Below are 230293 nucleotides of genomic sequence, written 5' to 3'. Positions count from 1 at the left end.
CCCGAATGCGTGGACGAGGTCACACGCTGCTGGGAAAAGCCATTTTCGTCACCCAACCCCGTGCAGGGAGCGGCGGCGTTTGACTGCGCTGGAATGAAAGAGAAGGGCATCTACCAAATTCCCACAGTGGAGAATCTGGTGGCTTCTCATCTCCACCCGAACCAGAAACTCTCCATGTCATCTGGTCCGTCCCTGCCCTCCAAGGCCGAACGCCTGCAGTCCTCCCTGGCTGACAAGGCGTATAAATCGGTGGCCACCACCGCGAGGGCATTGAACGCCTCGTCGCTCCTGCTAGCCTACTCGGCGGAGCTCCAGGACCAGGCTGCTGCGAACCCGGATGCTAGCGAGTTGTGGGAAGAGCTGGGCGTAGTTACGGACCAGTGTCTCCACCTCACTAGAGCAGCAGTACAAGCGGCGGGCAGAGCCCTCAGCATCATCGTCCTACAGGAGAGGGCAAGATGGCTGAACTTGTCGGGGCTTTCGGACAGAGAAAAACGTGACATTCTGGACGAAAGCATCGACCCCGCTGGGCTTTTCGGGACCGCCGTTGCCACCATGCAAAGACGGTGCGAGGAGAAGAAGAAAGAGGGAGAGGCCCTCCAGCTGTGTCTCCCTAGGAAGACCCAGGCTGCGCCTCCACCCGGTCGCCGCACGTTCGCTCAGGTCATCAGCCGTCCAGCCGGCGTGCCGACGTTTAAAATCCCTCGCCGCCCAGCCCCGCAGGTCGCGGCCCAGGGTCCTCTAGGATCGCAGAACCCTAAGACCCACTGGCCCAAGAAACACGTCCCGCCTGCTGCTGCTCAGGGTGCCCCACCACCAGCCAAGCAGTCGGACCGCAAGAAGAAGCGGACTGCCTAACATCCCCCACGGGGAGATTGGAGCCGGACCAGCCCGGGCTCCAAGTTCACTCCAGGGCTCAGTTCCGGAGCCCGTTCGGAGAAGTGTGTTCTGCCTCCACCTTTCAGCGCCTGGGACTCGAGTTGGATCCCACAGAGCGGATTTCAAAAAAGAGACGACGAAACGCTGTTCAGCTGATTCAAGCATGTCTGTCTCACAAAACACACTGTTTATTAAAAACTCACCCGTTGCATCCAGGCATGTTGCCAAGGGCACGGGAAAAATGTGTGAAAAACACAGAAAATATGTTGAAAAACATAATGCCCCCACGCACCCAGACACCACCGGGGTTGATTCCCTCAGTGGTGTCCGGCCCCATAAGCGCTGGTCAAGCGCGGGCCGCTCGCGCATGCGCAGTCGGGTCTGGTCAGAAGGACCAGTTTCCGCCACAAGAGGGAGCCAGAGCTCCGTCTACTGTGGAGCGCCTATCTTTGGGGCCGCTGTCAGCAAGAATAGAGAGATGGCGAGCTCTCGCTGCGCCAGAATGGGTTGTGAGGACATTAGAGCGAGGCTATCGTTTGCAATTCGCAACCACCCCTCCCAGATTTCACAAAGTGATTTTCTCTCTTGCAAAAGGCGAATCAGCCAGGATCCTGCAAGAAGAAATAACTACCTTGCTATCAAAGGGGGCAGTACGAGAAATACCCCAGGAGCAGAGCCAATGCGGCTTTTACTCAAGGTATTTTCTCGTGCCCAAGAAGGGAGGGGGACTACGTCCGATACTGGACCTACGGGCTCTGAATCAGCATCTGAGGTCATACAAATTCAGGATGTTGACGACCACCACTCTGCTGCATGTAGTGCGCCCAGGCGATTGGTTTACATCAATAGACCTGAAGGACGCATATTTTCACATCCCTATTTACCCGCCTCACAGAAAATTCCTGCGCTTTGCGTTTCAGGGCAGAATGTACGAGTACCAGGTCCTGCCGTTTGGTCTCTCACTGAGCCCTCGGGTATTTGTGAAATGCACAGAGGCGGCCATAGCCCCACTGAAGAGGCGGGGCATCCGCATAGCAACATACATAGACGATTGGCTGCTGCTATCAGAGTCAGAAATAATGGGAAGGGAGCACACCAGGTTGACAGTGGATCATCTGATGGCTCTGGGTTTCACCATAAACTACCAAAAGAGTGTCCTGCAGCCAGCTCAGGCCATCTCTTTCATAGGAATAGCTCTAAACTCCGCCTCGTACAGAGCGTGTCTCTCTGTGGACAGAGTAAAAAAAATGCTATCACATGCCGGCATTTTTCAGTTGGGAAGATATCTCCCATTCAGAAAATGCCTGCAGATGCTGGGATTAATGGCGTCTTCACTGGCAGTCATTCCACTAGGCAGACTGCATATGAGGGAATTTCAGCGATGGGTTGCATCACTGAGACTGAATCGAAAGCGCCATACCCACCGCTATATCAGAGTGACAGCAGACTGCGCTGCAGCACTCCACTGTTGGAGAAATCCCACATTTCTCACTCAGGGGGTGTCACTGGGAGCTGTCACAGCCAGAAAGGTGGTGACCACGGACGCGAGTCTCACGGGTTGGGGTGCCACTCACGAGGGCAGAGCAGTGAGCGGCAGCTGGGACTCACAACAGAGGGGTGCTCATATAAACTGGCTAGAATTGCTAGCAGCTTTTCTAGCACTGAGACACTTCCTTCCCCTGTTGAGAAACCACCATGTTCTGATCAGAACAGACAACACCACTGTTGTGGCATACATCAACAGACAGGGCGGGTTACGTTCCCGTCCTTTGCACATGCTGGCTCGCAGACTGATCATGTGGAGCAGCATCAATCTGTTGTCACTGAGAGCCACTCACATTCCAGGAGCCCTGAACTTGGGAGCAGACTTAATGTCCAGGGGAAACCCGCAGTACGGGGACTGGACCCTGCACCCACATGTGGTGACCCAAATCTGGACCCGCTTTGGCCAGCCACAGGTCGATCTGTTTGCCTCGAGGGAGAACGCTCAGTGTCCACTGTATTTCTCCCTGAGGGACCAGGAGGCTCCGCTAGGGGTAGACGCATTAGCTCACAACTGGCCACATGCTCTGCTTTATGCGTTCCCTCCACTGGCCTTAATTTCTCCCACTCTAACCAGAGTGAGAGAGAGAGGGCTAACAATGATACTGATCGCCCCAAGGTGGATGAGGTCCCATTGGTTAGCGGAGATCATGCCACTCTTGTGGAGCGAACCTTGGCCTCTCCCTCTCCGACGAGACCTAGTCTCCCAAGCCAGGGGGGAGATTTTTCACCCTCACCCCGAGCGCCTCGCCCTGTGGGCTTGGCCCGTGAGAGGTTGAATCTGAGTACGGCAGGACTCCCCCAGGGTGTTATAGCCACTATTCAGAGTGCTAGAGCCCCCTCCACAAGATCATTGTATGAGAACAAGTGGAGGGTATTTGAGGAATGGTGTGGAAAGTCTCACACTCTCTCCTTTCAGTGCTCTGTGACAACAATTCTCTCCTTTCTCCAAGAACTGTTAGATAAAGGAAAGGCCTTTTCCACAATTAAAGTATATCTAGCAGCCATTTCAGCCTGCCATGTGGGCTTCGTAGATGGCCCGGTGAGCCATCACCCGCTAGTCTGCCGTTTCATGAAAGGGGCACGACGGCTCCACCCAGTGTCTAAACCTCTCGTTCCCACGTGGGATTTATCCCTGGTGCTGGGGGCAGTTTCACAGCCACCATTTGAACCACTAAACCAGGTGGAAATAAAAATCCTGTCTTTGAAGACTGCATTGCTCCTGGCCCTCGCATCTGCGAAGCGTGTCAGTGATATTCATGCGCTGTCAATACACAAAGAGTGCACCCGCTTCACACGGGATAACTCTAGAGTCACACTCAGGCCAAATCCGGCCTTTGTGCCCAAAAACCCTTATCTTCAATGCACCCCATTGGAGCTGGAAGCTTTTTGCCCTCCTCCTTTCTCCTCCCCTGAACAGGAGCGCCTACATGCTCTCTGTCCAGTCAGGGCTTTATGTACCTATATGGAGAGAACGAAGGTTTTCAGGAGGTCGGATCAGCTGTTTGTTTCCTGGGCTAAACCACATCTTGGCAAGCCCGTTAGCAAACAACGCATTTCCCACTGGATTGTTGAGGCGATCCAATTGGCTTATTCCAGCACGGGTCTGCCCCCCCCCGGAGGGGCTTCGTGCTCATTCTGCCAGAGGGATGGCAACCTCTTGGGCCCTTTTTAGGGGTGTCTCTATAGAAGAGATATGTGCAGCTGCGAGCTGGGCTTCACCTTTGACCTTTGCAAGGTTTTACAGGTTGGATGTCACTGCACCGTCTCTAGCCCACACTGTGTTAAGTGTGGGTCCCCACGAGACCTCCTAAATTGGCAGTCAGTCGTTCAGATGGGCTTATCTGGCAATACGGGAGTCTGCATATCCCCATAGTGAGACACCGAAACGAATGTTTGAAAGAGAACTTGAGGTTACTCTATTCCGTAACCCCTGTTCTCTGATAACATGAGTGAGGTGTCTCACCAGATCACCCTCCTTGCACGAAGCGAGGAAGAGGTGAGCTTATCTTGAATGGCGGGTGACGCTGCGTCACACCCTTTTATAGGGAGGAGGGTGGCCCCTCCCTGACGCAAGCGTCACGACTGCCAGCCAATACTGGCTGGAGTAATGATATAGAGGCTTCTGAGGACAACGCTGAGAGAGCGTTCCCCATAGTGAGACACCTCACTCATGTTATCAGAGAACAGGGGTTACGGAATAGAGTAACCTCAAGATATGTGAAGAGATCGGGCAACCTGGAAAGTTCATTCATTTCTCTTTTTAAATTTTTGACTGACCGTAATAAATAAATCTGTAATAAACTCTCTTTTCCAAAGATGAGTGATTTCTTGATCAGATAGATTTATTTTTTTTTATTATTTTGTTGTTTCAGCAACATTAAATTTAAAAACTGTACTTTTGAGTTAAAATATATATTTATAATTTTAATGAATGAAAAATTAAAAAAGGCATGAACATTTTTTTGTATCGAAAAAATATCGAACCGTGACACCAAAGTATTGAACCGAACCGAACCGTGAATTTTATCGTTGCACCCCTAGTGGTTATGTGGTGGTTATATCTTTTACTAGAGCAATGTTATTCTCTCAGTGTAATGGAACATTTTGTATTCCTTTACTTTGTACAGTTTTACAAAAAAGAAAGAGAGAGAGACTTTATTTTCATCATTAAATCCTGCCAAACACAACAAGTAGCCTGTTTCTTGGAGGATGAGGTGCTGTGAATAAAGAATGTTAAGCTAGCTGTATAGCTGAAATTATGTTGCCTGCAACAAACTGTAGTGAGAACAGCATATAGAGTAATTAACCATTTAGCTTTGACACCACACCCGTGCAGTCAATTGGCTTCCTAACAACATTCAATCAGCATAAAAAGACTCAAAGGAACAGGGCACTTGAAAACATGAGAGGAACTACTATTACTCACTAGCGGTTATTGATAGGGCCACATGGGCGGTTGCCCAGGGCGACATCGTGGTGGGGGTGGCATCACAGGCATCTCCAAAAAAAAAGTTGCTGGTACTCATACTGCCCCGACATCAGCGAGCGTTTTGGAGATGGCATAGGCACCGGTCGGTTTTCTGCCGCCCATTTGCTGGGAGTAAGGGCACCCTCCATTTGCGAGGTGCGCCTGCTGCTTGCGGCACAGGGAGGAGAGGGTGGGGTGGCAGGGGATTGGCTGGCTGGAACAACATCTAATAACCAACTCGCAAAATAAAACAAAATAAAAACAAACAAACAAACACCAAAGCAGCAGACATTATGATACAGATTTTTATGATATTTTTTTCGAAATTCGATAAAGAGAGCACGAGAGCCCTCGGTACGCCTGCTTGCTGCTGTGCTGAAGTCAAAGTAAACTTTATTGTGACCTCTGCTATATACAGGCGAGGCCCAAGTTACATCAGTGCAAGTAAACAAACAATAAATATAAGAAGAGTAAGAAAATAAATATATACTTTAGGACTAGGAGTAAAGGGATCAATAACAATTTAAAATTTATAATTTACAGCAGAGATGTGCAGTAACGCAGTAACTTGTAATGTGTTAGTGTAATCCGATTACTTTTTTCAAGTAATGAGTAAAGTAAGGGATTACTATTGCAAAAATGGTAATCAGATTACCGTTACTTTCCCGCAGGAACGCTGCGTTACTGCGTTACTAAAACCGTGATTTTAGTAGAATGTCTCATGACAGTGACGTTCGCAAGTGCGACGTTCGTGACAACAGCTGTGTGCAGATCAACAATGGATAATATATCGAGTGCGGGAGAGAGTATGAGCGTGCAGCGTTTAAAGCGTGGAAGTACTGACCTTACTTTGAGTTTGATTCCATAAAAAGTGACAAAAACATTAGTGTCCGTTGTGCGTGGGAAGAAAACTTCTTTTTACAGTGAAAAAAACCCCCCTAAACTTCCAAGCAAGCACCGAGTGCGCTACGACGTAATGGGAAACTTACAGAGAAACTCGCGGATTCTTCAACTGACCGCTGCTGCACACCTGCACCAGGGTAAACCTCCGCCTACCCTACTCCTGCTTTACAGGTGATAATAGAGCAACAGGACCGCTAGTCTTTGTCTCTATTTATTTTCTGCTGTGTTTTACTTGCATCTATTTGAAAGAGTGAGTGTAAACAAAAAAAATTCTTTTATGTGCTGGAATGTGCAGAAAATAGGTTTAAATATTAAACAAATTTCTTCCAGTCAGAGAATGTTGCATATAATAAAATTTTTGCTTGATGCATGAAGTTAAAAGATTAAAACTAATAAAACAAGTTTTAAAAAGAGACTTTTTCATTTGTTTACATTTTGTATGATGGATTATGTAGAAAAAGTAGAATTGGGCTGAAAGATCTATCGCTTTATCACCTATTCAGGTTGTAAATCGTGTTTTTAAAAAGTAACTAAGTAATTAATTACTTTTGAAAATAAGTAATCAGTAAAGTAACGGGATTACTTTTGGGGGGAAGTAATCAGTAATTAGTTACTGTAGTCATGATTTGAATCCTGGGTTGTGTGATTATATGGTCCACTATTGTAGCTCTGATATCATCAGCAATTCTATTTCTTACTCTTCCTACCCTTCGTCACCCCCCTCCTCATCTTCCTCTCCCCCTCCTCGTCTTCCTCTTGCTCCTCCTTGTCCTTGTCGTCCTCTTCATCCTACTTCTTCACCTCCACGTCCTCTTCCTCGGCCTCCTCTACTTCTCACTCTTTCTGCTCCCTCCATTGTACTCCGCACACACAGCTTACCTGTATTATAGTGCTTAGGCGGTAATATTTTTTTATTGCTTTTATCGTTAACTCGGTTTCCCTGGGTCTTTTCCCGCATGTTATGAATAAATCTTCTTTTATTTTGGTACATGTACAGATTTAATTTTGTTGTATTTATACGCGACACCTTAAAATATTGGGGGTTCACTGGTATAAATATAAAGGTGGTTTGTTTTTTTTTCAGTGATTTGGCTGAAAAGACACATCTGAATCCTTTTATAGGATGGATGCTTTAGGAAGAGTTTAATCATTTTAAGTCATATTTATTTAATTTACATACAGATAAAGCATAAGGGCACACACAATATTCCCACACAATTCATCATCAATCTGTGATAATTCTATTTGTAATTTGTGTTTGTTTTAACCACTGGAGGGCACCAGAGTTTTACTGACAAACATTTTTGAAGCATCCGTGCTACTCATGAAGTAAAGAAGTGTCATGCTTTGTGCATCCACGGGATGTCAGCTTTCCTTTCCAGGCATGTTGTCTGTAGATGATAATAATAACAAGAAGAAGCACTTGTTTCTTATATCCTGTAAACACTGGGGTGGTTAGGATTATCCATGTTAATTCTCTCAACCAGCTCCAAGCAGACCAAAGCAAAGTACACACCACTAACCTTACCTGACTGATAAAAATTCTCCATAATTTTTGCTGCACATACAGTAGCTTACAAAAGTATTCGGCCCCCTTGAACTTTTCCACCTTTTGTCACATAACAGCCACAAACATGAACCAATTTAATTGGAATTCCACGTGAAAGACCAATACAAAGTGGTGTACACGTGGGAAGTGGAACGAAAATCATACATGATTCCAAACATTGTTTTTACAAATAAATAACTGAAAAGTGGGGTGTGTGTAATTATTCAGCCCCCTGAGTCAATACTTTGTAGAACCACCTTTTGCTGCAATTACAGCTGCCAGTATTTTAGGCTATGTCTCTACCAGCTTTGCACATCTAGAGACTGAAATCCTTGCCCATTCTTCTTTGTAAAACAGCTCCAGCTCAGTCAGATTAGATGGACAGCGTTTGTGAACAGCAGGTTTCAGATCTTGCCACAGATTCTCGATTGGATTTAGATCTGAGCTTTGACTGGGCCACTCTAACACATGGATGTGTTTTGTTTTAAACCATTCCATTGTTGCCCTGGCTTTATGTTTAGGGTCTTTGTGAACCTCCCCCCCAGTCTCGAGTCTTTTGCAGACTCCAAGAGGTTTTCTTCCAAGATTGCCCTGTATTTGGTTCCATCCATCTTCCCATCAACTCTGACCAGCTTCCCTGTCCCTGCTGAAGAGAAGCACCCCCAGAGCATGATGCTGCCACCACCATATTTCAAGGTTCAAGGTTCTTTATTTGTCACATGCATAGTTATACAAGTATAACACACAGTGAAATGTAGCCTGACACGCTCCTCGACATGTGCAAACATTGGGGGGGGGTGTAGAGGAAGAACATATATATATATATATATATATATATATATATATATATATATATATATATATATATATATACACATATATATATTTGACAGTGGGGATGGTGTGTTCAGAGTGATGTGCAGTGTTATTTTTCCGCCACAGCGTTTTGCATTTTGGCCAAAAAGTTCCATTCTGGTGTCATCTGACCAGAGCACCTTCTTCCACATGTTTGCTGTGTCCCCCACATGGCTTGTGGCAAACTGCAAACGGGACTTCTTATGGTTTTCTGTTAACAATGGCTTTCTTCTTGCCACTCTTCCATAAAGGCCAACTTTGTGTGCACGACTAATAGTTGTCCTATGGACAGATTCCCCCACCTGAGCTGTAGATCTCTGCAGCTCGTTCAGAGTCACCATGGGCCTCTTGGCTGCATTTCTGATCAGCGCTCTCCTTGTTCGGCCTGTGAGTTTAGGTGGTGCCACAGTTGTGCCATACTCCTTCCATTTCTGAATGATCGCTTGAACAGTGCTCCGTGGGATGTTCAAGGCTTGGGAAATCTTTTTGTAGCCTAAGCCTGCTTTAAATTTCTCAATAACTTTATCCCTGACCTGTCTGGTGTGTTCTTTGGACTTCATGGTGTTGTTGCTCCCAATATTCTCTTAGACAACCTCTGAGGTCATCACAGAGCAGCTGTATTTGTACTGACATTAGATTACACAGGTGCACTCTATTTAATCATTAGCACTCATCAGGCAATGTCTATGGGCAACTGACTGCACTCAGACCAAAGGGGGCTGAATAATTACGCACAGCCCACTTTATAGTTACGTATTTGTAGAAAATGTTTGGAATCATGTATGATTTTCGTTCCACTTCTCACGTGAACACCACTTTGTGTTGGTCTTTCACGTGGAATTCCAACAAAACTGATTCATTTTTGCGGCTGTAATGTGACAAAATGTGGGAAAGTTCAAGGGGCCAAATACTTTTGCAAGCCAGTGGCTACTAAGGAATCTCTGCTTCCTGTGGAAATTGAGCCTGTTCCCTGTCTTGGTATTCGAGTTCAGTCTGTTGTTGGTGTGGAAGCTCAGATACTTATATTTCTCTACCACATCAACATCTTCATCCAGCATGTACATGGGTCATGTCACCACTCTCTTCCTTCTGAAGATGATGTTTTTCACACTCAGAGGCTTTGGATGCCTCCCAGACCACTCCACAAAATCATCCACTAGTGATGTGGACTCCTCCTCCTGCCCATCACTAATACATCCAACCACTGTAGAATCAGAATTAGAGTATTTCTGCAGCTGTACTAAAAGTTAACAACAAACACTGTAATATAATTTATAACAGCAACGTACAACAACAGAAAAACAGTAACTTTATGCACAGCAGATGTACCAATTGGAAAACCACATGATTTCCTCATTTGTCTTGAAATAATTCAGAACCTGATATTTCGAGCGCTGGTAAATTCAGTTGATTGGACATGATTTGGAAAGGTCCTGCATATGTACATATGGCATTGACAATGCAGATCAGAGCACAAACCAAGCAATTAGGTCCAAAGAAATGTCTGCAGACATTGTATTGAGGCACAGATTTGGGGAAGGGTACAGAAAAAACAAATTGCAGCATTGAAGGTCCCAATGAGCAGAGTTGCCTCCATCATGTGTAAATGGAAGTAGTTTGGAACCCCCAGGACTTTTCCTAGAGCTGGCTGCCCGGGCAATCTGAACATTCGGGGTAGAAGGGCATTAGTCAAGGATATGCCCAAGAACCACTGGGTTCTTGCTCCTATTTGTGTAACATTATAAACATTTGTGTTTATTTGTGTAACATTATATTTGTGTAACATTATAAAACCAAACAAGGTAAAGCAAGTCCTGAGAAGTCTGCTGAATGTGAAGAACAAAATCTGGTCAATCAGCACCCATGCCCTGCCGGTGTTCAGATACCCTGCTGGGATAATCAGCTGGTCAAAGAAGGCGATAGAAGCCACTGATATCAAGACAAGGAAGCTCCTTACCATGCACGGAGGGTTTCACCCTAAGAGTGTACATCAAGCAGAAGTGAAGCAGGTTGAGGACTAGAGTGTCAGAACTATGATCTATGAGTACATCATAAAGATCCCCACAACTGATGATGTGCTTAGTAGGGGTGGGTTTTTATAATCGATTCATCGATTAAAATCGATTCTGGCTTGGATAACGTAAAATCGATTCATTAAAATCCTGAATCGATTTTTTAATATAAATTTATTTTGTCCGAAATGCCAGAATCTCTGGTGACATCTCACAAAATTTCAAGAACCACCAAACAGTAAATGAGAGCAGGTACAGGGATTCTGCACATAGACTTAAACACACAGCGCGACCCGCGGATCAGAATCAGTTAGATGTCGCCTTTCTCACAGTCGGGGCTGAAAGCCGACAGCTCGCTGATCCGGGTCCGCGCTTTGTGTTCACGCCCTTTATGCGCTGATTCTAAAGCTGTTAGTTTGATCTCTCTCCAAACAATATTGACCGAATCAGCAGCAAAAGAAGATCCAAACGCTTCACATAAACATTGTCATGAATTCACTCTTTTACTGTTTTGCTTCCATTGCGATGCGCAGCTCTCTCTCTCTCCCTCTCTCCCTCCCCCTCTCCCCCCCCCCCTCTCTCGAACAGTTTCGCTTTCTTCATTATTCGCTTGCTTGTTACACAAGTCTACTGTTGCTTACAGCGCTGTCGGCCGCTGTTTTTTCCCCTTTTACATTCTTCCGAAAAGAAAACCTCATTTCTGCTGTTCAATACTGAACAAATTGAAACTTTTTAAAATTATTCAAAATGCAAAATGCTTAGCCATGTCTCTAATAAAACCGCTGTAACGTCAGAGGTAATGTTGATTAATTAATGGTTTTCTTTCGTTTTTGATGTACTGCAGAATATTTTTATAAAATCCCAGGCCAGGAAAATCACCTTCATGTTTTTCTGTGTTTTATCTTCAGCTACTTTGACACAAAGGCATCTGCTGTGATGCTCACACCTTGGATAAAGTCTTGAGAGTGTCAGCTTCCTTTTTATAGATACAAAAATATGTAAATGTCCTGATCTGAATTATATTTCTGACTGTCAAAATTTCCCAGATTTAAATCGAATCGAATCGAATTAAATCGAATCGTGGATCGAATCGATTCGGGACCTTGTGAATCGGAATTGAATCGATTCTAGAAATCAGTGACGATACCCAGCCCTAGTGCTTAGTGAATACCTCCGTCAGCAGACCCGAGAAAAAACAGGAGCAAGAAGAGGAACCGTTATAGAAAGGTGTGTGTGTGTGTGTGTGTGTGTGTGTGTGTGTGTGTGTGTGTGTGTGTGTGTGGACAGAGAAAGAGTTAATTATAATTCCAAAATACTAAATTATGTCAATTTCTGTTATTTTTTCTTTTTAGGGGTAGGCTTCAATCTTAAATGTGGGATTGACATAATTTTAACAATTTCAGAGAGAAGCTTTTCTCACAGACCTCTCACTCATGCAGTATTGTTCACTAGGCTTAGTTTCATTTATTCTGGAAGAACATTGATCATTATATATTTCTCCTGCAAGGAGACATCCATTTGTGCTATAAAGCAATTGAGCAGAGTTGCTTTGACAAGGTCATACACTGTAGTAATAAAGTGCAATAAAGAAGTTGGCAGAAACTGTCAGAAAATGTGATGATGTTTCAGTGATGTGGCACCATTTGACACTAAGGCAGCATCTTTGACTTATTGTTGTTTGTGTGTGCTGGAAGGGAGGGGATTTAGGGACATGAAAGACCTGTGTGAAAAATTGTTAGCTTGTTTTGATTGTGCAAAAATTGCTGACAATATTTAATAGTGTATATTGTGCAAAAAATACAACTGTCAAAATGCAACAGCATTAACTATGATTAATACTGATGCTGTGTGATGTTGTATCTTGCATGATTAAATCTCATGCAAATCACAATTTTTTTATATACACTTAGACACTTTACTAATTAGATCTTGGTAGTACTAAGCTAAACCCCCCTTTTCCGTCATTCTTTGTGGCATACACTACTGGTCAAAAGTTTTAGAACACCCCAATTTTTCCAGCTATTCTTTCCAATTTAAGTTGTTCAAGTCCAGTGAATAGCTGGAAATGGTACAAAGGTAAGTGGTGAACTGCCAGAGGTAAGGTAAGGTTTCCCAAAACTGAAGAAACGTGTACAAATCAGAATTTGTTATGTGAAGGCTGTATGCAGGCAGGAAAAGGACCTAAAATGCAGACAGTCTGAGACAAAAGGTGAACTTAAATACAGCTTTAAGGCTGAACTCCAAAAGTAACAAAACTGAGACTCTAAGGTAAACTTATGCAGACAGAGAAACACAGGGCTTAAATACACAGAGGGAGCAATCAGGGAATGGGTAACAGGAGGGAAACACAGCTGGGGCAAATCAGGCCTAACGAGACAAAGGAAGCAAAACCAGACGCATTTACATGAGACATGGACTTTCAAAGTAAAACAGGAAACCTAACACAGAGACGCGAACTTGACAAAGGGATACAGCTGACAGGGGAGACAGAGCAACTAGAGAACACAGAGACATAAACCATAAGATAGAACTCTAACAAAGAAACCAAAGACTAGAAAGGATAAATAATATAATAAACTCAAAACCCTGGGTCAACGACCCAGGCATCCTAACAGAATTATACAAAAAGGCCCTTTTCAGGGAACAGAAACCTATGAGTGCCACACATTTATGGGAACATCTCCAACAGATATGGGAAGAACTTTCTGAAGAATATTTGATTTCTATTGTTGAAAGAATGTCACAGGTGTGTTCAGCTATTATATGTGCCAAAGGTGGCTACTTTTACGAGTCAAAAGTTTAGAATATGCTTTGGTCTATAAATTGATTACATGATTTCTTTTTTAACTCCAACTGCTTATTTGTATTATGCTTTCATTTCAGCATAATATTAGGGTGGTCCTAAACCTTTGACCAGTAGTGTAGATTCAACAGGGTGCTGGAAAAATTGTAGATGTGTACACTGAGGTCATAAAGGTAGGATGGATCCATGTTTTCATGTTATTTATGCCAAATTCTGACCCTACCATCTAAATGTCATAGCAGAAGACAAGCTTGATCAGACAATATTTATTTCCCTGCTCTAAACTGACTGGAGTGGCACCTGGTGTGTTGTTCTGCTCCAAAAGCCAATTTGCTTTAAGGTACAGTTGAAGTTACTGTTACCTTCCTATCAGCTCAAAGCAGTCTGGTCATTCTCCTCTGACATCAGTAAGACATTCTGACCCAGAGAACTGCTGCTCACTGGATATTTTCTCTTTTTTAGATCTTTGAAAAAAAATCCCAGTAGATCAGCAGTTTCTGACATACTAATTTCAACCTGCCTGGCAGCATCAACCATGCCTCAATCATAGTCATTACATTTCCAACAAAATTTAAAATGTATAAATTCCTAATGTTTTATATAGAACTAAAAAATAACTACTTCCAGCTACTTAAAAGGAACCAATAATCGATGCTTTAACTTAGTTAACCTTTTTTTTTTTTTTATAATCTTACACAAATATGACAAGTTGCTTTTTCTTGCTGACATAGACAACATTCCAACAATTAAAAGTTAATCTTAGATCAAGTTTATGTAAAATAGCTGGCCATAAAAAGCTGTATAACTCCATCTCAGATCACTCCTTCCTTGATTGGTCTGAGCCATACATCTACTATCTGAAGTCATTCTCTTTTGGGTTTGGGAGAGTAAGGGCACAGATTTAACATGAGCATACATACTTTGTCAAACTAACGCCAGACCTGAGGAAGACAAGATCACTCCAAAAGAAAATAGAGCTTTAAATTATGGACCTTAAAGGTCTTCATCTTCTAATTCTTTTGCTGCTGTTCCAGGGATTTAAACTTGTTCAAGGTAGGTGTGCACTCTTCATTTCAAGAAAGCATACTTTTAGGTAAGTAATACACTAGTAGTACAATAAAAAGGGGAAAACTGTGTCATACCAGTGATTTTTTTCACCAAATTTTGTAATTTCTGTAAGTGATTTGAGTTCTAAAATCTGAAAAAAGTTAATACTTTTAACCACTACCTAAAATAAATGCTATAATTTAATGTAAAAATCTCAGTTAACTGAACTTAAACAAAAAGTAAATTTTTAAAAATCTGAAAACATGTTGTGTACTTACAAAACTAAAATAATATTTTTTAAAAAACAAGAAACTACTGTATGTTTTTGGTTTTAATTTTTAGCAGTTTGGTTTAATCCAGTCTAATAACTTCAGTTCCTATTTATTTATAAATCACCAAATCACAACAACAGTTCCCTCAAGGTGCTTTATATCATGAGCTTAAGACCACATATTAATACAAAGAGAAAAAAAAAAAAGAAAAGATGTGGCAAAATCATATCACCCTCTCATGAGCAAGAGGTTTGGTGTTGGTGGAAAAGAAAAACTCTCTTTTAACAGGAAGAAACCTCTGGGAGAACCAGGCTCAGGGAAGGATGGCCATCTACTGCAACCTGTTGGTGTGAGGGGAGAAAGAGAGCCACAGATTAATAATAACTAATAGTTAAATGCAGAGAGGTGTGTAAACACACAGTGAGTGAGAAAGGTGACTGAAGAAGAAACACACAATGCATCATGGGAAGCCCCGAGCAGCCTACCCCTATTGCAGCACAACTAAGGGAGAATCACCTTATCCAGCTTTAACTATATGCTTTATCAAACAGGAAAGTTTTAACCATAATCTTGAAAGTAGAGAGGGTGTCTGTCTGTCAAATCCAAACAGGAAGCTGGTTCCACAGAAGAGGGGCCTGAAAACTGAAGGCTCCGCTTCCCATTCTGCTTTTAAATACTCTGGGAACAACAAGTAAGCCTTCAGTCTAAGAGCGAAGTGATCCAGGGTGATCTAATAAATTTTAACATTTTTAAACAACAACAGAGCAAACTCATTCTTAACTAAAACCAAACTGCAATCAAAACTAAATGATTAACCACAAATTTCATTTAGAAAAATGAAGCAGAATTAAAATAGCTAGCTTTTCTACTAAGTACACGAATTCAGTTAACGTTGTGCTAAATTAAAGTTTGATAATGAGTTTAAAATGATGGTCTCATAATCTCCTGGGTCATAAGTTGGACTGCTGAGGTGTTAATTAGTCATGTTTAAAACGCCGACTCACATGTTTAAAGTTCAGAAGCTGCACACGGAGGAAGTAGCTCTCATAAACATAGTAACTCATTTGTGAAGAAAACTATAAAACATGTTCATCTTACTTAAGAAACGTGGACTTCAAGCAATTAAATATCAGCTAGCTGCCTGATTTCCACCTATTTTTTATATGTATATTTTGTAAACGATTTCTAACCAAATCTGTGCATGTGAAGCACACATGCTGGCCATTAAAAAAAGAAAGAAAGATATTTTATCTCTCTACAGGAAGTTGTGGAAGTGATCAGTTTCAGTGCAACAATGGACAATGCATCGACATAGGCTGGAGGTGTGACGGAACGAAAGACTGCACAGATGATTCAGATGAGCTGAACTGTCGTAAGCATCGCAAACAATCACAGAAAAAAATCCCTTTAAGAAGTCAGACATATGTTGGTACATGTGCTCTTGCTAATGTAACAAAAATAAAACAAAGAGAAGAAATGTGAAGCCAAGCATAAACTGTATGACTTACATTTCTTTTGTATCCTAAACAACTGTTTTGCTCCTTTTGTTGCAGCACCTCCGTCGTGCACCTCACAGGAATTTAAATGTGTGACAAGCGGTGAATGCATCCCATCAGGATTTGTCTGCGATGGGGAGGAGGACTGCATCGACGGCTCAGATGAGCAAAGAACCTGTGGTATGCAGAATGAATGCTTGAACGTGGCGTCAAAGAACAGAGAAATGAACACACACTTTTGTTTGTCCTGAAAACTGTCATAATCACAAGACAAAAAAAATGTGTACTTATAATGAAGTAATGAAGACTTAAACTAGGTGGCCTCTAAAGGTATTGTTCATAATTTCAAAAGGAACAGAAACTATACAAAATAAAAAAAAAGTTGATTCTTTAAATGATCTGTAAAAGAAGCTATCTAAACTAAGCATTTCAAGTATCTAATGTTAAAACTTAGGTCTTCCAATATTCATGAATTTAAAGTTAACACTGTGGTTTATTCATTACACAAACCCGTTATAACAGACAATCTACATTATGAACCATTTCTTTTGTAAAGTCTGTGTTTGGCTTTCAGTGTGGCAAAGACTTATTGAACCAAGAAGTAATTCTATAATCACATTACGCTCCTTGTTAGAAGTCTAATTCTCCCACAAAGTGGATTTTTGAAACAAGCCTAGCTTCATATTTTTGGTTCAGGTGGACGGACCTGCAGCCCAAACCAGTTCACCTGTCGGGAGGGCCAGTGTATCCCCAGCAAGTACAGATGTGACCACGTAAAGGACTGCGTGGACAACTCTGATGAGAATAACTGCAGTAAGAGTTTTAGATCTAGATGTAACCGGCCATGGTTACTTTACTAGATGATAGTATTCTAATTGTAATGGAGGAACTACTTGTTGTTTGCAGACTATCCACAATGCACTGAGAAAACCTGTGCCAACGGGGCCTGTTACAACAACTCACAGCACTGCAATGGACGAGAAGACTGCAGAGACGGCTCTGATGAATTCAACTGTAGTGAGTAGATAACGCTTCTACTCTTCTTGTTTTCAACTCCACCAAAGTAGGAAAAAAATTTTTATTTATCTCAAAATTTCAAGTTATGTCTGAGCAAGTCAGACTTTCAACATACTGAACTCAAGATTTCCACCTACTATGTCAATCCAAACTTTGCGATATGTAACTTGAACTTTTGAGATTGACAACTTAAAATTCTGAGTTAGTGAGTCAGAATTTTAAGATACCAATCTGAAATTTGAACTCACCAACAGGAGAAAAACATTTTTCAGTTGTGGAAACTAGCTTCCATTGTCTTGTCTGCACCTTTAAAATTCAACACTTTTCTTACCTATCTTACCTTTACATGCCTTAAAGTGCCGAGCACAGCTAAGTCAACATGTTGAGTTACATGTCTCAAAAGTTCGACTCAAAACTTCAGGTTAATTGTGAGCAAGTCAAACTTTTGTCACACTAAACTCAGAATTTCAAGATACTTGAGATACCAACCTGATGTTGGGCCTCATGGACGACAAAAAAATTCTTCAGTAGCAGAAATAGGCTTCTGTAGTCTCTTCTGCGTCTAATTTAACAAAAATTCTAATAAATTTATGTATATTTATACTTTTTCTATTAATTATATTTTTAAAATATGCTATTACCTAAATTTTATTAGTGTTCTCCTGTTGTATAAACATAGCAAAAAGCCATTTCCAGACACCATATTTGTTTGGCCTCTAATGGTAGGTCCTGCATGGGGTGTTAAGATGATGCATGAAATGATGTTGTGCAGTAACATTGCAGAATGTTTTCATCCCAGTTGCTTAAAGAACATATTCACAAAACGGTTGCCGTGTTTTAAAGCAACTAAAAGTTTTTAAAGTTCATTTTTATTATTTTCATATTATATATTTTGATAGTTATGCTTAACTCCTAATTAGCCAGTTTTATTCTGCATAATGGCTATGAAGTATTTTAATTTTATTTGGTTTACAGGTAATGATAGCCCAGCTATGCATTATTATAGTTTAGCAGTCTATGGTGCCAGAGAGCAGTAAAGTCTCAACCTTTGTACCTCTGGATCTTTATCAGTCTGGACTCCTCGTGATTTTGATGAACCTAAATTGAGATGTGTTCACTTGTTACTTTAGTTTTTGTGAGTCATAAATCATTTTAATAATTAACATATTGCTGTACCTCCTGTAAATCCAGTCTCTGTTTTATTTTCAGCAACTCAGCATTGCCCCATCCACCAGTTCCAATGTGCAAATGGCTTCTGTATCCCGATGTCATTTGTGTGTGACCACTGGGATGACTGTGGGGATGACAGTGATGAGCAAAACTGTGGTACGGGTGAATGAGACCGAACACACATGCTAGCTAATTATGAGCCTCTTTTACATTTTAAATTGTGTTCAATAAGCACAGGCTGCCATTTAACTTACTGGTTGTCTAGATTACCAGAGCTGCAGTGGCAACCAGTTCACTTGCGCCAGTGGCCGTTGCATTCCTCAGCAGTGGGTGTGTGACAAGTTCAACGACTGTGGGGACTACAGTGATGAGAGAGGATGTGGTGAGAAAACTTGACTGATTTACTAATATGTGACATTGTTTATGACTTTCAATAAAATAATTTTTAAAAAGTTCATGAAAATGTCAAGATTAGTTTAACTATTAGACGTATTAGAAGGTTCATTGAGTTTTGAAATCACTCTTCAAGAGTTAAAGCTCAAATTATACCATCATAACAAATCAAGAAAGATTTTTTCCTCACAACAACATGAAAGAATGTTTGCATATTTTTAACATAATTATACGTCTTTCAATGTTTTTCAGATAGTAACTCCCGAGACTGTTACCCCGGTGAGTGGGGATGCCCAGGCTCGACCATGTGCATACCAGTGGGAAACGTGTGTGATGACAAGCCTGACTGTCCTGGAGGCACAGATGAGACCAACACCACTGCACAGCAAACCTGCGGTAAGCCTGACGTGTACAAGTCCCGCACTAAGAATTCTACCATTTATGATAATATCATGTCACACCTGCCTTTAATCTAAAAAACAACAACAACAACAAATGAGATGAATCTGAAGGAATTGAAGTGATCGAGATCTTGTCGAGTGTAGAATGTCTCACGTTTTCAGAACCGCAATTTGATAAATTTGGGTGTAAGGGCTTTGGCTATAGTGTCGAGTAATCACAAATGTTTACCAGATGTCAGCTGCTCAGATACTATAATCATAACTTTTGCATTCCTTATCACTGCCTTAACACACACTTGGTTTAATATTAACTTTTTGCAGGTCATTTTCAGGTCTATAAAGCTTATTACGATACCAATAACGTCCTGGCATCCAAGCTTCTTAGAATAGGATTAATTTTACACTTTTACCGTTGTTTACATTTGTCCATGATGTTCATTTCTGTGATGTTGACTCACAGGCCTGGAAAGGTGCTCAGCCTTGAGCTGTGAGTTCTACTGCCACCCATCTCCTCAGGGTGGTGCATGCTACTGCCCTGATGGCTTCATTGTAGCCAATGACAGTCGGTCGTGTGTAGGTGAGTTCTTTTATATGTATTTTTTCCCTAAAAACATCGTCTCTATGTGTGGCAGTGTTAAAATTGAATCAGACATCGACAGCACACACAGTTTTAGCAACTTGTGTTTTGCGTCCTGGAAAAAGCACAGAGCTTTGAGGAAGCATAAACTGTGTAATTTCAGTGTGTTCTAGCTGCAAATCATTTGTGTAGACTCTTACTATAATGTCCCTCACATTATACATCCAAAACATGGCTGTTTGTTCTGTTGCCCAGACTACAATGACTGTCAGATCTGGGGCATCTGTGACCAGCTGTGTGAGGATCGTCCTGGCACGCACCACTGCAGCTGTGCTGATGGATACGTCTTGGAGCAAGGTCATGTTTGCAGAGCAAATGTGTCAGGTACAGAGAGTGCACACATGTCATGGTACCTGTGTTTAATTTTGCTGTTTAAAAGATGAGACTGAAATCATTAAATTAAAAAGACATTATTGTTTACAGTCCAGCTGAGTGACAACGATCTTCAAATATCATTCTTTTCCTCATATTTTGTTTGCAATTACATCAATGGTTACATTTTCTCGTGTCTGTTATTTGTGTTTTTCAGCTGGGCTGCCACAGCTAATTTTCACCAATGGGGGTGATGTGATGATAGCTGATCTGCACGGGCGCATTGTCAGGATTCTGGTGCCATCCCAGGGAAAAGGTTTAGCAGTGGCAGTCGCCTACAGCTGGCACAATGACAAAGTCTTCTGGAGTGATACTTATACCAAAAAAGTCAGTTTGAATTTAATGTCTGATGAAGTTCTTGATTATGTTTTATTGTTATTTTTTATACAACAAACATTAATCCAAAACTTTGAAATTCTTTTGCCAGGTTTATTCCGCCAACTATTACGGAGGCGACATTAAGGAAATTCTGAATAATTCGGTTCACAGCGTCCAGAATATTGCAGTTGATTGGATCAACCTCAAACTTTATGTACTGGAGGCCAGGGTGGAGCGCATTGATGTGTGTGACTTTGATGGAGGAAATCGAGTGACGCTGGTGGCTGAAAACCTGCGGACTCCTCATGGCCTCGCCCTGGACCCAACAGTAGGGTGAGTTTAAATAAATGACGTGGTTTTATAATCACAAAAAGATTGAAATATGAGTTTAGGTTTGGGCATTAGTTTTTGAATTACTGGCAATTTTTTCATCTACAAATTCAGTGTCAGGAAAAAAGTTTGATAAACATCATAATTTTGTGAGTTGAAGATAATTTGAGTGTAAAAGATTGGATGTCCAAGAGTCTTTGAGTTCACCTGAGTTTTGCTCATATAACTCATATAACATCCTTTTACATTTTTTTTTTTTTGGTTTGTAGCTACATGTTCTTCACAGACATGGGTGGTAACAATGTGCAGTCTAAGCTCGAACGTGCCTTCATGGATGGCAGCAATCGTTTCGAGCTGGTAAAGAGCAGGCTCGGCACGCCAACAGGAATTACCCTTGATATCATCACCCAGAGGGTCTACTGGTCTGACAGCCACTTTGACACAGTGGAGACTGTCACGTACAGCGGTTTGGACAGGTAAAGGTTACATTAGAAATAAATTGTTGACCTCCTTCAGTTGTATCCTCCTTGATGTTCTTTCTAAGGCGTACTTGTTTCACATAGAAAATTAGTCCTCAATGGTGGAACACAGTCGCCACATCCTTTTGGAATTGCTTTATTTGAAAACCACGTATTCTTCACTGACTGGAGCAAGATGGGTGTGATCAGATCAAATCGCTTCAATGGCAGCAACCCAACCCTCCTCTATCGTGCCGCGAACCGGCCAGGCCATGTTGTCGTCTCCCACCCTCTCATGCAGCCTCTGGGTAAGGAGATTCAGTCACATTCAGTCTGAGGAAAACAACTTTAAAATGTCTGCTTTCCCTTGAATATAATGTAACAAGATGCCTCTTAATTTATGGTAAAAAATAAAATATTAAAAATGTATTTCTCCAGATATCGTGAACTGCTTACTCGACTAAAAAAATCTACCAACTGTGTTGTGAACAAATTTTTATCTTATCACAAAAAGAAAATTCTTTGTTATCTATAAGAGCTACATACTACACTGAGTGATGTCATAAAATGATGACATCTGTCTTGTAATGCAGTGAAGAACCCTTGTGGGAGAAACAATGGTGGCTGTGAGCAAATTTGTGTCTTAAGTCACCGCACTGACAATGATGGTTTGGGCTTCCGCTGTAAGTGTCGCCATGGCTATGACCTCCATTCGGACCTTTGGTCCTGCTTCAGTAAGTTTATCTAATTTGTAAAACGACCTTACCCTTCTCTTATACACGTGTTTATATACGTGTTTCTGTTCTGGGTTAAAAAAAATTGTTAATGAAATGTATAATAATGTGCTGACAATTTAAAAAATTACAATCCTTTCTGGTAAGCTAGATCTGGGAATTTTAAGGTTTTTTTTAATATATCATTTAAACAGCAAGTTTATATGATAATAAGCCCTGGCACTAATTTTTTGTGCAGAGGTGAAGGACTACTTGCTGGTGGCCTCCTCACTGGCGGTGCGGGGAATCCCACTGAATCTGTCCACGCAGGAGGACATCACTCTGCCCCTCACAGGCCTCGGGGCGTCTTTTTCTGGCTCTGCAATGGAGTTTGACGGCAATGAGGGGACTGTTTTCTACAACGACAGGTCCAAAGGCCTCATCTATAAGTCGAACCTCAATGGCAGTGGTGAGTTTTTGACTTGGGTAAAAAAAAAAGAAAGTGGCACTTAGGGTGCTGAGTTTTATAACCTAACCTTGATATAGTTACAGTGTTTAATCAAAGCGATCTCACCTATTATATTTATCCAATCTCAGTTCAGCAGATTTTGACAGGCTACAGAGTGGGGATAGTTGATGCCATGGCATATGACTGGACCTCAAAAGTTTTGTTTTGGACCACAAGCACCTACAGCTCAGTGGTAGCCTTCAGAGTCACAGACAAGTCCAGACGAGACATTGTGACGGGATTAGGGAACCCAAAGGGAATTGCAGTGCATCCTAGTGCTGGGTGAGTTATCAGATTTATCACAAATAACTCCTGAAAGATACTTTGCCTGAGCAGGTTTTAGTTTGTAGAGACAGGAAGGAAATTAAACACAATAAATGGTAATGAATATTTTTTTATTCAGATTTTTCTGATCATAGAAAAATGCTGTCTATTCAAACCACTTTTACTATACTCACTACTCTACACTACTACTTCCTAAACCACAGCCATCACATGGGCCTCCACCCTTTATATTCAGGATAACAATTATCATTATTCACTGTAGTCTACTGCATTACTTCACCAAACATTTCTCCACAGCTACTTGTTCTGGTCTGACTGGTATCGTCCAGCAGTAATAATGAGAGGCTTCACTGATGGCAGCAATGCTGTCCCTCTTGTCAACACAACACTGGGATGGCCATTTGGGCTTGCTGTTGACTATATGTAAGTAGAGTGGTCAACTATGTCAGTTATGAGAATACCTGCTTGGCTCCATTTAAGGAATAATAAACAGTATATTGTATGACTCAGCTACACTTCTTCTTTGTGGATTTCTCTTTGACAGGAATAACAGGCTGTACTGGGTCGATACCCTTCTTGATCAGATTGGCCACATTGATGTTGAAGGAAGTGACAGACAGACATTTACCAACATCGGCCAGATCACTCAGCCCTACTCTTTGACAGTTTATACAGGTTAATTCAACTGTACACTCATTCAGAATACTGCACAAAACACAAACACACCATACTCACCATAAGCAAGCTCTTAAGGAAACCAAGGTTAGCCTTATTATTGTTATTTGATTACCTTCTGGCTTCTACAGTATGCATCTATTCGATATTCCCCAATTCCAAAAATGGAATTGGTAAATGGACTGGAACTTACATAGCACTTTTCTACTCAATTTAGTATTCAAAGTACTTTCTACTGCAAATCTCACTTACCAAAACAAATACACAATCAAGCAGTGCTTTTATCTATGCCCAAGAGCACATGCATTTACACTCCAATGGATGCATCGGGACAAATCAGGTTTCAGTTTCTTGCTCAAGAATACTTTGACACATAGCTGGAGGATACAGGAACTGATTGATCCACCGACCTTGTGATTGGTAGCTGACCCACTCTACCAGCTTGTAACAACCACTAAATCACATTTATAACATTTAATGTATTTTAGTTACATATGCAACTGCTTGTAACGCAGCAATATCTATCTTGTAGACTACCTGTATGTGTCTGATACAAGGACCAGTGCTATATTCGAGATGAGGAAGAGGGACGGTGGTGGGAACATTATGGTCAGACAAGGAATCACCGGCATCATGAATATCAAGGCCTATACAGCTGACCTCCACAGCAGTAAGTTTATCCAAAGAAAGACACTGGATTCTGGAAAGTGCTTAGAGGTGCAGTTTAGTGCTGTAGGACCAGGACTTTGGAGTTTTGAGTGGCGGTAGGAAGTAAATGATCTCCTGGGTCAAGACAACACATGAGCAGTGATAAAGCAATCGAGGACCCTACTGACTTCTTCTCTGTGATCTTTCTGACAGCCTTCAATAGCCGATGTAACATGCTGCCAAATGGACACTGCAGCCACTTCTGTTTTCCAACTCCCAACTTTGGTCGAGTGTGTGGCTGTCCATATGGTATGAAACTTCAGTCAAATCAGAGGGACTGCATCAAGGACGATTCCGTTCCTCCACCTGACAACATCTGCGGGGACTACTCTTTCGAGTGTGACGAAGGACGTTGCCGACCTAACTCTGACCGCTGTGATGGGATTGTTGACTGCATAGATCAGACTGATGAGGCCAACTGCACAGATTCAGGTGAATGAAAAAGAAAAACGCACATGCTTAGGAGTTAGTGTAAGAAGATATTTTTAAGTAATCCAACTGATCGCCTCATTTATCTTTATCAGGAGCGACCTGCTCTCCGTACGCCTTCACCTGCAACAACAAGCATTGCATCTATGCCAGTTGGCGCTGTGATGGCATGGACGACTGCGGAGACGGCTCAGATGAGATTAACTGTCCCACTCGTGTCCCTACCAGCTGTTCATCCGGCTACTTCACCTGCAACAACAACAGATGCATCTCTGCAAAATGGGTGTGCGACGGTGAAAATGACTGTGGGGATGGCTCTGATGAGCACAACTGCAGTAAGCACAGATCCCACAAGTCTTCTTGAATTGCTGCACATACAGCTATTATGTTATTACATATTAACATACATGTTTAAAAATAAATAAATAAATGAGCTCTGTTTGTGATTATCAGATTCAACCATCACCACATGCCCTCCAAACTACTTCTTGTGTCCCGATCATCGCTGCATCAGTAGCTTCTATGTTTGTGATGGAGACCAAGACTGCTTGGATGGCTCTGATGAGAAAGATTGTGGTACGTATCTGGAAAATCATCCATGTTTTAGTAATTTTTTTAGATCTTTGGAGCAACATCGTATATTTAATGCAACTAGTTTGATGGCAGCAAAAAGCTGCAAGCCACTGATTGTAGTTGGCATATTGAACATATGTTTGTTGTTGTGCCATAAAAGTTTACTCATCTTTTCTTTGTTTTCTGTTTCCTTTGTGTTTTAAGAGTTTTCCTGTTCCTCCTTTGAGTTTGCCTGTGCCAGTGGGGACCAGTGTGTCTATTCAAGTTATCGGTGTGATGGAGTGTTTGACTGCAGGGATCATTCTGATGAACAAGGCTGCCGTATGTTACCTGCACAGAATAATGTTTTGTATAATTATAGATTGGGAATTCCACTCTCTGCTCAAATTTATCAGAGAAAGTCAATGAAGTTTTAGTTATTTATTTATTTATTTTCTTTGACAACTCCAGCCACCCGAGGTCCAGGCCTCTGCCACGATGATGAGTTTCAGTGCCAGAGCGACGGTTTCTGCGTACCAGATGAGTGGGAGTGTGATGGTCACTCAGATTGCGAGGATGGGTCTGATGAACACAACTCCTGCCCACCTGTCACCTGTAGATCCAACTACTTCCAATGCGCCAACAAGATATGCATTCCAATGAGTTGGTTGTGTGATGGCGAAAATGACTGCCGGGACATGAGTGATGAACTGAACTGCCCCACCCCTCCGTTTACTTGCCCCTCCGGACAGTGGCTGTGTCCGATCAGTGAGGTGTGCATCGACCAGGACAAGGTGTGTGACGGCCAAAGGGACTGTCCCAATGGAGCAGATGAGTCACCTATCTGCAGTGAGTTAAATGCATTGTGTATAACATTTAAATCTCTAAATGGACATAAAAAGAAAAGAAATTAAGGATAGTTAAAATGCTTTATATTACTTAAAAACTGGTATAAGTAAGACAAAATGACAAATGTACTAGAATTTAAGACACAAATGCATTATATTACTAATACATTATATTACTAACTCCTGTAGATGAAGATGACTGTTCACTCAGCAACGGGGGCTGCAGCGACAGTTGTATTCAAGGCCCATTTGGGGCTGAATGCACCTGTCCACCAGGATATCAGCTCCTCAATGACTCAAAGACCTGCGATGACATCAACGAGTGTGTGGTTCCTGGTTTCTGCAGCCAGCAGTGCTACAATGAAAGAGGAAGCTTCAGGTGCCACTGTTCTGATGGTTACCTCCTAGAGCCAGATGGACGGACCTGCAAAGCTACGAGTAAGCAACAAGCAACACAATACAGGAACTGTGTAACTTATATAGATACTTATAAAGATACTACAGTTCTTTCAGTGACCAACAAGCTCTTTTTCCATCTTTAGACCCAAGTGCAGCTGTGCTTTTGCTTGCCAAACGTAGCCAGATCATTGCCAACCGAGTCAACATAAGACCACCCCTGATGAGTCCAGTGATCACCGGTTTAAGTATTGTGACTGTAGACTTTGACAGTGTCACTTCCAAAATCTACTGGGCTGATACCAAAGAGAAAAAGATATGGAGTGCCTACCAGAACGGCACTGGCAAACAAGCGGTAAGGCTAACAACAGAGTTTCTTGCTTTATAATCTCAACATTTAAATGAACGGTTTAATTTTGTGAGTGCTCAATATGTCCCTGTTGTTTTAGGTGTTCTCATCTGGTCTGATGGTAACAGAGAGTATTGCTGTCGACTGGGTTGGTCGGAATCTGTATTGGACAGACTCTGTCATGGAGAACATTGAGGTTTCCACTCTGGATGGTCGTTATCGCAAGGTCCTCATGAGTAGAAATATTACCAACCCCCGTGGATTGGTTTTGGACCCCCGTAACCAGTAAGTACACTCAAGTTACATGGATGTTATGCTAGTATTACATTATTTAATTTAATAGTTAAGCAAAATGCCCTTTATAAATACATTTTCACCCTTTTTTACCATACTCAAGAAGTACATCATTGACCTCTCTGTCTTTCTCATTCATGCCAGTACCAACCTGATGTTCTGGTCAGACTGGGGCCAGAACCCCAGGATTGAGCAGGCCAGCATGGATGGAACCATGAGAAAAGTCATCGTCAGCACTAAGATCTACTGGCCCAATGGCTTGGCCCTGGACTACACCACACAAAGAGTCTACTTTGCAGATGCCTATCTCAGATATATTGACTACTGTGACTATAATGGAAACAACCGATATCAGGTTATGGCAAGCGATGTGGTAAGTTTAGTTTTTCCTGTTTTTCATTATAAGGAGGAAATATTTACTACTTGTTTAAAGTTTATACCCTTTTAATCATTTTTCAACACTGTTTAGAGAACTGAGACAATTTGGTGTCACTCCTCACCACATGCATTAAAGCCAGGGGTGTTATCATGTCTGTTATTGGAGGTTACTGGCATAAACCATTCAAATACAATGAGTGTTACGTTTAAAATATAATCATTGTTCACAAAAAGTTTTTATCCTTTGTGTGTCTAACACCAGGTTCTCCAGCACCCATATGGTATGACCATCTTTGAAGACACCATATACTGGTCAGAACATTATACCAGCAAGGTGATGAGTACCAACAAGTTCCATGGTGGCAACATCACTACTCACATGAACAATGTCTACCAGCCCATGGGCATTGTGATGGCTCATCCCATCAAACAACCCACAGGTAGTTTTCAAATAAAAAACAAATCTTACTTGGATACTTGTAGCTTTAAGAAGTGTATTAAAATGTGTTGATGTCTATAATAACTGAGTACATGAGTTTCACACACACACTACAGTGATGCTCTACTGTAATAGTTAAACAAAGTTTAACTCTTCACAGAGAATGTTCTTTTTTCCTTTCTATTGTGAACCCACTATAAAAGTAGAAATTTATATTGTAAATAGTGAATAAACAACAACTTTCTGTCATGTAAATGTTTATGTATTACTTGGTTACTTTGGGGTAGTATGAATGGATATGGAGGAGGTCCTTATCAGTTCTGGTCCCCTGGGGCACAATTTTGATACCCTAAAGAAAATAGGTGGATCAAATCATGCCAGCAAAATGCTCCCAGAGGCACCAGATCCCTTCACTGTGAGCGTGGAAGGCTCAGCTTGTTCCTTTCATTTGTCATCTGTTTGTTCACTAAATTCTTCTTTTAATGATACCAGTGTGATAGTTTAATGAATCCGATTTCAAGGCTGAAAGTGACTCTGCGCTTTTGTGTTTAGCCATCAACCCATGCAGCGAACACCTGTGCACTCAGCTGTGCCTGCTGTCAACACTGAGACCCAGGTACTACACCTGCCACTGCCAATCAGGTTGGAAGCTGGATGCTGACAAGCGCACCTGTGTTAAAGGTAATTTTGGTTTTACACCTTTCTCTGACTCACTGTTCGCAGAATTTAACAGTGCTGAATACAAATCAGTGTCAGTAATGAGTTTTCTGCTCGTGGTTAATATTCCTTTTGTAAATGTTTTGCTAAAAAAAAATCTCTCCTACAACTGTGCATCTCTTTGTTCTTCTCCATTCATTTCTAGATGAGACTCCCTTCTTAATGGTGGTTAGGGATACTGTGATTTTTGGCATTCCCCTGGATCCCACAGACCCTTCCAACAATGCAATGACCCCAGTGTCTGGCATCAGCCAGGGGCAGGATATTGACTTTGATGATCAGGAGCAGTTTGTCTATTGGGTGCAGAGCACTGTGAGTGGAGGTCTTAAACTGAAGAGGCGGAAAGAGTTTTATAACATGCAATAGATTTGAGTGTGAAACATGCATAGATTCTAAGATGTCTTATTACAATCAATTCATTATATTAGGAAGGAAATTGTATTTCATTTTAAATTTGAATAAGTTTAAAACAGAAGAAAAATGAGATCAGTGCACATCAATAGTACCTGCAGATTCTGAATAATTATTTTAAATTAATTGACTCTTTTGTTCTCATGCTAGGATTCGATTTGGAGAGTGAAAACCGACGGAACAAACAAAACTCAGTTTGCTCCAGCTGCTTTCATGGGCTCACCGGCCGGTCTGGCTTTTGACTGGATAGGCCGAATAATGTATTACACCAATCCCACTGCCAAAACCATTGAAGTAAGCATAGTGAGACACAGAATCATTTGATTATCAATTACTGATAAGATGCTGTCATGCCTAGGCTCACTTGTACCTGCAAACAAGTAAACAACACTTGAATTAGAAGAGATCAGAAAACACCGTGGCAAAAAAGATTAAATACAGATGTCGTCATGATGTTGTGTTTAATTACCAAAAATACCCCAAATCAAATATACTCATTTCCTTTTTTTTCCTTTTTTGTTGGATATTATTGTGGTATATTACTATTTTATTTTATTTTTATTATTATTATTTATTAAATTGATATATTTTCAAATTTTTGTTACTTGAAGAAGTTTAGTTTAGCAAATTATTACAACAACCTACAATTAAAAATGCTATGCATGGTTAACTCAGAGGTTTTGTATCTTTTTGATTGCAGGTTATGATTTGCCTTTTGTTCTTTTGCATTTATTATTTATTGGGGGATTTTTTTTTTTAGTAGACGTAAATAAAATACAATGTCGCACTTAGGTTATCCGTGTTGATGGAAGTGAGCATTACAGGAAGATCCTTATCACCTCTAACGGAAAACCAGAGGGAGTAGGAGAGCCCATTGGAATTGTGCTGGATCCAGCCCGAGGGTAAATCACATGTTCATAAAAATTAATAAATACATATAATTACCTTGATCAGCGCTATTTAGTTTGTATATATTATATGTAGATAGTACACAGCACACAGCACCCTCATTACCATTAAGAAGACAATAGTTGGCTGGTGAATATGTTGGCAATATATTCCCCTCACTTTTGCTTCCTGTGACATATATAACCCAATTAAAACAGTAACTTGGTCCAAGACGTCATTTAACTGAATGTCTACATGATTTTTTTATTTCATGATATTAGAATATTTTTCCATTTTAGTGAAACTAACCTAATGTAACTTTTTTAGCGTAAAATCTAAGAAATCTCTGTTTTTTGGACTTTAACATCCTGTTACCTATCAGCATTAGTGTGGCACCAGCAGCAAATCTTGCGCATAGGTGTGACGTTTGACTGAATGGGAGGAGAAGTTGGCGGTATGACTCGCTGAGATCACATCACTTGTCATGTTTAACCTTTCCATCCACAGAAAGTTATTTTGGTCAGACAAGGGGTCGGACAGTGGAGTTCCTCCAAAGGTCGCCAGCGCTGACATGGATGGCAGCAACCTTGTGAACCTCTACACAGGCAGCATGGCTAACATAGGGTTCATCACTGCTGACATCTCCACCATGAAACTGTACTGGGGCGTGGCTGGCACAGGGGTGGTGAGTACAAGTTACCTGTTTAATATGTAGACTTTAACTAGAAATGTGATCACTTTAATATTTTCAGTTCGTTCTTATTTTCCCAGATTGAGCGTGGCACTATGGACGGGGCAAGCCGTGTGACAGTGGTCAGCAGTCTGTCCCATCCATGGGGGCTGACTATTTACCAAAATTACCTCTACTACACTGACCTGGACTATGAGGTCATTGAGAGGGTGGAGAAGGACACTGGCGCCAATATGGTGGTGATGAGGAGCGGCATGTCTGGCCTCCATGGTCTCAAAGTGCATGCAAGAGACAGTATGTGAATCAAGTGTCTTTCAAATAACTACAGAAGTGTCCGTTCTTTGGGTTTTTGGTGTTCTCATCCAGACTGGTTAGATTATATAACAATTAATACCAGCCAGTGACTGAGGGAATGATATTTAGGGCTAATTTTATTTCTTTTTCTGAATCTAGCTTTTTGTGTTTTGCTCATAACATTTTCTTGTTTTTCACAAAAAGTAAATGATCTTTCATTTTGGGAGATTTCACTTGTGTGTGCATACTAGAATATACAATACTGTCTATGTTTGTGGGTTTTTTTTATTGAACATATCTGTACGTAGTACTATATTTTGGCCTTTTTTCTATTCTCTTACTCATTTTTTTTCACTTTTCACTTTTTCTAATATATCTCTAATTCACTTTTTGTTCCTGTTCTTTGTGCTGCTGGAACAAGTGAATTTCCCCACTGTGTAAATCAAGTCTACATCTATGTCTTTGTCTATGTTAAGATGCATTTAAGTCTAGGACTCCTGACAAAAAAGGGTGCGTCACCTCTGTGTTTGAGATAGATCGCAGAATACGAAGAAGACAAGTATGTGAGGATATTGGGAAGCAGGTTTAATTAAAAGAAAAAAAAAAGTCCAAACTTAGTTTATATGATCAAAGATTTTCTCTTGCTGAAAGTCACAGATTCGGCACAACACAAAAATTACTTGTATAATATCAGTCAAACCCTTTTCATGTCAGGAGATCTGGTATAAATTCTTATTCTCCAGTCAAATATGGGCATCCAGTAACGCTGGCCTTCGCCACCCTGTCTTTTCCACCTCAGACTCAGCAGGAACCACTAATGCCTGCAGCTCCAACAACGGCGGCTGTCCGCACCTCTGTTTGCCCAAACCCGACAATAAGAAGACCTGTGCCTGCACTACAGGGTTTCACCCATCTCCAGATGGCTCCAGCTGCCAAGAGTATGAATCTTTCGCCGTTGTCTCCACTCGCTCATATATCCGTGGCTTCCACGTAAACAGCTCTGACCACTCTGAAGCTATGGTGCCTGTTGGCGGATGTATGTTGGCTTCTTATTGCTGTGAAATATGAAGTTCAAACCTGTTTTCATATTATATAGCATAGATTATAATCATCAACTTTCCGTTAACCCAAGTTCCTCTCTGATATTTTTCTCAGCATCATATGTCATTCATGATAAGGTGGATGCCCACATTAAATCTGGCTATGTGTACTGGACTGAGAACAGCACCTACTCCACATACAAGGGTATTTTCAAAGCCAGAACTGATGGAGGGCATTACACCAGAGTTCTCCCTTCAGGAGTTGGCGTAAGAGGCATTCAGGGTCTGGCTGTTGACTGGATTGCAAGTATGTGGCAACATCCACCAACAATTTTATCCATCCACCTCCACTAGCATTAATGTAAAATGTAAAGAATCTACAAAAATAATGTAGAATTTCTCTATTTACTTTTTCAGATAACTTGTATTTCACCAATGCTCATAAAACCGAAACCTACCTGGAGGTGATGGCCATCAACACGACCTTCCGAATGATTCTCATTAAGTCCTCTGAGGATCAGCCCCGGGATGTGGCTGTCAGCCCTAAACTTCGCTACCTCTTTTGGACTGATGCTGGTCAGACACCGAAGATTGAGCGGGCCTTGCTGGATGGCACAAACCGCACAGTGTTGGCATCAGAGAGCTTAGCGTCACCTCGTGGCCTAACAGTTGATTACAGTAATAACTTCCTCTACTGGACAGATGATGTTCTTGATATGATCTCACGCATAGCCATAGACGGCACAGAGAGGCAGATTATCCGGTATGGGAGCCGGTATCCATCTCCAATGGGACTAGCTATATTAGGAAACTACATTCTGTGGGTGGATAAAAGGCTTGGAAAGCTCTTCCAAGCCAGTAAGGACCCAGCCAATACCGACCAGCCAGAGGTGAACATTGAATTTGCCTAATTTAGCACACAGTTGTAGTTTTAGCTGTCATTCTCTCCAGTGATAGCTTACAATAATATAAAGTACAGGTAAACAGAAAATCCTCTTTTAAGAATCTGGAAATTAAATACATCTGATGTCAGTTTTTGGTTTACTTGCTTAATAGTTAAGCTATAATATAACATAATATAATATAATAGTGCTCGTCAAATTTAGCTTGGGTACATAAGAACCGTTTTTCTGTCTGTAGTATTGTAAGAGAGTTTGAGCTAACAGCGAGCAAAAAATTGGCATACTTTTTGTGATAGCAGTTGGAATTAGTTGTGGGCATTTAACAATCATTCTTCACTTGTGCTATGCCTATGCTATCTGACAAAGAAATAACAACTTTTGGTGTTACCAGGTAATCCGAGACAATCTCGATGAGCTGATGGACGTCACCATCTTTGACGCACATGTCCAGCCTACATCTGCCAATCTGGTAGGATTTAACCCATGCCACGAAGACAACGGACGCTGCCAGCAGCTCTGCTTTGCCATTCCAGACAAGCAAGGACCTAAATGCGCTTGTGCCCACGGGACACTTCTTGGTAATGGAGTATCATGTGGTTATGAACCGGATGAGTTCTTAGTTTTCTCCACAGGCTACACGCTAAATAGCCAGAGGTTAGACCCAACGGATCATAGTCTACCCTATCCAACTGTGACCTTGGGCAATGGCGTAATGGGCCTGGATTATGACTTCCGAGAGAAACGAATTTTCTTCATGCAGTATGTCGGGATAGGTCGGAGCAGGATTGGCTACATCACCACAACATCTGTCACCAGCCCCCCTGTCACTATCATCTCAAGTGAGTTAAGCATTATCACTCTTCACATTCATCATTTCATTTTTCTCATTTGTGACTTTATTTAATTTCAAATCCTCTAAATGCTGCTTAGATTTGGACAATCCAGAGGGTTTGGCATTTGACTGGATAAACAAGCGTCTTTACTTCACCGACTACTTTAAACGTAATGTCCAGTCGATCGGAGTAGATGGAGGTAACCGGTCAATCATAGCCCCTGCAAACTGGCCCAAAGGCATCGTTGTTGATCCATGCTATGGGTAAAAGCAAACTAATATTCTCAAATGTCCAAAGATTGAAGATGACTTTCAGATATTAAACATGCTATCAAGTATAGCTTTGAGCTCCCTCTTATTACTCTGTCTGATGCTTCTCACTTTCCAGTTACTTATATTGGACTGACTGGGGATATCCAGCTAAGATTGAGAGGGCAACACTGGGTGGAAGCTTCCGGACTGTCATCATCAGCACGGGTCTGACATCACCCAACGGACTGTCTATAGACTATGAGGAGAGGATGCTCTACTGGGTCGATGTTTCACAGTATGTCTAGTTATTCTCATATAAATTAAAAATTAGGAGAGAGACAGATTATGCAGCAGATTTTCTTTTCTTTTTTTTAATTTCTTTCTACAGAGACAAGATTGAGCGGTCGACCCTGACTGGTGAGAATCGAGAAGTGATCATGCAAGGGCTCAGCTATCCATTTGGTATAACTGTCTACAAGCAGGATATCTTCTGGACCGACTGGACTGAAAGAGGTGTCTTCAGGGCTAGTAAGAATGATGGCTCTGGCTTTACAGTGCTAGCCCAGAATCTGGAGTACCTACCAAAAGACATTCACGTTCATGCTGAATCAAAGCAGGAGATTTGCTCCAGCTTCTGTCAGCAGTTCAACGGTGGCTGCAGTCATGTCTGTGTTTCTGGTAAGAGCAGGCTTTTTGATGCACAAAAAGGCACCAAATCCCACCTTAAGTTGTGTAATAGACAACAGGAAAAAGACAGCAAATATACAAGGAATCTTACCTCAGGTATCTGTGTTACCTGTGGTTTTTCAGGTCCCGTCGGCCCTGAGTGCCAGTGTCCTCATGAGGGGAACTGGTATCTGGCAAACAATGGCAAAGACTGTATACAAGACACGGGGAAACGCTGTCAGGCAGATCAGTTTACCTGTCTCAATGGTAACTGTATCTTAGCACGCTGGAAGTGTGATGGCTACAATGACTGCCACGATAACAGTGATGAGCTCGAGAGAGTTTGTGGTGAGAAATCCGGACATTTTTTTTTCAAATTGTCTTATTTAAACAGACAAACTTAGCCAGCCAAGAAGCAAACAGCTATACCAACATCTGCAAAAGCCTTCATGTTTCTTTTAACCCTTCCCCAGCCTTTCACACCTGCTCAGCCACAGACTTCACCTGCGACAATGGGCGCTGCGTCCCACTCAGCTACACCTGTGACTACACAAATGACTGTGGTGACAACAGTGATGAACAGGGCTGCCCCTTCCCCACATGTAACCCTGCTACCGAGTTCACCTGCGCTAACGGACGCTGCATCAGCGCCAGCTTTGTCTGTGATGGCTACAACGACTGTCGGGACAACGCTACCTCCGACGAAATCAACTGCCGTGAGTAATGACGAGACTAATTGTTGGGCTTAAGATTTGATTATGTTAAACAATGAGATGGTTACTGCAAACACAGAAAAAAATAAAAAAAGATGAGATTGAAGTCACTGTTTTCTCCATCCGTTCCTCCCCAGAAACTAAAGTTGGACAATTTCAAGTCAAATACTGTGCCCGTACTCACACCTAAAATGATTCTATATTGCTAAATAATAATGTTATAAATAATGTTACGTATGTAGTGTCAAAGGGCTGCCAGTGGCCTTGGGTGAATGATCCGATCTGGTGTCTTTACAACATCTCTCCAGCTGATCGTACATGTCCCAATGGCCAGATCAAGTGTGACAACACCAACATCTGCATCTACCCTGGAAACCTATGTGACGGCTTTAACAACTGTGGAGACAACAGTGATGAGAATCCTCTCTTCTGTGGTGAGCTGAGTCAAAGAATGTAGCTTCAGCTGATTTGAACTGCACATCAATAAAGATGTAAATCTATGCAAACTTGCGCTTATGTGTGTTACAGCGGGGCGTACATGTGCTCCCGATCAGTTCCGTTGTGATGTAGGAAAGTGTATCCCTCAGACTTGGGTATGTGACTCCATCAAAGACTGCACTGATGGGACAGATGAACCTCCCTCTTGTGGTGAGTGCTCAACATTAGTGCAGCTAACTTAAATTCAAAGACTTTTATACTTTAGGTTTGATGTGAGTTTCCATAGTGACTCGTGTTTTGCATAAGGAAGACACACTTGTATGAAGCAAGCCAGCCCTTTTTTTCTCTTTCAGTTCACACTTCCCATCGTCATTAAAATGTGATTCTGTGTTTTCTACTGTGCAGAAGATATAATCAGAACATGCAGTCCAAACCATTTCACTTGTACCAATGGAAACTGCGTCCCTGAGTCACTGGTGTGCGATGGCAACAATGACTGCTGGGATAACAGTGACGAGGCTCCTGAGCTGGAGTGTGGTGAGACACCAGTTAGATATGTCGTCATTATTTGTGCAGCGTTAGGCTTCTCAATATTTTGATTCGTTTATATAATCTCAGGTTAGCATTCTCACACACTTTCATCAATTTTGCTTTTTAATATCATATTGTCACCTGGAGGCCAACGAACCTGTAGTTCTGACCAGTTCACCTGTCCGACCTGGTACCCGGGCCATCCACGCTGTGTGCCTTTAAGCTTTGTGTGTGATGGGGAGAAAGACTGTGCCAATGCAGCTGATGAGCTCCAGAACTGTCCCAACCGGACCTGCCACATGAATGAGTTTGCCTGCGCCAACGGGCTTTGCATCCTCATCCCCTTCCAGTAAGTGTGGCACATGTGTGATTGAATAAAAGTAGAGATGCGTTTACTGGTCTCGAGACAAATTCTATTGTCAGGCAAGTAATTAATCACTACTCTTCTGTAGCTGTGATCGCGTGAATGACTGCGGAGATGGCAGCGATGAGTTGCGCTGTACATATGATACCTGCAGCAGCAACCAGTTCACCTGCAGTAACGGAGCCTGCATCTACTCTTTCTACATCTGCGACGGACAGAACGACTGTTTGGATGGTTCGGACGAGGCGGACAGCTTGTGCCTCACGCCTCAGCCCACCTGCTCTCCTCAACAGTACATGTGCAAGTCGGGAGAGTGCATCGATTCCAATAAGGTGTGCAATGGACAGAAGGACTGTCAGGACGACAGTGATGAAAAAGGCTGCGGTAAGAGGCAAACAAATATGGAAAACTGTGGGACATTTTTGATAGAATTTATGAACTGTATTTCCTTGTCATACAGCATCTAAAAGAAACTTTGGTTGCACAAATCTTCACATGCATATGGTTAAAGTATATTTAATGAAAAAAGATAAGGTGTCACAAAAAGTATATTTGTCAATCAGACCAAGCCTATGTGCTTTCATATTTTATGAAAATGTTTGCTTTTATAAATATATGTATATTTATACAGGTTTCTTTGTGCTACATATTATAAATACTGATGATTTATTCTGAAAAGATGGAGTATGTAATGAGACGTATTTGTCTGTCTGTCTGTTTGTTTGTTAGCAGTCCAACATCCACAGTTTTCAAGATACACATTTGCAGATTTTGTGACAGTAGACACAAAAAACAGCTCAGGATGATTTAATTTTGGTGAAAATCAGAGGTCACGTCAAATATGAATATCTGTGAAAATGTTTTATGGATTGTCCTTAAACTTGACAATAATATAGAGGGCCTTGGGGGACGTGAGTACCTGGGTTGGCTAAGCAGGCCAATCTTGACCTTCAATGTTTGCACCAAAAGTCAATTTAAATTGAATCGAATTTTTTTTACAGTTTATAGAGACCAAAGATTTCAGTCAATCACCTCCAATCACCTCCAATCATGTGGGCAAAGATAATAAAATACACAATTTTAGTACACAATACTTTAAAGTCATGAGTCAAAGGTCAGGGTGACACAAATGAGGAAAAAGGCTCATTTGAGATTCCATTGGTTAATCTCCACATTTTAAAGCAATATATTAGTCAGTGGAAAACATAAGCACTGTCATTGTTTGAGCTCTTTTAAAACATTCTTGTTTCAATACAAAATTATACAATTTCACTATGATAAACCATCAGAGTTTTAGTATAGCTCTTGCCCTTCATGCAGAGTTGTGCTCTTTGAGTGCTCTTGTTACCTGTATTTTTGCTGCAGGTCTTAAAACCTCATCCATATTCTGTCTTTGCTCAGCTTCTCACTTTTTCTTTATTCTCTTTAGGAATTAATGAGTGTCTCAACCCAGCAGTCCACAAGTGCGCCCAAATCTGCACTGACACCCTCACCGGTTATTACTGTTCCTGCAACCCAGGCTACCAGCTCATGCCAGATGGCAAAGCCTGCGAGGACCTCGACGAGTGTGTCAGCACACCCGCCGTCTGCAGCCAGATCTGCGAGAACAGTTTTGGCTCATACCACTGCAAATGCGCCCCAGGGTACATCCGCGAACCGGATGGACGCACCTGCCGTCAGAACAGCGGCATCAACCCATACCTCTTGTATACCAATCGCTACTACATCCGCAATTTGACCACTGACGGGTTACAGTTGAGCATAGTCCTGCAGGGCCTGACAAATGTGGTGGCATTAGAATTTGATCACTATGAGAAGAGGCTGTACTGGCTGGATGTAGGGGCAGGAAAGATTGAGAGGATGCGCTTCGATGGGAGCGACAGGGAGACGCTGGTGAGCAACGATATAGGAGGAGCTGAAGGCCTGGCGCTGGACTGGGTTGGCAGGTTTGTAAAACAGGAGAAACCTAATAGATAATAATCTGTTACATATAAGTATTTAGGTCATTAAGTAACAAGAAGTGATTCGCACAATTGGAAAACAATTGTTTGCACATGTACTCCTATTTTATTTTTTATAACTAGCAAATCGCTCTCAGAGCACAAAATACATCCTGAGTAAACACACACACGCACACTTCCATATATAAAATAAAGAAAAAGAGAATATGAATGGGGTAATTTTTATTAACTTTGCATCTATGTGTTTCACAAACAACATCTTTTTAATTTATATATTTATTTAATTTTTCTCCTTCCTGTCTCCTGCAGGAAGTTGTACTGGGTGGACAGGTATTACAGCTCAGTTCATGTGATGGAGCTGGATGGGCGCTACCAGAAGAAACTGCTGTCGGGACACTTTACAGATAGAAATCACACCTACGTTATCACCAGACCTCGTGCTGTGGCTGTTAACCCTAAATATGGGTATTCACACACACACACACACACACACAGACACACACACACGCACACACACATACAGAGAAAATCTATGATTGACTCTAAAACCAAACGTGTGCAGTTGTTTCTGCCTCCCGGTTTTTAGTTGTTCCCATTCCTTTGCTTCGACTTTTCCTCATCCCTCATTCCTTCATTCCTGCCCTCTTTTGCCCAGATGGCTGTACTGGACCGACTGGGGTGACGCAGCATATATCGGCAGAGCTGGCATGGATGGAACAAATATCAGTGCAATTATCACAACCAAGCTGGAGTGGCCTAATGCTCTAACTATAGACTACACCAACAACAAGATCTTCTTTGCTGATTCCCACCTTAACTTTTTGGAGTGAGTTCATGAAGTATCCCACAGAACGTTTATTCTGTGTTGCACTGAATTATCTAAACATTGATTTCTCTTTATGTTTCTACATGTGAATTAATCACATTGTGTATAAACCTCCCTATTCTGTGCATCTTAGCTTTGCAGACATGGACGGCCAGAATCGGCACCGGGCCATCGCTGGCTCGCTTCCCCATGTATTTGCTGTTTCTCTATTTGAGGACTGGGTCTACTGGACAGACTGGAACACGCATACTGTGGAAAAAGCTCATAAGTACACTGGCGAGGAGCGTACAGTTATGAGCAACAACACCCATCGCCCCTATGACATTCACGTCTACCATCCCTACAGGCAGCCTCGAAGTAAGTATATGACAGCTGTGTGCTATTATATTCCCGGCATCACAATGGACGGCAGAAGATAATTTATATTTAATCGTCTTATTCCCCAGGTGAGAACCCTTGCTCGTCCCATGACCTGACCTGCAGTCATCTGTGTCTGATCGCGCCTGGAGGGCAGCGAGCTACCTGCGAGTGTCCCGATCACTTCATTGGTGTGGCTGTTGGATTTAAGATCCAGTGTGTTGCTGACTGCTCCAGTACCCAGTTCCGCTGTGGGGACAATGAGAAGTCAGTGTGACAGAAAGTCATGATACTTTACTGTACTGCTTATTAACCATCATTAGGGGTAAAAAAATTTTGTACATTTTCTTGTTCTTAGGTGCGTTCCGATATGGTGGAAGTGTGATGGTCAGTCGGACTGTGGTGATGGCTCGGATGAACCTCAGACCTGCCCACCTCGCTACTGTTCAGCTGGCCTGTTCCAGTGTCAAGATGGCAACTGCACCTACCCTGGCTTCCTCTGCGACGGCCACCAAAACTGCCCTGATGGCTCAGATGAGGATGCTGCTCTCTGCAGTATGACAGTTTCCTGAATCCTGAATACGAACTCTAAATAACTCAATCAAATAAAAATTGAACAGAAAAAAATACTTTACGTTTACCAGATTCAAGTTTTTAACTATGATTCTTTTAGGCCTTTATTTTTTCCTTTTTCTCTTTTTTTTTCTTTCTTTCTTTCTGCTGAAAATGAAAGCCTGTTTTCAGGAAGAGGGTTCAATGTTAAACCTGTTTCCTGTCCTCACAGGCGATCACCGCTGCGCTGGAAACCAGTTCCAGTGTAAAAACAAAAGGTGCATTCCTGTGTCCTGGCACTGCGATGGAATAGTTGACTGTACAGATGGCAGCGATGAGGATGCGGAGACTTGCTCCCAGAAGACCTGCAAACCGGGAGAGTTCACGTGTGCAAACGGCCGCTGTGTGCCGTCAATGTATGTGTGCGATGCCCAGGACGACTGTGGTGATGGATCTGATGAGCCGTATGAAGTCTGCAGTGAGTGTTACTGTCACGCGAATTAAATATGTGCCAACCATGATTTCCTTTTCTTTCCCCCATGTCTGTCTGTGATGAGCACAAAAGGAGCAGCTTAATTGATAATAGCCGTGCACTTTGCAGAACCGCACGACTGTTTAATCAAGCAACGACTTATCTGTTTCAGAGATATACAATCGATTCAGACACAGCGCAGGTGTAACCTGGGTGAATTAATGAAGCTGCACGTAGTGTTGATTTTTCTAAATTTAAGTTGCACAGTCAATCCCTCCTCCCCCTCTTCCGTCTGCTTCTAATTACTGTCTGTCTGGCTCTGTCTCAACTCATCCTCCCTCATTATTTCTCACCCTCTTGTCACCTTGCAGACTTTATTTTCGATCTTACTACTAATCTCACCACTTTCCTTCCATCCTTTGCCTGATGTCTCTGTCGCCTTGTCTCCACAGTGGGTCCAGACTACAAGTGCGATGAGGATACAGAGTTCTCCTGCAAGACAAACTACCGCTGTATTCCTCAGTGGGCCCGCTGCGACGGCTCAAACGACTGCATCGACAACAGCGACGAGGAAGGCTGCGGTCAGTGCTCATGTGTCAGCAGACGTGTCGGGGCTGTCAGACCAGCTGCATACTGCACATGTGTCAAAATCTTAAATTAGTTCCTAAAGATCTGATGATATTGTGGTGTACTTTAAAAGTTCAAGCTCTGCAATGCTTGTAGTTTCTAATCCAGAAAAAGAAATCTGAATACCTTTACAGATCATTTGCACCACTCAATCATTAAATAACATATTTATTCGTTTCAGCCTTGGCTGTAGACGACTTTAAAGCTCCGGTTCCAAAGATTAAATAATAATGGGTGTAATGCAGAACAGTAAAAACAAATAGCAAAGATGCATCATCCTATATAGACAGAAATTACACTGTAAGAAGGTGGTCACACACAATTAGTATTTATTAGTGAAAATGTATCAAGCTGTGTTAAAAAGGCTAAAAACCCATGAAGTTAAAGCTACAGTGTATAAGATATCACCACCAGATGTCAGTAGAATGCAGATTGCAGTCTACTGACAATGTCAGGAATAAATAAGCGTCCTTTTATTTATATTTCCATGTCTCAGAGCCCTGACCGCGATGACATCTTGGCCACTATTTGCAAGATTGTGGGGCTTCCACAAACTGGCGCCGACTTCTATGTATTTTTAATGGATTAATTCTAAGTTTATGAAAATGCATCAATCTGTTGGAAGCTGTAATAACACACTGATCAATTTATATTTATGAGTACAACCTTCTTTTATTCTATTAAGTAACCTAAAAATTGACACACTTTACCTTTAAGTCTTTGGTTTCAGCAGGTTAAAAATCTTATTTCCCAAAATGTTCTCATGACCACATGTTCAAACACCTTTTGTGCTGCTGCTTTATAACAGAGGAAGTGACCTGTGACCCTCTGGGAGATTTCCGTTGTGACAATCACCGCTGCATTCCCATCCGCTGGCAGTGCGATGGCTCTAATGACTGTGGCGACAGCTCAGACGAGAGAAACTGCCGTAAGTTTTTCAGTTCAATCTGTTTCAAAAAATGTCTTCTTATTAAAAATGTTTCTTCTGACTGCTTTTTACTCATGTAGTTTGAAGCCTCATATCACAGCGGCCACACATCTCATATTGAACACGTGTGTGTGTGTGTGTCTCTCTAGAGCCAAGGCCGTGCTCTGAAAGTGAGTTTCGATGTGACAACGAGCAGTGCATTCCCGGAAGCTGGACGTGTAACCATGTCAACGACTGTGGGGACAACTCGGACGAGCGAGACTGCGGTGAGCAGACGCCTCCTCCTCATGCTAACTCCTCGGCCTCCTTAAAATTACATCCAGCCGTAAACAAAACACACACGGGCGCAAACACACACATCAACATAACATCTTGGCTCTCTTCCAGAGTTGCAGACATGTCGTCCAGGTTCTTTCCAATGTGACTCGGGTCACTGTATCCCCGCTATTCTGCAGTGCGACAACCGACCCGACTGTCTGGATCTGTCAGATGAGACCAGCTGTCGTAAGTTTACAGCGTGAAAATTAATGGCACTCTGGGCCCCCGCAGTTTTTTTTTTTTTTTTTTTTCTGTTTATATGTGTGTGAGGTAATTATTCAGGCTTTAAGGCTTCAAAAGAATGAAAATGTGGCACAACAGTCTAACAGCAGACAGGGATACAGTTTTTGCTTAAAGCTTAAATGAGGTGAGAAACACAATAAGATGGTTTAAAACTGCATATTAGTTTACCCCAGTAATTAAACCACAGAGTAGCTATACAAGATTTATCCTTTTTTCACATTTGAACACACATTGAATAATTTGGTGTGGTTGAACTTTGCACCTGTAGGGCTCTGGTCATCCAGGAAGTGAGATCAAACCATCAACTGCAGTCATTTCCCTGCATTCTTTCCTTTTCTCTCCAGTCATTTTGTTAACTATTATCCAATAAAGCCATAACATGCTTCCAAATTGATTGTAGACTGAAAACCAGTCTTTGTTATGTGCATCTTGTAATTGCCAATTTTCCCAGATATTAAGATTAAATCCAGAATACCTTAGATAAATTGTAACTGCTATTTGAATATATGAAAGTTGGACAATTATACAAGCATTCCATCCATCAGAACACCCTTTTGGGTGGAGCGTTAAGGTATTCTTTCAGCTAACAGTTTAAAGTCAGAGATATGTCTGTTGATATGTTCCTCCAAGGTAATGTAACCAGGGTGGCTTCATTTGCTGTTGATGAAAGCTGCAAGCCATCCGTGTCTTCACTTTCCACACTTGGATTTATTCCTGTTTGCCCAAAGCGCCTCTGAAATGGTAACAGTGGGAATTCAGAGTAATTGCTGTATCCTTGTCTCTGTAAAATATGTAACCATACACTGAAAGAAAAAAAAGTCCCCTCAGCTCTTCTCGCATCCAGCAATCTCAGATTGTCTGTGATGATTGAAGAAAACTCTCTGCCGCTTGGACCCATCTGTTTTTGCCTCATCACTTGGTTCCCCTATGCTTTCTCTGCATGTCGTCCTTTGATTTCTGGGAACATGTCAGTTTTTGTTCTTCTGGTTGCCATGCAGCAGCAGCAGCAGCAGCAGGGCTGTGGAAGGAAAGTGGTAATAACATATTTGTAGAAAATAGAAAAATCTACCCACCAGCATGTCCAAAGACGGCACAAATCAGAGAAAAGTTACCAGCGATAATTCAAATAACTGTGGCATTAAAAAGAAAGTTAAAAGAAGTGGACCAACTTTGAAAAGGGGCAGCTTTAAGAGAAACAGTGACCAGAATGGTGTGCAGTGCTGGTTGGTTTTATTTCTCCACTGATATATCTCTTTAAGAAAGACAGTTTAAAACACGACCTTGGTAAAGAAAGGAAAATAAATCAACTGATTTTAGTAATAATGTGCAAACTATCTCTCTTATTTTCCCGATCTTTCCAGCTACTCGATACCCTGGAGGCCGTTACTGCCCTGAGCACCAGTTCCAGTGTGCGAACCACATCTGTGTGAACCAAGGCTGGGTGTGTGATGGCATTGATGACTGTGGGGACAGATCTGATGAGCAACTCAACTTATGCTGTGAGAAGCTTGTTATTTATTTTTATGTATATCTATATAGATAGGTAGATAGATGTGTGAGTGTGTATATATATGTGACTTTCTTTTAAATGAAAGTCACACACACACACATAGATATAGACATTGGGCTCAAGTCGCATTTGCTTGTGTTTAACCAGTGAACATCACCTGTGAGATGCCATCTCGGTTCCGCTGTGACAACGGCTACTGTGTCTATGCTGGAGTGCTGTGTAATAAGAAGGACGACTGTGGAGACGGCAGTGATGAGAAAGAAGACCTCTGTATGACTCCCACTCACACATTCCTGCAATCTGCATATTTTAGCATGACTAAAAATTTACATTTAAATGCACAAATCTGATCAGTTATTGGACGTAATTGGACGTAGAGTAATGGAAAAGGACAGCTGAACATTTGGCAATATAGAGGGATAAACATTGATGTTTTGTAGTTGCCCTCTGCATAAACTATGTTTAGTGTACTGTGTAAATATATGGTGCCGTGAAAAAGTATATGTCCCCTTCTCAGTTTTGTGTTTTTGCATATTTTTCACATTTACATCTTACAGACAATCAAATTCATTTTAACGTTAGACCAGCCAGAGGAAGTACAGAATGCAGTTTATACTATCCTGGCCCTTTTCCTGTCTTCCTCCCCAACCCCAGCTGATTATGGCAGATGGTTGCCTCTTCCTGAGCCTGGTTCAGCTGGAGGTTTCTTCTTGTTAAAAGGGAGTTTTTCCGTCCCACTGTACCACAGTGCTTGCTCATAGGGTCACATGATTGTTGGGGTTTTCTCTGTTTTCTTTGTGTTATTTTAGGGTCTTTAGCGTGCAATATGAAGCATCTTCAGACAACTATTATTGTGATTTGGCACAATATAAATAAAACTGAATTGAACTGAAACTCAAGAGTACTGGGGTTATGTAAACACTCCAGCATAAAGAACAAACAACAACAAAAGAATAACGTTTTGGAGTGACCCAGTCAAAGTCCAGACTTAAATCTAAAGAAGCAACTTGAAAAACATATTGCCGCTTATCAGAATTTATCTCTCACTGCCAAGGGAATAATCACTTATTAGGTTTAAAAGAAGGGACAGAAGGTCATTTTTTTTCCCTTAACCATCATTTGAAAATAGCATTTTGTATTTATTGTGTAGTGTTAACATTTTTTTGTGATCTGAAACATGTAAGTGTGACAAATATGCAGAAAAAACAACAAAATAAATCAGAAAGGGGGGAAATACTATATATGTGTGTGTGTGTGTGTGTGTGTGTGTGTGTGTGTGTGTGTGTATATATATATATATCTATATATATATATATAGATATATATATATAGATATATATATTAGGGGTGCAACGATACACAAAATTCACGGTTCGGTTCGGTTCGATACTTTGGTGTCACGGTTCGATATTTTTTCGATACAAAAAAAAATGTTCATGCCTTTTTAATTTGTCATTTATTAAAATTATAAATATATATTTTAACACAAAAGTACAGTTTTTAAATTTAACCCTAACCCTTGTGCGTGTTGTTTTTTAGCTCGTCATATTGCAGCCACAGAAATTCTTTTGTCCATGAAACCATAAAGCTGCACTTTCTTTTTGCCTTATAGTCTGATTTGTCATAACTTCTCCGTTTTGTGGTAAGCTTTTATTTGGCTGTCACGTCTTCACCCTGACCTGTCTTATTTGGCTCAGCAGAACTAAAATATATATCTGTCTGTGAAGGTTCTCAATCATCCAGGTCATCGTAGTGAAATATATATCCTGCCGCACTCACATAAGCTCAGCGATTCTCTGCGCGATCAACCTCTCACATGTTTAAGCTGCGGGAGATTTCACTTGTCATGTTTGCATAGTAAGCTAACAATTAATAAGACTATGTCAGAGGAATTGGTGCACAAATTATCATCACTCACAGATCAGTGCTGTCGCTCTCTATACACAGTTCGCGCGATTGCAAAGTGAAAGCAAAAAAACAAGCGCAAATTCAAACACGATTTCAATATGTCACATATTGACAGTGGCTCACCCAATGACATAATTACCCAGCTACATTTCTGAAAGAATGCAAAAGCATTGACATATATTTTTCCTTCCTACAATAGCCCGACAGGCAGGGGAGAGATAGCCCCGGGACATCGGGCTAGCGATATTGCGAGCCCTGTATCTGATTGAGGAATCACTCATCTTTGGAAAAGAGAGTTTATTACAGAGAAATGTCTCTTTCCAAAATAAAAGCTATACTATCCGCTTCTTCTGGGCTATATTCTCAGCAGCATATTAAACATATCAGGTCTCCATAAGGAGAATCCTGTGCTAACAGCTGTCTAAATGACTCTGCTAAAGTTTGTAGCATGCATGCTTGTTGTTTTTGTCTTTGCACTAGGATGATGTCGGTGTAAATGTGCAGTCATATTCGTTGTGTTCCCACTAGTGCTTTCAGGTTAATCTCGTTGAAATAACCTTAACGCCACAACACGGCAAATCTCCGTTAACGAGCTACCCTATACAGAGGGGCTAGACGGCCAACACGTTAACGAGCTAACTGCGCTAACACACTAGCTCCCACCCATGTAATTGAGCATTGCATGGCACATCCAACATACTGTTTTACTTTAGTCCATGACTCGCTTACCTTCAGGGTCATACGTCACATGAAAACCAAAATAATTCCAAACGCCAGATCTGAATGAGGGTGGGGAGGTCCACTTCTGTCTCGCTAGCTTGCCCTGCGCTCTTCCTTCTGACGATGCTGTCTGTGTTGAGCGCTCAGTGAATCTGCGTTCGACTACTCCGCCTAGGCTGCACTCTCGAGCCTAGGCGGAGTAGTCAAATGCAGATTCACTGAGCGCTCAACACAGACAGCATCGTCAGAAGGAAAGTTGATAAAATAAATTACAAATTTTGTATTGTTCTTTTTTTTTCTCCCCTTTGGTTTTCTTTCTTTCTCTCCCCCTCTTTCTTTCATTCTTTCCCCCTGTCCTATCCCACAGTCATGTCTGTCCCGTTTGCAACTGAAAATAAAATAAATTCATAATTATAATAAAGGTCAATCAAATGGACCAATATGATGATCCACTTAAAATAAATCCTCTTGGCATCTTTCTTGGCCTCAAGACAACAATTCTGATGGCTATAGATCCAAACGGGACACAAAAAAAATAAAATAAAATAAAATATCATTCCTTTTTGTATGTGAACATAATCAGATTGCATATTAGTTTCAGCAAATGCACCTCTTATCATGGGATTGTCAGGCATTAGTCCAAACAACAATGCTAATCCTGAACTTTCCTCTTTAAAGCCAGTCAAATGGGAAATCCCAAAATGACATCAGTGCCTGCACAGGACACAAAGCTGAAACATAACAAGGATAAGGAATAAGTCTGTTGTATGGAATTGTTACACAATCAGCTTAAACATCAATCAGAGCAAATTATTTTGAGAGGAGATTAAATAGTTTGGTTCAGAGCAGAGGTGGACATTGGCTTGCTCATCTAAATCCACTTGTTTGTTGGCAGGAGACAGTAAAGATGTGCAATTCTGTGATACACAAGCATGAGTGAAAGGCGTATATGTGCATCACGAAAGCATGTTTACGCTTTAATCTAGTGGGAGGAGTTGTGTTTGAAAATTTAGAAGTAAAGAGCTTCTAGAAAAAGCTCTGAATTTAATCTTAGATAAGTGGAGGTGACGCTTTCAGAGGTGGGCTGTATACCCACTCAACCATTTCTGAATACTTGTGCTGATGATTCATCTCGACTGTGTCCTTCACAGGCCGCGAGCCCACACTGGCCCCCTGCACACTGGAGGAGTTTAAATGCACCAACGGACACTGCGTGCCCCTGCAATATGTGTGTGACCACAATGACAACTGTGGAGACCGCACAGACGAAATGGGCTGCAGTAAGTGCCACAACAAAAGACTTCTTCAGCTTCCTGGCAGGAGGACAGCATCGTCTTTTCACTTTAACTCAATGGCTGGAATTAAATGTTCCTGGGAAAAAACAGCATGAATCCTTTAGGACGAGTGATGATGGTGTTTTCACGGAGCTTTAATAAAAGATTTACGGTATTTTGGTTCAGGCAGAAAAACGAATCCAAGCATTATATTGACCAAAACAAAAACAAATGTATTGTGCAATCAGTAGGAAATATGGCATGGATCTATGTAAAATATTACATAATTGAGATTATGTGCTCTTCTACAGAAAGAGGAGATATATTCTCATAATCAGAGAGAATTATAGGATAACAGTATTATAACTGTTGTCAAATTAATGAGATTTTTGCACAGCACAAATATAGATAATTACTTCAATATTCTAATGAAATTTGCCACCCAGGACATAATAAAAATCATCTGGTCTTTACTGGGTCCTAAAATAACTTAAACATAACCAGACATGAACATCAACATGACATGGTCTCATTATTTATTTAGCAAAGGTTAAGCTAAAGAAGCAGTAAGAACTAAAGGCCATCATTTAACAGCTTTTAGACCCACTTTTATCAGCAATAGTAATCATTTTCTGTATGAGTTTATTAGTCTTTCACGCCACTGTGGAATTTTGTCCCACTCTTCGTTACAACATTGCTTCCCTTCATTGAGGTTTGTGGGCATTTGTTGATGCACAGCTATCTTAAGGTCCCACCACAGGATGTCAAACTGGCTGGACTTTGGAGTCTTTTCTTTTTCAGCCATTCTGTTGTAGATTTGCTTCATATCATTGTCCTGTTACACAACCCAATTTCAGCCAAGCTTTATCTGTCAGACAGAGGAGTTTGTGGCTCAATGACTGCAACATGCCCAGGTTGTGTGGCTGCAAAATGAGCCCAGATCATGACCTCTCCACCACCGTGTTTAACAGCTGATATGCTGTGTTTGTTTGTCCATGGAAAAACATCTTGTATGTCAAAAGGACATTGTTCCTGAAATCTTGTAGTTTATTCAGTTGTAACTTTGCAAACTTGCAATGTCCTTTTTGTAGAGGAGACTGTTTTTCGGGCACTTCCATAGAAGACATACTTGTTCAGTCTGTTTCTAATTGTGCTGTCATGAACTTTAACATTTAACGTGTTAACTGAGGCCTGGAAAGTCTGAGAGGAACCTCTTGGGTTCTTTTGTAGTTTCTCTGAGCACTGCAAAGTCTGACCTTGGGGTGAATTTCCTAGGATGTCACCCTTTTAAAACACTGGCAACTGTTTAGCTCTTTTAGTGCTTTTTTTAGATTGACGGGCAGCAGCAGTTCCTACTCTGAGCTGATGTCTTTCTTCCTAGCAGTGCTCCCAGCCAGTAAACTGTAAAAACATCTGCTTCTATCGAGGTGCTTACACATATGTTCAGTGATGGTGAATACATTTAACCAGATTACTGGGTTATATCTGAATTAATCTGCCTGTGTAAACTAAGCCTATAAGTAGCTCTTGCGTGTGGCTCAAAAGCTGTTTTTTGCACGTTGTCTGTCCTCCAGATTTTGGCCTCGATCGCAACTGTGACGAGAATCTGTGCCAGCATGAGTGCACGAACCTCAATGGCACAGGCTTCATCTGCTCCTGCAGGCCCGGATACACAGTGGACCCAGACAGCACCTACGCCTGCCTGGGTACACACACTCATACATACATGTTTATGATAAATATACATGTCTAGTTAAATATCTGTTGGGTAAAACTCACACTCCTTCTGATCCTGGCTGGTGATTTTTTTCAGACATCAATGAGTGCGAGGTGTACAGCACCTGTCCTCAGGTCTGTAAGAACACCAAAGGCAGCTACGACTGTGAGTGTGCCCCCGGCTACAGGAAAGTGGGCAATGGCAAAATGTGCGAGGCTGTGGGTAAGAAACCGCTGGGTTTTCTTTGGAGCTGAGAAGACTTCACAGCTACTGAAATATATTTTTGGCCTCATTACAGTCTTCTTTCTCATCTAAGTGTGAAAAACAGATTCATCAATGATTTAATGGTGGGTCTAGTTAGCAGGCATGCCTTTTCTCTTGCTAGATTTGAAACAGCAAGAATGCTGTTGTAAGTAATAACTGTTGTTTCTATTGCTGTTAAAAACTACCTACATCATTTATACATTTCATATATTTTACAATGTATATTTTATAAAAAGACAAGTAGATGCAGGCCATACTGATTATTTTATTGGTGGAGAGACTCTTAGAAACTCTTAAAGACCTCAGAGACCAGCCTGTGCACCTTAATGAAATGTCTTTAAACAATAAGAATACACTTTTGATTGGTTTTTATATTTTTCAGTGACAAAAACATGTAAACATGTATGTGTGTGTCCAACAGGAGCAGCTCCCATGCTGCTTCTACCGGAGAACATTCGTATCCGGAGGTTCAACCTGCAGACAGAGGGCTACCATGACTTCATCGAAGAACAGGAGCACATCATGGCTCTGGACTACGACTGGGACCACAACAACACAGGATTCAGTAAGATATCCATTGATTAACATCAGTGCTGTGTGATACTATCGATCTGATACCAAGTAAATAAAGTGCCAGTATTGATGATATCAATACTTTTGACCTATAAAGACAACTTGTGTTGGTATTCAGGTCAGTATTAGCATTGGTATCGATAGTTTGACCATAATTAAGACTACCTACTATAAAAACCACATAGTACACCTGGGTGCACACAAATTACACCAACAACAAATGTGTTTTGTCAGGTATGGTGTATTTCACTGTTGCTGGTAAAGACGCTATGCCAGGCGCCATAAAGAGAGCATACATACCATCAGTGGACGATGGCAGTAATAACATTGGTGCTGCTGTTGATCTCGGCGTCAAATACATCACCAGCCCAGACGGCATCGCTGTGGATTGGGTCGCCAGGTGAGTTTACCTGATTACAGTAGTTCAGTGCTCTAATGCCTTAATCCTAATCCAAATTTATTAAAATATATTTTATTTACATTAAAGTTTTAGGGGGTTTGCCCATAAAGCACCAGAATGTTTTTCAGCTCTCTGATAATTTTGTTCCTTTTTTAAGAAACCTTTACTGGGCAGACTCCAAGCTGCAGAGGTTAGAAGTGGCCTTCTTGGATGGACGCTACAGGAAGCACCTTGTCAAGACTGACCTGGGTCACCCATCTGCTGTGGCTGTGAACCCACGACTGGGGTAAGATTGCACCTGTGTTTAGATTTTCTAAACACAGGCACACAGTCTGTTAATTTATATATCAAGCACAAAAACATAAGAGAGGAGCTCCCAGAAACACACATGAGTCAGTGCATATACAACAGAGTCACATAAAATCACAGAGTTCTCACCTCTTACACGCTAAATAACGACAGTATCTTTTATGCCAGAACCCAGTTTGCACTGGCCCATATTAGATGTTATTAGCGATTCAATGATATACCTTCAAGAGCAACATATGAAGACTGTACAAATATGAAACATCACAGGACTTCTGTGTTTGCCAAGATGACTGTGATTTTGTATTTGTGGACATAAGCAGAGATATCAGCTGAACATGCCGAGGTGGAGGGTCAACTTAGCATAGGGGGACTGGTTAGAAACCCTGCATCAGTATCAGTGTTGGCCAAGATTTTCAAAATACTTGTAGTTTCAGAATTTGTAGCTGTCCTGGGAAATCTCAATGAAACGGTCTTAATGAGCCGTTATTTCATGTCCGTCATGTTGCTGCAGAATGCTGTACTGGGCAGATCGTGGGACCACAGCCAAAATTGAGTGTTCCTGGCTTGATGGTCAGGAGAGAAAAGTTCTTGTGTCTGATGGTCTTGGGTGGCCCACTGGCTTGTCAGTCGACTTCACCAACAATGACAGAATCTACTGGTCAGACTCCAAGGAGAGCCGCATAGAGTCTATTCTGCCATCAGGAGAGCAGCGTAAAACGGCCGTGTACATAGGTGATCCTAATTTCCTAATCCATCGTTCATATTCCAAATGGTTGCTGTTACTGGAGCTGAGTAAAACTATTCAAACATTTCTGCATCTCTCCCAGATGTAAGGAACCCCTTCAGTGTGAGTGTATTCGAAGACCATGTTTACTGGAGCACTCAGGAAAAGGGCGAGGTGTTTCGACAGGACAAGTTTGGCCAGGGTGACAAGATCAAGCTGCTGACTGCTGGACCCTGGCTCACCCAGGTCTCTGTGTACCAGCAGCAGAGATACAACACCATAGCCAGTAAGCTGCACACTCTCTCACATGTCCACAAATTGTGCATGCAGGGTTTGTTTGTTTACAGTGTGCAAAGCCTCTTCATTTGTATCCATTTTATTTCTGTGTGATATTACGTTAATAGTCCATTAAACGTCGTGAACATTGAGTGCTTTGACCCAGAAGAGCTCTTTTATGTTTTTTTGTGTGTTCAGCATTAGCAGTAATGTGCAGGAAAGTGGAAGAAGGCAACCATGAATAACAGAGGAACACATTATTATTCTATTAGCCACAACTGTAAAGAGAGGAGATTGCCTGGACAATGATGGTGATGATGATGAAACATGAAATATATGTTATTTATTTGTTTTTGCAGTGAAGAATCCATGCAAGGGAACCTGCAGCCACCTGTGTTTGCTCCGACCGGGAGGGTACAGCTGTGCCTGCCCCGAGGGCACCAGCTTCATCCCAGGCAGTAAAACTGAATGTGATGCAGGTGAGAAGAGGAGTTTTTTTTAAATTTCCTCTGTCCTTTTTAATAAAATAGTAGGCATCATGTCTTAGCTGGGAGTGCCAGCAGCTCAAGAGACAGATCATCTGTCAGTCGGAAGGTTGGCGGTAAGACTCCTGCCTTTTTTTGTCGAAGTATCATAGGGCAAGGCACTGAGTCCTGAGTTAAAAGTTCTTAGGCATAGGAAAAAGAACTTGTGTGATTGGATGACTGAGTTCTTAGACTGCTCAAATTAAGTAGAAAAGGATTAGAAGTATTAATGCATCAATTCATCATCAGTTGTTTGTTTTTTTTATTCTGTGATCTTTCCTGCAGCAATATTGACAACCTTTTATCACTTTCACTGTTATCTACACAGCATCAAATTAACACAGAGTTCAGTGAAGCTGGTGGGACTAAATAGAATAGATTAAATAGATTTAGTAAACATGTGTACTGTCATAAAATCAAGGGCAGTGTTAACTCAGGCAGGCTGTGAAGTCGAGCTCAACCTCATTCGCAGCAGATCAGCCAATTTCTGCTGGGGTTCACATCAGCTGGTAGCTAATAGTGAGGATAATATTATTTCACCATATTGATGTGACATTTTTACTGTAAATGTATTCAGACTTTTATTTTGTGACATTACTGTAACACGTCCTTCCGCAGCATGTCTTTTATCCTGTCTTCCTTCTCACTTCCTGTTAAAAGGGAGTTTTTCCTTCCCACCGTTGCCAAAGTGCTTGCTCATAGGAGGTCGTATCCTTGTTGGGTTTTCTTTGTATGTATTATTGTAGAGTCCACCTTACAATATAAAGAGCCTTGATGTGAGTGTTGTTGTGATTCAGCACTGTATAAATAAATTTGATTTGAATTGAATTTTTATATTAGTGTTACATGAACTGAAATTTTGAGCAGGTGTGAGAGACCAACAGTAAATGGGAGAAAGGATAAAGGCCACTGTTCTGCCTGGTTCTGCTTGTAGTTTCTTCCCACTGTCACCAAGTGTTTGCTTAGAAGGGATTGTGGCTTGGGGCTTCTTTCTAATATTGTAGTCTTTACCTTACAATATAAAGCACCTTGAAGGGCCTGTTTTTTGAATTAGTGTTACATAAATAACTAAATAAAGTGACTAAATTAAGCTACACCGTATCATCAGTACTGATGTCTCAGTAATGATTGTTTTCCTGCCATAGCACAGTAAAAACCTCTCAATATTATGATTGTTCAGGGTTTGATCCACCACCCACCATGCCGCCTCCCTGCCAGTGTCAAAACGGAGGCACCTGCTACTTTGATGACAACAAGGCTCTCTGCATGTAAGATTGTCTTTCCTTTTTTTTTTCCCTGCCAGCTGTCAAAATAAAACATTGGATTAAATTGCTGTGTTAATGCTGGTGTTAATGTAATGTCAGTGAGATAAAGTTAAACCATTGGCAGTGTTGGAACTGTTATGTTAGTGGTTTGCTTTTTGTACAGATGTCCTTCAGAATGGAAAGGAGATTTCTGCGAGATAAGCGTGTTCCATGTGATTGCATCATCAGGTATGTTCGATTTTAATTAAAGAAAAATAAGATAATAACAAAATAAAAATGTCCTTCTAATTCTAACGAGCTTCTTCATACGTCACTTCTTGCCTGCTTGCCTGCCTCTGTCCCTCCCTGGCAGTTGGAATAGCCATCGGGGTAACGGTGGCGGTTGTGGCTCTGCTGGTTGCTCTGGTCTATGCTGCCAAGAAGAAGTCGAATCTGGCCGAGAGTTTGCGGAACAACTTGCCAAGCATGCCCAAAATGCCCAGTATGCCATCAATGGCTAATTTTCCAAACTTCAGGTAAGATCGGAAAAGTCAGAAATTAATGAAGTGTAACATTCAAACACTAAAACTGGTTTTGTGTTCAGGAATGAAAGTAAAAAAAAACCTCTAATCTGACAAAAATAATAATATGGTTTATAATTTTTTTCTGCTTTTTGGTGGGGAGAAACAATACAATTGAAAATTCACAGATAAAAACAAAACCTATTTTAGTATCATTTTAATCAGAACTTGTGCATACTGTTGGATTAACTGTTACAAAAACATTAAAAAAAATATTTGGTAATTACCGGTACTGTTAATTTTGAGCACCAGTTCCACAAACCTTACACTGCGTGATGGTCTAACAACAAAGAAGAAATTCATAAGTAAACTTAAAATCAAATGGGAAAGTAAATAAACAGTAAAATCACAACAATGATAAATACGCACTTTTTTTTTACAAAATTTTATTACAAATATTAAAATAATAAGAATAAGAATTCATATTTCATTTTGATATATTTTAACATTTTTATTCAATATTCAATAGCACTCTGAATAAAAATGAATATAAAAGCAGATCCATTCATTGTATTTAAAGGTTGTTGACAGAGCATTATCAGAATATGCTAGTATGATATTTACATCCAAATAATAATACTTTGCAGGAATGGTTCAACCCAAAATGGCATGAAAAGAGAAGACAATGAAGGCCTGCAGAATGGAGAGGCGGTCAGTAGCAAAACAAAATATATTCGTTAACTGTTTAAAAATGCTTTGTGAGATTTAATACAGATTATACTTTCTTATCCTGTCTATGGTGATCCATAACGCTAATGTGTGCTGTGTGATGTCAGGTCCCCTGTACGTCCGTATTCACGGTGGAGACATCAGGGAAGAATTTTGAGAACCCAGCGTATGAAGGTGGAGAACCGCTACCCTCCAACAACTTGCCTAAAGCCACCTCCGCTCCTATGGCAACAAATGAGGTGAGTAAACAACAACACTGCTCTCCTGTGGACTTTGATTCCTCTCTATTCCTTTTTATTTCATGTCTGCGTCTAACAATTCCCCTATGAATTATGCTCTTGTGCTCAGACTTTGTGTATAAATTACATTTCAAGGCTTTAATATAAACGTAGTGCAAATCTTGTATGTGCTGTTTATTGTGTTACGTAACTGCATGAAAAAAGTAAAGTACCTTTCCTCAGCATCATATTCTTGTATTAAAACACTGCTCTGTGATCTGGTGGGTTTTATATTTTGATGAGCTCTGTCTCATGACCCTATTTTTTTCCTCCCTCAGGAGTTTGTTGAGAATCCCTTATATGGGAAAGAGGCTCAAGCTGTGATTGAACGCATAGGAAGTGATTCCAAGCCTGAAGTTTCCATCGAGGTTGCCATCACATTCATCACAAATCTTCGCAGATTAGTTTCATTTGAGCGAGTCGTAACACATTGAACCCTTACAAAAATTGCTTTCAAATCTCGCTCTGATAGTCTTATTTGTTTTATTGTGTGGTGATCATTTATTTGTTTATTTAAATCTCTAAACTTCTTCTACTTCTTGCATTTTTAGGAGGATTTTGGGATCCCAGCATATGGCTCTGGCGTACCAGCTGTTTCGAGCACGCAGGTATCCACAAAGACAGATGTCAGAATAGTATTCAAGCATTAGAAGCTGAAAGCAAATAATGACGGGATCTGAATCTGCAATCATCTGCATACACATGGGCCTGCTTTTTAAAAAAAAATCCTTTGCATATGTTTCAGCCAAATGGAGATGAGAGTTCTGCATCTTTCCAAAACCCTGCATACACGGTGAGCACAGGATGCACAAAGGGTGAATGTGGGCATTTTAGCTTTTATTTGATGGGACAGTTGAGAGAGATTAGACAGGATAGCACACAAACCCAGGACACTGCATCACCTTTAGTACTTAGTGGGAGCTATAATACTGTAATGGAAAACCAGTCGATCCAAGTCAACTTGATCCGAGTAGGTACTAATGGTAAACGGGCTTTAGTGAGCTGTATGTTTATGCTTCAAGTAAAAAGCTGCAGTCTAAATGACAGACATTACGGGTTGTTTTTTTTTTTGTTGCTGTTGTTTCTGTGATTAAAAATTGTGATTAAAAATTTGGGTACTTGAAATGTAATTTCTCCATTTAAAATAATCATTTTGATCTTCCAGGAGGACCCGTAACACATTACCGATTCTGAGACTAGACTGGACCTTGTTTCAGGACTAAAACCCTCACTTTCTTCTGTAAAACAGCGGCACCGTTTCAACAAACTCAACAAATCAGAGAAAGTCAAAAACTAACCGGCTTTAAATTCATGGTAGCTATTTGTGTAAAAAAATAAATAAATAAAAAAGCACTATTATAAACATGATTTAATATAACTGATAAGAAACTTGTTCAATGATTTTTAAGAAACTCAGTAAAAACTTATATTATATTAATAATTAAAAGTTTGTATTTCTTTTTGTAAATTGTGAGAAAGTTATGTAATAAAACTGCCATTATCATCAGTGTGTGTTTTCAGTACTCGCTCCATTCTGGATGCACAGTATGCTTTTCTCTGGCAATTATATCACAGGAGGATCCCGCTGGTGTTATCCGCTCCCTCATCTCCAACAGAACTCCGTTTCCCAGCTACTGTATCTGGCCCAGTGAACCAGGATGAAACGCTTTGTCATCTCTTTAATCAAAGAGACAGTTTTGAGAGTGATGACAGAGCAACTGTGATAACTCTGCTCGTCTTCTGCCCCACTGTCATGAGTGTCTGAACACATCAAGGTCTATGAGCTTGCAACAACTAGGCCGGCCACATGAGCACTGGGACAAAAGAAAAGTGAAAGAGAGGGGAAAACAAGTGGGCAGAAAGAGTGGAGAACAGAGAAAGCAAAATGGGGAGGTACGAACAGAGAGCTGTGACCAGTGTGTTTGTGATGATTCACAATCCCTGTTTTCATAATACTGATTCCCCACAAGGCATCTGCCAGAGTCAGCCAAAGTGTGTAGTCTGTACTGCTCAGTGAGAGATGGAGGCACAGAGGGAGGGGATGAATAGCTATGGATGGAGGGGCAAACCAAAGGGGCATGCAGCTAACAGCATGTGTGCAAACAGTGCTGCCTTCATGGGCTGTCAGAAATAATAAACCCACTTGTGGTAAATAGCAAGAAAGAAGTTGGTGTGTAAAATTGAAACAAAAACCATTTAAAAGGGAGTTTGTTGATTTTATCTGTTTTTCCTGTTGGACTGAGGTGAAAAAATATATATATATATATATATATATATATATATATATATATATATATATATATATATATATAGCTGGCATATGTATATATACATATGTATATCTATGTATATATATATACACATATCTATATATATATACATATCTATATATATATATATATATATATATATATATATATATATATACACACATACATATATATATACACATACATATATATATATATGCCAGCTTTTTTACACTGGCATGATTCATAGTTCTGTGTTAAGTGTCTTAACAAATAACAAAAATATCCCTCTGAGAATGGTCGAGTACAAGAACTAGACTGAAAATTAGTGAAAAAAGCAATTAATGTCAAAAGAAAACCTTTGAAAAAATATTTGAAAAGCCTGGAGAACTAATACTCAAGACCACTTTAAACACACACACACACACACACACACACACACACACACACACACACACACACACACACACAATAAAGAATAAAGTCTGGCTACATTAATGATCACAGACCTCAGATTTATTGATCAGAGTGGCTTAGGGCGCGTACAGGTGGGTGAATCCCCTCATAGACACGTCAAATTAGTAGCTCAGCGTTTGAGTCTTTGCGAATAGCGGTGGAGTTTAGCGTTTACCAGGATCACCTGAAGGCAGCAGAGAGAGAGAGAAGAAAAGAGGGCTGATGAGAGCAAACTGACTGACAGAGGGGGAAGGGGAGGCTCACTGAGCGATATATTGGGTGTAGCAGAGAAATAAAAGCAAATGTGTGCCAGTCAGCTGGAGACGGAGTGAGCAGAGAGAAATACAGAGAGAGGGAGCAAGAGGGAAACAGGAAAGCGGGGCAGGCTGGTATTATAAGCGCTGTCGAGATAGAAGGAGGGGAGCTGTGCACGCTGAGGCTGTGAGGAGCCTCAAGCAGGTAAGAATGTTTTCTAATGTGGACTGACTTACCTCTGCGCGCGTGTGGAGCGACACAGACATCTGTAGCTCCAGGGATGGTTTATACAACTCTCTGCGTTAACCATCATTAAAACCTTAGCGCGTTTAGTGCCAAAAGCTCAGTGAAACTCGTGTTTGTTTGGGTTTCTTTCTTTGGTTTTTTTGTTTAAAAAAAAAAAAAAAAGAGCTTTAGGTTTGCAAGCACATGTCTGAGTAACACCATGTGGATTGCCTGGCTGTACCGCATGTTAATGAGGGGTGTGTATCACCTGTCATTGATTGACCGCTCCGCTTTTAGAGGAAAGTGGCCTGAAGTGCTTCCAGTCTCTCTTCAGACTAAATCACCTCCCAGATTTATTTATTAGTTTATTTTTCTCAAATTTGATTTAATTAAAAACGGGACGCGACGGCTCGGTGTGATTGGTGACCTCAGCCTTTATGCGTGGTCTGGTCACGCTTTGCTGCAGGGCAGGACAGAATCTATTGCGTGCCTTTATTGGCTTTCGGGACAAGCCGAAGCACCAGGAGACTTAATGAAGGTCGGAGTCATAGATGGTGGTTTTGGTAAACAAGGACTGAAGGGGGGAAACTGCGCATCAGTTTATGAAATCCATGTAGGGGCTTAAATGATTTCTTTTTCTGTTTACAGCGATGTTGCCATTCCTTCAGGTAAAAAAAAAAAAAAAAATCATTTTTTAATATGAAAAACCTGAATTTATTGGTAAGGCTACCTTTTTAAAAAAAATAAAATAAAATAAAATAAAAATGTTGTAGGCGTACATGCTGCACTTGGTGTCCCCATGGAAGGATTACTGAACAGGATGATCCCTTGGGTCCCTTAAGCCTGAGCTGTTTGAAGTGAATGACTACACAAGACTACAAAGTGACACAATGTTATGCAAAAAGGCCACAAAATGAACAAAAATGAGCGAAACTTACACAAATCGAGGCCAAAGAGGTGTGACTTGCCTAAACCTTTTCCGCATATGCAACGACCACAGAGAGGGGGAAAAGATGAATACAGTGACAGGCTGTAAAATTACCACAATACAAAAAGGAGACCCAAAGGGATCACAAACGGGCCTTTTCAGGTGGTGTGTAGGTTGTGGTGGCTGTTATGGAGGGCTTTTTGCATGTTTGTGCCCAGAGGCCTATTGTCTTATAATCCGCTCATGTGTGTCCCCTTTCACAGCCTTCTATTCCACTGCATTTACACAAATCATTATGCTTCAGTCATCAGTCGCAACTCTCTGACTTTTTGGCTCCCCACCAAATAACCACATCATCGGGGTCCTGTGCTGCTCCCAGCACCCACTCTGCTGTTGAAACTGCTAAAGTGTCAAGTGTTGGGCTTCCCTGCCGGGCGAGGAGCCAGATTTGCTCTCCTGTTGCTGCGAGGGCAGGACAGCCTGATCCTTGATCCTGCTGCGTCTCAGAGTGGGCGTGTTGAAGGTGTTTTGAGGTGATGTTCTTCTCATAAGCCTATTAAGAGCCGTCTGGCCGCTGACCTTCTCTGCACTACGTTTTATTTTGTTTCCAGCATCTTCGCTTTTTTTTTCCTGTACCAGCACAAGTAAAATCTAAACTAGATTTCGAGGTTAGTTGTGTAGTTAGGAAGGGAATAAGGAATCCCAGACTGCATTTACATTCTACAAATCGATATGGGGCAAAATAAAGCATTTTTATAGTGTGAATTAGCCTTTTTAGGAATGCAGAACTATAATACTTGTTTTCCTCAAATGGATATTGGAATGAAATCTGTCAAATCCAGACATGTCAGGTCAGCCGTGTGTGTGTGTGTGTGTGTGTGTGTGTGTGTGTGTGTGTGTGTGTGTGTGTGTGTGGTGTTTTAGGTGGTGGATGGGCTGCCCACACACAGAGGGGTGGGCAGATGGCATCAGCAGTGTACTGGTGACCTCACCCCCTCCACCAGCTCTCTCGAGACCCATCCAATGGCAAATGATTCTGGCAAGCAGGTGGCATGCATACATGTTTGTGTGTGAGTGGAGAGGACAGAGACATGAGGTTAAGCTCTCCTAGCACAATGGCAGCATAATGAAGTAACTCCACTACTCAGCTGGAGGTTGTTCTGGTGTTTTAGTTCAGTAGCAGCGTGAACCATCCATGTAAATACAAATCAGATGAGCAAGGACTCAACTGGTGTGGTTGGACAAAACTCACAAGCTAAACATTGACATTTTGGAAAACATTTGTATTCAATGTTTGATAGTTTAGTATCTGCTACAGTCGGGGTAAACAATGATTTGTTCTGACTCTGTGCAATGAACTTCCAATCTCACTCTCTTTCAAATGGTGTGTTAGAAAATGGAAATCAGGTCTGCGACCGCTCCCAGTCAGGAGGTGTTTTCAAAACAACTTTAGGGAGATAAAATGGCAATAAGATGTAGTTACTATTACATCAATCTGTGATTGAATGTGTCAACTTGGAAATTACATGCAATTTGTTTGTGATAAATCTGTGGAAATCTGTTGTCATCTGCTGCAAATGTGTTGCCATCTACATGCACAGAACTTCATATTATCTGTGTACGCTTATTCCAACCAGATTTTGTTAGATTTGAAGCAGAAATTCCAACATAAATAGTGACATAGTTGGTGCAGATTGGTGACTTAACTGCAAAATGACACAGGTGCTCGGCAACCTTTAAGTTTTTAAATGAAAGTAAAACCAGGGTTCAAGCAGTTTGCAACTAGTTAAGTCATCTGCTGCAAAAACAGGATTTCAATTTAGCCAAGATTGATTGCAGAGTGTTTGGAAGCCCCGTTTAGTCTGAAATTATTTGCAAACTTTCAGAAACCCATATGAGAGTGACTGCGTCAGTGTGAGTTGGACTGTGATTGTTTGGAGACTGGTTGCTGCCTACTGAGCAGGTGTGCAGTTGAAAGTCAGGGGGTTGAGTTAAGTTGAGGGTTTGCATGCTCAGTTTCTGGACAGTCTGTTTGCTGCAACTATTTACAATTCTGTCTCTGAAAGAATTCAGCGCAGTCACCTGTCTTTACTCAACTGTTACTGAGCAGGATGATTGGAAGACAGGAAAACTGCTTAGTCTAATGGCACTGATCACCAACAGTGCATGTATAGAGCCTTGAAGTGACTGTTGTTATGATGTGGTGCTGTATAAATATAATGGAATTGAATTGTATCATGTCTTGGTAGTTTATTGGTTTGAAGTTTGTGTTCAGCAAAGATGGCTGTTTATGTTAAGTTTCCAGGCTGCCAGGTGTTGATTCATATTGTTGCTGATCATCTTAAACCCCACTAAATAAATGTAGATATCAAAAATCTAACATAAAAAGGGCTTTTTGAGGCTTTTTCCCATTTATAACTTGACAGTTTCAAACCTTTATTATAAATTTAGCTAAAATTGACTTATGGCGAGGGGGTGGCCTAAAAAACAGAAACGCACCATCCTCAGCTCTGCTCCTCGGCCTGAAGGCTATTTGAATTAGCTCCTCTGGGTTTCACTTTTGTAAAGATAATTTTTGGGGCATTTTTCTTTTATTGGACACTGTAGCTGTGAAGATTAGACAGGAAGGAGGAGAAACCGAGCCAGAGAACCCAAGCCTCTGTATTTCAACCATGTGGCATATAGTCACCTGCTCAAAGGCATTTTTGTTTTAAACCTAATTTAATTTAAATCACAGAATTTGTTTCAGCAGCTTTTTGTTTGAAGTGTCAGAAAATAAGTGCAAATACATAGCATGTTGCTTCCAAGGGACTATTTTGAATAAAGAAGCCAAAGCTCTGTATGGAGAGACATAAAATGGAGTAAAACAGCTTTAGAAACTAGAACCCATCAAAATACTGTTAATTAATTTAGGTTAATTGTTTTGGGGTTTTTTTTTCCCTGAAACATCCCTGCTGCTGTTGAATTTTCCTTTTCAGTGCTTCATTGTATTCACCAAAATCCTCTGCGATGCACACAGCTGTCAGCACTGCCAACTTCAATCAAAGAGGCTAGATTATACCACCATATGGCCAGTGGGAACCCTTCGTATTTAGAAGACAGTCAGTGAATGAAAGGCACAGAAAGATGTCGGCTTTAAGCTCTCGCCAGCCTTTCATAACTGAAGAGAGAGAGTTCAGTGGAGCATAGGCCTGAAGAAAAGCGGGAAACCCCAGAGGAAGTGAGGTGATGTATTAAGGTTAATTATTAAGTTGGTCATCAAATTGAGCAGGACACTGTGTTTTGAACCATCAAACGACAGATGCATAGGACAGAGTTGGGCTGTGCAGGCATGTGAGTGTTCTGCAGTTTATTGATCCACAAAATGAACAGTTGTACATGAGCTGTGTCAGAGTACAGTGGTACAAAAACACTTAACCACAGTATAGGCGTATGGATGTTAACCTGGGAGGGAAGAAAGCTGCTGGTGGCACTGCTCAGTCCGGCAAACTAATCCGACGTTGTGTCCGTGCAGTTCGATGCACGGTGAGTGCCATTTAAAATGCAATTCTTGTTTTTGGGGAAAGTTTCAAATGCATCTTAAACACGGTCTACATTTTGTGCAGATAATGTTTTCCTTGTTCATTGTTTTTTTTTTTTTTTTTTTTTTTTAATCCCATCTAATTGACTTGGAAATTCCCATGTCAAGTTTCATTACGGGGAAAACAAACAATGACGGCCGATTAGGGTATCTGCCCAACTGCTCCAGTCTGCTGCCAACCTGCTATGGCTCAACCCTGAATGAGGGACAATCATAGGAGTGATCTAGGGGCATGTCAGGCTTGAGCAGTGCTTCAGCTTAGGTGCTGTGTATTTGCACTCTTCTGGATACTTGGAGATTTACTCAGATAGGGAGCGATATCACATCTCTTGTAAATGGGCTGGTACTTTAATATCTTTCTATTTGAGAACTTGGATCACTTTCTACTTTTACTAGGATTAAAAAAACAAACAACCAAAATCCAGTTATCAGCAGTTGTCTGGGTGAAAATGTATCGTTGATGCTAGAGGACGGGGAAGAATGGGCAGACTGCTTTGAGCTGATGGCAACAGTAATTCAAATACTCACTTGTTAAAACCATGGTATGCAGAAGAGCATCTCTAAACACGTCAAACCTTGAAGCAGACAAATTACTGCAGCAGAAGACCACACCAGGGCCATCAAAGCTCGTCAAAATTAGGCAATGGTGATTGGACAACACTGCCTGGTCTGACAATGATTTCTGCTGCAACACTGAATTGGTCAGGGTCAGAATTTGGCATAAACATGAAAGCATGGATCCAGCCTGCCTTGGAGCAACAGTTAAGCACCCGCACATCATTTAAACATTGCTGACCATGCCATCTATTTGGGACCACAGTGTATGTGTCTTCTGATGGCTTCTGGATCATGAAATTGAGTTCACTGCACTCAAATGGCCTCCACAGTCACCAAATCTGAACCAACAGATGTAGTAGAAGCGGTGATTCACGTCATAGATGTGTGTCCAACAAATTTGCAGCAGCTGTGTGATGTTATCTTGTCAATTCGGATCAGAATCTCAGAGGAATATTTCCAGCACCTATGAGGATTTCTGAAAGTGAAGGGGTTTCAGCCCAGTAATAGTAAGGTGTAACAAACAAAGTCTCCAGTGCGTTTATCTTTAGCCAGAGCTAGACCACCTCTCTCATATGAGCAATAATGACTTACTGTGGCCTATGTGGCAGATTAAAATATCCTTTTTTTTTTTTTTCTTTTTTTTTTAATTTGTTTTGAGACATTAAACCTAAAGTTACTCCCAAACACAGGTGACCATTGTGTGATTGAGTGTGTTACTGTGGTAGAAAATGCACCGTGGTTACCATTAGTAATGCCATTCATTTTCAGCTGATCACAGCAAAATAAGAGGCTCACTTTACAATATTTACTAACGCTTTTCAAAGCAGATTGTTTTCAACAACACTCAGCAGTCCAATTAAATCTTATATTTTAAACACTTCAAATATAGCCCCAGCCTGGCTGCCTTGGGCACTTGTCACCAGCCAAATGAAGGATTGTTTGTGCTGTGGCGGTTCATTCTAATTGCCACTCTGGCATAGCGCCATCCTGTCTTCAATCAACATTTTCCAAAAAAGACATTTCCTTGGCAGCGAGTATGTTTTCATCAGCCTATCAGGGGGGAATGTGACAAAGAATTGACAGAACGTGACAAATAATGAACCCAAGACTATTGTTAATTTGTCAGAATATGAGACTCAAGATGACAAAAAACAATTGGTTATTGTTTTTAAAAACTCTACCAGAAGTAGAAATGATCCCCCAATAGCTGTAAGTGATTTGTGTAATTATAATCTGCAGTAACGAGGCAAATTCCCGAGCGTGATAGATCTCAGTCCTGCATCTTAACCGTAATGAAATTGGAGGAGAGCTTGATGGCTTGCTTCACTGTCATTGTGCTGATCAGGCGGTTCTGTCTTTTGTTGTCGAACGTCAGGGGTGTGTTTGTCGATGTGAGGCGGGTTGATTTGCCAGCCTTCAAAACCACAAGAAACTGCTGCAGGATTACTTTGTCATTTCCAACTCGAAGGAAATGTTGCTGCTGAAAGGAAAAATAGAATAGAATAGAATTCAACTTTAGTGTCATTGCACATGTCACAAGTACAAGGCAATGGAATGCAGTTTGCATCCATCCAGAAAGTGCTTTAGCAATAATATAGATATATTACAAAATATATATTAAAAAAATGGGTCTATTATAGGTATGAGGGTACAAAATATGGGTCTATGATGGGTATGTTATAATGTACATAGTATGAAGTTATGTTATGAATATGCTATAATTATAAGTATGTACAGGCTGTAGTGAGTGTACAAATTATGAACAGGATAGAAATATGAAACTATACAAGTTATAAACAGTTGTAGAACTATAATTATTATTTTACAGAATGATTGTCTGTACAGAATTTACAGTAGTGCAGTTTAGATCAGTGAGATATGTGACTAATTTCTACATAGGTTATATAAAGTGCTAGCAGTTGTGAGTGGTGGTTCGGTCTATCTTATTATTGTCTGTATGATGGTACAGTTGGCCGTGTGTGTGTGTGTGTGTGTGTGTGTGTGTGTTCAGTTATGGGTGGTTGTGGGTGTGTGTATGTTCAGTCCATGAGTTTAATGTGGGTCAGATGTCAGGAGGCAGAGTTCAGGAGTCTGACAGCTGTGGGGAAGAAGCTGTTCCGGTACCCGGTGGTCTTAGTCCAGAGGCTCCTGTAGCGCCTCCCAGAGGGCAGGAGGTTGAAGAGGCCATGTGATGGGTGACTGGGGTCTTTGATGATTTTCCGAGCTCTTTTCAGACACCGCTTCCTGTAGATGTCATTTATGGCAGGATGTGGTGCTCCGGCAATGCGCTGGGCGGTTTTCACGACCCTCTGCAATGCCTTCCGGTCCGAGGCAGAGCAGTTCCTGTACCAGACTGTTATACAGTTGGTCAGAATGCTCTCGATGGTGCAGCGGTAGAAGTTCACCAGGATGTCTGAGGACAGGTGGTTCTTCCTCAGAGTCCTCAAGAAGAAGAGGCGCTGGTGAGCCTTCTTGACCAGCTTGGAGCAGTTGGTCGTCCAGGTGAGATCCTCGGAGATGTGGACTCCCAGGAACTTGAAGCTGCTCACACGCTCCACAGCCGTCCCCTTAATGTGGATGGGTGGATGTGGGTCAGCATTCCTCCTGTAGTCCACGATGAGCTCCTTGGTCTTCTCAGTGTTGAGCAGCAGGTTGTTGGTGTCGCAGCACTCAGCCAGACGATCCACCTCCTCTCTGTAGGCGGCCTCATCGTTGTCACTGATGAGGCCAATCACCGTGGTGTCATCTGCAAACTTAATGATTGTGTTGGAACCATCGGCAGGTCTGCTGTCATGGGTGAAGAGGGAGTAGAGGAAAGAGCTCATCACACAGCCTTGTGGTACAAAGGTGTTAATTGTGATGGTAGATGAGCAGCGGTTATCCAGCTGGACATGTTGGGGCCGGCTGGTCAGGAAGTCCAGTAACCATTTACACATCAGTTCCCACTGATGCCTAGGTTTGTCAGTTTCCTGATGAGTTGTGAGGGGAGGATTGTATTGAACGCTGAACTGAAGTCTATAAACGGTATCCTGGCGTAAGTGTTTTTATTGTCCAGGTGTGAGAGGACAGTGCAGTGCGATGGAGACTGCATCCCCTGTGCTCCTGTTTTGACGGTATGCGAATTGGTGGGGGTCCAGGGTGAGGGGGAGTCAGGATTTGAAGTGTGCTAGGACCAGCCGATTTAAGCACTTTGTAGTGATGGGGGTGAGGGCTACTGGGTGGTAGTCATGGAGGCTTGATGGTTTGGAGTTTTTGGGAATCGGGACGGAGGTGGAGGTAGATTTGAAACAGGCCGGTACTACAGCGTGGACCAAGGACAGGTTGAATATATCTGTCAGCGCTCCTGCAAGCTCCCCAGAACACGCTCTGAGAACACGCCTGGGGATGCCATCAGGACCTGCAGCCTTGTGGACATCAACCCTGCTCAGCACCGCTCCTACATCGGTGAGGGAGAGAGTCAGTGGTTGGTGGTCCGGAGTCCCCTCTGCTTTAGTTGCAGTTGTTGGATTCCCTTGCGCAAAACAAGCATAAAAGTTGAGCTCGTTGAGGAAGGAGACATCAGAGGATGTGGGGAAGGGTGCGATGGTCCTGTAGTCTGTAATGGTCTGGAGTCCTCTCCACATACGTTGGGGATTGAAGTCGGAGAAGTGTTCTTCTACCTTAAAAAAAATGATTCTTTTTGTTTTAAATGTGGCCCAATAGACTTCTGATGATGTTTTTCTAATGTTGCACAAAGTCATCGACTTGTTTTTCAGCTTCTGGAATAAGTAGTGGAATAGAAGTGAAGTAGAGCATAAATTTTAGACTTAACTGTATTTTCTAAAGTTGTACAGCTTTTCCTCCATTCATACTGCATCAAAGTAACAGGAAAGCAAATAAATAACAGAAACTATGCTACTTTTTCTTATATTAAGATAAGTGTGGCGTTAGGCTTCTTTATTAGCAGAAAAGGCAGTTTTTGTTCTGCTGGCTGTCATAAAGAAAGCAAGTTGAGCTTTGAATTAGCTTACTTTTCAGACCTGGGCCGCATGCCACAAAGCACATTCGACATAGCCAGGGTATCTTTCCATTATCTGGATTCACTTATACCAATGTAAACGGTCACACAAAGCTGCTTATCCACATGCTAAATTAACGCAGGGTTTCTCATTCTAGCTATGAGCAGGTTCATGTGAAAGGGAAGACATTGGCAGCAGTTAACCAATCACAGTGGCTGATTTTACACAAGAAGAAACGCATAACGCAGATTGAAAGCAACACAGATGCTCCAGACAAACAGTGTGTGTGAAAGGAAAAGGTACTGAACATTAGTTTAGAATCAAATCTCTGTATGAATGCTCGACCTTTAAGTGCTTTGGTCAGCAAGACTGGAAAAGACCTGCTGTATTACAGAATTTTAGTCTATTTGAAGCCTACAAGCAAAGCCAGATAAGAGGCTAACTGTGAAAATAACAGGCGTATCAGAATCACAGCTGAATCATTAAGGGAAATCTGATGATAAGAGTATTTTATTAAGTTAATTGGTGTTTAACAGTCTGAGAGCAAGCAATGAGTATATTCTTTAAGAATATACTCAGAATTTAAATACAGGCTTGGTCTACATGTGAATTTAATTGAAGATCAGCAAGTAGAAACAGGTGCACTGTTTTTCAGATCCTGTATTAATCCTGTTGTGAAATTGTTTTTAGCAGTTCTGCTGTTGATTTCTAACATGACGGCTGCACATCAGAGCTCTGAAACTAAACTGGATCTATTTAGACATTTAATGTTATATTAAATGTTATAGATAAGGTAGGTGCAGGATCATATATTAATGTTTATATAATAATACAATGTTTTTGTTTGTTTTACTGGTGACAGGAGGGGGGGGGGTTAAGGAATAAAGTTGCATCCAAGAATCTGTCCTATCCTGCTCATCAGGATAACATGAAGACTTTAGACACTACTGGAAAATTCCCTCCTATCCTCCGACAGAGGTCTCAGGAATCTTCTCAAGATGGTCACGCTGTTTCTGGAGAATCGATTGGTCAGTAGGCAGTGATTTCACACCTCTGATCTCTAATCTGAAACATAACCTGCTGCAGGGCAGGTTGAGTTCAGTGCATGAGTTACCATGGTGATTTACCGTGGTAAGAAGTGAACCACCTTTGTAGTACAGAAAACCCAGAGTTAGATTTAGACTTATCCAAAGGTTGACTTTGAAGTTTGGGCTCTGTCTGTGGTGTAAAGTGATGCGGAGAGGTGAAAGTTTGTGTCGTGCTTGGTTGACATTTTTCTAAACACTGCTTTGGATGACTGGAATAAATTTTAGTCCAGTGTAGATGGGAAAATATGCATTATACAACAAAGAAATGTCTTTTATACACGTGGAGAGCTGGCAGAGATTCTTTCAAGCTGTGAAGAAAATGTGCAGAGATTTAAAAAAAGACAGCCCTTTGTTTAACTAACATCCTTATTCATCTCCATAGAGATGCTGGTTTACTCATATACGTTTATGTGATGGGAATGAGTTGATTGTAACACAATCGGCTGCATGGCCTCTCAGCACTGTCGGTAATGAAGGAATGTGTGTAGGATGAGACTGTGAAGACTCTGCATACACACTGTGCGCTCTGCTCACCTGGTATTTTATGAGTCTCTCCCACAGCTGTGAGCTAAGCTCAGAGGGGAGATTTAGCCTCCCACCTACATAGCCAGCAATTCCAGGAGCAGTTATGAGGGTGAGCAGGTATGTAGCAGCTGGTCTGTGGGAATAGCTGCTCCACCTGCTGCACTAATATAGGGACTGTTAATTAAAATAAATAACAGCTCTAGAGGAAAAGGCATAGTCCAGTATTAAGAGACATACAGTTTTCTTCTTGTATTAAAGGTTTTACCAGCATGGTCGTGGTTGACCATCATTAGGTTTATATCGACAGTTTTTGCCCTTTTAAGTGACAAGAATGCGAGGGTTCGTGATTGGATGTGAGTCAGGTGAGATTGATTTTTAGATTAAGGGAGAGTTTTCTGGGTATCAAAGGCTGGTTTTCTAAAATAATCGATTTTTTATTTTTCCTTTTAAGGAAAACTAGAACATGACAGTGGTAATGAAAACTGCTTTCATTGTCAGAATTAATGACTGGACTTCCCCCCTGACTCTCTGCCGCAAACTCCTGGAAAACATCAAAAACAAAAAGGTCAGGATGCAGGTTGAAAAATGAATGAAGTGGAAAAACTAAAAAGGAATGGTTGTTTCGCAGAACTATTGTTTTTTTAAGTCTCTCAAAAGGATTACCTGTCAAGTCTGTAACCTCATCTGACTCAGCAGGATTCATCCCCCTGACGGTCAAGCTAAAGGCAGAATGTGCTCACAGCAAGCTGCTTTAGGGATTGCATGGCCACTCTCTGGTCATTCATTACCAGTATTTATAACATCCAGTAATTTAAAAGCAAAGAGAAACACCCTTCAGTCATGTCATCTGTGCCATTGCATAGTTTGTCCACCAGAGGGCACTATACAACCTCCTTATTGGCAACAACCAGCTGATCTGAGCAGGCTTGGGCAGAGTAAATGATGAAACACAACAAATTTTAGAGAAATCTGTTTGTTTTGTGTGTCAGAAAGAGGAAAAAACACATCTGCCAATATGTCTGTGTATTAATTTTGATCTTAAAAATCTGTTTTTATTACCTACTGAACATTATGATTTACCTGGCCTGTGAAGTAACTGTCAAACTTAACTTGGGCATCTTGTTGGAAACAAACAGCCAGTTTGATCAGACTTGGTTAGAGTTTTTTCTCGGAATAAAACAATAAAAAATAACAACTCTGGGCCTATATCTTAAAAGTTCATCCTCTCCTACAGAGTCCTGTGATAAATTGGTCTGTCCAGGGTGCACTATGACAGCCTGGATAGGTTCTAGCACCCCACAATCCTGAACTGGATAAATGTGAGAAAAGAGGGATGCATTACAACTGAGATCTGGCACTTGAATGTCACATCTGCAATGCTATTTCAAATTGAATGCCCATAGCTTGCAGTTTCTCAGCTGTGTTGGTAACTGTCCTGTTGGAGGATGAACATTGGGCCAAATCTAAGCTACTGGGCTCTCTAAAACAAGATTCATTAATGACATCTTAACTCGTCTTAACTCTTTACTTACACTTCAAAATCAGTCAATGAGGACCAATCTAAACATTTAAACATAAGGCTTCATTCATTTTCTTCCACTTTATCCAGGACAGCAGGTGGCGTGGTTAGCACTATCACCTCACAACTAGAGGGTCCTGGGTTCGAATCCATCCATGTTCTGCCAGCGTTTGAGTGAGTTCTCTTGAGGTGCTTTAGCTTCATCCCCCATTCCAAAGACATGCATGTTAGATTATTCCACACTGGCTGTAGATGTGAATGTGAGTGCGGCTGGTTGATAGATTGGCAGCCTCCAGAGTGTGTTCTTTCTTGGCCTGTGACAGCCAGGATATTCAGCCCAAGGACAATTTTCTGAATGCCCTGCAAATAAAGTAGAAGCTCTCCATCTAAACACGTATTCTGTTTAGTCTGCAACCTTGATCAGGATTATCCAAAAATAGCTGGTTTTGCAGGTGAAGCTTGCACCACTTCAGCCACATGTGTTCATTGGCAGTTAATGAGGAGTGTGGTTAAAAATGTATCTGGCAGTGAGAAGGGAAGCCATGTATGATGATTGCACATGAATGATTGTGACAAAAGTATTCTAATATACAAAAGACCTGAATGCAACATTATTAAAGACTTTCATTACTCAATGTGAAACAGCTCTGTTTAACTGCAAAAAGCTTATCAGTCACTGATACTATAGTGTTGTCATGGTGACAAGGTAAAGAATCCTATTGGACAAAAGTGCCTGGTATCATTATCTGACCTTGCTTCTCTTCAAATGAGCAGTCGCACAGTTTGAAATGAAATTAATGCTTTATGCCTCGGTAATGAGAGCAAATATTAATTATACTGGAACTTGAGTGCAGTAATGGGTCCATTCATCACTGTCAAAGCAGGACTGCCCTTTGAAAAATGTATTCAGATTTGGGTATTGGTTTTAAATGACCAATTATGTGCTGCGTGGAGTTCGCTGTCCTCTCTGTAAGCTTCACAATCAACCAGACGTTTGTTGCCAGGGACGTTTTTTAAAAGAAGCATATCTGTTTGTTTTTTTTCTCTTGTTTAATCTTACAGTGAGTTAAAAATAATGACATTCTGATAATAACACAGTAAAAGATCCAGAACCAGTGCGTTTAGTCACATGCACATGACTGCCAAATATCAGGTGCTGGATGCAGAAATAGTACATGAAGTTGCAGTGCACAGAGACAAATCTCACAATGAGTCCTGGGTTTCTTAATGGCACTCTGAGGCGTCCTCACTGATATGGCCGTATGTTGTGTTCTTTGTTTTCATCCCAGGTTGTTCTCTGTGATTCTGTCTCGGCCTCATGTGAGGAACAAAACAAAACAGAAGAGGGAATTATTTGAGAGAACTGTTTCCTCTCTCCCCCTCCAACCTCTCCGCAGCCTCCTGCCGCCTCTGAATGATTGAAGCCATGCCCATCGTATCTGCAAGCACAGGTATATGTGCTCAGGCTCGTTCATGGTCTGAAGCTTTTTATGTAGTTATGAATAAATTATGTGCTGGAATAAAGCATTATTACATTAATGTGGATAAACTGTTGGAATTTGAAAGGGGGGTGATATGGAAAAGCATATTATTATAAACATCGGTGAGCTAAAGAGAGAATCCATACAGTCTCTTTGTTGATGAAGGTGGTTATTATGTACGATGCATTTCTAGATAGAAATTGTTCTTTGACTCAGTCATAAATATACAGCATGATTTCTTTTTCTTTTTTTTAAATACTCAAGGGCTGCATGAGATCCTGGCTCTGCTCACGTCTCAGCTTCACCCTGATGCCAACCACAAAGAAGACCTGGTCTTCCTCAAAGATGTCTTCAGCGAGAAAAGCATTGGATACCTCATGAAGGTATAGTGGATACATCAGAGTAGAAGTGACTACTGTATTTGTGATGCAGACATTTTATTTTTATTTTTTTTCACACATGCTGGATTACTGTACATGCACATTAAGTTTAATTGCTACGGTGTAGATGACATCTACTCATGGGTCACCGCTGAACCATGAGTTGTTCCAAAACCGTCCATCTACAATTGGATGTTGGACACAAAGCACAGAAAAAAACTCTGAAAGTGTGTGAATAGGTGAATCAGACATGTTGTGTAAAGCACTTTGAGTGCTCAAGTATAGTCAAAAGAGAGCTATATAAAAACCGAACCATTAAATGAGTGGTTGCGTGACTTACTTTTTCCTTCCTGTCAGCTTGAAGCAGTTTGATTCTTCTCCTCTGACATCAACAAGTCATTTTCACCCAGTGAACTTGCCTCTCAGTGGATATTTTCTCTTTTTCTGACTATTCCCTGTAAACCCTAGAGATTGTTGTGTGGGAAAATCCCGGTAGATCAGTAGAAATACTCAGACCAGCCTGTCTGACACAAACAATCATGCCCTGTTCAAAGTCACTTAAATCGCATTTCCTTCTCGATGTGATGCTCAGTTTGGACCTGAGCGGGTTGTCTTGACCTTGTCTACATGTCTGCATTGAGCTGCTGCTATGTGATTGGCTGATTGGATATTTGTGTTAACAAACAGTTGAACAACTTTACCTAACATAGTGGCTGGTTATAAAACGGTACACATCATATATGATGGGTTTTTTTTGTTGTTGTTGTTGTTGTTGTTGTTGTTGTTTTTCATTAAAAATTAATGATCTGCATTTGTGGTTTTGTTGCTTCTTGCTTTACATCCAGATCCATGAAAAACTGAAGCAGTATGAGAAACACAGCCCCACTCCAGTCCTGCACAGTGCCTCCTGTTTGGCAGAGGATGTAAGTGCAATTAGAAGTGAATATATATTTTCTCTGGTGACTAGAAGAATACTTTGAAATACTTAAAGCAGTAATTTTCTGATTTCAATCACCAGCTAGCAGAAGAGCTTCAGAATGGGCCACTGGAGGATGATGAGCAAGAACTGTTGCTCCTCTTGAGCACTCCTCATCTCAAGGTGTACACGCGCACACACACACTCAGCCTTTTTCAGCCTGCGTAAAGAAGCTGTTAAATGCTAGACCATACCTCTCCCTTGCTCTCTTTCCTTCTGAGGTTTGATCTCTTTAATAATGCTGCTTCACAGTATTTTTGCCCTGCACACCTCTGATTTTTCCACATTTATTACATAACACCACCGTCAGAGCTGTCTGCACCCCTTCCCCATCCCCTAGACACACACAAGACTGCCTAATTACTCTGATCAAGTGATTATGCTCAGGTTATTGGCTGTCTGGGAAGCATTCTGGGAATTGATGATAGCTGTGGAATCAGAACGTTCATTTTATTCCCTCAGTTTTCTTTTCCCCAGAAATCGGGTATGTTTCCTACGTGCTGTAACCTACTTTTCTGGATCCTTTTATCTCTGTTGATCAAGCTCCTAAATCTTGGCTTGTGATTCAGGCAGTGCTATCGGCTCATGACACAGTGGCTCAAAAAAAATTTGACCCTGTGCTGCCACCACTCCCAGACGATCTGGACGATGACCTGGAGGAAGAGTCTGTGAAGATCGTTCGGCTGGTGAAGAACAAGGAGCCACTGGTAAGTGTCTAAGGGTGCAGTTTGGCTTTTCATTAAACTAGTACCTGCTTTTTGAAAACTACTGCTAATGAAATAAAAGAGAAATGAAACAGATTCAGTAAATCAGATTATAAGAAACGCGCACAAAAAAGCAAAGAAATATTCCTACTGAGTATCAAATATGTGCTGATGATTGATATTAGATTTTCCTATGAAGGTGAAATCAACATCTTTATTTGAACCTGTTCAATTGGAGTTTGAAACAACTTTATTAAGGGCATCGATAAAGAGGAGCAGTCATACTCGTATGTGGAAAAGATCAACCCCAACCTGCCGGCACCCACTGCTTCATTCACAAGTTAGAACCTGTGTACAGGAGGCTGTAGAAGACATTACAGAGCCGGGTCATTTTCAGATATTTATTGACTCTTAAACTGGTTGCCTCCTTCTCCGTCCAGAGGTTTTCAAACGTTGGTAAAAGAGGGCGATGTGCTGCAAATGACGCTCTGCAGTATAGCAGAAAAAAAATCATCAAAGCAGACTATTTTTAAGGAAGTTGTTGTAGTGGGGTATTAAACCAACAGCTGTCTCTTATATAAGTTGTATAACTTACTAATACTTTGATTTGTCGGTAAGAAGAACAAAGTGCTACGTAAATGCAAGAATGTTACACTGTACAACTTGAAAACCTCATCCTGTCCTCAAGAATTTTACTTTAATGAACTTCAATGAACAGTCTTGGATAAATCTGAAGTATGAATGAGTGTCTACGAAATCCACAGAAAAAATATATACGGCTAATGCGATCCTACTTTTTATATCAACAAGCAGCTAGCTGTAGATTAGACTTTGGCTGAGTGTAAAATATAACCTTCAGAAGTTTTGTCAAAGCCTCACAGACCACTTGGTCCATAGGGGAGGAACTGTTAGCTTGGCTGTTTCCAGATTTAAGACTGTTAAGCTAAGCTAACTGTCTGCTGACTGCACCTTCATGCTGTGAGTACACAGACATGAGATTAGTGTTTATCTCTTCATCCAGCTCTCAGTAGGAAAGGAAATAAGTACATCACATTTTCTAAAGTGTCAAACTAACACATGATTTACTTAAAGCTAAAAATGTAACCCAGAGTAGCAAACAGTGATTGAAGCTAAAGTGGGCTGCAAATTTTTTGCTTGATGCAGCAATTAGAAAACCTGTAATTACAGCATTTAAATGTCATTAAATTGCATGAACTTTAAGTAGAAGCACAAACAAGTAGGCAATATTGATGATGGGGTATCAGACTCTTCATTCACGTACCATTTTGACATTTAGCTTCAGTCAGTTATTGATCTTTCCAATTACAACTAGCTGCAAATTGGGAGCCTCTTCCTCCAGTCGGAGGATTAGGCCAGCTTAGTGACTTTGGGATGAGATTTGCTATGAATACATCTTATTTATTAATGTGCATGCTTGTATAAACAGGGAGCGACTATTCGGAGAGATGAAGCAACAGGAGCTGTAATTGTGGCCCGAATCATGAGGGGAGGCGCAGCTGACCGGAGTGGTGAGACTGAGTTTGCAAAACATTTCTACTGAACTTTAAATGCCAGATATTTTTTATGTGGAAAATCAAATGCGTAATGGAACAGCACTATTGTATTATAATATCTCTATTACCGTGGATGCTAACGCTACCCAGTGGGACCTTCTTAGCACTACTGATATACTGAGAGAGATGTCAGTAGATTACATTGCGTAACCCTGTGAACTGTAACAGAAATCAAATCCATGAGATTAGTGCCACGAGATTGCATATTTTGAGAATATAAACTAGGTTTGCGTCTGGATGTTGCCATAGTAATGTTATTGACATACTGGCAACACAAAATCGTCTTTTGTTCACATTTCAGGTTTGTATTCTAAGAATTGGGCATTTCTTTAGCTGCGTGCTGTGCTTGTGTTTCCAGGTCTGGTGCATGTAGGGGATGAGCTTCGAGAGGTCAACGGAAACCTGATAACCCACAAAAGGCCAGATGAAATTAGTCAGATACTGGTAATAAATGTGGAATCGGACTAGTTCAGATACTATGATTCTTGTAGCTGGCAGCCGATCATTGTGGTGCTCTGTTGTTGTTGTTTTTTTTTTAGTCCCAATCACAAGGCTCCATCACACTGAAAATCATCCCAGCTGTTGCAGATGACGATAAAATGAAAGAAAGCAAGGTTAGGAATGCTTGCTGCGTGAGTACGCAGGCTTTTCTTATGGACGGTCACAACCACTCAGCCCTTCATCAAGGTTTATTCACATGTATCCACTTTACTTTTCTTTACCTTGCCCTTTAGTGTTGCGTATGAGCAAATGTTTGATTGTGCAACTTGCAGAATTACAGAACTGTGGAAAAAATAAATAAATAAATGTCATGATCCACCCCTCATTTAAAAAATAAAATAAATACCCCAAACCATGACAGAGCCTCCACTCACTGTTGTATCTCTCCTGGTCTCTTTTGTGCAAACTGATAACGATTGGAATCAAAAATGTAATTAGGGTTCATTACTCCATATGACCTGTTGCCACAGATTTTCTTTTTCTCCAGTCCATTTTCAGCTTTCTTTCCTTGGAATAAAAGCCTGATGAGGCTTCAGCGACCAGTTGTTGCTTCAGCCTGTGTCAGATCTCAGCTGGATCTTGGATCTGTGTCAGGCTGATAGTAACAAAGTGTCTAAAGATACAGTTTAAAATTGTTATTGGCTTAGTCGTCTGTTAGGTGTAGACACACTGACAAGTGGCTCAAGACTTTTGCACAGCGCTATATGTGTATTCACCAAAGTATCTTACACTTTTCTGTATATAATGAATAAAGTTAAATAAATACAGAGATGATAAAGTTTTTAACAGAATATTCCTCCTTCTTTTTAAAGGTCTACATCCGAGCTTTATTTGATTACACACCTTTTGAGGACAAAGCAACCCCGTGCCAAGAGGCAGGACTCCCCTTTAAACGGGGTGACGTTCTTCAGGTTGTTAGCCAGGAAGACCCCACCTGGTGGCAGGCCAAGAGGGTGGGCGACTGTAACCTGCGTGCTGCCCTCATCCCTTCAGTGCAGTTTCAGGAGAGGTAGCTTGCATCAAGTCTGTGTATCAGATGTTAAAAAGCTGCCTTTTTTTTTTTTTTTTTTTTTTTTTTTTAAATCAGTAATACATTTTTGAAAATGTTTGTTTTTCTTCCCAGGCGACTGAGATACAGGATGAAAATGGGTTCCGTATCTGCTCCCATTTCCCCAAAAGCTCCCACATGTAAGCATTACTTACTATATACAAGCGCAAATGTTTTAGACTCTTAGATCTCAACACACATCTTCTGTTGTGGGTCTAATCTATCCAAGGAGGTCCTAAAAGAGAGATTATAAAGAGAAGGAGGGGATCAAAGATTAATCTCTGAGGGGGGGAAATGCATAATCCATCACTTTAATTTCCTAAATCCAATTTAAAAGATGAAATGATGCAAGTCCTTTTCTTGCATCTACAAAAAGATGCAGTAGTAAAATGGTTTCTCTCCTTTAAAAATCTGATTATCCAGTTATTCTTAATTTTAAAAAAAAAATTAAAGTCTTTCCAGTAGAGAAAGAAGATGGTTGAGGATCTCCAAGCATGGATACAGTGACAGTTATGAGACTGCATTGTGAATTTGAGAGAGCTGAATGTACACTAGGGGTCGCTGAATAGTCTATGTCACACTCTACAGTGATACTGTGTATTATTCCTTGCTTTGCTAACTTCAGATGAACGGGCCGATAGAGGTACGTAGAAAACCCCTCATTTTAGCAACCATCTCTCATCCCCAGTTTGGACTGGCTCCATGTTTTTCTTGCCTGAATTTCTGTATGAAATTCTCATCGACCCATCTGAAACACAAATTTTGGTCACTTTCCTCCTCCCCATCCACACTGTGTCATGTTTTGCCTTTACAGTTTCTTTAATTGCCACAAATCCTCTCCTAACCTGCTGTGTTCTCACGTTAAAGTACCCCCAACACCTCCTCCCTCCTCTTACCCTGTCTTCTCTTCCCGATTGCCATCCAACAGAAGACTGTGACAATAAGAGTGCTGTGAATGGAAAGGACATAGGTGAGCAAGCACAATCAGTGAGTTTGTTAATCACTGCAACATCACATCTTTCGCTCAGTCTGTGTGCTAAGCTTTTTCTTTTCGAGTGTGTATATTATTCCTCAGATTGTGTGAGACTGGATTGCTTTGGTTGCTTCATTGATTATTGAGGGTTAGGCCAGATAACCGTCAAACAGAAAACAGTCCACGTGTGTGACCACTACACAAGAAATTCTCACCAGTAGGTTGGCCAGGCTTCCAGGATGTGACTGTGCTTCAGTGGGTGTTTGTTCACACCATTTTGACCTTCTTTTTTTTTCCTTCCTCCCCTAAACCATGTCCACACCCATCTGTCCGCTAGAGCTGAATTATCTCTACAGCTGCCTTAATGTAGTGTGATTTCATTTAGACATTCCTGTAGTGGCAACTAGGGTGACCAGTTTCCAACAAACTAAACATGGGGCAAAAGGGTATGTTTGTATGAGATAATATGGGATACTAATGCTGAGAGGTAGTGTAAAATGTTCATGTATCAAACTCATTGCAGTCATTGAGTCGACCATAAACTCCTCCGTGTGTATTCCAGAGTCAAATGTGAGGCTGTCTGTCCAGCAGCGAAAGCTTGGCACAAATTTGGTCACACAACAGGACACTGAAGTCCAGCAGCAAAACTACAGCAGAATGGCTGAAAAAGAAGAGTCGATGTACTGAATTATGGGGTGTATTTAGTTTTTTCACAGATTGCATTGAGTCCTATTTAAAAACTTTGTTTCACCATAAAGAATATCATTTTTATGGTCCAATAGTGGAGTCTTAAAGTTGTTTATTCCACTTTTCTAATTGATCCTTTTTAGTTCACCTAATGAACTAAAACTACCCAACTTTTCTTTGATTATCAGCAGGGATCAGCATTTTTTGAGCAAACATTTCTACTGATTCTCACTTGTACTGTGGTACTTAACATCATATTCTTGTCTGTGCAGAACTGAACAGTAACCAGAAACTGCATAAAAGCTCAGTGTTTCAGTCTCTCATATCACTGTAGTGTAATTGTAGTTGTAGTTACGCAGTTTTTATGTGTTTTTTGTTTTTTCGTGGTCTTTTCCATCATATTGTGCCAATAACTGAAGTGAGTTTCTCATTGAGTGTGGCATTGATGGTAATACAGTGACATGTGAAACTGCACTTGGGCAGTGTTGACTTTTGGAAATTGGAGCCAGAGAAGAAAATGATTGATGAGCAGTAACACATGAATGGGGAAACCTGGTCACCCAGTACTATAACCATTTTTTGTGGTTTTTAAATGAAACACCTCAGCAACTTCCTGATGGATTGCCATCGGGTTTACTGCACATCCCCATGTTCCGCTTAGGATAGGATGTAAACAACTTTAGGAACTCAAGTTTCTGTAGTGCCACCATGAGCTTAGATTTTTTTTCCTCTGTAAAAACAAACAAATTTTAATATAAATATAGCCTGTCAGGGTATGATTAGACTGGCAGGCTTTTTGCCCTGTGTGCTACAGCCATCGAGCTTCTCAGTGTTCGTGTGGCGCCTCATGCCATCTCAATGTGCTGCAAATGGCCCGTCATCATGCGTCATGCTGACAGTGATTACCCTGTGCTTTAAGAAGTTAGACACAGCATGCATGGCTTCTGATCGTTTTATTCTGTTTGAAAAGAAATAATAAAATAAAACTTAAGTTGCTTTACTTAATGGTCTAATATAAGTTGTAGTTTCTCCCAAGAGTAAGGCAGCCCCTGCCTTCTGTGGCCATGCTTTCTCATGGGATTTTTACTCAGGTACTCTTACTGATATCTAATGGTGTTGTCCACTGTGTGTGTCTTGTGTGATACTGTTTTGACATGCGATTTTCAGCTACCTCAAACCTGTTTCTTAATATCAAAGTGGCAGAGCGATCTGCAATACATGGGCAGGATTTTGGTGTATTTATTGGATTTGTATAAGTGTGGATCAGTGCAGTAGCATATGTACCCTAAGGCTACCTTCATGTCTCTAACAGCTAGCCTACGCAGAAGTTTCCGCTACAGGAAAGATCGCCAGGGTTCTCCTGGTGAAGCGCACACTCCTGACGCCAATCACACAGAGTTCCTGATTTACGAGGAAGTCGCACAATATTTTCCACGTCCTGGAGAGAGACCTCGCCTTATAACACTCATAGGTTCGTCAATTGGAGTGAATTTTAACAGCGATGAAACTACAGTTGTGATGAGAAATTCAGATACAGGCATCACTGGTTATGAATGTCATGGTACTTTTGGGATTTTAATTTAACTGTTCTATATGTGCATAAACTCAAATCTGTGTTTACAATGTTAAAATAGTATTTTAACTTGACACGGTGAAGTCATCCTCAAAATTCTTTAGGATGTTCAGGAACCACCAGGAGTCAAACCTGTCATGAAGTGGAAACTGCTGGAATAGCAGCGTCACAGTGGAGTGAGTTTTACATCACTATGAACTGAGAGCGCCGACCAAGGACGAAGCCTCTGTTCCAAAATTGACTTCATCAAACTCTTTGTGGACTTTATGGATAAAGCAAATGCCTTATGGACAAGAGTTTCATGGTTAGATGAGACCAATATTGAGCTTTATGGCAGTAATGACCGTTGGTATGTTTGGACAAGTAATGCTGAGGTTTTCAAACCTGAGAACACTGGTGGAAGTAGCATCATGCTCTGGGGCTGTTTGTTTGTAATGTTGGTACGTTACACAAAGCGTATGGAATCGTGGAGGAAGACTACCTTCGAATTAGAATCAGAAAAACAGCTAGACAACTGAAACTTGGGCACAACTGGATGTTTTGGAATGGATAAAGCAGGCTAATATGATTGTGAACCGGCTGTTGAAAAAAACACGACCTTAACCCCATTGAAAGTACGCTCAAAACCAGCCAATTTAAATCAACTTTAGCCTTTCAAATTTAAAAATCCAAATATTAGTGTGTATATCAATGTATAAATTTTGCCCTGTGAGAAAATCCAAAAAGATTCAAACTTGTGCACAAACTTCTTGGGATTTTCTTTAAGAGATTACAGATGTATGCTGTACAATCATTTCATCCTGGAAAAAGAACAGTTCAAAGAAATCATTAAAAACTCCAAACTACCATGTTATTCATGCCCACAATGAGTGAACTTTTGGCCAGATCTATACACACATGTTCCAAGTTCATGATCATCTTATATAAACTAGCTATGCTGTTTGTATGGTCATAGGTTCACTTGGAGCACGGATCGCTGAGCTCAAACAGAAGGTGATTGCTGAGAATCTGCGGCGGTACGGTTTGGCTGTGCCTCGTAAGTGTTGTTTATCTTTTCTAATTGACTGTAAGTGTTTGCACTGAATTCATAAGAGTGAAGTAAAAGAGCTTTCGAGTGAGTATAAGGCACTTTGTTCTTTGGCACTTCGTACCTGCAAACGCACTCAACCTTTACATTTCTCTCAGGAAACTCCCATAATTTGCGTGACCCTCAAAATATTACACGAGTTTCCAGATTAAACAAACAATCCACACACCACATACCATTCCAATTCAGTTTTGTTAGTTATGACGCCATTTCACAACAGCTGTTCCTTCAATGCTTCCAAACCCGTCTGTCGCACCAACCTAGCAACCCACTGCCTAATTCAAGGGAGGTGTGTGCATCTAATCTCTGCACAGGCAGACTGTGAGACGGTGAATCATTTAACGTCACCATCATAGCTGCTGTTTTCCCCAGTTTAACTACTGTGACGATTCAGTACGAGAGACTTTAAAACACGCCAAAATAAATGAGTCATACATGGAGCTTGTTGATGTCTGTGACAGGGAGTTGCAGACTTTGGTGTAGTTGGAAAGATGTTCACCTTTTAATAACTCACTGGCAAAACATAAAAAATAGGATTGGTACCGACTGAGACAAGTATCTCTTTGCAAGTTGATTTTACAGTAAACGCACTGCTTTTTAATGTAATCAGTATCGAGCTTAATGAGATATCCAGAAACATACAAGCATCCAGTATCTTGTGTCTTATTTTCCAACTTGCGCTTTCTGCTGACCAACGGCGCCCTGAAGACACCACTCGAGCCAGGAAGAGTCATGAGAGAGAAGGAGTGGAGTACCACTTCATCAGTAAAGCTGCTTTTGAGGCAGACATCCAGAATGGCAAGTGAGTGCTGGGAACAATGTTTTCTGATGAAGTGCAAAACAATTATAGAACACAAAAGGGTTAATTGAAGCGTTTCAGCATTTTAGTTAATTTAATTAACTTGTTAGTGGTGATGATGTGTTTCTGCAGGTTTATTGAGTACGGCGAGTATAAAGAGAATCTCTATGGCACCAGTTTGGACTCCATTCACAGAGTTTTGGATCAGAACAAGGTCTGTCTGGTGGATGTGCAGCCAGAGGTAAGTGTTTTTAAAAATATGGTAGGCGGCACTGCCAACCAAATACACTTCTCATTTAAATCGAATTTCCTGTGTCAATGTAAAAGTGCCTTCTTCTTTAAAAGAAGTAAAGACAGCAGGTTGCATATTGGCCACATCGTGCCATATACATGTGTAATATGTGCAATATTGGAATACATTTCATATTATGGTATTTTCAAATGAAATTGGATTGATCTGTTGCCTGCGTCCAGACCTGTGAAGCTTTCCGGAGCCTATACAGGAGATAGAAATGCATATCAGGCAAACTGACTTTTCACCTTATTTTGTGCAACTGTCTGCCAACATAAAACCAATAATAAATCATCAAAAATGTGTTTATTTTAACATTTTTAGTGGCTCACAGGCTGTTTCTGTTTGCTTCAAAAAGAATATCCTCTCTGATAATTGTGCAGTCTTTTATACTTAGACATTGATTTGACTTTATATGGTCTTCTGTTTGTGCAGTATATCTTCTCAGCATAGAAAAAGCTCTGTGGGATTTTTATATGGGAGTTTGTAAATGGCTGATTGGTCTTATCACATTCAGGCATTGAAGACTCTCCGCACCGCTGAGTTCAAACCATATGTCATCTTTGTAAGGCCTCGCATCGGTGATGGTCAGGGAAAGCAGTTTGGCTCCTCTTCCTCACTCAGCGTAGCGGTCACGGTGAGTGATCCCACATCAAACCTGCCAGACGTGCAGTACACTTTCTGGGCTTATTAATTGATGGTGGAATATAAATGAAGCTTAAAAAGGTTTAGTTCAGGTTAAGGTAATCTTGCATTGTTTGTTTTGTTGAGAAAGGAACCATATCAAAAGGCTGATTGAACCTCTGTAAATAAAGCTTTTCTTCACATGGCATGCATTTAAACTCAGTGTGTGAGTATTTTATGTTTAATATAAACTGCTTAAAAAGTTAAAGTTACTTAGTTGTACAAACACACAGCCAAATATGTTGGTGTCTGTGAAGGTCATTTGAATACAGTGAAGTGAATGAGCTGTGTCATAGTATGGTATGCTGGTACCAAAAATCGTGCCACGTTCAAAAAGTTACATTTTGACAATATCTGCATGTCAGCTCTGAGGTACTGAGTAAGAATAGAGAAATTACATATGGTCATTAGTTTAACTTCGGCTGTTGTCTCTCTTCCTCAGGACGATGACTTGCAGGAAATGAAGCAGTCGGCAGAGCAAATGGACGAATGCTACGGCCACTGGGTCGACTACGTGTTGGTAAAGGAAGATCCAGCTAGTGCCTTAGCAGAGCTCCAGGTTGTATTGGAAAAAGTACAGATGGAGCCACAGTGGGTGCCTGCGTCCTGGGTGAGGCGCTAGCCAGCTGACCTTCCAAATAGAAAAAGAGGACAGAACTGTGGCGTGCCTCTGAAGGTGCTGAGCATTTGGACTGATCCAGTGTTTTACTGCCGTGTAACCATTCCACAAATGAGTATGTGAGTCACTGTAAAAGAACATCCAACAGGCCTGTTGCAGAGTGGTCAGCATAGAATGACCACAGTAGTCAGTGCTGGTGTACATACCGTATATCCTGATAGTGCAGTGGCTTTATATGAGAAAGGTATGTAGTACAAGCATGCAGGACAAAGTTCCTACAGCAACTTATTGTCAAAAACATCTGCACTCAGTGTGGTCAGCTATGTAAGCCCCCTATTATAACAGCAGCTATAATGTGAAGTGCCATACTGAATATGTTAACTGTAAAGCAGAAATCTGAAGACCATATGACTGATTTTGCTTTGACAAAAGTTTGAGTTTAGTGAAGTGGGTTGAATTTGTCTACATTTGCTTGAGAAATAAAACAAGACCAACTCTGTTTATTGGGGAAACTATTTTACTGACTGATCACACTCATGAAACAATTATAAACCATAAACAAAAGGGAAATATACATATGTGGTTGCATTGTGTGCAAGAATACACAAGGCCTTTTACTTCCAAAGCTTCTTGATGGACATGTTCTTCTCACTGTCTTTCTGCATGACCTGATAAAGTAAAACTGCGTTAGTATAGTGCAAGACGTGAACACTGCATTCAAAAATTAGCTTTAGGTTATACTGACCTTTGCCACCGCCATCTCAAAGTCCTCCTGAGTGACGTGCACTCTCCGTTCTCTCAGAGCATACATCCCTGCCTCTGTGCAGACGCCCTATATAATACACAAATGCAGTAGGGGAAATTTAATGATGTAGTTCCTCATCTAACGCAGCTTCCATTTAGCAGGTTAATTCTTACCTTAACCTCAGCACCAGAAGCTCCGGGCATCAACTCTGCAATCTTCCTCAGGTTAATGCCGCGAGTCAGATTCATCTTCCTGGAGTGGATCTTCAGGATATCCAGACGGGCCTGTGGGCGCATAATTAAGTGTGCTTAGATACAAAAAACTCAGCATGTTTGAGTAAACACGCTAAACGATTAACTACCTCTTCATTGGGAGGCGGAAACTCGATCTTCCTGTCAATCCTGCCTGGCCGGAGCAGAGCTGAGTCCAAGATGTCAATACGGTTAGTGGCCATGATGACCTGCAGAGATGGACGACATACTATTATTTAATACTTTAACTCCCATGTTTGGCACTCATGAGCATTTATTTAACAAATGCAGCATTACTTGTTTCAAAATATTATAAAGGTCTTCTGTAGTCATCAGCAACTTTAGGTGATGCTGGTATATAAATAAATACCAGTTGTACCACAAAATGTCATTTATGAATAAAGAACCTATACAGCAAGCCGAAACGTCATCAGTGACGCATGTATTAAGAGGCTGTCCTGTGCACATAACACTACACCTCAGTGTTCATAGTAAGGATATGAGACTACACAGTGATCCTCTGCAGTACCTTGATGTTCTTGGTTGCCTCGAAGCCATCCAGCTGATTGAGCAGCTCCAGCATCGTCCTCTGCACCTCACTGTCCCCGCCTGAGCCTCCCTCCAGCCGAGATGAGCCGATGGAGTCTATCTCATCCATGAAGATGATGGACGGAGCATGCTCTCTTGCCATGACAAAGAGTTCTCGCACCATACGGGCACCTGCGGAAAGCCAGGGAGAGATCAACCAAAACCAGTTATTAAAAACATGGGGATCAATTCGATCCCAGTGTACAGGAAAGAAAAGGCACGCACCCTCTCCGATAAATTTCTGGACCAGCTCTGATCCAGACACCCTGATGAAGGTGCAGTCAGTGTGATGGGCCACAGCTCTGGCAAGGAGGGTCTTCCCTGTACCTGGGGGGCCATAGAGCAGCACACCCTGCAAGCACAAAGGAAAATCTGAACCACCTACACAGATGCAACAAGTGTAGCTTTAGTTAACCAATTTAATCAAATTATCTTTTCCCCCCTCTCTTTGCTTTTCATGTTTTAGGACTGAAATGAATGATGGGCAGGCAACAAGACGAGAAAATGTGTCAAAGATATAAATATAAAACCCTAAGAGAAACTTCTGAAATTCGTACCATCGGCTCTCTTGTCAAATACCCACCTTGGGCTGGGCAATGCCTAAAGCCTCGAACAGCTCAGGGTGTTTGACGGGCAGCTCAATCACTTCTTTGATCTCCTTGATCTGCTTATCCAGGCCGCCGATCATTTCATAGGTGGAGTCCGGCACCTTCTCCACCATCATGAGGGACACCAGAGGGTCCACCTTGTTAGGAAGGATCTTGTGCAAGGTGTAGCTGTCGTTACGCAGAGCTACACGACAGTTTGGAGTCACCTAGTGGCAATTTGACAGAAATAATAACAGAACAGTTTAGGTTTCCTGATTCCTAGTACTTATTTTAATGAGTAAAATGCATTTTTTTTTGTTTAGCTCCATCATACTTTACAGTAAATATTACAAATGGACTCAGCTTTTATAATACTCACATCATTGATGTCAATGTTTTTGTCCACATCCACCACAAACTTTCCCTCTGGATGCACCTGAAAATGATGAACAGACATAAATTTAAACTGTCCACGACTGATTCAAAAAGAAGGATGCTGCATGGTGAATGTACACAGCATACCTTAACTAGCACTTTCTTTTTGTCCATGACCCTCACCACCTCTCCCACATAGGATCCCTGTTCCTGTAGTAGCTGCAGCTCCTCACGAAGGAGACGCACTGAGACCAAAGTAACAAAGGAAATGTCTGACTGTGTACATCAGAATGACACAATTCCATGTAATGTGGCAGGAAGATAAAGCACCATACCTTTGGCATTGAGCTCATTTCTCTGTGCCTGCAGACGTCTGAGATTCTGACTCTTCTCGTTCACAGTCAACTATGAAGAAAAAAAAAAAAGCAGGTCAGGCATGATGGGCGAGCATGCGTTAAAAAGCAACAAAAACAAAAATGATTTTTCATTTCCTCACCTGCAACTCTTCTATCTTAGATAAGTAGTACTGCCGCAGACCTGATCCACCTTTACTCTCCCCCATCTCCATCTGCTAAAGAAACACATTGCAACATGGTGCAACTTCTTCACAGTGAGCTCTTGAACATTTAAATATGGCATATTTAATCTCCTAGGACCTGGCATCCACATATGTGGACATCACATTTTGGGTTATTTAGACCAAAATAGTCAATTTTGCTCCACAAGGGCCTGATATCCACTTACGAGGACATAATACTGCCACTGTTCTATTGAAATTTTAAAGGAATATCCTCATATGTGGCTCTCATTTTTCTTAGAAACAAAAATTAGGTAAAAAAAAAAATAATTCTGGTAATTCTTTATTTTTACATCCATCGGGTCCCAATCAGCCCAAATATCAAAAAGAAATTAAAAATGCATGCTGTGGAAGAGTTCGGGTCTTAGGAGGTTAAATATGCATTAATCAATGACTGCGTTCATAAGCCATCAATTTTGTTTCATTCTTGTTTTAAGATAAGAAAGTATGTTGGCCAGTTGATTGCTATGCTGCCTGCCAATTTGTGTTAGTGATGATGATTTTGATAGCAAAAAAACAGCAAACTGGGTCAAATGAATTCTCACTGATGAGAAGTGCTTTTCCTTTAGTCCCCATTTCCAACTTAAAAGTCGTCCATCAAGTGTGGTATGGTGGTTAACACTGCTGTATCACAGCAGGAAGGTTCTGGGTTTGAATCCAGTCCAAGGTGGTGTAAGATTAATTGGTGACGGTGTGAATGTGAGCACGAATAGTTGTATATATGAATTAGCCCTGCAAAAGACTGGCGACCTGTCCATGATGTACCCTGCCACTGGCCCTATGACAGCTGGAATAGGCTCCAGCCAAAACGCAATGCAGAGACGTCACTGTGTACTCTGTATACCCTCAATATGAAACAGCCTCTATGCATACAGTTTTAGTTAGGCAGATATCTCCTGAAGGATGCAAACTACGTCTCTTTTTCTTACTATAGCATTTACGCCACTACATTTAAAATTAAAGATTAAGATACCAATTATATAGCAGCCTACAGACTTATGCTGTAAAAATACTGAAGAACTGTAAAAATTTTCCCGCGAACATTATTTTAGATTAACCCAGCAGCATATAAATCATCTACATTAGCTTTTTGTGGTCCCGAAAAGTCCAACGTACATGCCCGATGAGAGGATCTTATGTTGGACAATGCAAAGTACACAACATTTATCAGTAAATAGTGTATGTCGAGCTTGCCATTATCTAATATTATAGAAGAAGAATAGAAATGCACATTTGTCCAATTTTCATTGATTAAATTGGTGGACTGAACTGGTTGAAATTGACCACTGTTTACATTAGCCATTAGGCCTAACCTGTAGCACCAACACAGGAAATATCTTTTAGGCAAGGAATTAAAAACACAAACAAACAAAAAAACAACCTATGTAACAATAAGCGTTAAAGTGTGTGATGCTAACTTTCTCCCAACAATTACAGTTCATTAGCAAACTAACATCAGTTAGCTTACGTACAGACGTGCACGTATATTAATAAAGTAACGCTTGGCGTTTCCCATATAATAAACTCAGATATATCTCTCTCATAATATGCTGAAATAAGCACCCCTGTGTGGTCAAAAAAGCTAAGAATAGAATAAACTGTCCGCACCTCGCTGCCAGTCATCGTGAGAAGCTAGCTGAGTTAGCTACAATGAGACAGCAAACCGGCACAATCGCTGCTTTCAATGAAGTGACGTTTCCGTTTTTACACTGAAGTCCCGCATCCTTCCCTCAAACAACCGATTTTGAATAATCTATTAGACCCACAGCAAAACAGAAACGTTTCCTTCGCATGGCAGTCATAAAAGCAACAAAGCGGCAGGAAAAAAAATACACCTACATGATCAATTCCGTCCACCTCCATCTTGAAATTTCTACATCCGGTTAAAGCCACTGCAGACCAGGCGCTATTTCCGGTACAGCGTCTTCGTGGTATTTCTTTGATGTATAATATATACAAATGCAGACACCGCCACCTACAGTCCATTTTAAAAAACTACACCTTTAAAAAAATAATTCCAGGACGTGTGAGGACAGCGAGACGGTGGTGAGGTGCGCAGTAGGAGTGGCAGATGGGTTCAAGGTGGGGGTGGGATTACATCAGGAATCTGCTCTGAGACCCTTAATGTTTGCAGTGGTGATGGAAAGATTAACAGATGAGTTCACTCAGGCGAATCCATGGACTATCATGTTCACAGATGACGGTGTAATCTATAGTGAGAGCAGGGAGGAGGTAGAAGACTGGGGAGGAAAGGAATGAAGATGGTAGAAGCGAGGCGAAGAATACGTCTGTGAATAAAGGGCAGGCTAGTGTGACAGTAAAGATGTGAGGTAGTGAAGGTACAGGCATTTAAATGCCTGGGATCAAACATCCAAAGCAAACTGCATAGGAGAGGTGAAAGAGACGGTGCAGGCAGGGTGTAGTGGGTGGAGAGGGTGGAGAAAAAAAAATCCAATATTCTCTTTAACTTTAAAAATAATTTCTATGTAACCAATATGAATTCTTGGAATACTAAGGAATTGTGTCTGTTAATATTGGGTCCACCTTACGATATAAAGCACCTTCAGCTGGCCCTTGTTGTGATTTGGTGCTAGATAAATAAAATGTAATTAAATTGAAAATAAGAGACCATATTCAAAGCATAATTAAGTCAGTAAACACATGCAAAAACGATCAAAGAATCTAATTCAGTTTTAAACGTTAGTCTGGCCTTTTCTTTGAACCAGTGTCACAATACAAGCCGAGACAGAGCTCTGTTAGTGAAGGGTGTTTTAGGGTTGGCTGTTATTTGAGGAGTGGTAAACAGAAGCTGTTTGAGTAAGACCAGACATACCTGTTGAAACGGCTGCTCTCAGAGGCACCTAAGCTTTGCAACCAGCCCCAACATGCACCTCACGGCATATCTGCAGCTCTCTAAGCATGCAATCGAGGGTGTGCGGTAGACGACATTATTACAACGGACAATATTCTATATAAATTCTTACTCCTCTGTAACAGGCTGAATGTTGTTAAAGAACACACAGTACGTGAACATTTGTAAGTATATTTATTGTAAAAAATACTCCAAATGTATAAAAGATAAAGGCTTTTGATTGATACACAACATGCAAACATTTAACAAAGAGAAGCTGTACAAAAATAACATTTGTACACAACGTTTTTACCTCATCTTAAATTTTATGTGCCTTCTTCACCAAAGACATTTTGGCACAATGATATCTGTCAAAAAGGAATGTTTCAAGAACTTTAAGACTGATGTACAAAAAGTCAACAAAACAGCAAAGCTTTAACTCATGAAACTATAAACTGTACACAATATTTTGGCGCTTTTTTTTTCCTTTTTTAGCTGACATACTGCAGTTACATTCCTATCAAATTATTAATAGCAGTTAACTTTCTTTGAAGGTATGGATCCGTCCAATCTAAAGAGCCTCAGCTCCTCTTCCCCTCGAATCACCCCACTAACAAATAAAAACGGCATGTAAACATTCACAAAATCAGAATGTTTCATTTCAACTTTCAAAAATGCTGCAAAAGCATTAAACGTATTATACACACTGGAATGAAATGCTTAATTCTACCATGCCTCCAGGAAGATCAGGCATTACTCTTATCTAAAAATTATGGCTTTTCAATGTAAGGGTAAACACATACCTCTTTCAAAACAGCACTCAAAGTGACAGTGAAAACACCCAAACAGCACCAGTGCTTAAACAGCATTTTGTACCAGAGACAAAACATATTACAAAAATAAAAAAGGATAAAGGTTATTTAAACAGGCTCAATATATCAGATACTACAAGGCAAAGATATTATTAAAGGTCATATAAGCATCACTTTGGTCCCCGAACTTTGCGTCAGTGACGATGGCTTTCTGAACATTTGAAGGTGAAAGAATTCTTTCCAGTTTCAGCTGAGTGGAACATTAACAACTCATGAGTAAACCTAAGGTGGCTGTGCCTCCTTTAGAATTGTACTTAGGTGAGTCGGATACCCAACACCTGCTCCAGCTCTTGCCTTCTCTGCTGCACCTATAGCAAAGAAGAGGTTAGACTCAATGGCAAAACCACAAACTGTATAGAAAAAATGGACGCTGTGACATCACACATTGGTTTTGAAATTTTGAGTTATCTTTCTAATTTTATTTTGTTGTAATGTTTTGACTTACCACATCTTGACATGTATAAGCTAACACTAGTTAGCACTAAAAAGTGTATTATTCACTGTCTACTTACTTTGGAGTAAACATATCTGCCCACTGCCTCTGGCACCCAGGGCTCATGGTAGAACTCGGTCCTCCTCTCCTCTTCTGGGTTTCCAGTCACATCTGTCATCAACTGAAAGAACAGAAATGCATCACTGAACACAGGGAACCAAAATTGAATGATTAAAGAAAAGGGGTTTCTATTCCCACATGCTAAGACGGTACTGTAAAGACTGATTCATGCACTGCCAAGTGACTGTAGTAGTACTGAGAGTCTGATGGATCAATGATTCACTGAGTCTGGTTCCTAAAGGCCTACATCTTAATCCAGGTGCTAACGTCTCTCCAGATGAGGAATGCAGCACAAACAGCTAACTGGTGTTTTTCTTTCAACTGAATACCAATGCTATGTTTGGACACAGTCCTGTGAACCAATGGTGCCTTTGTGTGCCCAGCAGTTAATTGTCTATGAAAGCTGGAAACATACTACCACTGCTCACAAAATAACTGCAGCTTTTTTAAATTAAATACAGGGAAAGCTTTGCAGGCAACTGTACAAATATGAGAAAAGCTCAAAGTGAGTGAAGATGATACAAATATCGTGTTACTAAACTATAACATGTTTTGCTGTTGTGTAGACAAGCACGTATGAGCATTTTAGAAGCTGGGGCATAGCGTCTACCTTCAGATCCCTGGACTGAGACTTCAGCCAATCCTTGATGAACTCCTGTGGATTATTGCTGAAGCTCAGCATGAAATCTCTTTCGGTCTTCAGCTGGTTAATGTACTCAATGGTTTCATGAATCTGTAGCGAATACAAACACCAGCAGCACATTTTCAGAATTAAATGGAGTATGCAATTTCTTTCCCCCTCCACGACTCTGGTGAAGTGCAGATGAAGCCTTACCTTCATCTCGAGGGCAGCGATTTCTTGCTGGTTGGTTGTAGAAGACAGGAAGCTGTTCATTTGACCCTTAAGTGGGTCGTCCACTTCCACGTCAATGTCATAGCATGCGGTCTTCTTCTGATCGTTGGGATCCACGCTGCTCGGGGGAGACACAATGACAGTTTGGAGAGAAGGAGTGATGCTGACAGCACACTTGTGTAAGCACACTAAGAAATAACAGGCCAAAGCATAAAGCTAAGGAAACTATCGTTCAGTATGAGCCTCACACACAGGGCTTTCTAATATTCACTGAGAGGCTGATGTAGCTCTTTTTTCAGACAGAAAGAGGTAACATGATCCAGGCTCCCCTACCTAATGACGTGATTGATAATAATGGGGTCAGGGTGCTGCAGCAGGCCCGCCAGTTTCATGGGAATCTCAGAGAACCTCATGCGTGGACAGCCGAAGATCTGGACAGGATTTAGTTAAAGAACAGGGCAAGTTAGACAACATAAGGGGAAAAACTTTTTTTCCTATTTGAGGTCTTGCAAAGGGCTACAAAACAACACCTCACAAAAATCATAATTGCTTGAATGCAAATCATTTAGCTGTGAAATTAAATACATGCAAAATGATGTTTCAGTGCCAAAATATCAAAGCGCCACGAGCCATTTCTAGCCATTTGCCATTACCTGTCTGAAATAGCGGTTGCAGTTGATGTACTCTTTCTCATGACTGTCCTGCAGCTTGTTGTTCTTGATGTAAAGCCAGAGAGCTTGCATGATGCTGGCTCGTGTCTGTGTGTGTACACCCAGAAGGCGAGCCAACCGTGGATCCAGTTTGTACTGAGGGGGCTGATCAAAGAAAAGCATCGGGACAAAGCAAATGTTGGTGGAAAAAAAGAAATATCATCAGGAAAAAATTTAGTGACGTTGAGAAAGTAAGTGGCACCTGGTGGTCGAGCATGAGCAGAAGGGTGCATTTAACATTCACGTCTCCTGGCCTTTTGACCTGGAAACCATCCGTCTCCTGAGTGGTGGGCATTCTGTGCCACTGGAAGATGAAGACGTGATTTTTTTAAAGCAGATAAGCAGATTTTATTAACATGAAATTTACAAAACTACTTTACAACAATAATGACTCAGTGCCAGGTTAAATAAACCGTTCCATCGGCAGATCCCTAAGACTGGAAATTCTCACTTTCACCACTGTTAACCACAATTTTTCAGTTTAAAAAAAAAGAAGAAGAGAGAATCTGGTTTATGTGTGGGATGAGTTCACACACAATAAGCCCGCCTACAGTCAAAAAAAAGAAAGAAGGATTGGCTCCAAACTTCTAGTGTTTCAATCTGAGCTCAGCTTCTTGACCACAGCTAAACAAGGTCGGTGCTGGCGAACTATTATCACTCTCTGAACTTCTGGTGTCATTGTGCCTACGATGTTCTGAATGGAACTGCAACCAAGGTTTATGTCATACCTCTACTAAGTGGTTATCAGGCCCGTAGAGCTCCTTATCAAGCTCAATCACCAGGCTTTTGAAGAAAGATGAAAACTTCCTCTTCTGCTTGCCAGCCTGGGAAGACAGAAAGCACGAAACAAAAGTGTCAGAAGGACGGAGCAGCAAGAAAGCAGTGTATTCTTATTGTGCTGTGTCAGTGTGCAGCTGCATTGTTTAGCTCTGACCGCATTGGGGGTGGTGGTGAAGCGCAAAACTGTAGACTAGAAAAAGCTGTCTTCACCCCCCCCCCCCCCCCCCCCCCCTTGTCTGCCCGCTCCCCAGCCCTGTCAGAGTCTGTTTGCTCAACACGACCCCTTCACTCCTTTCCCTCACATCCCTTTTTCTGTTGCTCCATGCAATACTCCTCCACATGCCTAAACCCATGAGACTGAGGAGAAATTTTAACAGACAAAAAAAAAAGAAAAAAAAGAAAAAAAGACCTCCTTCTCCTTCATGTGGCCCCAGATGACACAATGAGTCGAGCTAGAATTGATGTCGGGAAGGGAGGCTAGTCAGCTCATGGTATGCAACGGCCAGTGGTTTCAATTCCGTATTTCAAATGAGATCCTGAGTGTGTGTGTGTGTGTCAGCAGTTGTGGGGTGGAATGAGAAAAGCTGTAAACACACATCTGGCTGCGTAGTCTGAGCCAAGAACACTGGCCAACTCAAGTTTGAAGAAACACAATGAGAGAGACTGAAATACTTGCAGTCAGACCACACCGGGACAATAGCGAGAACACTCGAATGTGTTTGTTTTTTTTTTTAAACTTACTTCCTCCAGGAGTTTGCCCTCGACTCTCAGCTCCCAGGAGGACACCTTCTCCGCCTCCTCACCCTCGGGTTTGCTGGGAGTGTACGTGTTGGAAATGTAGATCCTGAGCTTGCGCTTTTGCTGTGTAATTTCAGAGGGACAAGCAGATGTATCAGGAATTCTGGCAACAATTGAGCCTCTCAAGCTCACTTGCCAAATTCACTCTCCAACAAAGACAAACGCTTCATTTCAGGCTATTAAGGGTGTTTACAGTAACTTCATCCTTATGTATAAGTTCACATTATTAAGACCGGAAAACACTGCAACCTAACGAGGGATTCACAGGAAAAAGTTGTGACCGTTTTAACTTCACACCAGTCACACCGTTTGCTCTTCTCTGTGGCCGTGTCACAGTTGGATTAATTTACTGCTAATGCAGATTTTCCTGCTGCTAGAGTTGTTTTTGTTGTGACACATCTCAGCAGACCGAGTGTTTCTGCCACTAAGGTTAACGCTAACAGTTAAAATTGTAGCAAGAAAACACAAAGGTCGGATTTCAGTGTGGGAACCAACTGTCCTGCTGTTCTGTGGAAACTGCTTACACTGTGCTCCGCAGGAACTCGGATTACAGCTGAGATCATGTTTTGCTGACTTCTCATTTGTTTCAGTGGACAAAGCCTAAAAATAATCTTCTCAAGGTATACTTTTAACTGCATGACAATGGATCAAGGACACATACCATAATGGGCTTTTTGATGGCTTCCTGAATCTCCATACGCTTTCGAGCGATGGTCTGGTCCAGCTTCCTCTCAAAGGCCAGGAGGTCCATGTAGGCCTGGGACTCCGGGACCAGATCTCGGATCTAGAAGACAGTAGCAGGTGAAGATTGAGGAAATACAGCCAACTGGGACAGCAGTGTGATTCAAGGGGGTCGAGGTTTTCCTACCCTCTGTGGCAGAACCTTGTCAGCCATCTTGCGCCTTTTTGCTCTGAATCATAGAGAAAAAACAAGGAAAATTATTCAGTTTGGAAAGAAGACATTAAATGACCGCTTTAACAGTCTCTACGATGTGAAGGAGCGGATTTCTAAGAATATCTCAAACTGAGCTGTTGTTTTCCAGTGTGTGTGTCATCATTTTGCTTTCGGCCTCATAAGTATGACTTCAGTCAACCAATTTCACAGAAACTGGCCACACACCAACACATGATATAGGATCAAATAAAAGATCCCTTTCATTTAACCCGATTACCGATAATTGGAAGACTTCACAGTGCGATAATATAATCTTGGCCAATGCGATATGTTAATCAAGTCCCCTGAAAGAGTGCTTCAGGTTTTTACTTACCGACTTCATTAAATTGATTTCGTTTCCTTAATTATACACTTCACCTTGGCAATGACTGAATTTAATTTCCATGTGATTAAATGAGAATTTAGGATGGTGGCACCATGACTCACTAATCTTCCTAGACTGAGATTATGCTAAGATACTGACTTTTTTTTATGAAATTAACCTTAAAAACACAACAGAATCATTGTGGACGAAGCATTACGGATGGCCGCATTTATGAGCGTGGCGTCACGGAGCAGTCTGAAGTCAAAAATACCCACTTGTGTCTGCTGCTTTGAAAGCAAAGGCCAGTCATGAGACGCTGGTATCCTCGTGTCTGTGTGATCTGAGCCGTGCTTTTAACAGTACAGCCACTTTACAAACAGACGGGAGAACAAATCATGAATGAAACGTTCTGTTGAGACAATGTAAATAAACCACAAAAGGGGAAAAAGTAAAAAAGATTTACTGCATTTTTATAGCTGGATGACTCCACGCATTTTGTCAGAGAAAATATTAATGGAAAACTCCCTATAGTGACCGTGTTTTCCTGTACACTCAGATTCATATCAGTACTCTTATTTTCACACAAAAATTACTTTATTCTAGTGAACTCTTTCCTGGAGTCATTACGTCACAAATAATCCTAAAATGAATGTTAATGTTGGACTTGGCAGTGGGGTTGAACCTGGCTTTTGAAAACCTGTATTTACCTTTTTTTCTCCCTATGATGTCAGCAAGAGCAGATACCTTTATTATAGTCATCTCAGCCACACAGCTCTGGCTATGAGCCACTTCTGTTACAAGGGGCAGCCAATTATCAGAAAGTTGGCTTTGAGAGAGGTGTTAGAAACAGACTAGTGTTTATACAGACCTTTCAGTTTCCAGCTGAAGGACTAAAGCAAAGTATAAGATGAGGTACTTTTTGGATGCTCTTTAAGGGGTGGATGGATCTGCGTGTTTGCTTTGGCACAGATGCCATTCCTGACACAGCCCTCACATCTATCCAGTGTTGGGCCAGGAACTAGGAATGCACAAGTTTGTGACCCCTGAGGGTGCATTTGTGCATCTCCTCCCCATATAGAAGCAGGAATCTTGTAAGGGGAATGTGTAAACCACTACACCCATGGAGCCAGTATGCACAGTATAAGATGAGTAAGATTAAACTGTAAATCATCCAGAGCTACTCTAGAAAAGTACAAGACCAACAATATGGAGCTGGAAATGAGCACAAAAGTTTCTCAATAAAAAAGGGGGACATGTGACAAGCAGTCAAGTGCTAAAAAGAAAAATGGTTGCTGTTGCTTGATATTAAAATTAGGCTTGGCAAAAACTTTAGAGCTGAACCTATTTTATATCATTTCTAAGTTACTGGAAAAAAATACCTGGTAACAGTTTTAATTCTTTGAACAAGTGATTTAACTCTTTCCCCTATAAAGGCGACATCTGATGACCTCCCCAGCACCCGTAATCACAAACCTCAGTATTTATCAATAAAGATGTGCTTTGACAACCATTAGAACAGTTTCTGGGTTTTTCTAAGGGTCGCTACATAGGCAGAGACCACCCTCACTAACACTCCATCACTTGTGTAGCAAACCCAGTGATTTTCATCTATAAGCAGCAGTTCTGAAAAGAGTTTCAGCAGGTCACTACTAGCAGCTTTCAAGTGGTAAAGAGTTAATGATAAGAGGGAAAAAAGAAAACATTTTTGGATTTCATTTACTTAATGAATAATCAATAATAGATTTAATTGTTTTAAAGTCATGAAGGAGTAATAGCTAGTTATTTTAGATGGCAGTGAGGTCCAAACACTGGCAGTACCATCCCCTACATTTTGTCCCGTCTCCTCTCTTACCCTCGTCTGAGGCCTCCCAGCGCCTCTTGTTGCTGTTGGTGGTGCTGATGATGAAGAAACCGTTTCCTAGAGGCGTCCATGCTTGGGGGTCCCATGCCTGCCCGCATGGGAATGCTACTGCTACCATAAGAGGGACCAGGCAGCTGACCCCCCATTGACCCCATGGGGCCCCCCACTCTGCTGGATGGCATCCCAGGGCGCTAGAGAAAAGGAGGGAAACTGATTTCACAGAACAATTTCTCCATATCTACACAAAAAATTTAATATTTCATCTAGGACTAAAGGAAATCAAGGATCTGATTTATTAAAGAGATACAAAAAAGTACCTATTTAAAATAATAATAATGAAAACCAATGATGTGTGAAGCTGTTTGCAAATAAATTTCATATTGTATGATCAACTTATATCAAATTCTAGCTTTTTGGATCGGGTGGGTAAAAAGAATGCTCAGTGACATACAGTACTGTCACTTACACTGTTTGCTTTTGGTTGTACCACAAATATTATGAGTCATAATATCCCCGTTAAAAACATGCCAAAAACATAACCCCACCTGCAGAAACAGTGCATTTATGTTTTTAAGCTCTGAGGTTTAATTATGAAGTTGTGCATATAAATACTGTTATGGTACTGCAGTGTTTATCTCCATTTACACAAAGCACAACCTCTTTCAACTTTAAGGTTTCACATATCAGGATATAATGAAAAGAAATCAGGTGCTTAGTAAGCTTTATAATTTGCTAAATATAACCTCAGATGAAATACAACACATGACATAATACACTGTGGTTTTATTTAGTGTTAAACAAAAATAATAAATAGAAATGCAGAAGCAGTAAAGTAAAAGCCAGATGCTGCTAATCAAATGCATTTCATCAATTTATTAGTTTCAGGAAGTGTGAACACTTCTGTAACAGCAGAGGTTTTGACAGTTTGCTGGTTTGGAGGATTCAGGTGTGTTAACACAAAGACATCAATGATAATCCTTGAGAAGCAACTGCTGCCCATCAATCTGGAAAACCTTATAAGGTCATTTACAAACAATATGAATCCATCTGTCTAGAGTGAGAACTATTTTCTACAAATGGAAAGCATTCATGACAGTTGCCAATCTTCCCAGGAGTGAACGTCCCAGCAAATTCGCTCCAAGTTCAAGCATTGCAAGAGCTACTTCTCAGGCCTCAGTTAGCATGCTAAATGTTAAAGTTCATGGCAGCACAATTAGGAAAAAAATAAACAAGTACAGCTTGTTTGGAACGGCTTCCAGAAGAAAGGCTCTCACATTTGAACAAACCACAAAACCTCTGGCGCAATGTTCTTTGGACAAGTGAGACCAAACTGGGGATATTTGGCCATAATGCTCAGCACTACATTTTGTGAAAACTAAACACAGCATAACAGCACAAACACCTCATACCAGCTGTCAAGCACGGTGATGAAGTCAAATGCAAGGCCATATACTTGACAGCTAAAGCTTGAGTGCAATGATCACAAGCACACAAACAAATCTACAACAAAATAGCTGAAGAAGACAAGAATCAACGCGGTGTAATCACACAAACTCCTCAACGCGTAAAATGCTTTGGCAGGATCTTAAGAGAGCTGAGCATAAACAAATGCCTGCAAATGCCGATGAACTGAAGCAATGTTGTAAAGAAGAGTGCACCAAAATTCCTCCTGATGTGAAGGGCTGATAAAGTCATACAGAAAATGATTACTTCACACTGTTGCTGCTAAAAGCAGTTGAACAAGCTCCTGAATCTTGAGGCGTGCTTAGTTTTTCACACACTGCTTCTGCATTTCGGCTCAGGTTTTTTTTATATAAATAATAACACAGTGTAGTATGGCGTATTTTGTTACACATCTGAGGGTGTACTTATTTTAAGACCTGTTACTGACTAGATTTTTTTTTCTTTTTAATTAGGTCTTTATATGTAACACATCAGTACTGTAAATAATGTATCAACAAATTGTGAGAATTCTCACACTTTGTCCAGTTTGTAAACATAAAAACAAAGTCTAAACCCAAATGGCTCCAACTGTCAAAACGGGGGGAACTGCGATGGTGTCTGTTAACTACAGGGGAAGCTGCAGATGGTGACAATACTGGCACGATATATGCAGGCTTGCCTCTGGGCAGATGGTGCTGATAAACTTTTGCTTTCACGCTAACTGACAGGAGGCGAAGCGGGCAACCACGTGATTTTCTTTTTCACACGCGCACAAAACGCTAAACGATATCAATTTGAATTAAACGTCCCACTACTTTTGTGAACCACTTTAAATGCCATAAAAGAAAAAAAAAAGGTTACACTTAATTATTGCGGTAATTAATAAATAATTACACCCACTTCGAAGGCGGAAGTAGTGTCCACGCGGTGATATATAATGAGCTTTATGTTTGTTTGTTTTTATTTCCATGTCTCTCTGGCGACTATTTCAATTAGCTACTTTTATTTAAACACGAATTTAAAAAAAAGTAACGAAAAGCTTAAACAGACATGGGGGTGATCGGACAAATACCGTCACCCTCACCTTTCACTCAGTTTCTTTATTCGACACGGAGAAATCAAGCAGAACCAACCTGGGGGTATTGGGGAACGCTGCTCATGCTTCTGGGATATCCCCCCGGAGGCTGGGGCATTCCTTGCATCCTCATGCCCGCGGCAAGCCCAACGTTCATGGGGCTCATACTCGGATTCATCGGAGGACCCGTGAAGCTTCCCCTCGATGCCATCTTCTAGAGCCACAAGTGGTTAAAAGTGACGGGAACTTCAAACCAAATTCGGCCCAAATAAAAGTGCGACAGGCTGAAGTCTCCAAGTAGGTAGCTAACTAACTCCGGGTACTTCTGCTTAGGTCGGTTTCTGGTTTGACAGCAAGCACACTGTCAACAAAAAGCTAGCTAACGTTAGCTCACTTCCTACCGTTTCAAGTTCCGGGATTTGCTTCTACCTAGTGACTGCTCGTTTTGTGAACACACCAAGTGGGGGCTTGTCATCTCCCACTCGCGCCTTTACGACTGAACGACGCCACATAAACGATAACTAACAGCTATTACACCGTGAGGCGAATGAAAAACATCATAACGTCGTACTAAAGACAAACTGAGTATCTTGAGCAGATAGCTTGTCTGCACTCTAAAGCAAAACCAAGTACTCTCAACTACATGCTGCGTTCACAAACATCGGAAATTATGAAGTTCCAAATTTCAGCGCGCAATAATCTCAATTTTTTTCTTTTCGAACACCTTTAAACACATGCTAGTCCGAAGTCTTTATTTCTTTTGTATTTTGTAAAAGTATATATTTTCAATTATGTTTTATTTTCAATGCTTGATTTCAAATGTGACTTACAGAAACTTGCGCTTGGTTTTGTAATAGTGTAATTTTGTTTCTTGATCAGAAGTTCGAGACTTTTCTCAGTAGTGCCAAACTATAACCTGGAGTAATACTCTGCCTCCTGAACACAAATTTTTGGTAAACAGTAATGTGCTGAATCTAGAAGTCTTATGCCGCCCATCCTTATATTTTCCTGGGGGAGATGACGGAGTAAGGCAAGGCAAGTTTATTTATATAGCACAATTCAACAGCAAGGTGATTCAAAGTGTTTTACAGAGACATTAAAAAACAAAAACAACTAAAAAGCATGATTTAAAATGGGGAAAAAATAAAGGAACAGTAGATAAAATCAGTAGTTAAAATGTACGTTTTGAAATTTAGTAAAACATTGCGAATTTGGTGCTTTATTCAAATGCAGCTGAGAACAGGAGTCTTCAACCTGGATTTAAATAAACTGAGTGTTTCAGCTGATCTGAGGCTTTCTGGGAGTTTGTTCCAGATATATGGAGCATAAAAGCTGAATGCAGCTTCTCCATGTCTGGTTCTGACTCTGGGAACTGATAAAAAGCTGGATCCAGATGACCTGAGGGATCTGGAAGGTTCATACTGGGAGTAGGCAATTTACTGAGACATATAGGGAAATGCAGGATAAAAGAAAAGGGAAAAAAAACAGAGGCTGTACAATTCTAGCGAGCTTGAAAGCCAACATGGTATGGCTACATTTATTCATCAGCACAGCATGAACTCTCTTAAGCAACTTAAATGCTCTTCAGGAATAGTTCTCTTAGAACACCCACTGTTCTACCACTCCCCTAACCTCCTCTGTACTGTCCAATTCTTGTGAAGTTTTGCATACCTCAGCCATTTCTCTCCATTTCCCTTCCTTAAGAATGGCTTGTTGATGGCCAACCTTCCTCTGAGGTTACTTCTGATGAGCCTTCAGTAAACGGTACATAGATCCTCTGTCAGTTTTTGTGGATTTTTTCTGTTTACTGTTCATCTGTTGTAGATATTTGTTTTAGGCTTGGCACTCCCCCCCCCCCCTCTATTTGTCCAGTTTTTCTTGCACCTAATACCAAATTATGCCAAGTCTTCAGCTAGTAGCTCTTTAGAAACCAGCTTGTTGCTGTAACATACTCAAACTGTGTTATCTTTGGAATTATGTGTCTAAAAAAGTGCCACTTTAAAACTGGTCCTGTGCTAAGCTATCTGGTATATGCAGACATAAAACTGGTTCCTCCCGTGAGTTAAATGCCCCCTTTTATGCTTGAATTTAAAGAGAAAAAAACATTCTCCCAAAGATGGTCAGGTACAAGGACTGAATATGAATATGAGTGACAAAGCAGCCCACATTTAAAGAAAAACTTTGAAAGACTTTCAGAAAGCCTTGAGAACTATTGCTCATCAAAATCTTTTAACCTATGGGCTACATTAATGCCTGTACTGCAGAGTTTAGGAAGGGTACACAAAACAACATTATCAGCTCCCCCTTGGCACAATGAACTCTGAATAAGAAGCTTGAACTGTATGAACATGGCTGTGTTTACAACATGACAGTTTTCTGAGAATATGACCTACAACCACACTAACCAAGATAATATTTAGCCCCACATCTAGCAACAGAAGCATGTGTACATCATCTGATCAACAGCACCCCCTGTTGATCAGTTAGACATTAATTCCATGTACTTGGTTGCCGTTTTATACATTTTATACTTTTGTTAAAATGAATGTGAAAACACAGGACAGATAACAAATCATTTATTTTGCTAGACAGATGAAACAAACTGAGCCATGATAGCAGCAATTCAACTATTAGAATATTTACACTATCACATCACACCAAGGACACATGTAACCCTTTACAATGTAAACACATGATACAAAGACATATTTCAATGCTAGAAAACAAGCAACTCTATCCCACCAAAAAATGAAGAAACCTGCTTTCTGCACCAAATACCTGCTTCTACACTTAAGGAGTTCGTGTCCTGAACATTGTGAAACAAGTTTCCACAGGTGAACGACAGAGATGCTTGTCTTTAAATTCTGTTTGAGAAATTCAGACAGTGAAAGGTGAAAATAAGACAAACCATTAGCAAGGATTGTCTTTGACATTATTGTTTTTTTTTTTCAAAGAATGAGATTGTAAAATGTGAGGTAATATAAGGACATCCACTGTGTAATCATTTCTGTATTTTATGAAAAGAAAATACTGTAAGCGTACACCGTCTCTGAATGAATTACACTGCAGTTTACATCTGTGCAGTGAAATCATATTTGGTGACAAGTATCAGTCGAAAATGATAACTACATAAAATTATTAAAAAAAAACAAAACAAGTGTTGGTACAATGATTTTCTGAATAAAAATAAATTTGTCAAGTATAAGGTTGGGAGTTCTGAACTGCTTCTGCAGAGCAGCAAACACCACAAACGTTGCCTTTAACCATCAACGTCCATTCATTTCACAACATAAAGAACCAAAGGTGAAGTGTTGTTGGTCGTCCCGTGAGCGTGTCTCTGTGTGCATCTCCGCACACACGATGGTGAGAGAATGTGTGTTTGTGTTATTGAGAGAATGCCTCGTCTTTCATCAGCATGCGTGGGCTCTCCTGGTTGTCCATGCGACGTCTGGGACCCATCATGCCTAGAGGAACACACACGCCATTTATTTATTCAATCCAGACACAATTGATTTCAACTGGTGTTTAGTGTCTCAATCACTACACTATTACTGGTTCTAAATTATATGTGCACCAGACAATTTATTAAGTACAGCTGTTCAACTGCTCATTAAGGCAGATATCTAACCAGCCAATCACATGGCAGCAACTCAGTGCATTTAGATATGTAGAGATGCTCAAGACAGCCTGCTGAAATTAAAATTGAGCCTCAGAATAGGAAAAAAAGATGATTTAAGTGTGGTTTAAAGAAAACAGAAAATATCCAATGAGCAGCAGTCCTATGGGTGAAAGTGCCTCATTGATGCCAGACATCTGGAGTATGGTAATAACCACAATACAGTTAAGGTACACAGAAGAGCATCTCTGAACGCACATGTTTAGCCTCGAAGCAGAAGACCACAGCGGATGCCCTTCCTGTTAGCTAAGAACAGGAACCTAAGACACATTTCCTGACCAAATTTGGACAATAGAAGGTTGGAAAAACATTGCCTGGTATGGTGAGGCTTAGTTTTTGCTGCAACATGCGTAAAAAAAACAAAAACAAGAAACCATTGATCCATTCTACCTTGTCTCAACTGTTCAGACTTCTGGTGGCAGTGTAAGAGTGTGGGGAAATATCTCCTTGGCACAATTTGGCCATTATCAATGTGGACCAGAATCTCTGAGGAATGTTTCCAGCACTGCGTTGACCCTGTGCCATGAAACATGAGGGCACTTCTGTGCACAAATGGGGTTCCAACCCAGCACAAGAAAGATGTATTTAATAAAGTGGCCAGTGAGTGTATTTTGAATTATTTTTATAATATGCTAGCTAGCAGAAATTGTTAAGTTGTTTTTTTTAATATTTCTTTTTAGTTGTACACTTGGTTTATACCAGTAGGTGCCTGGGGGTAGCTGTAGCTCAGGTGGTAGAGCAGGTCGGCTACTAACTGGAAGGTTAGATCCCAGTCTGCTCTAGTCTGCATGCCAAATATCCTTGGGCAAGATACTAACCCAACATTAATAAAACATGGCATCACACGTCCATCAGAGTGTGAATGTGTATGAATGTTAGATAGGGAGCAATTAACAACTTAGAAAGTGCTTGGGTGTGATTGGGTAAATGTACAAGTTGTATAAAGAGCTTTGAATGTTCAGAGTAGAAAAGCGCTATATAAGAACCTCATGTTGCTACACTGTGAAGTTTCTTTATTCTACAGAACCAAACGTTCTACCGCATCATACTTTGGTGTGGTAGAAATCTTATGAAGTCAGGGATGTGACACATATAGAGAAAGCAAAACAGGATATCTTTATAGCCACCACAGTCTGAAGCCAAACACCTTTAACACTTCATTATGCGACCAAATATATGGTCATAGTTTCCTGTTGAATTACACTCATTAATAGTGGCTAATAAAATCAGCTGACGTTACCACGTAGTTGACATTTGGGACAATAAAATTCACCACTTCACTTTATTCTATTAGACATAGATTATTAGGGAATTCTTGTGTAATTTTGCCCTTGAAATCACTTACATGGGGATAGACTGGTAGAAGCAGCAGCTACTTTTGGCTGCTCCCTTATTTTTAAAGGGTTGCCAAGCGGGCAGCTCTGCATGCTTGGTTTGGCAGATTTCTTTTTTCTTTTTGATGCAACCTCAAAGGGATTTGTGTCTCCTCCTGCGATCGGGCTGAGGAGTTTTCATTTGTTAGGCGAATGTGTAAACCACTACAGTATGGACTGTACTGACAGATAGGCGTAACCTGGAAACATAATACCTTCAGCCAGACCAATATAAGGACAGAACAAAACATGTTTCATACACTGTAATGTGAAAATGATTCTATATGCTGACTCTGCTATGCTTCACTCTGGTATCCACTGTTATAAAGTGATCTGTGGGTAATTTAACTAATAGTATACATATGACAGCATATAGCAAAGCTGCACTGTTTTAAGATCTGATTACATACAGACAAGCTCCAGCAGGAAGTTAAAATCTTGTTTTCACTCACTGTTCTTATGCTTGAATGATTTGGATCTTCTTGGTGAGTTTGGATTCTGAGGTGGAAAGACAAAATATTTTATTTTTGAGTTTTTACATGCAGACAAATGCTGGGGCTATTAAAGCAGCAATGCCCAACATGTTTGTTTAGTTAAAGTATAAGGTTTGATGAAAAAAAAAAGTACCTTATCAGATTTCCTTTTCTTGGCTGTAAAAGAAAGATTTGTTTTAGAGATTTAACTCAGAGTTAACAAATATTAGTCACATTTAAATTTCACGCATGCGCAGCCCAAGACTACGAGAGCGTCACCTTTCTTTTCTGCCCCATAAGACCAGTCGTTATCATTGACGTCATCATTATCCTCTTGGTCACTCTCTGACTTGTTGTTGGTGTTGTTACCAGTAACTATTCTGTAAAAGAGGAACAAGCAAGGTATTGCGCGCGCACACACACACACACACACACACACACACACACACACACACACACACACACACACACACGGAGTGAGTCAGCATTATTCACTGCAAATAACAGTTTGATTATGAAACAAACCGACTTCAGGCTGAAACTGATTTTTTTTGTTTTCTTGTTTCTGGAGTTCATAAGATTATCATTATTCACTATGCTGCAGGCAGCATAACGCCTGCAGCATATTTAGCTTATATAGAATACTGTGCAAAAGTCTTGAGCCCCCCCTTTCCATTTATGTTTATTTTGCTAGGAAGATGAGGGATAGGTGCGGTGATTTAATGAAACATGGAAACAGAGTATATAAGGTATATATAGAGAATATGGGCAATTCTAATGAGTTTCAAGTTTATGATATGCCTTTTTGTTCTGTTCTCTCTCAAGATGATCGCACACTGCCTCGACATTGAGGTCCTGGCTCTGGGAAGGCCAATCCATGACTTACCGGTATGGTGTTCCGTTGTGTGTTTTTATATCCGGGTATGCTTTACCTGCACTAGCAGTGTGATTGGGATCATTGGCTTGCTGTTGCCAATTATTTTCCAGATATTATTGCATGATGAATCAATATCTGGGTTTTTTTTTTCCCCACAGTGGTGACAGGGCCTCCAATGTGTTTCACAGATGGCTGTAGAAACTCACTGCTGTGCCTCTTTCCTGACCTCCACAGCGCATACTCACAATTTCACTTATGTATATATTACTCCATCAGACGTGTTTCAGTGGATTTTCAGTCCAGTTCTTGTGTAATTTTGCATGTCTCAGCCTTTCCTCTCTGTTTCCCTTCATTAAGAATGTCTTCTTGACAGACAGCCTTCCACTGAGTTCATTTCTGAAGAGGCTTGGATGAACAGGTCCTGTTTCATCTCTTTGGTGTACATAGTTTTTGTTTTTTGGTTAAAGGTCTGCCACTACTTCTTTTGTCCTCCACTTGTCCAGTGTCTTTGACACAATGCACATCACCCCAAGATATCCCAAGTTTTTGGATAATAGCGCTGTGGGAATCACTGTGTTTGTGCCAAAAAAATAAATAAATTTTGGTTTGTCAAACTGTGTTTTCTTTGGTGTTTTTGTAGATTCAAAAAGTAAAACTGGAACAAACTGCAAATTGTTGTTACAGGTTCCCGGTTGCAAAAAGTAAGAAATTAAAATTAGTTCATTGCCAAGTTGTCTTTTATGTGTAGACACAACACTGGTTCTGTCCTTGAGTTCGGCACCTTTTATATGCTTGAATGATTCACAGGTCAGTGTTAAGTAACTTAGCAAACAAAACTAACATTCCTTTAAAAATGGTCTAGTTAAAGCAGCCAATGTACAAAGAAAACCTTTGAAAGACCTTCAGAAAGCCTGGAGTTTCAAATATATGAACCATCTCTCAAAACCACTTAAAAAAATGCCAAGAACATGTGGCTCCTTGGAAGCCATAGTCAAACACCTTGGTTTTCAGATTCATAAGACAACACGGTGAAAACATTTGAGATTACCACAGCCTCTACTCACACAGAGTCTCAAATCAGCTGTGTTGGCTGCTTTTTTAATGCCCATACCTGCGGTTGGCTATACGGCTGCTGTTACGTCCCATCCCCAGACATTTCTCCAGGTGTGGAGCAAAGCGTGAGGCAGCAATACTCCGGCTACAGTTGGGACATACACACTCCTTGTTTTTCCACTGGTTGTACACTTGGCCAAACACATCCAGTCCTGGCTGGTCCACAATTTCTGGAAGTCGAAATAAAGTCATTTGATTTATACGTTAATTATTCTCTGGTGTACACTGGCTGATATTGAAGAAACAACTCAGCTTTACTTGGCTGAAGAAGAAAAGAAAGAAAAAAGAAAGTCTGTGCTCACCGAAGTCCCTCATACTTTCTTGGTCCGTGTCATCCAGGAAAAAATAGCCCTGCTTTACTGCCCGGTGGACCTCAAAGCAAAGTCCCAGGCAAGCATCCTCCACTAGGTCAGACAGGATGTCCTGAGCTAGGGCCTGGCAGGGAAGAGAAAGACACACAGTGTTGCCTGATTGCTTTATTGTGTTTTTGTTCTGAAGCAATTCAGCCACACGTGTCTGCAGATACAATGTGCATTTCCAAGTCTACCAGAAGGCTTCCACGCCATTGTACCTCCAGCTTGCTGTTGTCCAGGCTGGACACTGAAACCTCCTCCATTTTCATTTGCCAGAACTACCAGATGAGCAGACACTGCTGTGGTCATGCTGTAGCTCAGCAAGCATTGGCCAAAACAGGGCTGCAGCGGGAGGGATACACAAGTAAGCAACACGGTGGCAAACAATGAATGCAAATCAGTCTGTGGGTGAGATGCGTGGACTTACAACTGCACGTTGAACACTGCCAGGGAGTCACTTCCCAACGTTTTAAAACCTGGGGGAAAAATGACATTAACTTGGCGTTGGTGGGTGTTTTTCCCCTTTTAAGCACTGCAACAACTCAAAAAACCAAACAAACAAACAACAACAACAGACGAAAGAAGGAAAACGTGACGCTACAGCGGTGCTCCGAGTATTACCGTGTAACGAAAGTAGCTTAGCCCTAACCTTGGAGAAGAAAACAAAGAGCTTGGCTGTGAATGGGCTGCTTGCGAGATGAATTGAAAATGCCAAGAGGTTAAAGGAGAGGCGGTATCGTACTCACGACCCCCCTCAACAGCACAACTACACAACACGCACAGCTACTAGCCAAACATGCTAATCCTGTCACATTAATTAGAAGCTATGCAACACATTTAGTTGTGACTGGCTGTGTTATTTTATTATGTTGCTGTTTTTTTCTTCGACGCTGGAGAAACAGAGTAACAACGAGGCTCTTCCCCGAACCCCGACACCGCTGCTGCACTGCGGCTGTGCGCCTTTCAACTCCCCGTACAAACACCCAGCAAGGGTGGGAGTGAAGGGACAAAGCGACGCCCCAACCCTCACATAAAGCTCACCGACGGATAATAAAGCAGCCTCAACCCAAATCCCCTATTAATTGTGTTTATTTACCTGTTTCGGCAGGCACCCATCTTTACATCAGAGATCAGGCAGGAGCAATCGATCGCTACACGAGTTCCCACCAGCGATTGCTTCCTCTGCTCTTCTAAACCAACTCCAACAGAGTAGTGATGGGATTTCCGACTCTTTTTAGAGAACCGGCTCTTTCGCCTAAACTCACTAAAAAGAGCCGGGTCTTCAAGTTTATTTGTTGCTTTAATTAATTTATTATTAACAATAATATAAAATTATGCACAAAATGAATTACTAATGTAAAAAAAGTGGTTTATTTATATATGTTTATATAAAAATATATGTAGTGGCCTCTAGAGACAAAGCACATACAAATTCCAAAGCAGGTACAAATTCCAAAACACATTTCTAGCGTTAACTGAACTTCCAAGACAGAGCTACCATAGATCACTTAAATTACACAATTGAAAGCATATGTGTATTTGTGTATTTATACACAAACACTGATATATATTCAAATAATTAAAAAAAAAATGATTGTTTACCTGAAGCGGAAAAAAGTGTGAGAGAGAGGGTCAGAGAAAGAAAAAGAAAAAAAAACAACAACCCACGGCTCGCATCCTGCACGTCAAAGATCCGGCTCTAAGAGCCATTTCGTTCGCGACACATCACTACAACCGAGTGTTTACCTCCCAGGGCAGCATGTGACTGTGTTTCCCCCACGCCGCTTACCAAAGAGCTACACTGTGCCTTTATTTCACTTTTTTCCCCACCACCCCTCCTAGTTTTTGCCCGGTTATTTGAATTTTACAGCCAAGATTAAACAAATCTTTAGGCAGACTTACAGCATTTATCGCAAAAACACGTGGGACGTAATAAAAAAAAAAAAAAGGCCATCAAAAATCCAGAAAATCACACCATTTTATCTCAAATAGGTGTCTACTGATAATAAACCTCCCAGTCATGTTTGATAACAAGATGAACCTTCTTAACTGGGACGTCCCCCCCCTTTTTTCTTTAATAGTCAAATGAAGATAAGCCTGTTTTCATTTTAGTAAGAAATACCTTTTGTCCTTTTTTTGCTAGTTATTTTTCCCCATTTCATACCAACCTATGGATCCATCCCGACTGAAATCCAAAGATTGTTACCAGACAGTATAATTGCTGGATTAACAGGATACAGGCAAATACAGACTATCAAGAACATACTACTACTACTACTACTACTAATAATAATAATAATCTTCAGCTTCCATTTATTCTTATTTTATTAACTTTGCAAATATAATTGTCTGTTTTGGTCCCACATTTCTTTTGTAGGGATCTAGCCACCCTAATTCACAATGGCTTCTCTATGAAACCACATGACACACACACGTATCATCACATTACAAAAATAGCTAAATATAGGTGCTGTCAGTATATTTATCTTTCTTTCAGCACCACCTCTGTGTGCAGCATAAACAGCATTCAAATGGACTATAAAACAGACCAGAAATTACAGGAGACACAGATTTGAGACTCTGAATCCTGAATTCAAACCTGCAGGAAAAATCAGTATGTAACTGCAAAAAAGGTGGAAGTAGTACCAGAACTTCCACGGGTGAAGAAAAAGAAAAATAAGCTAGTGAAACGATTTAAGCTGTTTTTAATCAGACTATACATTTAGAGACACAAGGCAGCTCAGTGGCCCAGTGGTTGGCACAGTACATCACAACATGAATGTTTAGGCTCGACTCCTCCGTGGTCAGCAAGAATCACCTCCAGATTTCTCCCACAGTCCAAAGACACACATGGTAGGCGAACTAGTGATTTTAAACTGGCAGTCGGCGTGAATACATCTGTATTAGCCCCATCACAGACAGGCAACATTCCCAAATGAAATTTATGGATCGACGATATGCACGGCGTTTTTACTCCCCAGTGTTCACTGAGAGTAAAGTTAAATAATTGGACACGTAAGTGCCAGGAGGCATTGCCAAGAAGGCTGCAAACTGGCAAAACTTCCTTCTGTAAGGAATCTGAAAACACCCCAGTGTGTTTTGTGTGTTTCATCATTTGAATGCATTAACTTGCAAAAAATGATTCACAACACAACAGACAGATTAAAATTCCAAGCATCGCTGCAGCGTCCATGTAAATATAAACCATCTTGCTTCAGTGTGGAAGTCAGAACAAACCCTTAGACGGTGAAGAATGTGAGGTTGTGAGGTTTTTGTCACCCACTCGAGGGCTTTTCCCTCTCTTCAAATTCAGAACAGCATCTGAATTTTCTGCATTTGGTTTTTCAGCTGTCCATCTCATCACCAATTAATACATGTCAAACATTATATCATCTTCTTCCTCCTCCTCGTCATCATCCTGCAGATTAACGGGGGACATTTCATATTTAGATGGACTGAATCATTTTTAATAACAAGGAACATGAAGGAAAAAAGGGTCTAATATTTCACAAACCTCATCAAAGTCCAGTATGTTGTCGTCTTCATCATCACTGCTGCTCTCGATGATTTCGTCTTCTGAGTCCTGCGTGACATACAAAAAAATTAGAAGAGTGCAGCTTAAAGAACATTTTCTTCATCATACAAATTATACTATTCCCATTATCACTTATTCTCATTCCCCCTGAATATACATTGCTATATTACATTGACTTCTCCGACATTTACCTGAAGCTCTTCAAGCATGATGTAAAAATGTGAGTCATAAGTAAACCCTGTGAATAACTTGACTGCATTCATATCACGAGCATGAACTTGAACATGTGGGTGTATTACTTGGCGTTTGCTGTATAAATATTCAGACTTACTGATGGCTGCTTCAAAAATAGTTCGTCCTTGTCAGAATATTTCGGTAAGGTGTCCTCAAGATATTTTAATTTCTGCAATAATGGATAGGAATGTTATTATATTAGAAAACAAAAGACAAAAACAGGAGACTGAATTTTGAGGTACTCACACGAGGGTTCTGTTTTTGATACTCATTCTGCTCATCTGGAGTCAGTGTCTTTAAAACAAAAGTGTGAAAATTTAAATACTAATTAAAACTTTAAAAAAAAAATGAAAATTATAAATAAATATTTTCCTACCTTAAACCACTCCTGCAGCTCGATGGAGTATTTCCTCAGCTTTTCATTTACTTTTAATTGGTACCGGGACTTGTCCTTTATGGAGAGTTCATGCCATTTTTTGTTGGCCGCAGCAAAGCGGTCTTTTGCATTTGGGATTTTTTCTTTTAGAATTTTCATCTGATCCTGGCAGAAAGCCACGTTGACAGACCTATAAAAATAAATAAAATTAAAAATTGTCTTTCAGGATTTCATTTGTCGAGTTAAAATTAATCCTTGAAGGTGAGTGAGTTTGACAACTATGCTCACATGGATGGCATCTTGGGCTCGCCGGGTATTTTCTCCTTGGTTTTCCTTTTGAAAATCTGCAGATTTATAACAAACGTGTTGATTTCAATGCCACACAGTTAATACTTACATGAATGAAAAGAGAGCTCAGAAAACAGAAAGCTCTTAGAGGCAATTGCCAACAGATAGCTGAAAAGGTGACAAATTCCAAATTCCCCAAAAGTATCAAAGAAAAATGTTTGTTCTGTTAAATGAAAGTGGCAAAGTGTTGGCACCTTAACAGGACAATGTGTCATTCCTTCATTCTGGTAGTGGATTTGAACCATGAATATTCTTGCATCAGTGCTGAACACAGGACCAAGCCATACTCAGCTAGCTCTCCTGCCCCTTTGGTCTTTTGCTTTTTCTTCCCAGTGGAAAGGAACCAACACTTTTGCACATGTCTGTACATTTGTTATTATTTATAATAAAGAGCAAAGCATGAGGTCCAAACGCCCTTCCAGATTAAACGAATTTTCCATTTACTTGCAATGAACAGTCCTCTCACCTTACGCTTTGTAGGCAAACTGATCTTTGTTTTGCGGAGGACCTTGTTCCGCTTCTCCTCATCTAAACTCTGAAGATGAGAATACAACATAAAGTCAGCATTCACACAAAGCCCGTGAGATTTGTTAGCAATGCTGCACCTATGATCTTAGAACTTACCATTAGATACGTATGCAACTCACTTTCATACCGCATCTTCAGCTGAAATGAATGAACTACATGTTCAACTCTGCTTCAAGACATTATTAACATAACCCAACAAGATCACCTTGATTTCAAAACTTTGTTTTGCATCACAAAATAAAAAAAGTAATTTATGCTGCTATACCTCTTTGGAGCGTGTGTTGTAGGCTTTTCTCTCCTTTTCACTTAAATTTCGCCACCTCTGGGACCACTCTTTTATGTAGGCTCTTGTTGGGACACTCATACTACCAATCAGCTCTTTGCAGAATAAATTGTAGCCACTTCTACAGATATACACACAGAAAACAAACAAACATGCTCAGTAGCCTCTTCACAGAAGACTAGATGTGATTTTAAACTACATTAAATCAAAGTTAGCATTAAACACAGGCCGCACAATCACACAGGCAGTCAGAAATGCAGTTTTCCAGCATGTTTGTTCAAGAAACTCAACACTTAGAACACCAACAACAAAATATTGTCTTAAACTAATGCACCATTACTGTGCCCATGTATAATCTTTATTCTTAATACGCTAAACATACGCACTGAACACAAACATAAAATTTGAATAGAAAACCAGAGCTATGCAATACACCAATTTCTGGTATCAATACCAAGTAAATAAAGGGCCTGTGTTGCAGAAACAAATACACATATCAAAACTTAACCTATAAAAGACAGCTTATGTAATGGAGAGAACTGATTAAATGTGCCATAGGCTATAAATAAAATGAACATGACAGTTGCCAAGCCAAGTGTGTGTATGTATGGCTTACATAGGTGGCTTGACAGGCAGACCCTCAAAGTCCTCCTCTGACTCACTGGTGCTTTCAGGGACCACCTTCTTCCTTTTGCTCTTCTGAAGGGATTTGCCATATTTTTCCCTGAAAGACAAAAACATTTGTTTGGCTTTCCCCCCCCTTCTTCTTGTACAGGCAGCCTACTGGGCCAATCCCACACATACACAGCTGGGAACGTATGTTTGTCTTTTACCTCAACTCCACCCTCTTATTCGTGAATTCTTTATATGCGTTCCTGTATTTCTCCAGATAAAATGCCTGAAAAAGTAAATAATTCATGACTTAAAATGTGAGCTTTTCTGACGATGGGAACAGGCAGTGTTGTAGTGACAGCTCCTGATATACTTTACCTTCTTTTTGTCGGGGAGCAGACTGAATTCTTTGCTTGCGATTTTCATCAAACCTGCACAGCTCATCCCTGGATTCTTCTTCTTAATCTTGGAAAAGACTTCCTTGTAATACCAGGTATTTACGGGCATGGGTCTCTTCGGGTACTCTGGATGGAGCTAATTTTTCGGAAATGTGAATACTCAGTAGAGGGCAAGTACAAGCAACAAAGGAATACACATTTAACGCTATGCACCTGACCAGCAGTGTGTAATCCATGTGGCCAAGGAGATACTGCCCAGAGCCATGGCATGTTCCAATGCTATAACAGTCAGCTGTTGTTCTGCAGTACACATACATGGCTTCCTGTGTAAACATTTCAAGCATAATCTTTTACTAGGTAAAAAATTAAATGGTACAAACGGTCTATTTGGCTGAAACAGTCTTTTTGGAACAGGAAGGGGACGTCCCCAAACTGTTCTTAAAAAGCTGGGACCATGAAATTGTGCAAATTGCTTTGGTATGCTAAAGCACTAAACTTTTCTGTCACTGAGATTAAGGGCCAGAGAACAACCCCACACTGAACGCCTAACCCAGACTCATCCATCAGATTGTCACACAGAGAAAAATGATTGCACTTGGTGGTGTGAGGCTTGGATGCAGCTGCTAAGCCATGGAAATGCACTCTTCAAAGCTCTCTACCCTCTTTTTTTGATCTAATCTGAATAAGAAGTTTGGAGATGTCTAGAGAGTGACTCTGCAAAAATAAATAAATAATAATAATAGCGACAAAATTTCACAACTGCACTTGTTGCATGGGTGGCATCCTATCACAGAACCACACTGGAATTCACTGAGAGCTTTAAAGCAGCCCATTACTTTTGGATTTTGGTCCTGCGTAAGACTGAGGAGGCGCTTTTGATAAAAAAATTTTTTTTTTTTTGTAAATAAAGCGATTCACATGACATTTAAAAGACAGCTTTCCACAGGCCATTTTTATTCACAAACTGGAGGTATAGAAATTGTTATGATTCTGTACCTACTAGAGATGGACCGATCCGATATTACGTATCGGTCCGATACTGACGTAAATTACTGGATCGGATATCGGAGAGAAATAAAAAATGTAATCCGATCCATTAAATATCAAAAAAGCACCTCACAAAACTTGCGACACAGCGTAACTCGGCTCATAACCGTAGCACGTCGGAGCAGTGTGCTCACGTGATAGAGCGGCTGTGTGTACCAGCATTTCATCTCCGAGGAAGTGATCCCAGAGAGAAGTAAAGCAAGTGTGTAAGTTCATCTCTAAATGTTTGTAAAGCATTCCCACGTTAAGCTTAACAACCGATATATGGAGCGACTTCCTCTTTTCTCTCCCTCCCTGTCCTGCTGCTATTAATCGTGAAACTGATTAATGATCAGCTGATCGGCATTTCTGTCTCGAGTCCGTCTCTCTTGTTTGTTTTTGGCCCACTTTGCACCAGAAAGAGGAAACCAGCGGCTGAACAACAGCAGCACGTTTAAGTTTGATAAGCTGTTGTTAGAATTTATTTAATATTACTTTCTACACCAGGATCTTTTTCTATGTAGCTGACGGCTGGTAACTGTGCAGGGGCGGATCTAGCAAAGTTTAGCCAGGGGGGCCGATAGGGCATGAACAGGGAAAAGGGGGCACAAAGACATACTTTTCTTTCTTATTCTCATTTAAAATGTCTAGCTTTTAATAAATAATTATCCGAATCTTACACCCAGAGTTTTAATCTGATGTAAAATGTATATCAGTCCATTACTGTATATAGTAACTATTAAGTCTAATATACCCTAGTAAGCTATAGTACTTTTTCCTTTGGGAAGATACCATCTGTGCAGTGTGCAATTCTGTTGAAGAAAGATGTTGAATCTATTTAATTATTCTTGAAAAATAATTTATTTCTGTGCATTTTTTCCCCACACTGCATCAAATTAAAGTTGATTACGTCGAAAGCTAAATTGGCTAGTCATTCATATGTATATTAGGTTGTTACCTGGGAATTCTGGAGGGAGGGGAGTGGGGGTGTGTGATTGAGGGGGTGGGGGAGCTGCTAAAAGCTGTGAACTTCCTTTTGTGTTTCATCTTGATGCATTCTCAATCATCCAGGGAAATAAATCTCCAAAAGTCACCAACTTGGAGTGTTTCAGTTTGCCATCTTAGGGAGAATCAACACACATGGGTGTAGGTCCTTTGTTGCTGAGATTTATTGATATAAACAGTACAAAAAACCAACCATTTGTACACATATTTACAAATAATAATAAAAAGTGAGTGAGTACATTTCAACATTTTCAGCAATCACTCACAATCCTGGCACTGCCATGGTATCTGTAGTCTGCATTTACCACATGTGTACCTGTAGCAGTGAACACATCGCACAGTGGCATGATTGTTCTTGCATTTGTGTTTGACCTGACACATGGCTCTTTTTCCAGGGCTAGGTGTGGAGGGTTGTGTCCAAAGCAACTGTTCTTTTCTTGCCTTCTTCGCAGCTACATGAGAGTGAGCCAACTCTCTTGCAAGCTCCACCAGGAAGTCCACCCGTCTTTCCTTCGTCCCGGTGCATGCTTGATACAGCACATGTGCATTCAGTGCTGCCATGTCAATCATGTTCGCTGCAATTTCCAGTGTGTGGGGATCATTTGTCACCAACTGCATCACGTGCTACAACCCTGGTCTACATATCACCGTTGATGAACAGCTTTTCCCATCAAAGACTCGGTGCTGTTTCCTGCAGTATATTGCAAGTAAACCTGACAAGTTTGGGATCAAGTTTTGGGTGGCTTGCGACCTAAAATCCAAGTACATTTGCAATGTCTTCCCATATCTTGGCAAGGACCCCAATCGTCCCACTGGGGAGAGACTTTCTGAAAATGTAGTAATGAGGCTGATGGAACCATTCCTAGACAAGGGCAGAAATGTTACCACGGACAATTTTTTCACATCGCTTTCACTTGCGCAAAAACTTCTTAGACGGTGTGTTGATTTCTCCCTAAGATGGCAAACTGAAACACTCCAAGTTGGTGACTTTTGGAGATTTATTTCCCTGGATGATTGAGAATGCATCAAGATGAAACATAAAAGGAAGTGCACAGCTTTTAGCAGCTCCCCCACCCCCTCAATCACACACCCCCACTCCCCTCCCTCCAGAATTCCCAGGTAACAACCTAATATACATATGAATGACTAGCCAATTTAGCTTCCACTTGGCTGAAGCTAAAGCTTAGCTAAAAGCCTACCAGCCATTTGGCTGCTCTCCAGGTTTTATAGGTAGGTAAGCCAAATGGCTGCTCTCTGGGAGTTTAAGTGTTTTAAGCATCATGAGGTGGAGGGTGGTTCCCTATTTTTTTTCGCTGGGAGTTTGCAACCCTATTAGTTAAGTTGCTTAATATTTCTACTAAGTACTCTTTAAAATACCAGAATAGGAAGGATGGAGTAGGTTTAAGGTCATTAGATTGATCAGTATTGCTGAACTATGAAATATTTTGGGTGCAGTGTATTTTTTACATACAGGTATAACAGAATAGCATTACTGTTGTTGTTTATTTAAACTTGAGTATGAACTTATACAAAATGCAGCACGATATTAAAACAAAAACAGTTTTATTGATTAAAAAACACACTATATCGGATTCATATCGGTATCGGCAGATATCCAAATTTATGATATCGGTATCGGACTTAAAGTGGTATCGTGCCATCTCTAGTACCTACCTTTGCGTTATTGAGGGGATCAGAAAGGACACTTTCAGCTTCCACAATGAGCTCTGTGAGGTTGCGAACCTTCCGCATCTGAGAAACAACAAGGATATGTACAGTGTAAATCATATATTTGCTCAAGTCTGGCTCTTAGCAGTGAAACAGGCAATGCTGAAGTGAAACTGAAGATTTGAACATCTGCTAAAGAATAGTTAGGGATACTGAACTAGTAAATGCAAGCTAAGTTACTAAGTTAAAGTTAGAATTTGACCCACCTTCTGAATAACCTCTTTCCACTTTTGTTTGCATTCCTCCGGAGAAAAAGGAGGGAAGGCCACTTTCTCCCAGTCTAGAGTTCTCTCTCCATGGGTATAACTGAGCTCTTTCTTGTCATCCAGGATGTTGGCTTTCATTGCAGCGAGAAGTTTCTGGAGGTTTTTCTTGCACCATCCTGCACACGTACAGAAAGCACAGTCAACCACGACAAAGGATCCAACGGCCATTAACGAGATGTGAGCTTGCAAAGGCACTCTCATGCTGGGAAGAAAACTGCATATACCCACCAGACTCTTCTGCATTCTTTCCAGCGAGGCTCATGTTTCAAACAGAGCTTGTTTCATTCACACAAGTCCTTGGATGTACCGGCTGCACACAAACTACCCAGACATTTAAACTAAACCACGTTATTCTGCGTGGCAAAGTTAGCTAGTTCGCTAAGCTATCAGACTGATCTAGCTTAAGTTAAAAAGTTTTTACTTTACTGCTGCTGCTCACCCAACAGTACGAAACAAGGCGTAAAACACACGCTGCTCTGTTGGGCAGGAAGTAAACGCGTGCCAACTAGCCAATGAAAAGTGACATTCTTCTTCTTCTACGGGTTTCCCCGCCCTTCTTCTTCGTCGTCTTCACGAATAATTGCACAAATTGGCGCAACACTGCCTTTATCTGGTGGATTGTTGATCAGACGGTAGATTAATGGGAACTCTTTTTTTTTTTTGTCATTTTATACGATCACAAAAAATGAGTTACCCTAAACCATTTTGTAGCTTATAAATCAAATAAACTACAAAATGTTCTTTCAGCTGTTTCTTCTTAGTACCACTAATAAGATTTGCAAATCACTGCATTCTGTTTTTCCAGTTACATTTTACACAATTTTCAGATTTTCTTGAATTGGGGTTGTATCTCCTTCCGCTACAGCTAGAACACAAACATCCCAAACTTGAGCCGCTAACACTAATGTAAATAAATATTAATACACAGCAGTACTTGGAGAATTGGCGACGCCTCCTTTTCTGGTGTCTCGGACAAAGTGTTTATCCGGAATTCAGAGAATCTAAAGAGAACTGTCTCCAGCAAAAGTTAATAACACTTAGTAAAAATGAAAGCGGAGAGGTTTTTTTTACAGAAGATAGTTTTTTAATTACAGAGATATGAAAAGAAGAAAGCCGAACACACAATATAATTACTTTATACACAATATTATATCTCTCCTCGTATTGCCACACACTCCTTTTTTCTTTCCAGCATAAGCTCTTCTATCATTCCAGCAACAGTGTATACACATCATTTATCATCATATATTACACAATATTCATACAGATTTTAGCTCTTAGATAATAACTTAAGCGTCCATTTTTTACATTCAGTGTGCAGTTGTTTGGGAAAAAAAACAAACTTTTATAGCTTTTATACCTACAATTTTACACTCAGCTTTCAAGCTCTCTGCTTCTGGACAAAAGGCACATGTAGAATTGCTTCTCTGACATCTTGCACATCCTTTTTTTCTCTTTTTTTGTAAAAACATGTAAATGAGAATATTTCCAGGTTCAGTTATGCAAATGATTTACCTGAGTGGCAGTTTACAACAGCTAAATTTACAGTTTAGCAGTTGGCTTTAACAGTTTTACAGGTATGTGGAAAACCCCCAACATTTTAAGTATTTTTGCGCTAAGAGAAAAAAAATTAAGCCACTTATAAAATAAATATCCATTCATTAAAAAAGTCTGTCATGAAAAACATCTACAATGGCATCTGAGATTCACAGTACACGTCCTTCCCAGGCTCCTCCTCAAATGTCACTTTGGCATCATCAGCATCCAACTGAAACACAAGCACAGAAAGAACCGTTTTAAACACACTGCAACACACATACCATCTAAAAAGGTCTGAACTTTCCACAGCGTTCAGCTTACGCATTTCATTTCCAGTTTGGTGAAGAGATGCCCGGTCATAAGCATGCGCAGAGGAATGGTGAGGATGAGAACGAAGGGAAGCGCCAGAGACATCTGACTGGACTTCACAAGCCACAAAACTCCTAGACACACAACCTGGATGGCCGTGTACAGGTGCATTCGTCCTGTGCTCACCTGTAACCAAGACAGACAGACGTCAGCCAAACACAAGTAACTGACGATTTTAAGTAGCTTTGGAAACCTGCCAACACATGGACAAATTAAAAGCATAATAAAATTTAAATCATAGAAATAGCCTTAGGTATATAAATGTGCATCTGGCAAATACCTCCCAGCAGTTTTACACAGAACATGATTTTATCACTACAGTCTCAAGCTGGGTAAAAATTAATAAATATAATAGGTAACACAGTAACATCTCATTGTGTTTAGTCTTGCAAAACCACAACTTCATTATTTTCCCCATGAGAAACCTTCTGTTTGCCCCGCTTATGCTAGCGCCATGGACCTCATGTATCATGCAGTGATGAGACGCTTACTCTGGTAGCATAGGGTTCATTAGGATGGTATTTCTTTGGAATGAGAAGAAGCTGCACACGATCCCACAGCTGAATGCCATTTAACGACGTGATTCCCATGTAGAGGAAGATCCCAAACAAGGCTGCCATGGGAATCATCTTTAGGATGGGCTCCATGAGAACTGACAGACCTTGATACAAGCATACATTCAGATAAATGATAAAGGATCGTACACACACATCAGTTTGAATGCAAAGTATAAGTCTAGCAATGCTTTTGTAGACAGAACTGGGTGATTAGACAGCACCTACCAACAAGCAAGGCCACCACAATGCCGCTTATTCTCTGCTCCATCACTTTCTCTATCACCGGTTTTGGTCCTTTGCTCATGACAGTGAGAGCGTTGGCATGTGTGACAGACCGCACTGTGGCAGCGCTGAGCCACGGCACACCGAATATCGCGCTGAGGCCTCCCATGCCAACTAAAACCAGCAAGTCAAAGTGAAACCCGGAGCCTTTGACCATCTTCCTCTCAGGTTTACTCACTATCAGACTGTTTAGAGCCATAAAGAAGGGAGACGCTCATTAAAGTCATGAATTGTCACTTTTTCTATGGTTCGTGTCAGCTAATAAGACCAACGATGACTCACGTTGTGATCTGAGACTCCAGAAAGATGAGAATAAACACAAGCACGGCTGGGATGCAGGAAGCAAACATCAGCCACACAGGGAAAGGTTTGTGCTCTCCGAAAGGATTGATGAGCCAGCCTCTTTTTTCAGGATTGGACACCGTCAGACCTCTGGGAACGATTAGTTTCTATAAAGAAAAAAAACAACAACATTTTCAAATATGTTACACTGCAACATGTATAAAAAAGTTAATGGTTCGAGCTGCTTCCTAAATCCACTTTAAATTTTCCATGTAATTTTGTTACAATGTAAACATTAAATTTAATGGAATCTGGTCAAATTAAATTTAGTTAATTGGTAAACATTGAGTTTATACCAAGCTTCTTTTCCGTAAAGATGAATCATTTGAACAAATAAACCTTTGATTTTCATATATTTCGATGCATTTTACTTTAAATTATTGCTTCATGTTTATGAGTGTGCCTTTGTAGTTTGGAGTCACACGCTAACCTGAGTGTACGTATCCTGAACGTTGTAGTCCACAAGCGTCATGAGGACAATGGCAATAGGAACACCAAAGTCACCGATCAAACGCCTGATCTGTTAAACACACATCACCGACATCAAGTCTACTATTTGAATTTCATTTCATTTCATTTGGTTTCTTTTAATCCTATTATTTTAAAGTAAAGGTGACCTCATAAATGGAGTGAAACCTTCTGGGCATGAGCTCACCTTTCCAGGAAGGAATGTCCCGTTCTTGAACTGACGCAGGAAGTAAGCAATAAAGAAACAGCCCATCATGAGGCACATAGAGAGCAGGGCTGTGTTGGGGTAAGATGGCTTGATGGTGTTGACAATTAGAGTTTTGTTGCCGGTAGAATTGTCATACGTGACAATCTCTTCGACCTTTGGGTGCCAGGGATACTCGGCACTTGCATTCACGTGTTCGTAATTTAGAATTAGTGGATGCGCCTTGAAGATCTAAAGAAAAGTTCAAGAGCATAGGTGAAAATGACGGCTTATGTTCAACAAATAAATCGCAGATGAGAAATGTTTCAGATTTTATTACAACATGTGACACACACTTTTTAGCCACAATAAATAAAACCACTGAAAGATCAGTTGAACAGCACTGCACCAATGATGTAAAAAGTCATGTGTTAAATCCAATACTCTAGGCCTACAACCAATAAGACCAAAAGGACCGGATGCCAAACACCCAGTGCCAGACACCACAGGGTCCCCAGAGGTCTTGTTTCTTTGCCCCGGTAAGTCAGAGCTATTTTTGTGGAATGAGAGTAACTTGCGCAATATTTGGCTTGAAGTTTTAAAATTGTGGCTGATTGGTGTGTGTGTGTGTGTGTGTGTAATGAATAAAGATTGTTTACCCTCCCAAGTTTGGCAAAAGTTTCATAGATGAAAATGAGGGAGATGAGGATGGAGAAGATTTCCTGGGTGAATCGTGAAATGAAGCGAACCAGGAAGCTGCCCTCAAGGGCCACAATGATCACCACAATGACGACCAGCCACGCTCCCACCCAAACTCTCCCAACAATATACTCAATGCCCTGGGACTTGCAGAACTGAATGATGGAAATGAATGATGATTTGAATGTAGTATTAATGAATGAAAAAATATTAATTGAATTAAAAAAAGACAATAATGGAGTTGTAATGTTTGTTAGGGTTAATAAAAAGGCTTTTTAACTCACTGCATAGAAGGCCTCCTCAAATACCAACAGTGGACCAGAAAACCCAATAACCAGGACGGGCTGCGCGGCAACAAAGCAGAATATAATTCCCTGAATGCTGGTGGAAATGAGGAGCTCTGGCACACCCATCATGTTGTCCACCTTATAAGCTACAGGCAAAGATAAAAAAACAATTTATAGGATCTCCAAAAATACAAAAAACAGAAGAAAAAAAATGGTACCACAGTCATACACACCCAGGAGGCCTCCAAATGTGATGGCAGGAGACAGGGCAGCAAAGTAGATGAAAATGATGGCAGCAAGGACCTGTGCGTTTAGAGCATCGGTGATGTCACTCTTGTAGTACTGGTAGCGCCTTTTTATGTCTCGAATCATCCCCCCAAACGGTCGACCAGTACGAGAAAGGGGATCTTCAATAGGAGGTCTGGAAACGATTGAATCTGGGGAAAATGTGAAATCTGAGCTTAAGCCACTATCAGATCCCAAATAGTTATCCAAATAAGAAACTAAAAGCTGGCAAACAAATAATCTGTTTATCTTATTAGTTAAAATGTCAGCCAACATGGTAAATGCGTATGACTCACCACTGCAAACTTTGGCGTTGTTGACGAGGTCATAGCTTTGCAGTTTGTCCTGTAGCAGTTTCTTCTGAAAGTTGATGACTGAGCTGAGCATCGCCTCACTCTTGATCTCGGTGGGTGGGATCACGATGCTGCAGTCCATGAACTTGGACACAGCGTTGATCAGCTCTCGAGCACTCTTTGCCTGAAGGGCTGTCTGATTAAACACCTAGCACAGATTGAGCAGAGACAGATATGAAATCTGAAGATTGCAGGATTCTTTCTTAAAAATGAATTTTCCAATAGAAACTGTTAATCAAATATTATTTCACGGGATGATAAATAAATAGAAAAAAATATTAAAACCTTTGTTCAATTAACTTTATTTAGTGTTGGCTCATTTAAATTGCATTTTGAACTTGGACTTGCAACCTGCAATAACTCCTTTTGCCACTTGGGGGCAGTGGAAACAATCTAAAACAAGATAAAGCCATCCATAGGCAATTGCCTCTGGATGTGCCTCGGTATAATTAAAGAAAAAAAGATAATTGTCGATGTCCTTTGATGTGACGGAGTAATACGTTTCCTGAAAAATGATACCACTGGTAATTGCCTGTTACAGTTGCAACAAAAAAACCTAGATTGGAATGAAATTGCTTTAGAGCACAAATGTGAGTAAAAAAAAGTCACAAAAGAGGAAAAATATTTCTTAAGCTTTCTGCTTTCTTCTCAGTAATGTCACCGTTAAGCCACATTAACCCTTGCTACTTTCTCTTTTGCTGAAAGAGCCTGAACAGAGAGCGAAGACTTGAATGCTGTTTTTGCACTGAGTAGTATTTTTTGTCTTTTAAAAGCCTCAGTCAACTCACTTTATTAGCCATTAGTGCTGCCATAGCACGCCCAGTCTCATAGTAGTCCATGTCGCTGCTGCTGGGGCCAATCAGAAGAAAGACAAAGCGTACAGGCTCTGGGGCTTCCAACGCTGAGTCCAGTGCTACTGCTTCCTTCAGACGCACAAAGACAGCTGTGGGCTTCTCCAGAAAATCCAGGGTTCCTGGTCAAAAGAGGACCCTGCATTAGTTAACTTGCGTTTAACTGCATATTAATCACAGATTTTTTTTTCATCTGTTCTAAATGTACCTTAACAGGACATTTTTCATGTTTCTTATATTCTTATGGACAAATCCATTTTCTTTATTCACATTTATGTTTATACTAAGGCCCAGAATATTCTCCAGAAGAACCTCAGAGATGCTGCATGGTCATAAAATACACCAAAAGTGTACTTAACCATGTACTCCCACACAATCTAACTGCCTGCAAGCTAAAGCCACCCATGTACTTATTCACTGTTGAAAGTTTTTTTTTTTTTTTTCAATTTAGATTCTCAGCTGAAAGCTATCCAGCATGCTTTTCCTTTGGTGTGGGGGAGGAAGGCTCTCTGCATCAGCTGTGTGCTTGAGACTCAATGTACTATGGTGGTAACTTAGTTCAGATCAACTCAAATAACCTTGGTCCTATCAAGGAAACCATCTGGAAAAGCTTTAAAGCTGAACCTGCCATTCAGAATACCATTTCTTTATCCATTTGTTTACCATCCACAATGTCACTGCCAGGGATACTGAACTATGGGGGCGGGCCAAAGGTCACAGTCTATGCATGTGTGCATTAACTGCTTGGTTGTGCTGGAGGTTCCTCCCTCTTAAAAGAGAGTTCTTCCTTCTCACTCTTGCCGGTTGCTTGCTCATAGGTGTTTGTCTGATTTTTGTGGATTTCTCCCTAATATTGTTGCGCCTTGAGGTTGCTGTTGTTGTAATTTGACACTTTTTGCATTAGGTACACGTGTGCAGCAATCAGAATGTAAACACCAACACTGTACTCCACATCAAACATGAAAAAAGCAGCTTACCCACTAGCACCATGGAGGCCTCAACATGCTCAGATTCATCAGTCTAAGGTAAGGCAGAAAGGAAAAAAGACTTTTCTATTCAAGACTTTGTGCAACAGAACCAACTTTTAAACATGCTGCTTTTGTCAGTTATGCTTAAATAAATGATAATACCAGTGGGACAACTTACTCTCTCCTTGACAGAAAACTTTTGCAGGTCAGTCCCAGTCAACATTTGGCTTTCTGGGTCAGTTGTTTGGCTGAAATGAGAGCAGCACGTCACTGTCATTGTCTCTGTGACCCATAACTGAAACTACAGCGGCAAACTACAAACAGTAAACTATTCATTGGTAGTTCTCTGTTCATTGAATAGTTTACAAAAAAAAAGAAAAGAAAACAAGACTGAAAAGTGGTAGAAATGTCATATTTGATTGAAACTTTTTTTGTAATATTGTTAAGTTTATTTAGAAAAAACAGGAGTTTTCAAATGCACAAAATGACCTATTCAATATTTGAAAAACTTTAAGAGAAATTGCTAGAAATGTAATAAATGAGTCCTTAAGTTGAAATTTTGACATAATAACCTAACTGTGTTGACTTATGGATATCAAGAATGTTTTTTTCACATTGTATTTTGTTTATTCTGCACAAAAAATATCAAAGTATAAAAACAACAATCCATAGCTTTAAATGAATAAAGCTATGGTCCAGACCTATTTTGAGGTTGGGACCACAAGCTTTCTGACTTGTTACCCAGTGGGTGTTCTCACAATCAGAGGGTTTGTTATGCTTATTTTGTTATCTTTGTGATTTAACTCTCAGACTGCACCGCACAAAACAGTTATGACAGTGTCCATTGTCTGTGTATAATAAAGGATTCAACAGGCAGACAAAAGGGTTTGATGGTCAGGGATGATGATTCATAATTATAGTTTGGATTCCACAACAGCTACAATAGTGTCAACCACTCTGAGCAAGCTAATGCAGTCTTTTCCTTTTGGAGTCTTGGATAATAGCCGGCTGAATGCCTGAGTGTATTTCATTTGTATTTGTGTTTGTATTTGTGGATGGTGTCTCAGACGATACCTGTGGTTTTGCAGCAGAGAGTTCAGCACTCCTTCCCGATCTCCTGACCTGATTTCCTTCTTGTTAACCATCTCACTGACCATCTTCTCTGTGATGGTATCCAGGGTCTTCTCCTCACAGTCTAAAATGGTCACACCTTGGCAAACACAATTTAGAAACATATGTGGTCATGTTCAATAAAAGGGAAAGAACTGCTGCTGTGGTTTAAGAAGGGACTTTAGAAGTAAAAGCCACTAAAGAAGCACTAGAACTAAAGCTATATGTGTCAGGTTGGCTAAGACTGAATTTTACAGATGCTAATCTAAAATAGCTTTTTTGATAATGATATTTTGCAACAACAATCTAAATCAGCAAAGCATTTAGTAAACTGGAATATAAGTATAGACTGCAGCACAGTTTTCCTTTGATCACACTGTAACACAGCATGGATTTACATAAAATATCAGTACCTTTAAATCCTATAAAAGTAAAGCACTTCAGAAAATTGAAAATAATTATAAATAGTGTAAAAAAAAAACCCTGTAAATGCTCATGTTTTGCTCACTGACCTGGGCTCATGGTGTGTCTGAGCTGGATAAGGCTCCTGAAGGTGAGGCAAGAGATGGGAGTGGGCACCCACACCTGCGCTTGAGGGTCAAAGCTCTCCTCATAACCCACCCATCGGCCCTTCTCCTGCCAGTAGCCCTGCTGCTCCTGCTCCTTCATTTGTTCCTTCAGCTTCTTGTAGACAGAGAGAAACATAAGCACAGGACAAAGGTGCAAGGATAATTTGTGTCTGTGAGGCAAGTGAATTTTAGACAGGGCAGGTGGATGATATAGAGCTGCTCACCACCCCCACCCCCACTCCCTCACCCCCACCCCCCTCCTTGCAGTGCAACATGTGAGCATGAGGTGTAGGCCTACAACTGCACAACTGTGGTTTCAGTAATCTCTTACATTTAAAGTCGTCTACAAATTTAGGACATGTCTTTTTGTAGCAAATAGTAATAGTAAAAAAAATAAATAAAAGATGGTTTATCCGAGGTGATTGTTTCCAGCTACTATGACTTGTTACTGCTTGCCTTTTTTAATTCCAGGTTTTAAAATCTTACCTCATTCATTTTTTGACTTTACATACAGTTCCAAAAATGATTTTAAACAAACCAAAACGAATAAATAATAAAAAACCTTTATCTGCAAATTTTACTTCAAGGTTAAGAAAACAATATTTTTCATGCCATATGATTCCCAAGTGTGCTTTACTCTCTTCAGGCAGAATCAGATAAATCCTGGTCATGCTTCATTACAAAACAAAAACATTAAAGACATTATGAGTGTTGTTTTCCAGTGACTGCCACTGTAAGAAGGCTAATTTCAACATCATCATCATTATTTATTTTAATTTGGTTGAGTTAATGTTTTACTTACTGTTACTGCATCGATGAATAGTGTAGTTAAAAGAGCAATATAGCAGTAAGCAAAGGTCTAACTAAGGTCATTGCACATACATGGGCGTAGGTTCAGAAGGCTTAGGAGCAATGTTCCCTCTAAGCTGCGCACGTGCGCAATTGCGCACTGCTGGCACGGTCTCTGCGCACAGAAAATCTGCGTTGCGCACAAAAAATAAAATCTAACCTGAATTGAAATTAAAATGAAAACTTTAACAATTCTGTTTTGTAGTGTTAGTCAGTAAGTGACTGGCTGCTCCCCTATGGGATTAGAACGATGCCACCTTATCCCATAGTCCAGCCAATAATGCGATTCACATTCGTATATACGCAGCTAATCAATGTCGTTGACAGGCTATGACAGCGTCCTTATGTGCTGACACCGGTGCTTTAGCTAGCAAAGCGGCGTGGCTGATGTGGAGTGAAGCCACACAACGTGTACAACCATTGGAGATGTGAGCAGGACAGACGGAACAATTGACAGAAAAAGTGTGGACTTTATATAAGTTTTTAAATTGTGTTGATAGGCCACGTAAAACCAGAGTTATGATAAAAATATCTGCAATGTTCGGTTTTCTTCCTGAATACTATCGTTGTTTATATTTACTGTGGGAAGAAACGGTAAAAACGGCGTTTTATAAGGAAAACGCTTGAAAGCGCTCTCCGCCTGTGAGCAAAAACAAAACCAAAAAAACCCCACCCTTTCCTATTGGTCGAAAAAAGTACCATGTCGACCAATCAAAAAAATATGGCAACATTGCATTTAGTTGTTTAGGAAGGGGGAAGTTTTAGGAGTGACGGTGGTGTTTTGAGATGTGAGAGATTTGCAAAGTTTAGCGCAAATCTTGTGTAGTTAGTGTGTAGTGTAGTCAAATTTTTTTATGTGTGTGTCAGAACAATGAGGCGACTGCTGACTGTTACAGCTGTTACAGTTCAAACAGGAGTTCAAACACAGAAGTTCTACTGAATGATAATCCTAAATAGAACAACACCTTGTTTTGTCTTGATAAATCACACTGTTACTCAGCTGAGTAAAGACATAAAGGCTTTACAGCTTTTTTCCCGATTTTTATTATTTTTATTTTAATATTGCGAGGGAAGTGGACACGGATCATGAAAATGTGGGAAGGTGATGTCCAGCTGACACTTTCATGTCTAAAAGGTAAACACGGTTTTCTCGCCTCAACAACCGCCAGGCTCCAGACCTCTGAGTCAAAATGAGTTTCCGGTGTGTACACGACTGGACACCCATGTTTCGAGTGTCAATACATGTCGAGCATCTAGAGTGGGTATACAGTGTGTGTGTGTGTGTGTGTGTGTGTGTGTGTGTGTGTGTGGGGGGGGGGTGACCCTTACCTGACACTTTGCAATGAGGTTACTGTCAATGTTTCAGTTCTAGGCAGCTGGAAAAGACGGAAAATACATTATTTACAAAACAGAACTGAGCAAAAGGGCAGAATTCAGCTTAGCCTGACTAGACAGTGTTTAAAGTGCATGGGTGTGTACTTATAAAACAAAATATGTGGTGTGCTAAATAAGTAACATTGTGCATCCTCTCTTTTCTTTTGAGGACAAAATGCTAGTCACCAGAATGTAAATCAATGCATTTAACAGTGAAGACAGTCAAGTTTAAGGTCTGGCTGTAACAGTAGGGTTACAGAGGCAGAGGTAGAAGTTAAGATAAGTATGAGGCTGAATCAAAGTGTAGCGTCACCTGTTCAACCTTGTGTGTATGTGTGTGCATATATGTGAATCATTAAGTGTTTATGTGCAGATTCTTTATATGTACAAGGAGCAAATGTTAGATGGGTAGCTGTAGGTGCATAACAGGTGCATTTTTCTGCAAATATACAGTATTCTGTGAAAGTCATGAGTCACTCCTCTTTTTTTTTAAATTTTGTTTCCAAGTTGCCAGACTTTCTTATAAATTTTTGAAATTGGTCTTGAGCGACTCATGGAATGAACCCGTGTTGTGTCTACACATAACAGAAAACTTAGCAAAGAACCAATATGAAATTGTGTCTTTAGGCATTTTGTTACCGGTGGCCTGTCACAAAAACATGAAATTTCCTCCAATTTCCTAAATCTACAAAAAAAAAAATTATAAAATAAAAAAATCTAAAGATAATGCAGTCTGACAGAACTAAAATTGTATTTTGGCACCAAAACGGTTATTCCCATATCTTGGCATGGTGTACAGTGTGCCCTTAAAGAAACTTGACACACGGAAGACAAAAAAAAAGACAAAAAAAACCTACAGCAGGTGAACAGTATTGAAAAGTCATGCCCTATCTATGCAATGATGAATATTCTTTTGTTCAAATCATTTTAAGGATGTACAGAGAAGTTCAGGAGCTAGATAAAGCAGTGAGTGTCCACAGCATCTGCAAAACACAGTGGAGCCTCTGTCATGGTTTGCTGCTACATTTCAGCCAGTGGTGTTGAGCTCTTGTCAAAATTGATGAAATTATAAAAGCAGAAATGTCAGCTTTTGTTCCATTTTGATTGGAAGCAGCTTCATGTTTTTAGCATGACAATGACACAAACACACTGCCTGCCAATGTATTAAAAGCATACCTGGATAGAAAACACACATAGTGGTACACTACCAGTCATGGATTGGCCTCCCAAGAGTCTGAAGCTAAAGATGAAGCAGTGTGGGATCATCTTGCATAAAGACATCTAAAGAAGCGCCTTAAATGTCCATTATAAACCTGGAGAACTATTCCTGGAGACTACTCAAAGAAATGACAAGAACGCTTCTCTAAGAGTGTTCAGGCTGTGCTGACGAATAAATATGGTCATACCAATTATACACTCTCAAGCTCTGGAATCATATATTTCTGTTTTGGCTTTATATATAGTATCTCCATTTATTTTGACACTTTTATATAAATTGCTGCACCATTTTTTTGCAAAAAAAAAATCTGCATCTTTGCAAGTGTCTCAAAGATCATTAAAATTGCAGATGAGAAAAGCATTCTTATCTTATTGTTTGTGCATACTTAATCATCTGGGCATGTATTCCATAAAAAGTGACTTGTTGTTTTACACAACATGACTGATATTGCCACATTCTGTTTTGCAATGACTGTTAAATTTCTTCAATTAACCAATAAAGATTATTCCACTGCAGCAGTGACTCTAACACACATCACAACAACATTAAGTGTGCAACTTCAATGAAGTGCTCCATTCCCATATTTTCATGCTTCAAAGCAACAGCTTAACTTAATTTTTGGACAAATACCATTCATAGCTGTAGCAGAAAAGCTGACACTTACCTCCTGCAGTCACTGCTTAAACTGACAGCAGTGGCAAGTGACTGACCCCAGAATGGCAAAAAAATTGTGACTTCATACGCACCACCTATTTAAAGCTTCTTCGGTGCCGATGTGTGTGTGCATGCTTCTCGATAATGGGTGGGACTAATACATGCATGCACACACACATGGACACGTGCACTCTAATTCTCTCGAAGCGCAAATCCAGCAGAGCAATGTGTTCCGGTCTCACCCATAATATTGATAGTGAATACAGTGGTTTGGTATGGAAGAAAACTAGTCAAACTGTCATTATCCAGCCCGCATCTTATCATATTTAATGTCTGTGTTTAGAGGACAACAAGGGCTTAGACTTCTCTGCTGGGCCTGGTCACCTTCAGTCTTGCTGGAGTAAAACATTTGCTTAAAGCTGGCTTTCATCTGCTTTTCTTCCTCCCACCTTAAGACGATCAGCATAAAACTGAGGTGTATTAATCACATTTATGATTGCATATATAGCGGAAACTGCTGCCCGACTGTCATTTTGGGCTGACTTTTCTTCTGAACTAGACACACAAACAACAAATTCAAAACAATTCCACTCATTAACTGCAAACATTAGGTGACATTTAACTCTTCTAGTCATTAGAGGGTGATTTTAAGAAGTCATTAGAGACTAATTCTTATTCCCCAAATTGTTTTAATCTTTAAAAAAGTGTGATATTACATTTCCTGTAATGCAACTTTCTGCTTTTTGAAAGATTTATGTTTCTTGAGCTCACTTTAATGACTCGGCTGGATTATGTAAAAAAAATGAGTGGTTCTGCACAGGGCAATTCCTGGAAGCTTATGCTTGTTAGTTTTTTAATAACATAATAATCAAGTTGTAAAGCATATCATAACAGAGGTGTGCTGTGTTTAATAAACTTTAATGTAAAGAAAAGAAATATTTGCATACCTTCTGTTGACGGTAAATGTTATCATCCTGCATCTTGTTTCTGTCACTGTACCTCATTATGTAACTGTCTGGAATCCATTGAGACTATTTTTTTCTTGACACTGGGTTGTCAGTCACCAACATGAGTGACGAAATACGAGAAGTCCTCTTCCTATATGCAAATCTGAAAGCATTGTTTCTCTGCACGCTGATATATTTAATAGTGCCTGCATGTGTTTGTCCTGAACAGAAGCTCAGAGGCCTCTGCATCCCAAATCCTCTGATGTATCTCCCATTACAAGTATAAAGAATCTATAAGCAAAATAATTTTTTTAATGTATGTTTTACTATCTTTTCTGTTTCATGCATCAAGCAAAACTGACATTCACTAAAGTGTAATTCTGCAACAGCAGCAATCTCCTAATGTAATTCTAAAAACCAATATGGATGTAAATCTATCAAATTACTCTTTGCAAAAGCAAGAAAACTAGGAATTAGCAATGTATACTACTATATAGCATTATTGGATTATTATTGTTATTATGGTTGCATTTATGTGCTGTTAAGCAGTTTCATCTGCACAAATGTGTCATACTTTGTATGAAAGTGTAAATGCAACCTGGCTGATATCCTTCATTATATCCGTTAACATAACATTTCATTCCTCCAAGAAATGTTTAGCAGTGACATCAGTCTCCAAGAAAGGCATCGGTGTGAATACTTGATAGACATTAATACATGTATACACTATACATAACAGTTGATGCAAGCACAGGCTTTTGAGTTTTCATGCAATATTAAATTACAAAGCAGAGACTGCTTTTTTTGAGCCTTTTCTGTAGTGTTGTGGTTAACACATTTGCCTTAAAGGTGGAAAACATCCAGTTCAAGACCAGAAGGAGACACAAGCCCAGCCTCAGAGGTCATAATTTTCATTGCTGGTCCCAAGCCTGGATAAATGGAACGGTTGTGTCAGGAAGGGCGTTTAGAAAAAAAAAAATCAACATGTGGTATCATGTGCCATTGAAACCCCTGGGAAATAAGGGAGTAGCTGAAAGTAGTTGTCGGTTGTGAAGGACACACAAAGGGAGTTTTTTACCCTCATGTAAATATCTCATTTATGAATGAAAGGTAGCCAACTAATGCAGCTAGTGTTCAATCAGTACAGTTTAATTAAATTTTATTTATATAGTACCAATTCATAACAGAACAAGCTTCGATTAGAAAGAAACTCAGCAATCACACAATCTCTTATGAGCAAGCACTTGGCAACAGTAGGAAGGAAAAACTCCCTTTTAACAGGAAGAAACCTTTGTCAGAACTAGGCTCAGGGAAGGAGCAATCTGCCGCAACCGGCCTGATAGAGGGTGAATAATGTGAAAAGTATTGTTCCCAGCATGGAACCCTGTGGAACTCCATGACAAACCTTTGTGTGTGAGAAAGATTCACCATTTACATACAAAAATTGGAATTCATAAGATTGATATGATTCAAGCAAGTGGAGCACAGTGCTACCACAGTACAGTCAACATCTGGCTCTCAAGTAATTGAAATAAATTACAATTCAATAGTATTTCAACAATGTTTATTATTCATTTTCAGTTAGTAAGAAAATAAATTTTAAAAATTATTTATTTTCTCATTTCAAGTAAAATAAGGCTTCGATTTTAGATTTGCTTAATTTTAATAAAGGTGTTGTTTGAATCACCCCATTTCTGTAAACCATCTCAACTTTGAATATTATTTTCTCCCTATGTGTTTCCCCCATGAGTTTTCTGTTTTCACACATGCCCTGAATAAAGCATTTGATTTGCTAAGTAATGTTATGTGGGATGAGTTACAAAGCATGTGACTCGTCTGTGTGTTGCCTTTGTATATACATTGACCACCAAAGACAAAGGAAAAGGCTGCACAGATTAAAATAACCTTACCGTAAATACAAGAAATGCTGTGCAGAGTAAATTAGAAACAGTCCATCAAAATCTAGTAATAGATGTGTTAGAATGGAGAAACATCTAGATGCAGATCCAGCCCGCACTCTGTCTATTGGTGACCTAGGGTTTAGATGAAGACATTAACTCAGAGAGGCTGATCGAAGTGAAGGGGTCCAAGTAAACATCAATCAAATATCAGTTATTAAAGTTGCTGTACTTTAAGGCACATCTGTGGGATAGCTGTAAATAATTTTTTCTCTAATTATTACAGTTTCATCTGGGAAGAAATTCCTAAAGTCATTGCTAGTTAAGGTTAACAGACTTAGCTCATTAAAAATTGGACTTTTTCTCAGCCTGGCTACAGTGCTGAAGTTAATTTGTCACGAATAGTAAGATGTCCTAGCTTTACTGAGGGCTTTTGTAGAATAACAAACTATTTTTTTAGGCCAAAAGTGTAACACCAATTCTTCTTCAGCCTATCCATTATCTACTTCAAGGTGGAAGTTTGTGAGTTACCAGGGAGTCAAGCAATCAAGCATCTGTAATGTACTGCCTTCTTTTTCAGAGAAAACACAGAATCCAGGGTCATACGCAGTGCAGATGCTACAATATTAATAAGATATAATCGATTTCTGTGGGATAAAAAAATGCAGAGAAACATATAAGATTGCAACTGGTCCCAAGTCTGGATAGTCATGTTTTGGGGTGTTTAATAAATTCAGCCAGATTTCAGGAAAAAAGAGAGCTTCTCTATCTAACATCTCCTAACAAGACCAGGTTTCCCCAAAAAGTTTCCTAGTTAAGGTTGGTGGAGTACTGGAGGTCACCCAATGCAGCCTGATTTCCTGGCTGCTCGGGAGGACCAGCCAAGGGAGCGCTAACTGGGGCTAAGCTACTTTGGCCCACACTGACTACCAGTTGGGCTGGTTATAGGACTGTGGAGGCTCTCAGGTCATCGTACTCTAAGGAGCTTGGAAAGAAAAGCATCTGGACTTTTTAAAGTTTCTTGAAGACTTTTCATCTCTCATCCAAGAAGTTTCTTCAGTTCTAAGAGCAGTTGGTGGAGTCCCAGATGGTCTTCTACTCTTTCTGTCGTATTTGAGGTTTGTAAAACAATGACCAAACAATGCACTTTGACGTGCAAATAGATACAGAAATGGTGCAAAAATGCTGGTAGCAAAATCCCATTTAAAAATTCACCAAATCAGCAATTCAATACCAGCAGAAGTGATTCCAGCCCAGTTGCTACAGCTGTCATTAATATGCTTGGTATGTGTGCAGGGCAACTGAGACTATGCTAAACAAACTCAGGGAGGGAAATCCTTACTGTGTGTTTGGCAGCATGCCAGCATCCAGATCATGGTACAGCTGAATACATTCATTCCATAAATATTATTATATATACAGTAGTTTTATCTGTTACCATAACACTTCAGAGTTCAGAAATAAATAGGTGACATGATGGTGGCTACATCCATCTTTTATATAAAGTTATAGTTAAAAAATGAACGAAAATTTAGTAAACAATTCTAATATTAAGGAAACCTTTTATTAGCCGATATGCTTGGATACTTTATGGCACCTTGCTTATACTGTAATCTTTAAAAAAAAAAAGACAGTTTCTTTACTTGTACTGCTTTCCACATTTTGCATTCTTTATAATGCTGACAAGTGATAACAGAAGTATAGCACAGCCCTTGAGCACTGTTTCTACTATAAAGTACCATCACAGAAAGTGGTCACAGGGTGGAAAAGTCATCATGCAAGGATGGAAAAAGACAAGAAATGCCCAAATTCTTTTCAATGAGCATTTAAAGCGTTAAAAGGAAGTTCACTGCTTTAACAATGATCTTACAGCTGATAATAGGTGGGCAGGCAAGACATCAGCCACGCTCGGTCAGATGAGGAAGCAAGTAGGAAGCAGGAAGGAAAGACTTTAGCCAGACAACATTCTGGCCAAAAGCATCAGAAAAACAGCTTTCTGCTTTCTACACGCTAAAGCTGAGCAGCATATGTGTAGGCAGCAGACTGATGACAGGAGACAACAGATGATCAGCAGATGGTCAGGTGGAGTCTGACAGTGTCTGAAAGTAAAAATGCAAAAGAAGAGGCATTTGTTCTTATATATTGTTACTTACAAACTTCATTCAGTGTGTCCTATTAAATTAACTAACTTTAGGTTAAGAAAATAACTGGCACTACTTCAAAAAAGTAGGGGCAGGAGACAAAAAAATGATACAACATAGTAATGCAATATCAATACAGGGACACCACATATAGACATGTTGTTAAAATACTTTGGGAATACTATGATCAAGAGGGCTATCCCATGCACCACCATCCTGAGATAATAGGAAAATACACTGAATTAATCCATCCATTCACTTCTGCTTATATGTCGCGGGGGGGAAGGGGGGGGGGGGGGGGGGGGGCTGGCGCCTACCCAGCTGTCTTAGGGCGAGAGGCAGGGTACACCCTGGACAGGTCGCCAGTCTGTCACAGGGCTAACACATAGACAACCATTCGTGCTCACATTCACACCTATGGGCAATTTAGTGTTTCCAATTAACTTATCCCCACTAACTGCATGTCTTTGGACTGTGGGAGGAAACCGGAGTACCCGGGGATGACCCAAGCAAACAATCAACAGTGCTAAACAGCGTGCCACTGCACTGTTGAATTAATTCATCTGTGAAACCATCCAACACTGGACTTCCTAATGCAGAGCAAGCTAATGGCTCAGTCACACAGGTACAAATAGGACAGCAGGCTCTGTGCATCTACATAAAATAAAAATGACAATAATAATGATAAATGCTGTCTTATTTATAAATACAGACAGACTGCTAGGACGTTGCCATCAGTCTAAATTAGTTTTTGTCAATGAGCACAACTTGAGGGGACTCGAGGTCACTGTAATTTTTAGTAGATACACTAATGGTATCAATTTCAAACTCCTACGTTGCCCACCTGCTCACCCAGCGGGACAAATACACATCCTCAGCCTTTTATGAGGGGTAATAATAAACTGGATTATATGTATGGCAAGTGCTTTAATACTTCAGGACCACTTCCTTAAAGTTAAAACTGACTCCACTGAATGGGAACAGTCCCATGGAGAATAATCATCTTTAGCACAGCAGGGGGCAGCATTCTTTAAAGGATTATTGAAAGTGACTGTGATAAAATCGCTGAGGTTCTTCAGGTTCATGTGCAACCAGAACTCATTTCTCTGTGTACATATCACTAAGCACATTTAAGCAGAAATCTTTAAAACAGGAGATTCTTTGAACCTTCCTCATGTATAATTGTAGCGACTGGAACCACTACTGTAAATTCAGATGTGTGAATTGTAGATTAAATTATATTACATACATATAGATTATGTTACCTGGCAAACTTTGACTTGAGTAGTTACTAGTTAACTTTGGTTAACCATCACCCAGGGATGCTACATTTAAAGTTTAAATTGGTGACACACATTGGATATATTTTTTTCTTCCAAAACCATGAAGTGGATTACATAATCAAACAAGCAGATTTGTTTGGCTACATTTAAAACAAAGACCCCAAACTGCAATGTTAATGGTATACAAGTCAGGGCACACTTTCTTTTAAAAATATCTGCATAACTGAGGATTTCTGAGGAACTCAACTGAAGATTTACACTCTGCTCAATATTTTTTAAATGATCTCTATGTCCAACTCCCCAAAAAACAACAACAAAAAATTCCCTCTGGACATGGAGGTTCAGTCACAGGTTAAAATATTGAAACGATGAACTTATAAAAAAAGCATAGACAAAAAGCAAAGTGTTCCTCGACAACAAAAGACAAACTGCCCCGAACCCTTGGGGGCTCTCGCTTTTATACAAAAAAGCCCCTCATCCTCTCTGTAAATTTCCACTCCACGATCTCAACCCTGTAGGGGTGCAGATTCTGGACAAAACTGGAATTTTTCAGCCCTCATTTACTATCATTAAGGGGTCACTGTGACCTGCAACACTCCACTATTTCTCACCACAGGTGCTCTGATGATGTGCAACATGTAATATCCAAACACAGTAAACACATAATATATCACTTTGGCAAATACTCAAATATAATATGCTGATTACTTGAGCTCAGAGCAACCAATATGTTATGAGATAAAATGCCATACTGAAAGGCTCATACTGAAAAAAACCCCACAAGTGTTCAACGGTCTCTCTGCCATGACACGTGTAGAGACAAATGCGTATGGCCATGGAGTTGGTAACGAGGGTCACTCACTTTAATCAGCTGCTTCAAACCAACATTTTTGACTGTGATCGTGGGCTCTGTTCCAAAAGCACCTCCTGTCTCCTTTTCCTAACCTCTTCTTTGACCTTGGTGACCTTTTTATCAAGGTCAAAGAAATGTGAGAAGGAGCAATGATAAGGAAGATAAAGAGAACAGCAGTCCGTTGAGAATCAGAATCACCTAACACTAGTCTCCTTATATGTTGAAACTAGTGTGTGCAGAAGAAAGATTACAGAATGCATCTTAATACACCAAGGTTGGAATTTTAGAGAAAAAGCATTTTTTCTCAAATTTACTACTACTTGTGTCTGCGGCAGAGTAAAGCCATCTTTTGATGTTTATAAGCTTACTTAAATAGGCACAGTGTTTGTGACTGAAAGTTGTGAACGGGAGTATTTTTGCTGCTGGCCTTAGCATCTCAGCATATGTATTTGTAGGAGCTTTCCTTTCAGGAGAAAAATGTTTACACGACTCACGAAAATGTGAATTATAAAATCTGAGGGACACAATTTACTGCATTTTTACAAATCTAGTCCTGAAAAAAATCAAGAAACAAGAAGTGCTTACTCAGTATTTTGGGTGGATGGCTTAAGGCTGCCCAAACTGTCTCTGTCCTAAAACTCTTCACTCAGTCCGGATGAGAGGTAAGCTCCGCTTATTGGTCATAAGTAATACTGGGATTGTCATAAAAAAGAGCAGAAATCATCAGAGCCGAGCTGTCTTTTTTTCAGCAGTGTGCACAAAGCAAGTTACCGTCACTGCTGAATCTGTAACACAATTAATTTATCTCAACCGGATTACTGTTTTCAGAGAAAAACACATGCGTGAAACCTGAGCTTACGCTGGATAATTTTGGTAAATTTCTACCCACATCTTTGTACACAAAGGATAGCATACAGTTAGTAGATCACCCTGGAACTGTAACATCACAATAAATCGCCTTATAGGACGGTATTTGCTCCTCTCCTTTCATAAAGGATGCTTTCTGTGCTAAACGGGACAATAAAGGAGGCATTTACGCTCTTTTTCCTAGTATTTGGAGATGTGGAGTGGCTCTTATTATGTGCTATGCGGATACTTCCTTGTCATTTTCCTCAGTTAGGGCTATTCCAAAGCAAAACTGAATATTGGAACACACCGTGTGACGAGCTTCCAAAGCGCAGGTGTTTTGAAAAACACTGCTCCAAAGTGGGGGTGAAAACACCCACATGACATGACCATGGGTGATTAAGGTTTTTGTATATCATCCCAGTTTCAACAGGTGGATTATCTGCTGCATTTAGGCAGGTGAGATGCCCAGATTTCCATCTCTTTACAAACTAATAATAATGGATTGGATTTATATAGCACTTTTCAAGTCACCCAAAGCGCTTTACAATGCCACTATTCACACACTGGTGGAGGCAAGCTACCACAGCTGCCCTGGGGCAGACTGACAGAAGCGAGGCTGCCATATCGTGCCCCTCTGGCCAACACCAGTAGGCGGTAGGGTAAAGTGTCTTGCCCAAGGACACAACGACCAGGACAGAGAGCCCGGGGATCGAACCGGCAACCTTCCGGTTACAGATGTGCTTCCCAAACCTCTGAGCCACGGTCGCCATCGCTAGAGCCATCTGGGCTATGCCTTGTAATTACTGAATTTATACTCATACTATTCTACTATATTTATGTCCTTTCTGTCATTATTATTTTTGCTGCAGTCTGTGCTGCCCAACAAGGCTTATCCATTCACTTTAACACCAGGGTCCAAAGTATAACTACATAAATATTAGGGGTGCAACAATACTCGTATCGGTATTGAACCGTTCGATACAGTGCTTTCGGTTCGGTACGCATATGTATCAAAGAATACAAAATTTTTAATTTATTTTATCAACTTTTCTTCTGACGATGCTGTCTGTGTTGAGAGCTCAGTGGATCTGCGTTCGACTACTCCGCCCAGGCTGCACTGTCGAGTGCAGATGTGTGTGTGTGTGGGGGCAAGCTAGCGAGACAGAAGTTAAGCTCGTTGCAACATGGCAATTGCCTCAACACTACCCGAAATTGAACCTCCCCCACCCTCATTCACATCTGGCGTTTGGAACTATTTAGGTTTTCATGTGAAGCATGACCCTGAAGGTAAGCACGTCATGGACAAAAGTAAAACAGTATGTCGGATGTGCCACGCAATGCTCAATTACATTGGTGGGAACTAGTGCGTTAGTGGCAATAGCTCGTTAACGTGTTGACGTCGTCCAGCCCCACGCATCCAAAGATGAGTGATTCCTCAATCAGATAGATTTAAAAAAAAAATTTTTTCTTGTTTCAGCAACATTAAATTTAAAAACTGTACTTTTGAGTTAAAATATATATTTATAATTTTAACAAATGACAAATTAAAAAGGCATGAACATTCTTTTGTATCGAAAAAATATCGAACCGTGACACCAAAGTATCGAACCGTATCGTTGCACCCCTAATAAATATTGTCATATTCAGATGATTACTGTCATATAGATGGGAGAAAGAGAAAGCTATACTGACTTACATAAGAAGAGAGAGAGCGATACAGTGAGAGAGAGAATAGCACACTGCGTTTGAAATTCATTAAATCATCGCAATTGAAACAACCTTTGCTTTCAATGAGAAACTAAAATATGTAAAAATTTGAATCTCCAACTCTTGTCTGTTCTCTGGTTTTTTCTATTACTCTACCAAAACTCCTACTACTACTTTCAACAGAAAATGACTGCTAAAAAATTGCTGCATGAAATGCCTTCACCTTCAGTGTAACCTGAACAGCCAGAAACTCAAGTAGTCACAAAACTGTATAACAAAAAAATTAAAAAAAAACAACAACCCAAAAAACGCAAGAAAGCACATCATTACATGTGATGTATTTCTTGACAATGCTTATGATAAATGAGATTTCTTTTCTTACCTTGTTTTAAATTCTGAATGCCACGTCAAGCAGGTTCTGGGTAACCAAAACTTCAGTCACAATATCTGACATCCACAGTACAGTAAATGTTGATAATAAAGTTAAGGACAGTTCTTTTATCCTCCGCTGAGTCACCTCTGAACTGCTGCTTGTTTGCTCAGATTTAAAAGGTATTGGTCAATGTGAGTTGTGATTGGTCAGAATTTGCCTCCAATAACGTAATAAATGTTACACTGTTACCTTTTAGATTTTTGTTTTTTTAAGATTAGCACAGTTAGACTGTGAAAATAAAACACTGAAATAAAACCTAAAACATCTTTGATAGCGTGAAGAATAAACCCGATCGCATTAACTGTCACAAAGCTTAAAAGTCAGCCAAACACAACCAAACATTGTGATCTTTTTTCCACGGCTCCAGGCAAGGCTGGAAAAACTCAGCCCCAAAACAGCCAAAAACCTGTGTCCTTATAATAGTTAACATGGCAGCCTTTTCTCAATATATTTCATTTTATGAACAGTTGTCAGTTGTTTGTTTTTTTTGTTAGTTGCTTAGCACTGAGTGTACAGGGATCCAAATTTAAATTTCAGATCATTTTAACTCTCTGGTGCTAACTACTGTCAAGTGTTCTTCTTTGGTGTATCTGAGGTGTAGCATAAAGAAACACACTGATTATTGAGCAAACAATGGTTATAGTTTTCACATATAGAGTTTCAAAACAGAATGGGTCAAAAGGTCAAAGATCAAAGTAATTATATCCATTATACTCAACCGTGTATTGGTCTCGCACAAATCTGAGGACAGATGTGAGTCTATTTCTGTTTCTCAACCTTCAGCTTAAAATAAAACTACTATTAATGGATTCACACTAAGATATGTGCTAGGTCAATAAATATTTTATACTTTTCTCTTGTGTAACTGTTTAAGTGTGTTTGGGATGATTGTCTTTAGACACGGAGTTGTATTTTTATTCATTATTTGCGTAGACAAGCATTTACAGACCAATCTATAAATGTCAACTCCTTTGCAGCCGCTTATCAGCTCATACTATGTTACACAAAGAGCATTTACAGTGATGGTTCAGCTCCAAGCCAAACACGCTGAACCCTATCTGATCCAAACATTCCTTCTGAAAGTCTGCATATGTGTTTCCATACATTTTGGGGAAGTTTGATCTTGCAGCTCTTGCAGATCTTCTTAGCTGTCAGTGAAATAGCAGTTCTAGAGATAATCCCTACACCAAGTGAGAAAAGCTTATTTTTTCATAATACACAGTTGTGTAAATAGTGATTAGTGCCATTTCTTTAAAGGGGTTGAGTAACACTGCTGAGTTTTGCACGGTTCTTATCAGACACCCTAACCAGCTTTTGCTTATGTTGAGTAATCTCACAATCTTGTACTTGTTTGCACATATTTTCCAGGGAGAACCTATAGGGCATTAGAAGGAAACAAAGGCAGAAACTGACTTTCTTAATAGCTTATTTATTCTTGGTCAAAAACACGATTGAATTTTCCAATGAAGTAGTTTACCTGTAAAATACATTTAGAGAGGTGGAAGTAATTTTATTACCATAGCCTAATGTATTCAGCCAGTTTCTTTTACATGCCATTGTATATCTTGCATTAGCTGTTTAGGAGTTAAGACCATTTTTATGCACAGCTACCTATTTCCAGAGGGTCAAAATAAATTTCACAGACTAGCAGAATTTTAAACATAATGATTGATTTTCAATACTTGAATGAAATCCCTTCACAGTCAATGATTACCTGAAGTCTAGAACCAATGGATATCACTAATGCTGTATTTCCTAGTGGTGTGCGGATCGATACTGAAATATCGATTCTTCCGATACCAGCAATTTATATTCTAGAATCGATTCTCATATTATAATATCGATATTTTAGTACTCTGGGGTAAATTTGTAGTTTTTCCATTAAAATGAACGCAGTGGAAAGAAACTATACAATTCGGATCGTCTAATTTGGAAGGAACTACTTCCTCTTACGCCTTTCATAGTCATATGCAGAATACGGCTGTATAAATGTGTTGCAGCCCCTGGCGTGCACACTCACAACAATGGCTGAGCGCAAACAGAGTCCTGTGTGGACACGTTGTTGTGGCAACACCACTGACCTCGTCAAACACCTCGGAGTAAATCACATCACAGAATATGATAAGCTTATGTTGAGGCAAACTGAAGAGGAGGACAGGGACAGGTGCTGTTAGGGCGAGACAGACGTCTCTCGCAGAGTCCTTTTGTGCTGCAGGCAGGCAACATGCTCAAATAGCGCACAACGTCAGTTTTTTTTATTTCTATATGATTATTCTGCATTATTAAGCAATAAAAAAAGTTGTCTGATGTCCTCTAATCATTATGAAGCAATATGGTTATGTTATTATTACAATTACATAATACAATTATATATTGTATTATGAAATGCAATGAAACATTAAGTTTTTGTACAGGTATCGCACATCACTTTGCAAGCAGTTTGCTTTGGGTAATTATGCATTTGCACCATGATCACAGTTCATCTGTTCTTCAGCATTTGACTGAATCTGAGCAGAGAGTACAGCCTCGTGCACTTCAGAATTCATGCAGTTACTTCAGTCATATCATCATTAAACACTGTTGAGCCTGTTTCACTGGCAGCCATGCATACTCATGCCATAAGATAACAAGTTAGTAAGTTAATGTTGGCTTCATCCGTCCAAAGACATTTCGAGAACTGTGCAGGGTCTTTTAGATTCTTCCTGTCAAAGGCTAATTTTTTAATTTTTTATGCACTGAATTAGAGTTTATTACAAAACCATAAAGCAGGGTTATATAGACAAGTGTGCAATTGTGCCTTCTGACAAATGAATGCTTTTTTTTTTTTTTTTTACAAAAACTGGATGGAGAAAGGAATTTGAAAATTATTTAAGTTTCTTGTTTTCAATCCAGGATTTTTTAAGGTTGCTAAAGCTTCTGTTGCATTTAAAAATGATTTTAAAAAAAATTGTTCCATTCTGACTGGGAAAAGAAGAATGCCTTAATACGTACTAGCTGTACATATAAAATAAACCCTTCTAAAGTTAATCGAGTTAATTTAAGATACTTGTTTATAGGGCTGGGCCATATCATACCGTTCACAGTAATACCGGTATAATGGTAAATGGCCTGTATTTATATAGCGCTTTACTAGTCCCTACGGACCCCAAAGCGCTTTACATATCCAGTCATCCACCCATTCACACACACATTCACACACTGGGTCGGGCAATGATAAGAAAATGAAATATCGCAATAGAATATGGGTAAAACGCGCATGTGCAGTGCCTTTGTTTTCATACGCACATGGCGGAAAAAGCATGCCGGCAACAGAGAATGAGAAGAGCGAAAGTGGATCGTTGAATGAAACGGATGAACCAGAATTGGTTTGTAAAAATGCTGCAACTTCAGTGGTGTGGAACTGGTTTAGCTTTCGTCCGTCAGATACACAACAAAGCACTATTTTTGGTAGCGCGTGCTAGCGGGCCGTCGTTATTACCGTGTTTTTTGGAAAATACGGCACACTTAAAATCAATCCTTTGATTTTTCTGAAAATCGGCTTGATGGATTGTCGGAGCACAGCCCGGAGCATTACTGAGGATATTTTGGCCAATTTCCACTGGAAATGCCTTTTGGTTAAACTGTCAGCAAGGAATTTGCATTTGCACTGTTACATTTTTATATAACTTTAATGCACATAAAAAACAGCTGCTTGTTTAAGTGAAAACACATTGATGTTTTTGGGGGTTTTTTTTGCACTAATAAAGTCGTGGAGTTAGGGCTGTGCGATATGACCAAAATCTCATATCCCGATATAAAACATCTATCGTCCGATAACGATATAAATCACAAAAATTTAACATTATCTGTAAATTCTGTAAATCTCGGGCAGCTGAAGTGTTTCCAGCTGGGCGTCGTGTATCTGGTGTCGAGTGTTTTACCGATGCAGGAAACTACACATTTTTAGACATAGGTTGTAACAGCCGCCGTTTTCTTTGCGAGTATTTATTACACAGCGTGCTGCAGTTTTGGAAAAGCCTGTTCTAACGTTTGCTTCTCATCGGTAAATACTCTGCATACTCTTTCATGTGATTCAGTTTATTTTGAAAAGTCTCAACAGGATCTTGAGCTTTATTGTGAAAGGTTTATGTAGAAAATAAACAAGCGGACACGTGATGGTTTTACCATCGTTGTTGCTAACAACAATGCATAAAAACAGGCGCTTGTCCGTCTGTAGTGTGGTTATATTAAATATAAGACAAAGAGAGAACTTTAAGAAATTAATATAGCCACTACAGTGACCATCAAAATGATGAAAAAATATTGCCGTAAACAGTTTATTTTGCAACACCACAAAACAAACGATAGCGTAAAATGAAACAATAGACGTTTTTATATCGTCATCCGATATATATCTTATATCGAACAGCCCTATGTGGAGTTGTAAAGTATTTTGTCTAGTGTCAATTATATCGTCAGTTATATCGTTATCGCAAATTTTCAAATGCATATCGTGATAAATATTTTTGGTCATATTGTCCTGCTCTACTTGTTTATGTTTTCTTTTTCTCCTGACATGATTGTGCTTGTAATTGTGCCTAATCACATTTTATTTATGTTATTACAGACAAGCCTTAGCACACCTTATAGGTTACTTTCAATTTAAAGCTCATACATCTTTCAAATCATATATGACCATATGTACATATATATCTTCATTATCTCTTCTCATTATATTTTTCTCTTCCTCCACCACTGCTCTGTCTCCTCCTTCATTTTCACCTCACCCTCTTCCTTCTTACTTCAAGCCTCATCTCCTGAACTGAAGCCATGAAACACATGAAAACCTGAATAAACATGCTCATTTATTCCTGATATTGTCAGAATTAATTACTGTCAGCAGATTAGACATATGACTCCTGTCTCCAGACAGCTGACAATGAACCGGCTAAACAACAACAGCTGGTTATAAGCTGGTGTAACTGCTGGTGTAAAGCGTGTCAAAGCAAGATGTTACTGTAATCCCGTTACATTTGTCAATAACACAGTAAGCTAACGTTACTCTGCTATGTTCGGTAATTACATCACTGTTAACTGTATGAGTTACAAAGGTTCTTCAGTTATCTGCACAGGGGTGGAGGAAAGAAAACAAACAAACAAATAAATGTGCCTTTTTGTTTCCTGCATGCTACCTACAATCAGCTGATTTCAGTCCATGTGCAGATGAAGGAGAGAAATGGTGGAGCTTACATTACAGTTATTTTAATTGCATGAAAGGACAAACTGAAAACTGCCTCCAAGACAGAAACAGCTGCATTATACTGCTGCTCTCTGCAAGCATCTAGCTAGCTAGAGATTTGTGTTGACACTGGCACTGTAGCCTAAGGTTAATACTGTTAACTAGTAATTGCGAGACAATGCGTGTCAATTCATTGCGAAGTGTGAAAGTAATGCAACGAGCAGTGTAACGAATTACGCAAAGTACTGCATTACTTTTAAGAAAAATAACACGTGATGTGTAAAGCATTAAGTTTTTAGACTGTGGTTATTAGCGGACATTATGACAGATATGTTAGGTTCTAAAAATCACAATTTTCTTCTGACAAACACTTTGATTAAATTCTCACATAGCATCCGAGTCCAACAGTCCACTTCACTAACAGCAGCAAAAATATCACACACACAAAAAAAATCCTCCACAAAAAGCAAAACAAACCCCCCCCAAAGCAAACAAAGCAGTCTTACCCTCTGAAAAGTGGGTAAGGATAAAGATATCCTTAAAAACTCACCTCAGTGTCGCCGTCATCCGACAGAAGTGAGCTTCACTGGTTCATCCTTTCCTTTTACAAAGTTTTACACCCTCCTTCAGAGTAAATAGATGTGGAAACATATTGACAGCAGAGGTGAACTGCAGACTTGCAGCCTACACGCTCTTCAGATCAACGGCGGCAACAGTTGTTTGTCCTACAGCGGCCACCATCCTGTTATTTCCACACTCTCACACCAGGGGTCGCTGAAATTTGGCAACGGGACTTCCTGTCATATAGCAACTAGTTCTGTGTCATACAGCAGATTTTGGTGTCGATCGGATACCAAATAAATTAAGGGCTGTATTGCCAATACCAATACTGATACTAATACTTTTAAGTATCTTTTAGGGGAGCTTATGTAGAAGCTTATGTGGAAGAGCAGTGTGTCATGAAATGTACGAGCTAAGTCATCCTACATTTACCAAATTCTGAACACATTTTAATGACCATAAAATGACAGTGTTGTGATTTTACTATCCACATTAAAAATACCTTACCAGTAAAAGAAATACCTTTCAGCTTTCGTTACTGTGTTTTTGGAAATGTGCCTGTCTTTAAAGGACTTTGGGTCAGCTTCTGCTGTTTTAGTGTGCTATAGGCTATAAAGAGTTGATGTGACAGACAACAAAGTTTTTTTCATAGTGCTTGTTTGAGGTACATTTTTTCATTTAAAAAATGATAATAAATATGTATTAAACACAGTTCAGTGGGATTCATACTGGACTTTGACGACAGAAGCAAAAAAATTGATCCAGATGCGTTTGTATCGATCTGATACTGATACCAGCATTGATATCGATACTATCAATATTTGAATCGATCATTTGAAATTTTTAATTTTAAATAATTCCTTTGAGGTGAAGTGGTTTACCAACTTATTCAATGACAAAGGCACGATTTGGAATACCTTTTCAAACAATCTTTTTGTAATTTTTAATTGATTGATTTATTTTTACCTGAATGTAGTTACAAGATTAAAAAAAAAACCTTTAAAGTTATCTAGTTCTCATAAACAAGCTCTTTTGGCTTGGAAGCTTGCATGCAAACCTAACTTCTCTCCAAAAAGTTATTAATGTATATAATAATGGAAATATACTTTATAAGAACAAGTCACTTTATTATTAAAATCGAGTTGAAATTGATATTGTGCTACTTAAACATTTCTTTGGCGCCGAGGGAAATCTTTAAGTTTATCCAGGTTTATCCAAGATTAACATACCTGTTATAATCAAAGTATATGCAGTGGTGTTTGAGGCTCTGTCAAGACGTGTGCTGTAAGTTTTTTGAGGCACAATAGCCAACATTCTAATTAGTGATACATTTTGGCTACATAGAGGAAAATTCTGCTTAACCAATAATGTTATGAAGGTTTCTTTTAAAATACTACGAAATGCCGGAGGACACCGTAAAGAACATCAACTTCGATAGAGTACATCGCTTGGGGGGCGTGCGGTCGCGGACCGGGAGACCACGGCCTATTGTGGCCAAATTCGGTCAATTCAAACAGAAGGAACAGGTGAAGAGTCGCGGCAGAGAGCTGAAAGGAACGGACTTCAGCGTGAACGACCAGTTCCCCAAAGAGATCCTGGAACGACGCAAGGTCCTGTTCCCAGTTCGACGTAGCTTCATCCAGAAAGGCTCCCGTGCTGTCATCGCCGTGGACCGGCTCTACGTGGACGGACAGCTCTACCGCGACCCCGGCACCACACCGTGGTTGTATTGACTGCACTCCAGATAAGAACCCGCTACACTCTTTTCTTATTCATTCACACTCTCTCTTTTAACATGGGTTTAACCTAGTAATATCAATATGATGTCATAGCAGATATAACACCGCCACCCTCCGTCATTGCTTTAATTGGAATGTTTCCGTTTTGTTTCTTTTTTGTTGTTGTTGCTCACAGTTCATGTGGTTTCTTTCTTTCTCTTGTCTTTCACTGCTGTGATCACCTACTTCCCCACTCACCTACAAACAACACCCTCTATTTCTCCATATTTTCACACCACGATCACGCAAACACATCAGCTCAACGGCAGCACATTCACAACAGCCTCACAGCACGCACAGACTTGCAGGACACATAAGCAAGCCACGCTTGTTCATATTAGTGAATATTCACACACATAGTCAGACTTATGGAGCCTCTCACCACACTTCTTTTTCTCTTTCTATTTACAAACAAGGGATGTTTCCACATTCTCTCCACCTGTCTAAACGAAACACCCAGCATACTTCATTAGACATACACACACAATTATGGGCATGCTGAGGTTTGTCACATGGAATGTAAATGGAGCTGGCTCCAGAGGAAAGAGGTTAAAGATATTTAACCAGCTTAAAAAACTACAGGCAGATGTTGTTTTATTACAAGAAACTCACAGACCTGTCACAGGTTTAAACGAACTTAAAACACCTGAGTTTCCTAACGTGTTTGCAGCCTGTTATAATTCTAGACAACGGGGAGTAGCAATTTTAATACATAAAAATGTTAATTTTACAGTACTCGATACAGTTATAGATCCAGAGGGTAGATTTCTAATTATTAAACTATCAATATTGAACAAAAAACTATGTATTGTAAGTATATACGGTCCAAATGTTGATGAACCCTCATTCTTCCACGGATTTTTTAGTGCACTCTCTGAACACCTTGATTGCACACTCATTCTTGGCGGTGACCTCAACCTTGGACTAAATGAAGACATGGATAGGCTCAACACAACAGGAACTCAGCGCAATTGGCAGTCCACAAATATAATCAAACAGTATATGAGCGACTTTGGTCTTTGCGATGCATGGCGCTCTCTTCACCCCACCAGTAAGGAATATACTTTTTTCTCGCATGTTCATCACTCTTACTCTCGTCTGGATTATTTTTTGGTCAGCAGCTCACTGCTGTGTGACATTTCAGACACTGAGATTCATCCTATAGCTGTCAGCGATCATGCTCCTGTATCTTTAACACTAATGCACAAGAATAACACTACGCCAAGAAAAAACTGGAGATTTAATATATCACTACTTAAAGATGAAGACTTTATTAAATATTTTAAAAAGGAATGGACTTCATATTTAGACTTTAATGACACTCCCGGAATATCTGCTTCTGTTCTATGGGAAGCAGGGAAAGCTGTGATGAGAGGTAAAATAATTTCTTTCTCATCACACAAAAAGAAAGAAGAAAACAAAAATATTCAGGAATTAGAAAAAAAACATCAAATCACTAGAAGAAGCCTACGCGTCCCACCAAGATCAGGAAACATTGAACAAAATATGCAAAACAAAACTAGAATTAAATGAAATTATTAATAAAAAAACACAATTCCTTATACAAAGACTTCGCTTGCAGAATTTTGAACACAGTAACAAATCAGGTCGATTTCTAGCTAACCAGCTAAAAATAAATAAAGAAAAAACAACTATATGTGCTGCTAAAGATTTATCGGGGAACATAATATATGATCCTGGAAGAATAAACAACATTTTTAGGGATTTCTATGAAACTTTATACTCACCACAAATAAACCCATCTAAAAATGAAATTGATCTGTTTCTTGACAACGTAACTCTTCCAAAATTACTAGATAGTCAAGCAATGGAACTGGATTCGCCACTGACGCCAAGTGAACTCCAGGAAGCCCTGATAAGTATGCCCAATAATAAGGCTCCAGGTCCAGACGGCTTCCCTGCAGAATTCTACAAAGAATTCTGGATAATTTTGGCACCAGTATTCCACGGCATGTTGCAGGAAATCGAGGAAAATGGCAGACTACCACCAAATATGAATTCTGCCAACATTAGTCTCCTGCTAAAACCAGGCAAAGACCCTTTATTTCCCTCAAGCTATCGTCCAATTTCTCTTTTAAATGTAGACCTTAAAATAATCTGCAAAGCTCTCTCAAAGAGATTAGAGAAAATGACCCCCCCTCTTAATTCATCCTGACCAAACTGGTTTCATAAAAGGTCGGCACTCCTCAACAAACACTCGTAGATTACTTAATTTAATAGACTACTCATACGATAAAAACATCGAAACCATAATATTATCTCTAGATGCAGAAAAAGCATTTGACAGAGTTAACTGGAAATTTCTGTTCGCAACTTTACACAAATTTGGTTTTGGAAACTCTTTCATAAACTGGATAAGAATATTATACAATTCCCCAACAGCTCGTATCAGAACAAATGACCAGACATCCTCCAGCTTCTATCTCCTGAGGGGCACCAGACAGGGATGCCCACTCTCCCCTTCACTTTTTGCAATTTTTATCGAACCTCTAGCAGCAGCATTTAGACAGGCTACAACAATTAAGGGCATAAAATGTAAGAACATAGAACATAAAATCAGTCTCTATGCGGACGATGTGTTGCTTTTTCTGCAAAACACACAAACCAACCTCTCTGAGGTAATTACTTTAATAAACTGGTTTTCAAGAGTTTCAGATTATTCAATTAACTGGCCAAAATCTACAGTTCTCCCCATTAACTGCTCCTTCCATAACTCTTCCTCTGCCCCACTGCAATCCGGAAATATTAAATATTTAGGTATTAATGTCTCTCCTAAGCTTTCAGACTTAACTAAACTAAACCACATCCCACTTCTAAAGAAAGTAGAAGGCGATCTGACTAGATGGAAATCTTTACCCATATCACTCATGGGAAGGGTCGCCACTATAAAAATGATGATCTTGCCAAAAATAAATTACTTATTTTTGATGATCCCTAACAAACCATCACAAGATTGGTTCAGATCTCTGGATTCATATATTTCCAAATTCCTTTGGAAAGATAAATCCCCGCGTATCAGCTTAAAAACGCTACAAAGAACCAAGGATAGAGGAGGATTAGACCTGCCTAATTTTCACCAATACTTCTTAGCCAACAGGCTTCAGTTCATCTCAGAATGGTTAAAACATACCTTCTTAGTTGAGCCCTGGCTAGATGTTGAACAGGCACTATGCAAGGATCTAGAGATTTCAGACCTACCATTTATTAGCTCAAACGTCAAAAGACATGAATGCTTTAAAAGTATCAACATCAGCTTTTCTCTGACAGCATGGTGGGAGTTTCTAAAAATAACGGAGTCTTCATCAATCCCATGCAAACGTACACCTATCTGGAATAACCCTGACATATTACAAAACAATAATATGATTAATTTCCCAGAATGGAGTTGTAAAGGAATTAAATACTTAGAACATATATTAGAGGGAACAGAATTTATTCCATTTGACAGACTAGTTGCACAATATGGGATCAACAAGACAAGATTTTTAGAATATCAACAAATTAAATCCATAGTAAAAAAGAAATTTAACCTCAGTCAAGTTGAATTACAAACACCACTAAGTGCGGCACATTTTCTTACTCTTAAATCCCCCAAATTATTATCTAAAATATACAGAACACTTTCTAAATTAGATGAATCAATATCCCTTCCTATTGCAAAGTGGGAAGCAGATTTATCAGTCAGCTTAGACCAAAACTTCTGGTCTCAGATTTGCTTAAAAACCTTTAAATTAATTAAAAATCCCAGTCTGCAATTAATACAATACAAAATACTACATAGAGTGCACTATACAGGTCATCGGATGTTCAAGATGGGCTTTACATCTTCCAACAACTGCTCACACTGTCAAGGCAATACACCAGACAATTACATCCACGCTCTTTGGTTCTGTCCACCAGTGCAAAAGTTTTGGCGCGAGATATGTGAAGACTTATCAAAGTGTCTGAAATGTAACATTCCAACCTCCCCCTTAGTGTGTTTACTGGGCAGCTTAGATAATGTCACTTCAGAAAAGAATATAGCCCATATGATTTTCACTGCCCTATGCATAGCCAAGAAAACAGTCCTCATGAACTGGAAAAATAAAAGTAATCTTAATTCTAACCAATATAGAAATTATCTATTAGATTATATTAGTCTTGATACAGCCTCTGCCACCACATCAGATCAATTGCTCTGGACTCCTTTTATCAGCTCCATCACCTAGTGGGGGTGGGGGGTCATAATTTGGTCCCACCTTCACTGTTGTGATTGGTGTGGGGGTAGGGACAGGCTTAGGGCGTCGGGGGGTTCCCCGGAGGCATCTTCCTTGGGGGGCTCAACCCGGGGTAGCGGTCATGTCCGGTTGGGGGCTCTGTTGGCTCTCAGGTGACTGTTTCCTCGCGGCTGCGTGCAGCGGGGCTAGGGGAGGGTCTGTGCTGACGGACGTGGGTTACTGACCTGGTAGCCTGGCTGGCCCTGGGTGGGTCCGGGATGGGCGTGAGGTTCTGGGGGCGCTCCGTCTCTGGGCTGGGGCCCGGGCCGGGCCTCGGGGGCTTGGATCCTGGTTGGTGTGTTGCCGGGGTTGTGGGCGGGTGGGTGCATGGGGGCCCGGCCCTGGAGCAGGGTGCCGCCGGTGCGTCGAACCGCCTGGGGGGCTCTTCAACTGGTGGGGGGGATGGTCACATCTTGCAGGAGCTTTCCTCTCTTCAGGAACTCTCTCTGCAGGAGGGGGAGATACAGGAGAGGTGGAGGAAGATCTCAGCCTGGGCGTTTACTGTCTTATGTAGTCTGGAAGATGAGTGGATGGTGGGGTGGGTGCAGTTTTCTCTGTGGTGGGGTTGGGTGGACTGTCCCGGGCTCTGTGGGGCCGGGAGGCGCTGCTGCACTGGGCCCCGGTCTGGATGGGCCTGGGCCCCCTTTCCCTGGCGGGTCGCGGAGTGTGGGAGTGCCTACTGGGGTCAGCGGGGGAGCTGGCCCCAGGGAGGGGTTACCTGCCCCTCCCTTCCTTCCCTCCCCATCTCCAGCTGCCTCTCTCTTACCGCTCCACCACAACCACCCACACATGCAGGGCCTTGGAGTAGGGGTATGTCACCAGGGTGCAGAGGAGGCTAGCCCCCCTCTGTCTCCTTCTGGCTGCCTCTGCCTCAATTTTATCCCACAACTTAGACATTCACATTATTCACACTCTCATTACACATACATATAGGATCTTGGGGGTGGGCACAATCATAGAGTCCAAATTACCATCAGGGTGTACACCTCACCCCTGGCGTCGTTGCCCACCTCTCAATTTTAAATACACTTAGACATTGAGGGCTAGCAGGAGGGACCATGCGCTTACCTGCTGCTCCTTGGCAGGTAGCTCCATGCCCTCCTGGGTTTTAATTGCACCTTAGAACACACATGCATCAACACTACAATGAGCGGGTGGAGGGAGGTTTGGAGTCTTCTCCCACCCCCATTCTCTGCGGCCTGCTGGAGCGGGAGGGGTAGGTGGAGTTGGCCGTCCGACTGCGGTCTGGAGTGTGGGGCCTCCCTGCTGCTACGGAGTCGGGGTGGTCTGCCTCTCCCCACCGCAGGGAAAAGGGTAACACCACCTGGGTCTGGGTGAAGTTCCCCCCTCCAGGGGCAAGGGTACCTAGACCCGGTTTGTAGAGTACGCTTGGGGAGTGTGATCGTGTGTACAGCGTCTCTTTATGTCTGTCTCCATGTTGGTTGAGTGTGGAGTGAGTGCATATGAGAGCATGAGGGGGGGAATGGATGTTTGTGTCTGTGTGTGCCTGTATGTCTGTGTCTATATGTCAGGTTGGGTATCAGACGCCACCTCTCTGGGGACACCTCAGGCCCTCCAAGGTTTGGAGGCCTATCTCCACCTACCACCACTTCCCCTGCCGGTGGCGGACACCCTCAGGTGTCGGTGCGTTGGTGGTTCCTTGTGTCTGGGGGTGGGCGTCCAGGTACACACCGGCTCACTCCTTGGCGGCCGCTTATCGGGGCCTGGAGCCTGGGGCTCGCTCGGGCCCCTTCGGGGGTGGGGTGCCCCCGGCCTCTCGGCCTGGGGCTCGGTCACTCAGGCACAGCTGGCGGCCGGCGGAGCTCACGGGCGCGTCACTGCAACTCCCCCTGGCTTCTGCTCCGCGGCTGCTGAGTGAACCCTCATCTGGGACTCTCCTCAGCTCTTACTGGAACAGTGGCGCGGCTGCCCCTCTGTTGGTCTTCCATGGTTTCTTGTGTTCTGGGGGCCTCTGGATGTCTGGAGTTTTGATCTCCTCCATACCTGCTTCACACCCTGGAGGACGGGGCTGTGGCCCCCCCCCCCACACTCTCTAGCAGATCGTTACATGGAGAAACCTTTGGAATACAAGCGCGCTGATCCACACAGGTATGCACATGGGTGTTCACTGCTCGTAGACCCAAATTACACCTTTCTTGGCTGCTACTTCGAAGCACATCTGTCCTGCGTGCTGCACAACAACATTGAATATTTAGTATTTACTGCTGTTTACACTTAGCTAGATTAATGCGATGGTGTTGTGTTTAGTATGTTGCTTTGTTTTGTTTTGTTTTTTTGCCTTTTTTTGCTTGTTTTCTATTCTTCTCTCAACAGGTGATCCAGGAGATTTTTATTTTTTTCTCCCCCCCTTTCTCACTGTCCCTCTCCCCTTCTGTTTTTCCTTTCCTTCCTCTTTCTTTCTCCCTTTCCTATCTCTCACTCATGTCTGTCCCGTCTGTAACATCTGAAAATAAAATATAATAAATAATAAAAACAAAGATCGACCAAATGGACCAATACGGCAATGCCACGATGATCCATTTGGCAAAGTAAATCCATTGGGTATCCTTGTTGGTCTTCAGACAACAATTCTGATGGCTAAAGAACCAAATGGGACAGGCGAGACAAAAAAAAAAAACAAAAAAAACAAACAAACTACGAAATGGGTATATACCCAGTTAAAAAGACATTGGATGGGTTTACGCTTGATATGAATTATTGTTGTTCTTTGTGTAAGTTATACATTGAAAGTATGATCTCTGTTACATAACCTGGTCACAGAAATTATTCAATTCAATTCAATTCAATTTTATTTATATAGCGCCAAATCACAACAAAAGTCGCCTCAAGGCGCTTCATAGATACAGAGAAAAACCCAACAATCATATGACCCCCTATGAGCAAGCACTTTGGCGACAGTGGGAAGGAAAAACTCCCTTTTAACAGGAAGAAACCTCCGGCAGAACCAGGCTCAGGGAGGGGCGGCCATCTGCTGCGACCGGTTGGGGTGAGAGAAGGAAGACAGGATAAAGACATGCTGTGGAAGAGAGACAGAGGTTAATAACAGATATGATTCAATGCAGAGAGGTCTATTAATACATAGTGAGTGAGAAAGGTGACTGGAAAGGAAAAACTCAATGCATCATGGGAATCCCCCGGCAGCCTACATCTATTGCAGCATAACAAAGGGAGGATTCAGGGTCACCTGGTCCAGCCCTAACTATATGCTTTAGAAAAAAGGAAAGTTTTAAGCCTAATCTTAAAAGTAGAGATAGTGTCTGTCTCCCGAATCCAAACTGGAAGCTGGTTCCACAGAAGAGGGGCCTGAAAACTGAAGGCTCTCCCTCCCATTCTACTTTTAAATACTCTAGGAACAACAAGTAGGCCTGCAGAGCGAGAGCGGAGCGCTCTAATAGGGTGATATGGTACTACAAGGTCATTAAGATAAGATGGGGCCTGATTATTTAAGACCTTGTATGTGAGGAGCAGGATTTTGAATTCAATTCTGGATTTAACAGGAAGCCAATGAAGGGAAGCCAAAACAGGAGAAATATGCTCTCTCTTTCTAGTCCCTGTCAGGACTCTTGCTGCAGCATTTTGGATTAGCTGAAGGCTTTTCAGTGAGTTTTTTGGACATCCTGATAATAATGAATTACAGTAGTCCAGCCTGGAAGTAATAAATGCATGAACTAGTTTTTCAGCGTCACTCTGAGACAGGATATTTCTAATTTTAGAGATGTTGCGCAAATGGAAGAAAGCAGTCTTACATATTTGTTTAATATGTGCATTGAAGGACATGTCCTGGTCAAAAATGACTCCAAGGTTCCTCACCGCGTTACTGGAGGCCAAGGTAATGCCATCCAGAGTAAGAATCTGATTAGATACCATATTTCTAAGATTTTCAGGGCCGAGTACAATAACCTCAGTTTTATCTGAATTAAGAAGCAGAAAGTTAGCGGCCATCCAGGTCTTTATGTCTTTAAGACATTCCTGCAGTTTAACTAATTGGTGTGTGTTATCTGGCTTCATGGACAGATAGAGCTGGGTGTCATCTGCATAGCAGTGAAAATGTATGCTATGTCTTCTAATGATACTGCCTAAGGGAAGCATGTATAATGTAAACAGAATTGGTCCTAGCACTGAACCCTGTGGAACTCCATAATTAACCTCAGTGTGTGAAGAGGACTCTCCATTTACATGCACGAATTGGAGTCTATTGGATAGATATGATACAAACCACTGCAGTGCAGTACTTGTAATACCTACAGCATGTTCTAATCGCTCTAATAGGATATTATGATCAACAGTATCGAACGCTGCACTGAGGTCTAGCAGGACAAGCACAGAGATGAGTCCACTGTCAGAGGCCATAAGAAGATCATTTGTAACCTTCACTAAAGCTGTTTCTGTGCTGTGCTGAGCTCTGAAACCTGACTGAAACTCTTCAAATAAACCATTCCTCTGCAGATGATCTGTTAGCTGTTTGACAACTACTCTTTCAAGGATTTTTGATATGAAAGGAAGGTTGGAGATTGGCCTATAATTAGCTAAGACTGCTGGGTCTAGAGATGGCTTTTTGAGTAAAGGTTTAACTACAGCCAGCTTGAAGGCCTGTGGTACATAGCCGATTATTAGAGATAGGTTGATCATATTTAAGATCGAAGAATTAATTAATGGCAGGACTTCTTTGAGCAGTTTTGTAGGAATGGGGTCTAAAAGACACGTTGAGGGTTTGGAGGAAGTAATTATTGAAGTTAACTCAGAAAGATCAATTGGAGAAAAAGAGTCTAACTTAATATCAATGGTACTAAGAGTAGCTGTAGATAATATTACATCTGTGGGATGATTATTGGTAATTTTTTCTCTAATGATAAAAATTTTATTTGTGAAGAAGTTCATGAAGTCATTACTAGTTAACGTTAAAGGGATGGTTGGCTCAAAAGAGCTCTGACTTTTTGTCAGCCTGGCTACAGTGCTGAAGAGAAACCTGGGGTTGTTCTTATTTTCTTCAATCAGTGATGAATAGTAAGATGTTCTGGCTTTGCGGAGGGCTTTCTTATAAAGCAGCAAACTATTTCTCCAGGCTAAATGATGATCCTCTAGCAATGTAGCAATGTGCTTGTCTTTTGTTTTTCAGTCACAGAGTTCAGTCACTAGATACATATGTTTTAGTGAGGTCAACTTGACAAGTACTGTAAATATACACTGAACAAAAATATAAACGCAACACTTTTGTTTTTGCTCCCATTCCCCATGGGATGGACGTAGAGACCTAAAATTCATTCCAGATACACAATATAACCATCCCTCCCAAACAGTGGTCACAAATCAGTCCAAATGTGTGGTAGTGGGCACATCTGCTATATTGAGATAATCCATCCCACCTCACAGGTGTGCCACATCAGGATGCTGATCTGACATCATGAGTAGTGCACAGGTGTACCTCAGACTGCCCACAACAAAAGGCCACCCTGGAATGTGCAGTTTTGTCTCACAGCAAAATGCCACAGATGCCACAAGCAATGAGGGAGCGTGCAATTGGCATGCTGACAGCAGGAATGTCAACCAGATCTGTCGCCCGTGCATTGAATGTTCATTTCTCAACCATAAGCCGTCTCCACAGGCGTTTCAGAGAATATGGCAGCACATCCAACCGGCCTCACAACCGCAGACCTCGTGTAACCACACCAGCCCAGGACCTCCACATCCAGCAGGTTCACCTCCAAGATCGTCTGAGACCAGCCACCCAGACAGCTGCTGGAACAATTGGTTTGCACAACCAAACAATTTCTGCACAAACTGTCAGAAACCGTCTGAGGGACGCTCAACTGCATGCCCGTCGTCCTCATCGGGGTCTTGACCTGACTCCAGCTCGTCGCCATAACAGACTTGTGTGGGCAAATGCTCACATTCGATGGCGTCTGGCATGTTGGAGAGGTGTGCGCTTCACGGATGAATCATGGTTCACATTGTTCAGGGCAGATGGCAGCTGAGAATGTCCCAGTTCTTGCATGGCCAGCATACTCACCGGACATGTCACCCATTGAGCATGTTCGGGATGTGCTTGACCGGCGTATACCACAGCGTGTACCAGTTCCCACGAATATCCAACAACCTCGCACAGCCATTGAAGTGGAGTGGACCAACATTCCACAGGCCACAATTGACAATCTGATAGACTCCATGCGACGATGTGTTGCACTGCATGAGGCAAATGGTGGTCACACCAGATACTGACCGGTTCTGGGTCCCCAGACCCCCAATAGCGCAAAAAACTGCACATTCCAGGGTGGCCTTTTGTTGTGGGCAGTCTGAGGTACACCTGTGCACTACTCATGATGTCAGATCAGCATCCTGATGTGGCACACCTGTGAGGTGGGATGGATTATCTCAATATAGCAGATGTGCCCACTACCACACATTTGGACTGATTTGTGACCACTGTTTGGGAGGGATGGTTATATTGTGTATCTGGAATGAATTTTAGGTCTCTACGTCCATCCCATGGGGAATGGGAGCAAAAACAAAAGTGTTGCGTTTATATTTTTGTTCAGTGTATCAACAGGTTCATCAGCACATGGTATTGTAATAGAGTTAGACTGTTGTGGTTTTCTAGCTGTGGAAAACAGAAACCGGAATCTGCAGTGATGTTGTTAGAGATGTTTTGCATATCATTATTGTTATGGGATGTGTAGATAAGCAGTAATAAATATGTCAAGACGATCACCTTATTTTCTTTAGTCTTTTTATCTCTACAGGTGCCCTGGATGAGGCTGTGGACTACATCCAAGACCTGGAAGCCAGGTTGGAAGAAGAAGCCCTGCCATCTCCTGTCCTCTTCCGCAGATATTGGTCATCTGATGACCTAACAGGATTCTACACTAAATTTCCATCTGACAGTGTCTTCGGGAGGTTTTAGGAGTCCATCTGCTTATTGACAGTGGGCTAGACTAAACAAAGAAAACTGGTGAGGAAGCCTGCCTAGAACCCTCACGCCACGCCATTAATAGATGAGTTTCTGATGGACTCTTTGAGGGGTGTTCATGGAGCTGCTGACATGTTTATTGTGAGCAATGCTAAATTGCCATCACCTGGACCAATTATCTATTCATTCATCATGCTGTCCTTCCTTCCTATCTGGATCGGCAGGGAAAAGGTCAAGGCCACTATGCCCCTCAAATTCCAGAGATGCTGCCAGAATGTGACTGTCATGCTAGACTGCCTGGCGATCGCACAGGAGACATCCTCTTCTCTGACCTTAAAGTCACAAACATTCTCCAATTGCAAGATCAGGATGACTCTGAAAGGGCTGATGGGTGTTTCTCCCAGTGGGTTGGAATTCATCTCACCTCTGTATACTGTCTGCATCTCTGATAAGGAGATGACAAGCATCAGTGGAGTGCTTCCCTGGCTGGAGCCAGGAGACCAAGACGTGGCAGACAAAGGACTCCTTATTCAAGACCTCCTTGCTGATGTTGGAGCTAAACTTTTCATTCCACTTTTTAAACGTTCAGGGCATTTCAGCAAGCTTCACACACTTACAGTGATTGAAAATATTAATCAGATCCTCCTTTTTTTTATGAATTAATGAATGTTATGTAAATAAGTCAGGGTTCTGTAAACATCAAATCCAAAGACTTCCTGAGCCCTATTTGCAATTGTTATATATTATATGAATATTATATTGAATCCCACGTTTTTCTCCTTGAACATTTCACTTCAAGAACTCATTTGACTTCAAGGATTTGATTAGCAAAACAATTCTGGATCCAACTCTTTGCCCTTTTACAGTGGGATCAAAGGTTTGGTCAACCTTTTTAATAGTCATTATTTTCCTGTATAAATCGTTGGTTGTTACAATAAAAGATGTCAGTTAAATATATCATATAGGAGACAAACAGTGATATTTGAGAAGTGAAATGAAGTTTATTGGATTTACAGAAAGTGTGCAATAATTGTTTAAACAAAATCAGGCAGCTGCATAAATTTGGGCACTGTTGTCATTTTATTGATTCCAAAACCTTTAGAACTAATTATTGGAACTCAAATTGGCTTGGTAAGGTCAGTGACCCCTGACCTACATACACAGGTGAATCCAATAATAAGAAAGAGTATTTAAGGGGGTTAGTTGTAAGTTTCCCTCCTCTTTTAATTTTCTCTGAAGAGTAGCAACATGGGGGTCTCAAAACAACTCTCAAATGACCTGAAGACAAAGATTGTTCACCATCATGGTTTAGGGGAAGGACACAGAAAGTTGTCTCAGAGATTTAAGCTGTCTGTTTCCACAGTTAGGATCATATTGAGAAAATTGAAGACCACAGGCTCAGTCAAGTTAAGGCTCGAAGTGGCAGACCAAGAAAAATCTCAGATAGACAGAAGCAACGAATGGTGAGAACAGTCAGAGTCAACCCACAGACCAGCACCAAAGACCTACAACATCATCTTGCAGCAGATGGAGTCACTGTGCATCGTTCAAGCATTCAGCACACTTTACACAAGGAGATGCTGTACGTGAGAGTGATGCAGAGGAAGCCTTTTCTCTGCCCACAGCACAAACAGAGTCGCTTGAGGTTTGCTAAAGCACATTTGGACAAGCCAGCTTCATTCTGGAATAAGGTGCTGTGGACTGATGAAACTAAAATTGAGCTATTTGAGCATAACAAGGGGCGTTATACATGGAGGAAAAAGAACACAGCATTCCAAGAAAAACACCTGCTACCTACAGTAAAATATGGTGGTGGTTCCATCATGCTGTGGGGCTGTGTGGCCAGTGCAGGGACTGGGAATCTTGTCAAAGTTGAGGGACACATGGATTCTACTCAGTATCAGCAGATTCTGGAGACCAATGTCCAGGAATCAGTGACAAAGCTGAAGCTGCACCGGGGCTGGATCTTTCAACAAGACAACGACCTGAAACACTGCTCAAAATCCACTAAGGCATTCATGCAGAGGAACAAGTACAACGTTCTGGAACGGCCATCTCAGTCCCCAGACCTGAATATTATTGAAAATCTGTGGTGTGAGTTAAAGAGAGCTGTCCATGCTCGGACGCCATCAAACCTGAATGAACTAGAGATGTTTTGTAAAGAGGAATGGTCCAAAATACCGTCAACCACAATCCAGACTCTCATTGGAACCTACAGGAAGCATTTAGAGGCTGTAATTTCTGCAAAAGGCGGATCTACTAAATATTGATTTCATTTCTTTTTTTGTGGTGCCCAAATTTATGCAGCTGCCTGATTTTGTTTAAACAATTATTGCACACTTTCTGTAAATCCAATAAACTTCATTTCACTTCTCAAATATAACTGTATGTGTCTCCTATATGATATATTTAACTGACATTTTTTTATTGTAACAACCAACAATTTATACAGGAAAATAATGACTATTAACAAGGTTGCCCAAACTTTTGCATCCCACTGTATTTCACCCTGTGGTTCATTTTGAAGCTGTTTACTCATTTTAGTATTTATATCAAACAATTAAATAATATCCAAATTTTTAACAGCAACTGATTCACAGTTAACCAACAGTAAGTTGTATTTCTGGAAATATCACCTAAAGCACCTGAAAAAGTTAAAAACTGATAAACAGATAAATAAAACATGTATAAAAGCATAGCAAGATACAAATCCATGTAACTTATTCTTCATCTCAGCAATGAATGTGTCCTCATGCCACACTTTCCACAGTTAAATCTGTATATCAGTATGCAGTCCTGTATCTGAACCTGTCACCTTGAGGTGAACCCCCTTGGAAACAACATATTTTGATGCTGCTCTTTACCTCAACAAGTCCAAATTTAGTTGACCCGTACATCTAGAGTGGCCCCAAGAATCTATGAATCGTACGAGCAGCACATTAACCCACATCAGTTTGTCACAGTCTTTATGTCAGACACCACAAGCCCACCGCGCTTCATGGCTGCAGTTTGCTTTGTGGAGCAATCAAAATTGGTTAGTGTAGTTATGCCCACACTGGACATAACTGCAGACTGCTGCCTCATTCCATTCTCAACCTCTCAGAACATTTGTGGCGATAATTGCAGGCTCTGGAGATTCTTAAGCTGATGGAAATTTGGGCCAAAGTGGAGCTTAGAAAAACTGTGTTGCATTGAAGGAAGTGGTGGAGGAGGAGGTCACAGGACTTATGGGTGGGTGAGCTACTTTGGACAGGCCGATTCCATCTCAGACAACCCATCTAACACAACCACGATGAGACGCCAGGGCTGAACCTGGCTTAATCTGGCTCCAGATGCCATCATATCAGGCTCAGGTAGTGGTCCTAGACATAAGGAGAGCATAAATACACAAGGCATTCATAATTCATAACTCAGTTACTAATAACATAAAAGTTCTATACACACAAGTGATTCGTTTTTACAGCGTTACGTTATTTTGTACTCTAGTGTAATGCCTTCCAGCTCTGCTCTAACAAACACTGTTTTGTAGTTAATAATAATCTTTTTATGAGTGTTAAACTGTACTGGATGGCTGTTCATAAGCATTTAAATCTTAGCAATTGAAATTTGAATTTACCAATAATGTTAGTCGCAACCAGAAACCTGAAAACCTCTTGAAGTAGGAACACTCTCACAAAGCAACATTCACACAGTCAAAGAGCTCAGAGAGCTCTTGCTTGCTGATTTTAGTCTTTGCTTTACAAGCTCACAGACGAGTTCAGGATGGCTTCCCTTAAAAGTTAAAATAAAAAGGCAGTTAGTCTCTAATCTGAACTGAAGGTATGTGATTATAATTTATAGCACGTCTGTTCTTCAATCATGCAGAAATACCAACTCTAAACTTTAACTAGCGTTGTTATAATCCAGCCATAATCTGATTTAACCTAAAACCACCTCTATTTTTGGTGTTTGCCATCTGTGTAAGCCACTCGTGACGAGCCAGAAAAGGAGGAACAGCCGACATACAGAGCTATGAATAGTGTGAGGTCTGGTACGGGAATGCAGAACATGCATGTGGTTTCAGAACCCTTTACCGGCTGCATAAAAAGGCTGTTTTTATGTTTCAGGTTAAATTCAAGTCGTACTTGTGCTGTTGCATCACTTTCAGGAATAACGTGACACTGTAACTGCCCCTGTTGTCTAATACCTTTGCTTATAGTATGTACGGCAGCTCAAGACTTATTCTTATGGATTGCTTTTAACCAGTAGATATTACTATGTTTTAATTTTATGTTTATTACTTCTGACTGTTGTTGTGAAATACTTTGTGATCCTTATCCAAAAAGGCTCTGAAAGCAGGTTTTTTGTTTTGTTTTGTTTTTTAAACTTTGATGTCTGTAGAGAGCAGGTTTACTTTTGCGTCTATGAGAACATCATTCAATTCATATCTGAATGCATAATGGACTGCACTGACAGTCATCAGCCCGAGGCTCAGCTCTGTGCAAACCCGATCAATACAAAGGCCAATTCAACCCCCCAAAAGTCCCCACATCGCCTGCTCTCTTCAGTGCATCAGCAGGGAAGCGAATAATGCTCTTATTAATGGGGATGAGCAAACACGTTTTACAAAAATGTAAATGCACAGACATTGTGCCAGACTGAACTGTGGCCATCAGAGCACACGTATGGACAAAATTTTGACATAGATGTATGTATACCTTTAATGTGTCACTGACAAGGTGGAATTCCTGCTTGAATACTTGTTTTGGTTCAAAAATTCACAATGAATGAACTTCATTCACTGTGGATGTTGTAGCAATGTGGGTAAACCTCGTGATAAGACATATTTAGTCATAATAGTTTTCAGATGAATGTCTAATGAAGGAAGTAAGCAGGCTGGAAATGTTAAAAAGAAAAAAATCATGCGTGTTTTGGTTATTTTTTACACGAGGAGTGTGGTGTGGAGATGTTTATTGACTTTTTTTCTATGAGATGTGGCAGCTAGTGAACAGGGGCTTGATTGAGGGTGTACAATCAAGACAGAGCAGAGTACCCAGATCAGATCAATACTGTGCAGATGAGGGAGTCTCGTGGGAAGAAGCTGGGTTTGTTGCCATCTGGGCTCCCTAAAAAGATCCACTTTAACACAAGTTTAATCATTTGATCCCCACAGAAGGCACACAATGAAATTAAGAGTATCTGCACAGGCTCAATTCATGCTTCACATGATGATGGTGTTTTGTTGATTTAGACTGAAAAGCATGATGTAACAGGGAAGTACTGCAGTGCTCTGAAGGTCTCCTCACAAAACACAACTTGATATCACTCCCATATTGGTGTGAGTGCTCTCAGAGTAATTCGAGGGCTTGCTTGGCTCGTCATATGATGCCTCTCCAGCTATTACAGTACATTAGAAGGAAAGCTTGCAACCAGACTGTGGAGCTCATCTCCAGGATGTTTGTACTTCTGTGCTGCTGCTAATGTAGGAATGACAGGTGCTCTCCTCTTCTCAGGTGGTGCTGGTGGAGAAAAACAGCGAATGTGTAGTTAGTTAGCGTGTGTTTGGGAGCTGGAGGAAGACGCACGGGTGTCCTGGACGGGTGGTCCAGGAGACATTTGCTGTCCCGTCTCAGGTTCCAAAAAGAGCATTCTGTTCCTGGCCCTGCAGAAAAACTGTGCATCGTTGTGTATCTGAATCTAGATCTTTGTCTCTGTTCATGTCACAAACTGAAAGCATTTTCTTTTCTTTTTCTTTTTTTTTTCCACACAAGCACATTTCATAATCCTCTATTTTTTTACACCAAAAATAACACAGACAACCAAATTTTAACTTGACTGGTTACAGTTCCCTCTAACTCATTATGATGTACATTTCTGCAAAAATGAAAAAGACGTGTACTGGGCAAGAAGTATTAAAAAAACATGGATGATTACTCGTTGGATGCAAAACAAGGCCCAAATGTACAAGAACTGGCAGCTGGTGGTCCAAAACCAGAAAAAGAACCAGAACACCCAAAAAATGAGATGAAAAAAAAGAAAGAAACTAAAGCAAAGAAAGGAGGAGGTAAGGAGGGAACTGTGAACTAACTGAACACGTGTAAAACTAAGCTGAGAAGTAAAGAAATCAATGAAAAACTGCATAGAAAACAAACACGGACCCACAATGCAAGTGAACCTTTCGGAACAAAACAGGCGATATAAAGAATAATCAAAAATGTAACAGCAACACAATTAAAATGATCATAAATGAACTCAGCACAGCTTCTATTTTTTCATCTTTTTTCCACGTTGACTGTCTTTGAAATCATCAAGCATTTTACAACATCTTTTTTTAACATGTCTTTCAATATTTTTGTTCCTTTTCTGTTTAATAATTTATATCACTCATAAATCCCCTTATTAAATGTGGTACCGGTGGGTTAAGCCCCCTTTAAATAGCCAACAGAAGGTTTAATCTCCTATTAAAGTGGGTGGTTGAGGCATTCTTCCTCTGAGTGCAGCTGATATAAGTGGTCTTCATGTTAGCACAAAGAAACTATTTCTGTGTTTGATTTTTTTGGGTGGAACAAGTTCTGATTGTATTCACAAACTACAGAGAGCATGCTGTAAATTTGATCTAGCTACTTTGGCCTTCATCATGGATTTTCTTTCTTTCTCTTTGTGTGTTTCACTGTTTCTCTCACCCTCTTTTCTCCCTGTCTTTGATTCATGCATTATTTATCTCTCAGAGCAAACCAGCTTCCTCCCCCCCCCCCACCCCCCCCCCACCCCACCCCAGCCCCTCATGTCCCCACTGCCCTCCTGTTCTATATAAATCACAGTCACTTTCAATTGATATGTAAGATGAAACCATCACTCCCATTTCTTAAACATATTCAAAACTAGGAGTTTAAGTTTCTCAGGCGTACTTTCTGGTTTGCCTTTTATGTTCATCATGGCATAGATTCAACAAGGTGCTGGAAATATTCCTCCGAGATTTTTGTCCATACTAACATGTCAGCATCAGTTGCTGCAGATTTGTCAGCTGTGACTCTCATTCCGGTACATCCCAGAGGTGCTCTATTGGACTGAGATCTGGTGACCTGCTGGAAGGAGCCATTAGATGATCCATACACTGTGGTCATTAAGTGATGGACATGATCAGCAACAATATTTAGGTCGGCTGTGCTGATCAAACAACACTCAGCTGGTGCTAAAGGGGTCCAAAGAGTGCCAAGAAAAAATCCCCAGACACTTAAATCACCACGAGCAGCCTGAACTGTTCGGGACAGGATGGATCCATGCCTACCGACTGAATGCTGACGCAGCTGATAGGAGAGACACCCAGTGTGGTCTTCTGCTGTTGTAGTCCATCTACTTCAATGTATTGTGCATTCAGAGATGCTTGTCTGCATACCTTGGTTGTAACGAGTAGTTGTTTGAGTTGTTTTTGCCGTTTTATGACCTCAATGCAGTCTGGCCGTTATTCTCTGACTTCTGGCATCAAAAAGGCATTTTCACCTGGAGAACCGTTGCTTGCTAGATATTTTTTCTTTTTCAGACCACCCTCTGTAAAACTTAGAGATCGTTTTGTGGGAAAATCTCAGTAAATCAACAGAAATATTCAGGCCGCTCTGACTGGCACCAACAACCAAAGTCACTTAAATCCCCTTTCTTCCTCATTCTGGTGCTCAGCTTTAACTTTAGCAGGTCGTGTCTGACCATGTCTTCGTGCTTAGATGCTTTGGGCTGCTGCCATGTGATTGGCGGATTAGACTTTTATATTTTCATAATAACTTTTAACATGGATATTAAAGTCAGTACAAGAACAGATCTGCACACATTGCAACATCATTACATAATATTTTCCAACTGTGAAGTCAAAGAGTTCATGTTGATGAATATGGCCTTTACCGTGATCAATACCTACACTGGGAGATTAGTGAGACCAGTACTTCAACTTTTATTATTTATTAATGAGCTGTTTGCATTACAAAATTTTAAAAAAGAGTTTCGCCAAAAGGAGTGTGAGAGCTAAACTACTTACTCTTAAATGAATAATCTCAATTATGCTCCCTAATGAGCTTTATTACAATTCTGGGAACCATACTGGATGAGTCACAAGTATACTTCAATGCCTTTTAACTTGTCAAATGTTGAGTCAAGTGAACCCGATTAAAAAAGAAAGCTACAATACAATTTATTTTGCTTCGGGGATTTGAAGTAAGTGAGGATATTGCACAAACATCTACTTACAGAACTCATAAACATCTCTGCCATTACTGAAGCCTGTTCTGCTGCTACAGCGCTTTAAACAAGTATTGTCACGATTTGAATCCATCATTTTTTTTTTTTTTTTGCCTCAGGTGTCTCCAGCAGTACATCACCTCTTACGCATAAAGGCAGCAGTGTTTCTGAGAAGAGCAATCCTCTCATTCCACTTTTCTCCAGATGATAAATAATTTAATATGAGTTTTAAATAGGTCACATAAAAAAAAAAGAAGTGATTTTCATGTGATGTGATAGAGTCAGACTCACTGTGCATCGTGCGCCACATTCAGCCCACGTTGATCATAATTGGGCTGGACCCGTAATGTGCCATTGTGACTCTTTTGGCATAAATTGTAAGAAACAAATGTGTTACATTGCAGAAACGGTTCTGGTAGCTCATTGCCTAGACTGTCCTGTAATTAGAAAACAGAAAGTTCTTGTTAGTTTACAGACAATGCCTCATTTAAAAAATACACCGTGCACGGACTGTAAACAAAAATAAAAAATAAATAAACAAAACAAAACAAAAAAACAACAGAAATTTCTACAGTAGTGAAAAAAGGTTTCTGTTAATTGCTGATGTATTACTCTGTTGTAATATATATATATATATATATATATATATATATATATATATATATATCGGCAGCTGTAAAACACGAGTTAAAAAGTCCAAAAACTTATGCCCACCTTCTCTTGATCCAAGGCTGTGCACTGGGCCGGATTGGACTTTTTGCTGGGCTCATTTGCCCCCCCCCCCCCGCCCGTTCGACACCTCTGGGACAGACGACTCTCATTAAAGTTAACTTTTTATTTGTATGTTTGTTGGTTGGTTGTTTTTGGTTGTGCATCATCAGCGTGGATGTTACTGCAGACATCCGTAGGTGTACATCCGTGTGACTGAAGGGACTTCTGTTTTCAGTCTGACGGATGTCTTCCTTTCAGAAGTTTTTCAAAGGAGGCTCATTTAGACGGGAGGCAGTCTGGTTTTTTTAAACACTTGGTTTGTTCGACTCAACAGCAACTACCACGTAATTTAACCATTTAAAAAAGAGAAAGAAAGAGCTATTTCGTGTGTGTGTGTGTGTGTGTGTGTGTGAGTGCGCGCGCGCGCACATTGTGGGCGTGGAGAGGGAGACGGGCCCTTCCCTGAAGCCGCTGAGCGCTTCTGCCAGATGAAACGCTGTAGGAGGAAAGAAGCGCACGCAGGCGTGAGTCCGATGGGTCAATCTCAGCGAGTGGATCGCATCTGCAACTAGGGCTCACGGACTTAGTGACTTCCCGCTGCGGGTTTCACACCTGACACAGCTCACTTACTCGGACAGTTTCTTATTTATTTCCTCCTACTCTAACAGCAAAATCCAAAAGATTTGCAAAGACACACAATAATGACAACTGAGTTCAGTGCAGACTAAAGACTGCATCACTCTGCCCTGCATCCGACGGCTGACCTCCCTGGAAAGATGCAAACAAGACACAGAATGTATTGCGTGATCGTAGCAGTGTTGCTTGGAGCGGTGAGTACTCTCTGACATAATCATCGTGGGTGTTAAATATTTGCCGTCAACTTCACCTGGTTACATTTTTCCCTGTCACATCGTGCGCAAAAAGCATGCCAGTTGCGCATCAACATGGTCCCATTAGAAGGTGGTTAAAAGCTGGTGCGAGTGTGTGGGGGAAGTTTTGTCTCTTTCACGTGTTTTATTTTCTTTTTATTAATATTTTTTCTTCCCGTCCAGCCTGTCACGCCCTTCACCTTTTGAGAGAAAACTTTCCTGAAAATCTTTACTTTTCTCTCTGTGATTTAAAGTCCCAGTCGTGTTAGATGATACTGGTATTTGTGGTGCCCACCTTCGTGTCTCTGCACCTGTCCCACCCGCAGCCCTGGCTTGACATTGTGAAGCAAGAATGGATGTATGCAGGAGCCATTCAGGTTGATACTCTATAGCCTCAGTTGTGGATCTGTAGTTCCACCCTTCTCAGTTACATGTGGCTCCACAGACAGGAGGACAATAACAATGTAACAGTGGGCTCTGTGGAGGAGATCACCAGTAAAGCCCGGGTTTGGTTTAACTTTGGTGAATTCCTCGATTTACTGAGTTTGTGAGGCAAACTTGTGATAATGGGCATACAGGAAGTTAAACATTAAGCATGATCTGTAGGGCGATTTCTAGGCGATGCACAGATTCTCACCACTGCGAAGGCCTGGAAGATGAAGCTACACAGAGGCAAAAACAAGCAGATGCAGGAGATGGAAGTAAACATAGAGGGAGGGAGACAGGGGGGAAACATGACCATGTGGGAGAGGGAAGGAAAATCCACCACCTTATGAGGATTCATGAAAACTATGCCAAACTGTCTGTTACATGGACACGGTCAGCCTGTGCTGTGAGCTCGTCAATGTCTTGGTTTTTGGAGCCGGCTGCATCACTGATACGTGACAGCTGCTCCCACTGATGGGTATACATCCTCTGCTGGCTCAGCACATGTAATATTGATAGAGTCTGAACCACCCTCCTACCGACTCCCAGCCCCCTCACTTTTCCTCTCCTCCTTTCCCCCTTACATGCTCACTTGGCTCGCTTCTTGTCTGTTTCTCTCCCTTTGCCTCTCGCTCCATGAAGTGATGATTCAGCTTTGTTTGCGAAGGCACGGGGTTGTCGTGTAACTGGCACCCAGTGGGCCAACAGCAGTTTAGGGTCCACGTCTGGATTAAAATTAAGCCCAGTTTATTGGAAGGCTGGTTTAGTGGAACTCTAATGGCTTAACAAGCGCTGACAGCAGAGGTCCAGAGGTTAAGTGCCTCCAACTTAAAATTGACTGTTGCATTAGTAAGATTGGTTGGAGCATTGAAAGTGGTGTGTCCAGATGCTTCTGTGCATTCATTTGTGTGCGTGCGCGCGTGTGTTCTTCTTACTTCTTGATTTTGCTTCAGGGAAATTGGCTGACAAAAGTTGAAGCATGCAGCCCACAAATTTCCATCTAAAAAGCAGGAAACGTGCAAGTCGAGCTGCAACTTGCTCAGTGCTCTGCATCCTTTTTCTTTTTTCTATTGCTCAAGCCGTATGCTGAACATCGCATTGCCCTCTAATTCTTCTGTTTGCACAGCCCAGCAGACATTACTGATGCACTTTAACCTCAGTTATTCATCTTTGAGGCGTCTTGGTGCTGCACACCCTCACCTGGAGCTAGAATAGGGTAAAATAAAAGTACAACAACAAAAAAAGACGCAGTTGTCAAAATGCTGGAACTTGGAGTCATTTCAAAGGTGTCAGTTTGACTTTTGGAACAGGTTTGTTCACATGTAAGGTTTGTAAATGTGTTTGCACGAATGTGAATGTTTGGTTGGGTGTGTGTGGAGTACACGAAGCGGGCAGCTCAGGGGAAGCAGCTACTGTAGAGTGATGAGCGTGTGCAGATGGGAAAGGTGAGCGTGAGGTAGAGCGTGAGGTAGAGCGTGAGGTAGAGCGTGAGCTGCGGTGAGGAAGAGAGCAAGGGCTTTGAAGTTGTGAGGAAGCTACAAAGTGAAACATTTTGGAGGCTTAAATCACCGCATGGAGAAAGTGTTGCAGGTCACACAGAGAGAATTTGGTGTTACAACAGTCAGAGGAGAATTAGGAGCTTCACTCGATGAACATAAACTGTCTTTGTTTCCCAGAGTTTGTGCACTTTCATGAAAATAATAGATGAATCAAACTAACCAGGCATTTTTTTAATGGAACATTTCAAATAAAAAGTTCCTGCATGAGGCTGAAAACATTCTTGAACATTTAGAGGATGAAAAATTAAATACCAAAGACTTGAAGTTCGATGAACCGTGACACCGTTGAGAGCAACAGCGAGTATGTGTTTGTGTAGGTCCAAAGGAAAGCGTACATGCTCACACCCATCCACACACTCATGGACATTATCTGCCAGCTGACTCAGTGGAGGTGCTCGAGGGGACATTTGATGTTTCTTGGAGCGCCTTTCTCTCGTCAGTAACATTCCACACACACCTGAACCCTGACGCCTGTCAGGCGATTGTACCTCCTTCGCAAAATGCCCCCATCAACATACCCACATCCGTCCTCTCTAAGTATATTTGCTGTATCTGACTTACATTTAGTAATAAAAACAAAAAAGTGCCTTAAAAATTGTTTTAATGTGGTCTAACAAGGCTGAGACACAATTTTCTTTACACCCTTCATCTATGAATAATGGAATAACTCATTAGACATACACTGGCTTACAGCAGACGGTCCTGATTTCATATATATCAGCTTAAAAATCATCATGTATATGCGGAAAAGGAAAACATAAAGCTTTGTTAGTATGTAACTTTGTCTTGTTTGCTTTAGAGATTAAGGTGTGCAGAAGAAAGCAAAGATTTAGCTGTTAGATATAATGTCAAAGGCCATGCACACTCATAGGTCTTAAGAGTTGTAGTAAGATGTAGAGACACGTCCCGGCTCAAGCCTGAGTGTCATGTATTTATTTATGCCTGAGCAGAGACACACACAGATGTCTTCACCTGTCAGCAGCTTTGATAACGCACTCAACAGGTTATTGTTTGCAGAATGTAGATAAGACCAGCTTTATCTTTGTGAGGATGAGTTATTTTGTGTGCTCGCACTTTATAAATGCCTTCGCTTCTTAAACTTCCATGTGACCGTTTAAAAAAAAAACAAAGCAGGACCTCATTGTGACCTCGAGTTACAGATCCCGTGTGTCAAAAAATGCAAGCAGTTTAACCAGAGAATTATTTGTTTCTACAATTTATTTTTATTTGAAGCCAGACAAGGAAAAGAAAACGTAGTATTGCACAAAAGCAGAGAAAACAGAAAAAGGGACTGTGGAAAGTGGACGGTTTTGTGAGGCTTTGCCATTAATCATCTCACAACTGTTCTGATTTTTCTTCCCACTTTCCTTCGGGGTCCTCACTGGCCCCGTGACTAAACTAGTTTAGTCCTTCCAAAATAAACCTAAGCAGATGCCAGACAGTAAGAAAGATTTCCGTTTTCTAGAGCGTTGTTTATTTTTCCTTTCTTTCTAATGCTCTTTCTTGTGAAATACTGGGGCTTCTTTCCAGCATGATGGCCTTTTCAGCCAGCGGTGTGGGACTGAGTTTATATGAAGTGTGCTTGTTGCACAATATGAAACATTGCTTCGCTTGAGACAAAACATTAAACTTTATCTGTAAAATTATTTTTGTGTGTGTTTTACTGACAATCTTCAATTTGCTGCTGTTAATGGAGTTGCTGTCATTCTGCAGGTTGGGACCCTGGCCAATAAGGGAGCATGTCCATCAAACCAGTATACACACAGTGGCGAATGCTGCAAGCAGTGTCAGCCCGGCGAGGGTGTCGTCCAACCCTGTGGGGCCCAACAGACCGTCTGTGAGCCGTGCCTCGATAGTGAGTATCACACAAACAGCTGTCTAAATGTCACGAGAACACGGACACTCGTAGATTCAGGGGTTTCTGATGCAAATACACAGAAAAAAAACCCGGACGCATGCACTCAAACATTAATGAATGAGCTAGCTGTGCTGGTTACATGCCTCAGAGCAGAGCTCCACGAGCACGCCGTGTAGTCTCTGGTTCTGATCATCAGTGTTTCATCTGATAGAAGAAGATGATAAACTGATGCCCTGAAATTCACCCTCTGTCTTCTTCCTACTTGTTCGAGCTTTCCGCTGTGAGTGTGTCCCTGGAGAAAACACATGCTTCCAACAGCAGTTTATGGAGGATTGTAAATCAAATGCAAATTTCCTTCAAAGTTTGATTTAAAATCCAAAATCCTTCCGCCAAACTGTAAGACAGTGAATAATTTTGGGCTCAACAACAGCCTTCTGTAGTTTTTGCAAAGCTAGATTTTGTTATTAGGATATCAGCAGCTATAGTGAGTTAATCTTTGTTGTTTCATAGTAGTATAGCATGTGTCATATTTTAGTTTTAGCCCGTTTTTAAAGCTTATTTATTTTTTCCTGTTTTAAAATGTAAATTTAATTATATTTTTTTGTGTTTTATGATAGCAAAAGCTCTCCAGCATTGTTGTTTTTTACATTACATTTATGTTTAAATCAGTTCATCCTTAAACATAATAAATATGATTCTACAGGACATATACATGACAGTCTCTACTGCTATGTTTACCCATAGACTGTATACAAAAGATGTACGGAGCTATGACTCTGCCCACTGGTTTGTGGACTTTGTTAAAGAAGCCTTGGCTTGAGTATTTGTGTCGTTGACATCTCAGCTTTTTGAAACCAGTAGGCACATATGAAGGTTGATTTTTTTTGTCTATTTTAAACTAAATGGGACCATAAGTTACTAAATGAACATCATGCTACATTCCCATTGACTTTAAACTAAGGATTGAGACCATAAACTCATTAGCAAAGTGTTTACAGATGTCGTAAGAAGTAAGGAGTTGGGTTGATTACTGCTATGATTTGTCTTGTTTTTACAGCCTAGTAAGCCCCCCTGCTGGTCAATACAAAAAAATCCAGGTTTAAATCAGGCTAACATTTCCACATCACACTCTTGATTTGTTTATTTGTCCATTTTTTTATGAGAAAAAATGGACCCGCCACATAATCAGGCCATCATCAGAGCTATTAAGACACAGTGTTTCCGAAGCATGATGTTTTTTATTGAAGTCACAGGACTTCAAAGTCATTACGATTCATGCTCTGAGTTCTTGAATTTCAGGGCTGTCCAGCTAGCCTTTGATTTGACAATAGCATCCCTTGAATCATGTAAGTGCACCTAAAAACAGCTCCCAGCTAGATTACCCAGCAAAACAGCTCTCAACATTAGTGTGGATGAAATTAGATTATCACTCTTATGAAACCACGGTGTTGTATGCCAGACAGTAACAGACTTCTTAATGTTTTTACATTTAATTTAAAGCATTAAACTTTTTTGGATGTTTGGAAGTAAATTGGATGCCAGACATAATTGTTCTCCAGTATTCTGCCCTCCTCACGGCCTTTACCATGTAGGGAGAGAGGCTTTGTTGGGCTGAAAGGCTTTCTGAGGACAGTGATGTTGAGAGGATTCAAGAGCGGGAACAGCTCCAAATTCTGTCAGAGAAAAAAAAACTCTGTTGGAAGATGTGTAGTGCATTAGACAAGCTGTTATGTCACAGTAGATTTGGTAAGCATGAATGGTGACTGCAGAGCTCAAAAAGGTATTTAAAGTCTTCTCAGTGTGGTACAGCTCCACATTTTGGCACAGGGAAAATTTAACAGCATGAAATGTTTTGGGAAATTTAGAATCTGAGGTCATCTCGGAGCTACAGAGGACACATTTGGTCTACAGCCAGTTTTTCTTGCATGAATTCCCTAACCATCTTGCAACCAGGCCAGGAAGTAGCTGCAAACCTCCCTGAGCCAGCGGAGGATGGTAACCCATGAGCCAAGGAAACCCACACTCACAAAATGATTCAGACTTCAGGTCATGAGAGAAGTCGTGAGAACGTGGATGTAGATTATTTATTTATTTAGGATTGCGGGTCTTCTTTGAAAGATGTATGTGTTTTTCAGTGTTTAGAGTTAGTCGACAACTTAATGATATGTTGCTTTTGTGCATAAAAGCGTTTAGTTCTAGACTTCTTGTCATAAACTGTCTTCTGTTCTATTTCTATTTTTTCTTTTAAAAAAAGCTTCTGTTGTCTGCTTAAAATTATAGTTATTTGAAATGTCCCAAAGGATAATAATTATCAGTCTTATAGCGCTGGTTCAGCTCAGGCGTGAACAAACAGATGGTGACAAGATCTGCTCGAGCTCATAAACAGAGAAATGCCAAGCAGATATCTGTTCATGAGATAACGTTATAATGATGTTGTAAAACACACGCATAGATATGAAGCTGAAGTTTCTTTATTCAGCCCATTTACAGCGCGCTTATCAAATCGATGCTTTAACAAGCCAGCCTGAACATTGTCTTGTGATATGCATAAAAGCTTGGCTGGTGGCTTCTTTCTTTTTCTTTCACCTGCTTCAGAACCACAAATTTAGTTGCAAAGGCTACAAAACAAAATAAAAAGACTGTCTGTTGTTAGTTTGTTTGATTAATTACTTCGTGAGATTAACATGAATGAGCGTTAGTGACCTTTCCCAAGGGCCGGACACATTTTAGACAAGTTTCTTATTGTAAAAATATGTCATTTATCATCGCTGTGATGTTTCCCCATGATGGCATCCAAGTCAGATCACAGCGCAGGCCGTGCTGTATTATTAGACTGGGGGAAGTTTTTGTGCATTCACATGCTCGTTGGATGGTCCCATGTTTCAGTTTTGGTTTTGTTCATGTGCTTTTGAGTCATGGTGTAGGAACAACCTTGACACTAAGAAGGAGATATGTGGCATTTTACTTATCAGAACATGTGAACCACACGCTGGAAGCTGTTTCCAGTTTAGTGTTAATAATTAATGGTTTTTTATTCAGGCTTACTACAAAAGAATTACAGTTATAATCAAAAGAAAGCATGCCCTCGTTGAACTCTAAGGGTTTACATATTGGGACATAATAAAAACATGTGTCTTAAAATAAGGTAAGTATAACGTTAGGTGAATGACAAAAGGTGACATATTACACCACATGTTTACTTTTGTTTGATAAAAACTTAGCCGAAATGCAAACGCACCATGGGGAAAAGTAATAACACGCTAACTGCTTCCATACGGATTAAGAGGGGAAGTAGCAGTCAGATGCTGATAATCAAAGACCCTTGATTAACTCATGATCAGCAATTGTGATCACCTCTAAAAAAGCAGACATTCTGGCAGTTTCTGCTTTGGAGCATTCAGGTGTTTGTAAATGCAACGCCACAATCCTGCAAGGAGTGGAAGTCCAAAGCAATCACAAGGAGGTGTTTGGTGAAACACCCTTTGTGTGACTGCTTTCCTCAGCAACCTACAGGAACCACTTTTCATCCAGTTAGAAATACACATTTTTTACTCATGACTGGTGGTATACACCACTCTGAATCCAGTCATTAGTTATTATTAATCTATGGCTCTCTTCCTAGAGCCTCTTTTGATCTGTCTCCTTCTCCTCCCCACCACCTGATCATGGCAGATGGCTCCCACTGCCTGATCCTGATTCTGCCGGGGATTTCTTCCTGTTAAAAGGGAGTTTTTCCTTCCCACTGTCACCGCTTGTTGGGATTTTCTCTGTATTATTTTAGGATCTCTACAATAATAATAATAATAAAGACTTTAAGGCAACAGTTGTTGTGATTTGGTTCCAAATAAGTAAAATTGAATTTAAATTTAAATTGAATTTAATTGAATTGGTATGATGTCCTGTGTGCCGCTCAACTCTTACATGAGGAACCATAATATGTTACAGTTTTGCTTTCTCTGAGAGTCTCAAAACAAAAGCATCGCATTTCCTTCCACCCACCATGTGTCCTTCCATGTGCTGGTTCAGGCATATCGCCTACTTTTAATAGAATCAGATTGCACACCAATCTGTTTATAGGACACAGACTTCCTAGGCTTCATTTAGTGCAGATAGTTAACAGGATCCTGGCAGAAGTGCTAAAAAAGATAGCTAGCCAAAGCCCTTGAGGAGTTTGGCTGAATGAGCAGATAAGTGGAGATGAAACAGAACAAGTACAGCTGTACGTGGAAGTGGAATAGAAACAAGGCAAACTTCTCAGTAAATGGTTCACACACACTCACGTACAAACATGTCCAGGAAAATTCCCACACACTCACACAGACTAACACACATTCGGAGCCGTAGAGAATAAAGTCAGGACTCCTTTTATGGGTGTTGAAAACAAAGCGAAGGATTCAGTTTTAAACAAGTAGTAAAAGTTATGATACGCCGAACCACGAAGAGGCCGTCAGTACTCCCCCTCCCTCCAGCACCATAACCAACCCCCACTCCCCCAGCTCTTCTCTCCATGCTACAGCCTAGTGTTATTAATGTATTGACTTGCATTATTGATGCATGGCATTATGATAATGGCTCTGAGAGCACTCATGGGGAAGGGGGAGTGAGGGTAGTCCAAGAGTGGGGAGGGTGTAGTGGGACATAATAGGGGCAAGGGGGGAGTGTGATGGTGGCGGTAGGGTTTCAGTACACGACTGCAACAGGCCCACATAAAGAGGGAGGACAATAGTCCACCTCTGAAGACAGAATTAAACAAAAAATGTGAAGGACCCACATTTGACACCATCAATTTAAGGCACAACTGCACACACAGATTCATCGGGTTCTCAAATGACACGACCTTCTTTTCTTCTCTCCATCCGTCCGTGTCTGTCTGTCTCTCCCTATCTCTGCTGTAATCTCTGCATCATCAGAGCATTCGCCGAGGTTGGTGGGCCAGTGACGCAGACCAAAAAAACTTGATACGCTATCAGACACTGAACAGCAGAGGGTCATGGCAGACTGCATACCAAAAGCCTTCTGTCTCCTACAAGAGACTAGTTTATTTCAGTTTGCTTTAAAGATGGGAAAACAAGAAAAAAATCTACAGTAAACTGCACACATTTCACCACCTTGCTCACAAAGCAGGTAGTTGAGGACATAACCCTCAGAGTTAAAGCACTTGTTTTCTTTTGCTTTATCTTAAAATATGTCTTTATCGAAGCAGTTCACTTCCATCTTATTTACCATTATCATAGATACTCATTGGTGCTGTTAGTCTACAGATTAGCAACCTGATCTTTATATTTGCTTTATGCAGTTTATAAAAAAAATGGTACAATGCTTTTCCACAGTTTCCACAAAAAGTATTTATTTTGTTGAACTTATTTGATATTTTTGCATTAGCCAAGGACAAACTGCAACTCTGCAAGAGTCAGAAACTGGAAATAAAAAAAACAACAACAACAACACATTTTTGGCAGAATTTATGAAGTTAGATTCTGCCAAGATAAATTCACCAGTCTCTAATACACACATACACACACGAGCTGCTCTTACAAATGGGTCTGTTGCATAATTTAGTGGGTTTCCCAGTTCTCTATCTAGCCGAAATACAATTCCATAAAACATGCAATATTGATTGTGTCCTTTGCATCTATATCTGTCCTGGAAGTTTTGCACATATACTGCACTACATATCATTTACAAAACATTTCAAGTAACGATGATAATTTTCTAGAAACATCCTTTTATGAAATACTGTTAAAGTCCTTTCTTGTTCCTAGTGACCTCTTTGCATTTATATGCCCACCAGGAAAAATAACCTTATAGCTTAATTCCCTTGTCCCAACTTGATTTTTGGAAGACTGAATCCTACAGTGGCCCCAAGAGGTCAAACGTACTGAAATCTAAGAAAAAGGAAAAAAAACAAAACGCTAAAACACACAACAAAAACAACAACAAATAAACAGAAGCTGACACAAGACAACAAAAGTGATTCGGGGGAGACGTTAACGTGACAGAACAGCAGTGGAAGTGACAAAAACCAAAATGTGCGAAGGATTTCACTAAGATGTGCTTGTTGTGAAGGAAAAAACATTTTTCTACGTCTGGGTTGTTTTATTCAACTTGTTTTTTTTTCTGCATCCACTGTGTTTTGTGTGCTTTGTAATCACTCTCCCCAAGATGACAATCTCACTCATTAAAATTAATAAAAAAAATTAAATATATTTAGAAAGCTAAATGAAATATTATATTTTAAATATTAAATATAAAAATAAAGACTTGAAACCTGCTCATTAAAAACAAATCACAGTACAGTTATTTGAATAATGCCGAATATTAATTCATTTAAACTAAAGTGTGTAGCTAATGTTGACAGCTTAATAAGGGTGCAATAACATCACTGGAGCGGTTGCAGATGCTGGAAAATAAGATGTACACACTCTTGACTTATTTGGCTAAGTGGTATCACTAACAATGGGTAAATACAATAAAATTAATCACAACAGCAGTTGCCTCAATAAACTTTAGGTAATGACCTAAAGTCATACTGTAGGTCCCTAATGGCTTTAGGTACTGGTTAATGAGCCTGACTGCCATTCAGCTATTTGCAGAGGCCAACTGAATGGGCTGTGGAAATGTTCAAAAAGAGTGTGTAGTTTCTTATAGCAAAGGCTTTGTCAGAATGTTATCTGTATTTATCTTTCTGTTAAATGAACAGCTTTCATGTCAGTTTTCTTCTCTCTTTCTTCAGGTGAAACCTTCTCAGAAAGCACAAGCCACACAGAGGAATGTCAGCCCTGCACGCAGTGCTCAGGTCTATTGCGCATGCATACTCCCTGCACTGACTCCGCCGACGCCATTTGCACGTGCAACTATGGTTTCTACCTGGATGAAATCTCGCAGAATTGTCTACCCTGCACTAAGTGTCCTGAAGGTCAGGGAATGCTGTACAGCTGTGAAGATGACCGTGACACAAAGTGTGAGAATTGCACTGGGGACACCTACTCGGACCAGGAAAGCTTTTGGGAGCCTTGTATTCCTTGCAGTACCTGTGATGAGGTGGAGGAGTTAGAGTCGTGCACCCCTTTCGGCGATACGGTTTGCCAAGGTAGGACATATTAAGTAGCTCATATTGTCAACATGAAGTCTAATGGGTCAAATGGCACATGTATATACAGTTAAAAAAAAGTTTCATGATGTATTTTAAAGCAAACAATCTAAACCAAACAAGCTTCTTGGCATAACGCCCTGATTGTGTACTCGGACTAGTTCTTTATTTAAGTGTTACTTTCTCAACAAGCTGTAAGTGTGGAATTCACGTTCCATGTAAAGTCAGACACCTGAGCACCACACTCTCATTATGTTTAGACAATATAAGTCTAAACCCAGTACCTCTTAGCTTTTCCATTCATCAAATATCTATTCAGCAATCAAATAGTGTAAACTCAATGCATTAGGCACGCAAACTGAGCATCAGAATGGGGAAGAAAGTGACTTTGTGGTTGTTGGTCAGAGTATTTCAGAAACTGGGGTCTATTGGGATTTTCCTACACAATTATAAATATCTGGAGTTTACAGAAAATGGTCTGAGAAAATATCCAGCGAACATCAGTTATCTGGGTAAAATGTCTTGTTGATATCAAAGGTCAGAGAATGGAGAATGGTCAGACTGCTTGGAGCTGATAGAAATCAACAGTAATTCAAACAGCCACTTGAAAAAAACCAAGGTATACAGAAGAGCATCTCTGGACCCACAACGTTTAAAATTTGAAGCAGATGTGTTACAGCAGCAGAAGACTGCACCGGATGTAACTGTTGTCAGTGAAGAACAGGAAACTGAGGCTACAATTCACACAGACTCACCAAAGCTTGTGATGCTATCATGTCAATATGGACCAAACTCTCAGAAGAGTGTTTACAGCACTTTGCTGATTTTGTATTCTTGTGATGTGATAAGACCATTCATATAGTTATTTGTCAGCTATCTAATAAATGGCTTTGTGAGGTGACCTGATCTAAATACCAACCAAGTTTCAGCTTCTGTGCCGAGTAAGGATGAGTGATGAAGTGTGTCGCTCAGGGTCACAACGATCTGAATGAAACTACGTGAGCACAAATTCGCTGTCCGACACTGAAAGAAATGTACAACACACTTGACATCCACTCTGTCAGCCTCATAATCAGATCATCTAAGTTCGACACTATACACATTGTTGGCCCATCGACCTAAATGCCACACTGAAGCTTGTCTCATTGTCTTCAGCGACTCATCCCAAGAGAGAAACAAAGACCACACTCTATGTTGAGGGTTTAGAAGAAGGTCATTTCTCTAAACAGGGCTCTGAATTTCTTTTATACCATTGCACCCTGTGGGTATCACACTCCAAATCAGGAATTCTGTATGACTGGAGTCACTGCTCATTCCAATGATCTGATGCCTCAAAGATTAAATCAACGCTTTTGTGAGGTGACAATAAAAGGAGTCTGTTGATCAGCCAAGCAGTCTGTTGGGAAAGTGGTTTGAAGGATGTTGTTATCACAGTGGCGAACACAGAGCCAGTCTGAGGCTAAAGGGACCCTTTTGTACGTCCTCCCATGGCACTCTTTGGCCTAGGAGGGCTTTTGGTTTAGCCCATGGGGCCAAATAAAAGAAGAGCCAATAATGAGTGAGAAACTAATGTCGAATGTGCTTGGTATAATTATAACAGGACATAATTTTTCCTGTTTATTCAAAGAAGGCACAGTTTCTCTTGAGTGTTCCTGTGTCCCACTGCAGTATTTGGGCGATTTTAGCATTAATCAGAAATTGTTGCTGCACTAATTTGTTTAGGCTGGACCAACACTGAGTTAGACAACTAATTTTAGATTTGGATTACTAGTTCTGTAAATTAAAATTAAAATGTGTGTAAGGAGACACAAAGAGTATATCAGTAGAATACCCATTCTTAAATTCAACCCCAATCCCAAAGAAGCTGGAATGATATTTTAATGTAAATATAACAAGAATGCAATGATGCCAAAACTCATAAATTACTCAGAAAACATATGTTTGAAATGAGTAAATGTACCATTCAACACTCTGAGGTTGAAGTTGCTATATATGCTAAACCTAAATCGAATCCTACTTTTGGGAGAGCTGCACCAACCATTGCTAGCAAATAGTGCCTTGCAATATCAAACTAAAACAAATACCTGAATCCCAAATATCCACTGAAACTATCTAAAATATAACACTAAATGTGATTCAGAATATTTTTGCTTTTGAATTCTTATCTATTTTTTTGGTGTAGGACTTATATACATCAAACTGCCAAGAAATCCAAATAACTCCACTGTTATAATGAAAACCGGTATGTAGTTTAAAGTCTGCACTTTCAACAAAAGTTGAAACTCGGGCTGTGTCTAGCTGCTAGGTCATCTTAAACCGGTCATGTGATATGTTGGTGTGTCTGTTCACTCCAGGGGGTAAAGAAGAAATAAGGCTGTTGTGTGGGGCGATCGTGGCTCAAGAGTTGGGAGTTCGCCTTGTAATCGGAATTTTGCCGGTTTGAGCCCCGTCTTGGACAGTCTCGGTCAGTCTCGGTCAGTCTTGTGTCCTTGGGCAAGACACTTCACCTGTTGCCTACTGGTGGTGGTCAGAGGGTGGCAGCCAGTGTCCAGCAGCCTCTGTCAGTGCGCCCCAGTGGCTGTGGCTACAATGTAGCTTGCCATCACCATTGTGTGAATGGGTGGATGACTGAATGTGTAAAGCGCTTTGGGGTCCTTAGGGCCTAGTAAAGCACTATACAAATACAGGCCATTTAATGACAGCAACACGTCTCAAAAAAGTTGGGAAAGGGACAACAGAAGGCTGGAAAAGTAAGTAGTTCTGAAAAGCTGGAGGAACATTTTGCTACTAATTGGGTTAATTAGCAACAGGTCAGTGATATGACTGGGTATAAAAAGAGCAGAGGGGAGAAGCTCTCAGGAGTAAACATGCAGAATAGGACAGACTGATTTTCCTAGAGTATTTAGCAAAGAATTTCAATATTTAATCATCTACAGTGCATAATATCATAAAATGATTAGGAAAATCTGAAGAAATCTCTGTGCGCAAGGGACAATATTGAATGCTGATTAACGTTAAGCCCTAGGTGAGCACTGTGTTGAAAACAGGAAGGACTCTATCATGAAAATCAATGCATTTGCTCAAAAACACTGCCAGAAATGATCGTCTGTGACCACAGTTCACCATGTCAACCATAAATGCAGGTTAAAGCTCTTTCATACAAAGAAGAAGCCATTTGTGAACATCAGCCAGAAATGCTGCCATCTTCTTTTTCTCGACCAAAGCTCATTTGAAATAGACTGAAGTAAAGTGGAAAACTGTTCTGTGACCAGATGAATAAAAAGTTTAGTTTAACTAAAAAGCCTCTGACAGTATCGCTGATGGTATGAAGGTGCATTAGTCTCTATGGAACTGGCAGCTTTTGCTTTGGAAAGGTACAATTGATGCAGATAGATATACACCAGATTTAAAGCAATATATGCTCCCATACAGACAACGCTTTTTTCAGGGAAGACCTTGCATATTTCAGCAAATCAGTGGTAAATTCCATTAATTCCTAAAGCATGGCAAAGCAGTAGAAGAATTACCAAACATACAATAGAAACTCAAAACCATGATGATATGGATGCAGGTGTGTGGATATGAAATAAACCAATAAATAAGAAGCATTTAGTTTGGACTTTTTTTAAATTTCAAATAACCTACCCGATACTGTGAGGAGTCGTGAAACTAGAATGTGTGAAAACAGAAGCAACACAGAAGACTAATCAGTCATTTGTGTCTGCCAGGCTTTAAAAGAACCAGAGAAAATACAGAGAGAGAAGTTTATTTAATAAGCAAAAGCAGACACGACATATATCGCTGTTCTCTACCAAGTGCTGCGCTGCTATTATCTCCCACTGAGGATGACGCTTTAAGGCAGCTTGAATCAGCTTGTGGTCTGAAAGCAAAGGGTGGTGTTTGGAGAGATGATTCATCCGACATCAAGATATAAGAAGCCAGAGCCCCAATACGAAAAACATCCTTTAGATAACGAACAAAGCATACATCATGATGAATGTGATTCCGGCAGAATGACTTACAGCTCACTGTGTATGGGCTTTATTGTCATATGTTGTTCCTCACTCTAACCCAATCATGTGCCTTTTATTTCGAACGTAATCTTTTTACCAAAGCAGAAGCGTTATCAGCGCATACAAATCTGTAGCAATGCCAGACGTCCACATCCATTAATGCTGCGGATTTGTGCGACACAGGCCTGAAGGGTAAAGTCAGGGAGGTGGAGGGAATGAGTGGAACACACAGACCACTAAAGACAAGTCGTAACTTGAGACGGTGGAGACGTAATTTAAATCAAGGTAGAAGGACCAGAACATCAGCTTGACTATACTGGGGGTTATTTTCCTTTATAGATAAAACTGGATCTTCTGCTTTACTCTTTGGATTATATTTTCCTTCTCTTGTGTTTAATATAGCAGGATAAATACTCAGCTGACATGTGGGGTGAAATCCAATTTCCTCCAGGTCTAGCTCCACAGGGATTAATGCTATGTTTTGTGTCTTAGGGGGAATAACTCACTCTCTTCTTCTATCTCTGATGGCTAAACATGGTAATAGTGACCAGACTTATGTCAGGGTAGACCCACAGAGTTGGAGATTTAAAGGCAAGATCCTTATCTAAAGAAGTGTGATACGACTTCCACTCTTTTGCAGGCCAGCGAGCGATGTCAAAGGTTAAAGGGCATGAGAGCCTTGTATGTGGAGAGGGGTGGGGGTTGTGGAGTGATCAGGCAGTATAAGTTCCCCCCTGGGGGATGTGTAGGGAACAACATGATATAATTCCTCACAATCCTTTCAGGGGTCACAACAACATTGGGACAAGTAAAGTTAATTAAAACCGATGTTGATAACAATCCTGACAAGGTGACATCTACTGATGTGCATTATTGCTGTAGGAATACCAAATGCTGGCCTTCTAATCCCCAATTTCATATTAATATAATGAGAAAATGATGTTAGTACTAGATATATTTGCTTCTCTCATTTTACTCATAGCCTCTACAGCATTTTTCAGTTTAGTTACTCAAAGAAAGTGTGCAGTCGATGCGTGCATCATTCATCCAGTTAAGAAAACCACAGAAAGCTGATTCTGCCTGATTTAGATTTATCGTAACTTACAACATAACCAAAACCCCCCTTTTAACCCTACGCTGTCATTTTCCATGTAATCTGATGTGCACCTGAAATGTAACCGCACGTCTGGTCCAGGCAGCACGCTGATTGAATGGCATGGAAGGTTACAGTGTAGGTTACGATGTACAGTGGCTTGCAAAAGTATTCGGCCCCGTTGAACTTTTCCACCTTTTGTCACATAACAGCCACAAACATGAATCAATTTAATTGGAATTCCACATGAAAGACCAACACAAAGTGGTGTACACGTGGGAAGTGGAACGAAAATCATACATGATTCCAAACATTTTTTACAAATAAATAACTGCAAAGTGGGGTGTGCGTAATTATTCAGCCCACTGAGTCAATACTTTGTAGAACCACCTTTTGCTGCAATTACAGCTGCCAGTCTTTTAGGGTATGTCTCTACCAGCTTTGCACATCTAAAGACTGAAATCCTTGCCCATTCTTCTTTGTAAAACAGCTCCAGCTCAGTCAGATTAGATGGACAGTGTTTGTGAACAGCAGTTTTCAGATCTTGCCACAGATTCTCGATTGGATTTAGATCTGGGCTTTGACTGGGCCATTCTAACACATGGATGTGTTTTGTTTTAAACCATTCCATTGTTGCCCTGGCTTTATGTTTAGGGTCGTTGTGAACCTCTGCCACAGTCTCGAGTCTTTTGCAGACTCCAAGAGGTTTTCTTCCAAGATTGCCCTGTATTTGGTTCCATCCATCTTCCCATCAACTCTGACCAGCTTCCCTGTCCCTGCTGAAGAGAAGCACCCCCAGAGCATGATGCTGCCACCACCATATTTGACAGTGGGGATGGTGTGTTCAGACTGATGTGCAGTGTTATTTTTCCGCCACAGCGTTTTGCATTTTGGCCAAAAAGTTCCATTTTGGTCTCATCTGACCAGAGCACCTTCTTCCACATGTTTGCTGTGTCCCCCACATGGCTTGTGGCAAACTGCAAACGGGACTTCTTATGGTTTTCTGTTAACAATGGCTTTCTTCTTGCCACTCTTCCATAAAGGCCAACTTTGTGCAGTGCACGACTAATAGTTGTCTTGTGGACAGATTCCCCCACCTGAGCTGTAGATCTCTGCAGCTCGTCCAGAGTCACCATGGGCCTCTTGGCTGCATTTCTGATGAGTGCTCTCCTTGTTCGGCCTGTGAGTTTAGGTGGACGGCCTTGTCTTGGTAGGTTTACAGTTGTTCCGTACTCCTTCCATTTCTGAATGATCACTTGAACAGTGCTCCGTGGGATGTTCAAGGCTTGGGAAATCTTTTTGTAGCCTAAACCTGCTTTAAATTTCTCAATAACTTTATACCCTGCCCTGTCTGGTGTGTTCTTTGGACTTCATGGTGTTGTTGCTCCCAATATTCTCTTAGACAACCTCTGAGGCCGTCACAGGGCAGTTGTGGAGCTGTTTTACAAAGAAGAATGGGCAAGGATTTCAGTCTCTAGATGTGCAAAGCTGGTAGAGACATAGCCTAAAAGACTGGCAGCTGTAACTGCAGCAAAAGGTGGTTCTACAAAGTATTGACTCAGGGGGCTGAATAATTACACACACCCCACTTTGCAGTTATTTATTTGTAAAAAATGTTTGGAATCATGTATGATTTTCGTTCCACTTCCCACGTGTACACCACTTTGTGTTGGTCTTTCATGTGGAATTCCAATAAAATTGATTCATGTTTATGGCTGTTATGTGACAAAAGGTGGAAAAGTTCAAGGGGGCCGAATACTTTTGCAAGCCAGTGTATATTTCAGTCTAAATCAAACTTAAGGTTCCCTCTGCAGTTCAGAGGTGGTCTTTCCCTTTTCACACAAATGCTTCCCTTGACTCCATGCTCAGACCAGCGTTCCTCCCTATCCAGGATATGTACTCATCACTTAAAGACTGTGGCCTGCAGGTTTAAATAGACTGTGGAGTCCAGGCCTAATGAGGAAGCTCTTTTGTGTCGTGGCAGCTGCTTAGCCAGAGGTTGTTTGGTTTCCTTGATGTATAATTCACAGCAATCCTCCTGCCACTTAACCGCATACAGTATATTACTGTGTTTGTGTTGGGGGACCCGATCCTTGGTGTAGCATGTGTTTTCAGAAAATTGGTCTCTTTACGACACATAAGGGCTCGCTAAAGGTTTTCACTTAAGAATCCGTGGTCCTGTCCTTAGGCAGTGGTAACCATACATACATACATTTGTTGCCTAAATCCCTCCATGGGACCAAGGATAAAATCTCTTTCTGAAGCGTCAGAGTCCTGAACTTTGTACAGCCAACATCCCTTTATTGTAGCACTTAATACACTAATCCGAGCAGCTTATCTTCGTCACGGCAAGTTAGTGCTCTACAAGGAGACAGGGCTTGTATGGTTGGCTTCGGTTACCTGAGATGCAGTGGTTTGCTTTGCTGAGCACTGGTTTGGTTTGGGAATGGAGATGCAGGGCTGGTTCTTGTGAGGCCCATCAAGCTCAGAGAAAGATGATTTCAAAATGCATTATGAGTAGGATAATGCAGCCACGTTAACACAACTTTGCAAGGCCTCTTTCGACCTTGGTTAAAGCTGTATGATTGAGCAATGATTGAGCAGGATAAAGTACTCACTGCCTGTTCTTATCATCTTGAGGTTTTGGCTAAAAGCCCTCAAAGTGGTGGGAGACAGAGGTTTTGCTCCATGACCCTGTTCTTCCTTGAGATCGTACTCAGGGCTGACGGGACATGCTGTATCTATCAACCAGAGCCTCGAATTCTTGCTCTGTGGCAGCGAGGGCAAAAAGTTTTGGCACACACACACACACACACACACACACACACACGCACAGATCTGGCAATAATCCAACAGGCACATCAATCACCCTTCTCAAGGTCAATGCCCTATCTAGAGCTGCGTCTTTTTTTCTTTTTTTTGGCGTGTTACCCATGCTCCACCTGTTAATCGAGGTTCTTCAGTAATAACTTGTTAGCTTTCCTGTAATCTTTGTGGCAAACGAACAGAAAAGATCCCCTACCACACACGTAACCCTGATTCCCCTGCCTCCCCTCTCACATTGGCAGAGGAGTCTGTGAACTGTCAGTCAGAACATTACTCATGTGAGCTAGTAGATGGAAATGTAGAGGTTTGTTTGCTTTTTTTTAAACCCTCTTTTAAACAGGAGATATTTTTACGAAGACACCAGAATTAACTAATAAGTTATAGACACGTATACATATGACAATGGTTTCAGTAGAGAGACACAAAAAAAGGGGGGAGGAGGGGAGAGTGATTGGTCCAAGTTCATTCGGTTATTGATAGGTTAGCAGGAGGGGAGGGGAGCAGTTTCCTTCCGGAGTTTGGTTGACCTTAACAATCAACAGGCTGCCCTCCAGAAATCAGAAAGCATAATCTACTAACAAGGACCATGCAGAGCTCTCAGGGCCACGGCAGTTCAATTCGAAGGACGAAGGAAAAGAAGCAAAAGAAGGGACGTTTCTGAATCTGCAGAGGGGGTTCTTAAATTTGAATGAATTCTCATGCGGTGCCACGGCCTATAACGGTCAAAAGCACAGTCTATAACGTTAATTTAGAATTTAATATCAACATTTTTGCAGCAATATTTTATCTTTTGTATTTCTCAATACAAATGAAAAGTCTTTTGAGCTTATAATTGATCAAACTATGATCTTTTCTGGGGTCTTTTGTTATAACTGTTTATTTTCTTATCTTGGTTCCACACAGTGGCTGAAGCGTCAGCGCTGACACACTAACATCCCGTGTATTTTTGCTTTTCAATAACGAAAATCCCCCAGACTTTTAAAATATCAAGTCTGGAGGAACACGTGCACCACTTTAATGGGTAACGATATTGAAACGGTTGACAGGCCCTTGTTTCGTTATGATTTGCTAAGCTATGATTGGATGGGATGGCACTCCTGTATGGGAGAAGTTTAGTGTTTGGTTGGCCCCATAAGGATAAAGAGCAGGCTATGAATTGGGGAAACCACGGATGACAAAATGCCATCAACATTCCCGATTTCCTGCGTCCAAGGCATCACCACATCAGTGGCTGTGAAGAATCCCCAGCCCCAGTGACTAAACAATTCACTGTCTTTGTATTGCACAGTCACTCATTGTGTTGCCAAAGCTTGGTCCCCTTCACATCCACAGGCCTGTATCTCTGTATCTCTGTATGGCTGCAGCTGACCTCCTCTCTTTAACCCCTTTGCACCCTTCTCCACACAGTATGAGCATTGTAACAATGAAGGAGATCTTAAAGTTGACTGCGTCTTTTTCTTCGCTGTCAGTGTGGGATTGACTCACTTTCCTGTCATCATTCTGGAATTTGCCCCGGAGATTCCAGGAAAAACCTTCAGAGGTGATTTGGCATGAGTGAGCAGTTCTGGTGGCAAGGGTGACCACAACACTTGCGCTTTCGCTCGTGTCGTCGTTTCGTTGCCAAAAGTTCTGCTCAGAGACTCGGGCTTTTGTCCTCATCGGGATTTATTGCATGTGTCTCTGCCAAACTGAGCCTCTCTCTCACTGATATTATCTTTAAAGCTGCCTAGGGCTGAATTATTGAATAAAGAGAGACATTAATGTAATTTTGCGGCATTGGGTCATTTGTTACATTAGAAAGAAAGAAAGAAAGAAAGTGTACTTTATTATTGTCAGTGTGAGAAAAAAAAGGCAGTTTTGTCACTTTTCTACAATTTATCATTTTGAAATTCTTTACAGGTGATAAAGTCATGCAGGCTGTGACGAGCAACTGATTTTGCATAAGCACTTCAGTTAAAGTTTCACCTTTTGACGGTGTGTTTAACACATTAAAGGTTTTACTTTGACCCAGATTTTACCTGATTGTGAATTTCCCTAACTCTTCCTAAGTCTTTTGAGTGCTTGACCTTACTGTAAAGTAAAACTTGAACATAATAGCTTTTAAATGTATAACTATTAGCTATTAAAGGAAGTTGCGATGGGACTCAAACTCCAATCTTCAAATCAAAAGCTGGGAGTGTGTTACCTCCACTGCACCTGTCTCTATATCTGGATTCTCCTTCCACCGCAACCTTTTTGCCATTTTAAGAATTTTTGCATGTGTCATTTGAAATTGTAGGAAAAAAACAGACTTGTTTCTACATTAAGGGTAGTGATCAACCAGTTGAAAGCAGCTGCACAAGAGAAAATGCATCAGCATGAGATTAGTACACTGGAAAACAAATAAAGAGCTGCAGGAGAGAACGAGATGGAGAAAGCTGGCGAGAGTGGAGCACAGGAGCAGATGCTGAGAATGCGGCCTGGTCGATAAAAGCGATGGAGTTACTCCTCTGCACTCTCGGGTTTCTCTGGTTGACCTCTACGAGTGCTGATCACTTTCTGCAGCAGAACAGTCACTCACACACACACACACACGCAGAAAGACGTGCCCACACGCAGGCACTCTCTACATTCATGGGTGTGTCTAAGGCATGTGTGCAGAAGGAGTAGATGGGTTGCATACAGTAGGAAGTGAGCCAGAGGCCAAAAGACAGATTGACAAAACAAGAGTAACAGCATTCTGCAGTATTTGAAGGGCATTGCTTTGTTTGTATTTGTAACAACTATTATAAAAACAGTTGTGGTTCATTTAATGAATAATGAATAATATACAAATGTCTTTTCAGGTTTTGATGTGCAGGGATTTGTGGTTGTTATGGCTGCAGTCAGGTGGAATGCAGTTACAGAAAGGCAAACTGAGCCCCTCCTGTCTTTTGTGACTAAATCATAAGTCAGGCTTTAAAGTATACGGTGTTGAAACTGCAGCAACACCTGTTTGCACGAGTCCGCAAGCGGTTGGAATGACGAGTTCAGCTCAGGTGTGGCTGCACACACACAAACAAGCACACAGCTGCTGTGAACACAAGCTGCATGCACAGTCCTGCTGCTCTTATATAGTACTTATGTAAAGGGCACAGACCAACAGGTTCTTATTACACGCTTAATGTGCACAAGAGCCTGGATTTCCTGTCACAAGTGAATCACTATCAGACAAAGCAAGCGAGACAACTCTGGTAATTTCACTAACAGCCAGATAATGCTTAACAATAAATATAATAATTGTTTTGATAATTCAAAACCGACTGAGCCTGTCATTTTGACGTCTCCGCAGCTTTCAACTTTTATAGTTTTAATGACAGGCGTGCCGCGCTCTTACCGGAGGAACCCCCCTGGTTTAAACTGTGAGACAAATAATATCCTGTATGCGATATATATACCTAGCATTTACAATAAAGATTAAAAATACACTGATAAAAGATGGGAGGGAAGACAAATAATGCCAGTGAAGCAGCTTCCCTTTGCCACCATTGCCTTATATTGAAAACAGCTTATTATTAAAGCTTTGTGCAGATTGAGAGTGCTGCCTGCTTACACAAGAGTGCTCATCATCCACATGAAAACTGAAAATAATAAGAATGATTAAAACAACATTAAAAAACTTCTAAATCAGGGGTGTCCAGCTCCAGGCCTCGAGGGCCGGTGTCCTGCAGGTTTAAGATATCACCCTGGGTCAACACACCTGAATCAAATCATTAGTTCATTACCAGGCCTCTGGAGAACTTCAAGACATGTTGAGGAGGTAATTTAGCCATTTGAATCAGCTGTGTTGGATCAAGGACACATCTAAAACCTGCAGGACACCGGGCCTTGAGGCCTGGAGTTGGACACCCCTGGTCTAAATGATCATAGGAGTGACTGACAGAAAAGGAATTGCCCAGTAGGAATGAGTAAAAGTGTAGCCAGATGTAATGTGGGGAAAAGACTGAAGGATAAAGAGGAACGATGGAGAGAGGACATATTTTTAGCCGGACAAAGCAGCTCTCTGTCATGGGACGGTGTCTGATTTTGTGTGAGCGTGCGCACGTGTGTGTTGGAAAGTAAAGAAAGTAGAAACAAACACGCTATGGTGGTAACGGTGGCGGTGATGGTGGTGTGTGTGTGTGTGTGTATTCTCTATGGTGTGGTACCTAGTATTGAAGAGGGCAGGAAGCAACATGATATCTTGTAGTGATTCACCAGAAGCCTGTTTATATGTATACTATTTCTTAGGCACTTCATCCACTCATAAAGGTATAATATATCCACCAGTTTAGCAGCAACCCACACACGTATAATATAACTGGCTCTTGTTTTGTTTTGTTTCTGTCATCCATACTTTTTCCTTTACATATCAATGAGAGCAGGATGCCAGATTTACAAAGTCTTGTTAGCTATCAGTACATATGAATGGGATAAAAAAAAAATGATGATACAGACTTTCCAAAAGTTATTGAACTGGATGGATGATGAGCCTCAAGTTTTTAGAGCCTCATCTGTAAATCTAGGTTTCAGCTGTCTCTGATGCTACTAGATCTCTAGTATTGTGCAACTCCCCATAAAGCCACAAAAAAGCACTATATATGCAAAGTTTCCAAGATCTTTACAGTTTGGCTTTAAATGCAACAAGCAAGATGAGTTAGTATATGGAAGCGTGAAGACCAGGAATGTTGTGGCTTTGGCAACAATACTCGAAAATGGTTTCAAGTAAGTCGTGTTAAGTGAGTTAAAGCACCGGAAACAGAAGCATGTGGCTTACTGAGCTAAGCAGGAGGCAAAACTGGCAAAGAACCAACAATAACAAGGTAACACGAAGACAAACAGGCATCTGGGCTGCTTGTAAATACCTAGCAGGGTTAAAAAAAAACTGCACACAAAACAAATGTTTTCGCTGTGTGTCAAGTGTCAAATGAGTACGGCACTGAGAATTACATTTACAGCTCATAGGCTTCAGGTTAATGGGGCACAAGTGTCATCCTAAGACAAGTTAGTGAGAAAAAGCTGTGGCCTTAAAGGTTAATGATTAAGAATCATCGACGTAGATTTGATGTTCAGTTAATTGTTGTTACCATAAAGTGCTTCCTCAAATTTCCTTCAGCTAAAATCCCCGCAGCAGCTCAGCACATCGATCTAAGTTAGCTCTCATTAAAAATGTTTTCGCCTCATTAGTAAAAAATGGATGCCTTGCACTCAGCGGCTCTCCTGAGGTATTTAGAGCCCTCTGAAACCAACAGCCTGATTTCCTGTCCATGCTGTGAGTAACTGTAAGTAAGTGACAGGCGAGGATAGGTTTCCGCATCCGCGGCGAGGAGCGAATGTGTCTGCTAATGGTTGGAGGAATGTGGGCAGGACTGGATGGACCAACTTGCTCTTACCATCGTTAATGGCTCCCTGGGGAGAGGGGAGGGTGGAGGATGGGGTATGACCAAGTGTTGTGGGAGTGCTTGTTGTGTTTGTCAGCATAATAAGTATTTATTGTTACACTTGCTGTGGTGAAAAGAGGCAAAACAGTAAAAGTAACACAGAAATATGTGATCTGCCAAGTTACCACTTGTATCTGTAGCTATATTTAAACTTTGCAAACCATTTTCCGGTCACATTGCTGTGCTGGGAATGTCCTAGTCCGTGGAGTATCAAACAAACTGCTACTATTTATGAAAAAACAACCTTGGTCTGGATGTGTTTGTTGCTGTTTTTCTTTTCCAAATAACAAAATCCTTTGATTTGATTTCATTAGAAATGAAGTTAATTCTTGAAATTCATTTATGTTGTGAGGTCACTTTTAGCGTTTCCGATTTGAGCAAAAGTGCACTGACCCGAGCTGCAGCACAGTTAAATCTGTTTAAATCAATAATTTAATTTCAAGAATGAATAGGTGAGTTTGTGTCATGCGTTGCTGCTTGACAAACTCAGAGTTTAAATCTCACTCTGCATTTCCTCTCAGTTTTTATAGAGGAAGCAGAAAGTTGTATTTCTATTTTTGGAAATAAGAAGTGCCCTATCTTGTGTTAGCAGACCGCAGATGTGTTTACCAGTCCTTCTACTGAGATATAATTTACAATTACTGTTACACAATGCTCAGAAGACTTTGTGTAACAGCTCTCAGTCTATAAATGGGGTAGTTTCGTATTAGTACACATTTAAATAAGTAATTGCCCCGTAAACCTAATAACTGGTTGTGCACACCTTGGCAGTGAGAAGTTCAATCGAGCATTTGTGATGACTGACCATGAGTTTTTCACATCACTGTGGAGGATTTTTGGCCCACTCTACTTTGGAGAATTGTTTTAATCGGAGGGTTTTCCTGCATTAATGGGCTGTTTAATGTCATGCCAGATCATCTCAACGGGATTTAAGCCCAGACTTTGACCACGTCATTCCAAAACCTTCATTTTGTTTTTGAGCTACTCTGAGGTAAACCTGCTGATGTTTCTTGGATCATTGTGCTGCTGCATAACCCGAGTGAGCTTGAGTTTCAGGGAATAAACTGATGGCTGGACATTCTCATCCAGGATGTTTTGGTAGAGAGCAGAATTCATCGTTACAGCAAGTCATGCAGGTCCTGAAGCAAAAAAGTAGCCTCAGACCATCAGACTACCACCACCATGTTTGACTGTTGCTCTGATGTTCTTTTTATTAAATGCTATGTTAGTTTTATACCAGATGTAACAGGGATCAAGTCTTCTAAAATGTTCAACTTTTCTTTCATTCACAGAATATTTTTCCAAAGGTTTGGGGATCATTGAAATTGTTTTTAGGCAAATGTGAGACAAGCTTTTGTGTCCTTTTTGGTCAGCAGTAGTTTCCTCTTTGGAGCTCTCCCATGGATGCCATTTTTGCCTCTTTCTTAATAATAATGCATACTTTAATGATCCCCGTGGGGAAATTACTCTCTCTGCATTTGACCCATTCATTCAGTGAAGCAGTCGGCAGCCACTAAGCAGGCGTGTAGGGACGATACCTTGCTCAAGGGTACCTCAGGGTAGCCGTTCAGTGGATTTGAACCCCTGACCTTCCAATCATGGGGTCACCAGTCTACCTACTGAGCTATCCCTGCCCTTATTGTTGAATCATGAACTCTGACCTTAACTGAGGCAAGTGAGGCCTGCAGTTCTGTTGTTCAGGGTTTATTTGTGACCTCCTGAATGCGTCTTGGTAGGCCGGTCTCTCCTGGGAAGGTTCACCAGTTTTTTAACTTTTCTACATTTGTGTATAACGGCTCTCACTGTTGTTCACTGGAGTCCCAAAGCCTTAGAAATGTCTTCGTAACTCTTTCCAGACTGATAGGTGTCAATGACTTTGTTTCTTAACTAATCTTGAGTTTAGATTTGTTGAATCAACAGGTCTGGTAGTAATCAGTGCTGTTTGTGGCTTAACCCAGCTTTCCAAAAGCTCTGGTCATCACAGATAAAATCATTATTTTAAAAAATACATTTTAAATTTACTTGGGTTATCTTTGTCAGATATAAAATCAAATATTAAATCCAATATAACATTTGTATGATGATCTGACAAATGTGACAAATATGAAATAGAAACCTAAGACATGAGGAAGTGATGAAAATATTCCATGACACTGAAAGAAGGACAGAAGAGGGAAAAACTGCATTTTTTCATTATAATTTTTGAAATGAAGCATTGATATTGTGTCAGTACTGCACATGATAATGTGTAGATTATGTGTAGATTATGATATTAATTATATAATATAATATGTATATAATATTATGAAGTAGATTTTTGTTCCCGTAATGGCAAGACATGCAATAAAAGTTTAGATGAATTTCAATCATAAATAAAATATATTTTTTGATATTTCTTAAGTAATTAGCTCTAGCCACAGCACAATCACAAAGATAAGGGAAAGGAAATACTGGACTGACGTTCAACACAGGGATGGCCTTCTGAGTATTAAAACTGCCAGCTTTCTCTTTTTAATGGTAAATGATCCAAGTGGTCAAAAATAAATGTTTAACAAAACTGTGAATGTTTTAATTTCCTGTTGCTGTTCTATCTTCACAAAACTCAAGAATTTCTCTCTGTGCATATTTGTCCTTTACAGGTCAGTCCACCACAGGGTCTCTATTTACTTTCCCCCCCACTACCATTGATGACTTAACATATGAACCCGTACCAGAGGTCCCCACAGACAGCAGCAGCACCACCACCACCACCACTAGTGGTGATTCCCAGCAGCAGTTCTACAAGGGTCTGAATGATAAACTCATCCCCATCTACTGCTCCATCCTGGCAGCTGTTGTTGTTGGATTAGTGGCCTTCATCATCTTCAAGAGGTGAGGACTAAGCAGGAAACACACTGAAAAGTAGACATATTGAGCAAAATGCCATCTCAAGGTACCTGATGACCCACTGCAACTACAAGAAAAAAGCAGAGTTTCAGAAACTTCAAATTTTGGCATCTGTCAATGTCATAAAGCCTAAATCATAACTAAAACCTGATGCTCATTTATGACCCTCATTCCCAAAAATATGGCACACTGGGTAAAATATAAAAACAAACAAACCCAGAATACAATGATTTACAACTCTGATCTCAAATTAGAGGTGTCACCTCTTCTTTTATAATCAGTCTGTAAATGCGTAAATGAGAGAGGAATTTTGTCCCATTCGTGTATGATACAGATTCCATCTGCTCAGTCCTGGGTTATCTTTGTTGTATTATTTTTATTCCCTTCATGAGACTCTAAGTTTTCAGTTGGTGAAAGGCTTGGACTGCAGGCAGGCCAGCTCAGCACTCAGACTCTTCTACTATGAAGTCATGCTGTTTTAATAGATGCAGTGTGCTGTTTAGCATTGTGTTTCTTAAATATGGAAGACCTTCCCTGAAAAAGACGCCATCTGGATGGGGGCATACGCTGCTCTAAAGTATTTATATGCCTTCCAGCACAGATGGTGCCTTTCCAGAATGTATGTCGCCAGTTCCACAGGCATGAATGCCGCCCTCTTACCATCAGACTTTTCTACTGATGGTCCCTCTCCTCTTTAGTCTGGAGGATGAGGCATCCATGTTTTCCAAAAAGAATTAAAGAATTACAGAACAGTTTTTCACTTTCCTTCAGTCTATTTTAAACTAGCGCAGAGAAGATAGCAGCATTTGTAAGTCATGTGTCTTTCTCAAATGCTTTAAAGCATTCACAATTTTACCTTTTGGAATATAAGTCTGAGTTATAAAAGACAGCTTCTCAGTCTTGAGGAGAAAAGCATCACTCAATTCACCTCAGTTACACTACTGGGTTTGGGGCGAATGAGGACTTATATGCATTGTCATCATCTGATATGTGCAGAAATGTAGAACGCACCTATTCAGGTCCTTTTTTTGGTTCGCTACATATGTGTGCTACGGTGACAACCTAACCTTACTGTACCTGGGAATAAAAGCTGATAGGAAAAATAAACGCATTAGTCTGAGTGTGCAGTTAGGTATGAGCTACAGAAATATTTGGAAAAATCATATCTGATTAAATTTGCCCTCATCTACTTTAAAACAGTGCTTGGTAGGGATGGGTACCGGTATCCGGTGCCATTATAGCACCGGTTCTGACATAAACGGTAGTAACCAGACCGAAAAGCAGCGCACATTTCGGTGCTTTATTTTCCTGAAATGTCATACACTTTGGATTCCAGCCAATCATTTTACCTTTGCAAGCGTAGCAGGCGGGCCCAGGTACGTACGTTCTTTTAGAGCAGAGCTACAGATTAAAAACGCCCAAGGCGAAGCGGTCAAAAGTCTGGCTGTACTTCACAGCAAAAGAAAGTGGGAAACAGCTAAACATGAGAGGTTTTTGGACAAGGTTTGTGTTCTTCATTCTTTAAGCACCGGTTTGAGCACCGTTTAAGCACCGGCACCATTTCAAAAGTACCGGTTTGGTACTGGTATCGGATAAAACCTAAACGATACCCATCCCTAGTGCTTGGAAGCTATGGCCACTTGGATTAGATTATCTTCTATTTCAGGGTGAGCCTCAAACACACTAACAGCATTTTTGTTTTGCTTTTGTTGGACATCAATCATAAAATTTATGTTGAACGGTCAGTGTTTTGACACAACTTCCAGGAAGAGATCTAAAAGTAGCGGGAGCGTTAATGCTAGAAGCAGTTGAAAGGTGCACAGTTAGATGAAGTGGAATCGAATTTGATATGGGTTTGTAGTTTTTTGCCCCTCAGCCTACAGAATCTACTGAAAATCTCAGATGAATTTGAATCTCAGTGACCTTGACCTCAAGGTCAAGTTTCCTCAAAATCTTGTGAGAGGTTAGTGCAGAAGTCATCTGTGCTATGATGAGATCTGTTATGTTTTACTTTCATATTTACTGTAGAATAAATGGCTACATGAAAATGGTATCATTCCAAGAAATGGCTGAAAATGTTTGGGTTAAAAAAATAATATTAATAAGATTTTATTAAAAGGGTAATGAGACTGGTAAACACTATGTCCAGCGAAGACACGAATAACAATAGAAATAAAGGAGCTAAATTCCGGTAAATGAGAAAAACACCCATATTGCAGCCTTATGGAGACACACAACAACACAGTAGGCCTGCTCTAACAGTGTACGTGAAAGATACTCATACTGAACCCATACAGTTATAATCCAGCTGCAGCTCACTGATTATATGCTGTGTACGTAACATAATTTAAAAAGGGGAAACCGGTTTGTGTGTTAAGAGTTCTGGTATGATGAGTCTCTGTGCTGATTCGTTCACATACAGGTGGAACAGCTGCAAGCAGAATAAGCAAGGAGCCAACAACTGCACCCCCAACCCGAACCAGACCCCGTCACCCGAGGGGGAGAAGCTACACAGTGACAGTGGCATTTCTGTGGACAGCCAGAGTCTGCAGGAGCAGCAGGGCCAGAATCAGGCACAAACAGGTTAAAACTCATCCACAGTATAACGACACAGGGGCCGCTGTCATAGCGCTGAGAAACACGATAGCCCTCATTTATCAAACTAATGTGCTTAAACTGGGTGTAAACATATGATAAGTCTGATGGACAGCAAACCAGAAATTTGGGTTTCAGTAAACCGTAGGCTGCACCCTAAACAGTGTCAGTGTCTTACGAAAAGAGGCCCACCCTCCCCTCTCTCAGGAAAACTTACTTACTGTAGCAAATCAGCAGGAGAGGATTACAACAGCGATGAAGCCTTCAGACCTTCAGTGTTGTTTTAGCAGATCAGGTCCTGAAAAGCCTGTTTATATTTGGAAAAACACAATTAGAAGTAGATTTGATATCTTAAAGTGTAATCTGTAGTATTGGGACCAATGATGGATTCTTTTCTTGTAGTTACTTAAAATGTTAATGTTCACTTCTTGTAAGGCGCACCCATAGCCTGCACAGGCTTATTCAGTTTAGAAGCAGGTCTCTCTTGTAAATGAGACATTGAGTCTCAGTGAGATTACCTGAACAAATAAAGGTTAAATGAAAATAAAAAATAAATAGAGCTTAATTAAAAATCAGCCAAGGAAACCATGTGATCTATTTTTAAATCACATAGAGGTGAACAGCTGAAGGCATCAACTCTGTTAGTCCCATTCTCATAAGTGGAATATCTCTGAGTACATTTCTTTGACCCTGTAAACAACCATTAGACAATTGACAGAAAATTCTTTTTTTTTTTTACACTGGATTGTTTATTGAACCTTCCGACAATAAAAATGTATTATAATTACTAAATCTTGCATTTTTTGTGCATTTTTTTTCTACATTGATGATGTAGAGGTCTCAGAACCTCACAAGAACTAATGTATCAAATATGATACGTGTCGCATTACGAGGTTAAATTCGAAACAAACCTTTGCTTTCTATAGTTTGTATGCAGACTGTGCAGATTTGTCAGATTCTTCTTTAATGGGGATTAAATGAAGAAAATGCTTCTTGTTCTGAACTTATTCACCTTGCTCTTATATGTCACGGTTTTGGGACTCATCACTTGGACCTGTGCAGTAATAATTATTTCAATCAGGGATTTGACGGATGAGGATGAACTAATTATCATATGGAGTTCAAAGATCAAAATCATCAAAGCCTCACAAAACTTTCAAAATCATAAGAAATTTTACACAAAAAGCTCATAGTAAAAAAATGAAGTGATGTCAGAGTGTCATCATAATGTTTTCTGTCCTATTCAACACCATACACTATGTCAGTCTGGCTGTACAAACTGCAGTTTGGCTGCCAGTAAAGGCATGAAACCATAAATAAGTCATTTTAGTTTGGCAAGCTCTGGGAATTTTATTAATGAGGCACTCCTGAGATATTGTAGGGCAATGAATTTACTTAAACCGCAAAAGCCATCTGAAATATACAGACCGCTTTTATAAATATTAAAGAGTGAAGTCCCTTGCTGCCGGAGTTATTATTGCACAGGACAAAGTGATGAGTCCTAAAACCATGATCTGTCAGAGCAAGGTGAATAAGTTGGGAACAAGAAGCATTTTCTTCATTTAATAGCCATTAAAAGTGAATCAGAGCTTGTTGTTTGACACTGATATTGACAAAGAATGTACTGTCTGCATAAAAACTATATTTAGAAAGTAATCCGATTAGTAATGATGACTCACAGTCCTGTAGTTATTTGTGCACAGCTGCCATCGCTCTGTGGATCACATCAAGTGAATAAAATATTTTCTTTGTTCAATAAGATATTATGCTGTTATCTGTGTGCTTAAACTTAAATAAAAATGCATAATTGTGTTTGTTTTTTTCCTTTTGCAGTCGTCAACATCGATGAAGAGCCTTGTTTGCTTCTTCCCCTCCACACCAGAGAGAAAGTGGAGAAGCTGCTGTTTAGGGCTGCGGACGGAGAAGACTGCGACCACATGCACGACAGCGACTGGAGCAGCTTGGCAGCTCTTCTCGGATACGAGGAGGAGCGGATCGCGACCTTCCAGCAGGAAGAGCATCCGGTCTGTGCCCTCCTGTCTGACTGGGCGGGAAAGGACTGTGCCAGCATCGAAGCTCTGTGCACGGCGCTGCGCAAAATCAATCGTGAAGACGTCGCTCAGAGCCTGGTGCTCAGCCCAAGTGCCGCTAAAACAACAGCCACTTCTGTAGTGTGATTTTTGTTTATTTTTAAAGCTCAACAGTGATTTCACATGTTAACACCTGAACCTTAAAATATTCCTCTGTGGCCTCCTATTCCTCTACGCTATATTCACTTATGAAGCTACCAATCACAGTGATGATCCAGTGCTGTGAATCCAGAAAAATCATGTCAAATTAAGGGATAATACAGGGAATCAGACAAACACTGACAGATAGATATCGCTATGTGAAACCAAATCTGCATTTATCCACAAAATATACAGCAAATTTGCAAAGAAAGAAGCTTAAAAAACAAATGTCTGTAATTACTCCACTGGATATCTACCTGCCTGAAGTTAAGGTTTTTTTTTAAATCTTGACTCTTATTCTTTCTCCAGTTTGGTCCTCTGCATCTTTAATATTATCTTCATCCAGCCATTGCTACCCTTTCATAAGTCTGTGTTGTACTTTCCCATCTCTGCTACCAAAGATTTTCCTCAGACACTAACTCACAAGTTATATCGTTTTAATGCCATGTTTAAGTACACTGTTTAAATTTAAGTTGACAAATGGCTTGAACCTGTTACTCCTACTGGACGAGGCCTGCATACCACTGAATGTCTGGATCTTTGCAAATGTGACAACCTGAGGAAGTGATGTTTGGATACATTTCAATGAACTTGTTCTCTTTCCAAAAAAAAAGGAAGGAAAAAAAAACTTTTACCGTCCTTTTAAATATTTGTATTAGATCTAAGAGATGGAGCAGTAGCGTTTATCTCAGTGTCAGCTTCCTCTTAATCGGCTTCTGGACTCCTTTTTTCCCCCAGCAAGTGCTAACTGCCTGGACTTTGGGGCTGACTGTGGGGCCAGGTCACTGATGGAGGCAACGTGACTCCAGCCTGTGTGCTCAGACCTGTCTACCTAACAGAAACTCAGAGAGAGACTCCATGCTGACCCAGAAAAGGGAAAGACCTAGAATTCAAAACATAAGTAACAACCATGTATACAATATGTAGATATGCAGGCAAATGCACACGCCAGATATAGACATACTTGAAATAGATACCCAAATACAGTATCTAGGTTTGCATGCATGTAGTGTACATATACACACACAAACGCATACACAGTTAGCTCATGTATGCATTTACAGTCTTGTTCATAGTACAGGACACAGAAATGATCAGATCCTGCCATATATGGTATGGAACATTGTGACAAAGGGACCATATACTGTTTGTTGTCATTAATAGTAGCCAATATTAGATATCTGTGTGCCTAATTATGTTAACAATTATATGATTTGTAATTTGCGCTGTAGATAATGAAATACTACATTAACAGTAAACAGCATGCACAAAGTAGCAACTCATTGTCAGCCAGTTATCCGGTAAATAAACTGCTGTAAATGATTAGGAAGCAAAAGAAAAATGACAGGATTTTCAATTTTTTCTCTTAATTTCTCAGGGTGTCTCATTTAACTGTGATATTACATTTATTTGATTTGTTATAGCACCCTACAACTAACAAAAACACAAAGGAGACTGTGTTTATCCAGGGCAATGATTCTCGCAACTGACAATCCTTCAAACAGACTAATAAGACAGAGAAAGAAAAAAAGAAGAGGGTGTCTAGTTTCTTCTTTGTTTGGGAACAATGACCTCCGGATAAAAGGCAAGTCAGTGGAGACACAAGTTGAAGGATGTGGGATGAATTCAGACAAGGGCAAGTGGAAAAGTTTTGGATTACTTAAATGTAAAGGGGAAACCCAGGAATCGGCAGTTGCATTAATTAGACTGTTTAATTGTATGCATTCATCTCTTCAGTGCATTATGCGCTCTCTGCATTGTGTTTTGTTCTGCCAGCTTGGTTAGGATTTATCAAAACATATTCAATTTTGTGTTTATGTTGATATTTAAAGCTTCAACTCTTTGGATTTTTTTTTCATTGGAGAATTTTTGAAGGATTAATTAGCTTGCTACATAAAATCCTCGTCCTCACCAACCTCAGTTGCTACTGAGTACAGATTGTCACTAATCGCTAGCATACTGAGCTTCATGCTGTAGTGTTACTTTAAATGAAGGTATTCTCATTACTCTGTAAGGGTTGTTGTATTTAATTCTCAAATAACAACTGTACATGGTATTATATTTCTGTTTTTGTCCTATAGATTGTAGCACTTAAATGTGTAATCATGTATTTACATTTTGCATCACAAATGCCTTTCCAGGCGGCTAATGTGATTTTTGCTTTTAGCTATACTGTATTTTTTTGTAACTTGTAAATATTATTTTTTATTGATTTCAATTGTAAATAATTTGTCTTTTTCTACATTTTATCTTAGTTAAAGCCTGGAAGTGGCCACTGTATAATACTTGTATGTGAACAGGACTATATTACAATTCTAGGGCTGTTGACAAAAGGAACAAAAGAACAGCCACGCCTCATTAAGGCAGTTAACAAATTATTCAGTTCTACTAACATAAAGAAAAAGACTAAATTCAATCTACATTTCATATAGTTCAGGATTAAACAGATTCTAATGCTCCAGTTAGACACCCAGCCAAGTAACCCTTAGGTTAAAGCATAATTAAAATAATAAGCTGCAATATCATTCAAAAGATTAGATTTTAGGGACACTAAAGAAACAATACTAAAACGAAACAATGATATAACATTTTTATCCCCTTTCTTGCTAAGAATTAGATGCCATGAGCGATACAATGGGTGTTACTATATGGAATGTAATAAATGAAGCTACAAAGACAGGAACAAGTATTGCCTCTGGGAAAACCTAAAAATAACTAGATTCATTGTTGCAGGAGGTTGTGCACCATACCGCTTCAGCTATTATCTTTAGACAGAACTAGACCAGTCAAGCCAAGCTCCTTCAATTTCTATCACACATTTAAAAACAAACTTTTCGTGTTTTCAATTCAATGGAAATAGAAAGAGAGAAATGCAAAACAAGCTAGCGGTTCCAGTTCATGCTAAGCCACTGGTTCTTAGACTGGCAGCCAAAGTATCCACCACATACAGTGAACACATTAAAATGCAACAAATACAAAGTCAAACAATGTCACATGATATACAATATAGTTGTACACATACCTACAAAAGGAAAAAAAACATCAGTGGCGGGAAAACGTCCACGTCTGCGTCTACACATTCCTATTGATGGTTTTAAATTTTACATAAGCTGCATGTTTGTTTGTTTAACTTTAGGCCTTTCTGCAAATTGAACAAAATGTAGTTGAAATACTGTCTAGAAAAATAAACATGGCTAATGGTAATCTACGGTACTTTTCTTTGTTATTGATTAAACTTGTGAGCTAAGCTAGCTGCCTGCTAAGCTAAATCAGCTGTCTGCTAGCTGTAATAAGATGAGAGTATTTTGCCTTCCTAAAACATTTAACGGATTATTTAATTAAAAACCATTCTTCCTAAATAAGTCATTAATCGATTATATGTAATTATCAGTTATATATAATCGGTTAATAATCTGTTATATTAACCACTAACCGATAGTTGTACCAATATTCATAAATACTATTACATGTGTATATGTGATATACTATTGCACTGCATAGGTTATATATCATAAAGGCACATCTTTCAAGGGGGGAACTAGGCTGATAGAGTGATTTAAGCCTCATTTGTCTTGAATGTCTTAAAAATTTGCACCAGCTCATTTGCTAATGTGAGAGTTAAAGCTCTTTGCCTAAAACCTTACAAGCTTTCCTGACCAATAACAAAATGTTTCACACGAAACTGTCAATATAAACTTTAATCTGGTAAATTAAGTCTTTTTCTTCTTGGAAACTGCAGGAAACAGAGCACTTGAATAACTGTAGGGCCTCTTCTCTGCTTTGGTTTTATGATGCTTAAGGGGATTATTTTAGTTTAATAGTTTTGCTCAATGATATCCACCACAATAGAATGACCTTCCTTGAAAGCTCTTTCTTCATTGTACCAAAAGATGGTAAACACAATAAAATGTATGTGTGTCCTTCTATCAGAAGCTGCAATTGAATATGGATGCTTTTTCCTGAATAATATTTGTTGATTCTGAGGGCTAAAAGTAACCATGAAATGAGGGTTGTGCGTAAAAGGCTTTCTTTTGAGGGTAAATCCCTGGTAATGTAGCTCATAGTGACTCATAGCAGAACCAGGACTGAGCTGTACACATCTGAAAATCACTGTTCCTTGTATACAAATACATATACTGCTCTGTACTTAATGTGAATTTGCTAAAAACCTACTGCAGACAAGCAGTAAAACCAATAATAAAGCTTTTAAAGGCACTCATCTTCTGTATTGATCCAACAACACACAAACACAAATATGCACATTAGAAATTAGATGTACTCAATTAAATAAATAATTATCTGAATATATAGGACAATTATTATTTTTTGTATTTATTTAATCATATGGGTTGATAATTTCATAAATATGCTTTTAAGTGGCATAGTCTACTTTCTATTTTTCTCTGTCTTTAAATTTGCACAAGCAAACAGTATAGTACTTTAAGCTTTTGGTAATACTTTTTAGACTTTAGTGCTCATATTTATGTATCTTAACGATTTTAGAATGGTTAGATCTTGGAAAAGCAATGTATTGTTTTGCATTTTGTCCGAAGGAGAAGGCCTGTGCATTTTTTCTCCAGTGCCACGTCCTTCTGATATGTAACTCAAGCCAAATGAGACAGACTGATTGCTGGAGGCTTTAACAGTTTCAGCACAGTGAGCAATAAGTGCTCAGAGGGGACTAAAAAGGGGGCAAACAAAGTCTACACTAGTTCCTTCATCAAACTGACAGCATGAATTATGAGGGTTGTGTGTGGTCAGTGCAGAAATGGTAACGTGGTACTATCATAATAGAAACCGTCAGCCTGTCAACACAACTGGACTTACTGGTGAGTGATACAACAGAATAATGGTGCATTAAACGACACATGCTAGCACACTGGTTCTCACTGACTTTATGCCACTATGGACTTAACTCAGTGGTAGTGTTACAAGTGTGAAAATATTGTGATAGATTAGTGTAGCTTATGGTTAAAATGAATTGTTTTTGTTGGAATTCATGCACTGTATGTGTTGGAAAACATCTATTAGATTTCTATAGACTATAACAGAACAGAACAGAACAGGCGTGATAGCTATCTGATATAATAAATAGAACAAAATGAAAAATGCAGCTAAATCTACAGTGACATGTTACTATATACACAATGATACATGGGCATATGCATCATTTCTGCACTGTATGAAAAGCTGTTTGAAATGATCACACAGGAATTAACGATATTAAAGAAGTGGTTTGATATAAATAAATTATCATTGAATCTCGATAAAACCAAATTTATGTTGTTTGGAAACCAAAAGAAAAACATCGAAGTAGAAATATGTGTTGACAATGTATATTTAGAAAGAGTAAATGAAATAAATGAAATAAAATTTCTTGGGGTGATCATTGACCACAAGCTCTGTTGGAAGCCACACATTACTTATGTTCGGGGGAAATTGGCACGGGGCATTGCCGTCCAGGGGAAAGCAAAGCATATGTTGGATCAGAAAGCACTGCACATTTTATACTGTGCTTTACTACTGCCATATATGAGCTACTGTGTAGAGGTCTGGGGAAACACATACAAAAGTAACACACAAACAATAACTATAATACAGAAAAGGGCCATTAGATTAATAAATAATGTAGGGTACAGGGACCATACAAATGCACTCTTTGTCAAAATGCAAGCTATTAAATTCCAAGACTTGGTGAAGCTTAAAACAGCGCAAATAATGTATAAAGTCAGAAATAAATTGCTTCCCAAAGAAATCTGTAAATTGTTCATAGAAAGAGAAGGTGGGTATAACTTAAGAGGGAAATGGAATTTAAAAATACAAAGTGCTAGAACAACTTTAAGAACTATGTCAATCTCAATTGCAGGAGTTAAATTATGGAACAGTCTAACAGAAGAAATAAAAGACAGTCAAAACATAAAACAGTTTAAAGTAAAATATAAAAACCTAATTTTAAATAAGTATAAGAATGAAGAAAACGGGGTTAACCCAGGATGGTAATGTTGCTGGTAATGGTGTTGCGGTTCTTTTTTGTTTTTTTTGTTTTGTTTTGTTTTGTTGTTTTTCCATAACTTGTGTATCTGCAAATATACACATTCTGTATTTTTCATATGAAAGAAACTATACTGTGGTGGGGCTTGCTAATTTCTTGTTTTTGATTTATGTATGTTATGTTTTGTTTTACTTCATATGTTTCATATGTTGTTTGTTTAATTTAAGACAAAAGAAAATTAAATGAATGAGAGGTAAAACTTGAGGGGGTAGGGACAAATAAGTAAATACTTCAGCCTACTCCTTTTCAAACAAATAATGGAATGATATTTTGTAATGATTGTGAAGGCACATGTTTGAAATGTTTGAAATAAAAATGAACTGAACTGAACTGAACTGAACACCTGGTTATGTGTAGAGATGCACAGATGTTGCAACGCCACAGGATTTTTTGAGGTAGAATTGTGAGTTGTTAAGAATAATCCTATACATAGTATATGTGACGAATTAAATCAGTTCTGAAAGTATTTGGACAACGATACAGTTGATAGTTTTGCCTCTATACACCATCACAGTGGATTTCAAATCAAACAATCAATATGCAATTGAGGCACAGACTTTCAGCTTTAACTCATTTTCAGACACACAAAAGTAAGTGAACAATAGACTGATAAGCAGTTTCATGAGATGAGGCCATTGTTGTTTCATGACAAATTAATCTGATAAAAGATCTGGACTCGATTGCAAGTGTTGAACTTGACTGCTTTCCACTAGAACTCTCACTATAGGGTCTGAAGAAATATCAGTGAAATTGAAGGAGGCCATCAATAGGCTGAAAGCCCCAAATAAACCTATGATAGAGATTAAAACTTTAATCAGAGTTAGGTCAACTTTACGAATGGACAAATCAACACCGTGGTACATTCTTAAAAAGAATGATTGCCCTGACCAACTCAGCTGGACTAATTGGTCTGGAGGACAGATGAAGCCAAGATTAACTTATATCAGAATATTTGAAAGGGAAAAGTATGGAAAAGTAAATAAACACCTTGTGATCTGACGAATATCACATCATCTGTCAAACATGCTGAGACCAATGTTATGCTATGGGCATTAGGAGCCAGGCCATTGATTGAATGTTGATTGATTATTGATGTTAAATGATTATTTCTTCAGTGGAAAGAATCTTGTGTTAATTTAGCAAAATGATACAAAACTGATCAGGCGGCACTTCTTAGACCAAAGCGTGTTGTGAAATCATTACAAACATGAATGCAGAGAGAGTCATAGAAAAGCAGCAGTGATGTATCTAATATAACATATAATAAATAACAAAGAATTTAAATGTAAAAAAAACTGCACTACTTATATTCTATGTATATTACATACATCAGAAAAGACAAACCTGCTCCCTGATATTTCCTATCCAATCAACATTGAATGTAATAGTCTTTAATCTTTGTATTTGTTCCTTCAAGTTTAATCTGTTTCTTCTTATTCAGATCACAAGGGGCATGGGCAGGTTCTGAGACATCACCCAGTATCAGTTTCTAAGTGAACCGTGGTTCAAATGGAAAACACATTGCCGTCTAACTGCTGCTAACCTCCAGTGAGTCGTTAGCAAGGAATGCTCCATGTGTGAAGAGAACCATGTGTACACATGTGACATGTGGTGGTGAAAGGGGATAAGCATGTTGTGTTTAATATCATCAAGTACACAATCAGATGCTGAGAAAAAAATAGAAGGAAAAAGATCAAGAAGAGAAATGCCTTCCCAAACTAAGGTTGATCAGTGATATTTAGTAATGTCTGTGTCATATGTTTCTGAGCATTTAATAAACAAAAATCTATATTATGCCTGGGTAAAAAAAATCTAAATGACAAAGCTGTTTTCTATACCTTCTTCGGGGATATGTTAAAAAGATTAATCAAAAATACATGCTTATAACTGACTTACAAGAATTAGCAAACACAGAGTACTAATAATTCAATTATAAGGGAACATTAAGAAAGTAATGATTTCCACGCTATATATCTCCTTGCTGTACTGGTAACTGGGCTAATTTATAGCATGTTAATGACAGCTATATGGCTGCTCTCAGAATAACATGCTTATTTACTCTACAAATCACTTCTGGAAAAAATTGAGAATGTGGAAACAGGACTCCCTTAGGATAGGCCGGAAATGTGAGCCTCTGAAACCTTTGCAATGAAAATAAATAAAAGCATGACAAATAGTAATAGCTGAAGAACCATATGCCACATCTCAGTGGCAGTAAGATGGAAAATAGAGAAGAGAAAAAAAGATAAATTATAGTCATTTAATTTACTTTAAAACGTTATTTTCTTTTCATCGAGTTTCAGATGACGTGGCTCAAAGAGTTGGCAGTTCGTCTTATAATCGGAAGGTTGCCGGTTCGAGCCCCGGCTTGGACAGTCTCGGTCGTTGTGACCTTGGGCAAGACACTTCACCTGCCGCCTACTGCTGATGGGCAGAAGGGCCGATGGCGCGATATGGCAGCCTCGCTTCTGTCAGTCTGCCCCCGGGCAGCTGTGGCTACAACTGTAGCTTGTCTCCACCAGTGAGTGAATGAATAGTGGAATTGTAAAGCGCTTTGAGGGCCCTGAAAAGCACTTTATAAATGCAATCCATTATTAATTTCTTCTTTTAAGTAGAAAGAAAACCTTACCATTGGTCACTCGGGAAAAATATGTGTTTTCCAACCACTTGATGGAAACCTTCTGATTGGTCTGGTTGCAAGAAAATCACCAGTGGTTGTGCATAATTTGGATGAAAGACACTTATTGTCTACAAACACTTGGCAATTACTCTCCAAGCAACAGTAAAAATACAAACTACATGCAACCTCCAGGAACCACCCACCAACCAGTCGGGGAGTACATATTTTTCCTCCAGACCAGTTCTTGCATCACATATACAAACATATGGCAAACAACTCTTGAGCAATATGCGCATGCGATGCCTCTATTAGACCAGAAGTCTTTTTGCAACCACAGGTACTGACCCCCAGCTTCACTTTCCCAACCCAATGGCGACATCCATCTTTTATCCTGTCTATGGGTGAAACGACCTCAGTAGGAAATAAAAAAGGTGGCAAAACAGACAAAAACAGGAATAAAATCAATTATGCCCAAGAATGCAATGTTTAAAATAAGGAAAGGAGTACAAATTGAGCGAAAGAGGAAGAAACAGGAAAAGAAAAATCCACACAAGAAATAGGCTGGGAAGTATACACTTGAAATAAAATGTTAATGATTAATACCATAAACTAAAACTATGACTTGCTATTAAAAAAAGTTTATAGAAGTCGACGATTAATACTTTCTGTTGAAACAGTTTCACTCATTAAAAAATATGGTTGGTAAAATAAAAAGACATATTTACACAGTGAATGCTTAACCTTTTCATAAAACACTGTGAGCAATATTTAACTACCAGCTGCTTCTGGGACTTGCTCAGCATGAATATGGCTGTTCACTGTGCTGCCTCTCAGTTTGTATTATGTCTGAGTGTTAATACAGTAACTACACCATAAGGCCTGGAAAATTCACAATCAGTTTCATTGGTTTTACACAGATATACTGGACTGCCGAAAATACTTGACCCCAATCTTGTAACCTCTATGCTTCGTGTGCCTCTTACATCTTCGTGCAGTGCTCTCTGGAAAAACCCCCCCAAAAAAGCAGCTACTGAGGTGAGGCCAAGGGTCAAAAGCATTTTCATCTTTATGACAGAGTGAAGAGCATCTCACTGAGGAACTCTGAAGACACGAGTGATGATAAACGGCTGACTGTAGCGGCTCCGCAGATTTCTCCAGATGAGTGCACACGTGTTCTCTTTGGTCACAGTCGACTGTAACAGGAGATCAAACACAAGGTGCAGCTTTGAAAGTAACAAAACGCTTGTACTGGGTGGAACAGCAGAAGGGAGGTGACTGATCTACTCTGAGGTCAAAGGTTAATGTCTTGACATGGAAATCGAAGTGGAGTGGGGTTTTGTCTTTCTTTTTTTAGATACGAATAGGCGTAAACTTGGGTCTGTTTGAGCTCGTGTAGTGTTTTGTAAATATTACATGAAAGGATGGACAAGATGGGTTTCAGATGCAATACTCGTAACAGCTCAAATGATTTTGAATCGTTTTATTTCCTCTGATCTTACCAAAACATTTAGTTTTTTACGAGGAAGATAAACCAAAGTGCACCGCAACAAAATTTATTATTAAACTGGCAGGTTAAAGGGGAAATGAAACGCTACACATATAAAGGCTAAATTACATCACAGAGCCCTGCTCTCAAAAACTGAAACAGATGTAAGTGTCTGTGAAGCTGGATTTAAGAAATAAGTCCTTAAAGTTTAAGTTATAAAAGCATCTTTAGTGGCATCTTTTGTCAGAACGTGACGTCATGTGATTGGTTGGTTATAATAATGGATTGCATGTATATAGCACTTATTCAAGAAACCTCAAAGCGCTTTACAATTAATAATGGATTGGATTTAAATAGCGCTTTTCAAGGCACCCAAAGCGCTTTACAATGCCACTATTCATTCACTCTCACATTCACACACTGATGGAGGCAAGCTACAGTTGTAGCCACAGCTGCCCTGGGGCAGACTGACAGAGGCGAGGCTGCCATATCGCGCCATCGGCCCCTCTGGCCAACACCAGTAGGCAAGTAGGGTAAAGTGTCTTGCCCAAGGACACAATGACCGAGACTGTCCGAGCCGGGGCTCGAACCGGCAACCTTCCGATTATAAGACGAACTGCGAACTCTTTGAGCCACAATCACAATATAGCCGTCACTTTGTGATACATATATGCAGATCTGGCAATTTATGATGATTTGACAAGACAGCGGCTCCGAGGAAGGGATGACATGTTTTGGAGACCTTTTTTTCCTCACATCATCTCACTGACTGGATTACTTGATATTAGAAGCGAGGACAAGTGAAGACCAAATATAAGTGAATTAGAGTGTAACATGGGGAGGGTTTTTTTTTCTTTTGGCGGGGGGTCCCTGTGGACATGCTGATGGATGTTATGATTTCCAATCGTGTTCAGTAAGATATATATATTATATATCTTATATATATATATTTATATTTTTGGTGTGGTGTAACCTGTGATCTTGTAAGCTGTTTGCTTGTTGGGAAAAGAGAAAATATTTTATTACATAAAATAGCTCTGATTGCATTAAGCAAACATCTGCTTTGCAAGTGATTGCCATCCCATACACCCAGCCTGGTGAGGAAACGCTGGTTTGGTGCAATCCAGCTTGTTGGCCTGGTGACTCAAGCAGGCTCTCCTTCACAGTCCTCATTAAGTGCTAAAAGTTGGATTTTCCTGTTTGAGTGCAGCTAGCCAAACAGCGAATTACTGCTAAAGAGACAGAGAGTGAAAGTGGAAAGTATATTCTCGATGTCTTAACTAAAACTCAATTTTGAAGCCGGGGGCAGCACAAAAGTGGTCCCCTTAAACAAATTTTTCAGTTTTAGTGTTGTTATTTCCCTCTGAGTTATTGATTCTGTCACTAGCTAGCTAACATAAACTAATGTAAGTCTGTTAGCGGCAACCAAACATCCAACCACATGACGTCACGTTCCATACTGACAGAAGACGGTGCTAAACATGTTTTTCAAGCTTAAACTTTAAGCACTTATTTCTTAAGTCCAGCTTCACAGACAGTTACAGCTATGTCTGTTTTTGAGAGCAGGGCTAAATGATGCAAATTAGCCTTTATGTGTGTAGCATTTCACATCCCCTTTAACTCTACCTAATGTTTTACTTAACTACTTAAATCTAATCTAACTGTAAGTCCGTCCTGTGTGAGACAGCATTTCTTAGGGATCTCACTCAGTCTTCTACTGTGTTTACACTTGACTGTTCAGAGGGGACCATGTAACCCACTGCTTTTACAAGCTGTCTATCTATAAAAATGAAGTGCTGTGGTTTCCCACTCTGTTCTATTATTCTGCTCTTCTTCCTCCTCTCCCACCTGCCCTGTGTTTGCTGGAACAGAGAGTCAGGCCCTGCCAGCAACGCACACAATTAAGTGAGGGGTGATGAAATTATGCCTCAGTTGCAAGCAAATGGAAGGATGAGGGGATGGAGAGGCAAAGTGGGAAGGAGGGAGAGTCCATTCTGTTTTCCTCTGGGAACAAGGGAAATTCTATTAGGCCCATAATAGAGCCATTTTTCACCTCCTTCCACATCAGTCTATTATACAATTCCTCCTCCAGTCCTTTCCTTTCTGTCTTTCCTCTCTATAAACAATACAGCATCTCCTTTCTTTAGAGTTCCCTGGAAACCCCTTCTCTTTTCTCTGAACTCTACTCCTGTCAGTTTGCTCATCAATCTCACTGAAAAGTCCATCTCTGAATATTAATATTTGTTGTGTTTGGAAATCCATTAAAAAGGCATCAAGTACAATCAGCTCCTGTTAACTTTTTCTGAGGTCAAACAGAACTTTGTTGACTGAGAGGCTGTAAAATGTCTGCGGCCTTGAAGCAGGTGATAAATCTTAAAAGCGGGAACACGCGTTAACTTTAATTGTCCACAGTCATTCCACGTTCATTTAATCATAAAGCCCAGCTGAAAGTGACAAAATAACGAGCACTAACACAATCCAAAGTCTTTCAGAAACTCTTAACTGGGGAGGTATTCCTTGAAGCGGCTTTGTGGCGAATTGAAAGGGGTTTATTTGTTTGTCACGTAAATTCGTGGAAAACATAGTTAAAACATTACGGGTTTAATCCCGTTTTGTGTAAGGCCACATATGCTCAACGTTTTTATTTGTGCCACACTGAGCTGTGCCATTAGAAACTGGTTTGAAAGAGGAAATCTGTCTATTGGTTGCTGTAACAAAAAACCATCAGCCACAGGCAGAGCGCATTGTTCAGAGAGCTGACTAGCCTAATCAGACATTCATGTGAATATTTTGTACGTTTCCTCCCTTTGGTTCATTTGTTAATGCTTTCTGACAAGTGAGTCACTGAACCAACAGAGCCTTCATGTCACAACGGAAAAACGATCTGCAGCGCAGTAACAATTGCAACGTGGCACCTGAGCTCTGGACCTACAGGTGCAGGTGCCCTGGTTTATTGATGGCAATACTGTACACTATCTGCACATTTCAATGATGAATGACTTTAATACTTTCAACTACTAAATGTAAAATTCCACAGATTTTTAACACTGTTTAAAAGTAATCATATTATGAAGATACCGTGAGTGCTGTAGAACAGAAACCAGTCTGAACATGTGGAAGCTTTCCAAATATTTTTCAAGTGCCTTTTTATAGATTGTTTAGATAGATTTTGTTTGATAACGCACAGTGTTTTCTTTATGTTGAACAATATTGCTGAAATTGTTACCTGCCATTATTGCTCTTAAGGATTCTGAGTACATCAACCATTTTAGGGATTTTACTGCAGCTTTGTGCCATCATTCCTTACATGCACGTGTGTCACAGGTTACACACAATGGACGTTTTTTGCATAAGGGCAGATCTGACCAGTAAAGATTTCAGTAGTTTTCAAGTTTTTGCTGTTTAGCTTTCTCTCACCCCAACCGGTCGCAGCAGATGGCCCCGCCCCTCCCTGAGCCTGGTTCTGCCGGAGGTTTCTTCCTGTTAAAAGGGAGTTTTTCCTTCCCACTGTTGCCAAAGTGCTTGCTCATAGGGGGTCATATGATTGTTGGGTTTTTCTCTGTACCTATGAAGCGCCTTGAGGCGACTTTTGTTGTGATTTGGCGCTATATAAATAAAATTGAATTGAATTGAATAGCTGTCACTAGAGGAGATAACTTGAGAAGGAAAGATAGCATAGCTCTCTATAAGACGTCTTGTATCAACTGTGTCATACACTTGTGAGGGTTTAAGCACATTTAAAGGTTGATATTTCAGCAGTATTTATGGCATAAAGAGAACGTCCTGATTCCAGCTGTAAAAACTCCAGATTTTCCTTTTTTGTTGGTCCTTAAATTCTTGTTCTGTCAAACAAAGAAGAAGACTTGATCAGGATTTTATTCAGGCTGTTACAGTTTTGTAATGCAGAAACACAACAAACATAAAACAACTGGTCATGGCTTCAGTTGGCACAGTTTGAGAGAGGTTCACAGTTAGCCTTGCAGCCACCAAAGATAGCTTGGGACACATTTGGGACACTATCACAATATTAGGACGATCATCTTATAATGTGAGACCTAAATGTAAGTACACAATGAGAATGCTGCACGAAATGATGGGAAAAAAACCCCTAAAAAGCCCAGACAAAATAAAAAAGGGATAATGTGCAGAAATACATGGAAGAAGAAAAAGAAAAAGTAGAAAAAAAGTTTTATTTTATTTTATTTTTTTTAAGTCGGCTGTGTTTGTATGATAACTTTTTCAGCTAATTTCATTGTAGCACCAAGGAGCACAGATAGGTATTACAACAGAACAACATAACCCACATTTCAGGTAAGGTTACATACATGCATACATACGTGCTGAAATATTACAGTCTGCAGGGCCATTAAAGCAAATTATTGAATTGGAGAAATTACATGAGGTCCAAGGTTTTCCATAGACTTCTATAGAATGGGAAGTACCGGCATGTATCGCCCCCCGTTGGTCATTATAAGGTAACGATAGGTAATTACTATGTGATTCTTGCATCTGTAAGAAAGAAAATGAATGCAACAAAATTAGCACACATTATATCTTTTTGGCCAAAACCTGCTAACCAAGTGGTATGAAACTACAGGAAACTGGATTCAGCTCTGTGAAATCTGATTCGTCCTCAGAATAGCCAATGACAAGCAGTGATGTCCTACACTTCATATAATACACAAGCTTCAGTTTCATTCCAAGCCAGCCGTGTCTGCGGTGAATGCAGGTATAGAGTGATGGTCATGATGTCACATTGATATGGTTTCTAAATAAAGGAGTGATGTAACATTGCACTGTGGATGTGGGGGAAAAAGGCACAGGAACAGATTATTGTACTCCAAAAGATAATACAGATCTCTAGTATAACATAGACCTTTCTCACATTTATCTAGACATCCCAGAAAGAGAAATAGCCTGTGGGTTTTGGTACTTCATCCCTGTGCTTATATCGCATGAAGATATTGACACTAACCTTAATAGAAACTAGCAAATCGAGAAAACTACTGTACAAAAACCAACAAAAGTTAAAATATGAACAAAAGCAAAAGAGACGTTGATTCCACAATATTCAAATTATGTCAAATCAGTCATTTGTACTAAATGATTTGTAACTAATGAGTTTTGAATGCATCCTTTGAAACAACACAGTGTCTAAAAAACAAAGATAGTACTTAGTATAACCTTAAATATTGAGGAATCTCACAAATATAGTTTTCTTTCCAGTAGATTATTTAGGTATGTTCATGATCTGAGATGACAGGCAGGAGCCCATTCGGCCAACAACAGTTTAGTGCTGACCTGGGGCAGAATATGTTGCAGCTTGTCTGTGTGTGATGTTTGCAGTCTACACTGAGAAACTTTGAATTGTGGGTGAAGCCTGAAGTCAAAGTGTAAACACCTGAGTGACATTTTATAAGCTTAGTTAAGCATGTACACAGAGAGACAAAGATGAGAATGACTGAAATACCAAAATACAGGAAACAAGGGTCTTTGAACGCCCCAATGAATCCTGCTGGATTTAGGGGGTATCCAATGTTTGAAAGCTCTTCATTCAGATTTAACTTACATCATCAACTCCAACCAGTTGCACAATAGCAGAACGTTGCTAAAAATGTTTGAGGGCCCATCTTGTCACACCTGCGGACACCTAGCATTGAATGTTTCCGAAATCTCATTCATTCTGAAACATTCCTCTGGGAAAAACACAGCTGTCAGAACTTATAGACAAACTCAGTCCATGACAAAACAAAGTCTTTGAACAGAACATGTTTTTGAATCTTTGTTCACTGGATCAAAGTTAACAAATACAGTCATATGAAAATGAAAGTTTCACAGGACTGCAGAGAGTCCTGTGGAAAACCAAGTCCACGCCATGATTCATTAGTTTGTGGAACCACCTCGAGCAGCCATAACTAAAAAGAAAAGTTATTCTCCTTGCCAGTCTCTCACATCATTGTGGCAGAATTTTGGACCACTCTTCTTTACTATTTTGCCTCAGTTCATTGAGATTTATTCATGCAAAGTCTAAGATCATTGTCCTGTTGCACAACTGCTGTCAGCCATGCTTCAGCTGTCTGACAGATGGTCTACAATGGAGTTCATGGTCAACTCAGAGAGTACAAGGTGTCCAAGTCATGTGGCTGCAAAACAAGCCCAAATCATCACCCCCACCACTACTGTGCTTGTATTTTGGTTAGTGCTGTCAGCGTTAATCTCGTTAAAATGACGTTAACGCCACAACTGCATTGACGCGGCAAATCTCCATTAGCGAGTTAACTCAGATCACCCCGTGTGTGGGGCTGCACGGCGTCTACGCGTAGATTTGCTGCATTAATGCGGTTATGGCGTTAACGCCATTTTGTTAAATGTGGCACTGTTGATTATGGCCAAACATGGCCTTTTTTCATTTTTCTTGCCAACCAGAAAAGTCATACTTGTTCCGTGTTTCTCTAATTCTACTTTAACTTTATGAAGTTTCTAATTTAACATAATTTATTAAGTTGATCATTTAACATACTAACTAAGGCCTATAGTGTCTGGTGTTTGGGATTTTTGCAGTGTACCTGAGCACACACAGTCTGACCTTGGGATGAATTTGCTGGCACGTCTACTTCTGAATAGATTGTTGCATTGTGTTAACACACACCTGAATCCTCCATACCAGCAAACAGCCACAACCTCTGCTTTTACAGTGGTGCTCACTCTTGCAGATGATCATTTAATCAAGTGCATTTCATTAGCAGCACCTGGCTGCCCCTTACCATTTAACTGCTGTGGAAAGAGACTGCACAGAGTTCTGTGTAAAATGTTCTTTTTCCCTTGACTGCACAACAGACGTGAGCTACAGGGAAATTTTCGGCCATTTTTCACTGGACACCTTTTAGCAGTCCCAGTTTAAAGTTACTAGTGTTGAACTCCTATTTATCAAATGCTGTGTTACAAGTTCTAGAGCTGTATATTTGTACATTTAAGCCATCATCTAAATGGTAATGGGATGAAATAGAATAGTATAGTAAACACATCTGTTAGCCACAAGGCATTGAGAAGACTGTGAGGGAAGAAGCAGCCCTATCTCATCTTTTATTGGTTTGATTTTAACGTTAGATATAGACACTTTTTTTTCTTCAAAATAATAGATCTGAATTCACTTGTAGTTAACTTTTAATAATATGTAACTTTTTGAGTAGTAAGTAGGAAGTAGTGGAGCCAGTTTTCAAGGTGCAAAGCATACAAGCCAATCCGAATGGCGTTCCAGGACATGTCAGCGATTCCCAGGCTCTGATTCCTGAAGGCCAGGTCCTGGAAGCTCCGCAGGTCCGGCGTTTTGGATAACGTCTGAGTGTAGTCCGATATTGCTCGAGTGACGGGGTCTCGCACCACCTCTATGAGCTTGGTGTCTTGGGACATGGTAGAAATCCGGTGTGGTGTCTCTTTTGTCACAAAGTAGCTCGGTGTCTTCTCCATTGTGATTTGGCTTTCAAGAGTTCTTGGCATTAAACCTCTGAATGAAAGATGAAAACACAGAATAGACGTTTCTCATTTACATTCATGTTTTTTTTTTGTTTTTTTTTAATGGACACTTTCTCAGTGTCCATTAAAAATTATATTGAAATAATGTTGTTAAAGCCTTAAATGAATGTTAAGACATCCTCTCCTCCATATCATAGTTTGATAATCAGGATGCTGATACAAATTTATATAGATTTACAGAGGACTGTGACAAAAAAATGACATAATAAAAATGCAGAGACATTTGTTTACCCTCTGGGCTTTTCTCTTGTTCAGTACGAGCTGTGACCTTTTCAGCTGAGTTTAACCAAGAGGGTCATTGCGTCTGTCTGGCACACAAAACAGCAGATACACTGGCTTTTAGGCCCATTCCTCTCAATCCCATTCTCCACTTTCCATTCCAGATTTCTACAGAGGCAACAGTTGAGTGTCAAGTTCATCTGCGGTATCAGCTGTCTTGAATTGGAGTCAGATCAAAGTGGGACGGTGAAAAGAGTGAGATCCACACCTTATCTCCCAAACATACAATGCAGCTAAGGAGCAAACCTCTCTCTCCCGGGAGCTGTAATGGGAGCGGGAGTTTACCCCCGTGTGCCGCAGCCATTTGGGCCCATCCAATGGCACTACAGGAGAGGACAGCATGCAGTGAGGGCAAAGGCAACCAATCACTAATCCTGGTAGCAGGGTCACACGCATGACTTTAAGTGACCTCAAAACTCTGAATCTTTGCATGCATATGTTCTGTCTTATCCAAATACATGGACTGATTAATTGCACCACACCTTAAAAGAACTGCATTCACTCAGTCTTTGTCAGTGTCAGACTAGTGTTCTTATCAAGTCTACAATGGAGAACTGCCCCCACCCCCCGAAACCTAGAGCAAATCGAATTTGGACCGATCCGCTGCCCAATTTATCTCAAATCCTCGCTGATGCAGATCTAATTTCATCCTCTTAGTACCACAAACAGGAAGAAGAAGCAAGTCGATAAACAGCCCATGGTCACTGTTGGAGGGAGTGAAGTGTGTTGGAGTGGGGCAAGACGGAGGAAAGCAAACATGGTGACACAGTGGAAAAAGAAAGCAGGAGCGTTGTCATTATCCTTCATCAAGTCCATCACTCACTCCATGAGCTTCTGGCCTAATTCCTGCTGTAAACTTAATTATCAAAGTATGTAGGCAAATTAGCTAAAAGCATTTTAAATAAATGGAAAATGCCCAGAAAACTGTATATAATGTGTTTAAATGACTTGAAATTTTGAAAGAGTATTTTAATTTTTAACACCACACACATATTCTTAAAGTTAAATTGACTGTGATTAACTGTTTTTACATTTAGATATATTTCAATATTTTACACCTATTAAAACCTATTCACCTATTAAACCTAATTAAGGTTTTTAATGAAATTTTTTTTTATGACAAATCAGAAAGATTTCATTGCCTAGGAACAATTTGATTTATGGCGAGAGAATGATAAAGGTAAACTTTAAATATTTACACATATGGAAACCTAATTTATATACATTTGAAAGACGTAGAAATACATATAAATATGTTCTCTCTTTTTAGTTCCTGTCAGTATTCTTGCTGCAGCATTTCAAATCAGCTCAAGGCTTTTCAGGGAGCTTTCAGGACAGCCTGAAAATAACGAATTATGATAGTCCAGCCTAGAAGTAATAAATGCATGAACTAGTTTTTCGCCGTGATTCTGAGACAGAATGTTTCTAATTTTAGAGAATTTTTTGAGATAAAAGAAAGTAGTCTTTTCTATTTCTTAAATTTGCGTATTGAAGGACATATTCTGGTCAAAAACAACTCCAGGATTCCTCACAGTGTTACCTGTGTCATACCATCCATCGGACTAGATAACATATTTGTAAGATCTTTGTGGCCGATTACAATAACATCAGTTTTATCTGAATTTAGAAGTAGAAAATTAGAGGTGATGTGGGTCTTTATGCCTTTAGGATGTTCCTGCAGTTTGGCTAATTGGTGTGTGTTATCCGGCTTTATGGATAGATAACATTAGGTATCATCTGCATAGCAGTGAAAATGTATGCTATGCCTTCTAATGATGCTGCCTAGGGAAGCATGTATAATGTAAACAGAACTGGCCCTAGTACATAACCATGTGGGACTCCATAATTAATCTTAATGTGTGAAGAGAACTCTCCATTTACATGAACAAATTGGAGACTAATAGGTAGATATGATTCAAACCACTGTAGTGCGGTACCTGTAATACCTACAGCATGCACTAATCGCTTTAATAATCGCTGTAATAAAATATAATGGTCAGCAGAATCGAACACTGCACTGAGGTCTAACAGGACAAGCACAGAGATGAGTCCACTGTCAGAGGCCATAAGATCATTTCTAACCTTCACTAAAGCTGTTTTTGCACCTTGATGAGCTCTGAAATCTGACTGAAGCTCTTTAAATTAGCCATTCCTCTGCAGATGATCTGTTAGCTGTTTTACAACTACTCTTTCAAGGATTTTTGAGATAAAAGGAAGATGAGAAATATGCCTATAATTAGCTAACATAGCAGCATCAAGCTTGTGCCGGTTTAGCATGTACATTTTATAAGCTAAACCTAACTGTTACTCACCCTCTTAGTTTCTGTGGAAGCAGTAGGAGTGTACTTAGTTTTTGACATTATTGTAGCTGCTTTCCCCCCCAAGTAGCTAATGTTAGAATGCTTGTTGTCTAATAGAATTAATACTAATGATCTTAACTAACTATAAAAAGTACAACAAACTCTCTGACAAATGAAGTCAGTTAGTTCACTTTGTTGGAGAGCAGGTGGGGTTTCTGACCTGCACTGCAGCTAGTCACATGACTTAATCAAAATATTTTGCCTTCACTTTTGGGAAGCTGTCATACAAATAAGCTATTCATACTGCTTTTACCCACTAAGGATACAATTCCAGCAGCCAGATGCAATGATGTAGAACTGCTGTCCAAGTACTGAACATTACTGGGATATAGAACACTGAGGTGCATCAAAAAGCAAGATGTGAGAAGATGTGGGAGTAGGTAGGAGTTTCTCAAAGAAAAAAAAATAGAAATTTTACACTAAAAGATTTAATTTATTACTATTGGTGACACCGAAAGGTAATGCCCTATAAAAAATGTTTAAATCTTTAGCAAGACACAAATTGGTACAGGTTTAAACTGTAAAGGACGCAGTCATGAGTTGACAGCAAAACCAGATGGTAAGTGGAAGCCCTCTGGTAAACCCCTGATCTAATATTTCAAATGAAAGCCTGGTGGAAACGGCTTGTCATAGACAAAATAATTTACAGTCATTACATTTTCTGTCTAATGGATTTTTGTAACATTCATCAGTAGATGAACATGACATGATGTAATAGTGGAACAACAGTAGGAAAGACCGGGCCTCGGGGGCTTGGGTCCTGGTTGGTGTGTTGCCGGGGTTGTGGGCGGGTGGGTGCATGGGGGCCCAGCCCTGGAGCAGGGTGCCGCCGGCGCGTCGAGCCACCTGGGGGGCTCTTCAACTGGTGGGGGAGATTGTCACATCTTGCAGGAGCTTTCCTCTCCTCAGGAGCTCCCTCTGCAGGAGGGGGAGATACAGGAGAGGTGGAGGAAGATCTCAGCCTGGGCGTTTACCGTCTTATGTAGTCTGGAAGATGAGTGGATGGTGGGGCGGGTGCAGTTTTCTCTGTGGTGGGGTTGGGTGGACTGTCCCGGGCTCTGTGGGGCCGGGCGGCGCTGCTGCACTGGGCCCGGTCTGGATGGGCCTGGGCCCCCTTTCCCTGGCGGGTCGCGGAGTACTGGGGGTCAGCGGGGGAGCTGGCCCCAGGGAGGGGTCACTTGCCCCTCCCTTCCTTCCCTCCCCATCTCCAGCTGCCTCCCTCTTCCCGCTCCACCACAACCACCCACACATGCAGGGCCTTGTAGTAGGGGTATGTCACCAGGGTGCAGAGGAGGCTACACCCCCCTCTGTCCCCTTCTGGCTGCCTCTGCCTCAATTTTATCCCACAACTTAGACATTCACATTACTCACACTCTCATTACACATACATATAGGATCTTGGGGGTGGGCACGATACACGGAGTCCAAAGTACCATCAGGGTGTACACCCCACCCCTGGCATCGTTGCCCACCTCTCAATTTTAAATACACGTAGACATTGAGGGCTAGCAGGAGGGACCATGCGCTTACCTGCTGCTCTCTGGCAGGTAGCTCCAAGCCCTCCTGGGTTTTAAATGCACCTTAGAACACACATGCATCAACATTACAATGAGCGGGTGGAGGGAGGTTCGGAGTCTTCTCTCACCCCCGTTCTCTGCGACCTGCTGGAGCAGGGGGGCTAGGACTAGGAGGAGGAGTTGGCCGTCCGACTGCGGTCTGGAGTGTGGAGCCTTCCTGCTGCTGCGGAGTCGGGGCGGTCTGCCTCCCCCCACCGCAGGGAAAAGGGAAACACCACCTGGGTCTGGGTGCAGTTCCCCCCTCCAGGGGCGGGGGCACCTAGACCCGGTTTGTAGAGTACGCTTGGGGAGTGTGATCGTGTGTACAACGTCTCTTTATGTCTGCCTCCACGTTGGTTGAGTGTGGAGTAAGTGCATATGAGAGCATGAGGGTGGGAATGGATGTTTGTATCTGTGTGTGCCTGTATGTCTGTGTCTATATGTCAGGTTGGGTGTCAGGCGCCACCTCTCTGGGGACATCTCAGGCCCTCCAAGGTTTGGAGGCCTATCTCCCCCTACCACCACTTCCCCTGCCAGTGGCGGACCCCCTCAGACATCGGTGCGTTGGTGGTTCTTTGTGTCCGGGGATGGGCGTCCAGGTACACACCGGCTCACTCCTTGGCGGCCGCTTATCGGGGCCTGGAGCCTGGGGCTCGCTCGGGCCACTTCGGAGGTGGGGTGCCCCCGGCCTCTCGGCCTGGGGCTCGGTCACTCAGGCGCAGCTGGCTGCCGGCGGAGCTCACGGGCGCGTCACTGCAACTCCCCCTGGCTTCTGCTCCGCGGCTGCTGAGTGAGCCCTCATCTGGGACTCTCCTCAGCTCTTTCCGGGACAGTGGCGCAGCTGCCCCTCTGTTGGTCTTCCTTGGTCTCTTGTGTTCTAGGGGCCTCTGGATGTCTGGAGTTTTGATCTCCTCCACACCTGCTTCACGCCCTGGAGGACGGGGCTGTGGCCCCCCCACACCCTCTAGCAGATTATTACATGAAGGAACCTTTTAAAAAAACAAAAAACAAGCGCGTCCATGCTCACAGGTGTACACACGGGTGATCACACCCACAAACTACACCCTCAAAGCACACTGTGTTCTGTTGATCTTATGTGCTGCATAATAATGTTTAACATTTAGTATTTACTGTCATATTCCCATATATCATTGTGATGTTGTTTATTCTATTACTCTTGTTCTCTTCTGCTTGCTTTCTTTTTTCTTTCTCAGCAGGTGATCCAGGTGATTGATATATGCATTTTTTTTCTCTGCCCGTTCTGTTGGTTTTTGTCTTTTGCCCTTCTCCCCCGTCCCTCTTCTCAGCTGTTTCTCTTTCCCTCTTTCTTTCTCCCCTTCTTTCCCCCAGTCAAGTCTGTCCCGTATTCATTAAGTGAAAATAAAATAAACAATAAAAGGTGAATCAAATGGACCATTACGGCAAGGCTGGGATGGTCAGTTTGGTAAAGTAAATCCGTTGGGCATCTTTCTTTGCCTTTAGACAACAATTCTGATGGCAAAAGAGCCAAACGGGACAGGCAAAAAAAAAAAAAAAAAAAAAAAAAAGGAAAGAAAGGCAAGTAAACAATGACTAGTTTGCGTTTTGGTGATATTTGCTTTTTTATGTTTGAGTTATATTTGGACATGATATTGTTAATAAAGAAGAGTGCTGGGAAATACTATAAAAATATCATTACACACTTGTGACTAATTTTCAGGACAGTAAAGATGTCATAGTAAATCTACAGATAACACAGCATGGATAAAGTCACGGTATATATATTTTACTTTACAAAGCGTTGATTTTTCACACATGGTTTGCTCCATCGAGTTTCATGACTTCAGTCCCAGGACTGTCCAGCCTTCTCAGGAGTATAGAGTTCACCGGCGAAACCTAATTACTCTGGGTAGAAACAGGCGGATATTTCTTTTACAAGAAAGGTTTTTCCAAAACAAAAAGTTTCTAAACAAGAAGAAAACTACAACTTCCTCTAATTTCTGATTGGGCAGAAGCATGCACAGAGCTTCCAAATGAAATATTTTTGTTTATTTATCCGGAACACGTTAACAACAAATTGGAATATTTATTCAGAATCAAACAAATTGATAAAAAGTTAAGAGCCATATGAGCATACTTGTTGCAAGAATTTTGGAAACTACAAATATGAAAACCAAAAATGGGTCAAAGTGCCCAAACAGACTCCAGAACAGATGTAATTATTCTGTGAGCTACGGTGCATGAGTGGTCACTGCTAGTGCCATGAAAGGAGGTCAAACATCAGATGAGACCCTAGCCGACCCCTCCAACACACCACGCAGGGGATTTAACAAGGGAATCCAATTTACTCCCACTGAGCCCACTGCAACTTGTAAAAGTCAACAAGCTGTCACTCATATTTTCCTTCATCTCTCATCCACGGGCTCTTTTCCTCTCACCATCTCACTTGCACTTCACTTGCATTTCCTGCAGGAAGTCTTAATTGGTTTAAATACAGAAATAAATGCACACTCCTCTGTTTTAGCAAAGTCCAACAGCTTCCTTTGTGTGTGTGTGTAGGAACTCTCAAAATCAGGATTGTCAGACTCATCTTACTTTGTCAATAACATACAGCCCTCTATGAATTTACGTAGGCCAGACCAGTGAAGCTTCTCTGTGTGTCAGTGTGAAGAAGTAAATTGCACATGTAATCTCTTAGACATATTAATAAATAAAAAAATTTTCAACGGTACGCCTCAGTTTTTCACATGATAAAGAAATGTTGCTGTAGTAAATGTATCTGTTAGTGTAACTCTTCTTAAGTTGTAAGAAATGAATGTGTAAAATTACAGAAAAAGTTGGTGTAGTATTAATAACCATTATCAGCACGAAAAACTGTAAAGCCTATTAAAAATATAGTTAAAAGCCCAAAATCTATGCCCTTTTTCAAATGTTCTAAAACTCTGATTGGGGTCTTTCTGCCTGGTCGCTTCTGGCTCACAGGCCTTATGTATGACACCCATGCCCTAGATCAAGGAGAGCCCTTTAAAGTGATTGTATGACAGTTTGCAAATCAAAGATAAGATATGACTCACCACACATGGATGTTGTTAAGTTTGACATATGTAGGTGGGGCTTAATCTGTTCCAAAAACTGCATTTGGTTAATTCGGTTAGGTACAGGGCAGATTGCATAAAGAAGAAGAGGGATAAATGGGCTGCAAAAGAAGATATGAGAACAACCAGGAAAGGATTAAAGAGATTCAAGCATACCAGCAGGATGCATTTTGAGGGCCTGAGACTTAGATATTTAGATTGAGACTGGACTTTTAGCCACTGTCGCCAGCTCTATGCAATATTCTTTTTGAAGGATCACACACATCACCTCAGCCCCACTCATAACCCTTTCTTTCTAATTTTGCTTTAATCACAGCTGCCAGCATGACTTTAAGTTATATTTCAAACTGTGTGTTCTCATTGCCTTCAGATATTTGTAGATACCTGAAATGTAATGCACTTTCAAACCTGTCTTGTTATCCCATAGAAAGTTACATGGTCTGAATAGCCAACGCATTACATTACATTTTATAATACTGAGAGAAAAGAAGAGATGTCTGCCAAATAATGACTGCAGGATATCAGTTCCAGTGCGACCTTTACATTGTTTGTTGTGATTCTTTGTTTTACTCTCTCATTCATGTTCGCTCATTGACTTTAATACCACATAAGCCACACAATTAACCTCCCAGTACTCACTGTCAAAGAAGGAAAGTAGTTATATGAGAAATACAGTTCTTAAGTACCAATCACATGGGCATACTTTTGGTCTATGAGAAGTAATTAACAACATTAGAATTAACAGACATGAAATATGAGCTATAACAGCTCTACACATCTTACCAGGTATTTGACATAATGCTCTTCTTTGAGCACTTGTACCACAACACCAATAATAAATTAAATGTTGTGCATATGTGTTAACCGGTGTTATGTCTGCTGTAGGTGTCATCCCACAACGCTGACGACATATCGGCTAACAATGATACATTTCACCCCCCCCCCATCAAAGCCAGAGGAAGCTTACTGAATCTTCACACTCAGAACAACAAAAGAGGTTCAGCACAAAAGAGAAACCTGACCTCTTGTATCACGGATAGTTTCTTTGATGTGAAACGGAAACCTTCTTGTAGTGACCGTTTGGATTGGATTGTGGTTATTGTTTACTTGTTCCGTGCAAAATTTATTGTGATTCTATAATGGAGTTTCCCTCCTTTGTTACAGTTATATGAAGATGCTTCTTTGTAAATTCAAAAAGTGATTCAAAAGCAGTTTTTATTTTAAAAAAGAAAAGAAGGGCCTGGTTTTTCCAAAGCAAAACTGTCAGTCAACCCAGACTGTATTCTGATCCAGTGTACAAGACATATTTCACACATACATTTCTAAGTCATTATTTCAGTCCTTGCTAATGATGAATAACACAAGATAAATCATTATGTAATGGTATTAAAACGACCCTGAATGACCTGAAGGTAAAACTCATGAACTGGAAACAGAAACATATGTTTTTGATCAGGTGCTGCCCTCCAGTGTTGCAAAGACAAATGGCAGCTATTACAAACGAGTGCTCAGAGCAAATAAGAAGCATTTTCACAGATGTCAGATATTCAGTAACTTCCACTTTTCAAACCATCACTATTTCTCTGTGTATTTAAAAAAAGTCTTCTGATTCTATTTTTGGTTCTTTTACTTATCAAATTTATACTAAGTTATTATATGACTGCTGAGTTTGTTGTGTGTGCATTAACTTGATTTCTCTAGATCAGAATATTTGCAGTCAGCAAGCAGACTATCAGGGTCACCAGAGATGTCAAGAGTCCTGGAGAGCTGCTTGCTTTCATTCTTCTTTCTGTAAGAAAACAACCAAGATCGACAGTGAATTCAAATTTGGTTCATGAATCCAATTATCACAATCCCCTGATTACGCAGCTGTATTATCTACAAGACTGCCAGTGTTGTAAACATGTTACCTGTGTTCAATACTAGCAGTCCTAATGTGAATGCCTTCACTGTCATGGTAGGAAATAGCCCTCACAACTCTTGCTTGGTAACCTGGGTAGCAATGCTGTGGAAACTGATTTCAGCAGATGAAGGAATCCAGTAAAGTAATGTAAGGGATTACTATTGCAAAATAGTAATTGGATTACTGATACTTTCCCATAAGCACAGTGTGTTACTAAACTGTGAATTTGTTTGTGAGACTTTTTCATTTGATTTAATTTAATATGATTGATTATGCAGAAAATATTGAAATGGGCTGAAAGATCTATTGCTTTATTGTGTAACTAAGTAATAAGTAAGTAACTAATGACTTTAAAAAATAAGTAATCAGTAAAGTAATGGGATTACTTTGCTGAGAACTAATCAGCAATTGGTAACTAATTACTTTTTCCACAGTGTGAATGCAAATACTTACAGGTGGCAGTGCAGACAGATGGATGACACGTTGGTGTTAGTGATGTTGTCAGGCGTTGTGTGGAGGCGAGGAAGAAGGAACCCAAACGCAGGACTCGCAGGTAGGTGAAGACTGGTGAAGGTTTATTATAAGGAGTGGATGAACAGAACAGAGGTAGGAAATGGCTGGCTGGCTGGACGACTGACTGAAGGACTGACTGAAAGACTGAATGGCT

At 40.5% G+C, this 230293-nt stretch overlaps 8 protein-coding genes and 1 long non-coding RNA gene across 18 annotated transcripts; 4 read left to right on the top strand and 5 right to left on the bottom strand.

The window, feature by feature from the left end:
- Positions 1–14500: 14500 nt before the first annotated feature.
- Positions 14501–57497, top strand: lrp2b (low density lipoprotein receptor-related protein 2b). Its single transcript, XM_085466263.1, has 81 exons — positions 14501–14567; positions 16095–16205; positions 16387–16509; positions 17026–17142; positions 17236–17346; positions 18556–18672; positions 18782–18898; positions 19162–19305; positions 19771–19887; positions 20143–20271; positions 20477–20646; positions 20747–20970; positions 21237–21443; positions 21531–21733; positions 22019–22159; positions 22398–22607; positions 22736–22928; positions 23229–23354; positions 23476–23606; positions 24139–24276; positions 24468–24746; positions 24839–25078; positions 25197–25319; positions 25521–25637; positions 25767–26144; positions 26333–26581; positions 26686–26894; positions 26989–27173; positions 27327–27555; positions 27823–28000; positions 28552–28680; positions 28862–29028; positions 29278–29421; positions 29920–30029; positions 30523–30700; positions 30787–31000; positions 31800–32036; positions 32156–32347; positions 32458–32930; positions 33334–33781; positions 33873–34038; positions 34163–34321; positions 34415–34704; positions 34837–35040; positions 35166–35408; positions 35714–35839; positions 35934–36053; positions 36249–36380; positions 36522–36723; positions 36827–37122; positions 38168–38684; positions 39009–39164; positions 39355–39525; positions 39659–39882; positions 39972–40149; positions 40241–40437; positions 40667–40912; positions 41359–41487; positions 42342–42461; positions 42611–42727; positions 42849–42965; positions 44384–44521; positions 44680–44802; positions 48312–48440; positions 50009–50140; positions 50248–50373; positions 50837–50980; positions 51223–51388; positions 51546–51674; positions 52209–52429; positions 52525–52707; positions 53057–53176; positions 54402–54489; positions 54650–54714; positions 54839–55001; positions 55634–55697; positions 55823–55954; positions 56272–56361; positions 56545–56601; positions 56739–56786; positions 57159–57497. The coding sequence occupies exons 1-81, from the start codon at positions 14501–14503 to the stop codon at positions 57168–57170; spliced, it is 13815 nt and encodes a 4604-aa protein (XP_085322389.1). The 3' UTR covers positions 57171–57497.
- Positions 57498–58905: 1408 nt separating this feature from the next.
- On the top strand, positions 58906–85251 carry LOC146703137 (MAGUK p55 subfamily member 3-like). Of its 3 annotated transcripts, none has more exons than XM_085466257.1 (20): positions 58906–59157; positions 72664–72825; positions 73120–73238; positions 74081–74158; positions 74254–74334; positions 74781–74918; positions 76363–76444; positions 76848–76933; positions 77029–77103; positions 77803–77999; positions 78114–78178; positions 78664–78681; positions 78967–79008; positions 80724–80789; positions 81011–81169; positions 82227–82307; positions 83067–83160; positions 83290–83398; positions 83967–84086; positions 84576–85251. In XM_085466257.1, the coding sequence occupies exons 2-20, from the start codon at positions 72789–72791 to the stop codon at positions 84753–84755; spliced, it is 1827 nt and encodes a 608-aa protein (XP_085322383.1). In that variant the 5' UTR covers positions 58906–59157; positions 72664–72788; the 3' UTR covers positions 84756–85251. The 3 variants fall into 3 exon arrangements, with proteins under 3 accessions (XP_085322383.1, XP_085322382.1, XP_085322384.1); XM_085466256.1 differs by having other exon boundaries at positions 80718–80789; XM_085466258.1 differs by lacking the exon at positions 80724–80789 and having other exon boundaries at positions 58907–59157.
- On the bottom strand, positions 85248–89797 carry psmc5 (proteasome 26S subunit, ATPase 5). Of its 4 annotated transcripts, none has more exons than XM_085466259.1 (12): positions 89715–89797; positions 87795–87869; positions 87634–87703; positions 87446–87543; positions 87303–87359; positions 86920–87150; positions 86562–86688; positions 86278–86468; positions 85859–85957; positions 85671–85781; positions 85498–85584; positions 85248–85420 (listed from the first exon to the last, which is right to left on the bottom strand). In XM_085466259.1, exons 1-12 carry the CDS (start codon positions 89736–89738, stop codon positions 85367–85369), a joined length of 1224 nt encoding a protein of 407 aa, XP_085322385.1. In that variant the 5' UTR covers positions 89739–89797; the 3' UTR covers positions 85248–85366. The 4 variants fall into 4 exon arrangements, with proteins under 4 accessions (XP_085322385.1, XP_085322386.1, XP_085322387.1 ...); XM_085466260.1 differs by having other exon boundaries at positions 87795–87866; XM_085466261.1 differs by lacking the exon at positions 89715–89797 and adding an exon at positions 89484–89677.
- A 1107-nt stretch (positions 89798–90904) lies between these two features.
- On the bottom strand, positions 90905–101146 carry smarcd2 (SWI/SNF related BAF chromatin remodeling complex subunit D2). Its single transcript, XM_085466253.1, has 13 exons — positions 100989–101146; positions 98404–98603; positions 96161–96203; positions 95954–96076; positions 95236–95355; positions 94443–94538; positions 93917–94018; positions 93658–93819; positions 93338–93435; positions 92987–93122; positions 92762–92884; positions 92111–92212; positions 90905–91906 (listed from the first exon to the last, which is right to left on the bottom strand). Exons 1-13 carry the CDS (start codon positions 101139–101141, stop codon positions 91853–91855), a joined length of 1512 nt encoding a protein of 503 aa, XP_085322379.1. The 5' UTR covers positions 101142–101146; the 3' UTR covers positions 90905–91852.
- Positions 101147–101160: 14 nt separating this feature from the next.
- Positions 101161–107786, top strand: LOC146703134 (uncharacterized). The gene is made up of 3 exons (XR_014921965.1): positions 101161–101227; positions 107278–107340; positions 107488–107786. It is a non-coding gene; the product is annotated as an uncharacterized LOC146703134 (long non-coding RNA).
- On the bottom strand, positions 103490–109073 carry atxn7l3b (ataxin 7 like 3b). Its single transcript, XM_085466255.1, has 7 exons — positions 109014–109073; positions 108745–108877; positions 108441–108612; positions 106732–106832; positions 106607–106629; positions 106432–106477; positions 103490–104394 (listed from the first exon to the last, which is right to left on the bottom strand). The coding sequence occupies exons 1-7, from the start codon at positions 109062–109064 to the stop codon at positions 104315–104317; spliced, it is 606 nt and encodes a 201-aa protein (XP_085322381.1). The 5' UTR covers positions 109065–109073; the 3' UTR covers positions 103490–104314.
- Positions 109074–109222: 149 nt separating this feature from the next.
- On the bottom strand, positions 109223–119655 carry LOC146703132 (nucleolar transcription factor 1-like). 2 transcript variants are annotated; one of them, XR_014921964.1, is made up of 16 exons: positions 119363–119655; positions 119075–119250; positions 118815–118892; positions 115090–115245; positions 114933–114997; positions 114716–114823; positions 114082–114220; positions 113913–113954; positions 113755–113823; positions 113229–113284; positions 112941–113130; positions 112811–112858; positions 112662–112733; positions 112310–112378; positions 112033–112213; positions 109223–109271 (listed from the first exon to the last, which is right to left on the bottom strand). XR_014921964.1 is itself a non-coding variant. In XM_085466254.1 (15 exons), exons 1-15 carry the CDS (start codon positions 119394–119396, stop codon positions 112163–112165), a joined length of 1353 nt encoding a protein of 450 aa, XP_085322380.1. In that variant the 5' UTR covers positions 119397–119655; the 3' UTR covers positions 110148–112162. The 2 variants fall into 2 exon arrangements, 1 of the variants encoding a protein (XP_085322380.1); XM_085466254.1 differs by lacking the exon at positions 109223–109271 and having other exon boundaries at positions 110148–112213.
- A 540-nt stretch (positions 119656–120195) lies between these two features.
- slc4a1b (solute carrier family 4 member 1b (Diego blood group)) lies at positions 120196–148133 on the bottom strand. Of its 4 annotated transcripts, none has more exons than XM_085466252.1 (18): positions 147973–148133; positions 130176–130222; positions 127941–128109; positions 127393–127528; positions 126497–126566; positions 126328–126370; positions 125288–125472; positions 124443–124647; positions 124095–124298; positions 123859–124007; positions 123535–123729; positions 122879–123127; positions 122654–122743; positions 122164–122330; positions 121825–122066; positions 121534–121703; positions 120995–121168; positions 120196–120902 (listed from the first exon to the last, which is right to left on the bottom strand). In XM_085466252.1, exons 3-18 carry the CDS (start codon positions 128095–128097, stop codon positions 120822–120824), a joined length of 2517 nt encoding a protein of 838 aa, XP_085322378.1. In that variant the 5' UTR covers positions 128098–128109; positions 130176–130222; positions 147973–148133; the 3' UTR covers positions 120196–120821. The 4 variants fall into 4 exon arrangements, with proteins under 4 accessions (XP_085322378.1, XP_085322377.1, XP_085322376.1 ...); XM_085466251.1 differs by lacking the exon at positions 147973–148133 and adding an exon at positions 132104–132157 and having other exon boundaries at positions 127941–128112; XM_085466250.1 differs by lacking the exon at positions 147973–148133 and adding an exon at positions 132104–132157.
- A 22253-nt stretch (positions 148134–170386) lies between these two features.
- On the top strand, positions 170387–205967 carry ngfrb (nerve growth factor receptor b). Its single transcript, XM_085466248.1, has 6 exons — positions 170387–170709; positions 174447–174588; positions 181325–181681; positions 197691–197922; positions 200360–200520; positions 202366–205967. Exons 1-6 carry the CDS (start codon positions 170656–170658, stop codon positions 202707–202709), a joined length of 1290 nt encoding a protein of 429 aa, XP_085322374.1. The 5' UTR covers positions 170387–170655; the 3' UTR covers positions 202710–205967.
- Positions 205968–230293: the final 24326 nt, after the last annotated feature.

This window comes from Copadichromis virginalis, linkage group LG8 (genome assembly GCF_057382275.1).
Source record: "Copadichromis virginalis isolate Kocher_CV1m ecotype Utaka linkage group LG8, C_Virginalis_male_GT1.1, whole genome shotgun sequence".
NCBI lineage: Eukaryota > Metazoa > Chordata > Actinopteri > Cichliformes > Cichlidae > Copadichromis > Copadichromis virginalis.
Note: the sequence above shows the minus strand (reverse complement) of the source record. Positions and strands in the feature narration are given on the sequence as shown.

Coding starts and splice junctions, on each gene's coding strand:
- psmc5 (XM_085466259.1), bottom strand. CDS start 89,738: ATGGAGGTGGACGGAATTGATCAT. Junction 87,704..87,794: donor CTAAGATAGAAGAGTTGCAG/GTGAGGAAATGA, acceptor TTTTCTTCATAG/TTGACTGTGAACGAGAAGAG. Junction 86,469..86,561: donor CCAGAAATTTATCGGAGAGG/GTGCGTGCCTTT, acceptor GGCTTTCCGCAG/GTGCCCGTATGGTGCGAGAA.
- ngfrb (XM_085466248.1), top strand. CDS start 170,656: ATGCAAACAAGACACAGAATGTATTGCGTGATCGTAGCAGTGTTGCTT. Junction 170,710..174,446: donor TAGCAGTGTTGCTTGGAGCG/GTGAGTACTCTC, acceptor GTCATTCTGCAG/GTTGGGACCCTGGCCAATAA. Junction 174,589..181,324: donor CTGTGAGCCGTGCCTCGATA/GTGAGTATCACA, acceptor CTCTTTCTTCAG/GTGAAACCTTCTCAGAAAGC.
- slc4a1b (XM_085466249.1), bottom strand. CDS start 128,133: ATGTTTCTCTCTGTCTACAAGAAGCTGAAGGAACAAATGAAGGAGCAG. Junction 126,371..126,496: donor AGTTTTCTGTCAAGGAGAGA/GTAAGTTGTCCC, acceptor GCCTTACCTTAG/ACTGATGAATCTGAGCATGT. Junction 124,299..124,442: donor CAACGCCAAAGTTTGCAGTG/GTGAGTCATACG, acceptor CATTTTCCCCAG/ATTCAATCGTTTCCAGACCT.
- lrp2b (XM_085466263.1), top strand. CDS start 14,501: ATGGACCTTAAAGGTCTTCATCTTCTAATTCTTTTGCTGCTGTTCCAG. Junction 39,165..39,354: donor GCTGTTAACCCTAAATATGG/GTATTCACACAC, acceptor TCTTTTGCCCAG/ATGGCTGTACTGGACCGACT. Junction 55,002..55,633: donor GCTAATTTTCCAAACTTCAG/GTAAGATCGGAA, acceptor AATACTTTGCAG/GAATGGTTCAACCCAAAATG.
- LOC146703132 (XM_085466254.1), bottom strand. CDS start 119,396: ATGAGCCTCGCTGGAAAGAATGCAGAAGAGTCTG. Junction 113,824..113,912: donor AGTTGCATACGTATCTAATG/GTAAGTTCTAAG, acceptor TCTCATCTTCAG/AGTTTAGATGAGGAGAAGCG. Junction 113,285..113,754: donor GTTTGCCTACAAAGCGTAAG/GTGAGAGGACTG, acceptor ATAAATCTGCAG/ATTTTCAAAAGGAAAACCAA.
- smarcd2 (XM_085466253.1), bottom strand. CDS start 101,141: ATGGCATCGAGGGGAAGCTTCACGGGTCCTCCGATGAATCCGAGTATG. Junction 93,820..93,916: donor TGCTCATGCTCGACCACCAG/GTGCCACTTACT, acceptor TTCTTTGATCAG/CCCCCTCAGTACAAACTGGA. Junction 92,885..92,986: donor TCGCTGCCCTCGAGATGAAG/GTAAGGCTTCAT, acceptor TATTCGCTACAG/ATTCATGAAACCATTGAGTA.
- LOC146703137 (XM_085466256.1), top strand. CDS start 72,789: ATGATTGAAGCCATGCCCATCGTATCTGCAAGCACAG. Junction 77,104..77,802: donor ATAAAATGAAAGAAAGCAAG/GTTAGGAATGCT, acceptor TTCTTTTTAAAG/GTCTACATCCGAGCTTTATT. Junction 82,308..83,066: donor GTACGGTTTGGCTGTGCCTC/GTAAGTGTTGTT, acceptor GGCGCCCTGAAG/ACACCACTCGAGCCAGGAAG.
- atxn7l3b (XM_085466255.1), bottom strand. CDS start 109,064: ATGAAAATGGAGGAGGTTTCAGTGTCCAGCCTGGACAACAGCAAGCTG. Junction 108,878..109,013: donor TGGACAACAGCAAGCTGGAG/GTACAATGGCGT, acceptor CTTCCCTGCCAG/GCCCTAGCTCAGGACATCCT. Junction 106,478..106,606: donor AGAAAAGGAAATCTGATAAG/GTACTTTTTTTT, acceptor TTTCCACCTCAG/AATCCAAACTCACCAAGAAG.